The 223,991-nt window shown below is 42.8% G+C and overlaps 6 protein-coding genes and 33 non-coding genes across 43 annotated transcripts; 12 read left to right on the top strand and 27 right to left on the bottom strand.

The window, feature by feature from the left end:
• The first annotated feature begins 63 nt into the window (after positions 1 to 63).
• Positions 64 to 135, top strand: trnag-ucc (transfer RNA glycine (anticodon UCC)). The gene has a single exon. It is a non-coding gene; the product is annotated as a tRNA-Gly (tRNA).
• A 1,680-nt stretch (positions 136 to 1,815) lies between these two features.
• Positions 1,816 to 1,887, top strand: trnag-ucc (transfer RNA glycine (anticodon UCC)). Its single transcript has one exon. It is a non-coding gene; the product is annotated as a tRNA-Gly (tRNA).
• Positions 1,888 to 3,566: 1,679 nt separating this feature from the next.
• Positions 3,567 to 3,638, top strand: trnag-ucc (transfer RNA glycine (anticodon UCC)). Its single transcript has one exon. It is a non-coding gene; the product is annotated as a tRNA-Gly (tRNA).
• A 1,679-nt stretch (positions 3,639 to 5,317) lies between these two features.
• On the top strand, positions 5,318 to 5,389 carry trnag-ucc (transfer RNA glycine (anticodon UCC)). The gene has a single exon. It is a non-coding gene; the product is annotated as a tRNA-Gly (tRNA).
• Positions 5,390 to 7,071: 1,682 nt separating this feature from the next.
• trnag-ucc (transfer RNA glycine (anticodon UCC)) lies at positions 7,072 to 7,143 on the top strand. Its single transcript has one exon. It is a non-coding gene; the product is annotated as a tRNA-Gly (tRNA).
• A 1,681-nt stretch (positions 7,144 to 8,824) lies between these two features.
• Positions 8,825 to 8,896, top strand: trnag-ucc (transfer RNA glycine (anticodon UCC)). Its single transcript has one exon. It is a non-coding gene; the product is annotated as a tRNA-Gly (tRNA).
• A 1,679-nt stretch (positions 8,897 to 10,575) lies between these two features.
• Positions 10,576 to 10,647, top strand: trnag-ucc (transfer RNA glycine (anticodon UCC)). Its single transcript has one exon. It is a non-coding gene; the product is annotated as a tRNA-Gly (tRNA).
• A 10,941-nt stretch (positions 10,648 to 21,588) lies between these two features.
• Positions 21,589 to 21,660, top strand: trnag-ucc (transfer RNA glycine (anticodon UCC)). The gene has a single exon. It is a non-coding gene; the product is annotated as a tRNA-Gly (tRNA).
• A 2,103-nt stretch (positions 21,661 to 23,763) lies between these two features.
• Positions 23,764 to 23,845, top strand: trnas-uga (transfer RNA serine (anticodon UGA)). Its single transcript has one exon. It is a non-coding gene; the product is annotated as a tRNA-Ser (tRNA).
• Positions 23,846 to 94,329: 70,484 nt separating this feature from the next.
• On the bottom strand, positions 94,330 to 94,408 carry trnas-cga (transfer RNA serine (anticodon CGA)). Its single transcript has one exon. It is a non-coding gene; the product is annotated as a tRNA-Ser (tRNA).
• A 642-nt stretch (positions 94,409 to 95,050) lies between these two features.
• On the top strand, positions 95,051 to 95,132 carry trnas-uga (transfer RNA serine (anticodon UGA)). Its single transcript has one exon. It is a non-coding gene; the product is annotated as a tRNA-Ser (tRNA).
• A 17,003-nt stretch (positions 95,133 to 112,135) lies between these two features.
• On the bottom strand, positions 112,136 to 112,218 carry trnal-cag (transfer RNA leucine (anticodon CAG)). Its single transcript has one exon. It is a non-coding gene; the product is annotated as a tRNA-Leu (tRNA).
• Positions 112,219 to 112,732: 514 nt separating this feature from the next.
• trnal-cag (transfer RNA leucine (anticodon CAG)) lies at positions 112,733 to 112,815 on the bottom strand. The gene has a single exon. It is a non-coding gene; the product is annotated as a tRNA-Leu (tRNA).
• Positions 112,816 to 123,733: 10,918 nt separating this feature from the next.
• On the bottom strand, positions 123,734 to 123,816 carry trnal-cag (transfer RNA leucine (anticodon CAG)). The gene has a single exon. It is a non-coding gene; the product is annotated as a tRNA-Leu (tRNA).
• A 513-nt stretch (positions 123,817 to 124,329) lies between these two features.
• trnal-cag (transfer RNA leucine (anticodon CAG)) lies at positions 124,330 to 124,412 on the bottom strand. Its single transcript has one exon. It is a non-coding gene; the product is annotated as a tRNA-Leu (tRNA).
• A 517-nt stretch (positions 124,413 to 124,929) lies between these two features.
• Positions 124,930 to 125,012, bottom strand: trnal-cag (transfer RNA leucine (anticodon CAG)). Its single transcript has one exon. It is a non-coding gene; the product is annotated as a tRNA-Leu (tRNA).
• Positions 125,013 to 125,529: 517 nt separating this feature from the next.
• On the bottom strand, positions 125,530 to 125,612 carry trnal-cag (transfer RNA leucine (anticodon CAG)). The gene has a single exon. It is a non-coding gene; the product is annotated as a tRNA-Leu (tRNA).
• Positions 125,613 to 127,002: 1,390 nt separating this feature from the next.
• On the bottom strand, positions 127,003 to 127,085 carry trnal-cag (transfer RNA leucine (anticodon CAG)). The gene has a single exon. It is a non-coding gene; the product is annotated as a tRNA-Leu (tRNA).
• A 788-nt stretch (positions 127,086 to 127,873) lies between these two features.
• trnal-cag (transfer RNA leucine (anticodon CAG)) lies at positions 127,874 to 127,956 on the bottom strand. The gene has a single exon. It is a non-coding gene; the product is annotated as a tRNA-Leu (tRNA).
• A 529-nt stretch (positions 127,957 to 128,485) lies between these two features.
• Positions 128,486 to 128,568, bottom strand: trnal-cag (transfer RNA leucine (anticodon CAG)). Its single transcript has one exon. It is a non-coding gene; the product is annotated as a tRNA-Leu (tRNA).
• Positions 128,569 to 129,710: 1,142 nt separating this feature from the next.
• Positions 129,711 to 129,793, bottom strand: trnal-cag (transfer RNA leucine (anticodon CAG)). Its single transcript has one exon. It is a non-coding gene; the product is annotated as a tRNA-Leu (tRNA).
• Positions 129,794 to 131,183: 1,390 nt separating this feature from the next.
• trnal-cag (transfer RNA leucine (anticodon CAG)) lies at positions 131,184 to 131,266 on the bottom strand. The gene has a single exon. It is a non-coding gene; the product is annotated as a tRNA-Leu (tRNA).
• Positions 131,267 to 131,795: 529 nt separating this feature from the next.
• trnal-cag (transfer RNA leucine (anticodon CAG)) lies at positions 131,796 to 131,878 on the bottom strand. Its single transcript has one exon. It is a non-coding gene; the product is annotated as a tRNA-Leu (tRNA).
• A 1,400-nt stretch (positions 131,879 to 133,278) lies between these two features.
• On the bottom strand, positions 133,279 to 133,361 carry trnal-cag (transfer RNA leucine (anticodon CAG)). Its single transcript has one exon. It is a non-coding gene; the product is annotated as a tRNA-Leu (tRNA).
• A 1,131-nt stretch (positions 133,362 to 134,492) lies between these two features.
• On the bottom strand, positions 134,493 to 134,575 carry trnal-cag (transfer RNA leucine (anticodon CAG)). Its single transcript has one exon. It is a non-coding gene; the product is annotated as a tRNA-Leu (tRNA).
• Positions 134,576 to 135,263: 688 nt separating this feature from the next.
• On the bottom strand, positions 135,264 to 139,649 carry LOC121202322 (uncharacterized). The gene is made up of 2 exons (XM_041071330.2): positions 138,002 to 139,649; positions 135,264 to 136,581 (listed from the first exon to the last, which is right to left on the bottom strand). Exon 1 carries the CDS (start codon positions 139,377 to 139,379, stop codon positions 138,375 to 138,377), a length of 1,005 nt encoding a protein of 334 aa, XP_040927264.1. The 5' UTR covers positions 139,380 to 139,649; the 3' UTR covers positions 135,264 to 136,581; positions 138,002 to 138,374.
• A 5,383-nt stretch (positions 139,650 to 145,032) lies between these two features.
• Positions 145,033 to 145,115, bottom strand: trnal-cag (transfer RNA leucine (anticodon CAG)). The gene has a single exon. It is a non-coding gene; the product is annotated as a tRNA-Leu (tRNA).
• Positions 145,116 to 152,101: 6,986 nt separating this feature from the next.
• Positions 152,102 to 152,184, bottom strand: trnal-cag (transfer RNA leucine (anticodon CAG)). The gene has a single exon. It is a non-coding gene; the product is annotated as a tRNA-Leu (tRNA).
• A 517-nt stretch (positions 152,185 to 152,701) lies between these two features.
• On the bottom strand, positions 152,702 to 152,784 carry trnal-cag (transfer RNA leucine (anticodon CAG)). The gene has a single exon. It is a non-coding gene; the product is annotated as a tRNA-Leu (tRNA).
• A 1,412-nt stretch (positions 152,785 to 154,196) lies between these two features.
• On the bottom strand, positions 154,197 to 154,279 carry trnal-cag (transfer RNA leucine (anticodon CAG)). Its single transcript has one exon. It is a non-coding gene; the product is annotated as a tRNA-Leu (tRNA).
• Positions 154,280 to 154,808: 529 nt separating this feature from the next.
• On the bottom strand, positions 154,809 to 154,891 carry trnal-cag (transfer RNA leucine (anticodon CAG)). Its single transcript has one exon. It is a non-coding gene; the product is annotated as a tRNA-Leu (tRNA).
• A 3,587-nt stretch (positions 154,892 to 158,478) lies between these two features.
• Positions 158,479 to 158,561, bottom strand: trnal-cag (transfer RNA leucine (anticodon CAG)). Its single transcript has one exon. It is a non-coding gene; the product is annotated as a tRNA-Leu (tRNA).
• Positions 158,562 to 159,090: 529 nt separating this feature from the next.
• On the bottom strand, positions 159,091 to 159,173 carry trnal-cag (transfer RNA leucine (anticodon CAG)). Its single transcript has one exon. It is a non-coding gene; the product is annotated as a tRNA-Leu (tRNA).
• A 1,253-nt stretch (positions 159,174 to 160,426) lies between these two features.
• On the bottom strand, positions 160,427 to 160,508 carry trnas-aga (transfer RNA serine (anticodon AGA)). Its single transcript has one exon. It is a non-coding gene; the product is annotated as a tRNA-Ser (tRNA).
• Positions 160,509 to 168,600: 8,092 nt separating this feature from the next.
• On the bottom strand, positions 168,601 to 175,670 carry prmt7 (protein arginine methyltransferase 7). Of its 2 annotated transcripts, none has more exons than XM_029154685.3 (17): positions 175,413 to 175,670; positions 175,130 to 175,166; positions 174,454 to 174,516; positions 174,073 to 174,181; positions 173,874 to 173,986; positions 173,460 to 173,689; positions 172,999 to 173,179; positions 172,805 to 172,932; positions 172,456 to 172,594; positions 172,293 to 172,376; positions 172,157 to 172,204; positions 171,975 to 172,064; positions 171,541 to 171,702; positions 171,336 to 171,410; positions 170,846 to 171,006; positions 170,643 to 170,739; positions 168,601 to 169,847 (listed from the first exon to the last, which is right to left on the bottom strand). In XM_029154685.3, exons 1-17 carry the CDS (start codon positions 175,505 to 175,507, stop codon positions 169,689 to 169,691), a joined length of 1,971 nt encoding a protein of 656 aa, XP_029010518.1. In that variant the 5' UTR covers positions 175,508 to 175,670; the 3' UTR covers positions 168,601 to 169,688. The 2 variants fall into 2 exon arrangements, with proteins under 2 accessions (XP_029010518.1, XP_029010517.1); XM_029154684.3 differs by having other exon boundaries at positions 174,367 to 174,516; positions 175,413 to 175,669.
• Positions 175,671 to 177,846: 2,176 nt separating this feature from the next.
• On the top strand, positions 177,847 to 199,398 carry LOC114857163 (septin-7-like). Of its 2 annotated transcripts, XM_029153350.3 has the most exons (14): positions 177,847 to 178,146; positions 179,900 to 179,999; positions 188,867 to 188,973; positions 190,526 to 190,626; positions 190,736 to 190,870; positions 192,158 to 192,275; positions 192,364 to 192,456; positions 193,015 to 193,111; positions 193,898 to 193,909; positions 196,719 to 196,770; positions 196,861 to 196,986; positions 197,241 to 197,376; positions 197,661 to 197,806; positions 197,930 to 199,398. In XM_029153350.3, the coding sequence occupies exons 1-14, from the start codon at positions 178,108 to 178,110 to the stop codon at positions 197,967 to 197,969; spliced, it is 1,302 nt and encodes a 433-aa protein (XP_029009183.1). In that variant the 5' UTR covers positions 177,847 to 178,107; the 3' UTR covers positions 197,970 to 199,398. The 2 variants fall into 2 exon arrangements, with proteins under 2 accessions (XP_029009183.1, XP_029009184.1); XM_029153351.3 differs by lacking the exon at positions 193,898 to 193,909 and having other exon boundaries at positions 177,848 to 178,146.
• A 4,957-nt stretch (positions 199,399 to 204,355) lies between these two features.
• Positions 204,356 to 205,467, bottom strand: LOC114858002 (C-C motif chemokine 5-like). Its single transcript, XM_029154990.2, has 3 exons — positions 205,331 to 205,467; positions 204,886 to 205,009; positions 204,356 to 204,726 (listed from the first exon to the last, which is right to left on the bottom strand). The coding sequence occupies exons 1-3, from the start codon at positions 205,389 to 205,391 to the stop codon at positions 204,633 to 204,635; spliced, it is 279 nt and encodes a 92-aa protein (XP_029010823.1). The 5' UTR covers positions 205,392 to 205,467; the 3' UTR covers positions 204,356 to 204,632.
• Positions 205,468 to 212,459: 6,992 nt separating this feature from the next.
• exoc3l1 (exocyst complex component 3-like 1) lies at positions 212,460 to 219,181 on the top strand. Of its 3 annotated transcripts, none has more exons than XM_029154807.3 (15): positions 212,463 to 212,733; positions 213,998 to 214,173; positions 214,282 to 214,501; positions 214,652 to 214,852; positions 215,362 to 215,561; positions 215,633 to 215,851; positions 215,928 to 215,998; positions 216,278 to 216,395; positions 216,574 to 216,699; positions 216,786 to 216,886; positions 217,266 to 217,382; positions 218,014 to 218,284; positions 218,357 to 218,512; positions 218,612 to 218,745; positions 218,858 to 219,181. In XM_029154807.3, the coding sequence occupies exons 1-15, from the start codon at positions 212,691 to 212,693 to the stop codon at positions 219,042 to 219,044; spliced, it is 2,340 nt and encodes a 779-aa protein (XP_029010640.1). In that variant the 5' UTR covers positions 212,463 to 212,690; the 3' UTR covers positions 219,045 to 219,181. The 3 variants fall into 3 exon arrangements, with proteins under 3 accessions (XP_040926991.1, XP_029010640.1, XP_029010639.1); XM_029154806.3 differs by having other exon boundaries at positions 213,995 to 214,173; XM_041071057.2 differs by lacking the exon at positions 218,858 to 219,181 and having other exon boundaries at positions 212,460 to 212,733; positions 213,995 to 214,173; positions 218,591 to 218,730.
• A 933-nt stretch (positions 219,182 to 220,114) lies between these two features.
• On the bottom strand, positions 220,115 to 221,918 carry LOC114857950 (monocyte chemotactic protein 1B-like). The gene is made up of 3 exons (XM_029154902.3): positions 221,762 to 221,918; positions 220,883 to 221,000; positions 220,115 to 220,794 (listed from the first exon to the last, which is right to left on the bottom strand). Exons 1-3 carry the CDS (start codon positions 221,826 to 221,828, stop codon positions 220,680 to 220,682), a joined length of 300 nt encoding a protein of 99 aa, XP_029010735.1. The 5' UTR covers positions 221,829 to 221,918; the 3' UTR covers positions 220,115 to 220,679.
• Between the last annotated feature and the right edge of the window lie 2,073 nt (positions 221,919 to 223,991).

Raw genomic sequence — 223,991 nt, 5'->3', positions numbered from 1 at the left:
TATATTTATCCAGTGGCTGGATCAGCTTCTGACCAACTCAGTGGAGACACATGTCGTGGCACTGCAATGGTGGTATAGTGGTGAGCATAGCTGCCTTCCAAGCAGTTGACCTGGGTTCGATTCCCAGCCATTGCAAACTGAGCGTTTCTTTTCAAATCTGTTGAAATTTTGGACAATGCAACTCAAGCTGTATGTCTATAGAAAACTGGTGAAGACCAAGTCATTCAGCATGGATTCATTTCACTGCCATTGTACCAGTAAGGAACAGGCTAAGCCTCGCCTGCGCAATAGTGATGCTGTCTCAAAGGTGCGTGGGGGGACACCAATGGATTTCTAGTCCATCGCCCCGACCACTCGGTGGGTTCATGAGCTTCTTATGGTCTAGATGTGCCACAAAATAATCAGTGTGAGTGTGAATCACCCCAGACAATCTTCACCAGCATTTTTACTTTACGCCTATGAAAACAGCCACAACAACACTTGACAACGGCATGAATATGAATCCAAAAATCGTGGACAAATTTGCCTCAGTTTCATCAGCAGGGCCACGAAAATTAGAAGTTTCTCTTCAGTAATTTCCCGATCGTCTAGTGCTTAGGATTTGGTGCTTTCACGCCGAGGCCTGGGTTGGATTCATTGTCCCTTTCAACAAAGGAAACTCTCCACCATTTGGTTTCGATTTGTATAAAGAATGACATTGGATTGTGGCCTAATTTTTCCTGCAACAAAAAAACTGTTTTAATGTCCTCCTCACTCTCTAGTTTGAAGCCAGCTCCAGAACCGTTTTAAATGAAATTTAGCATGATCTGTTCCTATTTACATATTAGGGCGGTAATTGCAGCAGAAGCTGATGTCAAACTGATTCCTTACAAACCTAAAGACAGGACAACTACACGGACAAATTGGCAAGCTCTACAAAAACAAGCTGAAATGTGTTTTATTGGCTTTATTGAGCTTGTGTTTCTGGTGTGTAACTCCCTGGTCCTCCAATTTCTCAATTCAATTCAATTTTGTTCATATAGCGCCAAATGACAACATACTTATCTCAAGGTACTTTACAGCCCTAGGTTTAAGACCTTACATAACTAAACTCAACAAATACCACATACAGCACGCCTTTAATTACAATTTGACAGCAACAGTGGAGAGGAAAAACACACTCTCTAACGAGGAGAAAACCTCCAGCAGAACCAAGCTGAATGTGGGCGGCCATCTGACTTGACCGGTTGGGGTGAGGGGATAGAGAGAGAGAAAAGCACAGCAACAACAGAGCACAGGCAGGATGGTTGGACCAGAGACTGGACACAGGCAAGATGATTGGACCCGCAGCTGCCCATCACAGACACATAGCTCTGAGTCCGATGATACCCTTAGGTGATAACAAAGTGGGGAAGAGAGAGAGAGAGAGAGCTGGGACGAAGCACAACTACCGGAAAGGAAGAGAGAAGGTTAGTTAAACATAGAACAATGATGGGAGGTTATTGGACAGAAACAATAAAAGGAAAAAAAGGAGCTCAGTGTATAAATTAAGTCCCTCAGCAGTCTATGTCTATTGCAGCTTATCTAAGAGATTGATCCTGTCACTAACAATCATTGACAGTGACTTGAACCATCTTTAACTATTAGCTTTATTAAAAAGGAAAGTTTTATGCCTGACCTTAAAGGTGGAGAGTGTGCCAGCCTCTCGAACCTGAACGGGGGGCTGGTTCCACAGATGAGTAGCTTGGTATCTAAAATCGCTGCCTCCCACTGTATATTTATCCAGTGGCTGGATCAGCTCTTGACCAACTCAGTGGAGACACATTTTGTGGCACTGCGATGGTGGTATAGTGGTGAGCATAGCTGCCTTCCAAGCAGTTGACCTGGGTTCGATTCCCAGCCATTGCAAACTGAGCGTTTCTTTTCAAATCTGTTGAAATTTTGGACAATGCAACTCAAGCTGTATGTCTATAGAAAACTGGTGAAGACCAAGTCATTCAGCATGGATTCATTTCACTGCCATTGTACCAGTAAGGAACAGGCTAAGCCTCGCCTGCGCAATAGTGATGCTGTCTCAAAGGTGCGTGGGGGGACACCAATGGATTTCTAGTCCATCGCCCCGACCACTCGGTGGGTTCATGAGCTTCTTATGGTCTAGATGTGCCACAAAATAATCAGTGTGAGTGTGAATCACCCCAGACAATCTTCACCAGCATTTTTACTTTACGCCTATGAAAACAGCCACAACAACACTTGACAACGGCATGAATATGAATCCAAAAATCGTGGACAAATTTGCCTCAGTTTCATCAGCAGGGCCACGAAAATTAGAAGTTTCTCTTCAGTAATTTCCCGATCGTCTAGTGCTTAGGATTTGGTGCTTTCACGCCGAGGCCTGGGTTGGATTCATTGTCGCTTTCAACAAAGGAAACTCTCCACCATTTGGTTTCGATTTGTATAAAGAATGACATTGGATTGTGGCCTAATTTTTCCTGCAACAAAAAAACTGTTTTAATGTCCTCCTCACTCTCTAGTTTGAAGCCAGCTCCAGAACCGTTTTAATGATATTTAGCATGATCTGTTCCTATTTACATATTAGGGCGGTAATTGCAGCAGAAGCTGATGTCAAACTGATTCCTTACAAACCTAAAGACAGGACAACTACACGGACAAATTGGCAAGCTCTACAAAAACAAGCTGAAATGTGTTTTATTGGCTTTATTGAGCTTGTGTTTCTGGTGTGTAACTCCCTGGTCCTCCAATTTCTCAATTCAATTCAATTTTGTTCATATAGCGCCAAATGACAACATACTTATCTCAAGGTACTTTACAGCCCTAGGTTTAAGACCTTACATAACTAAACTCAACAAATACCACATACAGCACGCCTTTAATTACAATTTGACAGCAACAGTGGAGAGGAAAAACACACTCTCTAACGAGGAGAAAACCTCCAGCAGAACCAAGCTGAATGTGGGCGGCCATCTGACTTGACCGGTTGGGGTGAGGGGATAGAGAGAGAGAAAAGCACAGCAACAACAGAGCACAGGCAGGATGGTTGGACCAGAGACTGGACACAGGCAAGATGATTGGACCCGCAGCTGCCCATCACAGACACATAGCTCTGAGTCCGATGATACCCTTAGGTGATAACAAAGTGGGGAAGAGAGAGAGAGAGAGAGCTGGGAAGAAGCACAACTACCGGAAAGGAAGAGAGAAGGTTAGTTAAACATGGAACAATGATGGGAGGTTATTGGACAGAAACAATAAAAGGAAAAAAAGGAGCTCAGTGTATAAATTAAGTCCCTCAGCAGTCTATGTCTATTGCAGCTTATCTAAGAGATTGATCCTGTCACTAACAATCATTGACAGTGACTTGAACCATCTTTAACTATTAGCTTTATTAAAAAGGAAAGTTTTATGCCTGACCTTAAAGGTGGAGAGTGTGCCAGCCTCTCGAACCTGAACGGGGGGCTGGTTCCACAGATGAGTAGCTTGGTATCTAAAATCGCTGCCTCCCACTGTATATTTATCCAGTGGCTGGATCAGCTCTTGACCAACTCAGTGGAGACACATGTCGTGGCACTGCGATGGTGGTATAGTGGTGAGCATAGCTGCCTTCCAAGCAGTTGACCTGGGTTCGATTCCCAGCCATTGCAAACTGAGCGTTTCTTTTCAAATCTGTTGAAATTTTGGACAATGCAACTCAAGCTGTATGTCTATAGAAAACTGGTGAAGACCAAGTCATTCAGCATGGATTCATTTCACTGCCATTGTACCAGTAAGGAACAGGCTAAGCCTCGCCTGCGCAATAGTGATGCTGTCTCAAAGGTGCGTGGGGGGACACCAATGGATTTCTAGTCCATCGCCCCGACCACTCGGTGGGTTCATGAGCTTCTTATGGTCTAGATGTGCCACAAAATAATCAGTGTGAGTGTGAATCACCCCAGACAATCTTCACCAGCATTTTTACTTTACGCCTATGAAAACAGCCACAACAACACTTGACAACGGCATGAATATGAATCCAAAAATCGTGGACAAATTTGCCTCAGTTTCATCAGCAGGGCCACGAAAATTAGAAGTTTCTCTTCAGTAATTTCCCGATCGTCTAGTGCTTAGGATTTGGTGCTTTCACGCCGAGGCCTGGGTTGGATTCATTGTCGCTTTCAACAAAGGAAACTCTCCACCATTTGGTTTCGATTTGTATAAAGAATGACATTGGATTGTGGCCTAATTTTTCCTGCAACAAAAAAACTGTTTTAATGTCCTCCTCACTCTCTAGTTTGAAGCCAGCTCCAGAACCGTTTTAATGAAATTTAGCATGATCTGTTCCTATTTACATATTAGGGCGGTAATTGCAGCAGAAGCTGATGTCAAACTGATTCCTTACAAACCTAAAGACAGGACAACTACACGGACAAATTGGCAAGCTCTACAAAAACAAGCTGAAATGTGTTTTATTGGCTTTATTGAGCTTGTGTTTCTGGTGTGTAACTCCCTGGTCCTCCAATTTCTCAATTCAATTCAATTTTGTTCATATAGCGCCAAATGACAACATACTTATCTCAAGGTACTTTACAGCCCTAGGTTTAAGACCTTACATAACTAAACTCAACAAATACCACATACAGCACGCCTTTAATTACAATTTGACAGCAACAGTGGAGAGGAAAAACACACTCTCTAACGAGGAGAAAACCTCCAGCAGAACCAAGCTGAATGTGGGCGGCCATCTGACTTGACCGGTTGGGGTGAGGGGATAGAGAGAGAGAAAAGCACAGCAACAACAGAGCACAGGCAGGATGGTTGGACCAGAGACTGGACACAGGCAAGATGATTGGACCCGCAGCTGCCCATCACAGACACATAGCTCTGAGTCCGATGATACCCTTAGGTGATAACAAAGTGGGGAAGAGAGAGAGAGAGAGAGCTGGGAAGAAGCACAACTACCGGAAAGGAAGAGAGAAGGTTAGTTAAACATGGAACAATGATGGGAGGTTATTGGACAGAAACAATAAAAGGAAAAAAAGGAGCTCAGTGTATAAATTAAGTCCCTCAGCAGTCTATGTCTATTGCAGCTTATCTAAGAGATTGATCCTGTCACTAACAATCATTGACAGTGACTTGAACCATCTTTAACTATTAGCTTTATTAAAAAGGAAAGTTTTATGCCTGACCTTAAAGGTGGAGAGTGTGCCAGCCTCTCGAACCTGAACGGGGGGCTGGTTCCACAGATGAGTAGCTTGGTATCTAAAATCGCTGCCTCCCACTGTATATTTATCCAGTGGCTGGATCAGCTCTTGACCAACTCAGTGGAGACACATGTCGTGGCACTGCGATGGTGGTATAGTGGTGAGCATAGCTGCCTTCCAAGCAGTTGACCTGGGTTCGATTCCCAGCCATTGCAAACTGAGCGTTTCTTTTCAAATCTGTTGAAATTTTGGACAATGCAACTCAAGCTGTATGTCTATAGAAAACTGGTGAAGACCAAGTCATTCAGCATGGATTCATTTCACTGCCATTGTACCAGTAAGGAACAGGCTAAGCCTCGCCTGCGCAATAGTGATGCTGTCTCAAAGGTGCGTGGGGGGACACCAATGGATTTCTAGTCCATCGCCCCGACCACTCGGTGGGTTCATGAGCTTCTTATGGTCTAGATGTGCCACAAAATAATCAGTGTGAGTGTGAATCACCCCAGACAATCTTCACCAGCATTTTTACTTTACGCCTATGAAAACAGCCACAACAACACTTGACAACGGCATGAATATGAATCCAAAAATCGTGGACAAATTTGCCTCAGTTTCATCAGCAGGGCCACGAAAATTAGAAGTTTCTCTTCAGTAATTTCCCGATCGTCTAGTGCTTAGGATTTGGTGCTTTCACGCCGAGGCCTGGGTTGGATTCATTGTCGCTTTCAACAAAGGAAACTCTCCACCATTTGGTTTCGATTTGTATAAAGAATGACATTGGATTGTGGCCTAATTTTTCCTGCAACAAAAAAACTGTTTTAATGTCCTCCTCACTCTCTAGTTTGAAGCCAGCTCCAGAACCGTTTTAATGAAAATTTAGCATGATCTGTTCCTATTTACATATTAGGGCGGTAATTGCAGCAGAAGCTGATGTCAAACTGATTCCTTACAAACCTAAAGACAGGACAACTACACGGACAAATTGGCAAGCTCTACAAAAACAAGCTGAAATGTGTTTTATTGGCTTTATTGAGCTTGTGTTTCTGGTGTGTAACTCCCTGGTCCTCCAATTTCTCAATTCAATTCAATTTTGTTCATATAGCGCCAAATGACAACATACTTATCTCAAGGTACTTTACAGCCCTAGGTTTAAGACCTTACATAACTAAACTCAACAAATACCACATACAGCACGCCTTTAATTACAATTTGACAGCAACAGTGGAGAGGAAAAACACACTCTCTAACGAGGAGAAAACCTCCAGCAGAACCAAGCTGAATGTGGGCGGCCATCTGACTTGACCGGTTGGGGTGAGGGGATAGAGAGAGAGAAAAGCACAGCAACAACAGAGCACAGGCAGGATGGTTGGACCAGAGACTGGACACAGGCAAGATGATTGGACCTGCAGCTGCCCATCACAGACACATAGCTCTGAGTCCGATGATACCCTTAGGTGATAACAAAGTGGGGAAGAGAGAGAGAGAGAGAGAGCTGGGAAGAAGCACAACTACCGGAAAGGAAGAGAGAAGGTTAGTTAAACATGGAACAATGATGGGAGGTTATTGGACAGAAACAATAAAAGGAAAAAAAGGAGCTCAGTGTATAAATTAAGTCCCTCAGCAGTCTATGTCTATTGCAGCTTATCTAAGAGATTGATCCTGTCACTAACAATCATTGACAGTGACTTGAACCATCTTTAACTATTAGCTTTATTAAAAAGGAAAGTTTTATGCCTGACCTTAAAGGTGGAGAGTGTGCCAGCCTCTCGAACCTGAACGGGGGGCTGGTTCCACAGATGAGTAGCTTGGTATCTAAAATCGCTGCCTCCCACTGTATATTTATCCAGTGGCTGGATCAGCTCTTGACCAACTCAGTGGAGACACATTTTGTGGGACTGCAATGGTGGTATAGTGGTGAGCATAGCTGCCTTCCAAGCAGTTGACCTGGGTTCGATTCCCAGCCATTGCAAACTGAGCGTTTCTTTTCAAATCTGTTGAAATTTTGGACAATGCAACTCAAGCTGTATGTCTATAGAAAACTGGTGAAGACCAAGTCATTCAGCATGGATTCATTTCACTGCCATTGTACCAGTAAGGAACAGGCTAAGCCTCGCCTGCGCAATAGTGATGCTGTCTCAAAGGTGCGTGGGGGGACACCAATGGATTTCTAGTCCATCGCCCCGACCACTCGGTGGGTTCATGAGCTTCTTATGGTCTAGATGTGCCACAAAATAATCAGTGTGAGTGTGAATCACCCCAGACAATCTTCACCAGCATTTTTACTTTACGCCTATGGAAACAGCCACAACAACACTTGACAACGGCATGAATATGAATCCAAAAATCGTGGACAAATTTGCCTCAGTTTCATCAGCAGGGCCACGAAAATTAGAAGTTTCTCTTCAGTAATTTCCCGATCGTCTAGTGCTTAGGATTTGGTGCTTTCACGCCGAGGCCTGGGTTGGATTCATTGTCGCTTTCAACAAAGGAAACTCTCCACCATTTGGTTTCGATTTGTATAAAGAATGACATTGGATTGTGGCCTAATTTTTCCTGCAACAAAAAAACTGTTTTAATGTCCTCCTCACTCTCTAGTTTGAAGCCAGCTCCAGAACCGTTTTAATGAAATTTAGCATGATCTGTTCCTATTTACATATTAGGGCGGTAATTGCAGCAGAAGCTGATGTCAAACTGATTCCTTACAAACCTAAAGACAGGACAACTACACGGACAAATTGGCAAGCTCTACAAAAACAAGCTGAAATGTGTTTTATTGGCTTTATTGAGCTTGTGTTTCTGGTGTGTAACTCCCTGGTCCTCCAATTTCTCAATTCAATTCAATTTTGTTCATATAGCGCCAAATGACAACATACTTATCTCAAGGTACTTTACAGCCCTAGGTTTAAGACCTTACATAACTAAACTCAACAAATACCACATACAGCACGCCTTTAATTACAATTTGACAGCAACAGTGGAGAGGAAAAACACACTCTCTAACGAGGAGAAAACCTCCAGCAGAACCAAGCTGAATGTGGGCGGCCATCTGACTTGACCGGTTGGGGTGAGGGGATAGAGAGAGAGAAAAGCACAGCAACAACAGAGCACAGGCAGGATGGTTGGACCAGAGACTGGACACAGGCAAGATGATTGGACCCGCAGCTGCCCATCACAGACACATAGCTCTGAGTCCGATGATACCCTTAGGTGATAACAAAGTGGGGAAGAGAGAGAGAGAGAGAGAGCTGGGAAGAAGCACAACTACCGGAAAGGAAGAGAGAAGGTTAGTTAAACATGGAACAATGATGGGAGGTTATTGGACAGAAACAATAAAAGGAAAAAAAGGAGCTCAGTGTATAAATTAAGTCCCTCAGCAGTCTATGTCTATTGCAGCTTATCTAAGAGATTGATCCTGTCACTAACAATCATTGACAGTGACTTGAACCATCTTTAACTATTAGCTTTATTAAAAAGGAAAGTTTTATGCCTGACCTTAAAGGTGGAGAGTGTGCCAGCCTCTCGAACCTGAACGGGGGGCTGGTTCCACAGATGAGTAGCTTGGTATCTAAAATCGCTGCCTCCCACTGTATATTTATCCAGTGGCTGGATCAGCTCTTGACCAACTCAGTGGAGACACATGTCGTGGCACTGCGATGGTGGTATAGTGGTGAGCATAGCTGCCTTCCAAGCAGTTGACCTGGGTTCGATTCCCAGCCATTGCAAACTGAGCGTTTCTTTTCAAATCTGTTGAAATTTTGGACAATGCAACTCAAGCTGTATGTCTATAGAAAACTGGTGAAGACCAAGTCATTCAGCATGGATTCATTTCACTGCCATTGTACCAGTAAGGAACAGGCTAAGCCTCGCCTGCGCAATAGTGATGCTGTCTCAAAGGTGCGTGGGGGGACACCAATGGATTTCTAGTCCATCGCCCCGACCACTCGGTGGGTTCATGAGCTTCTTATGGTCTAGATGTGCCACAAAATAATCAGTGTGAGTGTGAATCACCCCAGACAATCTTCACCAGCATTTTTACTTTACGCCTATGAAAACAGCCACAACAACACTTGACAACGGCATGAATATGAATCCAAAAATCGTGGACAAATTTGCCTCAGTTTCATCAGCAGGGCCACGAAAATTAGAAGTTTCTCTTCAGTAATTTCCCGATCGTCTAGTGCTTAGGATTTGGTGCTTTCACGCCGAGGCCTGGGTTGGATTCATTGTCGCTTTCAACAAAGGAAACTCTCCACCATTTGGTTTCGATTTGTATAAAGAATGACATTGGATTGTGGCCTAATTTTTCCTGCAACAAAAAAACTGTTTTAATGTCCTCCTCACTCTCTAGTTTGAAGCCAGCTCCAGAACCGTTTTAATGAAATTTAGCATGATCTGTTCCTATTTACATATTAGGGCGGTAATTGCAGCAGAAGCTGATGTCAAACTGATTCCTTACAAACCTAAAGACAGGACAACTACACGGACAAATTGGCAAGCTCTACAAAAACAAGCTGAAATGTGTTTTATTGGCTTTATTGAGCTTGTGTTTCTGGTGTGTAACTCCCTGGTCCTCCAATTTCTCAATTCAATTCAATTTTGTTCATATAGCGCCAAATGACAACATACTTATCTCAAGGTACTTTACAGCCCTAGGTTTAAGACCTTACATAACTAAACTCAACAAATACCACATACAGCACGCCTTTAATTACAATTTGACAGCAACAGTGGAGAGGAAAAACACACTCTCTAACGAGGAGAAAACCTCCAGCAGAACCAAGCTGAATGTGGGCGGCCATCTGACTTGACCGGTTGGGGTGAGGGGATAGAGAGAGAGAAAAGCACAGCAACAACAGAGCACAGGCAGGATGGTTGGACCAGAGACTGGACACAGGCAAGATGATTGGACCCGCAGCTGCCCATCACAGACACATAGCTCTGAGTCCGATGATACCCTTAGGTGATAACAAAGTGGGGAAGAGAGAGAGAGAGAGAGCTGGGAAGAAGCACAACTACCGGAAAGGAAGAGAGAAGGTTAGTTAAACATGGAACAATGATGGGAGGTTATTGGACAGAAACAATAAAAGGAAAAAAAGGAGCTCAGTGTATAAATTAAGTCCCTCAGCAGTCTATGTCTATTGCAGCTTATCTAAGAGATTGATCCTGTCACTAACAATCATTGACAGTGACTTGAACCATCTTTAACTATTAGCTTTATTAAAAAGGAAAGTTTTATGCCTGACCTTAAAGGTGGAGAGTGTGCCAGCCTCTCGAACCTGAACGGGGGGCTGGTTCCACAGATGAGTAGCTTGGTATCTAAAATCGCTGCCTCCCACTGTATATTTATCCAGTGGCTGGATCAGCTCTTGACCAACTCAGTGGAGACACATGTCGTGGCACTGCGATGGTGGTATAGTGGTGAGCATAGCTGCCTTCCAAGCAGTTGACCTGGGTTCGATTCCCAGCCATTGCAAACTGAGCGTTTCTTTTCAAATCTGTTGAAATTTTGGACAATGCAACTCAAGCTGTATGTCTATAGAAAACTGGTGAAGACCAAGTCATTCAGCATGGATTCATTTCACTGCCATTGTACCAGTAAGGAACAGGCTAAGCCTCGCCTGCGCAATAGTGATGCTGTCTCAAAGGTGCGTGGGGGGACACCAATGGATTTCTAGTCCATCGCCCCGACCACTCGGTGGGTTCATGAGCTTCTTATGGTCTAGATGTGCCACAAAATAATCAGTGTGAGTGTGAATCACCCCAGACAATCTTCACCAGCATTTTTACTTTACGCCTATGAAAACAGCCACAACAACACTTGACAACGGCATGAATATGAATCCAAAAATCGTGGACAAATTTGCCTCAGTTTCATCAGCAGGGCCACGAAAATTAGAAGTTTCTCTTCAGTAATTTCCCGATCGTCTAGTGCTTAGGATTTGGTGCTTTCACGCCGAGGCCTGGGTTGGATTCATTGTCCCTTTCAACAAAGGAAACTCTCCACCATTTGGTTTCGATTTGTATAAAGAATGACATTGGATTGTGGCCTAATTTTTCCTGCAACAAAAAAACTGTTTTAATGTCCTCCTCACTCTCTAGTTTGAAGCCAGCTCCAGAACCGTTTTAATGAAATTTAGCATGATCTGTTCCTATTTACATATTAGGGCGGTAATTGCAGCAGAAGCTGATGTCAAACTGATTCCTTACAAACCTAAAGACAGGACAACTACACGGACAAATTGGCAAGCTCTACAAAAACAAGCTGAAATGTGTTTTATTGGCTTTATTGAGCTTGTGTTTCTGGTGTGTAACTCCCTGGTCCTCCAATTTCTCAATTCAATTCAATTTTGTTCATATACCGCCAAATGACAACATACTTATCTCAAGGTACTTTACAGCCCTAGGTTTAAGACCTTACATAACTAAACTCAACAAATACCACATACAGCACGCCTTTAATTGCAATTTGACAGCAACAGTGGAGAGGAAAAACACACTCTCTAACGAGGAGAAAACCTCCAGCAGAACCAAGCTGAATGTGGGCGGCCATCTGACTTGACCGGTTGGGGTGAGGGGATAGAGAGAGAGAGAAAAGCACAGCAACAACAGAGCACAGATTGGCGGGAGAGAGACGCGATGCTGTGAGAGAACGCGAGACTCTGCGAGAACAGCACGAGAAATTCAACAAGGCGGCGCGACACCGGTAGTAAACAACAGTGCGACAAACTATCCGCCAATTTAAATAAATAACTACCCTATTTTACGGAAAATAATCAACCACCCTACCATTTTGGATAACACCGAAGAAAGTTTCGAGTATATCGACGAGTGCTTCGAGCGTCTGGTAATGGGGAAAAAGGAGACGGCTCCCAACAAGCATCGTTGCCAAGTTTCATGACTTTAAGCAGAAGGAACTGGTTAAGAGCCGGGGCAGACAGCTGAAGGGAACCGACTACAGCGTTAACGACCAGTTCCCCAAGGAGATCCTCGACCGCCGCCGCCGACTGTTCCCCATCCGTAAGAGGTTCATGGCAGAAGGCTGCAGGGCTGTCATCAGCGTCGACAAACTGTACGTCAATGGAGAGCTCTACCAGGACCGGGAAGCAACTCCGTGGCTGTACTAGCAGGTGTTATGTAAAAACAATGGTTTAATGTATAAGGTTTGTTAAAAAAATAATAGATGCAATGCAACTATGTGTTATAACTTTACATCCAGTATTCAAACTCGTTCTCTCGCAGATGTTTCATGTAAATGTTTATTGTCATTCTAATGTCACTCACTCACTCACTTTGTAAAGCGCTCACTCACTTTCCTTTCACTTTAATTTTCCTTCCCTTTACTCTTTTTCCTTCACCTACTTTCACTCCACACTGTCTACATCCTTTTCTCTATTCTTCTTCCACATAGTCAGCCAGCTATGTAGCCCTCCAGCAGCCACACACAAACATCTACTGCACAGGGGAAACACGTGCACATACATAGATGACACACAACTCAGAATACACAGGTACTTAAGGTTAGCCACACACCTAAAGTCTGTCACACTACATACACACAAGACTAGTGATCCACAGCAGTCAGGTAAGATATGACACCACTGAAGATTGTCACTTGGAATGTACGTGGAATCAATAAGAAGGAGAAACGATTTAAAATATTTAACCATTTGAAAACCCTACAAGCAGACATTGTTTTACTACAGGAAACTCATATTCCCAAAATTATAAATTACACTCTGGCATCAGCAGAGTTCCCACATGCTTACTTAGCCGGTTACAATTCTAAACAAAGAGGGGTCGCCATCCTGATAAATAAAAAGATTAACTTTACGCATAACGATACCATTGTAGATCCAGAAGGGAGATATATAATCATTAATATCTTGATAGGAAACATTGAATATTGCATAGCTAATGTGTATGGCCCTAATGCTGACGACCCCTCTTTCTTTCACAGCTTCTTCACATCACTGTCTGCTCACTCTGGTTCCAAACTTATAGTAGGAGGGGACTTTAATTTAGTATTTAACCCAGAGTTGGACAGGCTAAGCAAAGCTGTGAGCAACAGGAACTGGCAATCAGTACAGACCTTAAAACAGTACATGGATGACTTTGGTCTCTGTGACACATGGCGTTCTCTTCATCCTACATCCAGGGAATATACCTTTTTCTCACCAGTTCACCACTCTCACTCCCGTATAGATTATATTTTAGTAAATAACTCAGTCTTACAAGATGTCTCTGACACCAATATTCACTCTATCACAATCAGTGATCATGCACCAATGTCCATTTCGTTGATTAAGACAGCCACACCATCAACCAGGAATCGGAGGTTTAATACATCATTACTCAATGATCAAGACTTCATCAGCTATGTCAGGAGAGAATGGAAAACCTTTATAGAAATCAACGATACACCGTAAATCTCACCCTGTGTTCTTTGGGAGACTGGTAAGGCAGTTATGCGCGGTAGAATTATTTCATATTCATCACACAAGAAAAAAAAGGACATGTTACTTGAATTAGAATTAGAGCAAAAAATAAAATCTCTAGAGATTAAATATGCAGCCTCTCCAACCAATGATGTCCTAGAAGACCTAAAGAATCTAAAGCTGAAATTAAATAATATAATTGATTGCAAAACTCAGTTTCAGATAGACCAATTACGCTGGGAGAACTTTGACCATGCTAATAAATGTGGTAAATTTCTAGCTAACCAATTAAAAAATAATAAAGAGAAACAAGTCATCCATTCAATAACTAATAAGGAAGGCAACATTACTTGTGATCCCCATGAAATAAATGATACCTTTAAAAACTTTTACCAAGAGTTATATACGTCCCAAATAGATCCACCCACCTCAGCCATAAAGGGGTTTCTGAATAAACTAGAACTGCCAAAGCTAAATGAAGAACAATCTACAACTCTAGACTCATTGTTATCTTTGGCAGAACTACATGAAGCTCTGCAGGAGATGCCCAATAAAAAAGCTCCAGGACCAGATGGATTCCCAACTGAATTTTATAAAGAGTTCTGGTCCATGCTGGCACCCAGCTTTTACAAAATGTTAGCTGAAATTAAACAACAACATTCATTACCCACAAATATGAATTCTGCCTTCATAAGCCTGCTCCAAAAACCAGGAAAAGACCCTACACTCCCATCGAGTTATAGACCAATTTCACTAATAAATGTAGATCTAAAATTAGTGTGTAAAGCACTTGCTAGAAGACTAGAAAAAATCACTCCATATATAATTCACTCTGATCAAACAGGCTTCATTAAAGGTAGACAGTCAACAAACAATATGAACAGACTAATTAATTTAATTGATTATGTCACCATCCATAAACTAGAGACAGCCATCGTCTCCTTAGATGCAGAAAAAGCTTTCGATAGAGTAAACTGGAAGTTTCTTTTAGCCACTCTGCACAAATTCGGCATTGGGGAAACATTCATAGACTGGATCCAAATATTATACAACTCAGCAAACGCTGCAGTCAGAACAAACAACCAGATCTCACCAAGGTTTAATCTGCATAGAGGGACAAGACAGGGCTGCCAACTGTCCCCATCACTATTTGCAATATTTATTGAACCTCTAGCCACAGCAATACGACAGCATGAAGGAATTACTGGAATATCGACCAAATCAGTAAATCATAAAATAAGTTTATATGCTGACGATGTGTTACTGTTTCTCCTGGAGCCACAGACGTCTCTTCCTACAACTATCAGCCTCATAGATGAATTCTCAGGACTTTCAGAGTACTCTATTAACTGGACCAAATCTATAGTGCTACCACTTAACCTTAAGGTGACTAACATCTCCTCTACCACACTCCATTCAGGGAACATTAAATACTTGGGCATTGAATTGTCGTCTAGGCTATCAGAGCTTATTGATCTAAACTACAATCCATTATTAAAACAAATAGAAGCCAACCTCAAAAGATGGCAGTCCTTACCCATTTCACTTATGGGAAGAATATCCACCATAAAAATGATGATCCTGCCAAAAATTAATTACATATTTTCAATGATTCCAACTCAGCCAGCCCAGGCGTGGTTTAAGACATTAGACTCCTACATCTCACAGTTTTTGTGGAAAACCAAGCCACCACGAATTAGTTTAAAAACTCTTCAAAAATCCAGACGCTGCGGCGGCCTAGAACTACCTAACTTCCACCACTATTTTCTTGCCAATAGACTGAACCATGTCCACAAATGGATAAAACCCATGCCAGCAGACTCCTCCTGGATAGACATTGAACAAACATTTTGTGGAAATATTAAAGTTGCAGATCTGCCCTTTATCAGCACCAAAATCAAACATCATAGTTGTTACCAGAACATTAGCATAAAAGCATCTCTGCAAGCCTGGTGGGGGTTTCTTAAAATTAATGGGTCTTTGCTTACTCTTTGCCAAAACACACCTCTCTGGAACAATCCAGACATCATACAAAACAAAAAGGCAATACACTTTCCAACTTGGCATATCAAAGGGATAACACATCTGAAACATGTTTTCACAAGAGACAGGTTTACCTCATTTGAAGAACTAGTGTCTCACTATGAAATCACTAGTGCCAATTTCTTAGAATACCAACAACTAAAGTCAATACTTAATGCAAAAAGTAAGAATACTGCCATCCACATGCAACCACCACCAGTAATAGAGCGATTTATTGATATATCAGGGAAAAGGACAGTATCCAAAATCTATATCTTAATTTCCAATGTAGACCAGACAGTGAGCCTTCCGATCTCTAAATGGGAAGCTGATCTCAATATCACCACTAATTACACGTTCTGGAATAACATATGTTCTAATTTATTCAGAATGACAAAAAATACAAATTTACAACTAATACAATACAAAATTCTTCATAGAACTCACTATACAGGACAAAGGATGTTCCAAATGGGTCTCACAAACTCAAATATTTGCCCTCACTGTACAGATAACACAGCAGATAGATTCCTACATGCATTCTGGTCATGTTCACCTGTGCAGCAATTTTGTCAAAGAGTATGTGAACACCTGTCAACCCAGTTAAGCTGTCCAATCCCAGCAGCCCCTGCACTTTGTCTTCTAGGAGATCTAAGTGGGCTTGATCTAGAGACAAACTCATCACACACACTTCTTTCTGCCCTCTGTGTCGCAAAGAAAATCATCCTCATGAACTGGAAAACTAAAAAAAATTAAGCATTACTCAATACCTGAACAGCTTGTTAGATTATACCACCTTAGACACATTGTCTGCTTCATCAAATCAATGACCAAAACTATACTCTGATTGATTCCATTTCCAGGTAAGGATGCGTGGGGCTCGGGTGCTGCGTCGTGTCTGGCACAGTGGTGGGGGGGTGACTGGTGGTTGGTGGTGCCTGCCTGCCTAAGGAACCGGGACAACGGGTTGGTGGACTCTGGGCTGGCCGCATGGGTCCCATGCGGCAGGGGTGTGGTGACTGCTGAGACCGGCGGCCCTGTGCCGGGGTGGGACCATTTTGAGGGTTGGCGTGTGCCTGTCTCTGGGGAGCCGGAGGCGGGCCTCCCTGCCGGTGTGCGGGGGCGGACCTGGGTGACCTGCGTCCGGGGGACTCCCTCTGGGGCTGCCTGCCTGTGCCCGGAGGGGTGTCTCTCCCCTGGGGCGCTGCCCCTGCTCGGGTGGGGCGCTGCCTGCCCTAGCGGTCCGACGCCCTCTGGTAACTGCTCGGGCCTGTTGCAGGGGGGGTTGGCGTACTACTCAGGCTAGAACCTTCATTGGGCCCTGGACGGAGGCTGGCCTTCAATGCACAACCGCAGAGTATGTGTGTGGGTTTGAGTGTCACACTACACGGGGCGAGCAATGGCATACTTGAGCGAGAGAATGGGTAAGTGTGAAAGAAGGGTGAGGATGGCTCTGGCTGTGCTGCGTGTGGCGTCTGGGCAGTAGTACTGCGGTCCCTGGGTCTCGGCTGTCCCTTCCTGGCTGGGGGTTGTGGGGGGTGGTGGGATAGGTAGCAGAGCCAGTCGGGAACCTGGCTCTGCGGACCCTGGCGCTCTGCTTCCCAACTACATTTCTCCGCATTCATCCACTTAGGTCTGCAAGGGGTGTCCTGCTGATGGAGGGACCGGGGCTACTGGGAAGTGGTTCCGTCCCTTCCAAGTGGGATGCTCTGCAGTTTTAATTGCATTAGTCATACACACTTGTCCAGGAATCTGGGGGCTCCTTCCGGGTGGGCCAGTAGACGGAGCCTTCCCATTGATGGCTCTGTCTGCTGGACCCCCCGGAGAATTGGGTATCTCCCAAAGTTCCTCATACTTAGCTACATACACATACATTTAGGGCCGGGGGTGGGCTCTTTCACTGGGGCCTGGGGCTGAGGCCAGTTGTGGCCTCGGCCACTGGCCCTGATGGAGAGATCACCACCCAGTTTTAACTGCAAAAAGACATTTAGGGCGAGGGGGGGCACTGTCCGGGGGACACACCGTCAGCCAGCGGTTGTGCTCCTGGAGGTGTCACCCACCTTCAGTGCACTTTAGTTCCACACACTCACGTCCAAGCTGGGTTGCAGGGTTCTGGGGGACCTTTTTCTGCTGCCCTCTGCCTCCCCCGGGTTGGGGGGGTTGGTCGGGGCTCGGGAGGAGCTGCGGTCCCTGCCTGGGGCCACATGGACGGTAGGCCGGAGACCTACCCTCCCCACGAATGTGATCAAGCGAATGGTGTGGGTGCGAGAATGTATCTGAGAGTGCATTGGTTCACGTATGATTGACTAGTTTTTTGTGAGAGAGTCTATGGTGTGTGTGTGTGTTGATGTGATGATGTGTGTTGCACATGTGGGTGGGTGTATGCGTCTGTGTTTGTGTGAGTTGGTATGCGTGTGGTGCGGTTGAAGTGTGGGGGGTCCGGTTTTTCGCCCGGGGTACGATGATCGTCTGCCTGGGTGGTCTCTTTTCTGCTGACCCCACCAATTGCTGGCCTTGTGCTGCAGGCCGGTGTGGTGCCAGGGGATGAGGTCGGGCCGATGGGGTAGGCCCCGCTCCGCCCATGTGGGGGTGGTGGACTGGGGGCGGGCCCCACTCTGGGCGCGGGGGCATCTTCTGGCGGGCTCCCTACGGACCGTGGGTCCTCGGGCTCTACTCTCTCAGGCCGACCCTCCCGCCAGGGGGAGTGTTTGCCCCTGGTTCTCATGGGGCGGACAGCGTTGACCCCCGGTGGCCCACTCTGGCCTCGGGTGCTGTCTCTGTGGCTGCTGCAGCTCTGCCTGGGGGGCTCTGTGTGGGCGGCTTGGGTTGCAACACCTGCCCTCCTGGAACTGAAGGTGTGTGGGCTCCCTGGCTGCTAGGATTCTTTCTTCTGCTTGCTGGATGGGCGTAGGGGCGGAGCCCCTCACATCACCCTGGCTTCCACAAGTGGCATTGTTCATGCACCAACGTCTGCCTCACCCTTTGGGTGAATAATGTTAAGCTACAGCCTTACTAACCTTGTAGTGGGACACTTTCCAAATCCAACTGTAAGTATTATTGATACTTATCACTACCAATATGAATAATGTGTGAATATGGAATTTGTGGTGTTTTATGTCATGACTTTTATTAAGTAGTATGGGATATGTATAATAATGCACATATGTATGTATATTGTATGTATATGTTTGTATTAGTATGTGCACATACCACTATTATTGGTATTAGTATTAATCTCCAAGGTAAACCACAGTACAAAAATTGTTTAATTATGAATGTGTTAGCCTAAGGTACATCCATGCTTCTTATTTATTTATTATTTTTTTTTGCTCCGATTGTTTACTTAACAGATTTGCTTGGTTTCAGCAGCTGGTTGCACCCCTTAACCCCCCCCCCCCCCCCCCCCCCCCCCCCCTCCCGCATACACACCCTAAAGCAGAAACCTAACCTGTCCACCAACACAGCAACATCACACACATTTTAGATTAGCTAAAAAAACCATTAAATAAACCATAAATCAGGAAGAGTATATATATTCTATATATACTCTTCTTGTTAAAGCAAACCTGTCCATCACAATGTGGCATTCAGTGTAATATATGCTGCTTGCTAAACTGCTGGACAGAACAAGAAAAAAAAAAAAACAACAGAGCACAGGCAGGATGGTTGGACCAGAGACTGGACACAGGCAAGATGACTGGACCTGCAGCTGCCCATCACAGACACATAGCTCTGAGTCCGATGATACCTTTAGGTGATAACAAAGTGGGGAAGAGAGAGAGAGAGAGAGCTGGGAAGAAGCACAACTACTGGAAAGGAAATGACAAGGTTAGTTAAACATGGAACAACGATGGGAGGTTATGGGACAGAAGCAATAGAAGGAAAAAGAGGAGCTCAGTGTATAAATGAAGTCCCTCAGCAGTCTATGTCTATTGCAGCTTATCTAAGAGATTTATTCTGTCACTAACAATCATTGACAGTGACTTGAACCATCTTTAACTATTAGCTTTATTAAAAAGGAAAGTTTTAAGCCTGACCTTAAAGGTGGAGACTGTGCCAGCCTCTCGAACCTGAACGGGGAGCTGGTTCCACAGGTGAGTAGCTTGGTAGCTTAAAGCGCTGCCTCCCACTGTATATTTATCCAGTGGCTGGATCAGCTCTTGACCAACTCAGTGGAGAGACATTTTATGAGGCTGAGACGGTGGTATAGTGGTGAGCATAGCTGCCTTCCAAGCAGTTGACCTGCGTTCGATTCCCAGCCATCGAAAACTGAGCATTTCTTTTCAAATCTGTTGAAATTGTGGACAATACAACTCAAGCTGTATGTCTATAGAAAACTGGTGAAGACCAAGTCATTCAGCATGGATTTATTTCACTGCCATTGTACCAGTAAGGAACAGGCTAATCCTCCCCTGCGCAATAGCGATGCTGTCTCAAAGGTGCTTGGGGTGACGCCAATGGATTTCTAGTCCATCGCCCCGACAACTCGCTGGGTTCATGAGCTTCTTATGGTCTAGATGTGCCACAACATAATCAGTGTGAGTGTGAATCACCCCAGAAAGTCTTCACCAGCATTTTTACTTTTCGTGTATAAAAACAGCAACAACATCACTTGACAACGGCATGAATATGAATCCAAAAATCATGGACAAATTTCCCTCAGTTTCATCAGCAGGGCCACGTAAATTAGAAGTTTCTCTTCAGTAATTTCCCGATCGTCTAGTGCTTAGGATTTGGTGCTTTCACCGCCGAGGCCTGGGTTGGAATCATAGTCCTGTTTAACAAAGGAAACTCCCCACATTTTGGTTTGGATTTGTATCAAGAATGACATTGGATTGTGGCCTAAATTCTTCTTGCAACAAAAAAACTGTTTTAATGTCCTCCTTACTCTCTAGTTTGAAGCCAGCTCCAGAACCGTTTTAATGAAATTTAGCAGGATCTGTTCCTATTTACATATTAGGGCGGTAATTGCAGCAGAAGCTGATGTCAAACTGATTCCTCACAAATCTAAAGACAGGACAACCACACGGACAAATTGGCAAGCTCTACAAAAACAAGCTTAAATGTGTTTTATTGACTTTATTGAGCTTGTATTTCTGGTGTGTAACTCCCTGGTCCTCCAATTTCTCAACTCAATTCAATTTTGTTCATATAGCGCCAAATGACAACATACTTATCTCAAGGTACTTTACAGCCCTAGTTTAAGGCCTTACATAACTAAACTCAACAAATCCCACATGGAGCACGCCTTTAATTACAATTTGACAGCAACAGTGGAGAGGAAAAACACACTCTCTAATGAGGAGAAAACCTCCAGCAGAACCAAGCTGAATGTGGGCGGCCATCTGACTTGACCGGTTGGGGTGAGGGGATAGAGAGAGAGAAAAGCACAGCAACAACAGAGCACAGGCAGGATGGTTGGACCAGAGACTGGACACAGGCAAGTTAATTGGACCCGCAGCTGCCCATCACAGACACATAGCTCTGAGTCTGATGATACCTTTAGGTGAAGACAAAGTGGGGGGGGGGGGGGGGGGGGGGGGGAGAGAGAGCTGGGAAGAAGCACAACTACCGGAAAGGAAGAGACAAGGTTAGTTAAACATGGAACAACGATGGGAGGTTATTGGACAGAAGCAATAGAAGGAAAAAGAGGAGCTCAGTGTAAAAATTAATTCCCTCAGCAGTCTATGTCTATTGCAGCTTATGTAAGAGATTGATCCTGTCACTAACAATCATTGACAGTGACTTGAACCATCTTTAACTATTAGCTTCATTAAAAAGGAAAGTTTTAAGCCTGACCTTAAAGGTGAAGAGTGTGCCAGCCTCTCGAACCTGAACGGGGAGCTGGTTCCACAGGTGAGCAGCTTGGTAGCTAAAAGCGCTGCCTCCCACTTTATGTTTATCCAGTGGCTGGATCAGCTCTTGACCAACTCAGTGGAGACAGATGCCGTGGCACTGCGATGGTGGTATAGTGGTGAGCATAGCTGCCTTCCAAGCAGTTGACCTGGGTTCGATTCCCAGCCATTGCAAACAGACCGTTTCTTTTCAAATCTGTTGAAATTGTGGACAATGCAACTCAAGCTGTATGTCTATAGAGAACTGGCGAAGACCAAGTCATTCAGCATGGACTCATTTCACTGCCATTGTACCAGTAAGGAACAGGCTAATCCTCCCCTGCGCAATAGTGATGCTGTCTCAAAGGTGCGTGGGGAGACGCCAATGGATTTCTAGTCCATCGCCCCGACCACTCGGTGGGTTCATGAGCTTCTTATGGTCTAGATGTTCCACAACATAATCAGTGTGAGTGTGAATCACCCCAGAAAGTCTTCACCAGCATTTTTACTTTTCATGTATGAAAACAGCAACAACAACACTTGACAATAGCATGAATATGAATCCAAAAATCGTGGACAAATTTCCCTCAGTTTCATCAGCAGGGCCACGTAAATGAGAAGTTTCTCTTCAGTAATTCCCCGATTGTCTAGTGCTTAGGATTTGGTGCTTTCACCGCCGAGGCCTGGGTTGGATTCATAGTCCTGTTTAACAAAAGAAAACTCCCCACATTTTGGTTTGGATTTGTATAAAGAATGACATTGGATTGTGGCCTAAATTTTTCCTGCAACAAAAAAACTGTTTTAATGTCCTCCTCACTCTCTAGTTTGAAGCCAGCTCCAGAACCGTTTTAATGAAATTTAGCATGATCTGTTCCTATTTACATATTGGGGCGGTAATTGCAGCAGAATCTGATGTCAAACTGATTCCTTACAAACCTAAAGACAGGACAACTACACGGACAAATTGGCAAGCTCTACAAAAACAAGCTGAAATGTGTTTTATTGGCTTTATTGAGCTTGTGTTTCTGGTGTGTAACTCCCTGGTCCTCCAATTTCTCAATTCATTTCAATTTTGTTCATATAGCGCCAAATGACAACATACTTATCTCAAGGTACTTTACAGCCCTAGGTTTAAGACCTTACATAACTAAACTCAACAAATACCACATACAGCACGCCTTTAATTACAATTTGACAGCAACAGTGGAGAGGAAAAACACACTCTCTAACGAGGAGAAAACCTCCAGCAGAACCAAGCTGAATGTGGGCGGCCATCTGACTTGACCGGTTGGGGTGAGGGGATAGATAGAGAGAAAAGCACAGCAACAACAGAGCACAGGCAGGATGGTTGGACCAGAGACTGGACACAGGCAAGATGATTGGCCCCGCAGCTGCCCATCACAGACACATAGCTCTGAGTCCGATGATACCTTTAGGTGAAGACAAAGTGGGGGAGAGAGAGAGAGAGAGACCTGGGAAGAAGCACAAAGGTGCTTTAGGGTGCTCATTATAACCTCTGTCTGTCAATTTGGGAAAACTTGCAATTAGTTGTCTTGGTTTATATTTGTCTGATAGATATGCATGATTCTCCTGAAAATGTTGACAAGACTGTGATTTTCCATTGTTCTAAAAATTCAACACATTTATTACTGAGTTAATGTAATTGCATTGGCTGAGACTCGAATACCAGTGAGCAGCCTGTAAGGCAGCGTTGCTCGACACTATACAACCACCACTGCTGTTTGCTGTGGTCTGATGGTGATTTCTTAGGTTTAACAGAGAAAATGGGAGGCAGGTTTACCTGTGTAGCTCTAGACCACTTTAGCTTAGGTTATCTCATTTTTTCACAGTTTAGTCCTTTGTCTGTCAATTTGGGAAAAAACATGCAATTATTCGTCCTGGTTTAGATTTGAATGCCACAGACACTTCTCATAGATATGCATGATTCTCCCGAAAATGTTGATGAGAGTGCAATATGTCCAGCTTTCAGGTGAGCAGTACAGAATAATAAAACATGTAGAACATTCCGAAATGCAACAGTGTAGAATTAAAACATGCCAATATAGTGATGTGTAAACACAGGCCCCTGCCAAAGATTCAAATCGTAACCACTGGATGATCAGGGAACTTCTCAAGAGAAACTGCAAACGGACTTTGACCTGCTGACAAAGCTGAGGCCAATTTGTCCACTTCATTTGGATTTCTGTCACTGATGTTGTCAAGTCCTATTGCTGCTGTTCTCAGAGGGCTAAAGCAAAATATGATGAATGATTTTGTGACATGAGCTGTGAAAAGGTCGTAGTTGTGGCCGAGTGGTGAAGGCGATGGACTTGAAATCCGTTGAGGTCTCCCCGCGCAGGTTTGAATCCTGCCACCTACGAAGCTTTTAGTGATGCTGACACCATGAGTATTGCATAAGTAAGCCTTGGTCTAGCCATTGCTTAACTTTAAAACACATCTCAGATTATTCTTTAAAGTATCCATGCAAAGATCTCGGATAACTTGATCTTCGGCATTTATCTTTAGGCTCATCTTTACGAGACAGCTTCAGGTGAACGGCAATTTTCTATTGTTCTGAAAATTCAAAACATTTAAAATTGAGGTAATGCAACTGCATTGGCTGGGACTCGACTATCAGTGAACAGCTTTGAAGGCAGCTGTGCCCCACACTATACAGCCACCTGCTGCTTGGTGTGGCCAGATGGTCATTTCTTGGGATTTACAGAGGAAATGGGACCAGAGGCAGGTTTGCCTGTGTAACTCTAGACCATTTCACTAGACTATGCAAAATTCCCCTTTTGGACAATTTGGTACATTTATATGACTCCCTGGTTCACGTTAAGACACTCCTGGTGTGTTAGAAGTACGCCTCCTACTTGTTTCACATTTTTGAGAGTTTTTCTAATCCGGTTCAAGAACCATCGTTTCAAATTTGGCAGACTATGTACGCCTGCATTCTATTGACCACTCACAGAACCAGCTTCGGCGCCGCCCAGACAAACGTGGACCCCTAAATGTATCTGCAACCTTGTGTTTCAGTTACTCACTGCATAGTAGATGGTGGTAATGCACCTTTCAGTTGGTTGACACCCTCCATTTGAAAGACAAAAGAAGAAGAAGTCACTCACTGTAACACAAACTTATGAGGCCATTAGGGTTCAAAAAGTGCTCTGTTGTTGGTTGTTCCAAACAGCATCGCAGCCTTTTCATTTTACCAGCGGAGCAAGAAAGGAGTTATTTACTTGTAAATGGACCGGTGCCGGCATCGCTGCCTAAATGCTTGTACGTGTGTGGACACCATTTCACCTCCCTCTGCTTTGAAAATGAGGGTATATTTATTACTGGGCTTGAGGTTGAAGAAGTGCTCAGTTCCCACAAGACGTGATCCACTTGCTGCTTCCCCAAACGTAAGTACATGCCTGATACTTATTTGATGTATGTACCCCAGAAGTTTCTTTGTTTATAATCTAGATTCCCTCCTGTGTAAGGAATGAACAGTTGATGCTAACAGCTACAGCGTCAGAGAGAGACAATGGCGCAAGATGCTGCCACGCAATTTGGATTTCAAGCCATTCCAGCATTCGTTCGGTTCGAATCGTGCGATTTATGGTAATGAGGTCATTCACTCAGCTCACATTTTAGCTGCTAGTGTCATGATAGCCGCTAGCACGATGGTAGGGCAGCGTTAGCGGCTAGTGCTAGCCTCCACATGACGTTCAGTACAACTTGGGTTTGGCTGCGATAATAAATTGTGAGAGTCAGCTGTGTTTCTAATTACTACCGAGCCTGGTGTGTGTATGTCATAGCCCAAGTAGACCTGTGAATTTGGGTTATGGTAAGTTCTATCAAAGTCTAAAATGTATGTTGTTGCTGTCTTCTCGTATGTGTTGCTTATCTAGTCAGCTAACTAGCTATATGCAGTTGGTCAACTTATTTTCATATTTTAGTCTGTTGACGGGTAATTTGTAATTCTCGTGTTATGGTGCACATTATGCGGAAAAACTGATACACACCATCTTCAATAAAGTCCTGCTGGACCCAGGTCATTATATATAGGACCCTATTAACATCCCTGTTCCAAAGGCCCTCCGAGCAGAATTTGAGCAACCTGACAGAAATGAGGTCATTAATGTCATGCCGATATTTAACAAACCATCACTATAAAAGCTAAGTTGTAAACGTGTTTGCTCCAAACACCATTACAACTGATCTACCTACCTCTACTACCTCTATATATTGTTTACATTTGTGAAGGTTGTGAGATACATAAGAAATACTAAACATTTCATTAATCTACCATTCTATTCTCTATACCTTCTAGAGTGGTGTCAAGGAAAACAGCTGCATCCTTCATATGTACAGCAGCTGCACTGCTTCTAATGTCTTTCAAAACTTCAAAAGACAAAAAAACAAATCTCACATCGCCCCTGCCAACTGCTCATGACTGTACCTGCTCCACTCCAAAAACTATGCTTGCAACATAACTATGAGTCCTACCCATTCATTTTGTGGTCTGCACATTGAACTGTGAAGGTAACTTATACAGCATGGTGCATTGGTTGACAATAAAGTTGGCTTTGACTATTGCTGTTTCACTGAACTAATTTTTATGAGGGAAAACAGACAAATATTTTATAATATTTCAACTTTTATTGAGGTATTGCCACAAAAACAATAATTTAGTTATTTCAGAGGGTGGTCTAAGTCCAACAAGTGCCTTGTCCCTCAGAAAACACTGCCCTGATCCACAAGATCAGGGAAGATGGGACGACCACTTGGACTCTTCACCCTAGAAATTCCCAGCACCAGCTAACAAGACTTCTCTAGACTAGATACCTGCAACGACCTGAGACACACACAGAGATAGTACAGTCAGATTTATGAAGAAAAAAACAATAACTACATTTCTATTAGTCATATATTAGCACATTATATATCACATACCTTAAAAGCAATTAAAAATATATTAGGTCAATATGTATTTAGAACCAAAACTATGTTTGTAAACCAGAGTTCCCAGGTACGTTATGATTAATCTGTAAATAGTAAAATGTTTATGAATTTCTGAGATAATGATTTATTCCATGCATGTGTAATTGTCTGATATACTGTATATTAAATGTGTTCTGTAATGAATACATATTCAATCATACTGGCTCCAGTCCTGGATCATCAACCAAACATGACAGTAAGTTTTGCAAACTGATTCAGGCGTCTTGAAGTAAGATTTATCGAAATTTTAATTTCAAATACCATGTCAAATTAATAAAAGTATTAAACACATGCAATATCTTGACAGCAACAGTTGCTGTCACACCATGCCTCTGTAGGCAATCACCGTTTCCACATAAAATATAAGCTGCAGCTAATGACCCCATTATGGAAAAATTATTTTGAACGCAGCAGCACGAGAAAGAAAAAAACATGTAAAAAACATGTTAGTTTATTGAGCTATGCTTCCAAACAAGCTGTGGTTGTGTTATAAATATTTTGTTGCAATAATTTACGCTGCTTATTGGCAACCATTAATATTAGCGTTAGCAGCTAATCAAGTTGCGTAATATATATCAATAAATTAAATTAAATGGGAAATTGCCAGTTAAACATAACTTGCGCCAGTCGAAGTGTAACCACTTCAACAGCCTCCTATTTGAGTTCAGAGTCAGATTTTGGATCAAACATATGGTTGAACTCCACTACGAGGACGAGGTAGCCAGTTTCGCTGTTCTGGTGGATTCAGTGAACATGACTTTTGATCCGGATCACGGCTATAAGCTTCCTCAAAGGGGTGTGGCGATCAACTTAGCTTTTGAGGCACGTGTAAATATAAATTAAAATAAAAAAGAATTAGTATTGTACAAACAAAAAACACATTTCTACTCAAATGGTAAAGGAGTTATTCCACAGGTGGTCTACATCCATCATACAGTGAGTGTTTTAGAGTTTTATCCATCAGGAAACTGCCTTCATCTACAACCCAAGCAAGAAGAGATGGCAACTCAGATTCTTTATCGCACAAGAAAAAAACGGACATGCTACTTGAATTAGAATTAGAGCAAAAAATAAAATCCCTAGAGATTAAATATGCTGCCTCTCCAACCAATGATAGAATCCTAGAAGACCTAAGGAATCTAAAGCTGAAATTAAATAATATAAATGATAGCAAAACCCAGTTTCAGATAGATCAATTACGCTGGGAGAACGTTGACCATGCTAACAAATGTGGTAAATTTCTAGCTAACCAATTAAAAAATAATAAAGAGAAACAAATCATCCATTCAATAACTAATAAGAAAGCGAATATTACTCGTGATCCCCATGAAATAAATGATACCTTTAAAAACTTTTACCAAGAGTTACATACTTCCCAAATAGATCCATCCACCTCAGCCATAGAGGAGTTTCTGAATAAACTAGAACTGCCAAAGCTAAAGGAAGAACAATCCACAACTCTAGACTCATTGTTATCTTTGGCAGAACTACATGAAGCTCTGCAGGAGATGCCCAATAAAAAAGCTCCAGGACCAGATTGATTTCCAACTGAATTTTATAAAGAGTTCTGGTCCATGCTGGCACCCAGCTTTTACAAAATGGTAGCTGAAACTAAAAAACAACATTCATTACCCACGAATATGAATTCTGCCTTCATAAGCCTGCTCCAAAAACCAGGAAAAGACCCTACACTCACATCGAGTTATAGACCAATTTCACTAATAAATGTAGATCTAAAAATAGTGTGTAAAGCACATGCTAGAAGATTAGAAAAAGTCACTCCATATATAATTCACTCTGATCAAACTTCATTAAAGGTAGACAGTCAACAAACAATATGAACAGATTAATCAACTTAATTGATTATGTCACCACCCATATACTAGAGTCAGACATCGTCTCCTTAGATGCAGAAAAAGCTTTCGATAGAGTAAACTGGAAGTTTCTTTTAGCCACTCTGCACAAATTCTGCATTGGGAAATCATTCATAGACTGGATCCAAATATTATACAGCTCAGCAAACGCCGCAGTCAGAACAAACAAACAGATCTCACCAAGGTTTAATCTGCATAGAGGGACAAGACAGGGCTGCCCACTTTCCCCATCACTATTTGCAATATTTATTGAACCTCTAGCCGCAGCTATAAGACAGCATGAAGGAATTACTGGAATATCGACCAAAATCAGTAAATCATAAAATAAGTTTATTTGCTGACGATGTGTTACTGTTTCTCCTGGAGCCACAGACGTCTCTTCCTACAACTCATAGATGAATTAGATGAATTCTCAGGACTTTCAGAATACTCTATTAACTGGACCAAATGTATAGTGCTACCACTTAACCTTAAGGTCTCTTCTACCACACTCCATTCAGGGAACATTAAATACTTGGGCATTGAATTGTCGTCTAGGCTATCAGAGCTTATTGATCTAAACTACAATTCATTATTAAAACAAACAGAAGCCAACCTCAAAAGATGGCAGTCCTTACCTATTTCACTTATGGGAAGAATTGCCACCATTAAAATGATGATCCTGCCAAAAATTAATTACATATTCTCAATGATTCCAACTTAGCCAGCCCAGGCGTGGTTTAAGACATTAGACTCCTACATCTCACAGTTTTCGTGGAAAACCAAGCCACCACGAATTAGTTTAAAAACTCTTCTGCCATTTATCAGCACCAAAATCAAAAATCATAGTTGTTACCAGAGCATTAGCATAAAAGCATCTTTGACAGCCTGGTGGGGGTTTCTTAAAATTGATGGGTCTTCGCTTACTATTTGCCAAAACACACCTCTCTGGAACAATCCAGATATCATACAAAACAAAAAGGCAATACACTTTCCAACTTGGCATATCAAAGGGATAACACATCTATAACATGTTTTCACAAGAGACAAGTTTACCTCTTTTGAAGAATTAGTGTCCCACTATGAAATCACTAGTGCCAATTTCTTATAATACCAACAACTAAAGTCAATACTTAAAGCAAAAATTAAGAATACTCCCATCCACATGCAACCACCACCAGTAATAGAGCGATTTATTGATATATCAGGGAAAAGGACAGTATCCAAAATCTCTATCTTAATTGCCAATGTAGATCAGACAGTGAGCCTTCCGAACTCTAAATGGGAAGCTGATCTCAACATCACCACAAATTACAGGTTCTGGAATACTATATGTTCTAATTTATTCAGAATGACAAAAAATACAAATTTACAACTAATACAATACAAAATTCTTAATAGAACTCACTATACAGGACAAAGGATGTTCCAAATGGGTCTCACAAACTCAAATATTTGCCCTCACTGTACAGATAACACAGCAGATAGATTCCTACATGCATTCTGGTCATGTTCACCTGTGCAGCAATTTTGGCAAAGAGTATGTGAACACCTGTCAACCCAGTTAAGCTGTACAATCCCAGCAGCCCCTGCACTTTGTCTTCTAGGAGATCTTAGTGGGCTTGATCTAGAGACAAACTCATCACACACACTTCTTTCTGCCCTTTGTGTCGCAAAGAAAATCATCCTTATGAACTGGAAAACTAAAAAAAAAATTAAGCATTACTCAGTACCTGAACAGCTTGTTAGATTACACCACTTTAGACACATTGTCTGCTTCGTCAAATCAATGACCAAACCTATACTCTGATTGATTCCATTTCCAGGTAAGGATGCGTGGGGCCTCGGGTGCTGCGTCATGTCTGGCACAGTGGTGGTGGGGTGACTAGTGGTTGGGGGTGCCTGCCTGCCTAAGGAACCAGGACAACGGGTTGGTGGACTCTGGGCTGGCCGCATGGGTTCCCTGCGGTGGGGGTGTGGTGGCTGCTGAGACCGGTGGTCCTGTGCCGGAGTAGGACCATTTTGAGGGTTGGCGTGTGCCTGTCTCTGGAAAGCGGAGGTGGGCCTCCCTGCCAGTGTGTGGGGGGCGGACCTGGGGGTGGAGACCTGGGGACCTGCGTCCGGGGGACTCCCTCCGGGGGGTGCCTGCCTGTGCCCGGAGGGGTGTCTCTCCCCTGGGGCACTGCCCCTGCTCGGGTGGTGCGCTGCCTGCCCTAGCGGTCCGACGTCCTCTGGTGACTGCTCGGGCCTGTTGCAGGGGGGGTTGATCCTCAATGCACAACCGCAGAGTATGTGTGTGGGTTTGAGTGTAGCACTACACGGGGCGAGCATGGGCATACTTGAGCGAGGGAATGGGTAAGTGTGAAAGAAGGGTGAGGATGGCTCTGGCTGTGCTGCGTGTGTCGCCTGGGCAGTAGTACTGCGGTCCCTGGGTCTCGGCTGTCTCTTTCTGGCTGGGGGTTGTGGGGGGCGGTAGGATGGGTAGCAGAGCCAGTCGGGAACCTGGCTCTGCGGACCCTGGTGCTCTGCTTCCCAACTACATTTCTCCACATTCATCCACTTAGGTCTGCAAGGGGCGTCCTGCTGATGGAGGGACCAGGGCTACCGGGAAGTGGTTCCATCCCTTCCAAGTGGGATGTGACCAAGCGAAAGGTGTGGGTGCGAGAATGTATCTGAGAGTGCATTGGTTCACGTATGATTGACTAGTTTGTTGTGAGAGAGTTTATGGTGTGTGTGTGTGTTGATGTGGTGATGTGTGTTGTACATGTTGGTGGGTGTATGCGTCTGTGTTTTTGTGAGTTTGTACGCATGTGGTGCGGTTGGAGTGTGGGGGGTCCGGTTTTCTGCCCGAGGTACGATGTTCATCTGCCTGGGTGGTCTCTTTTCTGCTGACCCCCACCAATTGCTGGCCTTGTGCTGCAGGCCGGTGTGGTGCCAGGGGATGAGGTCGGGCCGATGGGGTAGGCCCACTACGCTCGTGTAGGAGTGGTGGACTGGGGGCGGGTCCCACTCTGGGCACAGGGGCATCTCCTGGCGGGCTCCCTACGGACCGTGGGTCCTCGGGCTCTATTCTTTCAGGCCGACCCTCCCGCCGGGGGGAGTGTTTGCCCCTGGTTCTAATGGGGCGAACAGCATTGACCCACGGTGGCCCACTCTGACCTCGGGTGCTGTCTCTGTGGCTGCTGCAGCTCTGCCTGGGGGGCTCTATGTGGGCGGCTTGGGTCGCAACACCTGCCCTCCTGGAACTGAAGGTGTGTGGGCTCCCTGGCTGCTAGGATTCTTTCATCTGCTTGTTGGATGGGTGTAGTGGCCGAGCCCCTCACATCACCCTGGCTTCCACAAGTGGCATTGTTCATGCACCAACGTCTGCCTCACGGTTGGGGTGAATAATATTAAGCTACAGCCTTACTAACCTTGTAGTGGGACGCTTTCCAAAGAGAATTAGGAATTGTTTAAACAGTGCTGAATATTTGCACAAGAAGCTGAAGTAGTGAATTTCTAATGGAGGAAACTTGACAAACATTTGATGCAATTAAAGAACTGCTGAAAATCAAGGAAGTGTGTAAAGGTTTGCTTGATTAAATAGTTTTGATTTCAAGAGCTGAATGAGTAGCTCAACGTTTTGGAAATATTTAATACAGCTGAAATTTGCTGAACAACAAGTAGTTGTAGTTAGAATTCAAATTGAGAAAAGTTGAAGCTGAACAGTAAAATAGTTTTTTTAACTAGTCATAATTAACTAGTCAAGTGCAGAAAAGTGAGATTTAAGTTACAGAGTCAGATTGGTGCTTTTATTTTAAAAGGAATTTGAGGAAGTGTGTGGCCTAAATTGCTAAACTGGAAATAGCGCTCATTAAGTAGTCCTAAATAACAAAGAAAGCATCCAAAAGCAGAAATCAAAAAAGAGCTTAGCTAGTAGCACTAAAAGTTTAGTGCTCTTATTTTGAAATAATTTACAGGAGGTTTGTGCAGGTAACTGTTAAAATGTAAAATTGTCTTATTAACTAGTCAGAATAAACCAGTAATTACTTTATTGTAAAATAGAATCATTACTGATTCACAATTAACCATTAAAACTATTTGATGCTTTTATTTTAAAAGATTCAGAGACGTGTTTTATAGCTAAACTTTAAAATAGTCCCATTACTTGTCGCAATGAATCATTTAAAAACAGTCACGATTACCTATTCAAAGGCAAAAATAGTGCTATTAAGCTAAAAATTTGGATTGGTTCTGTTATTTTGAAAGGATTCAGAGGTCGCGTGTGATTAATTACTAATCAATCAAACAGTGTAATGAACTAATCAGTAATATGCATAGAGTTGCATCAGGAGATTGACCTGTCAGTCAAAGGTGCGCCGTTGTCATATAGATGAAAGGCGCGAAAATCAGGCCCACTCTGCTCTGTGAAAGCAGAGTTGCACCATGACGAAAGTAGTGGTCACAGTCGCGATTCCAAAATGTCACTCTTGAGTGTCTCTCCAAAAAAGTCTCACAGACACATGCATTAAAAGTCTATGGGAGAAATTGTGGAACTCCCTGCGCTTTGAGACATATACAGAATAAAGTATAGGTCTGAGGGCTTAACCAGACACATGATTGAAAGGAGGTAAGTATGACTTTAAATGAGTGAAAAAAATATATCCATATCTTCAAAACTGTGGCTGTAGTCACAAGTTAAAGAGAAAAGTCTTTAAAAACATTCCTTCACAAATCGTTTTCTCGTTTTCTGTTTTTTCCTCGAGAAAATGGGAAACAGCTTTAATTCCATTTATTTGTGTCAGGCTTGGGCAGGCGTCGGACCCACATGCACAGCACAAAGGCAGGTTGAGGATAAAGACAGGCTTTATTTCTGTTAGCAGAGTCAGACGTCCAGGTCATACACAGAGAGCATGGTATTGAAGTACAGAAGAGGAGCAGGCAATCTCAGATCCAGTAGACAGGCAGGGTTTGGTACACAGAGGATCTCGGTGACGGTACAGACAAGGGCTAGGCAAACTCACGGTCAGATGTTCAAGCAAGGTTCTTCTCCAGGCAACGGTAACAAACAAGGTTTAGGCAGAATACGGTAGTCAAGGGAGTCAGGATCAATACACGGGAGACAAGATACTAAATGCTGGAAAGAAGTACGGAACTAAACAATCTGGCAACTGGAGTCTGTGAGAGGTGGAGGTTATATACTGGTGTTGATTAATTAACTGTTAACAGGTGTGCTGAATGAACCGGGAACTGAACTGAGAAACAGGAAGTATTACAAAATAAAACAGGAAATAACGTGAACTATGACAATTTGTCTGGTTTTGAGCTAGTTTATTTTTTTTAACATGCTGCTTTGATTAAACACGCTGCTTTGATTAAATGCCATTTGTCACTTTTATAGAGAGAAACAAGAAAAGGGTCTGTGTGTGTTCTAACAGTTTGATTTTTCCCTCATGAATAAAAGCTGGTAAAACGAGAGCGATGTTTATGAACAAGGTCTGCCAGTTTCAGAGGACTTGTTAATGTGTCTGAACATGCTGGTAAATTAAGTAATGGTTTTATAGTTCCCTTTCCAGATGATATCGACTGAAATCAAGATGTTTTCTGGTTAAGTTGTCCATAAAATGAAATACTGTACAAAACATATCTGTTTTCTCTTTTCTCTTGATATCAGCGAGAAACGGAATTTAATCAAAGCACCGTGTTAAAAACAAATAAACGAGCTGAAAACGGTGTTTTCAAAGCTAGACGCGAAATTGTATTTAAAGCCGCTTCCCGTTTTCATGTTTTGAGGAAAAAAAACGGAAAACAACTGTTTTGAACAAACGAACACAAACTGGTTTCTCATTTCTCTTTTGACAAGTGACAAACGGCATTTAATTAAAGCAGCATGTTAAAAACGAATAAACAAGCTGAAAACAGTGTTTTCAGAACCAGACAAATAAATGGATTTAAACCCATTTCTCGTTTCCTCGTTTTGAGGAAACAGAAAACGAGAAAACTAGTAGTTTTCTTGTTTTTCCCAACTTGTAATCAGGTTGGGAAATCAAACTGTTAGAACGTACAAGGACCGTATGCCAATGGTTTAATGAGCAACTGGTATGAGTTTTATATTTAAAAAACAAAATCGATATCAAAATGTTGTACCTATGCATTTCTCTGAACAAGTCTCACCCAAATGCATTAGAGTGAATAGGAGGATTTCTGAAAATCTCTGCACTTTGAGGCAGCTACAGACTAAAGTATTAGTCTGAGGGCTTAACCAGACATATCATTAGAAAGAAGACAAATAGGAATACGAATGAGTGCAAAAAATTATATCAATAGCAAAAGAATTGTGGCTGTAGTGATGAGTTAAAGAGAGAAGTTTTGTCTTAAAAAAACATTCCTTCACACTCTGTGACATCACAGCTCATGCAATACACACTAATGGATAAGTTAAAAACTGACCAAAAAACACACAATATTTAAACTGCTATAGATCAAAAAGTAGTAAGTAAAGATATTAAAAAGCTAAACGGAAGATTAATAGCTGAATAGCTGAATAGTGACAGTTTGAACGGTGTCTGTAGTTCAAAGTATGCTGAAGTAGTTAAACATGAAAGAAGACTAAGCTGAAGAGTATTTGAAAATGGTTTTCCATTCATTTCAATAGGGAAATTGTGATGAATAAAGCTTAATAACTTGAAAAATATTTAAGCTATGAATAAAAAAAGTGGACGCACACTTCTCCTTCAAAAGCTGAATATTTTGATGTTTGAGTGGTTTCTGTAGCTGAAATTTATGCTTGACTAGTTAAATGCAGAATAACGTACGGAATAATAATAAGTAGATAAAGCATTTCCATAAGAAAATGTGTGGAAGTGAATGCTTGCATGCTGAATGTATTGCTGAAGAACTGCTAAAAATAGCTGAAACATTTAAAACATTTAAAACATGTCTGGAAGTAGCTTAAGCACATACAGTATAAATGAATGTATCTCAACAGAAGTGGGTGTTGTTTAAACAGAGCTGAATATTTTCAAAAGAACCTGAAGCAGTTGAATTTCAAATTAAGGAAAGTTCAAAGAACGCTAAAAAGAAGGAAGTATGTAAAGGATTGCTGAACTTGATGAAATATAGCTGAAAGTATCAAAATAGGTAAATAGAGTCCAGGAGCTGAAAGAATAGTTGTAGCTGCAGAGGAAGTAGATTAATTTTAAATTTGGAAAAGTCGGAGCATTGTAGGAAGCATGTGAATGGCTAAACAGTAATATAGTCTGACTAACTAATTATAATTAACCAGTCAAAAGCAATAAATGTGCTATTTAGTGTTAAAATTTGGATTGGTGCTTTTATTTTGAAAAGATATGGAGGAAGTGTATGCCTAATTACTAAATTGTCAAACAGGCATATAATGAAGTCATAATAAACCAGTTGAAAGCAGAAATATTGCTATATAAAGCTGAAGATCTGAATTTGTGTTTTTATTTTGAAATGTGTGTTTGGTTAATTGCTGTTGTAAAGTGTAAAACAGTGTGAAATACTAGTCACAGATGACCCTTTTATAATATAGCTGAAGGTTGCTGATATATTACATATATAACTCAATTTATGTGAAGGAAATCAAGGTAGTTATATTAAGAACTGAATGCATAATCATGCCTCCAATAGGTATTAAAACCAGATCTTTTACTCCTGAGTCAAGGACTTATACCATAGAGCCACAGGATATGAGTGGTTGATGAAGAAGCAGAATAGGATTTGAAAAGTTGTTTCTATCATTTCAATGGGAAAAAATGAGTGAAAAAAAACTTAATAACTTGAAAAATATGAAACATATGAATGAGAAAAATAATTGACAATAGACTAGATAGATACAGACAGAATAACTATAGTAAAGATTAGAAAAAAACAGTTAATGCTGGAAGCACTAATCACACTGTGATTAGAGAGAAAGAGGAGGTAAGGTTGAGGAAGTTGAGAGAAAAGGTATGGAGGAGGAAAAATGAACTAATGAGAGTAAAGAGGAAGAGATTAGGAATTTTAAACAACTAAAAAAAGAATGGAAACAGAAGGCAGAGGAGGAGCAAAGGGAACTGAAAAAAATGGAAAATACAAAGAAGAAATAAAAAAAAAACGAGAAGGAGGAGGCAAAGCTGATGAAGTCAGAAACAAAGGAATTGAGGAGGGAAGATAATGAGAGACTAAAATATTGGGAGGAGAGAGAGAAGCAAGTGAAGCTAAATAAACAGGAGTTGTTTAAGGAATTAAAACAACTAAGAAAAGATTATATGCAGAAGGCAGAGAATGAGCAAAGACTGATGAAGAAGTTTGAGAAGTCAATAAAGAAAGAAAGAGAGGCAGGAGGAGAGGTTAATGAATAAGAGAAAAGAGAATAGGAATGGAGGGAGATAAATAAGAAAAAAAAGAGAGGAAAGACAGAGAAAAACAACTGAAGATGAGTATCCAGGAGGAGATTGAGAGATTTAAACAATTAAGAAAATAATGGATGCAGATGGTGGAGGAGGAGGAAAAACTAATGAAAAAGATTGAAAAGTCAAAAAAGAAAGGACAAAAGACAAGAGAGAAGGAGGAGGTGAGGCTGATGAAGATACGAGAAAATGAATTGAGGAGGGAAGATGAAGAGAGGAGGATGGAGAAGAACAAGAAGTAAAAGCCAACAAAATTAAAAGGGAAAATGAGAAGAATGGAGCTGGTGGAGCCTGGTAGAAGGTGGCGAAAGTGGAGGAGGAGGAAGAAGATGGTGAGGATGAAGGTGGAGGAGGAGAAGGTGACTGAGGAGAAATAAAACAAAGAGGGAGGGGGAGGAGAAACAAGAGGAGAAGGAGGCACAGAAAGAGTAAAACGTCCCAGAAGAGAGGTAGACGGTAGAAAGAGGAGAAGAGGAGCAGCCTGACAGCCTGGGCCGGCCTGGGCCACTCAATGTACTGTAGATGTGTGTTGCAGCTGCCTGACAACCACATAACAAGCACCTGGTAACACCCACAACCACCACAGGTGACATGGTGTGAGGTGGGTGAAGGGGGAGGAGAGGAGAGGGGTCTGTGTTGGGGGAGGAGCCAAAACCAGCCTCTAGCTGCTAGTGGTGTAAAGCAACCGAACTGAAGAAAAGCTGGGACTATGGTTCGATTCCTGGCTTGACTTGAAGTTGCCCCCAGCATATGAATGTGTGTAAAGCCCCATATAAGTCTACTCTTCTCACTTCTGGTTTGGAAGGCTGATTTGTCAGGTAAGATCCCACCTAAAACCCAGAGGCACAGTCACAATAACCTGAGGCTGGTACATGCCCCCCAGCCTAGACCGCCCCACCCGCCCAGCCCCCCAAAAAAGTTGATGTGTGTGTGGTAGTGTTGGGTGTCATCAGGTAGTTGGCAGTGGTTGTCAGGTGTCTGCTACCTGCATTTATACTGGAAACCTTTAACTACAATAAGACTGCTCTATCCATCCATCCATCCATCCATCCATCCATCCATCCATCCATCTTCCATTCCACTTAATCCCGTACGTGGGGTCGCAGGGGGCTGGAGTCTATCCCAGCTGGCTATGGGAGAGAGACCTGGACAGATCGCCAGTCTATCGCAGGGCAACACATAGAAAAAAACACTCACACATGCACTCTACGGGCAATTTAGAGGTGTTAGGTTGATTGGTAAATTCAAACTGAATTAACTGTTTTGTTTCCTCCCACAGTCTAAAGACATGCAGTCAGTTCACTGGAGTCTCTAGTGTAGTTAGGTGCTCTCTGTGTATGTGGTTCTGTGATGGATGGAGACCTGTTCAGTGTAAACGCTGCCTCTCACCCTGATACATACCTAGAAAGATATTATTAACTCACACAGTCCAGCAAAACCACAATCTGAGGACAAATAACAGCTGCAATAGGCTCCAGCAACCTTACAAGGGGAAAGCAGTTGAAGATGAGTGTGCCCCTGTGTGTGCTGGTCTAGAAGGTGTTGTTAGAGGTTGATGGCGAGCTTGGTTTGCGGGTTGGCAGCACAAGTAATGTAGTTACAGCAGTTTTTACAGTTAGAAGTAGTTAGTCATGTGAATGTTTATAGTGTAAATAGTCAAATGTCAATAGTCATGTATTTCTGAGGTTAGGTTGGTAGATGTGTTATGTTTATATCAGTAGGCTGTGTTTTATTGTTAGGTTGTGTTTTATCAGTAGGTTGTGTTTATATTATTAGGTTGTGTTTATATTTTTAGGTTTTCAGTAGGTTGTGTTTATAGGTTCAGTTACCAAACAGAGCAAACTTTTTGTCCACAAACTCCACTTGTTTGTTTGAACTTGTACTTCCAGCTCTGACAAAACCTGTTGTCTTCTAAGATCTGCATCAGATTCAGATGTAAATATCTGGATATATGATAAAATTGATACAATAAAAAAATTATAAAAAATTGCATGACCTGGTAATTGTCCTTGTCCTTAATTAATTAATGGGAATTAATGAAGTCAATTGGATCAAAGAATGGGCTTCACTGTTTTGGTCTGCCTACCACCCACGTGCAGTTCTGACGTTTTGCCTAGGAAACAGAACACCTGTTTACACCTGACTCAAAATTAAAAAAAAAAACACTAAATATCACCATGAAGCACCAGGAAACTTTAGCTGGAGGTCGAAGGTCGACCTCTGGGTTGTGTCACTGGGCACAACCACACTGTATGGACACTCCTTTGAAAAGAGGGTCTGTTGTAGGTCAGTGAGTTACCGCCACCTGGTGGCCGTTGGATCCACTGGCAGAGTATGAAGCCGGACCAACTCAATGGGCCTGTGGGTCTATTGGGAGCATCTGGCTGAACCCTACGTCAGAGGGATTTAAACTCCCACCTCCTGGAGAGGCCATCGAGGAGAGCTATTGCTCGGACTAGAAACATTCTGGCAAACTGTTTGGTTTGAGGATGTCCTCAATCACACCGACACAGACAACAGGAGGCAGAGACTCATCTGGACTACACTAAAAAAATAAAACTCTGGATCAAGCAATATAAAAGCTATATAAAATTACTCCAATATGTTACAGCTACTGTAATAGTTTTGGTTTTCCTCAAGGCACATTTATGAATTTGGCTTTGATTAAATGCTAATCAATATTTTAATTTCATCCAGACAAGTCAAGATTTTTCAGTAGTTACCATTGCTCCAAAATTTAATGCTTAGTTGGGAGCAAGTCATTTTAATTTTCGACGTAAAACTAATCTAAAAATATGTTGTCTCTTTACTGAAATCAATGTTTACATCAATCAGATCTCTCTCATCTTAATCCTTGTTAATAAATGACTTGATAAGTGACCATCACATAGATGTGTTCTGTCTCACTGAAACCTGGATGCAGCAGGATGAATATGTTACTTTAAATGAGTCGACTCCATTGAGTCACAACAACTTCAAGGTCAATTATGGTAAATGCAAAAGTTAATAAGAAATGGTAAATGATAACAGAGGGTTTTGGGGAAGAACTATTAAAACGACTCAACAGAGATCAAATGATGTATAACATGCTGAGTGTCCCGAACAGTGTTTGAGCGGAGGCGGCGGACCCGCATGCACAGCTTCAGAGACTTGTAGGTGCAGATAAGACAGTTTAATAGTTCTCAGGTCAGATACAGGTGAGGGTCAAAACAAAAGTTATGCCACCTGGGCCAATGAGCCACTGAATGCTTTGAAGAAAAAAAGTCAAAGTTTTAGGTACATCGCCTTAATCACTCGGTCACAACTACTTGTTTTTGTTAATACATGCCACAAAATCATTCATCAGGTACTCTGATTTAGCCCTATGAGAACAGCAGCAAAAGGACTTGACAACATCAGTGACAGAAATCCAAATTAATTGGACAAATTGGCCTCAGCTTTGTCAGCAGGTCAAAGTCAGTTTGCAGTTTCTCTTGAGTAGTTCCCTGATAATCCAGTGATTACAATTTATTTGGAGATGCCATCTTTCTTGCTACTTAGAATATAAGAAATTATTGTTTGCTTCTCTTAGCCTTTTGGGGACAGAAAACCTGAAGGGGCAAAGAATCTTTAACTTTTCTGAGGCATAAACAACATTATTCTATAGACGTTATTAACTCATTCACAATATGTGGTGTCTTTGAACGGATTAGCTGTAACAATGTCTTTTGAGCTGAGAAACAAGGAAAACAAAGAATCAGGATGGATTTTGAATTGTTCTACATGCTGCTCTCTATTATTCTGTACTGCTCACATCAAAGCTGTATATATTGCACTCTCGTCAACATTTTCAGGAGAATCATGCATTTCTTTCAGAAGTGTCTGTGGCATTCAAATCTAAATCAAGATGACTAATTGCACATTTTCCCAAATTGACAGAGAAAGGCTATAATGAGCACCTGAAATTCCAACCTGTGTGGTGGTAGAACCAAACTGTGAAAAATTAAGATATTCTAAGCGAAAATGGTCTAGAGTTACACAGGCAAACCTGCCTCTGGTCCCATTTTCTCTGTTAAAGTTAAGAAATCACCATCAGACCACAGCAAACAGCAGCGGTGGTTGTATAGTGTGGAGCACCGCTGCCTTCCAGGCTGTTCACTGGTATTCGAGTTTCAGCAGTTACATTACCTCGGTATAAATATGTTGAATTTTTAGGACAATGGAAAATCGCAGTTCACCTGATGCTGTCTCTCAAAGATGAGCCTAAAGATAAATGCCGAAGATCAAGTTATCCGAGATCTTTGCATGGATACTTCCAAGAATAATCTGAGATGTGTTTTGAAATGAAGCAATGGCTAGAGGAAGGCTTACTTGTGCAATACTCATGGTGTCAGCATCACTAAAAGCTTCGAAGATGGCAGGATTTGAACCTGCGCAGGGAGACCCCAACGGATTTCGAGTCTATCGCCTTAACCACTCAGCCACAACTATATCCCTTTGACAGCTCATTTCACAAAATCATTCATCAGTTATTCTGCTTTACCCCTATGTGAAAAGAAGCAATAAGACTTGACAACATCAGTGACAGAAATCCAAATGAAGTGGACAAATTGGCCTCAGCTTTGTCAGCAGGTCAAAGTCAGTTTGCAGTTTCTCTTGAGCAGTTCCCTGATCATCCAGTGGTTACGATTCGAATCTTTGGCAGGGGCCTGTGTTTACACATCAATACATTGGTATGTTTTAATTCTACACTGATGCATTTCGAAATGTTCTACAGTGGCAGCGGTTCAAAGTGACTAGGGTTTTTACTGCAGTACCGCCGCGTCGCCACGGCGCAGCGAGTGCGTCGCTGACTAAAGATTTTTAATCCTGCAGCCGGCTGGAAAAAATCAGGATGCTAGTCTCGTTTTAACCACCAGGTGGCGCAGCGTTGATTAGAAGCCTCCAAAGCACTACAGCGTAACTGAGGTCCGACTGTTCATTTCTACCTGTAACACACATATATTACACCAGACCTATTTTACTATTAAGTATCTGTTGTGTGCTAAAACATGGGGAGTGTGAAGGGCAACAACTTGTTGATGGCTTAGCTGTTTTCTGTTCACTGCGAAGTTATAATTGTTCTGTGTGGTTTAAAACAGGCAGCGCCACAGCAGCAACACATTCTTGTTTTCATTCTCCTCAGCTTTTTCGTGTCTTTAAATAGAAGGCGTCTCTTAAAAATATGTACACACCCACCGCTCTAACATCTGATACAACACATTGACTTCACATAATACCATGATTATGCGTCGCGGTTTAATTAATATAATTGAATGCGCAAGTAAAGACGTAGAGCGCAGTCCATCTGCGACTACAGCCGCTTATTTAGGTTTTAAACTTCCACAACTTGTTAATGAATGTTTTCCAATAGTCGTAGATTTTACGTAAATAACCGTAATAATCATAGGAATTTGTTTTACAGCAGTTGTCGGTCGTAATTTTGACAGGACGCCAGAAATCAAATTTACTCTGTGTCTGCAGAACTGCAGTTTGACTTGTTTTGACTGTGCGTGTCATTGTAACTGAGTGGCTGAGATCACTTATTCGACCCGTGTACGTTTCAACATTTTCATTTCCCATCCGTCCATCCAGCCACTTTCACCGGCGTTTTCGTTTCTCTTTCGATGAGCGGCAAACGGATTTTAATCAAAGCACCGCCTTACAAACCAATAAAACAGGCAAAAATATTTGTTTTTTACAAAAAGACACGGAATTGGAGTTAATATGTTTTATTGTTTAGAGACAAACGGAAAACAAAAAGTCGTTCTCTCGTTACCTCTGCTTATAATTTGGTGGAGACATCAACCTCTTACACAAACACGTGACGTGTTTCGGAGTCATGTGTCCAGACAGAGAGTGACCAATACACAAATGTATGGATGTGCAAATGCGGGCTACGAGAGGAACGGGGCAGTGGTGCACTAGATGTAGCGAGAATTTGTTTTGACTGTGCGTGTCATTGTAACTGAATGAGTGGCTGATGTGACTTATTCGCCCGTGTACGTTTCAAAACTTTGATTTCCCACCCGTCTATCTATCCTGAATAAAAGCACCGCATTACAAACCAATAAACTGAACAAAAATATTTTTTAACAAAAACACACGGACTTAAATTTTAAGCTGTTTTTTTCGTTTAGAGAAAAACGAAAAACAAAAAACCTCTGCTTTTAATTTTTAATCGAATCTCATCCGTGGACGGGTCGCGGGGCAGCAGTCGTAGCAGAGAGCTCCAGACTGCTGCTCGAATGAAACACGAGATTGAATGAAATGTGATGTGTTTCGTACTCAGATGACTTGGATCTGAGTTCGACCAAGCTTTTGCTTGTCTCATGTTTGCTCACAGTCGCAAAGGAAATCTACACACCCCTCCCCCCTCCTTCGTAGAGGCGCATAGACATGCTAATGTGTTGCTACTACTCGATCAGCAGGTGAGAAATACCTCAGCTCCAGACAAAGCTCCGTGGGAGACTGGGCAGCATCGGGCGGCGTGATCAGCTGCAGGTCTAAGACTCATTAATGCAGCAAGTAGTTTGTTCTACATACGTTTACTCTGCAAAAATAAACGTATGTATTTATCGTAGCTTTCTGGTCTAAGTTATTTGTAGCACTTCGACATTCGTTTAAAATATGCAGTGCTTTTTAAAATGAAAATACTAATATTATTATTTATTACCTTTATTGTAAACACAGTATTAATTGCACAATTTGGACTGGCGAAGATTTGCGCTTCTTTCATAATAATCATGGATAATCAAGGAAGAAACTGCAGTTCATATTTGTTATTCAGGGACGGTTTAATAAAGATTCAGTGTGGTTTTTGACTGAACTGTCAGCCAAGGTACGTGCATTATCAAATGAATGCGCCTGTCAGCGGGGAAGACATCAACTCTATTCAGTCGCTCTTCAGTCGCTGCTGCCGTCTCCTCCCCAGTTCACACACCTTAACACTAGGACTACTGGGTTTTCTAAATATACCAGTTCCTACTACAAGGTGTTCCTACGAAGTTAACCAGCTGTTTATTTCGTTATTACTCCTTTCACCTGTACCACATAAAGACATTGCAGAGCTACAGCCATGTTCCCACAAAGTTAACCAGCTGTTTATTTCGTTATTCCCTCTTTCATGTCCGTCTGTTGAATGAAAGTGTGCGTGGCCATCCACGTCTCAGAGCGGTGACACTGGGGGATGGGAAACGCTCATCAACACGCAGGACAAAGATCTGCGTTTCTCTGCTGCCACAGCCTCGGCTGCGTTGTGTTGTTAGTCTCCCTTTCACCTGTACCATATGAAATGTGTTCCTACGAAGTTGCTCAGCCGCTTTCAGAATTCCCCATGCAGGTTTGAACAGGGCAAACATTATTTTTATTTACAAAAAAAAATTAATACGTTTACAGATTGACCGGTGATGCCGCACAGGTTGCTCTCAGTTAAAACAGCTGTTTGAAGCAGGGAAAAGCGAGTTAGCTGTCCTTGTCGATGCCTTGACAATGTTTTATCATCGGTTAGATCTCTGAGCCCCGACTTTTATGTCTTCTTTGGATTAAAAAACAAATGTTGAATGTTCTCAAATAATATAATATTGCCGCCCTCCGCGGCTCCCAGTGTTTGTTTTTTTTATTTAAAACGTGGGTGTTACCGGTGGCAGACCTCTGGTCTAGATCATCCTTATTCACTTTTTTAAATTGTAGTAGTGTAACCTTAGTTAGTATTCCTTTTTATTTTTTTTATTTTATGTTTGGGAAACGTGACATTTCAGCTACTGTGATTTTATTTGTCATCAACATTAGTTCCTACCTGTCCTTGTTGACGGGGGACAAGAAAAGGTGACGCGCGTTGGATAAGAGCGGTGTAAAGAAAAAAGTGTACATGTGCCGTACTGTCTTGCTGTGTGGTGCATTAAAGAAGCATTCCACGTAAAGAAAATTGCCCGTACCAACAGCAAGAAATCAGGGTTACAGTAGCTTGTTTGCCACAAATCGAACGTTGCACGCGGGAGGGCGCACCGTTCAGCTTCCTATTTTCGGTTTTAAACTGCCATAATTTGCCATAATTTACTTACGTTCATAACTTCATACTATAACGCGACCAGCGGTTCATGGTCTTGGCGATTCATGCACTAAGTAATACAACGTTGTCATCTCGTGATCACATGATGATGATGAGACGCTGTTTTTCCAATAATTAAAATAAAAAAACTGCTTCCACTCAGACTCGAACCCCGGACAAAAAAAAACGTTGCGGCCATGCACGTTAACCACTAGGCCACCAAAGACCTGATCTTTGGTTGTTCTACAAGAGCCTATATGACGGAAGCAACTACGATGTTTCAGGACCAAAAGTGGGAGTCAATCGCCACCTACAGGCCAGAAGGACGTAACACACTCCTCCTGCAGTACAAACCCGGCACTGACGCGGCAGATTTGAAACCCAAACACGGTGGGGGTAGACACTTTTACCGGCTGCCTCTGTACATGCTGCTCTCTACTATTCTGTATTGCTCACCTCAAACCTGTAAATATTGCATTCTTGTCAACATTTCATGTTTGCATGAGAGAATCATGCATATCTATCAGATGTGTCTGTGGCATTCAATTCTAAACCAAGATGACTAATTGTATGTTTTTCAAAATTGACAGACAAGGTTTATAATGAGCACCTGCAATTCCAACCTTTGTGGTGGTAGAACCAAAATGTGAAAAAATGAGATATCCTGAGCACTGATGTTGTCAAGTTTTGTTGGTGCTGTTCTCATACGGCTAAAGCAAAATAACTGATGACTGATTTTATAACATGTACAAAAAAACAAGCTGGCATTGTCACCTGTGGGTAGTTGTGGCCAAGTAGTTAAGGCGATGGACTTGAAATTCATTGGGGTCTCCATGCGCAGGTTTGAATCCTGCCATCTACAAAGCTTTTACTGATGCTGACAGCATGAGTATTGCACAAGTGAGCCTTCCTCTAGCCATTGCTACGATCTTGGATAACTTGATCTTCGGCAATTATCTTTAGGCTCATCTTTCCGAGACAGCTTCAGGTGAACTGCAATTTTCCATTGTCCTAAAAATTCACATTCAATAATGAGGTAATGTAACTGCACTGGCTGAGTCGCAAATGCCAGTGAGCAGCCTGTAAGGCAGCGTTGCTCTACACTACACAACCACCGCTGTTGTTTGCTGTGGTCTGATGGTGATTTCTTTGGTCATGATAACCTTTGTCTGTCGATTAACCGACAGACCCCTGCTAGGGATTGAACCCAGGGCCTCATACATGTAAAGCACGCTCTCTACCACTGAACTATATTTCCACCAATGGGGATTGTTAATCCCAAAATGTGTATACATCACCTATTACTATTATTTTTTTAGTGTATTTTTGTTTGTTCTTTTCAAAGCATCCAATACAGCATTGGCCTGGGAGGCATAACTTTCCCGTCCATCAGGACTATCCTTTAACTAGCTCTGTGAACCCACACTTAATATTTGCCTTTACTTAAATAACAAGAACATCAAAACACATTTCAGGTTGTCCTTTGAGGAATCCTTTTGAGTAACTTGGTTTTCGCTTGCTTTCTACACATTAAATTTATGTTGCTACACACAAGTTTTGTATAAATCAGAATCAAACCTATGTCCACTCCCAATAAGGCAGCTATGCTCAACACTGGTTAGATTCAAAGAGGACATCACTCCAAATCCTTGTCACTAGATGACCAAGGAGCTATACACCAGAAACACAACCTTAATAAAGGCAATAAAACACATATAAGCTAGTCTGTGTAAAGCTTGCCAATATGTCTGTGTGGTTGTCCTTTCTTTGGAATCCGTTTTATTATATCAGGTTCTTCTGCCATTATCTACCTGAAATGTAAATAGCAACAGATCATGCTGCTTGCCACTAAAGCAGTTCTGTGCTGTGGGTTCAAACTAGAGAAAAGTAGAAAACATTAAAATGGTTTTCACGGTGCAGGAAGAATGTAGCCTTAACCCTATATCATTCTTCATACAGGCAAAACTGTAGAGGCTTTTTTCAGTTGAACAGAACAAAGATGATACGAAAAGTTTAAGACATATTCCCTGACCAGGCATCAAATTTGGGTGCCGGCCAAAGTGCCGAATCCTAACCACTGGGTGATCAGGAAACTACTCAAAAGACACTGCATTGTCTTTGTCATACAGGTCGTGCATGTTGATAAAGTTAGCAGAGGATGGTTTCGATCCATCGACCTCTGGGTTATGAGGCCAGCTCAGTTCCACTGAACCACTCTGCTGAAACCCACCCTAGACAGGACTCAATGCCATAATCCCTGGCTTAGGAGGCCAGTGCCTCCTCCACTAGGGCTTTACACTGAGCACTGTTTTTTTCACCCCAAGCCCAAGTTTAGAGTACATTTGCATAATTCAATGTATGTCAGGTTCCAGTGAGGAACATATTAACAAGTGAAGGTTGAGCTTTGCCTGTGTATGTTTTGCAGTTCATTCTATTATCTTCCTCTGTCCCTAATGAACACCCGGGACAAGTGAGTGACGCCTGTGAAAGCTGACTGGTCTGAAATCACAAAATCAAGAGCCACATTCAGCCTGCAGCTTGAAGTAATGTAGTAATAAGTCTGAGTCTTGTCTATCCGATCATTTGAACCTGTGTCCAGGACGTCACGCTATCTAATAGCATTAGACAGTTAGTGCTTGTCAATAAGCTTTAAGACAGGATGGTTTGGATCCATTGACCTTTGGAATGCAGGCTCAGCACTCTATGGTTTTAGCTCAAGACATATTAAAAAGTAATTGTTGACATGGGCCTGTGTACGTTTCTTCTAACAGCGACAGGTGAGTGACACCTGTGCAAGCTGACCTGTCTGAAATCACAAAAGAGTTACACTCATCCTGAAGCCTGAAATAATGCAATAAAAATTCTGAGCCTGTCTGTCTGCTTGTCTGAACCTGTGTCTGGAATTTTTTGGTGTCTGATAGAATTACCATTTTTGACCTTTTTCTTTAATCAAAAGCAGAATTTTTGTGTATTGACACACATCAGCCACAAAGGAAACCAAACGTTTCCAGTAGCCCCCCTCCTTGGTCTGTCTGGGAAGGTGTTAAAAATGTTGAGGCCACCCACTTTTTAGGACCAAAAATGCAATTCCAGGGTAAAACCAAAAGGTGGAGCTTTAGTATCTGACCTGTATATAGTTAGGGTCAAACACCAAGTATAGGCACAGTTCTGAGAACAGGACATAGATCTGATAATGTTAGTTCTACACTGTTTGCTAGGGCAGACTGTTGTAAAAATACTGCATTTAATCATTGAAACATACAGCTCAATGATGGTGTGGAAGAGAATAGCTCTGAACTGGACAACCCAGACTATGCCCACAGCCCACCTTAGAGGAAATCAACAATCAGCAACAGCATGCTTTAAATTTGGTAGAGAGACACAGCCCATACTGCCCGGCTGAGGCCACAGACCAGCTGACTGTCCACAGAATGATTCTGATGGGGCAAAGTGATGGGCGAGAGGCCGATGGGGTTCCAGTACCAGTGTAGATAACACTGAGGAGGGAGGTGAATGCACTCTCACACACACATACACACATAGTCAGATATTACTGTACGTAGATGATATTTGGTGGCGTCACAGACTGAAGAAGAATGCAGTAAAGATACTGTAGCGCTTCTTTCATTTCTGGCAGAGAACAGTCACAAGGTCAGTAAAAACAAACTGCAGCTGTTGCAGAAAGAAGTTAAATATTTAGAACAGATCATATCAGCAAGTGGACAAAAACTGATCCAAATAGAGTGTTCAAAAGTAGAGAACCTAGACCAGATTTACAGGACAACCCAATACCTGGTTCTGTATTTGTCTTCGTGGATGGATCAAGCACAAAATCTGAAACTGGAAAAACGCATAGTGGCTGTGCGGTTCTGACTGATAGTGAGACCTTGAAAGCAGAACTGCTACCCCCACACTACAGAGCACAAGCAGCAGAAATAATTGCACTGACTGAGACATGCAGACTCAGGTCAGATAGTTACCATCTATACTGATAGCAGATACGCACAACGAACTATTCATATATTTACCAGTCAATGAGAAAATACAGGCATGATGACATCAATGTGAAAGACTACAATGCAGGTGATTTAATGAAAACTTTGTTAAAAGCAGTACAACTACCAGCAAAAATAGCCATTTGATGCACTGCACTCTCAAACGTGAAAAAAATATCGACTCAAAGGACAAACTGCAGAAAAAGGTATTATTATGTTTGATGAGGGGAACCTGTCCTACCCATATCCATCTATAAAGGAGCAGCAATATTGAGCCATGCATCAATGGAGGGGATGGTACGGATAAAAAACAAATACTATACTGCTTATGCATTTACAAATTATTCTAAAAAATTTTGTTCCCGATGCATCACATGTGCTAAATATAACCCTAGTATTGTCCGTGAGAAAAAACCCAACCGAGGGAGGGGAAAAGTCTGCCTACAAAGGGGGTCAGCAGCATTTAGAGCACTGATCATCTCAACGGCAGTGAAGAAACCAGCGGTACCTTCTCTCACTTAGGGGACATTGTCATAAGGAGATACTATGAGGGGACACTGTCCAGCCACAGGAGTTGTGCTAATTGCCATTGTACTGTTGATTGATGCTAAGCCACTCCCAAACCTCATGGAGGAGAAGGAGAGACCTCCTAGCCAGTATCACACTAATTTGTGGTATTGTTAAATGAAGACAGAGCACTCTTAACTCTACTGGTTCAGTGTGTCTCTTGTTATGATGGTCCTGATTTATGGGGACTTTACCACAGTCTGATATCAACTATGTTTGTGGGCACACAATCTATGTGAATCTTCCACCCAATTGGGTAGGTTGCTGTGCCCCTGTTTATGTTTCAGATGGCTCAGACGTCATAACACCACAGCAGACGACTTCCAAGGGACAGCTACAGAAGCGAGAGATCGACTTGAAGGAAAGTGATTGGATCTGGGGATCAGACAATCCCATGGACAAAAAGCTCTGGACTACAGGCCAGAAAGTGGCACTATCCCTATTTCCAAGGTTGGGGGTAGGAATAATCATGCCAAGAGTTGAAACCATAAATTACTGAATGACCCAACAGGCACTCCGTTACCTACAGCACATATCTAATGTGCAGGCGGCTGATGTATTGAAAGACAAATCCTGGTTTGATTGTTTTAAGTCTGGCACATGGACTGACATTCTGATGAAGATTTTTGGACCGATTCTACTGATTCTTTTGGTTCTGATGCTGATTGTGTTATGCGTAATTCCCAGTTTGAGGGCCATGATCATGAGGCTGGTGAATCAAGGCCTTCTCAGGGTGTGCGCAGTCATGCACTCTCGATAAATACACTATACACCATTAAAGCTTGATAACTGTGGAGAGAACCTCCACGATGTCGTCGGAAATGGACGCTAAGCTGTAAATATTGTCCTTCTGTGCTTTTGACCCTGCCTATGATGTTAATAACATTTATTCCATGTTTTATGATGACTGCTGATGCTTCTCCCCAAAGCATCAGAGTCCTGCAGTGCTGTTACCTGATGTGATGTAACCAGATACGTTTGTGAACTACTTAAACAGAAGATTTATCAGAGATCCATCACTTCAAAGAGCCTATTGGTTAAAGCACACAACTTCCCACCCACAGTTTTTTTAAACAAACCGTTTTTGTTAGTTGGTGGTTGGTTTAATATAAGAAACTGAACCATAAACTTAATGCTTTCTTTTTAACAAGTTTTATTTACAGATTCTATAAACATCCAGTTCATTTGACCATTTTCTAAACCAGGTAGTCTGAAAGTTGGGTACATTCTTTTAGAGCAGAAATGTTTCTCAAAGAGTTTCTACATTATATGTCCTTCTTGGGGGACGTGGTCTTCAAACCTTCTCACAGTCCTTTGTTCAACTGATGAGCCAGTTCTTTACAGGTGTGAAGTGAAGCCTATTGTAAATAGAGCATAGTGCCTAGCTTTACTCATGGTAAAGGTAATAGATAATGTGGTATGGTAATAGAATAGAATAGAATAGAATAGAATAGAATAGAATAGAATAGAATAGAATAGAATAGAACAGTGGAAGCAATTGCAGTACAAACAATAAAAAACACACGCACATACAGTGGAATTTTTTCTTGGGTTCATCAGGACAGATAGAGTTCGGAGAGCAGACAGTGAGACTGTAAGGTGGGGTGGGAGGGGGTGTATCTGCATCAGTGTAGTGAAGTGTTGTTTATAGAGGTATGACCGAGTGTTATGGCAAAAATTGTCTCTTCCTTATTTCTATGTGTCTTCCTTATTTCTATGCAGTTATTATATGATTTATGACTTATATTCTGCAATTAATATATTATGTTTTGTCTTACTGTATGCATTTGACATTTCACCTAGATTGTTCAATGGTTGTCTCTGCCTGATAGACTCTCAACTCTAGCTCCCAAACCCAAGGTCGGGGAGTTGTGTCTCTGTTGAGACTTGGTGCTCCTTTCTCACAGATAGTCGGACGTCAGCAATGCAGGTGTGAGAATGTAAATATCTTCACACACGCTGCGACAGGGAGGAGATGGTGCATGTAATTTGATTGGGTTAGAAAGACATTCCACCCTAGTCGGACAGAGAAGCTAAAAGGCAGAAGCAACTTGAGGATCGTGGGTTCTTTGCATCATACCTTCGTGGTGTGTGCACTGATCTCCCCAGCTGGTTTTTGGTTTGTTGATGTGCACGATCAACATCCATGCTTTTTATTTGCTTTCCCCATTATTTTTTTTTCTTTATTATTTCAATAAATCGCACAAAAGGACAACTCCCTCTCATCTACTTCTTTATGGAAAATTTCCACCACAGAAATTAGCGTTGTCGGCAGGATCCCGCTGCAGGTCGTCTGGACGGTGTGACCAGGGACGATAGTCCTGAAGACTAGGGTCACTCAGCCTCCAAACCTCTACAGACATTCAGAGCTGGGAGGACTGCTCACCCGTCTGGATCGCCTCTGACGAGATCCACGAACTCAGATTCAAACTCAAATCTTAATTTGGCTCGGCTCGGTGAGAGCGATTCCTTTGATTGGAACTTTTATTTTTAATTTAGCTGAAACATTTCAATTGGTTGAAAAAAAAAGAAAAAGAAAAGAAATCTTCTATTTGGTTGAAACATTAAATTTGATTAGGAAAATTAATTAGATCGAGAAAAAAAAAATCCCAATGATACACGTTCTTAATTAGGTCAAAGTCTGCTCTGGGTGGTGAGACGTCGGTTGCTAAGGGTTGGCTCGTGGAACCGAGCTTCCGTCTGTACTGAAAATACAGACATGGTTTTTTGATCTGTGCGTGGTCCACACGTGGGGGACTGAGTATAAAAGACGGCTTCTGAAAGATGGAGCGCGTTTGCAGAGTGAAGTATTTTCAAGATACGAGGGACCCGGGCCTAGAGGGGCCTAACGTTGAGGAAATACTTCGGGAAAGGCTCTGTCGCCCGATCAGGTTGGTTCCCTTTTTACGGAGACGTCCGATAAAAAGGCATTTTGGGAAGGTTCCGGCCGGAACACACACAAAAAATCTAAGGCAGGAAACCGCCGGACTCTGAAAGACGGGTTCGCGGCAATCTGAGTCTTCACCACCAGACAGCAACATTGCAAAATTAAAGGTAATTAAAAGTAAAAAGTAAATATGGTTATTAGTGCGTTTCATGTTTCCATGAGTGGGAAACTGGTTATGGGTTCAAAAGGAGAATCGCTTTGTGTAAAAGGACATACGCACCTTAAAAGAAAAGTTAGATACAAAAGAAAAGATCTGAAAAAGCAAAACTATCAAAACTACACCTCTAAAAGAAACAAAATAGAGATGAAAGTAACAGGAAAAAAGGAGATAACAACTCTGGGGAAGAATTGTTTGCACTCTGCCACACACACACACACACACACACACACCACACACACACATATCATGTCAAGAGCAACTGCTCCCATTTTTTCTGCTCTCTATTCTAATGCAGAACTGAGCGCGATGAGGGTAAATCCGGATCTGGACTCCTTTCCCACCATCAGCAGAAGAACCGAAGGAGAAGAAGCGCCTGATCAACAACCAGATCAGGGTGGAAGCTCTGACACCACAGCAGCTGGAGGACACAGACCACAGCATGGAGGCCTCAGCGACTCCCACAACGTCTGCAGCCATCACGTTCTGGGCTCATCAGATGAACCAGCTACACAGACACCTGCTTATGACAATCAGCAAAGGAAAACAAGGACAGAGCAACAGCAGAGTGAGAAGACGTGCTCTGACACAGACACTGGTTGAAACAACAGGAGAGGCTTCAGACGTGATCGGCCCAATAGAGCTGCATCTGAGGATCCAGGAAAGGTCTGTCATTGAGGAACAACTGTCCCATCTACGTCAGGCTACACCCACTGGCGCTCACATCAGACTGATGGTTGGGGAAGGAGGAAGGTGACGGTTCCTTTTCACGTGACGTACAAGACGGTACCGCAAACACACACACACATTCATACACGCAATGAAGAAACACGCTTACAGCTAAATGACAACTGCTGCATGACTTTACAGTCTGATGGGTTTAAACTATTTTAATTTGCAACAATTTCAGTAATAAAATCCTCCATGTTTCTAAAAAGATTTGTGCACAATATAGGTTTGTCTGGCCAGACTAGAAGAAAACAAAATAAAACCAGACTATAGGAAAACAAAACCAGACTATAGGAAGACTGAAACTGACTGAAACCGACTATTAATGACTATTAAAGGGAAGACGACTATTAGAGAGAAGTAATAATAATTACTTTACGTACCAGTTAAATTTTTAGGATTAAAGAAAAACTTATTCTTTCACTGTCTTGTGCAACATCTGACAGCAAGACACCTTGAGATTAATTTTTGCTTTCAAACCTATGCCCAGTTAAATTTTTAGGAAGAGATCTCATGTGTAAATTAGGTATTTGATTGATTTCCACTCCAGACGGAGTGCAGGTTACATCTACAGACATTCTAAATAATCCCTCTTTTGTTGGTGTTACCTTCAGCTCAGCTGTGCTCTTATCATTGGCTGCTGAGGGGGGGCTGTAACTGAGGCCCTCACACAGGCTGCATCTCAGCTTGTTTCCATGTGATACGACCTCCAGAGACGCATCTGGCCTGGCCTGTACAGCACATGTGTCTTCTGGTCCTGATGAGAGGTTTGAAGAGTTATGATTTCACACACACACACCCACTGACAAACTGACCTCAACTTCCCTCTTTTGGGATGAACACAGGTCTGCGCTTGCGATTTCTTTTTCTAACGAACAAAAAGATTTTTGACTTTTATTCTACAGTTCCACATGTCCCTCTGTGAGAACATGATGGAGACAGATGCAGGACGTGGGTCCTTTTGTGAACAGATGTCAACGGGGTGGAGACTGGTGAACGACTTCTGACCCCATGTGACGTATTTACCTACTTTGCATACTTTATAATTATTTTTATTCTGCCCGTCATGTGCAACAAACAGTGAACTTGGTACCTCCACATTCTAATGACACACACTACATGCTTTTGTTTTTATTTTCATTTTTCAGAGGATGCTCTGACCCAACTCTCAGCCTTACAGGAAGCCACTGCTTCCCTGTGGCTCACACAGACATGATGTAGGTTTAATCAGAGGATGTGAACCACCAATCTGACCACAGACCATGTAAACAACAACACCCTCTTAAAGGAAGCCATAGATGGCGTTACTGCAGACACCACTAAGCTACTGAAACATTGGATGCTACAGGCCACAAAGAGAGCCTGTCTAAATTACAGTTTGTTCAGACAAAGGTTATTTTCTGGGCCATTGTAATTACAGCTGATGGCAAATCCATCTCACCCAACAGAGTTAAAGCAATTTGAAACCTGCCTAAACCGTGCACGTATAAACAGCTGATGTCTTTTCTAGGTCTTTGTTCTTATTGTAGGAACTTCATTCTTAACTTTACTGTCTTTGAGGCCACACTCAGGGTTCTGATGCAGATGTCTTCATCGTCCACTTCTTGTCTCACGTGGACGTCTGAGGCTGAACAACGTTCACTGACCTCAGGCTGCTACTTTGGGTCTTCCTGATCTGACCCTACGCGACCTTTCACTCAAACAGTGGATAAGAAATCAGGTTGTACGACTTCTGTTCTTTTGTCCTCATACTTTGATTCTTTTGGAATAGATGACATCTTTCTACAGCCTGATGGCTTAGATGCAACACCACCTTACTCAACATGCTGAACGTTACTATCAAGAGGCCGTCTTGAAGTCTGGCTCTTTGCTAAGACACTACTCTGCTCAGGCTGCAGAGTTGATCACGTTGACTGAAGCTAGTAAACTAGCAGAAGGAGAGTCTGTTACCATCTACACAGACTCCACGGGTGCTCTGTGGAAGCATAGGAAGCTTTTGAAGTCTGATTGCAAACCTATCTCACATCATGATTAGGTTCTGCTTTGCTGGACGCTGTCCTGCTGCCTACAGCTAATGCTGTTTGGAACTGTCCGACTCACAACATCAGTGACAACTTTGTTTCTGCCGACATGCAGCTGCAGACGCTGCTGCGAAGGTCACTGCCCAACAACCCCTCCCTCTCCTGATCCTTGTTCCCTCTCCAACTCTTTCCACCCTCTCCTCCTCTCTCTCCCTGTGCTTTAAACATTTTTTACCTCACAGGAACGCAGACTCTGGCAGACGAATGGTTCCACCCTAGCCATGGAGTCTGGTTTGGGCCTGATGGCAGCCGTGCCGCTCAAACACTCTTTCCCCACGATTCAGATTTCCCAACAGGTGAAAACAGGCGACAGGACCACTACACCATCCAACCAGGACACTGGACAATCGTTAAGGAGTTCAGGAGAAAGCACTGGGACTCCAAACGGTGGCGAGGCCACTTCCAGGTCCTTCTGACGACCAACACGGCTGTGAAGATCGCAGAAAGAGCGACTTGGATCCACTCCAGCCACTGCAAGAAGGTCCCGGATCGACAGACGACCCTCCATCTACATCCCACGGATCCCAATGTCGTCTGACATTGGGAGGAAACCTGGTGGTGATAACGAATCCCAAGTGTCTCTGTGATCAGCTGATCACAACCTGAAGAACCCCAATGAACTGTCAATACTTCAACACACAGGTTGGAAACAATCTAACGCTACTGTTTACCAGGACGAAGCAGAATGTTACAAGACATCAATTGTAACCTTGTTTTGTTAAACTTCATTTTATGTTACATGATTATTGCCTTTATCACATGATGTTTCTATGTAACTTTACACACTACCTTTGAAGAAGAAAAGTTCACAACGACACTGAGTTTAAATATCCTGAAGTTGATTTGGTGTTTGATTTGCTCACAATCACTTTATTCACTGCTACAAAAAAAATTTTATCCTTCATCTACAGATGCAAGACAACACAAGCGGAAATATGCATCATCATTCTGGTTAAATCCCTGATTCTCTTATTCATTCTAGACCCAAATCTACAATTAAAGATCCGAAAGTTATCCCACTGGTTAGAGGTCTCATCATGCGTGCGACCTCAGCAACACTCTCGTATGAAATGACACAATGCACTATGTTCAAAAACCCCAACTCTAATTCACTTAATGACTTTGACAATGGTCTTAGGCTATCTGATCACGAAATATAATCTGATACGAATATGATTATGGGCTTATTTTTCTTCACATGCCTATACAGAAGTTATTCTTGTATAACTACCCACCAAAACAGCTCCCAACCTTTTGTCCCTAAGTTACTTGCATTTTATGTGAAGGTGTATTTTGAATCTTGATGAGTTAATACCCTTATTGTTTCATTTGCAAGGATCTTTTATTATTACAGAATGTGATGTTGACAATTTTTGTTCTTTTATGGTTTGATTAATGTGTAATCAAAAGGGGGGAGTGTTATGGCAAAAATTGTCTTTTCCTTATTTCTATGTGTCTTCATTATTTCTATGCAGTTATTATATGATTTATGACTTATATTCTGCAATTAATATCTTATGTTTTGTCTTACTGTATGCATTTGACATTTCACCTAGATTGTTCAATGGTTGTCTCTACCTCTCAACTCTAGCTCCCAAACCCAAGGCCGGGAAGTTGTGTCTCTGTCTGTTGAGACTTGGTGCTCCTTTCTCAGATAGTCGGACGTCAGCAATGCAGGTGTGAGAATGTAAATATCTTCACACACACTGCGACAGGGAGGAGATGGTGCATGTAATTTGATTGGGTTAGAAAGACATTCCACCCTAGTCGGACAGAGAATCTAAAAGGCAGAAGCAACTTGAGGATCGTGGGTTCTTTGCATCATACCTTCGTGGTGTGTGCACTGATCTCCCCAGCTGGTTTTTGGTTTGTTGATGTGCACGATCAACATCCATGCTTTTTATTTGCTTTCCCCATTATTTTTATTTTCTTTATTATTTCAATAAATCGCATAAAAGGACAACTCTCTCTCATCTACTTCTTTATGGAAAATTTCCACCACACCGAGGCCGACCAAGATGTTTACAGGTCAGTCCAACAGTTGTCCTTGAAGGGAGTCACAACAGGGGAAGAGTATAGATAGAGGCACAGCTGGTGAGCTAGATTGGACCCGGGATACACAGCCAATTCTAATACATTTTAACAAGCCATGACTAATTTGTCTAGATCAATACTCCAATCGGTCAGAACTCAGGGCTTCATCGCCTTTTGTGGGACCATGGGTCACCCGTGACATCTCCTCAAGCCTGTCAGACAAGGCTGTCACCATAGTAACCAAGTGTTCAGTCTGTCTGCAGATGTTATCCCTCAGTCCCTTGTCTTCTTTCGAACGGGCTGAGATCTTATTAGTCAGTCCTGCATTCCGGGCATCTGAACGAGCTGAGATGTTACTGATCAGTCCCTCAATCCGGGTCATCCTCTGATGCAAATCATCCGAACGAGCTGAGATGTTAATTATTAGTCCTTCAATCCGGGCCATCCTCTGGTGTAATTCCGTCAGCCGAGTAACCATGGCCCCCGTCTGCGTTTGTAGCTCCACGGCCGGTGGACACGCCAATGAGCCGGCCACAGATTTTCCAATCTTCCGATAAAGCAGGGCACCACCAAAGCCAATCATGAGTAGCCCTGTTATCAAAGTCCAAAATATGAATAAATCCTCTGCATCCTCGATGGACAGAGGCTCCAGACACACGGGGCACCAGGAGTCCCACGCGTCCCGCACGTAGCCGGAGGCAAAAGTCCCCAAGGGGCAGAGTGGTTCTCCCGGAGATTCTTCTCTTTGTGAAAACATTTTGTCCAATACGCTGAGTGACCAGTTGATTAGCTCAATGTTCAAAAATGTTATTCCAGAATAGCAGATCAGGGTGCTCAGAAAAAGACAAGACAAGGACACTGCAAGCAAAAGCAGAGTGGGAGCAGAAAGAAAACACGTCTGCACTCCTCGAGAGGCGGAAGTAGAAGTACTGTAATGTTCATACTTTAGAAAAAGTGTGAGTTAACTTGAAAATTATTGATAATCAGCAGATTGTGGTAACATTAGGCAGTAAAGGTGATTGAAATGACACAGAACTGAAAGAATATCAGCTGGCATAACTCATAACGCATATATGTATTCAGGTATTTTATTACTGGATATGGTGGATGATGATGCTGATTTCCAGGGGCCTCTTTGCACAGTCTACACCTTGGGTCTTGTCTGGCGTGGTAGATCTGGGCCTCTATGGCTCTGGTGCTCAGGGCCTGCTCCTGTGCAGCCAGGATGAGTGCCTCTGTCCTGTCCTTCAGCCCGGCCCTTTCAAGCCATTGGTAGGATTTGTTGAGATCAGCCACTTCAGTTATGTTCCGGTGGTACATCCCGTGTAAGGGCTTGTCCTCCCATGATGGTCCCTCTTCCAGCATCTCATCCTCTGTTCTCCACTGCCTGAGACATTCACTCAGCACGTCATCTGTTGGGGCCTTATCCTTGATGTACTTATGGATCTTGGATGTTTCATCCTGGATAGTGGCTCTCACGCTCACCAGTCCTCGGCCTCCTTCCTTGCGGCTAGCGTACAGTCTCAGGGTGCTGGATTTGGGGTGGAACCCTCCATGCATGGTGAGGAGCTGAAAAGGCAGGAAATGCAACAGCATTGGCTGGGACTCGAATACCAGTGAACAGCTAGGAAGGCAGGTGTGACCTGATGGTCATTTCTTGGGTTTGAGAAAAAGGGACCAGGTTTGCCTGTGTAACTCTGGACCATTTTATCTTAAAGTATCTCATTTCTTAACAGTTTGGTTCTACCACACACAGGTTAGAATGTCGGCTGCTCATTATAACCTTTGTCTGTCAATTTGAACACATGCAATTAGTCATCTTGGTTGAGATTTGAATGCCACACACACCTCTGACAGATATGCATGATTCTCTTCAAAATGTTGACGAGAGTGCAATATGTACGGCTTTGAGGTGACCACCAAAAAAGTCTTACGCATAATCTGATGTTCCTATTGTAATGACATCACAATATGCGTATGAATGGCATGAATGAGACCTAAAATTAATTTATTTGCGTCTCAGTAAGCTCAATTGCAGAATTCTTCTCTAACGCATAGTCTGTGCCTAAGTGGCATCAAATAGAAAACAGGATTCGTGACATTCCTATGTCTAATTGGTACCTCAAAACAGGATGTCAGAAGTGGGATTTCAACCAACGTCTCCAGGCGAGACTGCGACCTGAACACAGCTCCTTAGACCGCACGGGAATCCTGACTGAAAACTCTCCAGTTTCCTTGTTCCACAGCTCAAGAGGCATTGTTAATACTAATATTGTGAATGTCTTAAAAATGTCTAAAATACTGTTGTTTATGCCTCAGAAAAGTAAAGAGACGCTTTTCCCCTTCAATTTCCTTGTTCCACAGCTCAAGAGACATTGTTACAACCAATTTGTTACAACTAATATTGTAAATGTCTTCTTAATGTCTCAAGAATACTTTAGTTTATGCCTCAGAAAAGTCAAGGACGCTTTTCCCCTTCAGGTTTTCCGTCTCCAAAAGGCTAAAAGAAGCAAACAATCATTTCTTATATTCTAAGAAGTAGCAAGAAATATGGCATCTCCAAATAAATTGTCAAAAGAGGAATTTAAAGCCCTGTCATCAGAGGAGACTAGAGTTTGTACACAGCAAATCAGAGTAGTAGGCCACCCTGACTGGAAAAGCTGTTTTGCTATTTTATGGGACACCACAAAGTCTTACACATAATCTGTTGTTCCTATTGTTAAGAAATCACAATTATGCGTATAAATGACATGAATGAGACCTAAAATAAATTTATTTGCGTGTCAGTAAGGTCGATTGTAGAATTCTGCTCTAGCACAAAGTCTGTCCCTAAATGGCATCCAATAGAAAAAAGGATTCGTGACATTCCCATCTCTATTTGGTATCTCAAAACAAGACGTCAGAAGTGGGATTTGAACCCACGCCTCCAGGGGAGACTACGAACTGCACGCAGCGCTTTGGACCGCTCGGCCACCCTGACTGAAAACTATCCAATTTTCTTGTACCATAGGTCGAGAGACATTGTTACAACTGAGATTGTCAATGTCTTAATAATGTGTGAAGAAAAGTCAACGCCGCTTTGCCCCGTCAGGTTTTCCGTCCCCAAAAGGCTAAAAGAAGCAAACAATCACTTCCTATATGCTAAGAAGTAGCAAGAAAGATGGCATCTCCAAATAAATTGTCAAAAGAGGAATTTAAAGCCCTGTCATCAGAGGAGACTAGAGTTTGTACACAGCAAATCATAGTAGTAGGCCACCCTGACTGGAAAAGCTCTGTTTTGCTATTTTATGGGACAACACAAAGTCTTACACATAATCTGTTGTTCCTATTTTAGAGAAATCACAATTATGCATATGAATGACATGAATGAGACCTAAAATATATTTATTTGCGTGACAGTAAGGTCAGTTGCAGAATTCTGCTCTAGCACGTAGTCTGTCCCTAAATGGCATCAAATAGAAAAAAGGATTCGTGACATTTCCATCTCTATTTGGAATCGCAAAGCAAGATGTCTGAGGTGGGTTTTGAACCTACGCCTCCAGGGGAGACTACGACCTGCACGCACGCAGCGCTTTGGACCACTCGGCCACCCTGACTGAAAACTGTCCAATTTTCTTGTACCATGGGTCGAGAGACATTGTTACAACTGAGATTGTCAATGTCTTAATAATGTGTAAAGAAAAGTCCACACCGCTTTGCCCTGTCCCCAAAAGGCTAAAAGAAGCAAACAATCACTTCCTATATGCTAAGAAGTAGCAAGAAAGATGGCATCTCCAAAGTGGGAAATCAGAGTAGTAGGCCACCCTGACTGGAAAAGCTCTGTTTTGCTATTTTACGGGACAACACAAAGTCTTACACATATTCTGTTTTTCCTATTGTAAAGAAATCACAATTATGCGTATGAATGGCATGAATGAGACCTAAAATGAATTTATTTGGGTGATTGATTTCCTTCAGAACAGACTCCAATATTCATGTTCTGATGCCAGAATACTGTCAAACAGCTCAATGCATCCTAAATGTACAGTTGCATATGCCGTGGTTTAAACTAGTGTTCTTATTACCTGAAAAGCTCAAAAACGATGTTTTAGGTTTTATGCATTGGTTTTAATTCAAAACAGCTTCTAATGGTCATGTTGTGATGCCAGAATACTTTAAAACAGGTCAATACACCCTAAAAGCACAGTTGCATATGCCGTGGTTTAAACTAGTGTTCTTTTGACCTGAAAACCTCAAAAACTATGTTTTAGTGTTTAAGCATTGGCTTCCTTCAGAACAGCCTCCAATGGTCATGTTCTGATGCCAGAGTACTGTCAAACAGCTCAATGCATCCTAAATGCACAGTTGCCAATGCCGTGGTTTAAACTAGTGTTCTTATGACCTGAAAAGCTTAAAAACTATGTTTTAGTGTTTATGCATCTGTTTCATTCAGAACAGCCTCTTATGGTCATGTTCTGATGCCAGAATACTTTAAAACAGCTCAATACACCCTAAAAGCACAGTTGCATATGCCGTGGTTTAAACTATTGTTCTTATGACGTGAAAAGCTCAAAAACGATGTTTTAGTGTTTTTGCATTGGTTTCCTTCAGAACAGACTCCAATATTCATGTTCTGATGCCAGAATACTGTCAAACAGCTCAATGCATCCTAAATGTACAGTTGCATATGCCGTGGTCTAAACTAGTGTTCATATGACATGAAAAGCTCCAAAATGATGTTTTAGTGTTTGTACATTGGTTTTTAACTATACAGTTTGTAATGGTCATGTTCTGATGCCAGAATACTGTCAAACAGCTCATTGCATCCTAAATGTACAGTTGCATATGCTGTGGTTTAAACTAGTGTTCTTATTACCTGAAAACCTCAAAAACTATATTTTAGTGTTTAAGCATTGGTTTCCTTCAGAACAGACTCCAATATTCATGTTTTGATGCCAGAATACTGTCAAACAGCTCAATGCATCCTAAATGTACAGTTGCATATGCCGTGGTTTAAATAGTGTTCTTATTACCTGAAGCTCAAAAACGATGTTTTAGTGTTTGTGCATTGGTTTTTAACTATACAGTTTGTAAAAGTCATATTCTCATGCCAGGGCTACTTAAAACAGCTCATGCATTCCTAAATGTACAGTTGCATATGCCGTGGTTTAAACTAGTGTTCGTATGACCTGAAAACCTCAAAACTATGTTTTAGTGTTCAAGCATTGGTTTCATTCAGAACAGCCTCTAATGGTCATTTTCTGATGCCAGAATACTTTAAAACAGGTCAATACACCCTAAAGGCACAGTTGCATATGTCGTGGTTTAAACTAGTGTTCTTTTGACCTCAAAAACCTCAAAAACTATGTTTTAGTGTTTAAGCATTGGTTTCCTTCAGAACAGCCTCCAATTGTTATGTTCTGATGCCAGAATCCTGTCAAACAGCTCAATGCATCCTAAATGGTACAGTTTGCCATATGCCGTGGTTTAAACTAGTGTTCTTATGACCTGAAAAGCTCCAAAACGATGTTTTAGTGTTTGTGCATTGGTTTTTTAACTATACAGTTTGTAATAGTCATGTTCCCATGGCCAGGCTACTTTAAAACCGCTCAATACACCATAAACGCACAGTTTCAAATGCCTTGGTTTAAACTAGTGTTCGTATGACCTGAAAACCTCAAAAACTATGTTTCACTGTTTATGCATCTGTTTCCTTCAGAACAGCCTCCAATGGTCATGTTCTGATGCCAGAATCCTGTCAAACAGCTCAATGCATCCTAAATGTACAGTTGCATATGCCTGTGGTTTAAACTAGTGTTCTTTATGAACTGAAGAGCTAAAAAACGATGTTTTAGTGTTTATGGCCTTGGTTTCTAACATTACAGCTTAAGATGGTTCATGTTCTAAATGAACAGGCATCTTTAAAACAGCTCAATGCGTCCTAAATGTACAGTTTCAAATGCCTTGGTTTAAACTAGTGTTCGTATGACCTGAAAAGCTCAAAAACATCTTTTAGTTTTTGCTGCATTGTGTTCAAACTGAATAGGCCTCTAATTGTCAGGTTTTGATGCCGGAGAATACTGTCAAACAGCTCAATGCATCCTAAAAAAATTGTACATTGGGCATATGCCGTGGTTAAAACTATGTTCTTAGTACCCTGAAAAAGCTTCAAAAACGATGTTTTAGTGTTTATGCCTTGGTTTTAATTCAAAACAGCCTTCTATGGTCATGTCTTGATGCCAAAATACTTAAAAACAGGTCCAAAAACCCTAAAAGCACAGTTGCATAATGCCGTGGTTAAACTAGTGTTCTTTATGAACGTGAATAAGGCTCAAAAACGAACGATGTTTTAGTGTTTCTTCTCTGCATTGGTTTCCTTCAGAACAGCCTCCAATATTCATGTTCTGATGCCAGAATACTGTCAAACAGCTCAATGCATCCTAAATGTACAGTTGCTTATGCCGTGGTCTAAACTAGTGTTCATATGACATGAAAAGCTCCAAAATGATGTTGTAGTGTTTGTACATTGGTTTTTAACTATACAGTTTGTAATGGTCATGTTCTGATGCCAGAATACTGTCAAACAGCTCATTGCATCCTAAATGTACAGTTGCATATGTCTTGGTATAAACTAGTGTCCTTATGACCTGAAAAGCTCAAAAACAATCTTTTAGTTTTTCTGCATTGGTTTCCACCTGAACAGCCTCTAATGGTCATGTTCTGATGCCAGAATACCTTAAAACAGGTCAATACACCGTTAACGCACAGTTGCATATGCCGTGGTTTAAACTAGTTTTCTTATGGCCTGAAAAGCTCAACAACGATGTTTTAGTATTTATGCATCTGTTTCATTCAGAACAGCCTCTAATGGTCATGTTCTGATGTCAGAATACTTTAAAATAGGTCAATACACCCTAAAAGCACAGTTGCATATGCCGTGGTTTAAACTAGTGTTCTTATGACCTGAAAAGCTAAAAAACGATGTTTTAGTGTTTCTGCACTGGTTTTCCTTCAGAACAGCCTCCAATGGCCATGTTCTGATGCCAGAATACTGTCAAACAGCTCAATGCATCCTAAATGTACAGTTGCATATGCCGTGGTCTAAACTAGTGTTCTTATGACCTGAAAAGCTCAAAAACGATGTTTTATTGTTTATGCATTGGTTTCTAACATTACAGCTTAAGATGGTCATGTTGTAATGACAGGCAACTTTAAAACAGCTCAATACACCATAAAAGCACAATTTCAAATGCCTTGGTTTAAACTAGTGTTCGTATGACCTAAAAAAACCTCAAAAACTATGTTTTAGTGTTTAAGTATTGGTTTGATTCAGAACAGCCTCTAATGGTCATGTCCTGACGCCAGAAAACTGTCAAACAGCTCAATGCGTCCTAAATGTACAGTTGCCAATGCCATGGTTTAAACTAGTGTTCTTATGACCTGAACAGCTCAAAAACAATGTTTTAGTGTTTCTGCATTGGTTTCCTTCAGAACAGCCTCCAATGTTCATGTCCTGATGCCAGAATACTGTCAAACAGGTCAATGCATCCTAAACGTACAGTTGCATATGCCGTGGTCTAAACTAGTGTTCTTATAACATGAAAAGCTCCAAAACAATGTTTTAGTGTTTGTTCATTGGTTTTTAACTATACAGTTTGTAATGGTCATGTTCTGATGCCAGAATACTGTCAAACAGCTCAATGCATCCTAAATGTACAGTTGCATATGCCCTGGTTTAAACTAGTGTTCTTATTACCTGAAAAGCTCAAAAACGATGTTTTAGTGTTTGTGCATTGGTTTTTAACTATACAGTTTGTAATAGTCATATTCTCATGCCAGGCTACTTTAAAACAGCTCAATGCATCCTAAATGTACAGTTGCATATGCCGTGGTTTAAACTAGTGTTCGTATGACCTGAAAACCTCAAAAACTATGTTATAGTGTTTAAGCATTGGTTTCTTTCAGAACAGCCTCTAATGGTCATGTTCTGATGCCAGAATACTTTAAAACAGGTCAATACACCCTAAAAGCACAGTTGCATATGCCGTGGTTTAAACTAGTGTTCTTTTGACCTGAAAACCTCAAAAACTATGTTTTAGTGTTTAAGCCTTGGTTTCCTTCAGAACAGCCTCAAATGGTCATGTTCTGATGCCAGAGTACTGTCAAACAGCTCAATGCATCCTAAATGTACAGTTGCATATGCCGTGGTTTAAACTAGTGTTCTTATGTTCTGAAAAGGTCAAAAACAATGTTTTGGTGTTTCTGCATTGGTTTCCACCAGAACAGCCTCTAATGGTCATGTTCTGATGCCAGAATACCTTAAAACAGGTCAATACACCGTTAAAGCACAATTGCATATGCCGTAGTTACAATAGTGTTCTTAAGACCTGAAAAGCTCAAAAACGATGTTTTAGTGTTTTCTGCATTGGTTTCCTTCAGATCAGCCTCCAATGTTCATGTTCTGATTCCAGAATACTGTCAAACAGCTCAATGCATCCTAAATGTACAGTTGCTTATGCCGTGGTCTAAACTAGTGTTCATATGACATGAAAAGCTCCAAAATGATGTTTTAGTGTTTGTACATTGGTTTTTAACTATACACTTTGTAATGGTCATGTTCTGATGCCAAAATACTGTCAAACAGCTCATTGTATCCTAAATGTACAGTTGCATATGTCTTGGTATAAACTAGTGTTCTTATGACCTGAAAAGCTCAAAAACAATGTTTTATTGTTTATGCATTGGTTTCTAACATTACATCTTAAGATGGTCATGTTCTAATGACAGGCAACTTTAAAACAGCTCAATACATCATAAAAGCACAGTTTCAAATGCCTTGGTTTGATCTAGTGTTCGTATGACCTGAAAACCTCAAAAACTATGTTTTAGTGTTTATGCATTGGTTTCCTTCAGAACAGCCTCCAATGGTCATGTTCTGATGCCAGAGTACTGTCAAACAGCTCAATGCACCCTAAATGTACAGTTGCATATGTCGTGGTTTAAACTAGTGTTCTTATGAACTGAAGAGCTAAAAAACGATGTTTTAGTGTTTATGCATTGGTTTCATTCAGAACAGCCTCTAATGGTCATGTTCTGATGCCAGAATACTTTAAAACAGGTCAATACACCCTAAAAGCACAGTTGCATATGCCGTGGTTTAAACTAGTGTTCTTATGACCTGAAAGCTCAAAACTATGTTTTAGTGGTTTATATGCATCTGCTTCATTTAGAACACCCTCTAATGGTCATGTTCTGATGCCAGAATACTTTAAAACAGGTCAATACACCCATAAAAAGCATAGTTGCATATGCCGTGGTTAACTAGTTTTCTTATGGCCTGAAAAGCTCAAAAATGATCTTTTAGTTTTTCTGCATTGGCTTCCACCTGAATAGCCTCTAATGGTCATGTTTTGATGCCAGAATACTGTCAAACAGCTCAATGCATCCTAAATGTACAGTTGCATATGCCGTGGTTTAAACTAGTGTTCTTATGTTCTGAAGAGCTCAAAAACGATGTTTAGTGTCTGTGCATTGGTTTCTAACATTACAGCTTAAGATGGTCATGTTCTGATGCCAGAATCCTGTCAAACAGCTCAATGCATCCTAAATGTACAGTTGCATATGCCGTGGTTTAAACTAGTGTTCTTATGACCTGAAAAGTTAAAAAACAATGTTTTAGTGTTTATGCATCTGTTTCATTCAGAACAGCCTCTAATGGTCATGTTCTGATGCCAGGCAACTTTAAAACAGCTCAATACACAATAAAAGCACAGTTTCAAATGCCTTGGTTTAAACTAGTGTTCGTATGTCCTGAAAACCTCAAAAACTATGTTTTAGTGTTTAAGCATTGGTTTCATTCAGAACAGCCTCTAATGGTCATGTTCTGATGTCAGTATACTTTAAAACAGGTCAATACACACTAAAAGCACAGTTGCATATGACGTGGTTAAAGCTTGTGTTCTTATGAACTGAAGAGCTCAAAAACGATGTTTTAGTGTTTGTGCATTGGTTTCTAACATTACAGCTTAAGATGGTCATGTTCTGATGCCAGAATCCTGTCAAACAGCTCAATGCATCCTAAATGTACAGTTGCATATGTCTTGGTATAAACTAGTGTTCTTATGACCTGAAAAGCTCAAAAACAATGTTTTATTGTTTATGCATTGGTTTCTAACATTACATCTTAAGATGGTCATGTTCTAATGACAGGCAACTTTAAAACAGCTCAATACATCATAAAAGCACAGTTTCAAATGCCTTGGTTTGATCTAGTGTTCGTATGACCTGAAAACCTCAAAACTATGTTTTAGTGTTTAAGCCTTGGTTTCCTTCAGAACAGCCTCCAATGGTCATGTTCTGATGCCAGAGTACTGTCAAACAGCTCAATGCATCCTAAATGTACAGTTGCCAATGGCGTGGTTTAAACTATTGTTCTTATGACCTGAAAAGCTTAAAAACGATGTTTTAGTGTTTATGCATCTGTTTCATTCAGAACAGCCTCTAATGGTCATGTTCTGATGCCAGAATACTTTAAAACAGGTTAATACACCCTAAAAGCTCAGTTGCATATGCCGTGGTTTAAACTATTGTTCTTATGACCTGAAAAGCTTAAAAACGATGTTTTAGTGTTTATGCATCTGTTTCATTCAGAACAGCCTCTAATGGTCATGTTCTGATGCCAGAATACTTTAAAACAGGTCAATACACCCTAAAAGCACAATTGCATATGCCGTGGTTTAAACTAGTGTTCTTGTGAACTGAAAAGCTAAAAAACGATGTTTTAGTGTTTATGCATTGGTTTTTAACATTACGGCTTAAGATGGTCATGTTTTGATGCCAGAATCCTGTCAAACAGCTCAATGCATCCTAAATGTACAGTTGCATATGCTGTGGTTTAAACTAGTGTTCTTATGACCTGAAAATCTCAAAAACAATGTTTTAGTGTTTCTGCATTGGTTTCCACCAGAACAGCCTCTAATGGTCATGTTCTGATGCCAGAATACCTTAAAACAGGTCAATACACTGTTAAAGCACAGTTGCATATGCCGTGGTTTAAACTAGTTTTCTTATGGCCTGAATAGCTCAACAACAATGTTTTAGTGTTTATGCATCTGTTTCATTCAGAACAGCCTCTAATGGTCATGTTCTGATGCCAGAATACTTTAAAACAGGTAAATACACCCTAAAAGCACAGTTGCATATGCCGTGGTTTAAACTAGTGTCCTTATGACCTGAAAAGCTCAAAAACAATGTTTTAGTGTTTCTGCATTGGTTTCCTTCAGAACAGCCTCCAATGTTCATGTTCTGATGCCAGAATACTGTCAAACAGCTCAATGCATACTAAATGTACAGTTGCATATGCCGTTGTCTAAACTAGTGTTCTTATGACATGAAAAGCTCCAAAACAATGTTTTAGTGTTTGTACATTGGTTTTTAACTATACAGTTTGTAATGGTCTTGTTCTGATGCCAGAATACTGTCAAACAGCTCAATGCATCCTAAATGTACAGTTGCATATGTCTTGGTTTAAACTAGTGTTCTTATGACCTGAAAAGCTCAAAAACGATGTTTTATTGTTTATGCATTGGTTTCTAACATTACAGCTTAAGATGGTCATGTTCTGATGCCAGGCAACTTTAAAACAGCTCAATACACCATAAAAGCACAGTTTCAAATGCCTTGGTTTACACCAGTGTTCGTATGACCTGAAAACCTCAAAAACTATGTTTTAGTGTTTAAGCATTGGTTTCATTCAGAACAGCCTCTAATGGTCATATTCTGATGCCAGAATACTTTAAAACAGATCAATACACCCTAAAAGCATAGTTGCATATGCCGTGGTTTAACCTAGTTTTCTTATGGCCTGAATGCTCAAAAACGATGTTTTAGTTTTTTCTGCATTGGTTTCCACCTAAACAGCCTCTAATGGTCATGTTCTGATGCCAGAATACTGTCAAACAGCTCAATGCATCCTAAATGTACAGTTGCATATGCCTTAGTTTAAACTAGTGTTCTTATGACCTGATAAGCTCCAAAAAGATGTTTTAGTGTTTGTGCATTGGTTTCATTCAGAACAGCTTCTAATGGTCATGTTCTGATGCCATAATACTGTCAAACAGCTCAATGCATCCTAAATGTACAGTTGCATACGCCGTGGTTTAAACTAGTGTTCTTTTGACCTGAAAAGCTCAAAAACGATGTTTTAGTGTTTATGCATTGGTTTCTAACATTACAGCTTAAGATAGTCATGTTCTGATGCCAGGCAACTTCAAAACAGCTCAATACACAATAAAAACACAGTTTCTAATGCCTTGGTTTAAACTAGTGTTCGTATTACCTGAAAACCTCAAAAACGATGTTTTAGTGTTTATGCATTGGTTTTAATTCAAAACAGCTTCTAATGGTCATGTTCTGATGCCAGAATACTGTCAAACAGCTCATTGCATCCTAAATGTACAGTTGCATATGCTGTGGTTTAAACTAGTGTTCTTATTACCTGAAAACCTCAAAAACTATATTTTAGTGTTTAAGCATTGGTTTCCTTCAGAACAGACTCCAATATTCATGTTTTGATGCCAGAATACTGTCAAACAGCTCAATGCATCCTAAATGTACAGTTGCATATGCCGTGGTTTAAACTAATGTTCTTATTACCTGAAAAGCTCAAAAACGATGTTTTAGTGTTTGTGCATTGGTTTTTAACTATACAGTTTGTAATAGTCATATTCTCATGCCAGGCAACTTTAAAACAGCTCAATGCATCCTAAAAGCACAGTTGCATATGCCGTGGTTTAAACTAGTGTTCTTTTGACCTGAAAACCTCAAAAACTATGTTTTAGTGTTTAAGCCTTGGTTTCCTTCAGAACAGCCTCCAATGGTCATGTTCTGATGCCAGAGTACTGTCAAACAGCTCAATGCATCCTAAATGTACAGTTGCATATGCCGTGGTTTAAACTAGTGTTCGTATGACCTGAAAACCTCAAAAACTATGTTATAGTGTTTAAGCATTGGTTTCATTCAGAACAGCCTCTAATGGTCATGTTCTGATGCCAGAATACTGTAAAACAGGTCAATACACCCTAAAAGCACAGTTGCATATGCCGTGGTTTAAACTAGTGTTCTTTTGACCTGAAAACCTCAAAAACTATGTTTTAGTGTTTAAGCCTTGGTTTCCTTCAGAACAGCCTCCAATGGTCATGTTCTGATGCCAGAGTACTGTCAAACAGCTCAATGCATCCTAAATGTACAGTTGCATATGCCGTGGTTTAAACTAGTGTTCGTATGTCCTGAAAACCTCAAAAACTATGTTTTAGTGTTTAAGCATTGGTTTCATTCAGAACAGTCTCTAATGGTCATGTTCTGATGTCAGAATACTTTAAAGCAGGTCAATACACACTAAAAGCACAGTTGCATATGACGTGGTTTAAACTAGTGTTCTTTTGACCTGAAAACCTCAAAAACTATGTTTTAGTGTTTAAGCATTGGTTTCCTTCACAACAGCCTCCAATGGTCATGTTCTGATGCCAGAGTCCTGTCAAACAGCTCAATGCGTCCTAAATGTACAGTTGCCAATGCCGTGGTTTAAACTAGTGTTCTTATGAGCTGAAAAGCTTAAAAACTATGTTTTAGTGTTTCTGCATTGGTTTCCACCAGAACAGCCTCTAATGGTCATGTTCTGATGCCAGAATACCTTAAAACAGGTCAATACACCGTTAAAGCACAGTTGCATATGCCGTGGTTTAAACTAGTCTTCTTATGACCTGAAAAGCTCAAAAACAATGTTTTAGTGTTTATGCATCTGTTTCATTCAGAACAGCCTCTAATGGTCATGTTCTGATGCCAGAATACTTTAAAACAGGTCAATACACCCTAAAAGCACAGTTGCATATGCCGTGTTTACAATAGTGTTCTTATGACCTGAAAAGCTCAAAAACATTGTTTTAGTGTTTCTGCACTGGTTTCCTTCAGAACAGCCTCCAATGGTCATGTTCTGATGCCAGAATACTGTCAAACAGCTCAATGCATCGTAAATGTACCGTTGCATATGCCGTGGTCTAAACTAGTTTTCTTATGGCCTGAAAAGCTCAACAATGATCTTTTAGTTTTTCTGCATTGGCTTCCACCTGAATAGCCTCTAATGGTCATGTTTTGATGCCAGAATACTGTCAAACAGCTCAATGCATCCTAAATGTACAGTTGCATATGCCGTGGTTTAAACTAGTGTTCTTATTACCTAAAAAGCTCAAAAACTATGTTTTGGTGTTTATGCATTGGTTTTAATTCAAATCAGCTTCTAATGGTCATGTTCTGATGCCAGAATACTGTCAAACAGCTCATTGCATCCTAAATGTACAGTTGCATATGCCGTGGTTTAAACTAGTGTTCTTATGACCTGAAAAGCTCCAAAACAATGTTTTAGTGTTTGTGCATTGGTTTTTAACTATACAGTTTGTAATAGTCATGTTCCCATGCCAGGCTACTTTAAAACCGCTCAATACACCATAAACGCACAGTTTCAAATGCCTTGGTTTAAACTAGTGTTCGTATGACCTGAAAACCTCAAAAACTATGTTTTAGTGTTTAAGCATTGGTTTCCTTCAGAACAGCCTCCAATGGTCATGTTCTGATGCCAGAGTACTGTCAAACAGCTCATTGCATCCTAAATGTACAGTTACCTATGTCGTGGTTTAAACTAGTGTTCTTATGACCTGAAAAGCTCCAAAACGATGTTTTAGTGTTTGTGCATTGGTTTTTAACTATACAGTTTGTAATAGTCATATTCTCATGCCAGGCTACTTTAAAACAGCTCAATGCATCCTAAATGTACAGTTGCATATGCCATGGTTTAAACTAGTGTTCTTATGACCTGAAAAGCTCAAAAACGATGTTTTAGTTTTTCTGCATTGGTTTCCACCTGAACAGCCACTAATGGTCATGTTCTGATGCCAGAATACTGTCAAACAGCTCAATGCATCCTAAATGTACAGTTGCATATGCTGAGGTTTAAACTAGTATTCTTATGACCTGAAAAGCTCAAAAATGATGTTTTAGTTTTTCTGGATTGGTTTCCACCAGAACACCCTCTAATGGTCATGTTCTGATGCCAGAATACTTTAAAACTGGTCAATACACCCTAAAAGCATAGATGCATATGCTGTTGTTAAAATAGTGTTCTTATGACCTGAAAAGCTCCAAAACGATGTTTTAGTGTTTGTGCATTGGTTTTTAACTATACAGTTTGTAATAGTCATGTTCTGATGCCAGAATACTTTAAAACAGGTCAATACACCCTAAAAGCACAGTTGCATATGCTGTGGTTTAACCCTCACGCAGCCTTCGAGGGGGTCAGTCTGACCCCACGAGACAAACAATGAAACTTTTGATTCTTTTTACGTTTTTTGGCCACAAGGCACCTACGCGTCGCAGGATCCGCTGCGGCTCGGTCACCCCTCCCTTCTTCTTCGTCACAGGCCCGTCCCTCGTCCTCCCGGGGTCCGGCGCGACCCCAGCTCCCTGTACCTCCCCGTCAGGCGTCCTCCCGGGGTCCGGCGCGACCCCGGCCCACGGAACCTCCCCGTCGGGCGTCCTGCCGGGGTCAGGCGCGACCCCAGCTCCCTGTACCTCCCCGTCAGGCGTCCTCCCGGGGTCAGGCGCGACCCCGGCCCACGGAACCTCCCCGTCAGGCGTCCTGCTGGGGTCCGGCGCGACCCCAGCTCCCTGTACCTCCCCGTCAGGCATCCTCCCGGGGTCAGGCGCGACCCCAGCCCCATGTACCTCCCCGTCCCGCATCCTCCCGGGGTCAGGCGCGACCCCAGCTCCCTGTACCTCCCCGTCAGGCGTTCTCCCGGGGTCAGGCGCGACCCCAGCTCCCTGTACCTCCCCGTCAGGCGTCCTCCCGGGGTCCGGCGCGACCCCAGCCCCATGTACCTCCCCGTCCCACATCCTCCCGGGGTCAGGCGCGACCCCAGCTCCCTGTACCTCCCCGTCAGGCGTCCTCCCGGGGTCCGGCGCGACCCCGGCCCACGGAACCTCCCCGTCGGGCGTCCTGCCGGGGTCCGGCGCGACCCCAGCCCCATGTACCTCCCTGTCCCGCATCCTCCCGGGGTCAGGCGCGACCCCAGCTCCCTGTACCTCCCCGTCAGGCGTCCTCCCGGGGTCCGGCGCGACCCCGGCCCACGGAACCTCCCCGTCGGGCGTCCTGCCGGGGTCCGGCGCGACCCCGGCCCACGGAACCTCCCCGTCAGGCGTCCTGCCGGGGTCCGGCGCGACCCCAGTCCCATGTACCTCCCCGTCCCGCGTCCTCCCGGGGTCAGGCGCGACCCCGGCCCCCTGTACCTCCCGGTTCTCAGAGTAATGGCTGTCTACAAGAAGACGGTAAGAAAAGCGTTTCAGTGAAATAATGCCTTCTGTTTTAAAATGTTTGTTAAAAGAAAACGAGAGAGAGAGAGAGAGAGATGCTTTGGCTTTTTGGTTTTTCCTTTTCAGCTGCAGACCATCGCAGTCATTTGATCAGAGCGGAGGGCAGCCAAAGGCCTCAGTATCTTGAGGATTACAACAAAAAAAGGCACAGTGTGACTGTTCCCTATGAGCCGCCCCAGGTATCACTGCCTCTCACTTCTGACCTTTCCCCTAACGTAGCAATTAAATGTTATCATTCTGTTGTGCCTCTCGTTCCGCTTTCACGGTTTGTCATCCCTGAAATTACCCGTGCACTAAACGACTACTATCCTGCATGTGTTTCAGCCGGGCTCAGAGATCACCACAATCCTGTTCAACTTCATGTGCAACAGCTCCTGCATGGGAGGCATGAACCGCGGACCCATCCTCACCATCCTGACCCTTGAGACTTCAGAGTACGTATGGTTTCATCTACCAGGATTGGTGTGAGCTGAAATGTATTTGCTGGATAAAGAGTAGTGTTACATGGAAACCGAGGGTCGACGTGGTGTAACTTGATCTCCTGCTTTATCTATTTGCCTGTTTTATGTTTATTTTGTTTCTAAATGTAACTTGAAGTTGAAGTTGTGCATCACTGTTATCCCACCTCAAAGATAGCTTTTGCACCCTTAGTAAATGTTTTTCTACTGTCTTTTAGCGGACAACTTTTGGGCCGAAGATGCTTCGAGGTGCGTGTCTGCGCGTGTCCCGGCAGGGATCGTAAAACAGAGGAGGCAAATAGTGCCAAACTGCAGACAGGGGCCAAACAAGTGAAGAAAAGAAGTATGTGTTTGTTTAGTAATGCTGGGTTTGTCTTTGAACCTTGGCTGTCTTCTATCTTACGGATCACGTTTTGCTTTTCTAGAAAGTGCCCCAGCAACAGATCCTGATATGTGCAAAAGGAAGTCTGGCTCAAGCACAGACGAGGAGGAAGTATTTATGTTGCCAGTTAGTACACACACAAAGTATTTAAAAAAATCTAGTGTTGTCACAGAATTGCAGCTCTCAATTTAAATCCTTTTTTTTTTCTGCAGGTTAAAGGCCGTGAGCGCTATAACATGTTAAAAAAGATAAATGATGCATTAGAACTGGCTGGAAAAGAGGCGTAAGTATCTTTAAACTACAACACACACACACACACACACACACACACACACACACACACACACACACACACAGAAACTGTGATCGGATGTCACTTTGATAAACATTAGCTGCTACGGAACAGCTGCATGAGACTTTCAGCATTGCATAGCTGTAGCGTTAAATACTTTTCCCTTAAACCAGACGTGTCCCATCTCTGTTCTGCATGGTCACTGTTTGTTTCCTCTCTCCACAGTAAAAACAAAACCAGGGCTTCTAAGGAACTGCTGCCGTCCAGTGGAAAGCGCGTCTTGCAAACAGCAGAACGAAGCGACAGCGACTAGTTGCAATCTGCCTTCTTTTAACCGAACATCTACGATCATGACTATGAATCATTGTTTACCTCCCTTTGATGTTTCTACATTAATTCCTGCCATCAGTCTGAGGGCATACGTTGAGCAGTAACGTATTAACGATTCAGTGGGGCTTTACTATTTTTAACTACAAAGCCCTTTAAATAGTTTTTTTTTTTTTTTTTATCTCCTGCAGGTTATGTTCAGTGTTGCTTCCTGGCCAACATCCCTCAGCAGGAGGCTGCACGATCATCGAGTTCAGATGAACTGCGCGACCCCAGCCCCCTGTACCTCCCCGTCCCGCATCCTCCCGGGGTCAGGCGCTACCCCAGCCCCCTGTACCTCCCCGTCAGGCGTCTTGCCGGGGTCCGGCGCGACCCCATTTTTTTTTGTTTTTTATTTTTCCTTCTCCTTTCCTCCCCTTTACCTCCACCCGTGCCACAGGCCCACTGATGATGAACATGATGATGATGATGAACATGATGATGATGACGAACATGATGATGATGATGATGATGATGATGATGATGATGATGATGATGATGATGATGATGATGATGATGATGATGCAAGCAGACAGCTGCGTGCAAGAGCTGACCATTTTAAACGAAAAATAAAACAGACCAAACAGGCAAAAACATTTGATTAAATGCCAAAAGTTTATTTAATAATATAAAACAGTTATGAAATAAAGGAGTACAAGGCGCATTCCGTACAGTATAATTTAATCGGTACGCGTAAAGCAACAGAGGCAGGCGTAGAAAGAAATTGAATACGGCCCCTTTTTTTTTTTTTTTTTTTTAATCTTCATCAACGGGATTCTCGGCTCATCAAAACTTGACGCGGAGCAACTTTCGCAGCAGCGCCAGCATCAGTATCCCGCAGCGTTGGTTGTGGCTCTCGCTCCGCCGCGAGCCGCACACGACGCAGGGCATATCGTAGCCAAAGCCGACATGACCTTCCACGGCCTCCTTCAGCATCAACTCGGGGAACGCCACGTAGCCCCTTCTGTAACGCTCCTTGCCTATCATTGCTTTCCGGACGCTTTCTCTGCCAGAGAACTTTTTCGCCAGGAAGTCGCACTCCTCCACTCCGGCAACGTGCACGTGATACACGTGCTCTCTCAGCATGTTGTCACCCGCTACGAAACGGGAAAGCCTGACGCCGCACGCATCACACACGTGAGTGTCTACGGTGTCCAGCTCATACGACATGCCCTCGCGGCTGCCCAGCTCCCTGAACAGGTTGTCCGCAGTGCGAGGGCCGACCACGCTCCTCTCGCTCGGCCTTTTCGTGTACAGCAGAGGCTTGCGCCCGTAGTCGTCGTCCAGCTGGGTGTCGGTCAGGTACGCCGTGAATCTCTCGCAAACTTCTTTGCATCTGTCGCGGTGTCGTCTCCCCGCGCCGGCACAGATGACGCATCGCTTTACGTTTAGCAGGTAACATTTGCCACCGCTGGCAAATAAGAGGGCGTCCGGAAACGCCACCATGCCGTGGGCGAACCTGAGTTCGCCCAGGTCCAAGGCCAATTGATCCGGTGGCAGGTGGCCGTGTCTGTAATGAGCCTTGACGCGAGCACACCGTCCGTTGCTGGCCAGGATGTGTTTGTCCAACAAGTCCCTCAAGGCACCCTCAGAGGCCAGAGCGTTCCCACACAAACAGTCGCACTCCAGACCTCCGCCTAGGCCTCCTTCCGGGTCTGGGAATCCGCTATGATCCAACGGGCACGGGGTTCCCTCTTCTTCTACGCGAAGGCGCAGACAGTCTGTGGTCCGCTCGAGCCGCGGCTCGAACACCGCGCAGCCGTCGGTTTGCAGGTCACCTTCTTCTTGAGAGGCCATAGCGTTGGAACCTTTCGACGAGACTGTGGATAAACGCTCGTTCCAAGCTTGTCAGGTGAAGTGGTACTGCGACGTATTCTCTCTGCGACTTTTAAGGTTTGCCGCACCCCCCCCCCCCGCAAACAGGCACCCAACCCAAAATCTGAACCGGCGAGGCATCCTCCAACCGGCTCATCGTCATCTCACCGCCAGACAACTCCTCCTGAACCGTCCTTCACTTTGTCCAACGTGAAAAAGTCCTCCGACCGGGGCAATTTATTCCCACCAGGAGGATCCTCCAACTCGGAAAAATCCTGGGAAATCGAGGGAAAACTTGTGTAAACTTGTGTAAAAATTGGAAATGAGGCGGCGACTGGTCAATGGGTTCCGCCGCAGCGCTCCTCACATTGAGACTGGTGGAATAGCGTTGACACAATAGCGCAGGCCTCAGTGCCCGCAGCAGCCACGCTCCCCATACATGTAAAATAAAAAAGAAAAACACACCCACACACACACACACACACACACACACACACACACACACACACACACACACACACACACACACACACACACACACACACACACATTATTTGAATATTATCATATTATGAGGGAGAAAATAAAGACCAAATAAGCAAAACTTTTGATTAAATACTAAATATTTATTAAATATAAAACAGTAATCAAAGAAAGGGGTACACAATGCATTCATATGCACTCATATTCATATTCATATTAAAACCTCAGAGAGACCGAAATCATCTCACCACCAGAGAACTCGGGAACCGTTCTCCACTTTATCCAACGTGAAAAATCCTCCAACGTGGCAGTTTATCCCACCGGAAGGATTCCTCCAACGCGGTGACGATTCCTCCAACTTGGAAACTCGGTGTTTGTGTGTGTGTGTGTGTGTGTGTGTGTGTGTGTGTGTGTGTGTGTGTGCTTTCACCTGCAAATTATTTCACCACGACCCTCACATTCCGCATCCTCCCTAGGTCCAACACGACCCCATGCTCCACGCGCGCGCGCGCGCACACACACACACACACACACACACACACACACACACACACACACACACACACACACACACACACACACACACACAGATTGATTATTATATTATATATATAAAATATTATATATTGAGGGAGAAAATAAAGACCAAATAAGCAAAACTTTTGATTAAATGCTAAATATTTATTGAATATAAAACAGTAATCAAAGAAAGGGGTACACAATGCATTCATATGCACTCATATTCATATTCATATTAGAATTCACATCACACGTATTCCAAATAATCCAAAGGTGTCCGGACACCTTAATCGGCACACGTAACGACAGAGGCTGGCGGGGCGGGGAGAAGCTCGATACAGCCGGCGATGTGAGCCAAGAGTTCAGAGACAGACTTGAACGGGACTCTCCTAGAGCCATTCACGAGCACGTATTGGAAACCGCGCGGGGTCGAACAAAACAAAACGCTCCGAGTACACTCGTCGGTAGCGATGTCAAACAGGTATCCCGCGTCGTAGCCGCCCATATAACAAAAGACTATCCCCGCGTTCGGCTTCACCTCGGGCAGCTTTTCCGGATAGGCGTACAGCCCCCACCAGGTGTCGCCCAGTGTCGTTATCGCGCCGCGCACCTCACTCAGCAACCTCGTGGCAGACAGATCCTCAAAGCGCACTCCGTCTTCCTGGGGGGGACTCAGAAGCCTGGCGCGGTCCTTGGCGATAACTTCGCCGATCAGCCTCACGGGGTCCAACGCCGTCCCGTAAGGGTCGGACCAATATGGGGCGGTGGCGTCCATGACCGTGTCGTCGCGAGCCACCGGCTCGAAGAGGATCTTGTAGACTCCATTGTAAACCACCAGAGAGAAAAATTTCAGACCCCTCACGGTCTTGATTGCACCCCAAAGAACAACGCCGTCCCCCGACTCTTTCCGGGGACTTGGGATGCAGTCGGCCAGCAAAACTATTCCCTCGCACGGTGTAACGCGCGCGCGACACAGATGCACCAGCCCCTTGCCGGGCGAGGCCCAGATCTTCCCCGTTAGGACCTCCATTTCCTCCCAGGTGGCGTTCAGGAGCGCCCAATTTCCCACGGGTCTGCGTTGCGAGACGTGAGGATGCGCGTCTCGCCAGACAGCGAACTTGTCATTGTCTCTGGCTTTTCCAGTGCCTTTAGAGAAGGTCTCTAAGATCTGAGCGACGGCGACGAGCTCCGGTCCGTTAGAGAAGTTAGAGGTCTCTGCGTCCATGTCGGTGAGCTCTGTTCAGTTTAGAGGGACGGGAAGAGTAGCCATCCTCTTCTGTCTTCTGTGGGGTTTATATGACGCCGACCGTGGGAAGGTGGCAGGTCTGACCGGGGGTCCGATCCCCGACCCTAACCTTGTTTTTGTTTTGTTTTTTCGTATTCTCTGGCACCACATCTCCATCGCTGCCAGAGGCATCAAACCAAAATCATCTCACCACGAAAGAACTCGGAGCCGTTCTCCACTTTATCCAACGTGAAAAATCCTCCAAGCTCCTCCAAGTTTATCCCACCAGAAGGATTTCTCCAACAAAAAAAAACATCTAACCTGGGGGGGGGGGTGACTTATTTCACCACCACTCTCACGTCCCTCAACAAGACCCCACACGCACGCACGCACACACACACGCACGCACACACGCACGCACACACACACACACACACACCTTCTCCACTTTATCCAACATGAAAAATCCTCCAACCTGGCAGTTTATCCCACCTGAAGGATTCCTCCAACGTGGTGGGAAAAAAATCATCTAACCTGGGTTCGTCCAACGTGAAAAATCCTCCAACGCGGCAGTTTATCCCACCAAAAGGATTCCTCCAACGTGGTGGAGATTCCTCCAACTTGGAAACAAGACCCCACACGCACGCACCCACACGCACGCACCCACACACACACACACACACACACACACACACACACACACACACACACACACACACACACACACACACACACACACACACTTTCTCCACTGTATCCAACGTGAAAATCCTCCAACACGGCAGTTTATCCCACCAGAAGGATTCCTCCAACGTGGTGGGAAAAAAATCATCTAACCTGGGTTTCTCCAACGTGAAAAATCCTCCAACACGGCAGTTTATCCCACCAGAAGGATTCCTTCAGCGTGGTGGGAAAAAATCATCTAACCTGGGGGGAGAGTCGGGACCTGTCACCGGTTCGTCCAACTTGAAAAATCCTCCAACCTGGCAGTTTATCCCACCAGAAGGATTCCTCCAGCGTGGTGGGAAAAAATCATCTAACCTGGGTTTGTCCAACGTGAAAAATCCTCCAACGCGGCAGTTTATCCCACCAGAAGGATTCCTTCAGCGTGGTGGGAAAAAATCATCTAACCTGGGGGGAGAGTCGGGACCTGTCACCGGTTCGTCCAACTTGAAAAATCCTTCAACCTGGCAGTTTATCCCACCAGAAGGATGCCTCCAACGTGGTGGAGATTCCTCCAACTTGGAAACAAGACCCCACACGCACACACACACACACGCACGCACACACGCACGCACACACACACACACACACACACACACACACACACTTTCTCCACTTTATCCAACGTGAAAAATCCTCCAACGCGGCAGTTTATCCCACCAGAAGGATTCCTCCAGCGTGGTGGGAAAAAATCATCTAACCTGGGTTTGTCCAACGTGAAAAATCCTCCAACGTGGCAGTTTATCCCACCAGAAGGATGCCTCCAACGTGGTGGAGATTCCTCCAACTTGGAAACAAGACCCCACACGCACGCACGCACACACACACACACACACACACACACACACACACACACACACACACACACACACACACACACACACACTTTCTCCACTTTATCCAACGTGAAAAATCCTCCAACGCGGCAGTTTATCCCACCAGAAGGATTCCTCCAGCGTGGTGGGAAAAAATCATCTAACCTGGGTTTGTCCAACGTGAAAAATCCTCCAACGTGGCAGTTTATCCCACCAGAAGGATTCCTCCAACGTGGTGGAGATTCCTCCAACTTGGAAACTTGTGTTTGTGTGTGCTTTCACCTGCAAATTATTTCACCACCCTCACGTAGCTTGGACTAAAAACAAACAAAAAAAGAGAAAACCGGTCTTACTTATGAGTTGGTGTTAGGGAGACGCTTGCGTGCCCGCGTTTCCTGCATGCTTGCGTGCCTGACCCCCTGCTCATTGGCCTGCCTGCCTGCCTGCCAGCCTGCCAGCTTGTCTGCCAGCTTTGCGCTCTCTCTTCATGGCCGCTGCTCGTTTCACCGCCGCACAGGTTCTAGAGCAGATTTTTTTAAGCCAATCTATTGACGACTCTGAACCAGAAGAGGAATCTGAGGAAGACGTGTCAAGTGAAGAAGAGAAAGAAAAAGGAGAAGCAGAAGAAGCAGATACAGCAGGACCAGAAACAGATGAAGGACAAAAAGACAGCGAGGGATGTGATCTAAGGCTGGACACTTCAGATGAAGAAGTTGATGATGAAGAATATAATGATGATGATGATGATGATGAAGAAGTTGATGATGAAGAATATAATGATGATGATGATGATGAAGATGATGATGAAATAATAGAAAACGTGCAAAGACTGGAGCAAATAGAACTCGAGGATGAGGATGAAGAAGAAGAAAAAGAAGAAGAAGAAGAAGATAAAACTTTTATCTCTAAAGACGGGAAAATAAAATGGTCCTCCGCTGCGTTTCGCAACGGCGAGGAAGCGAGGAACGTCCCTCTTAGTCCTCTTTCTGCCCAGGGACCCACAGAGTACGCGGCGGCTCAGGCGGTCGACTTTGAATCGACCTTCCGCATGTTTGTGACCCCGGCGGTGGAAAGGATCGTCCTGGAGAACACCAACCTGGAGGGCTCTCGAAAGCTCGGGAGCGCCTGGAAGGGCATGGACGAGGTCGACCTGCGAGCCTACTTGGGCCTCCTGATTTTGTCCGGCGTCTACAGGTCCCGAGGGGAGGCCGTGGCCAGCCTGTGGGACGCCGAGAGCGGCAGGGCCATTTTTCGCGCCACGATGTCGCTCAAGTTGTTTCACGCTTACTCGAAGCTGTTGCGTTTCGACGATCGCCAAACGAGACCCGCCAGGCGAGCGACGGACAAACTGGCAGCCGTGAGAGAGGTCTGGGACGCGTGGGTGGAGCGGCTGCCCAGCCTCTACGACCCGGGTCCTAACGTGACGGTGGACGAGCAACTGGTACCTTTCAGAGGTAAAGCAAAAAAAAAAAAAAAAAAAAAAAAAAACATGCAGACACAGACACAGACATACAAACACAGGCAGACACACACACACACACACACACACACGCAGACATGCAGACACAGGCACAGACACACACACAGGCACATAGACACAAAAAAATATATTTTTAAAAATCTCACCTTTATTTTTTGTAGGTCGTTGCTCTTTCAGACAGTACATGCCTAGCAAGCCAGCAAAATACGGCCTCAAGTTTTGGGTGGCGTGCGACGCCAAGTCCAGCTACGCTTGGAAGATGCAGCTTTACACAGGCAAGCCAGGAGGAGGAGGAGGAGGAGGAGGAGGAGGAGGAGAAAAGAGAGCTTCTGAAAAAAAGCAGGGCCAGCGGGTCGTGCTGGACGTCACAGAAGGGCTCGCCGGGCCTCGCAACGTGACGTGCGACAACTTTTTCACTTCCTACGAACTGGGCCAGCGGCTCCTGCGCAGGGAGCTCACCATGCTCGGTACGGTTCGCAAGAACAAGCCGGAATTGCCGCCGGCGCTCCTCTCGGTCAAGGGCAGGAGCGCCTTCTCCTCCGCGTTTGCCTTCACTCCCAGCACCGTCCTGGTGTCCTACGTGCCCAAGAAAAACAAAAACGTGATCCTGATGAGCACGCTACACTCGGCCGCCACGGCCGCCGACGACGTCCTCCTCGTCGATGCAGGACGGCGGGACAAAAAGCCCTTTGCCGTCCTAGACTACAACGCCACCAAGGGAGGCGTAGACAACCTGGACAAGGTGATAGGAACCTACAGCTGCAGGAGAAAGACGGCGCGCTGGCCCGTGGCGGTGTTTCACAACGTCCTAGACGTGTCTTGCTACAACGCTTTCGTCGTGTGGCGGGAGGCCCACCCGGACTGGATGCCCGGCAACCGCAGCAAGAGGAGGGTGTTTCTAGAGCAGCTGGGCAAGGCGCTCGTGACTCCTCTCATCCGCAGAAGGCGCCATCCGCCTCGCGGCGAAGCGTCCGCCTCGCTCGTGCGGACGCTTCAGAAGGGGGTTCGGGACACCCGTGCGGGTCCTCCTCCCGCTCCCTGTCCTGCTCTTCCGGACTCGGGGCAGCAGCAGCGGCAGGAGCAGGAGCAGGAGCAGCAGCAGCAGCAGCAGCAGGAGCAGGAGCAGCAGCAGCAGCAGCAGCAGCAGCAGCAGCAGCAGCAGCAGCAGCAGCAGCAGCAGCAGCAGCAGCAGCGGCAGGCCCTCACCGCAGACCTCGTCTGGGGTGAAGACGGGGACGATGAGGGTGACGGAGGAGAACACGACGGCCTCGGTTCCACCGCTAGCGACCGGGCGCAAAAGGGCAAGAGGAAAAGGTGTCAAATTTGTCCGCGCGCGAGGGACCGCAAAACAAACAACGTTTGCCATCGGTGCGAGAGATACATCTGCCACAGACATTTGCTCTTCTGCTGTTCAGACTGCGCCCCTCGCTCCTGAAGATAATTTGTTTGTTCATTAGCAAATGAAATAATAATAATCATAATAATAATAATAATAATAATAATAATACTAATAATATTCTGTGTGTTTTATACTATTGTTGATGTTTTTGTTGTTGTCAGTGTAGTAACACTATTTACAAACAAAGTGTAACATGTAAAAGAAAAATAATTAATAAAATAAAGCAAAAGCATTTGAATTAGGGTATTTTGTTTTTTTTTTCTCCAACCTGGGAAGTTTCCAACTTGGAAACACACAACGTCACGGCCCTCCTTGTATTCCCACACACACACACACACACACACACACACACACACACACACACACACACACACACACACACACACACACACACACACACACACACACACAAATTCTCCAGACAGAGATTCTCCATCCTCCAACCTGTGGATCCTCCTAACCTGCACGTTCGCTTTCCTCCTGGGGTCCGGCGTGACCCCCACCTCCCTCCTCCTAACCTGCACGTTCGCTTTCCTCCTGGGGTCCGGCGTGACCCCCACCTCTCTCCTCCTAACCTGCACTTTCTGTGTCCTCGTGGGGTCGAGCGTGACCCCCAGCTACCTCCTCCTAACCTGCACTTTCTGTGCACTCGTGGGGTCTGGCGTGACCCCCAGCTACCTCCTCCTAACCTGCACGTTCTGTGTCCTCGTGGGGTCTGGCGTGACCCCCTCCTCCCTCCTCCTAACCTGCACGTTCGCTTTCCTCCTGGGGTCTGGCGTGACCCCCACCTCCCTCCTCCTAACCTGCACGTTCGCTTTCCTCCTGGGGTCTGGCGTGACCCCCTCCTCTCTCCTCCTAACCTGCACTTTCTGTGTCCTCGTGGGGTCGAGCGTGACCCCCCCCTCTCTCCTCCTAACCTGCACTTTCTGTGTCCTCGTGGGGTCGGGCGTGACCCCCCCCTCTCTCCTCCTAACCTGCACTTTCTGTGTCCTCGTGGGGTCCGGCGTGACCCCCAGCTACCTCATCCTAACCTGCACTTTCTGTGCACTCGTGGGGTCTGGCGTGACCCCCAGCTACCTCCTCCTAACCTGCACGTTCTGTGTCCTCGTGGGGTCTGGCGTGACCCCCTCCTCCCTCCTCCTAACCTGCACGTTCGCTTTCCTCCTGGGGTCTGGCGTGACCCCCACCTCCCTCCTCCTAACCTGCACGTTCGCTTTCCTCCTGGGGTCTGGCGTGACCCCCTCCTCTCTCCTCCTAACCTGCACTTTCTGTGTCCTCGTGGGGTCGAGCGTGACCCCCACCTCCCTCCTCCTAACCTGCACTTTCTGTGTCCTCGTGGGGTCCGGCGTGACCCCCACCTCACTCCTCCCAACCTGCACGTTCGCTTTCCTCCTGGGGTCCGGCGTGACCCCCACCTCTCTCCTCCTAACCTGCACTTTCTGTGTCCTCGTGGGGTCCGGCGTGACCCCCAGCTACCTCCTCCTAACCTGCACGTTCTGTGCACTCGTGGGGTCTGGCGTGACCCCCTCCTCCCTCCTCCTAACCTGCACGTTCGCTTTCCTCCTGGGGTCCGGCGTGACCCCCACCTCACTCCTCCCAACCTGCACGTTCGCTTTCCTCCTGGGGTCCGGCGTGACCCCCTCCTCCCTCCTCCTAACCTGCACGTTCTGTGTCCTCGTGGGGTCTGGCGTGACCCCCACCTCCCTCCTCCCAACCTGCACGTTCGCTTTCCTCCTGGGGTCTGGCGTGACCCCCTCCTCCCTCCTCCTAACCTGTACGTTCGCTTTCCTCCTGGGGTCCGGCGTGACCCCCACCTCTCTCCTCCTAACCTGCACGTTCTGTGTCCTCGTGGGGTCTGGCGTGACCCCCTCCTCCCTCCTCCTAACCTGCACGTTCGCTTTCCTCCTGGGGTCCGGCGTGACCCCCACCTCCCTCCTCCTAACCTGCACGTTCGCTTTCCTCCTGGGGTCCGGCGTGACCCCCACCTCCCTCCTCCTAACCTGCACGTTCGCTTTCCTCCTGGGGTCCGACGTGACCCCCAGCTACCTCCTCCTAACCTGCACTTTCTGTGTCCTCGTGGGGTCCGACGTGACCCCCTCCTCCCTCCTCCTAACCTGCACGTTCGCTTTCCTCCTGGGGTCCAGCGTGACCCCCTCCTCCCTCCTCCTAACCTGCACGTTCTGTGTCCTCGTGGGGTCTGGCGTGACCCCCTCCTCCCTCCTCCTAACCTGCACGTTCGCTTTCCTCCTGGGGTCCGGCGTGACCCCCTCCTCCCTCCTCCCAACCTGCACGTTCGCTTTCCTCCTGGGGTCCGGCGTGACCCCCACCTCTCTCCTCCTAACCTGCACTTTCTGTGTCCTCGTGGGGTCCGGCGTGACCCCCAGCTACCTCCTCCTAACCTGCACTTTCTGTGCACTCGTGGGGTCTGGCGTGACCCCCAGCTACCTCCTCCTAACCTGCACTTTCTGTGCACTCGTGGGGTCTGGCGTGACCCCCACCTCCCTCCTCCTAACCTGCACTTTCTGTGTCCTCGTGGGGTCCGGCGTGACCCCCACCTCTCTCCTCCTAACCTGCACCTCTGTGTCCTCGTGGGGTCCGGCGTGACCCCCACCTCCCTCCTCCCAACCTGCACGTTCGCTTTCCTCCTGGGGTCTGGCGTGACCCCCACCTCCCTCCTCCCAACCTGCACGTTCGCTTTCCTCCTGGGGTCCGGCGTGACCCCCTCCTCCCTCCTCCTAACCTGCACGTTCTGTGTCCTCGTGGGGTCTGGCGTGACCCCCTCCTCCCTCCTCCTAACCTGCACGTTCGCTTTCCTCCTGGGGTCTGGCGTGACCCCCTCCTCTCTCCTCCTAACCTGCACTTTCTGTGTCCTCGTGGGGTCGAGCGTGACCCCCCCCTCTCTCCTCCTAACCTGCACTTTCTGTGTCCTCGTGGGGTCGGGCGTGACCCCCCCCTCTCTCCTCCTAACCTGCACTTTCTGTGTCCTCGTGGGGTCCGGCGTGACCCCCAGCTACCTCCTCTTAACCTGCACCTTCTGTGCACTCGTGGGGTCTGGCGTGACCCCCAGCTACCTCCTCCTAACCTGCACTTTCTGTGCACTCGTGGGGTCTGGCGTGACCCCCACCTCCCTCCTCCTAACCTGCACTTTCTGTGTCCTCGTGGGGTCCGGCGTGACCCCCACCTCACTCCTCCCAACCTGCACGTTCGCTTTCCTCCTGGGGTCCGGCATGACCCCCACCTCTCTCCTCCTAACCTGCACTTTCTGTGTCCTCGTGGGGTCCGGCGTGACCCCCAGCTACCTCCTCCTAACCTGCACGTTCTGTGCACTCGTGGGGTCTGGCGTGACCCCCTCCTCCCTCCTCCTAACCTGCACGTTCGCTTTCCTCCTGGGGTCCGGCGTGACCCCCACCTCCCTCCTCCCAACCTGCACGTTCGCTTTCCTCCTGGGGTCTGGCGTGACCCCCTCCTCCCTCCTCCTAACCTGTACGTTCGCTTTCCTCCTGGGGTCCGGCGTGACCCCCACCTCTCTCCTCCTAACCTGCACTTTCTGTGTCCTCGTGGGGTCCGGCGTGACCCCCACCTCACTCCTCCCAACCTGCACGTTCGCTTTCCTCCTGGGGTCCGGCGTGACCCCCTCCTCCCTCCTCCTAACCTGCACGTTCTGTGTCCTCGTGGGGTCTGGCGTGACCCCCACCTCCCTCCTCCCAACCTGCACGTTCGCTTTCCTCCTGGGGTCTGGCGTGACCCCCACCTCCCTCCTCCCAACCTGCACGTTCGCTTTCCTCCTGGGGTCCGGCGTGACCCCCTCCTCCCTCCTCCTAACCTGCACGTTCTGTGTCCTCGTGGGGTCTGGCGTGACCCCCTCCTCCCTCCTCCTAACCTGCACGTTCGCTTTCCTCCTGGGGTCTGGCGTGACCCCCACCTCCCTCCTCCTAACCTGCACGTTCGCTTTCCTCCTGGGGTCCGGCGTGACCCCCACCTCCCTCCTCCTAACCTGCACGTTCGCTTTCCTCCTGGGGTCCGACGTGACCCCCAGCTACCTCCTCCTAACCTGCACTTTCTGTGTCCTCGTGGGGTCCGACGTGACCCCCTCCTCCCTCCTCCCAACCTGCACTTTCGGTGTCCTCGTGGGGTCCGGCGTGACCCCGACCACCACCCCCCACTGCACATCCTCACCCACTTGTGGGGTCAGATGTAAAACCCTCCTCCGTTGCCCTCGTGGGGTCTAAAAATGAGAGCTGCGTGAGGGTTAAAAAAACATTCCTTCACACTCTGTGACATCACAGCTCATGCAATACACACTAATGGATAAGTTAAAAACTGACCAAAAAACACACAATATTTAAACTGCTATAGATCAAAAAGTAGTAAGTAAAGATATTAAAAAGCTAAACGGAAGATTAATAGCTGAATAGCTGAATAGTGACAGTTTGAACGGTGTCTGTAGTTCAAAGTATGCTGAAGTAGTTAAACATGAAAGAAGACTAAGCTGAAGAGTATTTGAAAATGGTTTTCCATTCATTTCAATAGGGAAATTGTGATGAATAAAGCTTAATAACTTGAAAAATATTTAAGCTATGAATAAAAAAAGTGGACGCACACTTCTCCTTCAAAAGCTGAATATTTTGATGTTTGAGTGGTTTCTGTAGCTGAAATTTATGCGTGACTAGTTAAATGCAGAATAACGTACGGAATAATAATAAGTAGATAAAGCATTTCCATAAGAAAATGTGTGGAAGTGAATGCTTGCATGCTGAATGTATTGCTGAAGAACTGCTAAAAATAGCTGAAACATTTAAAACATTTAAAACATGTCTGGAAGTAGCTTAAGCACATACAGTATAAATGAATGTATCTCAACAGAAGTGGGTGTTGTTTAAACAGAGCTGAATATTTTCAAAAGAACCTGAAGCAGTTGAATTTCAAATTAAGGAAAGTTCAAAGAACGCTAAAAAGAAGGAAGTATGTAAAGGATTGCTGAACTTGATGAAATATAGCTGAAAGTATCAAAATAGGTAAATAGAGTCCAGGAGCTGAAAGAATAGTTGTAGCTGCAGAGGAAGTAGATTAATTTTAAATTTGGAAAAGTCGGAGCATTGTAGGAAGCATGTGAATGGCTAAACAGTAATATAGTCTGACTAACTAATTATAATTAACCAGTCAAAAGCAATAAATGTGCTATTTAGTGTTAAAATTTGGATTGGTGCTTTTATTTTGAAAAGATATGGAGGAAGTGTATGCCTAATTACTAAATTGTCAAACAGGCATATAATGAAGTCATAATAAACCAGTTGAAAGCAGAAATATTGCTATATAAAGCTGAAGATCTGAATTTGTGTTTTTATTTTGAAATGTGTGTTTGGTTAATTGCTGTTGTAAAGTGTAAAGCAGTGTGAAATACTAGTCACAGATGACCCTTTTATAATATAGCTGAAGGTTGCTGATATATTACATATATAACTCAATTTATGTGAAGGAAATCAAGGTAGTTATATTAAGAACTGAATGCATAATCATGCCTCCAATAGGTATTAAAACCAGATCTTTTACTCCTGAGTCAAGGACTTATACCATAGAGCCACAGGATATGAGTGGTTGATGAAGAAGCAGAATAGGATTTGAAAAGTTGTTTCTATCATTTCAATGGGAAAAAATGAGTAAAAAAAAACTTAATAACTTGAAAAATATGAAACATATGAATGAGAAAAATAATTGACAATAGACTAGATAGATACAGACAGAATAACTATAGTAAAGATTAGAAAAACAATACAGTTAATGCTGGAAGCACTAATCACACTGTGATTAGAGAGAAAGAGGAGGTAAGGTTGAGGAAGTTGAGAGAAAAGGTATGGAGGAGGAAAAATGAACTAATGAGAGTAAAGAGGAAGAGATTAGGAATTTTAAACAACTAAAAAAAGAATGGAAACAGAAGGCAGAGGAGGAGCAAAGAGAACTGAAAAAAATGGAAAATACAAAGAAGAAATAAAAAAAAACGAGAAGGAGGAGGCAAAGCTGATGAAGTCAGAAACAAAGGAATTGAGGAGGGAAGATAATGAGAGACTAAAATATTGGGAGGAGAGAGAGAAGCAAGTGAAGCTAAATAAACAGGAGTTGTTTAAGGAATTAAAACAACTAAGAAAAGATTATATGCAGAAGGCAGAGAATGAGCAAAGACTGATGAAGAAGTTTGAGAAGTCAATAAAGAAAGAAAGAGAGGCAGGAGGAGAGGTTAATGAATATAAGAGAATAGGAATGGAGGGAGATAAATAAGAAAAAAAGAGAGGAAAGACAGAAAAAAACAACTGAAGATGAGTATCCAGGAGGAGATTGAGAGATTTAAACAATTAAGAAAATAATGGATGCAGATGGTGGAGGAGGAGGAAAAACTAATGAAAAAGATTGAAAAGTCAAAAAAGAAAGGACAAAAGACAAGAGAGAAGGAGGAGGTGAGGCTGATGAAGATACGAGAAAATGAATTGAGGAGGGAAGATGAAGAGAGGAGGATGGAGAAGAACAAGAAGTAAAAGCCAACAAAATTAAAAGGGAAAATGAGAAGAATGGAGCTGGTGGAGCCTGGTAGAAGGTGGCGAAAGTGGAGGAGGAGGAAGAAGATGGTGAGGATGAAGGTGGAGGAGGAGAAGGTGACTGAGGAGAAATAAAACAAAGAGGGAGGGGGAGGAGAAACAAGAGGAGAAGGAGGCACAGAAAGAGTAAAACGTCCCAGAAGAGAGGTAGACGGTAGAAAGAGGAGAAGAGGAGCAGCCTGACAGCCTGGGCCGGCCTGGGCCACTCAATGTACTGTAGATGTGTGTTGCAGCTGCCTGACAACCACATAACAAGCACCTGGTAACACCCACAACCACCACAGGTGACATGGTGTGAGGTGGGTGAAGGGGGAGGAGAGGAGAGGGGTCTGTGTTGGGGGAGGAGCCAAAACCAGCCTCTAGCTGCTAGTGGTGTAAAGCAACCGAACTGAAGAAAAGCTGGGACTATGGTTCGATTCCTGTCTTGACTTAAAGTTGTCCCCAGCATATGAATGTGTGTAAAGCCCCATATAAGTCTACTCTTCTCACTTCTGGTTTGGAAGGCTGATTTGTCGGGTAAGATCCCACCTAAAACCCAGAGGCACAGTCACAATAACCTGAGGCTGGTACATGCCCCCCAGCCTAGACCGCCCCACCCGCCCAGCCCCCCAATAAAGTTGATGTGTGTGTGGTAGTGTTGGGTGTCATCAGGTAGTTGGCAGTGGTTGTCAGGTGTCTGCTACCTGCATTTATACTGGAAACCTTTAACTACAATAAGACTGCTCCATCCATCCATCCATCCATCCATCCATCCATCCATCCATCCATCCATCCATCCATCCATCTTCCATTCCACTTAATCCCGTACGTGGGGTCGCAGGGGGCTGGAGTCTATCCCAGCTGGCTATGGGAGAGAGACCTGGACAGATCGCCAGTCTATCGCAGGGCAACACATAGAAAAAAACACTCACACATGCACTCTACGGGCAATTTAGAGGTGTTAGGTTGATTGGTAAATTCAAACTGAATTAACTGTTTTGTTTCCTCCCACAGTCTAAAGACATGCAGTCAGTTCACTGGAGTCTCTAGTGTAGTTAGGTGCTCTCTGTGTATGTGGTTCTGTGATGGATGGAGACCTGTTCAGTGTAAACGCTGCCTCTCACCCTGATACATACCTAGAAAGATATTATTAACTCACACAGTCCAGCAAAACCACAATCTGAGGACAAATAACAGCTGCAATAGGCTCCAGCAACCTTACAAGGGGAAAGCAGTTGAAGATGAGTGTGCCCCTGTGTGTGCTGGTCTAGAAGGTGTTGTTAGAGGTTGATGGCGAGCTTGGTTTGCGGGTTGGCAGCACAAATAATGTAGTTACAGCAGTTTTTACAGTTAGAAGTAGTTAGTCATGTGAATGTTTATAGTGTAAATAGTCAAATGTCAATAGTCATGTATTTCTGAGGTTAGGTTGGTAGATGTGTTATGTTTATATCAGTAGGCTGTGTTTTATTGTTAGGTTGTGTTTTATCAGTAGGTTGTGTTTATATTATTAGGTTGTGTTTATATTTTTAGGTTTTCAGTAGGTTGTGTTTATAGGTTCAGTTACCAAACAGAGCAAACTTTTTGTCCACAAACTCCACTTGTTTGTTTGAACTTGTACTTCCAGCTCTGACAAAACCTGTTGTCTTCTAAGATCTGCATCAGATTCAGATGTAAATATCTGGATATATGATAAAATTGATACAATAAAAAAATTATAAAAAATTGCATGACCTGGTAATTGTCCTTGTCCTTAATTAATTAATGGGAATTAATGAAGTCAATTGGATCAAAGAATGGGCTTCACTGTTTTGGTCTGCCTACCACCCACGTGCAGTTCTGACGTTTTGCCTAGGAAACAGAACACCTGTTTACACCTGACTCAAAATTAAAAAAAAAACACTAAATATCACCATGAAGCACCAGGAAACTTTAGCTGGAGGTCGAAGGTCGACCTCTGGGTTGTGTCACTGGGCACAACCACACTGTATGGACACTCCTTTGAAAAGAGGGTCTGAGCTGTTGTAGGTCAGTGAGTTAGCGCCACCTGGTGGCCGTTGGATCCACTGGCAGAGTATGAAGCCGGACCAACTCAATGGGCCTGTGGGTCTATTGGGAGCATCTGGCTGAACCCTACGTCAGAGGGATTTAAACTCCCACCTCCTGGAGAGGCCATCGAGGAGAGCTATTGCTCGGACTAGAAATATTCTGGCAAACTGTTTGGTTTGAGGATGTCCTCAATCACACCGACACAGACAACAGGAGGCAGAGACTCATCTGGACTACACTAAAAAAATAAAACTTTGGATCAAGCAATATAAAAGCTATATAAAATTACTCCAATATGTTACAGCTACTGTAATAGTTTTGGTTTTCCTCAAGGCACATTTATGAATTTGGCTTTGATTAAATGCTAATCAATATTTTAATTTCATCCAGACAAGTCAAGATTTTTCAGTAGTTACCATTGCTCCAAAATTTAATGCTTAGTTGGGAGCAAGTCATTTTAATTTTCGACGTAAAACTAATCTAAAAATATGTTGTCTCTTTACTGAAATCAATGTTTACATCAATCAGATCTCTCTCATCTTAATCCTTGTTAATAAATGACTTGATAAGTGACCATCACATAGATGTGTTCTGTCTCACTGAAACCTGGATGCAGCAGGATGAATATGTTACTTTAAATGAGTCGACTCCATTGAGTCACAACAACTTCAAGGTCAATTATGGTAAATGCAAAAGTTAATAAGAAATGGTAAATGATAACAGAGGGTTTTGGGGAAGAACTATTAAAACGACTCAACAGAGATCAAATGATGTATAACATGCTGAGTGTCCCGAACAGTGTTTGAGCGGAGGCGGCGGACCCGCATGCACAGCTTCAGAGACTTGTAGGTGCAGATAAGACAGTTTAATAGTTCTCAGGTCAGATACAGGTGAGGGTCAAAACAAAAGTTATGCCACCTGGGCCAATGAGCCACTGAATGCTTTGAAGAAAAAAAGTCAAAGTTTTAGGTACATCGCCTTAATCACTCGGTCACAACTACTTGTTTTTGTTAATACATGCCACAAAATCATTCATCAGGTACTCTGATTTAGCCCTATGAGAACAGCAGCAAAAGGACTTGACAACATCAGTGACAGAAATCCAAATTAATTGGACAAATTGGCCTCAGCTTTGTCAGCAGGTCAAAGTCAGTTTGCAGTTTCTCTTGAGTAGTTCCCTGATAATCCAGTGATTACAATTTATTTGGAGATGCCATCTTTCTTGCTACTTAGAATATAAGAAATTATTGTTTGCTTCTCTTAGCCTTTTGGGGACAGAAAACCTGAAGGGGCAAAGAATCTTTAACTTTTCTGAGGCATAAACAACATTATTCTATAGACGTTATTAACTCATTCACAATATGTGGTGTCTTTGAACGGATTAGCTGTAACAATGTCTTTTGAGCTGAGAAACAAGGAAAACAAGGAATCAGGATGGATTTTGAATTGTTCTACATGCTGCTCTCTATTATTCTGTACTGCTCACATCAAAGCTGTATATATTGCACTCTCGTCAACATTTTCAGGAGAATCATGCATTTCTTTCAGAAGTGTCTGTGGCATTCAAATCTAAATCAAGATGACTAATTGCACATTTTCCCAAATTGACAGAGAAAGGCTATAATGAGCACCTGAAATTCCAACCTGTGTGGTGGTAGAACCAAACTGTGAAAAATTAAGATATTCTAAGCGAAAATGGTCTAGAGTTACACAGGCAAACCTGCCTCTGGTCCCATTTTCTCTGTTAAAGTTAAGAAATCACCATCAGACCACAGCAAACAGCAGCGGTGGTTGTATAGTGTGGAGCACCGCTGCCTTCCAGGCTGTTCACTGGTATTCGAGTTTCAGCAGTTACATTACCTCGGTATAAATATGTTGAATTTTTAGGACAATGGAAAATCGCAGTTCACCTGATGCTGTCTCTCAAAGATGAGCCTAAAGATAAATGCCGAAGATCAAGTTATCCGAGATCTTTGCATGGATACTTCAAAGAATAATCTGAGATGTGTTTTGAAGTGAAGCAATGGCTAGAGGAAGGCTTACTTGTGCAATACTCATGGTGTCAGCATCACTAAAAGCTTCGAAGACGGCAGGATTTGAACCTGCGCAGGGAGACCCCAACGGATTTCGAGTCCATCGCCTTAACCACTCGGCCACAACTATATCCCTTTGACAGCTCATTTCACAAAATCATTCATCAGTTATTCTGCTTTACCCCTATGTGAAAAGAAGCAATAAGACTTGACAACATCAGTGACAGAAATCCAAATGAAGTGGACAAATTGGCCTCAGCTTTGTCAGCAGGTCAAAGTCAGTTTGCAGTTTCTCTTGAGCAGTTCCCTGATCATCCAGTGGTTACGATTCGAATCTTTGGCAGGGGCCTGTGTTTACACATCAATACATTGGTATGTTTTAATTCTACACTGATGCATTTCGAAATGTTCTACATGCTGCTCTCTACTATTCTGTATTGCTCACCTCAAACCTGTAAATATTGCATTCTTGTCAACATTTCATGTTTGCATGAGAGAATCATGCATATCTATCAGATGTGTCTGTGGCATTCAATTCTAAACCAAGATGACTAATTGTATGTTTTTCAAAATTGACAGACAAGGTTTATAATGAGCACCTGCAATTCCAACCTTTGTGGTGGTAGAACCAAAATGTGAAAAAATGAGATATCCTGAGCACTGATGTTGTCAAGTTTTGTTGGTGCTGTTCTCATACGGCTAAAGCAAAATAACTGATGACTGATTTTATAACATGTACAAAAAAACAAGCTGGCATTGTCACCTGTGGGTAGTTGTGGCCAAGTAGTTAAGGCGATGGACTTGAAATTCATTGGGGTCTCCATGCGCAGGTTCGAATCCTGCCATCTACAAAGCTTTTACTGATGCTGACAGCATGAGTATTGCACAAGTGAGCCTTCCTCTAGCCATTGCTACGATCTTGGATAACTTGATCTTCGGCATTTATCTTTAGGCTCATCTTTCCGAGACAGCTTCAGGTGAACTGCAATTTTCCATTGTCCTAAAAATTCACATTCAATAATGAGGTAATGTAACTGCACTGGCTGAGTCGCAAATGCCAGTGAGCAGCCTGTAAGGCAGCGTTGCTCTACACTACACAACCACCGCTGTTGTTTGCTGTGGTCTGATGGTGATTTCTTTGGTCATGATAACCTTTGTCTGTCGATTAACCGACAGACCCCTGCTGGGGATTGAACCCAGGGCCTCATACATGTAAAGCACGCTCTCTACCACTGAACTATATTTCCACCAATGGGGATTGTTAATCCCAAAATGTGTATACATCACCTATTACTATTTTTTTTTTAGTGTATTTTTGTTTGTTCTTTTCAAAGCATCCAATACAGCATTGGCCTGGGAGGCATAACTTTCCCGTCCATCAGGACTATCCTTTAACTAGCTCTGTGAACCCACACTTAATATTTGCCTTTACTTAAATAACAAGAACATCAAAACACATTTCAGGTTGTCCTTTGAGGAATCCTTTTGAGTAACTTGGTTTTCGCTTGCTTTCTACACATTAAATTTATGTTGCTACACACAAGTTTTGTATAAATCAGAATCAAACCTATGTCCACTCCCAATAAGGCAGCTATGCTCAACACTGGTTAGATTCAAAGAGGACATCACTCCAAATCCTTGTCACTAGATGACCAAGGAGCTATACACCAGAAACACAACCTTAATAAAGGCAATAAAACACATATAAGCTAGTCTGTGTAAAGCTTGCCAATATGTCTGTGTGGTTGTCCTTTCTTTGGAATCCGTTTTATTATATCAGGTTCTTCTGCCATTATCTACCTGAAATGTAAATAGCAACAGATCATGCTGCTTGCCACTAAAGCAGTTCTGTGCTGTGGGTTCAAACTAGAGAAAAGTACAAAACATTAAAATGGTTTTCACGGTGCAGGAAGAATGTAGCCTTAACCCTATATCATTCTTCATACAGGCAAAACTGTGGAGGCTTTTTTCAGTTGAACAGAACAAAGATGATACGAAAAGTTTAAGACATATTCCCTGACCAGGCATCAAATTTGGGTGCCGGCCAAAGTGCCGAATCCTAACCACTGGGTGATCAGGAAACTACTCAAAAGACACTGCATTGTCTTTGTCATACAGGTCGTGCATGTTGATAAAGTTAGCAGAGGATGGTTTCGATCCATCGACCTCTGGGTTATGGGGCCAGCTCAGTTCCACTGAACCACTCTGCTGAAACCCACCCTAGACAAGACTCAATGCCATAATCCCTGGCTTAGGAGGCCAGTGCCTCCTCCACTAGGGCTTTACACTGAGCACTGTTTTTTTCACCCCAAGCCCAAGTTTAGAGTACATTTGCATAATTCAATGTATGTCAGGTTCCAGTGAGGAACATATTAACAAGTGAAGGTTGAGCTTTGCCTGTGTATGTTTTGCAGTTCATTCTATTATCTTCCTCTGTCCCTAATGAACACCCGGGACAAGTGAGTGACGCCTGTGAAAGCTGACTGGTCTGAAATCACAAAATCAAGAGCCACATTCAGCCTGCAGCTTGAAGTAATGTAGTAATAAGTCTGAGTCTTGTCTATCCGATCATTTGAACCTGTGTCCAGGACGTCACGCTATCTAATAGCATTAGACAGGATGGTTTGGATCCATTGACCTTTGGAATGCAGGCTCAGCACTCTATGGTTTTAGCTCAAGACATATTAAAAAGTAAATGTTGACATGGGCCTGTGTACGTTTCGGCGACAGGTGAGTGACACCTGTGCAAGCTGACCTGTCTGAAATCACAAAAGAGTTACACTCATCCTGAAGCCTGAAATAATGCAATAAAAATTCTGAGTCTGTCTGTCTGCTTGTCTGAACCTGTGTCTGGAATTTTTTGGTGTCTGATAGAATTACCATTTTTGACCTTTTTCTTTAATCAAAAGCAGAATTTTTGTGTATTGACACACGTTTCCAGTAGCCCCCCTCCTTGGTCTGTCTGGGAAGGTGTTAAAAATGTTGAGGCCACCCCCTTTTTAGGACCAAAAATGCAATTCCAGGGTAAAACCAAAAGGTGGAGCTTTAGTATCTTACCTGTATATAGTTAGGGTCAAACACCAAGTATAGGCACAGTTCTGAGAACAGGACATAGATCTGATAATGTTAGTTCTACACTGTTTGCTAGGGCAGACTGTTGTAAAAATACTGCATTTAATCATTGAAACATACAGCTCAATGATGGTGTGGAAGAGAATAGCTCTGAACTGGACAACCCAGACTATGCCCACAGCCCACCTTAGAGGAAATCAACAATCAGCAACAGCATGCTTTAAATTTGGTAGAGAGACACAGCCCATACTGCCCGGCTGAGGCCACAGACCAGCTGACTGTCCACAGAATGATTCTGATGGGGCAAAGTGATGGGCGAGAGGTCGATGGGGTATCAGTACCAGTGTAGATGACACTGAGGAGGGAGGTGAATGCACTCTCACACACACATACACACATAGTCAGATATTACTGTACGTAGATGATATTTGGTGGCGTCACAGACTGAAGAAGAATGCAGTAAAGATACTGTAGCGCTTCTTTCATTTCTGGCAGAGAACAGTCACAAGGTCAGTAAAAACAAACTGCAGCTGTTGCAGAAAGAAGTTAAATATTTAGAACAGATCATATCAGCAAGTGGACAAAAACTGATCCAAATAGAGTGTTCAAAAGTAGAGAACCTAGACCAGATTTACAGGACAACCCAATACCTGGTTCTGTATTTGTCTTCGTGGATGGATCAAGCACAAAATCTGAAACTGGAAAAACGCATAGTGGCTGTGCGGTTCTGACTGATAGTGAGACCTTGAAAGCAGAACTGCTACCCCCACACTACAGAGCACAAGCAGCAGAAATAATTGCACTGACTGAGACATGCAGACTCAGGTCAGATAGTTACCATCTATACTGATAGCAGATACGCACAATGAACTATTCATATATTTACCAGTCAATGGGAAAATACAGGCATGATGACATCAATTTGAAAGACTACAATGCAGGTGATTTAATGAAAACTTTGTTAAAAGCAGTACAACTACCAGCAAAAATAGCCATTTGATGCACTGCACTCTCAAACGTGAAATATTGAGCCATGCATCAATGGAGGGGATGGTACGGATAAAAAACAAATACTATACTGCTTATGCATTTACAAATTATTCTAAAAAATTTTGTTCCCGATGCATCACATGTGCTAAATATAACCCTAGTATTGTCCGTGAGAAAAAACCCAACCGAGGGAGGGGAAAAGTCTGCCTACAAAGGGGGTCAGCAGCATTTAGAGCACTGGTCATCTCAACGGCAGTGAAGAAACCAGCGGTACCTTCTCTCACTTAGGGGACATTGTCATAAGGAGATACTATGAGGGGACACTGTCCAGCCACAGGAGTTGTGCTAATTGCCATTGTACTGTTGATTGATGCTAAGCCACTCCCAAACCTCATGGAGGAGAAGGAGAGACCTCCTAGCCAGTATCACACTAATTTGTGGTATTGTTAAATGAAGACAGAGCACTCTTAACTCTACTGGTTCAGTGTGTCTCTTGTTATGATGGTCCTGATTTATGGGGACTTTCCCACAGTCTGATATCAACTATGTTTGTGGGCACACAATCTATGTGAATCTTCCACCCAATTGGGTAGGTTGCTGTGCCCCTGTTTATGTTTCAGATGGCTCAGACGTCATAACACCACAGCAGACGACTTCCAAGGGACAGCTACAGAAGCGAGAGATCGACTTGAAGGAAAGTGATTGGATCTGGGGATCAGACAATCCCATGGACAAAAAGCTCTGGACTACAGGCCAGAAAGTGGCACTATCCCTATTTCCAAGGTTGGGGGTAGGAATAATCATGCCAAGAGTTGAAACCATAAATTACTGAATGACCCAACAGGCACTCCGTTACCTACAGCACATATCTAATGTGCAGGCGGCTGATGTATTGAAAGACAAATCCTGGTTTGATTGTTTTAAGTCTGGCACATGGACTGACATTCTGATGAAGATTTTTGGACCGATTCTACTGATTCTTTTGGTTCTGATGCTGATTGTGTTATGCGTAATTCCCAGTTTGAGGGCCATGATCATGAGGCTGGTGAATCAAGGCCTTCTCAGGGTGTGCGCAGTCATGCACTCTCGATAAATACACTATACACCATTAAAGCTTGATAACTGTGGATAGAACCTCCACGATGTCGTCGGAAATGGACGCTAAGCTGTAAATATTGTCCTTCTGTGCTTTTGACCCTGCCTATGATGTTAATAACATTTATTCCATGTTTTATGACGACTGCTGATGCTTCTCCCCAAAGCATCAGAGTCCTGCAGTGCTGTTACCTGATGTGATGTAACCAGATACGTTTGTGAACTACTTAAACAGAAGATTTATCAGAGATCCATCACTTCAAAGAGCCTATTGGTTAAAGCACACAACTTCCCACCCACAGTTTTTTTAAACAAACCGTTTTTGTTAGTTGGTGGTTGGTTTAATATAAGAAACTGAACCATAAACTTAATGCTTTCTTTTTAACAAGTTTTATTTACAGATTCTATAAACATCCAGTTCATTTGACCATTTTCTAAACCAGGTAGTCTGAAAGTTGGGTACATTCTTTTAGAGCAGAAATGTTTCTCAAAGAGTTTCTACATTATATGTCCTTCTTGGGGGACGTGGTCTTCACACCTTCTCACAGTCCTTTGTTCAACTGATGAGCCAGTTCTTTACAGGTGTGAAGTGAAGCCTATTGTAAATAGAGCATAGTGCCTAGCTTTACTCATGGTAAAGGTAATAGATAATGTGGTATGGTAATAGAATAGAATAGAATAGAATAGAATAGAATAGAATAGAATAGAATAGAATAGAACAGTGGAAGCAATTGCAGTACAAACAATAAAAAAAACACACGCACATACAGTGGAATTTTTTCTTGGGTTCATCAGGACAGATAGAGTTCGGAGAGCAGACAGTGAGACTGTAAGGTGGGGTGGGAGGGGGTGTATCTGCATCAGTGTAGTGAAGTGTTGTTTATAGAGGTATGACCGAGTGTTATGGCAAAAATTGTCTCTTCCTTATTTCTATGTGTCTTCCTTATTTCTATGCAGGTATTATATGATTTATGACTTATATTCTGCAATTAATATATTATGTTTTGTCTTACTGTATGCATTTGACATTTCACCTAGATTGTTCAATGGTTGTCTCTGCCTGATAGACTCTCAACTCTAGCTCCCAAACCCAAGGCCGGGAAGTTGTGTCTCTGTTGAGACTTGGTGCTCCTTTCTCACAGATAGTCGGACGTCAGCAATGCAGGTGTGAGAATGTAAATATCTTCACACACGCTGCGACAGGGAGGAGATGGTGCATGTAATTTGATTGGGTTAGAAAGACATTCCACCCTAGTCGGACAGAGAAGCTAAAAGGCAGAAGCAACTTGAGGATCGTGGGTTCTTTGCATCATACCTTCGTGGTGTGTGCACTGATCTCCCCAGCTGGTTTTTGGTTTGTTGATGTGCACGATCAACATCCATGCTTTTTATTTGCTTTCCCCATTATTTTTTTTTCTTTATTATTTCAATAAATCGCACAAAAGGACAACTCCCTCTCATCTACTTCTTTATGGAAAATTTCCACCACAGAAATTAGCGTTGTCGGCAGGATCCCGCTGCAGGTCGTCTGGACGGTGTGACCAGGGACGATAGTCCTGAAGACTAGGGTCACTCAGCCTCCAAACCTCTACAGACATTCAGAGCTGGGAGGACTGCTCACCCGTCTGGATCGCCTCTGACGAGATCCACGAACTCAGATTCAAACTCAAATCTTAATTTGGCTCGGCTCGGTGAGAGCGATTCCTTTGATTGGAACTTTTATTTTTAATTTAGCTGAAACATTTCAATTGGTTGAAAAAAAAAGAAAAAGAAAAGAAATCTTCTATTTGGTTGAAACATTAAATTTGATTAGGAAAATTAATTAGATCGAGAAAAAAAAAATCCCAATGATACACGTTCTTAATTAGGTCAAAGTCTGCTCTGGGTGGTGAGACGTCGGTTGCTAAGGGTTGGCTCGTGGAACCGAGCTTCCGTCTGTACTGAAGATACAGACATGGTTTTTTGATCTGTGCGTGGTCCACACGTGGGGGACTGAGTATAAAAGACGGCTTCTGAAAGATGGAGCGCGTTTGCAGAGTGAAGTATTTTCAAGATACGAGGGACCCGGGCCTAGAGGGGCCTAACGTTGAGGAAATACTTCAGGAAAGGCTCTGTCGCCCGATCAGGTTGGTTCCCTTTTTACGGAGACGTCCGATAAAAAGGCATTTTGGGAAGGTTCCGGCCGGAACACACACAAAAAATCTAAGGCAGGAAACCGCCGGACTCTGAAAGACGGGTTCGCGGCAATCTGAGTCTTCACCACCAGACAGCAACATTGCAAAATTAAAGGTAATTAAAAGTAAAAAGTAAATATGGTTATTAGTGCGTTTCATGTTTCCATGAGTGGGAAACTGGTTATGGGTTCAAAAGGAGAATCGCTTTGTGTAAAAGGACATACGCACCTTAAAAGAAAAGTTAGATACAGAAGAAAAGATCTGAAAAAGCAAAACTATCAAAACTACACCTCTAAAAGAAACAAAATAGAGATGAAAGTAACAGGAAAAAAGGAGATAACAACTCTGGGGAAGAATTGTTTGCACTCTGCCACACACACACACACACACACACACACACCACACACACACATATCATGTCAAGAGCAACTGCTCCCATTTTTTCTGCTCTCTATTCTAATGCAGAACTGAGCGCGATGAGGGTAAATCCGGATCTGGACTCCTTTCCCACCATCAGCAGAAGAACCGAAGGAGAAGAAGCGCCTGATCAACAACCAGATCAGGGTGGAAGCTCTGATACCACAGCAGCTGGAGGACACAGACCACAGCATGGAGGCCTCAGCGACTCCCACAACGTCTGCAGCCATCACGTTCTGGGCTCATCAGATGAACCAGCTACACAGACACCTGCTTATGACAATCAGCAAAGGAAAACAAGGACAGAGCAACAGCAGAGTGAGAAGACGTGCTCTGACACAGACACTGGTTGAAACAACAGGAGAGGCTTCAGACGTGATCGGCCCAATAGAGCTGCATCTGAGGATCCAGGAAAGGTCTGTCATTGAGGAACAACTGTCCCATCTACGTCAGGCTACACCCACTGGCGCTCACATCAGACTGATGGTTGGGGAAGGAGGAAGGTGACGGTTCCTTTTCACGTGACGTACAAGACGGTACCGCAAACACACACACACATTCATACACGCAATGAAGAAACACGCTTACAGCTAAATGACAACTGCTGCATGACTTTACAGTCTGATGGGTTTAAACTATTTTAATTTGCAACAATTTCAGTAATAAAATCCTCCATGTTTCTAAAAAGATTTGTGCACAATATAGGTTTGTCTGGCCAGACTAGAAGAAAACAAAATAAAACCAGACTATAGGAAAACAAAACCAGACTATAGGAAGACTGAAACTGACTGAAACCGACTATTAATGACTATTAAAGGGAAGACGACTATTAGAGAGAAGTAATAATAATTACTTTACGTACCAGTTAAATTTTTAGGATTAAAGAAAAACTTATTCTTTCACTGTCTTGTGCAACATCTGACAGCAAGACACCTTGAGATTAATTTTTGCTTTCAAACCTATGCCCAGTTAAATTTTTAGGAAGAGATCTCATGTGTAAATTAGGTATTTGATTGATTTCCACTCCAGACGGAGTGCAGGTTACATCTACAGACATTCTAAATAATCCCTCTTTTGTTGGTGTTACCTTCAGCTCAGCTGTGCTCTTATCATTGGCTGCTGAGGGGGGGCTGTAACTGAGGCCCTCACACAGGCTGCATCTCAGCTTGTTTCCATGTGATACGACCTCCAGAGACGCATCTGGCCTGGCCTGTACAGCACATGTGTCTTCTGGTCCTGATGAGAGGTTTGAAGAGTTATGATTTCACACACACACACCCACTGACAAACTGACCTCAACTTCCCTCTTTTGGGATGAACACAGGTCTGCGCTTGCGATTTCTTTTTCTAACGAACAAAAAGATTTTTGACTTTTATTCTACAGTTCCACACGTCCCTCTGTGAGAACATGATGGAGACAGATGCAGGACGTGGGTCCTTTTGTGAACAGATGTCAACGGGGTGGAGACTGGTGAACGACTTCTGACCCCATGTGACGTATTTACCTACTTTGCATACTTTATAATTATTTTTATTCTGCCCGTCATGTGCAACAAACAGTAAACTTGGTACCTCCACATTCTAATGACACACACTACATGCTTTTGTTTTTATTTTCATTTTTCAGAGGATGCTCTGACCCAACTCTCAGCCTTACAGGAAGCCACTGCTTCCCTGTGGCTCACACAGACATGATGTAGGTTTAATCAGAGGATGTGAACCAGTGGTCATCACACCTAAATCTGACCACAGACCATGTAAACAACAACACCCTCTTAAAGGAAGCCATAGATGGCGTTACTGCAGACACCACTAAGCTACTGAAACATTGGATGCTACAGGCCACAAAGAGAGCCTGTCTAAATTACAGTTTGTTCAGACAAAGGTTATTTTCTGGGCCATTGTAATTACAGCTGATGGCAAATCCATCTCACCCAACAGAGTTAAAGCAATTTGAAACCTGCCTAAACCGTGCACGTATAAACAGCTGATGTCTTTTCTAGGTCTTTGTTCTTATTGTAGGAACTTCATTCTTAACTTTACTGTCTTTGAGGCCACACTCAGGGTTCTGATGCAGATGTCTTCATCGTCCACTTCTTGTCTCACGTGGACGTCTGAGGCTGAACAACGTTCACTGACCTCAGGCTGCTACTTTGGGTCTTCCTGATCTGACCCTACGCGACCTTTCACTCAAACAGTGGATAAGAAATCAGGTTGTACGACTTCTGTTCTTTTGTTCTCATACTTTGATTCTTTTGGAATAGATGACATCTTTCTACAGCCTGATGGCTTAGATGCAACACCACCTTACTCAACATGCTGAACGTTACTATCAAGAGGCCGTCTTGAAGTCTGGCTCTTTGCTAAGACACTACTCTGCTCAGGCTGCAGAGTTGATCGCGTTGACTGAAGCTAGTAAACTAGCAGAAGGAGAGTCTGTTACCATCTACACAGACTCCACGGGTGCTCTGTGGAAGCATAGGAAGCTTTTGAAGTCTGATTGCAAACCTATCTCACATCATGATTAGGTTCTGCTTTGCTGGACGCTGTCCTGCTGCCTACAGCTAATGCTGTTTGGAACTGTCCGACTCACAACATCAGTGACAACTTTGTTTCTGCCGACATGCAGCTGCAGACGCTGCTGCGAAGAAAGCTGCTGCCCAACAACCCCTCCCTCTCCTGATCCTTGTTCCCTCTCCAACTCTTTCCACCCTCTCCTCCTCTCTCTCCCTGTGCTTTAAACATTTTTTACCTCACAGGAACGCAGACTCTGGCAGACGAATGGTTCCACCCTAGCCATGGAGTCTGGTTTGGGCCTGATGGCAGCCGTGCCGCTCAAACACTCTTTCCCCACGATTCAGATTTCCCAACAGGTGAAAACAGGCGACAGGACCACTACACCATCCAACCAGGACACTGGACAATCGTTAAGGAGTTCAGGAGAAAGCACTGGGACTCCAAACGGTGGCGAGGCCACTTCCAGGTCCTTCTGACGACCAACACGGCTGTGAAGATCGCAGAAAGAGCGACTTGGATCCACTCCAGCCACTGCAAGAAGGTCCCGGATCCGACAGACGACCCTCCATCTACATCCCACGGATCCCAATGTCGTCTGACATTGGGAGGAAACCTGGTGGTGATAACGAATCCCAAGTGTCTCTGTGATCAGCTGATCACAACCTGAAGAACCCCAATGAACTGTCAATACTTCAACACACAGGTTGGAAACAATCTAACGCTACTGTTCAACAGGACGAAGCAGAATGTTACAAGACATCAATTGTAACCTTGTTTTGTTAAACTTCATTTTATGTTACATGATTATTGCCTTTATCACATGATGTTTCTATGTAACTTTACACACTACCTTTGAAGAAGAAAAGTTCACAACGACACTGAGTTTAAATATCCTGAAGTTGATTTGGTGTTTGATTTGCTCACAATCACTTTATTCACTGCTACAAAAAAAATTTTTATCCTTCATCTACAGATGCAAGACAACACAAGCGGAAATATGCATCATCATTCTGGTTAAATCCCTGATTCTCTTATTCATTCTAGACCCAAATCTACAATTAAAGATCCGAAAGTTATCCCACTGGTTAGAGGTCTCATCATGCGTGCGACCTCAGCAACACTCTCGTATGAAATGACACAATGCACTATGTTCAAAAACCCCAACTCTAATTCACTTAATGACTTTGACAATGGTCTTAGGCTATCTGATCACGAAATATAATCTGATACGAATATGATTATGGGCTTATTTTTCTTCACATGCCTATACAGAAGTTATTCTTGTATAACTACCCACCAAAACAGCTCCCAACCTTTTGTCCCTAAGTTACTTGCATTTTATGTGAAGGTGTATTTTGAATCTTGATGAGTTAATACCCTTATTGTTTCATTTGCAAGGATCTTTTATTATTACAGAATGTGATGTTGACAATTTTTGTTCTTTTATGGTTTGATTAATGTGTAATCAAAAGGGGGGAGTGTTATGGCAAAAATTGTCTCTTCCTTATTTCTATGTGTCTTTATTATTTCTATGCAGTTATTATATGATTTATGACTTATATTCTGCAATTAATATCTTATGTTTTGTCTTACTGTATGCATTTGACATTTCACCTAGATTGTTCAATGGTTGTCTCTACCTCTCAACTCTAGCTCCCAAACCCGGGCCGGGAAGTTGTGTCTCTGTCTGTTGAGACTTGGTGCTCCTTTCTCACAGATAGTCGGACGTCAGCAATGCAGGTGTGAGAATGTAAATATCTTCACACACACTGCGACAGGGAGGAGATGGTGCATGTAATTTGATTGGGTTAGAAAGACATTCCACCCTAGTCGGACAGAGAATCTAAAAGGCAGAAGCAACTTGAGGATCGTGGGTTCTTTGCATCATACCTTCGTGGTGTGTGCACTGATCTCCCCAGCTGGTTTTTGGTTTGTTGATGTGCACGATCAACATCCATGCTTTTTATTTGCTTTCCCCATTATTTTTATTTTCTTTATTATTTCAATAAATCGCATAAAAGGACAACTCTCTCTCATCTACTTCTTTATGGAAAATTTCCACCACACCGAGGCCGACCAAGATGTTTACAGGTCAGTCCAACAGTTGTCCTTGAAGGGAGTCACAACAGGGGAAGAGTATAGATAGAGGCACAGCTGGTGAGCTAGATTGGACCCGGGATACACAGCCAATTCTAATACATTTTAACAAGCCATGACTAATTTGTCTAGATCAATACTCCAATCGGTCAGAACTCAGGGCTTCATCGCCTTTTGTGGGACCATGGGTCACCCGTGACATCTCCTCAAGCCTGTCAGACAAGGCTGTCACCATAGTAACCAAGTGTTCAGTCTGTCTGCAGATGTTATCCCTCAGTCCCTTGTCTTCTTTCGAACGGGCTGAGATCTTATTAGTCAGTCCTGCATTCCGGGCATCTGAACGAGCTGAGATGTTACTGATCAGTCCCTCAATCCGGGTCATCCTCTGATGCAAATCATCCGAACGAGCTGAGATGTTAATTATTAGTCCTTCAATCCGGGCCATCCTCTGGTGTAATTCCGTCAGCCGAGTAACCATGGCCCCCGTCTGCGTTTGTAGCTCCACGGCCGGTGGACACGCCAATGAGCCGGCCACAGATTTTCCAATCTTCCGATAAAGCAGGGCACCACCAAAGCCAATCATGAGTAGCCCTGTTATCAAAGTCCAAAATATGAATAAATCCTCTGCATCCTCGATGGACAGAGGCTCCAGACACACGGGGCACCAGGAGTCCCACGCGTCCCGCACGTAGCCGGAGGCAAAAGTCCCCAAGGGGCAGAGTGGTTCTCCCGGAGATTCTTCTCTTTGTGAAAACATTTTGTCCAATGCGCTGAGTGACCAGTTGATTAGCTCAATGTTCAAAAATGTTATTCCAGAATAGCAGATCAGGGTGCTCAGAAAAAGACAAGACAAGGACACTGCAAGCAAAAGCAGAGTGGGAGCAGAAAGAAAACACGTCTGCACTCCTCGAGAGGCGGAAGTAGAAGTACTGTAATGTTCATACTTTAGAAAAAGTGTGAGTTAACTTGAAAATTATTGATAATCAGCAGATTGTGGTAACATTAGGCAGTAAAGGTGATTGAAATGACACAGAACTGAAAGAATATCAGCTGGCATAACTCATAATGCATATATGTATTCAGGTGTCCTTTTATTACTGGATATGGTGGATGATGATGCTGATTTCCAGGGGCCTCTTTGCACAGTCTACACCTTGGGTCTTGTCTGGTGTGGTAGATCTGGGCCTCTATGGCTCTGGTGCTCAGGGCCTGCTCCTGTGCAGCCAGGATGAGTGCCTCTGTCCTGTCCTTCAGCCCGGCCCTTTCAAGCCATTGGTAGGATTTGTTGAGATCAGCCACTTCAGTTATGTTCCGGTGGTACATCCCGTGTAAGGCCTTGTCCTCCCATGATGGTCCCTCTTCCAGCATCTCATCCTCTGTTCTCCACTGCCTGAGACATTCACTCAGCACGTCATCTGTTGGGGCCTTATCCTTGATGTACTTATGGATCTTGGATGTTTCATCCTGGATAGTGGCTCTCACGCTCACCAGTCCTCGGCCTCCTTCCTTGCGGCTAGCGTACAGTCTCAGGGTGCTGGATTTGGGGTGGAACCCTCCATGCATGGTGAGGAGCTTTCGTGTCTTAACATCTGTGGTCTGTATCTCTTCTTTTGGCCACCTTATTATTCCCGCAGGGTATCGGATCACTGGCAGCGCGTAGCTGTTTATTGCCCGGGATTTGTTCTTGCCATTGAGCTGGCTTCTTAGGACTTGCCTTACTCGTTGGAGGTATTTGGCTGTTGCTGCATTCCTTGTTGCCTGTTCAAGGTTGCCGTTCGCCTGTGGTATTCCAAGGTACTTGTAACTGTCCTCAATGTCTGCTATTGTTCCTTCTGGGAGTGAGACCCCTTCTGTGTGGATTACCTTGCCTTGCTTTGTCACCATCCTCCCACATTTCTCGAGCCCGAATGACATCCCGATGTCCGAGCTGTAGATCCTGGTGGTGTGGATCAGCGAGTTGATGTCTCGCTCACTCTTGGCGTACAGCTTGATGTCATCCATGTAGAGGAGGTGACTTATGGTGACCCCGTTCCGGAGTCGGTATCCATAGCCAGTCTTGTTTATTATTTGGCTGAGGGGGTTCAGACCTATGCAGAACAGCAGTGGGGACAGTGCATCTCCTTGGTATATGCCACATTTGATGAATACTTGGGCAAGTGGCTTCCCATTTGCTTCAAGGGTGGTTCTCCACAACCTCATCGAGTTTGCAATGAAGGCCCTTAGAGTTCTGTTGATGTTGTACAGCTCCAAGCATTCAGTGATCCATGTGTGTGGCATTGAGGGGCTGTACCCTTTGAGGGATCCTTCATTATCAGGATCATTCGCCCTTCGGTTAGCCATTCAGGGTGAGTCCCATCCCTTAGCAGCTGGTTCATTTGTGCTGCCAGGCGCTCATGGATTGCAGTGAGCTTCTTTAGCCAGTAGGCGTGGATCATGTCAGGGCCAGGTGCTGTCCAGTTTTTCATACCTGAGACTCTATGTTGGATGTCTACCACTGTGATAGTCACTGGATTCTGTTCAGGGAGGTTGCTGTGGTCTTCCCTCAGATCCACCAGCCACTGTGCATCTCTGTTGTGTGATGCCTCCCTCTCCCATATCCCTTTCCAGTACTGTTCAGTTTCCAGCCTTGGTGGGTCTGCTCTGCTGTTATTACCCTGCCATTGAGAGTACACTTTCGCAGGTTGTGTTGCGAACAGCCGGTTTACTCGTCTGGCTTCGTTGTCTCTGGTGTATCTCTTTAGGCGGCTGGCCAAGGCTTGTAGCCTTTGCTTGGCAGTTTCGAGTGCTTCAGGTATGGGCATCTGGCTGTACCTCTTGGGCATCGGCCTTTTCATTGCACCTCTCTGGGCCTCTGTCATTTGGCTCACTTCCCTCCGAGCTGCCTTGATTTTTGCCTCCAACCTTCGTTTCCATGGTGGGTATTGTTTCTCATGGCTCCCATGGTTGCTCTTATAGCCAAGCACCTCTAGGATCACTGATGCTGAAGCGTATATCAGCTCATTGGTTTCTGTGATTGTTGTGGTAGGGATCGCTCTCAATGCTGCATTCACATCTTCTGACTTTCTGATGGTACTTCACTTAGCCGTTGTAGTTGGCTTCGGGGTTGGATGTTCAATCTCGCCATGATCTTATCTTGTTGCACTGCCTCGCTCAGTGTATCTGTGCTCATTGGGGCTTCGTACCCAATTTCCGGTTGGGGAGACGGTGAAACCTCCCCTCTGACCTGGCGTCCTGACTCCCCCTTGCCGTAGCATTTGTGTTGTATCTCGTGAATCTCAAGTTGAGATAGCAGTTGCCGTTTGTGGATGTTGGAACACTGAGGGTGAATGCAAGTCCTGCGACTTTACTGATTGAGCTACGACTTTACCGATTGCGCTGTCCAGCGATATATATATATATATATATATATATATATATATATATATATATATATATATATATATATATATATATATATACTGTGCAGGTCATTTCTTAAAAAAGATTTAGGGGGCGTCAACAAGGCAGCTACGCATTAAGTACCTCACAGTGGGGGGTCATGACTGGTGTAGGGGGGCCTGGTGGAATGGTACCTAAGTCATGCTAATGTCATGACAAGATTAGCGTGAAATCCAGCAGGAGCGAGGCAGCGAAAATTTGCCGCTCCATCTGTAGGTCAAAGGGTTGGAAAAAGTCTTGTGGTGTTGAAAAGATGAGGAGGAGATGGACAACTGAAATCCTATGTAGGGTCCTGGATTACGTTTTCCTGAAAACCAGCACAGAGAGATGAATGATTTCTCTGAAAGCTGGAATTTGCTAGAATCTCAAGGTTGATTGTGTGGAGGCTGGCCAATTGCAAGTGGCTTCAAGGCTAGACAGTGGAATTTGCATACAGGTAGTCTGTGTTGAAAAATGTGAAATGAAAAAATGAAATGTTGAAAAAGTTAGCAGTAGAGGATGGTTTCTATCCATCGACCTCTGGGTTATGGGCCCAGCATGCTTCCACTGCGCCACTCTGCTGAAAGCACCCCTAAATGGAACTCAAACCCACAATCCATTTGAAAAAAAAAAAAAAAGTCTATTTTCCCTAATAAAAACAGTTTAATGAAACAGCAATAGTCAAAGCCAACTTTATTGTCAACCAACGCACCAGCACTATAATGCTGGATAAGTTACCTTCACAGTTCAATGTGCAGTCATGGGCAGTTGCCTTGGGAGATATTTGTTGTCTTCATCACATTTTGGACGACTTTGGAAGCAGTGCAGCTGCTGTACAGATGGATGATGCAACCGTTTTCCTTGACACCACTCTAGAAGGTATAGAGAATAGAATAGTAGATTAATGAAATGTCCAGTATTTCCTTTGTATCTCACAACCTTCACAAATGTAAACAATATAGAGAGGTAGTTAGATCAGTTGTAATGGTGTTTGGAGCAAACACGTTTTCAACTTAGCTCTTATAGTGCTGGTTCGTTAAATCTGGCATGGCATGAATGACCTCCTTTCTGTCAGGTTGCTCAAATTCTGCTCAGAGGGCCGGTGGGACAGGGATGTTAATAAGGTCCTTCATCTAATGACCTGGGTTCAGCAGGATTTATTAAAGATGGTCTCCATCAGCTTTTCCACATAATCTGCACCATAACACTAGAATTACAAATTACCCGTCAACAGACTAAAACATAAAAATAAATTGACCAACTGTATGCAGAGTAAATATATAGACAATAATAAAGATCAGCAGCTAAAGCAGAATAACTGATGAATGATTTTGTGAAATGAGCATGAGTATGAGTATTGCACAAGTAAGCCTCGGTCTAGCCATTGCTTCACTTCAAAAGACATCCCAGATTATTCTTTGAAGTATCCATGCAAAGATCTATCGTTAGGCTCATCTTTGTGAGACAGCTTAAGGTGAACTGCAATTTTCCATTGTTCTGAAAATTCAAAACATTTAAAATTGAGGAAATGCAACAGCATTGGCTGGGACTCGAATACCAGTGAACAGCTAGGAAGGCAGGTGTGACCTGATGGTCATTTCTTGGGTTTGAGAAAAAGGGACCAGGTTTGCCTGTGTAACTCTGGACCATTTTATCTTAAAGTATCTCATTTCTTAACAGTTTGGTTCTACCACACACAGGTTAGAATGTCGGCTGCTCATTATAACCTTTGTCTGTCAATTTGAACACATGCAATTAGTCATCTTGGTTGAGATTTGAATGCCACACACACCTCTGACAGATATGCATGATTCTCTGAAATGTTGACGAGAGTGCAATATGTACGGCTTTGAGGTGACCACCAAAAAAGTCTTACGCATAATCTGATGTTCCTATTGTAATGACATCACAATATGCGTATGAATGGCATGAATGAGACCTAAAATTAATTTATTTGCGTCTCAGTAAGCTCAATTGCAGAATTCTTCTCTAACGCATAGTCTGTGCCTAAGTGGCATCAAATAGAAAACAGGATTCGTGACATTCCCATCTCTATTTGGTATCTCAAAGCAAGATGTCAGAAGTGGGATTTGAACCAACACCTCCATGGGAGACTGCGACCTGAACGCAGCACCTTGGACCGCTCGGCCATCCTGACAGCAAACTCTCCAGTTTTTTTGTTCCATAGGTCAATATACATTGTTACAACTGAGATTTTCAGTGTCTTAATAATGTGTAAAGAAAAGTCAACGCCGCTTTGCCCCATCCCCAAAAGGCTAAAAGAAGAAAACAATCACTTCCTATATGCTAAGAAGTAGCAAGAAAGATGGCATCTCCAAATAAATTGTCAAAAGAAAAGAAAGCCCTGTCATCAGAGGAGACTAGAGTTTGTACACAACAATTCAAAGTAGTAGGCCACCCTGGCTGGAAAAGCTCTGTTTTGCTATTTTACGGGACAACACAAAATCTTACACATAATCTGTTGTTCCTATTGTAAAGAAATCACAATTATGCGTATGAATGGCATGAATGAGACCTAAAATGAATTTATTTGCGTGTCAGTATGGTCAATCGCAGAATTTTGCCCCAGCACGTAGTCTGTCCCTAAATGGCATCACATAGAAAGAAGGATTCGTGACATTTCCATCTCTAGTTGGTATCTCAAAACAAGATGTCAGAAGTGGGATTTGAACCCACGCCTCCAGGAGAGACTGCGACCTGAACGCAGCGCCTTTGACCGCTCTGCCATCCTGACTGTAAACGCTCCAATTTTTCCGTTCGATAGGTCAAGAGACATAGTCACAACTGAGATTGTCAATGTCTTAATAATGTGTAAAGAAAAGTCAACGCCGCTTTGCCCCGTCAGGTTTTCCGTCCCCAAAAGGCTAAAAGAAGAAAACAATCACTTCCTATATGCTAAGAAGTAGCAAGAAAGATGACATCTGCAAATAAATTGTCAAAAGAGGAATTTAAAGCCCTGTCATCAGAGGAGACTAGAGTTTGTACACAGCAAATCAGAGTAGTAGGCCACCCTGACTGGAAAAGCTGTTTTGCTATTTTATGGGACACCACAAAGTCTTACACATAATCTGTTGTTCCTATTGTTAAGAAATCACAATTATGCGTATAAATGACATGAATGAGACCTAAAATAAATTTATTTGCGTGTCAGTAAGGTCAGTTGCAGAATTTTGCTCTAGCGCGTAGTCTGTCCCTAAATGGCATCAAATAGAAAAATGGATTCGTGACATTCCCATCTCTATTTGGTATCATAAAACAAGATGTGAGAAATGGGATTTGAACCCACGCCCCCAGGAGAGACTGCGCCCTGAACGCAGCGCCTTGGACCGCTCGGCCATCCTGACAGCAAACTCTCCAGTTTTCTTGTTCCATAGGTCAATAGACATTGTTACAACTGAGATTGTCAATGTCTTAATAATGTGTAAAGAAAAGTCAACGCCGCTTTGCCCCGTCAGGTTTTCCGTCCCCAAAAGGCTAAAAGAAGAAAACAATCACTTCCTATATGCTAAGAAGTAGCAAGAAAGATGACATCTGCAAATAAATTGTCAAAAGAGGAATTTAAAGCCCTGTCATCAGAGGAGACTAGAGTTTGTACACAGCAAATCAGAGTAGTAGGCCACCCTGACTGGAAAAGCTGTTTTGCTATTTTATGGGACACCACAAAGTCTTACACATAATCTGTTGTTCCTATTGTTAAGAAATCACAATTATGCGTATAAATGACATGAATGAGACCTAAAATAAATTTATTTGCGTGTCAGTAAGGTCAGTTGCAGAATTTTGCTCTAGCGCGTAGTCTGTCCCTAAATGGCATTGTCGTGTATTTTCTTTTTCTTCAATCACGACAGAGGTTTCACAAGAACTCAACTTTGAAGTTTAAATCAATAGCATACAAATTTATTATACATGACAAATTAAATCAATCAGATAATGACTACATAAGAGTAATAGCAAGAGAGGCAGAGACCGAATTCACCTGCTTGTTCCTCTGCAGAGGGAACCGAGAGGTCGGAAAAGGTCCGCTGTGTGCTACCAGCGGACCCTCTGCGAAGCGCTCTGAAAACCCCAGCCTGTGAAGGCCTGCTTTTAACCACCACCTAAAATCTTTCCACATGTCCAAATAAGGACGTGTAGATGTTTTTCTCGGCTGCTCGGAAAGTCCTGGCGCTGGGCCGTGTTATCTGTCCAGCTCCTGGATGCATCTGGCCCACCATCAACCTCCTAGCTCCTTTCCCAGGTCGGCGTGACATTTTGAATATTTCCTTAGGAACAGCTCGGATAAACAGTTTACGCAACAGATTCTGAGAACACAGATTCTGCGAACCCAGTTCAAGCAAACCCTTTCACCCCATTCACTAAGGACACACGAACCCATTTACTCTCTGTACTTCTCTCATAAGCAATGATCAATTTTACTACAAAAGTAAATGTAAATGTCTGTTTCCTGGAGTCTATCCCAGATGCTCCCCAGACAACGACCCTGCCAAACTGCAAGGGTTGAGGAACAGTCACTGCATCTTAACCTGACCCGAACAGATTGTTCACTACCTATATAATAATATATGATATGATACATAAATATACTACAAATCCCCTCCTCATGGGCATTTTAATGCCCATCAATCTTAAACGCGAGTGGCCAAGAAAGCTCCTCCTTGACTCAGCATACTGCATTATATTAAATAGACATGAACTTCAACATTAAGATGAAAAAGCAAAGTTAAAGATTCACAAAATCTGTAGTAAATAGAACACCTAAGCTCTTCTTTCAGCTCCAACAGGTGATCCTCCCACGCTGCCTGTAAACAAGTACATTCAGTAACAAACCTCACAGTTTCCATTCTACATCAGTGTCCTCTTTATCACAACAGATTCTTCACAGACTCCACACCGACCACAGTCAATCATGAAGGTCTGTGATCCCACGTCATCCAGCATCTGCAATTCAGCTCATGCACGGGCAAATTCAAACATCAGTGTATATCAACGATGCAGCTATGGGCGGCGCTCCGCCCACACCCTATAGCCGTGTTGGTCAGCGCAGCCCCACAATGTTAGGTGGGTGAGGATTGTTGGTGTAGCTGGAATTGCAATATTTTGGACTCTCCATCAGCTCCTTCGGCTCCATCGACTCCTCCTTCGTCCGTCACGGTTGCTCTGGAAGCTGTGGCACTGCACCCTCTGTGTTGTCCTTGGAACCTCATCTGATGCCCTGCCTTTCTGCTAGCGACCCAGTTGGCCCAGCTTGCCTTCACGTTGAACATAGAGTCCCTCATTTCCGGACCGTTCAGGGCTCCAGCACACTTCTGCTGCACCATCCTCTGTCCCCCTCAGACTGGTGCTCCAGCTGTGACCTGAGAGCTGATAGCTGAGAGGCAGAAAGATCTGCACTATAGTGCAGCATAAACCATCCTACAGAGCTAGGGTTAGGGTTAGGCTGAATAGAACATATAGTTTGCTTTTTATTCCAGGTCGTTGCTGTAGATATCAAAAGATCAGAGAATATAAAAACCCACAGTTGTAGCAGATCATAAGACACACCCTCCTCTGATACTGAAGTAACCTGTGGATGGAGGTTAAGAGTAGGAGAGAAGTTGGTTAGGAAAGAAAATTAGTTTAGAAAATTAGTTGACACAGTTTCTCCACTGCTGCTCGGTGTAGAGAGAAGGGCTGAAGTTGTTAATGTGAGCTTCCTGTGTACAACAACACACTGAGATGCAGAATGAAAATTGTTAAACCCTCATTATATAACATCAACAACAAGAAACATCATCGACATGTGTCATAGTCAGTCCGTAGAGCATATACAGTATCAGTCAGTCATGTCATGTCATGAGCTCAGGGTTTTTATCGTGCACGTGAGCTAAGAGAGAAAACTCTTGCTCTATGAGAACTATAATTTAGAAAGGCTAGCCTGTGACCTTGTTCTGCTAAATGAGTCAGCAGTGTCACTCAGGGCCCATCAGTGATCCGGAGTTTGATCTTCTTTGTCCTCTTCTTTCCTGCAATGGAACAACACAGCTTTCCTGCGTATATTAATCATCTGTTTCACATAGAAACTTGGTTGATGCATTAAACACCATTTCGTCAAGCAAAGCTTTGTGCAATGTTAGTCTATGCGTTCGGCATATTTTTACAAGCTACACACTAAAATGCAATGTTCACAGTACTTTTTCATCCCTCTATTGTCATTATCACATTTACACTTCCCTTTTCATTCACTCTTCGACTTCCCTTAACTCCTTTTCTTCCTGACATACCCTGCTCCTGTCACTTTTCCTATCACTCCACAATGAGTCCCGCTGTGAGATCATATTCCTCTGTAGCGTAAGCTATTTACAGTATATACCAAATCAAATTTTGTGCCAACTCGACCACAACCTTTCTCCCATGGATTAAGTTCACCAACTTGGGATAAAACACAACAGAAACAGAATAGTCCATTCTCACAGCAGATGCCACACACACAAGTTCCCCAGTTACTAGGGACCGTCATAAAGCAATAATCAAAACAATTTTTTACAATACATTTTCCCCCCTCAATAGACAGATAACTGTCCATTGAATTTGAAGCCGATTAAATCATTAAATTAAAATGGATGGATAAAAGAACACTAGCAAAACCCTTAAAAGTAATTTCCTACACTTATTCATCTTATGTGTTTATCCTTACCAGGGATCATCATCAATCCCTGAATAAACTGAGTGAACTTAAGGACAATGTCAATAGGAGAAACAAGAATGTTTAGACCTTAATAACTATAACATCAACACGAACTAATCTCATTATGAACACAGAATCATTGCGTTGTAGGAAACCTTTTTAAATTCAAGACGCATTGCGGATGCATGCATTAAGTGACTTTATGACAAAATTAACGTAAAGACTAAATAAGCTGAATCCTCACAAACTATCAGAAATGACACATGGACATAACACAACCTACTTAACTGTTGGAAACGCAAAGCTATACCCTAGAAATTCAAACAACCCCACAATTATTGTTACATCTAATTATAATTCCCCTGTGACTGTCAGAATTTGTAGTGATAGCAAAATAGCTGTGGACGATAACTGAAGTATTGTAACCTATTAAAGAAAGTCCATATAAACCCACATACAGTCAAACCTCTTGGAGGATAATGCACCGTCACTGTTGCTGCTCAGTCTCTTCCCCAGACCTCCTCCTTCTATGCCGTAAAGAACACCACAGCCCTGTAACATTTGTTTAAGGCCTGCAGACTGATGACATCTATGTTAACTGTTTAGCAAAAGAATGGAAAGAAAAAATTAACTGAGACCTGGTTTACACATTTGCTAAATGTGTCTTCTGCTCTGCTGGAATATATTAATGATAGTGATGATAAGAACTAAGTGGAACCTCATCAAAACATGTCAAGGTGATCATTAAAACTTCAGCCCCACTTAAACAGTAGACGTAGTGTGCAAATCCTAAATGTAGTGCAGTGAACTGTAACTGCTCGTAGCAACACAATCCATTTTTATTATAATACTGTACTATAGAAGGCTAAGCATTGTTGCAACAGTTACACCTTGCAGGTTCCGAATGGTTTGGTTTTTCTATCTATTGGGGAACTGGCACAGTAGCAGTGAAAGGCACACCTGGTTTTAGTCACCTTGAAGTTTAATGTTTTCTGTAACACATGAGAGCATGGTGCGTTATACCAGCTTACATACTGTAGGGATCAAACTGCTGTTTACTGTATGAGGGAACCATGTACACTCTCCTCATTCCCTTTTTTAGCTGATTGACCTCCTCAGATACTTCACTCACTTTATGGTATGTGGGAGGCACTTCCTACAGTGTTGAGGCTTGTCTAGTGAAACTTTCTTACCTCACTAATGTGAATGAGTCTTTACCAATACCATGAGACAACTGTCTACAGTTAGTGTTAGTTGGAGAGATGAAATGAGGCATGTCTCAAAGTCTGGTGCACACAGTCTCTTCATCCACATACTTCACATTCACATTGTTTTTAACACCGTCACCCACTGAGCATCAGGTGGAGCATTTGTCAGCAGAGTGATTGAATTGGGAACTTTATCTTGAAATATTCTCTATACCTTTGTCTTTCCCTTGCCTAGTAAAATTGGCATATTTTTAATTTTTGTCTCTGTTGGCAGGTTTAAGGACTAAGTCATTCTCACCAGCCGACTTGTTTATTTTGTTTCCAAATTTTAGATATTTGTCTGAGTCTCAAAGTACTAAAGTGTGCATCAAGGTGAAGTCACAGATTCAGAGGCATCTGGCTTTTTGGCTTTTGATGGAGCCCATCAACAAAGTTCATGAATCCTGCAGGTGTCTGGTCCTCTCTCGTAACCAGCTGAGGGGCCTCCACATTGATCAGCGGACCCCTTTGGTCTGGGCACTCCTCGTGAGCCTCGTAGCCAATCAAAGCAATGGCTTCTTACGTGACCAGTCTTCCCACAGCAGTAGCATCTCACGCCTCCTCTGTGGCTGCCTCCTGTTCCTCTGCCTTTGTCTGCAGGGAACCCTCCTCTCCTCATAGGAGGTCGTCTTGTCCACCCTCCTGGTAGAATGTACATCACCTGAGGTGTGGCCATGCCTGGTGGTGTAGGTGGGGTCTGAGGCACGCTGGCTGGTTGAGCAGAGACCATCCTCCTCTCTCTTTTCTCCCCCTCTGTTCGCTGCTGCTGGCGTGTTGCTTCTTTCACTGCCTCCTTTGCCTGCTTCTGACGCAGCTCAACAGCATGAATCACATGGTCAGTTATTTGTTCTAGTGACAAGTTGCAGAGTCCCACAGTTTCAGTCAGATCATTCTGATCCGGTCTTGAAGGCCAGGGCAGATTTTGACACTTTGCCCTTTTGACCAGCAGAGGAAGTCCATCAGAAACCTCATTTACCCGCTCATCACCCACACACACTGATTCCTCATCTGACTCAGCCCACAGTGATCTAACTGCTCTGTCACGCAGATCACTTTCACTGCAGGAATTTCCAATTGAAAATTTCTCTGTGTTTAAATAAATGTCAGGCAGTTCCAACAACTCATCCCTTTTCACTGCCCTGTCTGTCCCTTCTAGATCAGCTACAGGGTGAACTGGCTTCTTTGTCCGTAAAGGTTTTGTTTCTTCTGCATCCATCTGGGACGCATCTGAAAGAGACTTAGTTATAGAGATCTGATTAAATTGATTATCACCACATTGAGTCGTCTTTTTGCTCATAATTTTTGCACAGTTGATAAACAATTGCAACACTGCATTTTCTCTTTCCCGTTTAAGGCCTCGCTTTACAGATTTGTCTTTTAACTTATAGGTTTTTATAAAACCCTGCATCTCTGCACACTGCCTCAGATCAAATGTCCCCTCTGACGGCCAGGGCGACGTGGATTCATGTGTCCGCTTACTCCATTTGTCTGAGCATTTCTGAATTTCTTTCATCAACACCTCGACTGGAGACATGTTCCCATCCACAGATCTCATTATTAAATATGTATCTTTACTGAAGATATGATTTCAACCCCTAATTACACCTAATTATACTTGTAACTGAACTAATCTCAATCAGTGTTCATAACTGAAGCAAGTTTCCTGTCTTTACAACCCATAGTTAGTGAAAAGCAACATAAATATTAACCAGTTAAATTGTAATTAGATGCTCTTCCCTTCTGGGTATCTTGGTTTTACCTCTGTTTTAAGCAACTGGCCCGATAATCATTCCTAGTGACTGTTGAGCTGATGAGTTTTGATTTGTTCTGAATAAAAGAGTAAGTCTGATGCAAAGATAAACCAAACCACTGCAGAAACGCCCACTTCAGAGCAACTGCTGAAGAAAAATTATAAGTGTCTTATTGGAGCTGATCATGTGCTTTGTTTATATTACTAGGTTTACACAAAATCAGCATAATTGAAACACTTGATTTAACGTGATAGTGATGTCACATGCTATGCCTAACCCCCACAAATGGTGGTCTTGCTCATGAGAATGCAGGTGCTACAGACGCGTGAGCAGAAAGACCTTTGATATAAATGGAGGAACGTTTGTTAACTTTGCCCAAATAATCTAGTTAACCTAGAACCAGACAAAAATGGAAACTGAAAATGAAAAAATACAAGCTAAATCCCACCAATACACACTGACAGAAAGTATAACCAACACGCTGCAGACCACTACTAGTACACTAGCATGTATATCGCATAAACCCCTTCTGTGGTTCTATTCTCACCTAGTGTATTACTAACATTTATTCTCACCTAATACTAACCAGGCACCAATAGTCTATACATACATACATTTGATCTGAAAAGTTGGTGAAAACTCAGGGGAGGGATGAGGAGGAGCCTCAGACAGATGGAGGCTCGTAAGTACTCTGTTTGTCTTTGTACTTCCAGTCTGATTGTGCTCTTAGAGAAGCACACGGCTGACGGCTCTGAGCCGATTTAGAAGCGTTAGCGTTACAGTAAAATTCCTTCCTCTTCAACCGACGTAGTATACGTTTTGAAGTTTAGCTGCTGTCCATTACACTAATAGTAATAATAGGAACAAAACTAAGGCTTTTAGTGCAGTCTGCCAACTATGTGTCTATGTCTCTCCAATGCACACTCACACACACACACACCCGAGCCTACTACTAGGACTAGTACGACACACACACACCCTTGAGCTTAATGCTCTGAGCAGTAAAACACATACACACACACTCTTCTCTCTCTCTGGAGCGTAGACAACAGAAGAGGCCCACAGCTGATGCCTCCACACCCAATTCAGAGACCGCGCCTCAACTCCCCCCTTTTTTATTATTTTAATAAACAAAGCAGCCGCGGTCTTTACACACCGTGACCAGCTTGACCACTCCCAACCACAGTGCGGACACGTCGTCACAAAAAATGCACTAAAACACTCAGATTACGTCAAAATGATTATAAAGGTACAAAGAAAAGTGAACACAATATAGGACAATCAAAAATGTTAAAGTATTAAACTACCACAAAAATTAAAACTTCGTCGCCACCTGGCACCAAGCCAACGTCTCCCCCCAACTATCTGAAAACACACGTATGAGGAGCGGGGATCTCTGTCTAGTCCACACACACACACACTCACTCCCCCGCCCTCCTGCTCTCTTTTCCTCTCTCCCTCACACACACACACACACACACTCCTTCTGCACCGGAGGAGTAGAGGAGCCGCTGTCAACCCAGCCTACTCAAATTTAAATCAGCAACAAGCAACTATTACGCTGTTTAACTTCACATACGTATATACACAAATACACACTTGATTAAACTTCATACACTATTGCCAGCACACTTCATATGCGTATCACAAAAAGCGCTTTTACTGATTTCCCTATGTCTCTCAGGCCTCACAACTCATGAGAAAATCTACACTTGGATTGATCAGTCCCAAGCTTAATGTAGGTCTCCTCATAGCACATAAACCTACAGTGCCTTAAATATATAAGCATATATATATATATATGTATATATATATATATATATATATAAATTTGGTCTAATTTGGTGAGTAAAAGTCGGCTTTTTGGTTCACTAAACTGATTGCACTGAGGCCGCACCGTAATCTGACGCTGTTACTAATCCTCACCTTAATTTAAGAACCACTAGAATAAAAATTTTTTCAGTCCCGAACTATAAAATGGTAAGTAGAGAGTGTCCAACTTACAAAAAGGTGTTTAGTATATGTTGCCAATTTGGGTTCTTTTTCTTGGGCCTGCACTTCCAACGTCAGTTACCGTACTTACACAGCCTTAAATTTATTTTAGACACATACAGACTATTTAAGCCCTTTATTTAGAATCTCCCAACGTCGTCTGTCAAAGAGTTAACATGTAAGTCAACATTTAGAGGTCAATAGGCCATGTCATGTTTTATTTCCCCACAATGAAAGCAAAGCACAGCACACAAATAAAGCAGTTGGTTAGTTATATTTATATACAGCAAATTATACAAGCAAATTCTCCACTGCCTCTCTCTGCTTATTCCCACACAGATTGTTTTCTAGAAATAGCCGAATCAGAATTTAGAATCTTCTAATGTAACCAACATTTGCCCACACTGCCCCCAACACAGAGAATCGTCATATAAGAGCTTTAAGCGCATCTCACCTGTGGCCACCAGTGACGAGTCGTCTCGGGCTGGGTGCAGTCGGGCACCTGTCAGCTTCAGACCCGGCTTTCTTGCCTTGGAGTGACGCCAATTTCTGTCGTGTATTTTCTTTTTCTTCAATCACGACAGAGGTTTCACAAGAACTCAACTTTGAAGTTTAAATCAATAGCATACAAATTTATTATACATGACAAATTAAATCAATCAGATAATGACTACATAAGAGTAATAGCAAGAGAGGCAGAGACCGAATTCACCTGCTTGTTCCTCTGCAGAGGGAACCGAGAGGTCGGAAAAGGTCCGCTGTGTGCTACCAGCGGACCCTCTGCGAAGCGCTCTGAAAACCCCAGCCTGTGAAGGCCTGCTTTTAACCACCACCTAAAATCTTTCCACATGTCCAAATAAGGACATGTAGATGTTTTTCTCGGCTGCTCGGAAAGTCCTGGCGCTGGGCCGTGTTATCTGTCCAGCTCCTGGATGCATCTGGCCCACCATCAACCTCCTAGCTCCTTTCCCAGGTCGGCGTGACATTTTGAATATTTCCTTAGGAACAGCTCGGATAAACAGTTTACGCAACAGATTCTGAGAACACAGATTCTGCGAACCCAGTTCAAGCAAACCCTTTCACCCCATTCACTAAGGACACACGAACCCATTTACTCTCTGTACTTCTCTCATAAGCAATGATCAATTTTACTACAAAAGTAAATGTAAATGTCTGTTTCCTGGAGTCTATCCCAGATGCTCCCCAGACAACGACCCTGCCAAACTGCAAGGGTTGAGGAACAGTCACTGCATCTTAACCTGACCCGAACAGATTGTTCACTACCTATATAATAATATATGATATGATACATAAATATACTACAGCATCAAATAGAAAAATGGATTCGTGACATTCCCATCTCTATTTGGTATCATAAAACAAGATGTGAGAAATGGGATTTGAACCCACGCCCCCAGGAGAGACTGCGCCCTGAACGCAGCGCCTTGGACCGCTCGGCCATCCTGACAGGCAAACTCTCCAGTTTTCTTGTTCCATAGGTCAATAGACATTGTTACAACTGAGATTGTCAATGTCTTAATAATGTGTAAAAAAAAGTCAACGCCGCTTTGCCCCGTCAGGTTTTCCATCCCCAAAAGGCTAAAAGAAGCAAACAATCACTTCCTATATGCTAAGAAGTAGCAAGAAAGATGGCATCTCCAAATAAATTGTCAAAAGAGGAATTTAAAGCCCTGTCATCAGAGGAGACTAGAGTTTGTACACAGCAAATCAGAGTAGTAGGCAACCCGGACTGGAAAAGCTCTGTTTTGCTATTTTACGGGACAACACAAAGTCTTACACATAATCTGTTGTTCCTATTTTAGAGAAATCACAATTATGCATTTGACTGACATGAATGAGACCTAAAATATATTTTTTTGCGTGACAGTAAGGTCAGTTGCAGAATTCTGGTCTAGCACGTAGTCTGTCCCTAAATGGCATCAAATAGAAAAAAGGATTCGTGACATTCCCATCTCTATTTGGTATCTCAAAGCAAGATGTCAGAAGTGGGATTTGAACCAACACCTCCATGGGAGACTGCGACCTGAACGCAGCGCCTTGGACCGCTCGGCCATCCTAACAGCAAACTCTCCAGTTTTCTTGTTCCATAGGTCAATATACATTGTTACAACTGAGATTTTCAATGTCTTAATAATGTGTAAAGAAAAGTCAACGCCGCCTTGCCCCATCCCCAAAAGGCTAAAAGAAGCAAACAATCACTTCCTATATGCTAAGAAGTAGCAAGAAAGATGGCATCTCCAAAAAAATTGTCAAAAGAAAAGAAAGCCCTGTCATCAGAGGAGACTAGAGTTTGTACACAACAATTCAAAGTAGTAGGCCACCCTGACTGGAAAAGCTCTGTTTTGCTATTTTATGGACAACACAAATTCTTACACATAATCTGTTGTTCCTATTGTAAAGAAATCACAATTATGCGTATGAATGGCATGAATGAGACCTAAAATGAATTTATTTGCGTGTCAGTATGGTCAATCGCAGAATTTTGCTCTAGCACGTAGTCTGTCCCTAAATGGCATCAAATAGAAAAATGGATTCGTGACATTCCCATCTCTATTTGGTATCTCAAAACAAGATGTCAGAAGTGGGATTTGAACCCACTCCTCTAGGAGAGACTGCGCCCTGAACGCAGCGCCTTGGACCGCTCGGCCATCCTGACAGGCAACTCTCCAGTTTTCTTGTTCCATAGGTCAATAGACATTGTTACAACTGAGATTGTCAATGTCTTAATAATGTGTAAAGAAAAGTCCACACCGCTTTGCCCTGTCCCCAAAAGGCTAAAAGAAGCAAACAATCACTTCCTATATGCTAAGAAGTAGCAAGAAAGATGGCATCTCCAAATAAATTGTCAAAAGAGGACTTTAAAGCCCTGTCATCAGAGGAGACTAGAGTTTGTACACAGCAAATCAGAGTAGTAGGCCACCCTGACTGGAAAAGCTCTGTTTTGCTATTTTACGGGACAACACAAAGTCTTACACATAATCTGTTTTTCCTATTGTAAAGAAATCACAATTATGCGTATGAATGGCATGAATGAGACCTAAAACGAAATTATTTGCGTGTAAGTAAGGTCAATCGCAGAATTTTGCTCTAGCGTGTAGTCTGTCCCTAAATGGCATCAAATAGAAAAACGGATTCGTTACATTCCCATCTCTATTTGGTATCTCAAAACAAGATGTCAGAAGTGGGATTTGAACCCACACCTCCAGGGGAGACTGCGACCTGAACGCAGCGCCTTGGACCGCTCGGCCATCCTGACAGGGAACTCTCCAGTTTTCTTGTTCCATAGGTCAATATACATTGTTACAACTGAGATTTTCAATGTCTTAATAATGTGTAAAGAAAAGTCAACGCCGCTTTGCCCCGTCCCCAAAAGGCTAAAATAAGCAAACAATCACTTTCTATATGCTAAGAAGTAGAAAGAAAGATGGCATCTCCAAAAAAATTGTCAAAAGAGGAATTTAAAGCCCTGTCATCAGAGGAGACTAGAGTTTGTACACAGCAAATCAGAGTAGTAGGCCACCCGGACTGGAAAAGCTCTGTTTTGCTATTTTACAGGACAACACAAAGTCTTACCCATAATCTGTTTTTCCTATTGTAAAGAAATCACAATTATGCGTATGAATGGCATGAATGAGACCTAAAATGAATTTATTTGCGTGTCAGTAAGGTCAGTTGCAGAATTTTGCTCTAGCGCGTAGTCTGTCCCTTAATGGCATCAAATAGAAACAAGGATTCGTGACATTCCCATCTCTATTTGGTATCTCAAAACAAGATGTCAGAAGTGGGATTTGATCCCACGCCTCCAGGGGAGACTGCGACCTGAACGCAACGCCTTGGACCGCTCGGCCATCCTGACTGTAAACTCCCCAATTTTTCTGTTCCATAGGTCAATAGACATTGTTACAACTGAGATTGTCAATGTCTTAATAATGTGTAAAGAAAAGTCAACGCCGCTCTGCCCCGTCAGGTTTTCCGTCCCCAAAAGGCTAAAAATAGCAAACAATCACTTCCTATATGCTAAGAAGTAGCAAGAAAGATGGCATCTCCAAATAAAGTGTCAAAAGAGGACTTTAAAGCCCTGTCATCAGAGGAGACTAGAGTTTGTACACAGCAAATCAGAGAAGTAGGCCACCCTGACTGGAAAAGCTCTGTTTTGCTATTTTACGGGACAACACAAAGTCTTTTGTCAATGTCTTAATAATTTGTAAAGAAAAGTCAACGCCGCTTTGCCCCGTCCCCAAAAGGCAAAAAGAAGCAAACAATCACTTCCTATATGCTAAGAAGTAGCGAGAAAGATGGCATCTCCAAATAAAGTGTCAAAAGAGGAATTTAAAGCCCTGTCATCAGAGGAGACTAGAGTTTGTACACAGCAAATCAGAGTAGTAGTCCACCCTAACTGGAAAAGCTCTGTTTTGCTATTTTACGGGACAACACAAAGTCTTACACATAATCTGTTGTTCCTATTGTAAAGAAATCACATTTATGCGTTTGAATGGCATGAATGAGACCTAAAATGAATTTATTTGCGTGTCAGTAAAGTCAATCGCAGAATTTTGCTCTAGAGCGTAGTCTGTCCCTAAATGGCATCAAATAGAAAAATGGATTCGTTACATTCCCATCTCTATTTGGTATCTCAAAAGAAGATGTCAGAAGTGGGATTTGAACCGACGCCTCCAGGGGAGACTGCGACCTGAACGCAGCTCCTTGGACTGCTCGGCCATCCTGACAGCAAAGTCTACAGTTGTCTTGTTCCATAGGTCAATAGACATTGTTACAACTGAGATTGTCAATGTCTTAAAGAAAAGTCAATGCCGCCTTGCCCCGTCAGGTTTTCCGTCCCCAAAAGGCTAAAAAAAGCAAACAATCACTTCCTATATGCTAAGAAGTAGCAAGAAAGATGGCATCTCCAAATAAATTGTCAAAAGAGGAATTTAAAGCCCTGTCATCAGAGGAGACTAGAGTTTGTACACAGCAAATCAGAGTAGTAGGCCACACTGACTGGAAAAGCTCTGTTTTGCTATTTTACGGGACAACACAAAGTCTTACACATAATCTGTTGTTCCTATTGTAAAGAAATCACAAATATGCGTATGAATGGCATGAATGAGACCTAAAATGAATTTATTTGCGTGTCAGTAAGGTCAGTTGCAGAATGTTGCTCTAGCGCGTAGTCCGTCCCTAAATGGCATCAAATAGAAAAATGGATTCGTGACATTCCCATCTCTATTTGGTATCTCAAAACAAGATGTCAGAAGTGGGATTTGAAGTCACGCCTCCAGGGGAGACTGCGACCTGAACGCAACGCCTTGGACCGCTCGGCCATCCTGACTGTAAACTCTCCAATTTTTCTGTTCCATAGGTCAATAGACATTGTTACAACTGAGATTGTCAATGTCTTAATAATGTGTAAAGAAAAGTCAACGCCGCTTTGCCCCGTCAGGTTTTCCGTCCCCAAAAGGCTAAGAGAAGCAAACAATCACTTCCTATATGCTAAAAAGTAGCAAGAAAGATGGCATCTCCAAATAAAGTGTCAAAAGAGGACTTTAAAGCCCTGTCATCAGAGGAGACTAGAGTTTGTACACAGCAAATCAGAGTAGTAGGCCACCCTGACTGGAAAAGCTCTGTTTTGCTATTTTACGGGACAACACAAAGTCTTTTGTCAATGTCTTAATAATTTGTAAAGAAAAGTCAACGCCGCTTTGCCCCGTCCCCAAAAGGCTAAAAGAAGCAAACAATCACTTCCTATATGCTAAGAAGTAGCGAGAAAGATGGCATCTCCAAATAAAGTGTCAAAAGAGGAATTTAAAGCCCTGTCATCAGAGGAGACTAGAGTTTATACACAGCAAATCAGAGTAGTAGGCCACCCGGACTGGAAAAGCTCTGTTTTGCTATTTTACGGGACAACACAAAGTCTTACACATAATCTGTTGTTCCTATTTTAGAGAAATCACAATTATGCATATGAATGACATGAATGAGACCTAAAATATATTTTTTTGCGTGACAGTAAGGTCAGTTGCAGAATTCTGCTCTAGCACGTAGTCTGTCCCTAAATGGCATCAAATAGAAAAAAAGATTCGTGACATTCCCATCTCTATTTGGTATCTCAAAGCAAGATGTCAGAAGTAGGATTTGAACCCACGCCTCCAGGGGAGACTGCGACCTGAACGCAGCGCCTTGGACCGCTCGGCCATCCTGACAGCGAACTCTACAGTTTTCTTGTTCCATAGGTCAATAGACATTGTTACAACTGAGATTGTCAATGTCTTAATAATGTGTAAAGAAAAGTCAACGCCGCTTTGCCCCGTCAGGTTTTCCGTCCCCAAAAGGCTAAAAAAAGCAAACAATCACTTCCTATATGCTAAGAAGTAGCAAGAAAGATGGCATCTCCAAATAAATTGTCAAAAGAGGAATTTAAAGCCCTGTCATCAGAGGAGACTAGAGTTTGTACACAGCAAATCAGAGTAGTAGGCCACCCGGACTGGAAATGCTCTGTTTTGCTATTTTACGGGACAACACAAAGTCTTACACATAATCTGTTTTTCCTATTGTAAAGAAATCACAATTATGCGTATGAATGGCATGAATGAGACCTAAAACGAAATTATTTGCGTGTCAATAAGGTCAATCGCAGAATTTTGCTCTAGCGTGTAGTCTGTCCCTAAATGGCATCAAATAGAAAAATGGATTCGTTACATTCCCATCTCTATTTGGTATCTCAAAACAAGATGTCAGAAGTGGGATTTGAACCCACGCCTCCAGGGGAGACTGCGACCTGAACGCAGCGCCTTGGACCGCTCGGCCATCCTGACAGGGAACGCTCCAGTTTTCTTGTTCCATAGGTCAATAGACATTGTTACAACTGAGATTGTCAATGTCTTAATAATGTGTAAAGAAAAGTCAACGCCGCTTTGCCCCGTCAGGTTTTCCGTCCCCAAAAGGCTAAAAAAAGGCAAACAATCACGTCCTATATGCTAAGAAGTAGCAAGAAAGATGACATCTCCAAATAAATTGTCAAAAGAGGAATTTAAAGCCCTGTCATCAGAGGAGACTAGAGTTTGTACACAGCAAATCAGAGTAGTAGGCCACCCGGACTGGAAAAGCTCTGTTTTGCTGTTTTACGGGACAACACAAAGTCTTACCCATAATCAGTTTTTCCTATTGTAAAGAAATCACAATTATGCGTATGAATGGCATGAATGAGACCTAAAATGAATTTATTTGCGTGTCAGTAAGGTCAGTTGCAGAATTTTGCTCTAGCGCGTAGTCTGTCCCTTAATGGCATCAAATAGAAACAAGGATTCGTGACATTCCCATCTCTATTTGGTATCTCAAAACAAGATGTCAGAAGTGGGATTTGATCCCACGCCTCTAGGGGAGACCGTGACCTGAACGCAGCGCCTTGGACCGCTCGGCCATCCTGACAGGGAATGCTCCAGTTTTCTTGTTCCATAGGTCAATAGACATTGTTACAACTGAGATCGTTAATGTCTTAATAATGTGTAAAGAAAAGTCAATGCCGCCTTGCCCCGTCAGGTTTTCCATCCCCAAAAGGCTAAAAGAAGCAAACAATCACTTCCTATATGCTAAGAAGTAGCGAGAAAGATGGCATCTCCAAATAAAGTGTCAAAAGAGGAATTTAAAGCCCTGTCATCAGAGGAGACTAGAGTTTATACACAGCAAATCAGAGTAGTAGGCCACCCGGACTGGAAAAGCTCTGTTTTGCTATTTTACGGGACAACACAAAGTCTTACACATAATCTGTTGTTCCTATTTTAGAGAAATCACAATTATGCATATGAATGACATGAATGAGACCTAAAATATATTTTTTTGCGTGACAGTAAGGTCAGTTGCAGAATTCTGCTCTAGCACGTAGTCTGTCCCTAAATGGCATCAAATAGAAAAAAAGATTCGTGACATTCCCATCTCTATTTGGTATCTCAAAGCAAGATGTCAGAAGTGGGATTTGAACCAACGCCTCCAGGGGAGACTGCGACCTGAACGCAGCGCCTTGGACCGCTCGGCCATCCTGACTGTAAACGCTCTATTTTTTCTGTTCCATAGGTCAAGAGAAATTGTTTAAACTGAGATTGTCAATGTCTTAATAATTTGTAAAGAAAAGTCAACGCCGCTTTGCCCCGTCAGGTTTTCCGTCCCCAAAAGGCTAAAAATAGCAAACAATCACTTCCTATATGCTAAAAAGTAGCAAGAAAGATGGCATCTCCAAATAAAGTGTCAAAAGAGGACTTTAAAGCCCTGTCATCAGAGGAGACTAGAGTTTGTACACAGCAAATCAGAGTAGTAGGCCACCCTGACTGGAAAAGCTCTGTTTTGCTATTTTACGGGACAACACAAAGTCTTTTGTCAATGTCTTAATAATTTGTAAAGAAAAGTCAACGCCGCTTTGCCCCGTCCCCAAAAGGCTAAAAGAAGCAAACAATCACTTCCTATATGCTAAGAAGTAGCGAGAAAGATGGCATCTCCAAATAAAGTGTCAAAAGAGGAATTTATAGCCCTGTCATCAGAGGAGACTAGAGTTTGTACACAGCAAATCAGAGTAGTAGGCCACCCTGACTGGAAAAGCTCTGTTTTGCTATTTTACGGGACAACACAAAGTCTTACACATAATCTGTTGTTCCTATTGTAAAGAAATCACATTTATGCGTTTGAATGGCATGAATGAGACCTAAAATGAATTTATTTGCGTGTCAGTAAAGTCAATCGCAGAATTTTGCTCTAGAGCGTAGTCTGTCCCTAAATGGCATCAAATAGAAAAATGGATTCGTTACATTCCCATCTCTATTTGGTATCTCAAAAGAAGATGTCAGAAGTGGGATTTGAACCGACGCCTCCAGGGGAGACTGCGACCTGAACGCAGCTACTTGGACGGCTCGGCCATCCTGACTGTAAACGCTCTATTTTTTCTGTTCCATAGGTCAAGAGAAATTGTTTAAACTGAGATTTTTAATGTCTTAAAGAAAAGTCAATGCCGCCTTGCCCCGTCAGGTTTTCCGTCCCCAAAAGGCTAAAAAAAGCAAACAATCACTTCCTATATGCTAAGAAGTAGCAAGAAAGATGGCATCTCCAAATAAATTGTCAAAAGAGGAATTTAAAGCCCTGTCATCAGAGGAGACTAGAGTTTGTACACAGCAAATCAGAGTAGTAGGCCACCCTGACTGGAAAAGCTCTGTTTTGCTATTTTACGGGACAACACAAAGTCTTACACATAATCTGTTTTTCCTATTGTAAAGAAATCACAATTATGCGTATGAATGGCATGAATGAGACCTAAAACGAATTTATTTGCGTGTCAGTAAGGTCAGTTGCAGAATTTTGCTCTAGCTCAAAGTCTGTCCCTAAATGGCATCAAATAGAAAAATGGATTCGTGACATTCCCATCTCTATTTGGTATCTCAAAACCAGATGTCAGAAGTGGGATTTGAACCCACGCCTCCAGGGGAGACTGCGACCTGAACGCAGCGCCTTGGACCGCTCGGCCATCCTGACTGTAAACTCTCCAATTTTTCTGTTCCATAGGTCAATAGACATTGTTACAACTGAGATTGTCAATGTCTTAATAATGTGTAAAGAAAAGTCAATGCCGCTTTGCCCCGTCAGGTTTTCCGTCCCCAAAAGGCTAAAAAAAGCAAACAATCACTTCCTATATGCTAAGAAGTAGCAAGAAAGATGGCATCTCCAAATAAATTGTCAAAAGAGGAATTTAAAGCCCTGTCATCAGAGGAGACTAGAGTTTGTACACAGCAAATCAGAGTAGTAGGCCACCCGGACTGGAAATGCTCTGTTTTGCTATTTTACGGGACAACACAAAGTCTTACACATAATCTGTTTTTCCTATTGTAAAGAAATCACAATTATGCGTATGAATGGCATGAATGAGACCTAAAACGAATTTATTTGCGTGTCAGTATGGTCAATCGCAGAATTTTGCTCTAGCGTGTAGTCTGTCCCTAAATGGCATCAAATAGAAAAATGGATTCGTTACATTCCCATCTCTATTTGGTATCTCAAAACAAGATGTCAGAAGTGGGATTTGAACCCACGCCTCCAGGGGAGACTGCGACCTGAACGCAGCGCCTTGGACCGCTCGGCCATCCTGACAGGGAACGCTCCAGTTTTCTTGTTCCATAGGTCAATAGACATTGTTACAACTGAGATTGTCAATGTCTTAATAATGTGTAAAGAAAAGTCAACGCCGCTTTGCCCCGTCAGGTTTTCCGTCCCCAAAAGGCTAAAAAAAGCAAACAATCACTTCCTATATGCTAAGAAGTAGCAAGAAAGATGACATCTCCAAATAAATTGTCAAAAGAGGAATTTAAAGCCCTGTCATCAGAGGAGACTAGAGTTTGTACACAGCAAATCAGAGTAGTAGGCCACCCGGACTGGAAAAGCTCTGTTTTGCTATTTTACGGGACAACACAAAGTCTTACCCATAATCTGTTTTTCCTATTGTAAAGAAATCACAATTATGCGTATGAATGGCATGAATGAGACCTAAAATGAATTTATTTGCGTGTCAGTAAGGTCAGTTGCAGAATTTTGCTCTAGCGCGTAGTCTGTCCCTTAATGGCATCAAATAGAAACAAGGATTCGTGACATTCCCATCTCTATTTGGTATCTCAAAACAAGATGTCAGAATTTGGATTTGATCCCACGCCTCTAGGGGAGACCGCGACCTGAACGCAGCGCCTTGGACCGCTCAGCCATCCTGACAGGGAACGCTCCAGTTTTCTTGTTCCATAGGTCAATAGACATTGTTACAACTGAGATCGTTAATGTCTTAATAATGTGTAAAGAAAAGTCAACGCCGCTCTGCCCCGTCAGGTTTTCCGTCCCCAAAAGGCTAAAAATAGCAAACAATCACTTCCTATATGCTAAAAAGTAGCAAGAAAGATGGCATCTCCAAATAAAGTGTCAAAAGAGGACTTTAAAGCCCTGTCATCAGAGGAGACTAGAGTTTGTACACAGCAAATCAGAGTAGTAGGCCACCCTGACTGGAAAAGCTCTGTTTTGCTATTTTACGGGACAACACAAAGTCTTTTGTCAATGTCTTAATAATTTGTAAAGAAAAGTCAACGCCGCTTTGCCCCGTCCCCAAAATGCTAAAAGAAGCAAACAATCACTTCCTATATGCTAAGAAGTAGCGAGAAAGATGGCATCTCCAAATAAAGTGTCAAAAGAGGAATTTAAAGCCCTGTCATCAGAGGAGACTAGAGTTTATACACAGCAAATCAGAGTAGTAGGCCACCCGGACTGGAAAAGCTCTGTTTTGCTATTTTACGGGACAACACAAAGTCTTACACATAATCTGTTGTTCCTATTTTAGAGAAATCACAATTATGCATATGAATGACATGAATGAGACCTAAAATATATTTTTTTGCGTGACAGTAAGGTCAGTTGCAGAATTCTGCTCTAGCACGTAGTCTGTCCCTAAATGGCATCAAATAGAAAAAAGGATTCGTGACATTCCCATCTCTATTTGGTATCTCAAAGCAAGATGTCAGAAGTGGGATTTGAACCCACGCCTCCAGGGGAGACTGCGACCTGAACGCAGCGCCTTGGACCGCTCGGCCATCCTGACAGCGAACTCTCCAGTTTTCTTGTTCCATAGGTCAATAGACATTGTTACAACTGAGATTGTCAATGTCTTAATAATGTGTAAAGAAAAGTCAACGCCGCTTTGCCCCGTCAGGTTTTCCGTCCCCAAAAGGCTAAAAGAAGCAAACAATCACTTCCTATATGCTAAGAAGTAGCAAGAAAGATGGCATCTCCAAATAAATTGTCAAAAGAGGAATTTAAAGCCCTGTCATCAGAGGAGACTAGAGTTTGTACACAGCAAATCAGAGTAGTAGGCCACCCTGACTGGAAAAGCTCTGTTTTGCTATTTTACGGGACAACACAAAGTCTTACACATAATCTGTTGTTCCTATTGTAAAGAAATCACATTTATGCGTTTGAATGGCATGAATGAGACCTAAAATGAATTTATTTGCGTGTCAGTAAAGTCAATCGCAGAATTTTGCTCTAGAGCGTAGTCTGTCCCTAAATGGCATCAAATAGAAAAATGGATTCGTTACATTCCCATCTCTATTTGGTATCTCAAAAGAAGATGTCAGAAGTGGGATTTGAACCGACGCCTCCAGGGGAGACTGCGACCTGAACGCAGCTCCTTGGACTGCTCGGCCATCCTGACAGCAAAGTCTACAGTTGTCTTGTTCCATAGGTCAATAGACATTGTTACAACTGAGATTGTCAATGTCTTAAAGAAAAGTCAATGCCGCCTTGCCCCGTCAGGTTTTCCGTCCCCAAAAGGCTAAAAAAAGCAAACAATCACTTCCTATATGCTAAGAAGTAGCAAGAAAGATGGCATCTCCAAATAAATTGTCAAAAGAGGAATTTAAAGCCCTGTCATCAGAGGAGACTAGAGTTTGTACACAGCAAATCAGAGTAGTAGGCCACACTGACTGGAAAAGCTCTGTTTTGCTATTTTACGGGACAACACAAAGTCTTACACATAATCTGTTGTTCCTATTGTAAAGAAATCACAAATATGCGTATGAATGGCATGAATGAGACCTAAAATGAATTTATTTGCGTGTCAGTAAGGTCAGTTGCAGAATTTTGCTCTAGCGCGTAGTCTGTCCCTAAATGGCATCAAATAGAAAAATGGATTCGTGACATTCCCATCTCTATTTGGTATCTCAAAACAAGATGTCAGAAGTGGGATTTGAACCCACACCTCCAGGGGAGACTGCGACCTGAACGCAGCGCCTTGGACCCCTCGGCCATCCTGACAGCAAACAATCCAGTTTTCTTGTTCCATAGGTCAAGAGACATTGTTACAACTGAGATTGTCAATGTCTTAATAATGTGTAAAGAAAAGTCAATGCTGCCTTTGCCCCGTCAGGTTTTCCGTCCCCAAAAGGCTAAAAAAAGCAAACAATCACTTCCTATATGCTAAGAAGTAGCAAGAAAGATGGCATCTCCAAATAAATTGTCAAAAGAGGAATTTAAAGCCCTGTCATCAGAGGAGACTAGAGTTTGTACACAGCAAATCAGAGTAGTAGGCCACCCTGACTGGAAAAGCTCTGTTTTGCTATTTTACGGGACAACACAAAGTCTTACACATATTCTGTTTTTCCTATTGTAAAGAAATCACAATTATGCGTATGAATGGCATGAATGAGACCTAAAATGAATTTATTTGCGTGTCAGTAAGGTCAGTTGCAGAATTTTGCTCTAGCGCGTAGTCTGTCCCTAAATGGCATCAAAAAGAAAGAAGGATTCGTGACATTTCCATCTCTATTTGGTATCTCAAAACAAGATGTCAGTAGTGGGATTTGATCCCATGCCTCCAGGGGAGACAGTGACCTGAACGCAGCGCCTTGGACCGCTCGGCCATCCTGACTGTGTCGTGTATTTTGGTGGTCCGACCTTATCAGAGATTTCACACGGACTCAAACTTTTATGCTCAACTTAACAAATGAATTTATTACACATAATGAAATAGTACAATCACAGAATAATCATGAGAGAGGTGGTGGCCGAATTCACCTGGAGGTTCGTCTGCAGAACAAACTGAGAGGTCGGAAAAGGTCAGCTGGATGACTGCAGCAGACCCTCTGCGAAGCACTCTAAGAAACATCTCCCCATGCCCACTATATAAAGCTGTGTTGTTTATGCAACCAGCAAGTGCCTACGTGTCCATCGAAAGTCCATGTTTACACAGCTGCAGCAGCGTATTTGTTTTAGTGGCCAATCTGACACCACGGTCAACTTGACCCTCGCTGCAGTGGACAGAAATAACCCCATAAGAGTAACAGAATATACTACAGAATTTCCCCCTCAATGGACAGATAATGTCCATTAAACTAAGCCCAATTTACTTTAACTACCTTAAACCAGTGATAAGCACTAGCAAGGTCCCAACCCCATTTTACGTTTTGTTTAACCTTAGCAATGTGGGCATTTCACTTAATATGGCCAAATTCATCATACTGTTCCTACGGGACTTCTCAGGGCAGCCAGCTTGATGACCTCCGAACGTTTCACAGGTGAATTCAGTACCGGCCCCTAAAAAAAAAACACAAAAACAAATTACTGACAAGTTTCACACACTTAGACCCTCATAGCAGGTCTATTAAGTCTATTAAACACAATGAAACAATACACAGAATCATGAGACCTATATAAGTTGGTTACCACTATGTCATTTTTAATACTACTGCTACCACAAGAATATGCTACATTTCCAATACTACTATTAATACAAGGATAAATCTGACTATTACAACTAATAAAACATCAGTATTAAAATTCATTAAACAACCATCTTAGCTTATTTTCAGTATGATTAGTTTTTTTTTTTTTTTTTCTTCCTTCATGACGTATCGTAGGCCGTTTTCACCATCACACCAACTGGGAGTCTTCATCCTCGTCCTTTTCTTCGTCCTTGTCCTCGTCTAGAGTCGTGATGTGGATCCATTCCGGAACTGGAAACACGTCACCTTCCTCGTTTCCTACACTCTTCCACCCATACTTTTCTCCCAGCTCAATAACTGCCATCTGCAAATTCTGCTTGGTCACGGCTCTAAGCGCTACTGATCTCAAGAAAGGAATACAACAACAAAAAATCAGTCCCAAAGCTATTACTCCTACAGTAATCATTACCCCCAGTTTGATCAGCCCTTGTCTCCATCCTCCGGCCACACTCTCCAGCCAGTTTGTCCAGCTCAAGTTCGCATCGCTGCCAGCCGCCTCTTTCACCTCCATCCTCAGCGACCTCAGCCTCTTCATGGCCTCTGTGAAGGCCCCATCCGGGGCCGTGTGTCCTGGAATATAAGTACAGCACACTTCTCCCACAAGCGCACACACCCCTCCTTTTTCTGCTAAGATCCAGTCTAACGCCTGCCTGTTCTGCCACGCCACCGCACTTGTGGCACTCACCTGCTCTCCCAACGCACCCAACGCGTCGTCAGTGTAATTAATAAAGCGCTGCTGATTAAAGAAAATGAAGTTCAGCCACTCGGTATTGCGATTCGTCGTTATCCAAGGTAATATAGACTCAAACCCAGATGCAATCTCATTCCTTGCCTTAAACTCGTTTGGAATTCCTCGGGGTTGGCCAATGGAATCCAGGTAAACTCTGGGATCTGGCTGGTAGCTCCGCTTGCTTCTGCTGTTGACATCCTTATCCTGCTCCCTAAACGCAATTAGCTCTTGTGCAACTTGTACCCGGGCACACCTACCTGCCCATCTTATAGGCAAAGTTGAATAAAGCTGTTGGCCTCCACACCACCAGAAGTGATCTGCCAACGCGATAGTCTGGTCGAAATAGGGACAACCTGCAACTAAAACAGATCCCAGTTTGCCTGAAACGAGAGCAGCGGGTTTAAGATGTGGCTTTGTGCAATTAGCAGTGTTCAACTCCCACCTATGACTACAGAGGCTACGCTTAACCTTACCCAAAGGCACAAACCCCATTTTTTCAATACACTCAAACTTACCAACTGGAATTAAAGGGGCATTATTCGGCATCCCCATCATCGCGCTGTGCTGTCCTATTTTCACATTCAGATCCTCGCAACGCTGCGCGTTCGTTTTCCCGTAGATGAAAAAATCAACTGATGACTGAAAAGAGGGTGATCCTAAATACAATAAGCATTCGGCTCTACACCAAGGTCTAGGATTTTGTGTGTTAGTACGCAAGGCCTGTTCGCATTCCTGCCAACTGAAAACAGTGTTTATCACATAAAACCGGTCCGGCCGCGCCTTAGTACAGATGTAGCAATCAGTCTTCCCGTTAAGTTGACCCGCGAATTGAACCCACCTGTACCAACTATTCTGGAAACGCCCATCTAACGTCTCTTCCTTTTTCCCAGGCGCACCCTCGTCCTCAGGTCCCCACCACGTTTCTCGCATTCCGGTCATCATCCTACCGGCCCAGTCGGATGCCCCTGCGGTCACCTTCTGTACCCAACCAGAAAAGAAAAGATGGAAATCGGTGCTATTTGATTCTAACCCCCACTTTCCAACGAAGTCGGGGATTCCCGGATCCGTTTGTTCATTCTTAGACACGGGAGGCAGAGGTGGCGAAGGAGGCAGAGGCGGCTTGGCTAGGCTGAGTGAACAAGGCACATTAGACATTATTCGTGGAGGCCGCAGAAACGCAACAAGCCTTTCTTGGTATGTTTTCATAACCTTTATCCATGTTATTCTCACGTCCTGGTCCAAACGGCATTGAGGTGGCCGGAATGCTACTTTAACATCCCAGAACTTGCTTCCATTCCGCTCACTTTCCTTTACTCCAATGGCGCACCTTCCTACTCCCCTGGGAAAGAGAACAAAATTACTGGAATTTACATTCCTAACATAATCTAACCCGCAGTCGTAGCCTGTCCCGTGTTGGTCCGAATTAACATACACAAAAATACCCGTACGCTCACTACTATCATCCCACTCTCTTTTCTGTAGTTGAGCGCTCCACATCTCCCCCGGGGCGTACTTCCAGTTGACGTCGTTTGAAACCCAATCTAGGGGGCCTGGCCACCCCTGCACTGGAACACCTTCTTCACGCCATTGGAACACATTTTTCTTAACTCTCCTCTTTCCTTTCTCCTTTCTCAATGGTTTTCCGTCTCCGGAGAACCCTGGATGGCGGGGCATCTGCATCCCGTCCAACGTCACTACAAGAAACAGGAGGAATAAGATCCCTCCTTTTGTCTTTCCCTCCTTCATCTCGTTCTTCTTTGGCTCCTTTCCCTATTTCCCCCTCAGGTACTTTAACACAGTGATTCAGGTGGTACCAGGTGGGGGATCCTTGAACTTGAACCGCTCTTGCAGTTGCTTTGACCACCGTGTAGGGACCTTCTCGTCTGGCGTGGTCCCACTTTCTCCTGAACACTTTGACGTACACCAGATCTCCTGGTTTCACTTTCGGTTCTGGCTCCTCCAGAATCTCCTTTGCCTGTAAAGACACAACACGGGAGGAAATACTCCTGTGTATATTAGTCATTTGCTTCACATACGCCCTCATGTCGCTTGTTAGAATGTCCAGGGATGGACCCTTCACCGCTCGATAAGCTGGCACCGGCATTGGTCGACCTAGCAAAGCTTCATGCGGTGTTAGTTTTAATGTCCTGTGAGCACTTGCTCTACACGCCATGAGAGCAAGAGGCAAAGCGTCGATCCAGTTTAAACCTGTGGACATGCAGATTTTCAGCAATTTGTTTTTTAGAATCCCATTGCATCTCTCAACATCAGACTGTGAGGTCGGACAGTAAACACTGCCATACCTCTGCTTTACTCCGAGTTTCTGCAAAACACACTTTACAGTTTTATCTACGAATTCTTTCCCGTTGTCTGAACTGATTTTTAAGGGAATGCCAAATCTTGGGATAACTTCCCGACACAGAAATTTCGCTACTGTCTCGGCGGTTTTGTGCTTCGCGGGGGTTGCCTCAACCCAACGGCTGAAACGATCAATCACAACCAAAAGGTAACGCTTACCTTGTACTGGCCGTACCATGTCTACAAAATCTAGGGTGAGATGTTTAAAAGGGCCATCAGGAATTGGTAGGTGTCCCGCTGGGGGTACCATACCCCGCCTGATGTTACATTTAAGACACGTTTCACACCGACTTATGGTCTCATCAACATACTGATAAAGCTTGGGAGCCCAAAAGTTCCACTTCTTGATTCGTCTCACAACCTCACCTCTGGACTCATGGCTCAAACCGTGTGCTTCATTTATCAGCAATGACAACAGTCCACTCGGGGCTATTAACAGTCCCTCGTGGTTCCTCCATAAGCCGTCATCACCTTGAACGGCTCCTCTCTCGACCCAGAGCTGCCTCTCAGCCTCTGGTACCTCTTTTCTGCAACAAAGACAAATCTTTGGAGGTTATTTGATCTTCATCATATGCAGCATAAACTGTTAAAATAGCCGTAGCTTCAGCATTCGCTGCAGTCTTAGCTGCCTGGTCTGCAGCTGCATTCCCCTGAGTAATCAGAGAAGTATCATGTTTATGAGCTACACACTTGATGATAGCCAGAGCTGTTGGCTTCATCATAGCTAAAAGCAACTGTTTTATTTGCTCACCATGTGTCACAGGTGACCCATCAGTCTTCTTGAAGCCTCTGCCTCTCCAGGTTGCTCCAAACAAATGACACACACCATGGGCAAATGCTGAGTCTGTGTATATATTGGCTCGCTTACCTGCTGCTAACTCACAAGCAGCTGTCAGCGCTTTCAGTTCTGCAAGTTGGGCCGAGCAAGGTTGAGAGCACTCTTGGGCGATCATCACCTCCATGCTCCCGTTCTTCTCTTGCACCACTGCGAACCCTGCTTTAAGATCCTGACCATGCCTGTAGCATGATCCATCCACAAACAAGGTCAAATCCACCTTTTGTAAGGGAACAGCACTCAAATCAGAACGTAGCTTAGCATATCTCTCTGCTTCAGCTACACATTCATGTTCTTCCCCCTCATGGGGCAAAGGAACCGCATCTGCCGGATTCTTTACCTTACAGATACGCATCGTCACATCTGGATATTCCAGGAGTCGGTGGTAATCACTGAGGCGTGGTGCAGTTAGCACAAACTTACCTCTTTCAATCAAATTTGCGAGCTTGTGATGAGACAAGATGTCTATCGGATAACCCATGCTCAAAGCTGAAGCTTTCTCATACATCAGATGAGCCGCAGCTAAATGCTGGTAACAAGTTGGCAAACCTAGCTCCACTGGAGTCAGGGCCACGGAGTAGTATGCTATCGGCTAAGCGTGCGTTCCAACTCCAGTCCTCTGTGCCAACACTCCGCATGCATGACCCTGTCGACAAGAGACATACAACAAAAATGTTTTCTCATAGTCTGGAAGAGCCAAGGCTGGGGCCTGCTGTAACAACAACTTAATAGTCTCAAAAGCCATGTGACCCTCGGGGGTCCATGCGAGTGATGCTCGCAAATTTCCAGCTCCTTCAGATTTTACCATGTTTCGTAGCGGCTGGACAATGGAAGAGTAACCGTCAATCCACTCCGAGCTGTATCCTGTCAGTCCCAAAAATGTCAACATCTCTCGGACTGTGGTCGGCTTGGGTGCTTGAGACACAGCTTTCAGTTGATCTGGAGACACTGACCTGGTCCCCTCCGCAATCACTCTCCCAAAATACTCTACACGATCTTTACAGTACTGCAGTTTCTTGAGTGAAGCTTTATGACCCCTTTCAGCTAATAAGGTCAATAAGGTGATAGAATCTTCATGGCACGTTTCTAGGTCAGGTGCGCAGAGGATGATATCATCAACGTACTGGAGGACAGTGCTTTTTATCTTACCGGCTAAATCTTCCATGTCCTCCTTTAACACTTTGTTAAATAAGTGTGGACTGTGCTTGAATCCCTGTGGCAACCTAGTGTATGTGTAAGACTGTCCTCTGTAAGTGAAGGCAAAAAGATGTCTGCTGTATTCACTCACTGGCACGCTGAAAAATGCAGAACACAAATCAACCACAGTAAACCACTTTGCATCTGGTGGAACATTGGACAACAACGTGTGTGGATTCGGCACTTCAGATGGATAATCTTCAACTACTTCATTTAACGCTCTAAGGTCATGCACTAGCCTAAACCTTTCCCTGTCCGCCTTTTTGATAGGGTATATGGGTGTGTTACCACTTGGGTTCGGTTCCTCCACAAGTACACCTGCATCCAACAGACCTTGGATGGTTGGCTGAATTCCAGCCTCAGCTTCAGGTTGTAATGGATATTGTGACTTCCAGGGAGGTTTGCAACCGGGTTTCAGGTGCACCTCCACTGGCTGTGCGGACTTAATTAAGCCCACATCAGCGTCATGTTTGGACCAGAGCTTCTCGGGTACTCGTTCCACCATCTCCTTCTGTAACTCAGAATGTTGATGACAAAACACAGTCTGACAAGGAAGGCTGATGACTTGTGGGGAAGCCCAACCCTCAGCAGAAATAGCTATTTTTAAGAACAAATCATCTTCACTCACCCAAATGTTGCTATTTTCAGTGGGCCTAAACTTAACCTGCTTCGATTCCACGATCATCTGTCCCAAATGCTTTGGCTCGTACCCTGGATTTACTAAGAGAGAAACATGCGGCTTGCTGTTTGTTAATTTGAATTCCTGGTCTAAATACTCGCCTTTTTCTACCGTCATAGCTGCTCCCTGTCTTCCCAGGACAATAGAAGCCGACTGGATGGGAATTTTCTTTGGCTGTTGTTCTATCCACTCAGCTGGTTGGGCCTCAGATTCTGTTCTAAAATACTGAAGTGTGCAATGAGGAGGACACGCAGGGCGGGACGCTTCTGGCATGTTAGCTTTGATAAAGTCCATCCATTTTTCAGCTGCGTCCATGAATGTCTCATCGATGTCTCCAAGCCAGTACACCATTTCTTCGTCTTTTTTTCACAGTCATTTGACACTGTGCTGTGTCGACAATCACTCCATCTGGTGTACACAAAATGGCACAGCCTAGTTTACATAAAGCGTCTCGTCCAAGTAAGTTCACAGGTGTTTGATCTGAAATTAATACAGGCAGTTCCACTGTTTTTCCTCGGAACTGCAAAGGAATCGGGTCAGATCGGGGAATCAGCTGCTTGGTCCCTGAGAATCCAACGATCCGCACATATTGTCCAGATCTTGGGAGGTGGTCAGCATCAGCGTTGCTTACACACGTGTAAGCAGCTCCGGAGTCAGCCATCATGTTCATAGGTTTACCGGCTACATTAACCGGCACCAGAGGCTCTTCATCAGGGCTCGAGACAGATTTTAATGGCAACTGACACTCCCCTCCCGGATTCCCCTGATTCTCAGGGCACCCCTAGTATCCAGCAGGAGGACCCTGCCATGGACTGGTGGGTCCCATCTGCCGTGGGGCTCCTTGTGGGATCTGGCGCACCGACCCGTAACACTGACGTCTCATGTGTCCAACTCTGCCACAGCGGAAGCACCTTACCTCACTTTCTTGATTACCCCACATCACCCGTGCTCTCCCAACCGTGGCTCCCCCCTCTCATCCTTGGTGGGCCGCCTCTCCAGCCTCCTGACTGGACGTAGATAACTTGTGGCTGGACAGCAGGTGGGGCTGTGATGGTGGGGGGAGGTGCATGTCCAGCTGCAGTCACAGGCTGAACCACTGCTTGGATCTTTTTCCTCCCTTCAGTTAGCTGCTGCTGGGTCAGTTTTCTCACCGTCTCTTCATCCTGCTGCTTCTGACGGAGCGCAGCAGAACGAATTTTGGTTACAGCATCAATAACATGGTCAGTGAATTGCTCAAAGGGCATGGTGTAGAGCCCCACTGCATCTCCCAGCTTACTTTGTGCAGGCAAGGGCAAACCATCAGCAATTCTTTTTCTGAGAGCCTGCCTATGGAAAATGTCCTCATCAGGTCTTCCACCTGTTTGTCTGATCCATTCTTTTCGAGTGAGGTGAACATAGGCTTGTGGGCTCTCATCATCTTTTATTGGCACAGCTACAATGCTATCAGGCTGAATTCTGGTTGGATAACGAAGTCTCAGAGCTGTCCACAGCGCATTGCGATGCCTGTTGAACAACTCTCCATCGTGTGCTTGTGTACCTGCATATGCATTCATCTGCGCCGATCTCAGCGTCTCCTCCATCTCCTGCTTCCCCAGCACAATTTAAAGCCCTGTCATCAGAGGAGACTAGAGTTTTACACAGCAAATCAGAGTAGTAGGCCACCCGGACTGGAAACTCTGTTTTGCTATTTACGGGACAACACAAAGTCTTACACATAATCTGTTGTTCCTATTTTAGAGAAATCACAATTATGCATATGAATGACATGAATGAGACCTAAAATATATTTTTTTGCGTGACAGTAAGGTCAGTTGCAGAATTCTGCTCTAGCACGTAGTCTGTCCCTAAATGGCATCAAATAGAAAAAAAGATTCGTGACATTCCCATCTCTATTCTGACAGGGGACGCTCCAGTTTTCTTGTTCCATAGGTCAATAGACATTGTTACAACTGAGATTGTCAATGTCTTAATAATGTGTAAAGAAAAGTCAACGGGATTTGAACCCACGCCTCCAGGGGAGACTGTGACCTAAACGCAGCACCTTGGACGGCTCGGCCATCCTGACAGCGAACTCTCCAGTTTTCTTGTTCCATAGGTCAATAGACATTGTTACAACTGAGATTGTCAATGTCTTAATAATGTGTAAAGAAAAGTCAACGCCACTTTGCCCCGTCAGGTTTTCCGTCCCCAAAAGGCTAAAAATAGCAAACAATACCTTCCTATATGCTAAGAAGTAGCAAGAAAGATGGCATCTCCAAATAAATTGTCAAAAGAGGAATTTAAAGCCCTGTCATCAGAGGAGACTAGAGTTTGTACACAGCAAATCAGAGTAGTAGGCCACACTGACTGGAAAAGCTCTGTTTTGCTATTTTACGGGACAACACAAAGTCTTACACATAATCTGTTGTTCCTATTGTAAAGAAATCACATTTATGCGTTTGAATGGCATGAATGAGACCTAAAATGAATTTATTTGCGTGTCAGTAAGGTCAATCGCAGAATTTGCTCTAGAGCGTAGTCTGTCCCTAAATGGCATCAAATAGAAAAATGGATTCGTTACATTCCATCTCTATTGGTATCTCAAAAGAAGATGTCAGAAGTGGGATTTGAACCGACGCCTCCAGGGGAGACTGCGACCTGAACGCAGCTCCTTGGACTGCTCGGCCATCTGACAGCAAGTCTACAGTTGTCTTGTTCCATAGGTCAATAGACATTGTTAAACTGAGATTGTCAATGTCTTAAAGAAAAGTCAATGCCGCCTTGCCCCGTCAGGTTTTCCGTCCCCAAAAGGCTAAAAAAAGCAAACAATCACTTCCTATATGCTAAGAAGTAGCAAGAAAGATGGCATCTCCAAAAAAAATTGTCAAAAGAGGAATTTAAAGCCCTGTCATCAGAGGAGACTAGAGTTTGTACACAGCAAATCAGAGTAGTAGTAGGCCACACTGACTGGAAAAGCCTGTTTTGCTATTTTACGGGACAAAACAAAGCTTACACATAATCTGTTGTTCCTATTGTAAAGAAATCACAATTATGCGTATGAATGGCATGAATGAGACCTAAAATGAATTTATTTGCGTGTCAGTAAGGTCAGTTGCAGAATGTTGCTCTAGCGCGTAGTCTGTCCCTAAATGGCATCAAATAGAAAAAATGGATTCGTGACATTCCCATCTCTATTTGGTATCTCAAAACAAGATGTCAGAAGTGGGATTTGAACCCACGCCTCCAGGGGAGACTGCGACCTGAACGCAGCGCCTGGACCCCTCGGCCATCTGACAGCAAACAATCCAGTTTCTTGTTCCATAGGTCAAGAGACATTGTTACAACTGAGATTGTCAATGTCTTATAATGTGTAAAGAAAAGTCAATGCTGCCTTGCCCCGTCGGTTTCCGTCCCCAAAAGGCTATAAAAAAGCAAACAATCAATTCCTATATGCTAAAAAGTAGCAAGAAAGATGGCATCTCCAAATAATGTCATCAAAGAGGAATTTAAAGCCCTGTCATCAGAGGAGACTAGAGTTTGTACACAGCAAATCAGAGTAGTAGGCCACCCGACTGGAAAAGCTCTGTTTTGCTATTTTACGGGACAACACAAAGTCTTACACACTATTCTGTTTTTTTATTGTAAGAAATCACAATTATGCGTATGAATGGCATGAATGAGACCTAAAATGAATTTATTTGCGTGTCAGTAAGGTCAGTTGCAGAATTTTGCTCTAGCGCGTAGTCTGTCCCTAAATGGCATCAAAAAGAAAGAAGGATCGTGACATTTCCATCTTATTTGGTATCTCAAAACAAGATGTCAGTAGTGGGATTGATCCCATGCCCCAGGGGAGACAGTGACCTGAACGCAGCGCCTTGGACCGCTCGGCCATCCTGACTGTGTCGTGTATTTGGTGGTCCGACCTTATCAGAGATTTCACACGGACTAACTTTTAGCTCAACTTAACAAATGAATTTATTACACATAATGAAATAGTACAATCACAGAATAATCATGAGAGGTGGTGGCCGAATTCACCTGGAGGTTCGTCTGCAGAACAAACTGAGAGGTCGGAAAAGGTCAGCTGGATGACTGCAGCAGACCCTCTGCGAAGCACTCTAAGAAACATCTCCCATGCCCACTATATAAAGCTGTGTTGTTTATGAAACCAGCAAGTGCCTACGTGTCCATCGAAAGTCCATGTTTACACAGCTGCAGAGCGTATTTGTTTTAGTGGCCAATCTGACACCACGGTCAACTTGACCCTCGCTGCATGGACAGAAATAACCCCATAAGAGTAACAGAATATACTACAGAATTTCCCCCTCAAGGACAGATAATGTCCATTAAACTAAGCCCAATTTACTTTAACTACCTTAAACCAGTGATAAGCACTAGCAAGGTCCCAACCCCATTTTACGTTTGTTTAACCTTAGCAATGTGGGCATTTCACTTAATATGGCCAAATTCACATACTGTTCCTACGGGACTTCTCAGGGCAGCCAGCTTGATGACCTCCGAACGTTTCACAGGTGAATTCAGTACCGGCCCCTAAAAAAAAACACAAAAACAATTACTGACAGTTTCACACACTTAGACCCTCATAGCAGGTCTATTAAGTCTATTAAACACAATGAAACAATACACAGAATCATGAGACCTATATAAGTTGGTTACCACTATGTCATTTTTAATACTACTGCTACCAAGAATATGCTACATTTCCAATACTACTATTAATACAAGGATAAATCTGACTATTACAACTATAAAACATCAGTATTAAAATTCATTAAACAACCATCTTAGCTTATTTTCAGTATGATTAGTTTTTTTTTTTTTTTTTTCTTCCTTCATGACGTATCGTAGGCCGTTTTCACCATCACACCAACTGGGAGTCTTCATCCTCGTCCTTTTCTTCGTCCTTGTCCTCGTCTAGAGTCGTGATGTGGATCCATTCCGGAACTGGAAACACGTCACCTTCCTCGTTTCCTACACTCTTCCACCCATACTTTTCTCCCAGCTCAATAACTGCCATCTGCAAATCTGCTTGGTCACGGCTCTAAGCGCTACTGATCTCAAGAAAGGAATACAACAACAAAAAATCAGTCCCAAAGCTATTACTCCTACAGTAATCATTACCCCCGTTTGATCAGCCCTTGTCTCCATCCTCCGGCCACACTCTCCAGCCAGTTTGTCCAGCTCAAGTTCGCATCGCTGCCGCAGCCCCTCTTTCACCTCCATCCTCAGCGACCTCAGCCTCTTCATGGCCTCTGTGAAGGCCCCATCCGGGGCCGTGTGTCCTGGAATATAAGTACAGCACACTTTCCCACAAGCGCACAACCCCCTCCTTTTCTGCTAAGATCCAGTCTAACGCCTGCCGTTCTGCCACGCCACCGCACTTGTGGCACTCACCTGCTCTCCCAACGCACCCAACGCGTCGTCAGTGTAATTAATAAAGCGCTGCTGATTAAAGAAAATGAAGTTCAGCCACTCGGTATTGCGATTCGTCGTTATCCAAGGTAATATAGACTCAAACCCAGATGCAATCTCATTCCTTGCCTTAAACTCGTTTGAATTCCTCGGGGTTGGCCAATGGAATCCAGGTAAACTCTGGGATCTGGCTGGTAGCTCCGCTTGCTTGCTGTTGACATCCTTATCCTGCTCCCTAAACGCAATTAGCTCTTGTGCAACTTGTACCCGGGCACACCTACCTGCCCATCTTATAGGCAAAGTTGAATAAAGCTGTTGGCCTCCACACCACCAGAAGTGATCTGCCAACGCGATAGTCTGGTCGAATAGGGACAACCTGCAACTAAAACAGATCCCAGTTTGCCTGCTGAAACGAGAGCAGCGGGTTTAAGATGTGGCTTTGTGCAATTAGCAGTGTTCAACTCCCACCTATGACTACAGAGGCTACGCTTAACCTTACCCAAAGGCACAAACCCCATTTTTTCAATACACTCCAACTTACCAACTGGAATTAAGGGGCATTATTCGGCATCCCCATCATCGCGCTGTGCTGTCCTATTTTCACATTCAGATCCTCGCAACGCTGCGCGTTCGTTTTCCCGTAGATGAAAAAATCAACTGATGACTGAAAAGAGGGTGATCCTAAATACAATAAGCATTCGGCTCTACACCAAGGTCTAGGATTTTGTGTGTTAGTACGCAAGGCCTGTTCGCATTCCTGCCAACTGAAAACAGTGTTTATCACATAAAACCGGTCGGCCGCGCCTTAGTACAAGAGTAGCAATCAGTCTTCCCGTTAAGTTGACCCGCGAATTGAACCCACCTGTACCAACTATTCTGGAAACGCCCATCAACGTCTCTTCCTTTTTCCCAGGCGCACCCTCGTCCTCAGGTCCCCACCACGTTTCTCGCATTCCGGTCATCATCCTACCGGCCCAGTCGGATGCCCCTGCGGTCACCTTCTGTACCCAACCAGAAAAGAAAAGATGGAAATCGGTGCTATTTGATTCTAACCCCCACTTTCCAACGAAGTCGGGATTCCCGGATCCGTTTGTTCATTTTAGACACGGGAGGCAGAGGTGGCGAAGGAGGCAGAGGCGGCTTGGCTAGGCTGAGTGAACAAGGCACATTAGACATTATTCGTGGAGGCCGCAGAAACGCAACAAGCCTTTCTTGGTAGTTTTCATAACCTTTATCCATGTATTCTCACGTCCTGGTCCAAACGGCATTGAGGTGGCCGGAATGCTACTTTAACATCCCAGAACTTGCTTCCATTCCGCTCACTTTCCTTTACTCCAATGCGCACCTTCCTACTCCCCTGGGAAAGAGAACAAAATTACTGGAATTACATTCCTAACATAATCTAACCCGCAGTCGTAGCCTGTCCCGTGTTGGTCCGAATTAACATACACAAAAATACCCGTACGCTCACTACTATCATCCCACTCTCTTTTCTGTAGTTGAGCGCTCCACATCTCCCCGGGCGTACTTCCAGTTGACGTCGTTTGAAACCCAATCTAGGGGGCCTGGCCACCCCTGCACTGGAACACCTTCTTCACGCCATTGGAACACATTTTTCTTAACTCTCCTCTTTCCTTTCTCCTTTCTCAATGGTTTTTCGTCTCCGGAGAACCCTGGATGGCGGGGCATCTGCATCCCGTCCAACGTCACTACAGAAACAGGAGGAATAAGATCCTCCTTTTTCTTTCCCTCCTTCATCTCGTTCTTCTTTGGCTCCTTTCCCTATTTCCCCCTCAGGTACTTAACACAGTGATTCAGGTGGTACCAGGTGGGGGATCCTGAACTTGAACCGCTCTTGCAGTTGCTTTGACCACCGTGTAGGGACCTTCTCGTCTGGCGTGGTCCCACTTTCTCCTGAACACTTTGACGTACACCAGATCTCCTGGTTTCACTTTCGGTTCTGGCTCCTCCAGATCTCCTTTGCCTGTAAAGACACAACACGGGAGGAAATACTCCTGTGTATATTAGTCATTTGCTTCACATACGCCCTCATGTCGCTTGTTAGAATGTCCAGGGATGGACCCTTCACCGCTCGATAAGCTGGCACCGGCATTGGTCGACCTAGCAAAGCTTCATGCGGTGTTAGTTTTAATGTCCTGTGAGCACTTGCTCTACACGCCATGAGAGCAAGAGGCAAAGCGTCGATCCAGTTTAAACCTGTGGACATGCAGATTTTCAGCAATTGTTTTTTTAGAATCCCATTGCATCTCTCAACATCAGACTGTGAGGTCGGACAGTAAACACTGCCATACCTCTGCTTTACTCCGAGTTTCTGCAAAACACACTTTACAGTTTTATCTACGAATTCTTTCCCGTTGTCTGAACTGATTTTTAAGGGAATGCCAAATCTTGGGATAACTTCCCGACACAGAAATTTCGCTACTGTCTCGGCGGTTTTGTGCTTCGCGGGGGTTGCCTCAACCCAACGGCTGAAACGATCAATCACAACCAAAAGGTAACGCTTACCTTGTACTGGCCGTACCATGTCTACAAAATCTAGGGTGAGATGTTTAAAAGGGCCATCAGGAATTGGTAGGTGTCCCGCTGGGGGTACCATACCCGCCTGATGTTACATTTAAGACAACGTTTCACACACCGACTTATGGTCTCATCAACATACTGATAAAGCTTGGGAGCAAAAGTTCCACTTCTTGATTCGTCTCACAACCTCACCTCTGGACTCATGGCTCAAACGTGTGCTTCATTTATCAGCAATGACAACAGTCCACTCGGGGCTATTAACAGTCCCTCGTGGTTCCTCCATAAGCCGTCATCACCTTGAACGGCTCCTCTCTCGACCCAGAGTGCCTCTCAGCCTCTGGTACCTTTTCTGCAACAAAGACAAATCTTTGGAGGTTATTTGATCTTCATCATATGCAGCATAAACTGTTAAAATAGCCGTAGCTTCAGCATTCGCTGCAGTCTTAGCTGCCTGGTCTGCAGCTGCATTCCCCTGAGTAATCAGAGAAGTATCATGTTTATGAGCTACACACTTGATGATAGCCAGAGCTGTTGGCTTCATCATAGCTAAAAGCAACTGTTTTATTTGCTCACCATGTGTCACAGGTGACCCATCAGTCTTCTTGAAGCCTCTGCCTCTCCAGGTTGCTCCAAACAAATGACACACACCATGGGCAAATGCTGAGTCTGTGATATATTGGCTCGCTTACCTGCTGCTAACTCACAAGCAGCTGTCAGCGCTTTCAGTTCTGCAAGTTGGGCGAGCAAGGTTGAGAGCACTCTTGGGCGATCATCACCTCCATGCTCCCGTTCTTCTCTTGCACCACTGCGAACCCTGCTTTAAGATCTCTGACCATGCCTGTAGCATGATCCATCCACAAACAAGGTCAAATCACCTTTTGTAAGGGAACAGCACTCAATCAGAACGTAGCTTAGCATATCTCTCTGCTTCAGCTACACATTCATGTTCTTCCCCCTCATGGGGCAAAGGAACCGCATCTGCCGGATTCTTTACCTTACAGATACGCATCGTCACATCTGGATATTCCAGGAGTCGGTGGAATCACTGAGGCGTGGTGCAGTAGCACAAACTTACCTCTTTCAATCAAATTTGCGAGCTTGTGATGAGACAAGATGTCTATCGGATAACCCATGCTCAAAGCTGAAGCTTTCTCATACATCAGATGAGCCGCAGCTAAATGCTGGTAACAAGTTGGCAAACCTAGCTCACTGGAGTCAGGGCCACGGAGTAGTTGCTATCGGCTAAGCGTGCGTTCCAACTCCAGTCCTCTGTGCCAACACTCCGCATGCATGACCCTGTCGACAAGAGACATACAACAAAATGTTTTCTCATAGTCTGGAAGAGCCAAGGCTGGGGCCTGCTGTAACAACAACTTAATAGTCTCAAAAGCCATGTGACCCTCGGGGGTCCATGGAGTGTGCTCGCAAATTTCCAGCTCCTTCAGATTTTACCATGTTTCGTAGCGGCTGGACAATGGAAGAGTAACCGTCATCCACTCCGAGCTGTATCCTGTCAGTCCCAAAAATGTCAACATCTCTCGGACTGTGGTCGGCTGGGTGCTTGAGACACAGCTTTCAGTTGATCTGGAGACACTGACCTGGTCCCCTCCGCATAACCGTAGTCTGTCCCTAAATGGCATCAAATAGAAAAATGGATTCGTGACATTTCCATCTCTAGTTGGTATCTCAAAACAAGATGTCAGAAGTGGGATTTGAACCCACGCCTCAAGGGGAGACTGCAACCTGAACGCAGCGCCTTGGAACGCTCGGCCATCCTGACAGCGACCTCTGCAGTTTTCTTGTTCCATAGGTCAATAGACATTGTTACAACTGAGATTGTCAATGTCTTAATAATGTGTAAAGAAAAGTCAACGCCGCTTTGCCCCGTCAGGTTTTCCGTCCCTAAAAGGCGAAAAGAAGCAAACAATCACTTCCTATATGCTAAGAAGTAGCAAGAAAGATGGCATCTCCAAATAAATTGTCAAAAGAGGAATTTAAAGCCCTGTCATCAGAGAAGACTAGAGTTTGTACACAGCAAATCAGAGTAGTAGGACACCCTGACTGGAAAAGCTCTGTTTTGCTATTTTATGGACAACACAAATTCTTACACATAATCTGTTGTTCCTATTGTAAAGAAATCACAATTATGCATATGAATGGCATGAATGAGACCTAAAATGAAATTATTTGCGTGTCAGTAAGGTCAATCGCAGAATTTAGCTCTAGAGCGTAGTCTGTTCCTAAATGGCATCAAATAGGAAAAAGGATTCGTTAAATTCCCATATCTATTTGGTATCTCAAAGCAAGATGTCAGAAGTGGGATTTGAACCCACGCCTCCAGGGGAAACTGCGACCTGAACGCAGCGCCTTGGAGCGCTCGGCCATCCTGACAGCGAACTCTCCAGTTTTCTTGTTCCATAGGTCAATAGACATTGTTACAACTGAGATTGTCAATGTCTTAATAATGTGTAAAGAAAAGTCAACGCCGCTTTGTCCCGTCCCCAAAAGGCTAAAAGAAGCAAACAATCACTTCCTATATGCTAAGAAGTAGCAAGAAAGATGGCATCTCCAAATAAATTGTCAAAAGAGGAATTTAAAGCCCTGTCATCAGAGGAGACTAGAGTTTGTACACAGCAAATCAGAGTAGTAGGCCACACTGACTGGAAAAGCTCTGTTTTGCTATTTTACGGGACGACACAAAGTTTTACACATAATCTGTTGTTCCTATTGTAAAGAAATCACAAATATGCGTATGAATGGCATGAATGAGACCTAAAATGAATTTATTTGCGTGTCAGTAAGGTCAGTTGCAGAATTTTGCTCTAGCGCGTAGTCTGTCCCTAAATGGCATCAAATAGAAAAATGGATTCGTGACATTCCCATCTCTATTTGGTATCTCAAAACAAGATGTCAGAAGTGGGATTTGAACCCACGCCTCCAGGGGTGACTGCGACCTGAACGCAGCTCCTTGGACCGCTCGGCCATCCTGACAGCAAACGCTCCAGTTTTCTTGTTCCATAGGTCAAGAGACATTGTTACAACTGAGATTGTCAATGTCTTAATAATGTGTAAAGAAAAGTCAATGCTGCCTTGCTCCGTCAGGTTTTCCGTCCCCAAAAGGCTAAAAAAAGCAAACAATCACTTCCTATATGCTAAGAAGTAGCAAGAAAGATGGCATCTCCAAATAAATTGTCAAAAGAGGAATTTAAAGCCCTGTCATCAGAGGAGACTAGAGTTTGTACACAGCAAATCAGAGTAGTAGGCCACCCTGACTGGAAAAGCTCTGTTTTGCTATTTTACGGGACAACACAAAGTCTTACACATATTCTGTTTTTCCTATTGTAAAGAAATCACAATTATGCGTATGAATGGCATGAATGAGACCTAAAATGAATTTATTTGCGTGTCAGTAAGGTCAGTTGCAGAATTTTGCTCTAGCGCGTAATCTGTCCCTAAATGGCATCAAAAAGAAAGAAGGATTCGTGACATTTCCATCTCTATTTGGTATCTCAAAACAAGATGTCAGTAGTGGGATTTGATCCCATGCCTCCAGGGGAGACAGTGACCTGAACGCAGCGCCTTGGACCGCTCGGCCATCCTGACTGTAAACACTCCAATTTTTCCGTTCCATAGGTCAAGAGACATAGTCACAACTGAGATTGTCAATGTCTTAATAATGTGTAAAGAAAAGTCAACGCCGCTTTGCCCCGTCAGGTTTTCCGTCCCCAAAAGGCTAAAAATAGCAAACAATCACTTCCTATATGCTAAGAAGTAGCAAGAAAGATGGCATCTCCAAATAAATTGTCAAAAGAGGAATTTAAAGCCCTGCCATCAGAGGAGACTAGAGTTTGTACACAGCAAATCAGAGTAGTAGGCCACCCTGACTGGAAAAGCTCTGTTTTGCTATTTTACGGGACAACACAAAGTCTTTTGTCAATGTCTTAATAATTTGTAAAGAAAAGTCAACGCCGCTTTGCCCCGTCAGGTTTTCCGTCCCCAAAAGGCTAAAAGAAGCAAACAATCACTTCCTATATGCTAAGAAGTAGCGAGAAAGATGGCATCTCCAAATAAAGTGTCAAAAGAGGAATTTATAGCCCTGTCATCAGAGGAGACTAGAGTTTGTACACAGCAAATCAGAGTAGTAGGCCACCCTGACTGGAAAAGCTCTGTTTTGCTATTTTACGGGACAACACAAAGTCTTACACATAATCTGTTTTTCCTATTGTAAAGAAATCACAATTATGCGTATGAATGGCATGAATGAGACCTAAAACGAATTTATTTGCGTGTCAGTAAGGTCAGTTGCAGAATTTTGCTCTAGCTCGTAGTCTGTCCCTAAATGGCATCAAATAGAAAAATGGATTCGTGACATTCCCATCTCTATTTGGTATCTCAAAACCAGATGTCAGAAGTGGGATTTGAACCCACGCCTCCAGGGGAGACTGCGACCTGAACGCAGCGCCTTGGACCGCTCTGCCATCCTGACTGTAAACGCTCTATTTTTTTTGTTCCATAGGTCAAGAGACATTGTTTCAACTGAGATTGTCAATGTCTTAATAATGTGTAAAGAAAAGTCAACGCCGCTTTGCCCCGTCAGGTTTTCCGTCCCCAAAAGGCTAAAAAAGGCAAACAATCACTTCCTATATGCTAAGAAGTAGCAAGAAAGATGACATCTCCAAATAAATTGTCAAAAGAGGAATTTAAAGCCCTGTCATCAGAGGAGACTAGAGTTTGTACACAGCAAATCAGAGTAGTAGGCCACCCGGACTGGAAAAGCTCTGTTTTGCTATTTTACGGGACAACACAAAGTCTTACCCATAATCTGTTTTTCCTATTGTAAAGAAATCACAATTATGCGTATGAATGGCATGAATGAGACCTAAAATGAATTTGTTTGCGTGTCAGTAAGGTCAGTTGCAGAATTTTGCTCTAGCTCGTAGTCTGTCCCTAAATGGCATCAAATAGAAAAATGGATTCGTGACATTCCCATCTCTATTTGGTATCTCAAAATCAGATGTCAGAAGTGGGATTTGAACCCTCGCCTCCAGGGGAGACTGCGACCTGAACGCAGCACCTTGGACCGCTCGGCCATCCTGACTGTAAACGCTCTATTTTTTTGTTCCATAGGTCAAGAGACATTGTTTCAACTGAGATTGTCAATGTCTTAATAATGTGTAAAGAAAAGTCAACGCCGCCTTGCCCCGTCAGGTTTTCCGTCCCCAAAAGGCTAAAAGAAGCAAACAATCACTTCCTATATGCTAAGAAGTAGCAAGAAAGATGGCATCTCCAAATAAATTGTCAAAAGAGGAATTTAAAGCCCTGCCATCAGAGGAGACTAGAGTTTGTACACAGCAAATCAGAGTAGTGGGCCACCCTGACTGGAAAAGCTCTGTTTTGCTATTTTACGGAACAACACAAAGTCTTACACATAATCTGTTTTTCCTATTGTAAAGAAATCACAATTATGCGTATGAATGGCATGAATGCGACCTAAAACGAATTTATTTGCGTGTCAGTAAGGTCAGTTGCAGAATTTTGCTCTAGCGCGTAGTCTGTCCCTAAATGGCATCAAATAGAAAGAAGGATTCGTGACATTTCCATCTCTATTTGGTATCTCAAAACAAGATGTCAGTAGTGGGATTTAATCCCATGCCTCCAGGGGAGACAGTGAGCTGAACGCAGCGCCTTGGACCGCTCGGCCATCCTGACTGTAAACACTCCAATTTTTCCGTTCCATAGGTCAAGAGACATTGTTACAACTGAGATTGTCAATGTCTTAATAATGTGTAAAGAAAAGTCAACGCCGCTTTGCCCCGTCAGGTTTTCCGTCCCCAAAAGGCTAAAAGAAGCAAACAATCACTTCCTATATTCTAAGAAGTAGCAAGAAAGATGGCATCTCCAAATAAATTGTCAAAAGAGGAATTTAAAGCCCTGTCATCAGAGGAGACTAGAGTTTGTACACAGCAAATCAGAGTAGTAGGCCACCCGGACTGGAAAAGCTCTGTTTTGCTATTTTACGGGACAACACAAAGTCTTACCCATAATCTGTTTTTCCTATTGTAAAGAAATCACAATTCTGCGTATGAATGGCATGAATGAGACCTAAAATGAATTTATTTGCGTGTCAGTAAGGTCAGTTGCAGAATTTTGCTCTAGCGCGTAGTCTGTCCCTAAATGGCATCAAATAGAAAGAAGGATTCGTGACATTTCCATCTCTATTTGGTATCTCAAAACAAGATGTCAGTAGTGGGATTTGATCCCATGCCTCCAGGGGAGGCAGTGACCTGAACGCAGCGCCTTGGACCGCTCGGCCATCCTGACTGTAAACACTCCAATTTTTCCGTTCCATAGGTCAAGAGACATTGTTACAACTGAGATTGTCAATGTCTTAATAATGTGTAAAGAAAAGTCAACGCCGCTTTGCCCCGTCAGGTTTTCCGTCCCCAAAAGGCTAAAAAAAGGCAAACAATCACTTCCTATATGCTAAGAAGTAGCAAGAAAGATGACATCTCCAAATAAATTGTCAAAAGAGGAATTTAAAGCCCTGTCATCAGAGGAGACTAGAGTTTATACAGCAAATCAGAGTAGTAGGCCACCCGGACTGGAAATGCTCTGTTTTGCTATTTTACGGGACAACACAAAGTCTTACACATAATCTGTTTTTCCTATTGTAAAGAAATCACAATTATGCGTATGAATGGCATGAATGAGACCTAAAACGAAATTATTTGCGTGTCAATAAGGTCAATCGCAGAATTTTGCTCTAGCGTGTAGTCTGTCCCTAAATGGCATCAAATAGAAAAATGGATTCGTGACATTTCCATCTCTAGTTGGTATCTCAAAAAAGATGTCAGAAGTGGGATTTGAACCCACGCCTCAAGGGGAGACTGCTACCTGAACGCAGCGCCTTGGAACACTCGGCCATCCTGACAGCGACCTCTGCAGTTTTCTTGTTCCATAGGTCAATAGACATTGTTACAACTGAGATTGTCAATGTCTTAATAATGTGTAAAGAAAAGTCAACGCCGCTTTGCCCCGTCAGGTTTTCCGTCCCTAAAAGGCTAAAAGAAGCAAACAATCACTTCCTATATGCTAAGAAGTAGCAAGAAAGATGGCATCTCCAAAAAAAATTGTCAAAAGAGGAATTTAAAGCCCTGTCATCAGAGGAGACTAGAGTTTGTACACAGCAAATCAGAGTAGTAGTCCACCCTAACTGGAAAAGCTCTGTTTTGCTATTTTACGGGACAACACAAAGTCTTACACATAATCTGTTTTTCCTATTGTAAAGAAATCACAATTATGCGTATGAATGGCATGAATGAGACCTAAAATGAATTTATTTGCGTGTCAGTAAGGTCAGTTGCAGAATTTTGCTCTAGCACGTAGTCTGTCCCTAAATGGCATCAAATAGAAAAAAGGATTCGTGACATTCCCATCTCTATTTGGTATCTCAAAACAAGATGTCAGAAGTGGGATTTGAAGTCACGCCTCCAGGGGAGACTGCGACCTGAACGCAGCGTCTTGGACCGCTCGGCCATCCTGACAGCAAACTCTCCAGTTTTCTTGTTCCATAGGTCAAGAGACATTGTTACAACTGAGATTGTCAATGTCTTAATAATGTGTAAAGAAAAGTCAATGCTGCCTTGCCCCGTCAGGTTTTCCGTCCCCAAAAGGCTAAAAAAAGCAAACAATCACTTCCTATATGCTAAGAAGTAGCAAGAAAGATGGCATCTCCAAATAAATTGTCAAAAGAGGAATTTAAAGCCCTGTCATCAGAGGAGACTAGAGTTTGTACACAGCAAATCAGAGTAGTAGGCCACCCTGACTGGAAAAGCTCTGTTTTGCTATTTTACGGGACAACACAAAGTCTTACACATATTCTGTTTTTCCTATTGTAAAGAAATCACAATTATGCGTATGAATGGCATGAATGAGACCTAAAATGAATTTATTTGCGTGTCAGTAAGGTCAGTTGCAGAATTTTGCTCTAGCGCGTAGTCTGTCCCTAAATGGCATCAAAAAGAAAGAAGGATTCGTGACATTTCCATCTCTATTTGGTATCTCAAAACAAGATGTCAGTAGTGGGATTTGATCCCATGCCTCCAGGGGAGACAGTGACCTGAACGCAGCGCCTTGGACCGCTCGGCCATCCTGACTGTAAACACTCCAATTTTTCCGTTCCATAGGTCAAGAGACATAGTCACAACTGAGATTGTCAATGTCTTAATAATGTGTAAAGAAAAGTCAACGCCGCTTTGCCCCGTCAGGTTTTCCGTCCCCAAAAGGCTAAAAATAGCAAACAATCACTTCCTATATGCTAAGAAGTAGCAAGAAAGATGGCATCTCCAAATAAATTGTCAAAAGAGGAATTTAAAGCCCTGCCATCAGAGGAGACTAGAGTTTGTACACAGCAAATCAGAGTAGTAGGCCACCCTGACTGGAAAAGCTCTGTTTTGCTATTTTACGGGACAACACAAAGTCTTACACATAATCTGTTTTTCCTATTGTAAAGAAATCACAATTATGCGTATGAATGGCATGAATGAGACCTAAAACGAATTTATTTGCGTGTCAGTAAGGTCAGTTGCAGAATTTTGCTCTAGCTCGTAGTCTGTCCCTAAATGGCATCAAATAGAAAAATGGATTCGTGACATTCCCATCTCTATTTGGTATCTCAAAACAAGATGTCAGAAGTGGGATTTGAACCCACGCCTCCAGGGGAGACTGCGACCTGAACGCAGCGCCTTGGACCGCTCTGCCATCCTGACTGTAAACGCTCTATTTTTTTTGTTCCATAGGTCAATAGACATTGTTACAACTGAGATTGTTAATGTCTTAATAATGTGTAAAGAAAAGTCAATGCCGCCTTGCCCCGTCAGGTTTTCCATCCCCAAAAGGCTAAAAGAAGCAAACAATCACTTCCTATATGCTAAGAAGTAGCAAGAAAGATGGCATCTCCAAAAAAAATGTCAAAAGAGGAATTTAAAGCCCTGTCATCAGAGGAGACTAGAGTTTGTACACAGCAAATCAGAGTAGTAGTCCACCCTAACTGGAAAAGCTCTGTTTTGCTATTTTACGGGACAACACAAAGTCTTACACATAATCTGTTTTTCCTATTGTAAAGAAATCACAATTATGCGTATGAATGGCATGAATGAGACCTAAAATGAATTTATTTGCGTGTCAGTAAGGTCAGTTGCAGAATTTTCCTCTAGCACGTAGTCTGTCCCTAAATGGCATCAAATAGAAAAAAAGATTCGTGACATTTCCATCTCTATTTGGTATCTCAAAACAAGATGTCAGAAGTGGGATTTGAACCCACGCCTCCAGGGGAGACTGCGACCTGAACGCAGCGCCTTGGACCGCTCGGCCATCCTGACTGTAAACTCTCCAATTTTTCTGTTCCATAGGTCAATAGACATTGTTACAACTGAGATTGTCAATGTCTTAATAATGTGTAAAGAAAAGTCAACGCCGCTTTGCCCCGTCAGGTTTTCCGTCCCCAAAAGGCTAAAAATAGCAAACAATCACTTCCTATATGCTAAAAAGTAGCAAGAAAGATGGCATCTCCAAATAAAGTGTCAAAAGAGGACTTTAAAGCCCTGTCATCAGAGGAGACTAGAGTTTGTACACAGCAAATCAGAGTAGTAGGCCACCCTGACTGGAAAAGCTCTGTTTTGCTATTTTACGGGACAACACAAAGTCTTTTGTCAATGTCTTAATAATTTGTAAAGAAAAGTCAACGCCGCTTTGCCCCGTCCCCAAAAGGCTAAAAGAAGCAAACAATCACTTCCTATATGCTAAGAAGTAGCGAGAAAGATAGCATCTCCAAATAAAGTGTCAAAAGAGGAATTTATAGCCCTGTCATCAGAGGAGACTAGAGTTTGTACACAGCAAATCAGAGTAGTAGGCCACCCTGACTGTAAACTCTTGAATTTTTCTGTTCCATAGGTCAAGAGACATTGTTACAACTGAGATTGTCAATGTCTTAATAATGTCTAAAGAATATTGTTTTTTCTGCCTCAAAAAAGTCAACGACGCTTTGCCCCTTCAGGTTTTCCGTCCCTAAAAGGCTAAAAGAAGCAAACAATCATTTCTTATATTCTAAGAATTAGCAAGAAAAATGGCATCTCCAAATAATTTGTCAAAAGAGGAATTTGAAGACCTGTCATCAGAGGAGACTAGAGTTTGTACACAGCAACTCAGACTAGTAGGCCACCCTGATTGGAAAAGCTCTGTTTTGCTATTTTATGGGACAACACAAAGTCTTACACATAACCTGTTGTTCCTATTGTAAAGACATCACAATATACGTATGAATGGCTTGAATGAGACCTAAAATTTAATTTATTTGCGTCTCAGTAAGCCCAAACGCAGAGTTCTGTTCTAGCACGTAGTCTGTCCCTAAATGGCATTGAATTGAAAAAAGGATTTGTGACACCCCCATCTCTATTTAACCCATGCCATGTTGCGCATTGACTTCCTCTTTGAGCAGAATCATTAACTCACTTTCTGAACAACGTGACTTTGAATTGACTTGAAAGGATAATCTGAGATATGTTTTGAAGTGAAGCAATGGCTAGAGGAAGGCTCACTTGTGTTATACACATGCTGTCAGCATCACCAAAAGCTTCATAGATGGCAGGAGTCGAACCTGCGCGGGGAGACGCCAATGGATTTCTAGTCCATTGCGTTAACGACTCAGCCACACCTACCCACTTGTCATAAAGGCAGCATGTTTCTTTTTGTAAATGTGATAAAATCAGTCATTAGTTATTTCTTTAGCCCTATGAGAGCAGCACCAACAAAACGTGACAACATCAGTGACAGAAATCCAAATGAAGTGGAAAAATTGGCCTCAGCTTTGCCAGCAGGTCAAAGTCATTTTGCAGTTTCTCTTGAGTAGTTCCCTGCTCATCCAGTGGTTAGGATTCGGCTCTTTGGCCGGGGCCCGGATTTGATTCCCGGTCAGGAATATGCCTTAAACTCCTTGCATCGTCTTTGCTCTGTTCAATAGAAAAATGTCTCCAGTGTTTTGCCTGTCAAGAATGCTATTGGATTAAGGTTACATTGTTCCTACACCGAGAATACCATTCTAATGTTTTCTACTTTTCTCTAGTTTGAAGCCACAGCAGCTCCAGTACCCTTTTAGTGGCATTCAGCATGATCACTTGCTATTTACATTTCAGGTAGATAATGGCAGAAGAACCTGATATAATAAAACGGATTCCAAAGAAAGGACAACCACACAGACAAATTGGCAAGCTTTACACACACTAGCTTATATGTGTTTGATTAGCTTTACTGAGGTTGTGTTTCTGGTGTATAGTTTACTGGTCGTCTAGTGGCTTGGATTTGGAGTGATGTCCTATTTGAAATCTAACCAGTGGTGAGCATAGCTGCCTTATTGGGAGTGGACATAGGTTTGATTCTGGTCAGTACAAAACTTGTGTGTAGCAATATAAATTTTATGTGTATAGAAAGCAGGCGAAAACCAAGTTACTCAAAATGGATTCCTCAAAGGACAACCTGAAATGTGTTTTGATGTTCTTGTTATTTAAGTAAAGGCAAATATTTTGTGTGGGTTCACAGAGCTAGTTAAATGAGACTCCCGATGGACAGGAAAGTTATGCCTCCCAGGCCAATGCTGTATTGGATGCTTTGAAAACATTGTTTCAAGCTTCAGGAAGAGTGTAACTCTTGATTTTGTGATTTTAGACCAGTCAGCTTACACAGACTTCACTCACCTGTAGCGGTTAGAATGAATAGGAAACATACACAGGCCCATGTCAACATTCACTTTTTAATATCTCTTGAGCTAAAACCATAGACTGCTGAGCCTGCATTCCATAAGTCAATAGATCCAAACTATCATCTCTTAAAGCTTATCGACAAGCCCTAACTGTCTATGTGACAATGGTGGCGTGTTGCTACGCCACGAGGCGTCGCTGCCGCATGTCCCTTTTTGCAACTCCGGTTTCCGTTGTGAACAGGTGAACAACATTAAGGGGTTTTGGTATTTAAGGAGCGACTGGACATTGGCCTAGTCGCTGGTGTGTTAGCGTAAGCTAAAGCGATCCTCAGGGTGTCCTAGCCGTATTCTGCCTTACTGTGTCTTGCACAAGTAGTTCGCCGTAAGTACTCTGCCATGCTCTATGTTGTGTAGGATTCTCTGTTGTGCATTACGTAATTGTTACGTTGACTGTTGGCCTGCCGTTGTGCAGCGTCAGGTATCCTATACTGCCGTTTGGCGCGTCGTTATTGTTATACCTGTTCTGCGGTTTTGAACAGGGTCTCTGTGTACTTTTTTCCTGCCGTTAAAGCAGCGTTTTTGGTTTACATCTGTCCTGCCGTTAAGCAGCATTTTTGTTTACATCTGTCCTGCCGTTAAGCAGTGTTTTTTGTTTACATCGGTCCTGTCATTAAAGCGGTGTTTTGGGTTAGTCCCATACCGCCGTTAGAGGAGCGTGCGGTTATTCCTATATTATTTATTCCTTATTTACATTTGTCCTGTCCTATGAGCAACTGTTATATGCTAGGTGATTCCTGCCAGCATGGCTGCATGGTTTTTGTTTATCTTCATGAGTGTGTCTATTAAATCCGCTCAACTGTGTTCAGCCTCTTGTCCTGCTTTTGGGTACCAGTTTTAGTAGCCCGATCGTAACAGTCTAATGCTATTAGATAGTGTGACGTTCTGGACACAGGTTCAAATAAGCGGATAGACAGGACTCAGAGCTACAGTATTATTACAGTACTTCAGGCTGCAAGATGAATGTGACTCTTGATTCTGTGATTTCAGACCAGTCAGCTTTCACAGGCATCACTCAGTTGTCCCTGGTGTTCATTAGAGTTCGCCCAGGTCCAATGCCACTTCATCCGTTGTCATGTGACCTTTTTTCGTAACAAGACTTTGTCAGAGAACGGCAGAGAAAGGACCCAAATGTGCAGTGCATACGCAGCAGACAGGAGGTACGATTAAAGTAATATTTAATGTAAAAATCCAGGTCACAAACGGTCCAAGTCTTACACAGGTAGGCACGGTTTCACAGCACACAGGGGATAAGCTTAATCGGGTTCGGTAACAGGCGTGGGTCAGTATCGAAAAGGCACAGATCTCAGAATATAATCGGCAGGCTAGACAGGTCCAAAAAACAGGCAGAGTTCAGTAACGGGGTGAAGACTTACAACACAGGTCAGGATCAGGCGAGAACGATGGTCAGAGGTACGGAACTGGGTCAGACACAGAATAAGCCGAGCTAGAGAATACTGGAACGTGAAAACAGAATCAAAGAATCAACGATCTGGCAAATTACAAGGGTGAGAGGTGGAGCTTAAATACAAGGTGGGTAGATTACTGATTCTAGACAGGTGTGTGTGTCAGGAACGCTCGGATGAGGACCCAAATGCACAGCGTAACACGGCTTGACGGTGATCAAAGGGTGGTTTATTCCAGGTTAGGCAGAGACAGCGTCAGGAACAGGCAAGGTTCATACACGAAAGACAGGATTAACAATACCGAGTCGTCAGGCGGAGAAGCGTGGTCAGGCAGGCAAACAAGGTCGGTAACGTCAAAAACAGGGTACACGAAAACACGGCCGGACAGGAACAATGAACTGGGGAAAAACGGTAACACACGAACAACGATCTGGCAAAGAGCTAGGGAAACAGGTGGTGGTTAAATACAAAGTGACTTGATTACTGATAACGTGCAGGTGTGGATAATGGCCAGGTGAAGCAGGGACAGCTGTGACAAAACGTAAACCGGGAGTAAAGCTAGAACAGAAACAGAAACCAGGCGACTACCAAAATAAAACCGGATGATATGGCCAATGAACAAAGTCCTTTTCAAAATAAAACTGAGGACAGAGCCAGAACCTGACAGTGTGTAATGAGACCGAGACGTGGAACGGGGCTAATCAGATGAGACACAGGTGCGTAACTGAAAACCGGAGGTGAAGCGGGAACTACTGTGGCATGACGCGAAAGGGAAGTGCTACAAAATAAAACAGGAACTGAAACCAAAACACTGTTGACAAACTTAAGTCCTTTCAAAACAAAACTAACCTGGTGAGCAGAAACCGGAAGAGTACAAAATAAAACAGGAACTACTGCGCTAAAACAGGACACAACAAGAAACAAAAACCCCAGATCGTGACAGACTTGACACTAGCACACTGTCCATCGCTGGCCAGGATGTGTTTGTCCAATAAGGTCCTCAAGGCACTGTCTCTCCGTTCCGGTTCACGCCCTCTACTCGCACTCTATGCCCTCAGAGGCTAGAGTGTTCCAACGCAAACAGCCACACTCTAGACCTTCGTCTAGGACTCCTTCTGGGTTTCGGAATCCGCTATGATCCAACGGGCACGGGGTTCCCTCTTCTACTCGAAGGTGCAGACAGTCTTTGGTCTGCTCGAGGCAGCCGTCGGTTTGCGTGTCACCTTCTTGAGAGGCCATGTGTGGATAAACGCTTGATCCAAGTTTGTCAGGAGAGGTAGTACAGATATATTCTCCGAGTTTTATGTCCTCCACACCTCCATCCCTGCCACAGGCATCAAACCAAATTCAGAACCAGTGAGGGATCTTCCAATCGGCAATCATCTCACCACCAGACAACTCGGAACCGTTCTCCACTTGGTCCAATGAAAAATCCTCCAACCTGGGAAATTGAGGGAAAACTCTGTGTGTGTGTGTGTGTGTGTGTGTGTGTGTGTGTGTGTGTGTGTGTGTGTGTGTGTGTGTGTGTGTGTGTGTGTGTGTGTTTTCACAGGCAAATCATTTCACCACACTCCCGTCCAGCGTCCTCCTGGGGCGTCCTCCAACGCGACCCCAAGAAAAAAGACCAAATAAGTTAAATATTGGGCTATTATGCTAAATATTTTTTTAATATAAAACAGTAATCAAAGGAAGGGGTACACAATGCATTTATATGCACTCATATTTACATTTATAATAATATTAACATTATGCATTCATAACCCAAAGGAGGCAGGCATAGGAGAAGCTCAATACAGCCAGTGATGTAAGCCAAAAGCTCAGAGACAGAAATCATCTTACCACCAGAGAACTCTGAACCGTTCTCCACTTCATCTAATGTGGAAAATCCTCCAACCCAGCAATTTATCCCACCAGAAGGATCCTCCAACGTGGTGGAAAAATTATCCAACCTGGGGGCCACACAATTTTTGTGTGGTATTTTAGCTGCTGGTTTGTGGTTCAAGGATTTAGCAAAGAGACCAACAACTTTTGGAGGCTCTGGACATCTGTTGCTGACACCTGGGATGGACCGAAGGATGTTTAGATCTTCAGTTTACGCTCTCATGCCTGAGCTACTCCTGCACTTTGTGGTGATCAAAAGCAGCAAACCTCAGCTGTTATTTATAAAAGAAAGTAAATTCATGCGTCGTGTGGAGAGATGACAAAGAAAAACACTCCTCGTCAGGGAATCAAACCCTGGTCTTCCACATGACAAGCAGAGATACTGGCCACTATACAAAGTAGGACCAAATTGGCCATCTTGTGGCCTGTGGATGACCAAGTCACACAAGACACACAATTGTGTGGGATTTTACCTGCAACAAAGCAAGTTTGTGGTTCAAGGATTTAGCAAAGTGACCAACAACTTTTGGAGGCTCTGCTTTAGCTCCATTGATTCACATGTACCCACGGAAAGCATGGTAGGCATTTGCAACAAATTGTTTTGGAACGCTTCTTACTCAAGAGCTGTCTCTTTTGGTCTTGTGAGGTTCCTGTAGTGTAGGAGTGTCCTGTCAACATTCCAAAAAGACAGGCTATCATTGGTTGCTTTTCACTCTGAATGACACTTGCCTGCGCCTGAACACAAAACGCTGACCTGGCAGGACTCCAAATAGGAGGGTTGACAATGGCCCCACTTTTTGCTAGCATGTTCTGGCGCACCAATTTGGGCTTGAGAAGGAATTATACTTAAGGGAGCAAAAGGGTCTTATGAAGAGAGCAAGAGAGTCCAAGGCTTGTGCAATACTCATGCTGTCAACATCACTAAAAGCTTCGTAGATGGCAGGATTCAAACCTGCGCGGGGAGACCCCAAAGCATTTCGAGGCCATCGCCTTAGTCACTCGGCCAAAACTACATCTTTTTGAAAGCACATGTCACAAAATCATTCATCAGTTATTCTGCTTTAGCCCTATGAGGATAGCAGCAATAAGACTTGACAACATCAGTGACAGAAATCCAAATGAAGTGGACAAATTGGCCTCAGCTTTGTCAGCAGGTCAAAGTCAGTTTGCAGTTTCTCTTGAGTAGTTCCCTGATCATCCAGTGGTTAGGCTTCAAATCTTTGGCCGGGGCCCGGGTTTACACATCACTACATTGGCATGTTTTAATTCTACACTGTTGCATTTCGAAATGTTCCACATGCTGCTCTTTATTATTCTGTACTGCTCACCTCAAAGCTATACATATTGCACTCTCGTCAACATTTTCAGGAGAGTCATGCATATCTATCAGAAGTGTCTGTGGCATTCAAATCTAAATCAAGACGACTAATTGCATGTTTTCCCAAATTGACAGACAAAGGAAATAATGAGGACTCCACTCCAAGTCTCAATGCTTTGAAAGCCCTTGCCTATTAACTTCTCATTAGGGTAAACGACAGTGTTTCTTCTCTGAGGTTCCTTTAAGAGTAATGGGTGTGTTCAGTCATTTGTGCTTAGTATTAACTACAAGTTAAAAGTTGACCAGTCAAATTGCTTTTCTATCTGATCACGTGTTACACTTTTATGTCTAGTGTGTCAGGTTCAAGTAAGGGACATATTAAAAAGTGAATGGTGAACTTGGCCTGCGTATGTTTTCAATTCATTCTATTATCTTGCTCTGTCCCTAATGAACACCAGTTACAAGTGAGTGATGCCTGTGAAAGCTGACTGGTCTGAAATCATAGACTCAAGAGTCACATTCATCTTGCAGCCTGAAGTACTGTAATTATAGGTCTGAGTCTTGTCTATCCGCTTAGTTGAACCTGTGTCCAGGACGTCACGCTGTCTAATAGCATTAGACAGTTAGCTTGTCGATAAGCTTTAAGAGAGGATGGTTTGGCTCCATCGACTTCTGAAATGCAGGATCAGCACTCTCTGGTTTCAGCTCAAGACATTTTAAAATGTAAATTAAATTGTTTTTACCGTATTGTTTTATCCACACTTCAATCATTACAGGACACTAATATGGCTACTTGCTGGGGGACAGAGGGTTCCCATGCCTGCCCTATTTGATGACACCCTACCAGTAGTGAACCAAGTAGACCACACAGATGGAAGAATTTTAAGAGAAATGATTTGTCAGAATCACTTTCATTAAAATGTGTCTGCCCAAAGCACTGTTCATTTCTTCTTCTCCTGAAAAATAAAATGAAATATTATGTACATTGCTTCACACACCCACACTTCAAATAGTAACAATGATGTTCAGATAAACTCAGATGCTCCAGTATCTTGATTTTGCGTTTAGCCTTTTTAATGGCCAGTTTCTCTATTTCTCTATTTTAAGCTGTATAAGGTCCATCTCAAGGTCATAAAATCATATATTAAAGATTATGGGACTGGAGACAAACCCCTACAATGCTTAGATTTTGTGATGAGGTAGATAGTAAATCCCCAGGAATGTTCTGTGAAAGGAAAAAGATTTGTTACTCCCTAATGTTACTAGGGGTCATGTGTTACATTATATGGTATGTATCAGACCTCTATGGATCTAACAGCACCGTCTATTTTGGTCACAAAAAATGGTCTATTCATCTTCCTAATAAAAAAACAAAAAATGTAAATGCAACTAAAGGTACCTGGCAGCAAAGCACTTACACATGTCAAAGACTGTGTGGTTTCTGGAGGGTCCAATAATACAATTTGTTCATCAGTAATGACAATGCAACCCATAAGATCAATGTGAAATAAAGTCAGTGATACAAGACTGTAGAAGCCTGAGCAGCATATGCAGTTAAATAAAATAAGCCTGGATACTACTGCTATGCATAGTCAGAAAATCTTAGTGGCAAAGATAGTAGTTGATTCAAAGTCTCTAAAGCTCTAAAGTCTGATATTGCCTGGAGAATAATGTGGGAGAGTACAGATGCAGAAATAAAAAGTGGAGTGGGTACAGGTTTCCTGGACTGAAGACAGGCCTGGTGGATGACCTCCACCACCAACCTGGACAATCTGGGCTTTGATATCAGCCAAGCTGGTCAGGAACCTGGAGCTCCCTGGTATGTAGGATGTATTTAGCCAGGGTCCAGACTGAGCTCCATGTGGAGTGAGGTCACAGAGCAGCCGAGGCAGCAGATTTCCAAGGCAATAGACTTGTCAAGGTGGACATGGAACAACACCCTAGGGAGGAACGTTTGGTTGGGATGGAGGACATAACTGAAACCATCACAGACAGACAAGGTGTGCAGCATGTAGGCTCTTAACGGTTTTAACGGTTGCTTTGACACAGCCGTCCAATGAAACAACACATTTTCTTAACAGTTCACACACAGGTCTAAATAGCTGCTCCATTGTCATAATGACATACTTTGTTTGCCAAAGGGCTCGAACGGTGTCAAAACTCTTATGCAGCATATGCAATATGCAGTAAAAGTTCCATGCCTTCAAACAGTACAACGTGCAAACAAGTATATGAACACGACCAATCAGTCAAAACACAGTGGACAGCAAAATACAGAACACTGATCTCTGTGTGAATCAGTGCACCATTGATTGTAATTGGTGCCTGTTGCTATTTGCTGTCTTTGTAGTTTATGTCAAATGTGCCTTTTATGCAAATAATTTTGATCCAGATGAAAAAATGGTTTGATTTATTGAATTCATGACATTAATTTTTTCAATTTGTGACAAAAAACTGAAATATTGTAAATATTACAGAAAACACATAAACCAAATTACAATCAAATCTTTTAAAGGATAAGCCACTGTTGATACTCAGTCTCTGCTTTAGACCTCCTCCATCCATGCTGGTTAAGAACAACACAGGCCTGGAACCATTTTAAGGCCTAAGGCATTACAAATTGAAAATTTTGTGGAGTGTCAAACAGGTGCTATGGTGAATTGATACTGGTCTTACTGGCTTTTAATGGTCAGGAACAGATGGTTTCTCTTTGGTCACCGAAGCGTAAACAATGGAGTTTAGACAGTTTGAATGACAGTGCTAACTGTTTTGCAAAAGGGAGGAGAAAACGTATCTAATGAGAAAAGGTTTGCACATTTGCTTCATGTGTCTGAAGATCTGCTGAAATAGTGATGATGAAGACTGAGTGGAAACTAGTTTCGTAACACAGGTCAAAGCGTCCAATAAAAACTGTAGATACAGTACCAGCACGACCAGTATAAATGAAATATATCCACAGCAGTTTCTTTTCTTGTGACTGTGCTAGTAAGTCTGTTACTTCTAACAAGACTGAATGCACATTTGTCTTACTATGTGTGTGGACCTTGAAAGTAAATTCTGCATAAAATAGTCACTTTTTTTAATAACTTAAAGTCGGGCTCTAGTAAGTGGGACAAAGCACCACAGCATGATGTCCTACTCTCTGTGGAAATCCTTTAACAAAATACCAATCACAGGACAAAAGTTTACAAAACATCTCTATAAAAAAGTAGTGAACGATTGGCCAGTAAACTGTCAATGAGCTCTGCTTCCTAAAACAGATTTTACTTTTGTAATAACTTAAAACACCATTTTACAGCCCATACTTCATTTCAGTAAATTTCTTTGAAATTTTCACTAAAAACACTTTATAGAGTTAATAGTAACAGATAATGCTCTACGAAAGCAAATGGCAGTGTCAGTCAGAACATTAATAGTGGCTGAAGCAGACATATTAAGTACGAAGCCAACATGAGGTAAAAAGTTAAATCAGCCATGTGTGTCACTGAGGCTCAATGCTGAAGTCCATCTTAATGTCTCCTAAGACGGGTTCGAATGTGAAGCTATAGGACAATGCAGCACGTCCATCACCTGAGATCTCCCTTGGTGGCCTGAGGAAATACACGCCCTGTTTCCTGTGTTGGCTCCACTCGCAGTGGCCCTGTTTCGATACAAAAAACAATGATTAGACAGCAGCAGCAAAAAATAAAGACACGACTAAGAGCTGACCTCACGCTTCCCAGGCCATAGCTTCACCTATTGAGCTACCAGGCCACTTTCGATGTCAGTCCAGTTTGTTGTTGATGGCTACTTAAATGCAAAGTGAAATGTTTTGACTTAAGAAGAAACAAGTCCAGATCCCATGACTCCACTTCCAGATGCTACCTTGACCAAAGTAAACCTAATTAAGGGAGTGGTACTTGTCAACAGATGTCAGATTGATGATGATCAGAATAAAAATCAGTTTTATTCGCCAAGTTTGTACAGGACAAGCAAGGAATTTGATTTGGTCCTACCCCGTCTCTTTATATTCTTTATATATGCTAAGAATTATTAATATATGTATATTTAATTATGTATTTACACTATATCACATTCAGTTTTTCTTCAATGAGACATTGTTCTGTGATTGGAGAACAATGAGATGCTACCTTGACCAACGTAAACCTAGTCAAGGGATGTCAACGCTGACGATGATGTGCTGTGATCAGACCTCAACCACTCAAACTAAAGGGAACTAATAACTAAACAAGTAAAGTCATTTATTTGATAAAAGGGTGATCTTGTACTGGATGACTGGAAAGCAACAAAATGTTCACATTTAAAATACAAAAAGTTGTGTTGTTTTAAACTGTATGTGTCATTTTACAAGATTAGAAAAGGATGAAGTGACAAATGACAAATCAGACCAAAAAAAAGCTCAGGGTACAAATCTCTTGGAATAAAAACATGATACCTGCTCACTGATTGATCTAAGTAGACCTCCGCTGACAATGATGTCTTCTGTTAGCTGGAATTCCATCCACAGTGCCACACCATGGCAATGACCAGCTCTAAAAAGACATTAGAAGCAGCTACTGATCATACAATCGTGAAGACCTGGTAACAGTATTTTCAACACCCAATGTGTGGAGTAGTCAAATCACAAACAACTTGTACCTTACAAAAGGCAGCAAGCCCTGAGTGCTGACTGGCTGCTGGGGCACACACTGCATGAAGTCAAAGGTCATGATGGCCTTTGACGGGGTCAGTGCATGGCATGGGTACTCCCACAGGGGGTGGGGCTCAGCCTCACGGGACTCACGGAAATCCAGAGATCGCTGATGGAAGAAATATTTTTTTTCAAAAGAGCAATGTGGCTCAACTATGGAGACACAGTTACCAGCATGTCAGTATATGGGTATGAGTCTTAGCACCTCACTATATGCTTCCAGGCCTCTATAAAGAAATGCACAACCCAAATGATTGGTCATCTGATGGGAGTTTGTGTCACTACTTCTCTTTCCACTCTATCCATTACCCACTGAACTGAAAGCTTCCGATTTAATATTTGAAGATGATTACATGAGAAACATTAAATGGATGTGTACACCTCTTGTCAAGAGGTTTCTTATATAGATTCTGTTTGTGTCAGACATTTAAGTTGTACCTGGACCATTTCATCCATAGGTGTGACATCAAAGCCCTCACATGTTCCACACGGTGCCCTTATCCTCCACAAATCCTAAAAAACATGATAAAGAAAACTGCTGATAATAAATGTAACCATTAACATTACTGTTTACTGACTTAAGATGAGACATAGTGATTGTACCCTTGGTTCATGTGAGTAAAAAATCTGTATGAAAACCCACCCGGAATTCCACAGCCACCACGTGGAGTGTGGCGGAGCGGGGCAAAATGGTGGCACTGGGGTGGAGGAGGCCTGCCAGCGCAGTTCGGCAGTACCAAAAGAACAGAGAGTGCCAGGGTAACAGGCTGGTACTGAAGTACGGCTCACCCATCAAGACTGAGATCTGCAGGAGACAGATTCATCATCATGAATAATTTACCACATGCTGTACTTTTAAAACTACATGTGCCTTCAAAAGTTAACACATGGCTTCAGTTGCAACACCTTATTATGGCACCAGAGGGCAGTAAAACTGCTATGCTATGCAATGCTCCACCCAAATTCATGAACATCCACTTGTTTCCATTACACTTCTAAGATTCTTGACGAGCAGTGATGTTATTTAACTTGTACCAGCAGCATTTTATATTTGCAGCTGTTCAAGCGCAGCATTACCTGGTCTCCTCCTAAATCATTACTGCACAGCTGCTCAGGCCTAATCTCCAGCAGCTCAACACCTCCTTTAAATGAGTTGGCTTCCAACACCTGCAAAGAGAAATATGTCATATCACTCAAAGTTAAAATAAACAACAGCTGCTCCAATTTTCTAAAATAGTCCTAAGTAAATAGTCAGTCACCTGCTCGATAATCTGCTTGTTCATTCTGGAGTTTTCCAGACTAAACACCTGCATCGAGGGAAAGATAAAAGAGAGGTCAGTGAGTTGGTTTGATTAGTTGTGTTTCAGTGTGTTTCCATCTGCTCAGAGGTTATACCTGTTTGGCTCCAAGCATGTGAGCAAACACAGGAAGCAGGCTCCCGTCACTGACACTAAGACAAATACTGTCCTCCCTCAGAACCTGGATACAGCACAGCAGCCAATAAGAGAACGAATATATATTTCTTGACTTGCTCACGGTCTAGTTAAATGTCACTTACACTACGAAGTGCACTAACGTAGCTTTCTGTGCGCCGTTTGTCATTAATTTCGCCAAAACGAGACCGAGTCCAGACCATGTGAGCCTGACAAGTACAGCATGGTCGAGAGGAAGGAGCTCCAGTCTCTGACTCCTGCTGACTGGAAACATCCACACACAAACAGTTGGAGGTTAACCGAGGAACAGATAATAACACCACATTTAAGGCTAAGTCAGTTAGATACACTGGTCTTTAGATTAGTTGGTAATGGGGCACCCCAGAAGCACCTTCCATTGCAATGTCCAGTACACAAATAACAATGCTTGTATTAAATCCTTCTGGTTGCCACGTGGAAAATGAGCTGTCGTACCTCTGAGACTGCAGGCTGTACCATAGACTGTAGTCATCATGGCAGACAGTGAGGCTGAGCTCCTCTCCTGCTGCCACCTGGCGCTCTACGGGCAGGAAGTACACGCTCTGCATCCAGTGGTCCCTCCACTAAAACACATTATAGTGTTGACACACTGAAGCCTCAGGACCGTCATACTGTTTAATGTGACTCACGGGAGCAGTTTTAGAATCTGAGTATGTCCAACTAGGAGCCATGGTGCACACAATCCCTCCACTGCGATCCATGTTAAGGTCCCACCAGGACAGGACCACTTGAGCATGACCACTGGCCTGAGCTACAAACTTGGTGGAATGTGACCGGAAAGCGCTGCTTACTGGTTTGCTAAAGTCCACACTGAGGAAGAAGGATGAGGGAAAGGTGGGAAAATCTGAAGTTAAGAGAAAATCAAGCAGTTTCCTTTGTTAAATTAGTATGGTCTGTCAGGTTACACAGAATTCTGTGCATATTTAAAGATTGATCAAAGCTCTTGTATTTCACCTCATTTGTTTGTCTGGATTTTGAGCAACCTCTAAACGTTAGGCTATTCATGAAAATGTTGCAGGTCATGCTTTTTTCACTAAATCAAGAATTCTGAAGGAGTCAGACTACAAAAATTCAACAGTAAGATTGATACCTGAACATGGTGCAGAGCGGACTCAGTGGGGTGAAGCTGTTGGGAGGCACTTGGCTCAGCTGGATGTCACACACTGACGGAGCCCCTGCACAGCGGCCCACGGAGGGTGGAGGGACCAGACAGGCTTCTTTTACCTCCACTGGCTGCAGCTGAGCCCAACTCCACAACAGCTCTGACTCTACCAGCTGGGCATAGACAGTGGCCTGGTGAGGAACAGCCTCACAGCCTTCCTGCAGGGTGGAAGGCCACAAAGGGACAGATCTGTAGTTCAGTTGGCTCCATTTTAAACACAGACAAATAAAGGTTTATTTAGTTAAAAGGTTTAATTATGACACAGTTCATGACATCTCAGAACATTGTTAATTAATTGAATAACTGGTCTTATGCAAGTTGTGAATACACATATGTACTTACATGAACCAGATTTTGGTGAGCGTGCTCGTAGCTGGGCAAGGCCCCTTCACCAATCAGTTCTGTATCAAACAGTTCTGTGATCAAGAGGTTGGCTTTCGTTTGCATATCTCCACCTGTTCATCACAAATAAAAGACATCTTGAACGGCTCGAAAGACAAAACTGGTACAGTGGAGTTGATTGTGTGTTGCGCTCCCTGACCTGGTCCCACAGACACATCAGTAGAATGTTTGTTAATAATTTTGATCTTGTCATGAAAACCGTTCTTCTCCACAATACACTGAGCTGCTTCAGCCATGGGCTTGAAAACCTGCAGGGAAAAAGGAAACAGGAGCAACACTTGAAGTTGCGTATTGGCTAAAATGTAATACCAGAGAATTAATGTTCATAGTATGTATATAAATTATAAATTTGCTGATTTTGTCCTGCTTTTTAACCTCATTACTTCAAACTCATGTCATGTTTGCGATTTTGAGCATATTTCATAACCTCTACCTCCACAGCATAGCAAAAATCTGCTCCAGCAGTGACAGCCATCATGGACAGCAGGCCTGTTCCTGTCCCAATGTCAAGGACAATCACCTTCTCACCACGGGCCTTTATTCTGGATACAGCTGCTCGGATGCCCTGGTAGTACTTCTTATTCTGCAAGCAATACAGTATGTCAGAGAAGGTAACTAATAAAAAAGTAATAATACTAAGTATTATTTTAACAGTAAATCAATCAGATCAAAGTACCATGCAACATGTATTAGTTTTGGTGAACAAGGGTCAGCATGTGTGGCTGTCAATCATAGTCAAAATATTTATTTAGCCATGCTGACCCCTCCAGTTTATTGGTGTAACACATATATACACTGCTCAAAAAAATAAAGGAAACACTTCTACAACACAATGTAACTCCAAGTCAGTTTGGCTTTGTGAAATAAAACCCACTTAGGAAGCAACACTGATTGACAATCAATTTCACATGCTGTTGTACAAATAGAATACACAACAGGTGAAAATTATAGGCAATTAGCAAAACACCCCGAATAAAAGGAGTGGTTCTGCAGGTAGTGACCAAAGACTACTTCTCAAGTCTTTAATGATAATAATAATAATAATAATAATAATAATAATAATAATAATAATAATAATAAATATTGTTGTGTCGTTTAGTCATCAGCACATTCAACTATGAAAACAACAAAGTATTTACGAATACGAATATTTAATAAATTCAGATCTAGAGCGTGTTTTTTTAGTGTTCACTCACCCTGTCATGATCATGCAACATATCAGCATAACAGGACCTGAAAAAACATTTGGATTCATGAGTAGGCAGAATATTTGTAAAAATAAATCCCAATCACTCAAGAAAAAAATCATTTAAATATTGTCTGAATAAATGTGTTTATATGCCTTTTTTAGTAAAGATGTCGAATAAAAATACCATTGACATATACTCAAATAAAATGCCATAATTAAACACAACACTGGACTGCTATGAATGCTACAGCTGTCCATGCTGGGATGCTAACACATAATCACAGTGCTACCTGGCTATCTCCTGGTGGTAGTCGTACTCCTCACTTTCCTCCACCCAATCCACAACTCCAGTGGTCGGGTTAGCTCTCCCACAAAATGTCTTCATCTCTGCTAATGCTACACGGCGAAATAAAATGCAGCTGAATAAAAATTGTTTTTTCAGGAGCGTGTCTAATTCTCTAAGGCTAAAGGGAATCAGTGAGACCGCGTTGGTCCAAAGGGAGCGGCCATGTTTCCGAAAGTCACAAATTAGTCACGTGACTGACGGCGTTCTTCGGCTCGCTCGAGATGGACTGCGCCTGCGTCTGTGAAGGAGGCGGAGATGCAACGCTGCGATCCAATCAGATTCCGGGTTTATTCCAGATGCGCAACTTCTACACCTGATGACAAATTATTAAACACATTATTATACTGGAAATGTTCATATGTACACAACTTCGTGCTTCACTCCTAATACAATCTGGAATAATAGATGTATATCGTGTATATATAATATACATATTTTACAGAGATTGATGTGAGACTTGGATTTCAGTAAGTTATTTATTAAATACAAATTTACTCCCTCAAAACAGGACTTCACTACATTTCAGAAAATTCTAGTTCTTAAAGAACTTCTTATTCTTACTGAAAACATTACCAACACCAGGTTTTATCAAAACAGCCTCATTGGCAAATTAAGGAATCATGTTTCTAGATGCACACAATTACAACATATATCCTTATAAGGATACTTTTGACTTGATGTTTATAAATGGATTAAGCAAAAACATTTCTGAATTCAGCTCAACCCAATCAACAACTATAGGGACTAGATAGAAAACACATTGTGTAACTTGTACCACACTATTTGCACATTCGGTCGCTGGAAAAGTTAGAAAATGGCCGACTTGATTTGCAAGTAGACCCAACAAACCTATCTGCAGACAAGATGGCGGGCGGTTGCTCAAAAACCGGATGCTCAGCAACCGAACGCTAAATTTTAGCCAAAGGTTAGTCAAGTATCGATTTTTATCAAAACCGTATTTATTAAAGGAAATGCACCTCATGTTTCTCGCCCTATTGTTATTAAAATATTATTTAAAATATAAGGTCATAAAAATAAAAATATCGTAACAAATTGAACGTCCGCTTAGAACCTAAAGTAGAATGTCTCCACCAATCACAACCGACATTATCGAAAAATACGGAAAATAAATTTTGTTCCAAAATGTTTTAGTAAAACTGTATTTTTTAGGATGAGTGGGATCAGTGTTTGCTTCAGTGTTTTTTTCTTCTCATAACTCATAATGTAGTTCACTCATTTAGCTGTGTGATGACGCTTCATAAATGAAAGGAACAAATTACAACTAAAGGCTTACTGTATTTGGGATTTGTTGGGTTTAGTCTAGAGATAACTTTGTTGTGATTTGGCGCTATATATATTAAATTGAATTGAATTGAATTTCTTTTATACCGTTTTGTCTTGTCTATTTTAATAAAAATAAATAACGGTATATGAATTTAGTATTTAAACATTTGTGATATTACTAAAGTAGAAAACAATTCCGATAAATATAATTACTTTTTATGAAACATTCAGCATCAGATGCACATCCTCCTTCATAGCTGCATACTGACTCATGCCCTCACAGTTCTGCATGACTCGCACATAAAACATAAAAACAATAATTCTATATACAGAAAAAAAAACGTTTGGTGTAACTTGAACAAGATGTGCATCAGCTGTTGAGACCACCTCATGTTTAGTATAGTGAAGCATGACCTTGAAATAGAATTTACATTAACACTTTTATTTTAATCTCATTTTTAAAAGTGCAAAAGGCATAGTTGGATCTTAATATATCAAATTCATAAGCAGCAGTACCTGCAATCATGGCACAATATATGGATTTAGGTGGTAAGCTATTGGTTTTTAACGACAATACTATCGTTGACATAGTCAATGTGATCACAAATTATGATATAACAGGCTTGTAGCGATTAATTAGCATTAATCATTCCTGGGTTACTTATCCCATCTATATAACTTTGATGAAGAACACATAAATTCTAAGCAGATGATTTGAATAATAAAGTTTGTACCACCCATCTCTAAACATGATCTGGCAAATGGGGATGGGACTGCCTTAGTGCATCATTTCATGTGGTTTATGGGCTTGATGAAAGTGCTTTTGTGAGTATGTGGTGGATCTGGGGCATACTTTAAAACTATAATACTCGAGAATTGTCAATAACCAGAACAACATGTTAACAGTTATTTTAAGTTTTAAAAAATTAAAAAAGGGGTTTCTGGTAAAAACCCATGTGAATTGTAACATGTACATTTTCAAAACAGAAGATATGCGCAAGTCACTTTTGTGAAGATTTTCGTTACAAAATAAAACAAAGATGTTGCCTTATTTTGAAATTCTTTTCCGGATGTACCTTGAAATAAATTCGTTTCGTTTGCACAACATAACAGTCCAGGCATTTTTCTTCGCTGTGCTAACGTTACAACTGGCAGTGCGCCTAAGCGGCCATATGTAATTTAGCCTCATTCATTCGTTTAGGACGCACGTCGCTGGTTTCTATCGACGGCGGACTGCGGGCCTCACACCGAAGAGCTGCGAGTTCGCTCAGCTCCGTTTTTCTTTCGGAGCTTTATCGGTTTATGCCTCGGTGAGTGTCCGTTTGAGCTGGTGGTGACAGCACAGCAGCGGTACGATGATCGAGCGACCAGACACTGCGGTTCCCAGCATCGCTGTAAGTCGAATCTCCAACAGACCAGTTGGACAGTCCTGATACTAAGACGTACTTTCATTGTTATTTGAGTTCAAGACATTTGTTTTATTCCCAGCTGATACCGAACCTTTTCCCACCAAGCTCATATAAATAGCTGGTTCTGGGATAGTTTGCGAAAAAAACGCCCCTCACACGATCTAAACGATTTAAATGGTATGAAAATGAAAAATTTTACATGGTTACGTGGTATTTTATTTAACAGGTTTTCTACAGTGAAAATGACATAATTTGCTAAAACCCAGGTCGGATCCATCTTGTAATCTTGCTGTGTAACTATTACACTATATACGTGAGAGATATAGATGCTGTCTGTTAATGACTCATGATATAATTTGATCTAATGGCGTCATAGAGCAGCTCGTATCCGAGGTGCGTGGTCAGCTTTGAGTTAGTGCTCGGGGGAAAGACGAGCACACCGACCTTTACACATGTTACTAGTGAGAGTGTGTAATGAAAGGAAATACCAGTACTGCATTACCATGTACTACGAGTAGAAGAAGGTCAGATATTATGGAAAAAACTATGGATGCAAAAACTGGCCCCAAAATGTATATGTAGATTTGAAAGGAAAATAGCTGGTTCATTACCGCTGACTTGTTTATGTCTTTGTATATTGTTACTGACAGCAGTCAATGAATTCCAACCACTAGAACGTCATCTGTAGGACACAGTAGTGAAGTATATGAACACATACACTGTGTTCATATACTTCACTACTGTGTCCACAGTGACCCTTATTATTAATCTGTGGGAGAGCCCCAGGATCAGCCGCTATATTACCATATGAAGGGGTTGGACTGTGCAGATGATGTCACTGAGCCAAGCTGCCGCTATCACCAGTGGATGCACTAGAGGGGAGATGGCAAGAATGCAATGAGCTGTTGTGGACGGCTCGGCTTTGCAGTGATTCTGAGAGTAAGACCGTTAAAGTGTGTGCATTGTCAGACTTTTCAGATGCTCCATACAGACATAATATATCCGTTAATGAAAGCATTTCATGTGTTCTTTAAAATGTTACTGTATTTAAGTGACCTCTTGTTACATACACAAGCAGCAAGCAGCCAACTCAGTGTGTTACATAATAACTGCTGCTGTACTTTATTTTACACACACACACACACACACACACACACACACACACACACACACACACACACACACACACTTATGTGGGTGGATCAATCGTGGAGAGTGGAAAGTGCTCTGGGCCTGTTCGGAGTAGTTGCGCCTGCTCATGAGCTGTGAGCATCACAAGTATTGATAAGGTGAATAAAATTATTTCCTCAAAATCCATGTTGGTCCATTGAAGAATGAGTAGCTGTCCTTTGCTCTTCGAGGTGGTAAAAGTTGGTTGTATCTATTCAATGCTCTTTACTCTTTGTGTGTGTACTATAACTCCATTTCCTCTTTCCCAGGGTCCTCCCCCTCCTGTATTCGTTGCAGCTGCACTCACTTTAGAGGGCCTCTGTTGTTGCATGACATAAAAATGCTTATTGCGGGTTCAAAAAAGATGTTTTCTGTGACTTTGGGTTCATATATTTCTGGCATTTTTTCCCACTGTTTGTTTACACATACACAACTTGTACTTGGAGATTCTATAGATTCATGTCATTTTTTGGCAAACATGCCTGATTATGTTATTATTGCATGATTGTTGATGCTGTATGATTTTTGCTATACCAACATTTGTATGTGTCTGTGTGTTTTCCCACAGCAGCGGAACCTGGAGGGCTATGTGGGCTTTGCTAACCTCCCTAACCAGGTGTATCGGAAGTCAGTCAAAAGAGGTTTTGAATTCACATTAATGGTTGTAGGTAAGTTGGACATATTTACAACAAACTTAAATGTTCAGGACTGTTCTTGTCCATTTCTGCCCATCTTGTACAGTGGCTTTGTGAATTTGTGTGTGTGATAATATTTCCTAGAAGAGCAGATTTTCCATAGTCTCCCAAGGGAGTTTTCTCCCTGGAACTCCATGATGCACAATGACACATCTGTGTATTTGGATGATTTAATTTGCAAGCTGCAGGATGTCTGTTCAAGAAGGAAAACACTTAGGCGCTTGGATGTGGGTGAACGGGGGAAGGGTGTGGGCTGAAATCATGGTTTTGTCTGTGTTTGCATAAGCTACAAATGTAACAGCAGTATGGCAGGCTTGTGATGACATGGATACTGGAATGTCCTCTGGAAATATTTAGCTGTCAAATTTATGTGGAATTTAACTTAATGTAGATTATAAAAAGGAATTGGGAATAATATAGTCACTCTTTTATTCCTCATAAGAGTGGATAGGTTTTCCTATCTTTGATTCAGTCGAAAGGCGACCCTGGACAGGTCACCGGTCCCTCACAGGGGAATTATACGTTTACAGATTATTAAAGTGTATTCGAAGTGCGTTTCTACAGTTACTGGCATATTTCTATTTAAGTCTGACTGTGCCTTACTACATGCTTGCAAGGTAAACATGACATTGCCACAGGCCTTTGGGTCTTCATCCCTAAGAGCAATGGGGGAACCACTGATAGATCTACACCCAAATCACTTCACTGTTGTGGGGTGCAAAATATCCACACTTTTGTTACAAATGCTGGCTGTTTTTTTTTGTGTTTTTTTTTAGTACAAACGGCCTCTTTTTATTTCCATCCACGCATCATATCACAGCAGGGACCACTGTCTAGGAGATATTTCATAGATTGAACCCCATCATGTGGTGACCCTGATTAGTTCAGTGAAAGAAGAATGACATTAACCACAGAGGACTCCAGCCTTTATTATAGCAGCCTGGGGTTCCAGCTTCCTGTTTAGTTAACAGCCTCTGTTGAAGAGAAGCAGGATGGAGACTGGGGAATGATGTCTTGGACGAGAACCAAAGTGAGCCACAATCAGCTACTCAGCTGTTTGAGCCCTCATGTGCTCTTTTGGCCATCTCCCCAGCTGATCCTAATTTCACACATGACACATTTCTAAACAGGCGGATCAGATGAAGGGCTCCTAACAGTTTGTTTGTAGATTTCTGATCTTTTTCTTTTGACTCTACTGCAACACTCTTAATTATATGTCTCCATATATCATTGATAAAAAAGAAATATAAATAATAAAAGAGCAACTTGTGGAGATGTGAAGAAAACAAGTCTGAATAAGAATGATGAGAACAATATGGCTGATAATATGTCTTGGATCAGCACTGCTGGACTTGGCTACTGCCTGTAGTCAAGTGTGAACATGAGAAGACTGGGCTGTAACCCATTCAGATTCAACAGAAGGAAAACACTTGATTGTAATGTAAATAACACCTCTTCATACTTTTAACAGTAGATACAATCAGTTTTACGAAAGGGATGCCTCTTAAATTCCCACTCGCCTGTAGGCCTTGCAGCTGTCATGGCTCCATGTCAGAAACATGTTGGCTGCCTAATGTTGAGCATTTGTAGGATTGCTAAAAAATGATGATGGACCTAACAGCCTTTCTGTCCTCGACACTGAGCATATGTGTGAAGTGTGCATTAAGTAAAAGTCATATTAGGGGACTACGTGTCATAATGAGACCTTTCAGTGGTTAGACTGTAGCTTGTAGTTAATGCCCTGTGTGCAACCATTGACATTCCTTTTAGTGCTTCAAGTGGTAAAAAGCACTTCCAGTTGTCATTGAACAGAACCTTTGTGATAAATGTGACCTATATGAGTGACTTTCCTAACAGAACTAGATATACATTATCTGTCTGACCAATAGAAATGTGTCCAGAAGTCAATCAAATTAGCTCCTTGCTTTTCTAAAGTGCATCCTGTGTTTTACTTTAGTACCTACAACTAGCAAATTGCCGTGTTTTTTTAGCCATGTTGATAGCTATCCACGTATGCCTTGACTGAATTCTTGGACCAGGTGGACCTGACAGAATGTGTGCAGGTAGCTGTCGGCGGCGTCAACTCTAGTGTTGGCAGATGCTTGATTGAGTCATTCTTATTGAATCCATGTCCAAGTGTAAGACTGTTTAAAATCGTAAAAACACTCCTCAGTGATGAACCATCACAGGAACAGCCTGTGGCATTGGGCCACATTGGACTAGTTGGTCCTGTTGGAAGTTTTTCACTGCATCTATAAAAACACTAAGACTTAGCCTAGTCTTAAGAATGGAATATTCTTCTCCTCGAACCTGAGCTTGGAGCTGGATTTACACAAGAGGAGCTTGTTAGCTAGAGCCTCTACCCGCATTCGAAAGTCTAGGAACAACAAGTAGACCAGCACTCTGTGAAGGAACTATTTGTTGAGATTACATAAAACTATGAGGACTTTAAGATAAAATTAGAATAAATTGAAATGATTATTCGTGGCAGGATTTTAACTTCTGTTTTAGTGTTTGGGGCAACAGGATATAATCCTCTATGCAGTCAGCTGCAGAAACATCAAGAGATTCCACCTGCTCATGAGTAGGGTTAAGATGGTTGCGCTCCTCTGTAGCTATACAGGGATGAAGGAAAAACATGATAGAATCATGTTCCTTGTTAGATCTCCTTAAATCTAGCAACAGCATTTTTCTAACTTCTGTAAGGTCTAATAAAATAAATTCAAATGTCAGTCCAAAAACAGAGGGTTTTGCAGATAAACTTTTAAATGACCAATTTCATTGCACTGACACAGCAGCACAAACCCATATCCGTCTCACCACAGTCTCTCCTGCTACACTGGTTAGTCTAATGTGGTAAGTGGTGGTACCAATTATGGTTATGCAAGTCTATAGGAACATGATAGCAATGTGATGTTGAGTACACTGGTATAAATTAACGACCTGCCATATTGCCCACTTCCCAAGAAACCCCTCTTCTAGTGTTTTTGACTTCTCTGTTTTTATTCCGCTCTGTCTCCCTCTCTCTGAACATGTAATGCTTCCTTGTCCTTTGTCTAACTGACAGATTGAGTAAAAACTAGTGGACAGATCAGACAGATTCAGTGTCAGGGTAGCGAGCTGAATGAACCTGAGAAACACACTGGGAGCACAGGAGATGCAAAACCGCTTGCTATGTGTTTCTCGTTGCTGCCTCGTGTGACCAGTTCCTAAACTCCTTCAGAAGCAGTTGAGCAGCAGAGTTGGATCATGTAGTTGTTGCCCAGAGTTAGTAGTGCAAATTGTTTTAGAGTGGCAATGACTGAGGTTTACTGAACCTAAAAGTAACAGCTTTCCCCCTTTACCGCCAACTAACTGCCAGCCACATCCCACCCTCTGGCTCGACATTTATGAAAAATGAAATCAATAAACTGAATTTCCATAAGCCAAACTTAAACACTGTGGTGAACATTATGAACAAAACTACTCTAGAGTGCATTAGCATTTGACTAATGGCATGTCTTAAAACACCTAAGGGCAGTTCATGCTTTCCGCAGGCATGAAGCAGGCTTTCCCCCATCCAGGGTCCTCAACTGGTCATGTACCAGATGTAACAGACCAGTAACGATCGTCTCACGCACAGTAGGTGTGTGTTTTGACATTCTTTACAGTCTTCACATTCTTGACTTGGTTCTTAGATGTCGATTGAGACCATAAGTACAACATGGCCCTAGTACGTCCGCCTGTTAGATCGGTATCTGTTTGTCTGCGTCACTTATCTTTGTGATTGAAACACAGGCTGTTTATCCTGGTGTCTGTCCCTTTGCTGTTATGAGCCGTGTGTAATACCAATAAGTTTGTCTGAGACGCTGTTGACGATCTTTCCCAGTGACCTTGCAAGGGGACTGAGGAAGTAACGAAGGCTTTGGCATAACCTGCTGCCTTAACCACATGCCAGGCACCACACACTTTTTCAGCATATTGACATGTTCATGTGGTTTCAGCAGTGAAAGTGATCTACTACAAAGAAATGAACACTGGTTAAGGTTGACAGGTTGTCACTGAGTGCTCAAACAAATGTCCCTGAAATGGCATGTGGCAAATTGTGGTAGGCTGTAATAATATATTTACGTACATCCCATGTGTATTGATTTTTAAATTTTAAGTAGTGGCTTATTCATTAAGTTGTTACTAATGTTACAATTCTTGACCAACTCATACAACAAAATACGAGTACAAATAATATCACAAATAAATAAATAAATAAATAAATAGAATTAGGGTGGTTTGATAAAATGCTTTACCAAGCTTAGCTACCCTTGAACTTTTCACTATTAGTTTTGACAGGTTGTTTCAACATGTCTTAGTGGAGCAAGCATGGCTGGTAATAAATGAAGTCTGCAAGGTTGTGTTATAATGGAATTGAGTAAACCAAGTAGAAAATGACTTTTTATCCCATATCACTCATTTAAAGAGCAGCAGTTGATAAACTACACAGAAATAAGATAATTCTCTCTTAGTAAACAAATAACTGTTTATTTCATTGCATGCAGGCTACTAATTACTGGTCTGTCTTTTGAGAGCTGCAATATGCAGAAGGAGAATATCCATCTACATCTTTGGCATTCAAAGCTTGAATATTTACACATGCTCCCTCCAGCAAACAGCATTTGTGCAGCTTATTTTGTGTCCTTGTCAAATGAGATCCAGGTCCTGTATTTCATGCTATATGTTGTCCGTTCGTTAGTCAGAGGAAACACTGGAACGTGGTTTGGATTGTCCTGTGGTTTCTGCATAATGAGATAATGCTCCTGTGTATGTTATGTCACAGTCTTAGTTTGTGTGTTGTTGTTTTTTCTGTTGTAGATGTGTGGTCAGTCAAGTATGAATGAATCTTTCCATGTTGGACAAGCTTTGTCGTTGCCTTTGGAGAGTGGCCTATTTACAGACTTACTTTCCAAAGACTCGTCATCACCTCTGGGCACAAGAGTCATCAGAGGCTACTGTCAGTGTGCGTGTGTGTTTTCATGCTTTGAGGTCGGGCACGTGTGCTCCAGCCTTTCCTTCGCCTCTCTCTTCCAGCCTCTCCACTCTGCTCCTGCCGTATGCGTCTTTTTTGGAGAAGCACATGTCTGCTGTGACCCAGCACGTGCCAGTTTTGTCAGATTTAGTCTCTGGCTCAGTGGATCTTAGCAGAACACTCACTCTCTAATTTTAAAACAAACCAAGGAAAGTGGGTTGTGTCCCTTCTGGGCTCATGTGGCTCGCCCATGTGGACCACTGCTTCCAAACTTTAAAACAACATTTCTGAAAACACAACACTGTCTTCATTGCCCTATCTTCCATGCCTGTGTACCAGTCTAATGTCTCTCTGTCTAGTTTGGGCCTCTCGTATGTGGTTTGTGTTTATATACTTTAAGTATGTGTGTGTTTGTTGTAGGCTTTTTGGGGGTCAACAGCTGCCACGTTCTGTCTCACAGAAAGAGAGGGAGGAATGTCAGGAATCTGATGGGAAACCCACTTAGACTATTCATGTTTGTTTTCTGTTTCTGCAAATTTCTATAATGCTTTCATCATTTTGCAACTTATTGTTAGTTGCTTTTAATAAGTATATGACTCCTGCAGTGTGTAACCAAGTAAACCAAAATCTTCCCCATTACCTGGAGGAAGGGTTAGTGAGCTAAAAATAATAAGGGGACAACAGAACTCTAGAGAGATGGAGGCTGATGCCTCATTGACAGGAAAGGAAGAGGAAAGGCCGACAGGGTTGGCCATCCATTCCAGACTTTTAGGTTGTCAGCCTATGGACACACTGCGCTTCCAGTTGTCATGTGTAACGGATATTCGATTAATACAGAAAGCAGGAGGCTAATTGAAATAGATTTCACCTTGGGGGACGTTAAGCTGCTGTGACTGAATGAAGCTCACAGTACATCACACTCAGTTAATAATAAATTAATTACAGTGTTGTCACTACAGTTATTGTTTAATCTAACAGATATCACACCAAATTCTACTTATTTTTATTCTTGTATATTTTTCGGTATCAACCCTTCCATATATGTGCTGCTTTTGTTTGTAAAGCAGCTGTTTTCTGAGGATCCGCAAGATGTTTGCACAGTTATTTCTGTCTGCTGTCAGGACGCCTGGCTGAGGGTGTTTAGGTTTTGTCCATCCTCCTTCAGCTTAGTGTCATGCTAATCAGCTTTATGCTTAATATGTTACTGCCTGACTTAGCATTTTATTTTAATATAGTCAAACATTAAGTGATGTGATTATTAAAATAGGAATTGGGAAAAAGATGCATTTGGAGCAATACAATTCATTAAAAACACAACCAAATCCATCTATAGTTGAGTTTTTTTAATTATGTAAACATTCCCCCAGATTCTGTCAGTGAGCTTTATAGCCACCAGCAGCAGATAGCCCCTACAATGTACTATGTAAATGAGTTAAAGTGATACTTCACCACTGTTTGACTGAACACACCTGGTCAAGGTAATCGGTATTAGCTGGGACAGGGAGAGTTGTAAAACCAGCAGAACTGTGGCTCTCGAGGACCAGGGTTGGGCGCCCCTGGTCTATGTCCAGAGAAAACAGGGAAAATGAAGGTACAACACCCACAATGCCTTGCGCTCTGATGAATCACCTGAGCTGCAGTGACTGGACCGACCTGTAGTTTAGCTCCGCCCCCTCTCAGCCCAACTGCTGGGGCAGGTACAGAAAAAAACAGGAAGCACTCGTTGTAGTCTGTAAGCACATGGCAAATAAAGCCCCTGAGATGTCTAAGGGGACTTGCAGAGGAATAATCAGATCCCTCCTCATTTCTTTGCAGAGAAATTATAAGTACTATCGTTTGGGCCAACCCCCACTGTGTGAAAATCTGTGAAGCTTTCCTATAATGCTCAAGTCATATTCTGACAAGATAATGATTCAGGTGACATTTTTCTCCTACATTGTCATAAAACCTGACTCTTAATTCCTTTTGGGTCCTGTACAGTGACTTGGAGTTTGCACCCTGCATGTGATTGGGGTGATTGTTGGGTTTGTTACTCATCATTGCCTGCAGCTCTTCACCAAGGAAGCATCAGATATAACACCAACTAACCAACTTTACAAAGCAAACAGAGAGAGCAGACAACATGACAGACACACCTAAACACACACACTTAGCCCCTCCCATTTATGTTTAGTTTACCTTTTTTCCCTGTGCAAAACTAGGAGCAATACCCAGCAAGACAGAGGGGGAAGGCGAAGTTTCACACAAGTGTGCTGTCTCATAAAATGCTGTGTGTGTGTGTGTGTGTGTGTGTGTGTGTGTGTGTGTGTGTGTGTGTGTGTGTGTGTGTGTGTGTGTGTGTGTGTGTGTGTGTGTGTGTGTGTGTGTGTGTGTGTGTGTGTGTGTGTGTGTGTGTGTGTGTGTGTGTGTGTGTGTGCCTCCAAAGAATCCATCAAATGTGTGTGACTTAGCAACAGACAAGGAGATGTGTTCTCCCTTTTGGTTATCCACCATATCCAGTGGCCATATATAGATATACATTTTACAGCAAATCTGCTTCACTCCTTAAGTGGTAGAAGCTTTTGATTACACCCACTGAAGTCTTTCAATGCACTGCAAAAACTAAGAAAGTTTTATTTCATGTCAACATTAAGTCAAAAACCTTGTCCATTGGTTAAAACAATGATTCTAAAGCAGTGTTTCTTAACCTGGGTTCGATCGAACCCTAGGGGTTCGGTGAGTCACACTCAGGTTCAGTGGAGGTCAAAACACAAATGAGTCCCGACTCATACTTGACTGCTAGGCGATCATTGACTGCAGATGGTCTCGCTACATTGCTTTGTCATTCTGTGCTGCAGGGAATTTGGAATTCACTCGTACCTGGTTTGCTCCTCTCCTCTGTTAATCACATCAGCAAACGCTGCTGATTGGTTCGATGATCTGCTCCTGTTTGTTTGCACAGTTGCGCCGTTCATCCAGCATCAAAACAAGAGCGAAAATAAGTAAGCATGAGTTCAGAACCGACGCAAACTAGTAAAAGAAAAGGCTCTGGTGGTGCAGAGACTGGTGAGTAAACCAAGTAGTTTTATTGGCCTGTCTGTGAGGTGGATGCTACGTTTCAGGGACGGATTCAACCTGTTGAATGAGGCCGAGTCCTTTAGCCGCTGCTTTTCAAGTGATGTTGGACATTATAGTGTTACAAGTTCATTATTGGAATACATACAGTATCTATCACCAGCTATCTATGGGCAGAGGCGGGGTACACCCTGGACAGGTCGCCAGTCCATCGCAGGGCTAATCCATTTCCATTTTATGAAATTTTATTTTTTTAATAAAGAAGGGTTCAGTTAATGTTCATGTGAAACTGGTGGGGTTCAGTACCTCCAACAAGGTTAAGAAACACTGCTCTAAAGTATTCCCAAGGTAGAGGATCAGGTTACTCATTTGCTGGGTGAATCCTCACGCTGCACTTTTAACCACTTTGTCAACGTTGTGTTTGTTTCACTATTGTACCCTGAACATCAACGTGGCAGCAGGAAATGGAAAGTTGGCACAGTAAAGAGAAACAGGGAGATTTGTATGCTAGGGAAGACTTCTGCAAGAGTGATGGAGTAACAGTGGGTGAATGGTAAGTAAAGGACAAAGTTGTTTTGCTGCTATCTCAGAACTCTTCTTGCTGGCAGATGAGCTCCTGACCTTTTCCCACACAAACAATAAATCTACTTCATGTCCTCTACTCCAGGTTTTTGTGTGTGTGTGTGTGTGTGTGTGTGTGTGTGTGTGTGGGGGGGGGGGGCATGAATGCACACTTCCTATAACATGACAACAAATTCTTTCTAATGTAAGAATTGCTATTTCACAGGTGAATCTGGACTTGGGAAATCAACACTCATCAACTCCCTGTTCCTGACTGACCTGTACTCCAAGGACTACCCTGGGCCTTCTCAGCGGATCAGGAAGACTGTGCAGGTCAGTTTATTTAACCTTCGGTTCTGTTACAGTATTGTATGAAGCATCATAACATTGGATTAGATCCGACTGTACTATGAGTAAACAGGTACAGGTGTAGACAGTGTCCACAGGTGACCCTGTGTAGGTAGACCAACGTCTTAGCAGAAACAGTATTCCTGTAGTTTGGCTGTCTGAAATGTAGAACAGCTGACAATAGCATGTGTAGCATATGTGTCGGCCAACTATATACAGTAATAAGCTGTTACAAAGATGAGGTAGTTCCTGGTTCCTTGCTGTGGAAAATCTTTAAAGCTGCACTAACTAACACTTTCATTCATGCAGTGTGGCTGCTGATCCAACCAACAAATGCTCTGTAACCTGTTCTTTTCTCTAATGCAGCCAGGTGGTGTCCCACCTAGAACCTAGTTCTGCTGGAGGTTTTTTCTATTAATTACTTTGCATAATATGTGTACTTGTGTTATTTACTTTGTATAAGGTTAGAACCCAATAAATGACCTTGCTATGACTTTTGCTGTGATGTGATGCTTTATAATTAAACACAACTTGATAATTATAACATATTATTCCCTGATTCCACGTATTTAAAGAGGTCAGCTCATGCTCGATTTGCAAAAGCACCAGCAGACATTTGGAAATACCTTCACCAGTTCACTAGCATGTTCATTTGTAAAGCCTAATCAGTTCAAACGAAGACAACAATGCTACCACAGGGATGGCTATATTCCCTTTTAAAAATTGCAGATGGGAACTTGCTTATTTCTTAAAGATGGTACGTCCATAAGCCTTCAAAGTCTAAGTCTGAGTACCATCATGTAGGCTGGCATAAATTTACATCTGTCGTGAGTGCACTGAGCAGACTGATATTTCCAATGGAACACAAGGAAATCACATCCAGGGGGACCATCAAGACATTTTTAAATATGTGGAAACAGTGTATAATATCTTAGCTTTAGGTTTTGTTGAGCCCTCGCATTCCTCCAGATCAGACTTCATTTAATGGATGGGGTTGGGACTCACAGCATTTTTGTGGTTTTTTCCTCTCAGAAATTGTGGAAATGGCAGATTTTTTTTAAAGACTGCCATGTTATGCACAATGACTTAGGGTTGCAAACACATATTTCTTCTATTTGCTCAGCTGTAAAGTCAGATTATCTATAGGTCTGTGGAAGCTTGGGAATGTTTGGTGTTACAAAGAGAGATCTGTCATTTGAATTAAAGGAGGGATCATAAAATAAGTAGAAAATGAAGGAACAACGGGAAATCATGGGACTAAATGTGAATATATGTGACTAAAGCATGAAAACAGTTTTAGTTGCCTGCTCTATTAGTGTCATTGTCCTCATAATATTCTTGAATAACGTAAATATAATAGTTGTCGAACACCTGCTGCCTATTTGTGATGCTGGGGGAACAAAAGTCTACACAGCTTGCCTACAATGTGATGTTGCTGTGTTGCCCAATCTCCAGTGGCTGAACCAGTTAGCAAATACACAGAGGTCCATAGGAACATGTCTGAATGTGTTAATGTGTGACTGTCGGTGCATTCCAGGTGGAGCAGTCCAAGGTGCTGGTCAAAGAAGGAGGGGTTCAGTTGACGCTCACTATTGTTGACACGCCCGGGTTTGGAGATGCAGTGGACAACAGCAACTGGTGACCCACACTAACTTACTTTTTCCACAAAGATATTGTGTGGATATATTTGTCCAAATATTGAAACTGTTTCCTTCCTCTTCCTCACATCTTTCCTCCATGTGCCCAGTTGGCAGCCGGTCATAAACTACATTGATAGTAAGTTTGAGGACTTCCTCAATGCAGAGTCGAGGGTGAACCGCAGGTCCATGCCAGACAACAGAGTCCACTGCTGCCTGTATTTCATCGCACCCTCTGGACATGGGTATGTGCTGTATGAGATAAAGTTCTAACAATATAGGTGGATTAAAACTCATGATGATTGATAAACAATCAATCACAAAACAAAAACACATACATTTAGAAGTACACCACCAAGTGTCTTTTATTTTTCTGTTTTATAGAATCCAATCTCAAAAAAATAGTTATACCACTGAACTCCATTGTTGGCAGTCTATAGACCCCCCTCTAACCCCACCCCACCATAAGTGAATCCTGTCTACATAAACCTTACATGGAGGTGGAAGTTGTCTGGCTTGCTGCCAAGATAGACTGCAAGCTCACATCCAACTGTAGCACTTAAAAAAGAACAGCGCTTCTCCCGCAGTGTGTTTTTGGGGAAAAGTATTTAAAATTTCTGTACTGGACTAAAAACAATCTGGATGCAAGTCTCTTTTCTACCACCAGGTGTCGTAAGGTCTATTGCACTTCTCTACTTCACCTCAGACTACAGCAGCATCAAACATATTCTATTATACACTGTAGTAGCTGATGTAAAACTTTTGTAGAGCAACTGTGGTTAGAACTTTGTACAGTAGTAAGCTGAATATGAAGCAAGGCTTTTTTTCTTTTTTTTAAATTAAAGAAGTAAGATTAAGCATCCGAATAGAGCAGTGGTAAATAAACAACAGAAAGTGTTTATGTTTTTCTGTTTACACTGCAGACAGTAACTATATGTCAAAAATAAACTAATTTAGTACATTGTGCATTTAAGACTAAAATCTGAGCTGAACTCCAGAGCTTAGAGGCTTGTGTTAAATGTAAATGAGCGGACAGAGTTAACCACACTGGTGAGTCCGGAGCAGAAGTTCCTAGTTACTAGTTATTTCACCATTTGAGCATCTTAGAAAGAAAGATCAGGTACATAACTTGGCCTTTTATTTGTATAGTGTATTTGCAATAGTTGATCTGGACACGAGGCAGTCACAGTCATCCTAACATTATCGCAGCTTCTACTGCTATTTCGATCATTCTGTATCACTTAGATTTACTCTGTACTGCCTGTCAGTGAACAGTAATGGTGGCCCTCTGCTGGTGACCCACTAAGCTGTCTGAGTTTGTCAAGCCTCACACAGGACAGCATTTCTTTTCATTGCATCTCATTAATTTATTAGGTAACCATGTAATACAACATACCATTTCTATCTATTTTCTATAAAGACTGATCCCCTTCGAAGGTGGAAGGTCCAAATTATGAAGTAAGATGTGCCCTCTGATGGCGGCCAACGTTTGAATACAGTAACATAAAGTTTTGCTTTTGTCTTCTGCTCAGCCTGAAGCCACTGGACATCGAGTTTATGAAAAGACTCCACGACAAAGTCAACGTCATTCCCCTAATTGCAAAAGCTGACACTCTGACCCCTGAAGAGTGCCAGCTTTTCAAAAAACAGGTACTCATGTCAGCAAGAGAGAAATGCACTTATGCATGTGTGTCTTTGTGTGTTATCTGATATTCTGATTACTTTCTGCCTTTGTCAGATAATGAAGGAGATACAGGAGCACAAGATCAAAATTTATGAATTCCCAGACACAGAGGACGATGAAGACAACAAGCTCATCCGAAAAATCAAGGTAATAGACTGTGTTCATTTAAAATTGATCAAAGCATTGCTGACCAATCTGAGTCACACAGATAAATGTCAGCATCCAGCCCTGCAGCTGCCCCTGTCCTACTTCTCATGTCTGGCCGTAGTTTGTCATCAGCCAAACAAGCAAGCTCACTGAAGAACTTTCACTACTGATTTTTGTGGCTCTATGACCCTGTAACTGTTGCCTTGGGCAAAGTGTCTGCCACACATGGAATACAGATCAACTGCTCCGCTGCTGAGTGAAGAATAAAACATGTTCACATCAGCCCTTCTAAAATAGTAGCACCAATTTTGTGTAGTTTTAAACTGAATTTTAGCAGATAACAGAATTATATTAAATTTCAATGCCAGTATTCTGTAACCTTGTAAATAAACAAAGCCTAGCAAATAGTTGCTGAATCTCCATTAGTTCAAAGTGCAAAATGAATAAAGACAAACAAAGATAGTGATGCAATAAGGCCAAATACAACAGACATCAGCGTGTGTGAGCTTATGGTAGCAGCCACTGTTTGTGGTACTAACAGCTCTGTTCCTATTGCAGGAGAAGATGCCTCTGGCAGTAGTTGGCAGCAACGCGGTGATTGAGGTGAACGGCAAGAAGGTTAGAGGTCGCCAGTACCCATGGGGGGTTGCTGAAGGTGCGTGTATTTAATTATGAGTAATCACAAGTAGACATGTTTTCAGACAATGATAGATATCAGAGAAGCTGAAGTATGTTGGTCTTTGATGATTTGTCTTTTCAAACCAATGAAGGCTGCTGTTCCCAGGCTTGTGCAACACAGTGCATGTTCTCCACAGTGGTAACATGTAGTGACTACTGGACAACACAACGTGTTGATTTTTCTTTTTGCTGGAATTTGAGGTTTGGGTTCATCTTATCATCCTTGGTTTTGGTTGAGTTTACAAAACCTTGTATTTCATAGTAGGAGTATTTTAGTGTGAGGTCGTTCATGTCGGCCTTTTGGTTAAGCATAACTTCCGACTTCAAGTAGCCAAATGATGAACTGTGGGACACTGATGTCATTAAGTTCTTTAGAGATGAGGGACCCCGCCTCCCTCACTGAAAATTGACTTTTGTTATAATGACCTCACAGTCAGAATCAGTTAGAATCAAGGCAGTCGTGACAGCCTGAAGGTGCACCTCTGGATGTAGGTCACCGTGATGATGAAAAGCAGCTGGATAGTAAATGCCCCCGTAGTGCACTGTGAGGCTTCCATGTTGTAAAGTGATTGCAAGTCATTTATTTGGTTTATCACAAAAAGTGTCTTGCTTTGTAGGTAAAGCGATGAGCCATGTTTGTCTTTGCGTAACGTAAAGTTCGCTCTGTTCTGTGGTTGACCGTTAATCAGTCTTTCACGTTTTCATTCTTTCTTTCTCTCTTTTTTCTTTTTGTTGTTTTATTTATTCTTTTCATGACTGACAGAGGGCATTTTTGGTAAACAAACCATCTTTGACTTTATTTCAGTGTCATTCCACTCCCACCGCCACCACCTGCTCCCCCAGAATGTCTCCCAAAACTCTCCATCCTTCCTCTTCCTCCACTTTTCTGTTGCTGTGCACTTTCATCAATAGGCTGATGGTCAAACCAGTGCTCTGATCAGACTTGGGCTGAATACTTACTGAAACATTCACCAACACGTAAATGTCCCTTCCATGGGTAAATTGACTAAAGTTATTTGTGTTATATGGAATTCATGCACCAGTGCTTAATTCATTTTTACATGGGGAACACTGTTGTTAGTTATTACCCCAGACGATGCATCTGAGGATGGGCATCTCAGACTCTTACACATCCTGTAGTTTTATCCCAGGTCTGATGCTGTGAACAGCCATGGAGTAAACTAGAGGCTGTCTGGTGCTGAAGCCACTATTGCAGTGGTAACATCACTCTAACACTGTGGTTCCCTTCTTTGCTCCCGTGGTATTAAACGTAGCAGTGGCATTGAAGCTCAGCCGCCCTTCTACTGGCTTCACTTTGAGGTGAGGCTTGTTGTGGTGCAGGGCGAGAGCTGTGTGCGTGCCTTGCTCTATCATTGGACCAAGGACTGGGAGCCAGCATCCTAACGCATTGCTTATACGTCCATGAGCAGTCAATGGTGAGTCAGTGTTGTGCAGACAGGCATGTAGCAGCTTGTTTAAGTCATCAGGCAACACCTGGCTTGGTATCATGAATCCTCACTCATTAGCTGACTTGGAATTTTAGTGTAACTATTCATGTACAAATATATTTGTTTTGTTTTACCATAAAACAAGCGTGCGCACCAACATGGCTCTGCATGTTTGACATGAATTTTACCATTAGAGGAAATAAATAAAACACTACTCAGGCTCAAAACACCTGATGGAAGTTCAAACAAGTCTAGGAGTCAATCAAAATCTGTTTTTCATACAGTGACTAACAAAACACCAAGCATCAGGTGTTTTCTGCCTCCCATCCACAAATAAGGTCTGTTTATTAGTAACTACAACCCATTTTTCTCCTATAAACCTCGTCTTCTCGGGGTTAATTTGCACCACCAGATGTAGACGTTTGAGTGTTTGAAACTGGAAAATATGATTAAAACATTAGAAAAAAATATCTGAATAATACTTGAATCTTTTCAGATCTGTCTTTGCAAAGGTTTGAAATCATTCAAGTGTTGCAAACTAGGTTACAAAATTTTGCGAGATTTATACAAAAAGAATAAAGCCTTTTTTCATATTGTTCAGTTTCCAACATTCAAACTTCTACTCTGATGTTGTGAAGCGACCTGACTTCTTCCCTCTGGGCTCCTCTACTTGTTCCCTCAGTGAGAGTCCTGGACAGTCCCCGGCTGTTCATGCATAGATCCTCATAACACCCACTCGGTTCTTCGAGCCTCATTAGCCAGTCACTTTGGACACATGCAGGTTATGGTTGAGTCGGGCCAAATCTGGGCTGAATCTGGGCCAAACATGGGCCAATTCTGGGTCAAAACTGAACCATATTAGTCCCAGATGCTCCAGACCCAGATTTAGCCCATTCTGGGTGAAGACAGTAACTGAACACCCATACCCCTCCCCTCCGTCAGAGCTCCCTCCTCTAGAAGAGACAGGAGGTCAATGGCTGGCTTGGGAGGCCAAGGGGCTGGACTGCTTAAGTTTCATCAATGGTAAGGTGTCTCCTTATTCCATCTGCTGATGAGTGACTCCCTGCGCAAGAAAAACAATAAGACAAGAGGAGATTGAAGAAAGCACCACACCCATCCTGAGCAGCGTCCTTTCCCACAATCCCACCTGATTGTGGAACAATGGCCTTGTTGCTGAGATGATACTTACCATCACGAACTGTACCATGTTGACTCCACCGTCTACTGTCATCTAGAACTAATTTGTTGACACCAGAGTGGGATCAGGGGGTGTTTTTATGAGCTACTCGGAGCAGAGATGCAGTGGTTAGTTGTGGTCACAGTGAACAGTGACAGCTTGAGTAGGCTGCAGCCTGGCCCTATTAATTTAAAGAAGTAGAAAGTGATTGAGTGAAACTGTTAGAGATAATTTCTTTTTCTGCATTTTTGTGTTTTGTATTGAAAAGGCTCATTAGTGTTTGTTTTTTTGGTTTCGGTTTGATGGACAGAACGTTATTGTTTCTCCGTAGTGTTTTTCATTTTATTAGGCAGCTGAAATTTGGGAGCTAAAGACACAAGCACATATCTAAATGTCCAGAGTTACAGTAGCAAAAAATCAGAGCTCTAAAAGTACTGAACACCACGAGGCATCTGAGCTGGGGATAACCAGGCAAATTAAAAGAACTAGTTTTGTTTGTTAAAGACTAAGCTGCAGTGAGGATTTAGACCAGTGTGGTAATGATGGTTATCAGGATCATGGCCTGTTGTCTCTGTCCTTTGTCTACTACTACATCTAATGTTGTCCTTTTGAAACATGGTTGGATAACATATGAATGTGATAACTGTGTGTTGTACATACAGTGTATATCTAACTATAACTGAACCTTACCATAATAAATGTGAATAATAGTCACTACAGCTGCATTGACTTCACTCACTAAAGACACAATGACCTGTGTTTCTGCTGCCTCTGTACGGTGTAGAAGCAGAGAATCCACAGCAGCTTCTCTGCAGTTTTTACCCCCGCACCAGAGATTTCTGCAGAAACTCAGACAGTCATGTTATGATTAGTGCTATGACAAGATGTGTAGTAATTGTCTTATCTTCGTCCTTCTCTCCCTTTCTGTTCTCCTATTGTTCCTTTGGTTTTTATTTCAGTGGAGAACGGGGAACACTGCGACTTCACCGTGCTACGCAACATGCTGATCAGGTCAGGGTAGCAATACATAAAGCTTCATTCACATTAACCTCATTAATGGCTTTACACAAGCCTCTCATATCAGTTGATGTTGTTCCACAGGACCCATATGCAGGATCTGAAGGACGTCACCAACAATGTCCACTATGAAAACTACCGTAGTAAGAAACTCGCAGCTGTCACCTGCAATGGAGTAGATGCTACCAAGACCAAGGGACAGCTTACAAAGTAAGACTCCACTGCTTTTAAAGTTACTAGACGGGATGGTAGATGCTGAAACACCAGCTTGTAGCAGGTCTGAAGAGGGGCATCATTAAAAGATGGTACAGCTGCAGCTAATATGAAACGTTTTTCTGTAGTAAATACAAGGATTTAGGTTAACAACTATTTATTTAGTTTAGTTTATTACATTTTTACATTAACTGCATTTGATTCTTCGAGCAATTTTGGCATCATCTTCCAACTTCCAAACTTGATCACAGGAGTCCCCTGGCACAGATGGAGGAGGAGAGGAGGGAGCATGTGATGAAAATGAAGAAAATGGAGGCTGAAATGGAGCAAGTCTTTGAGATGAAGGTTAAAGAGAAGAAGCAGAAGCTGAAGGATTCAGAAGCTGAGGTGCGTTTCAGGGTTTGAGCGCGTGTGTGTCTCTGCCACTGTGGTGCTCACGCATTTTATTTATGGTGGCACCGTAATATGGAAAGTGACATTTTGGGCTATGATCAGTTATTAATTGAAAATAAAATGTTTTAATTATATACACACATACTTAATGTAGCTTCTGTACTTCATGAGAATGAAGCTTCAATATCTCAGGGATTATGATGTAGAATATGGGTCGTACATTGTTGGTCAGCTGTAGTTATGTGGAATTTTGTTTATTTGCAATGTTTCCCCCGCAGCTGGAGCGGCGCCATGAACAGATGAAGAGGAACTTGGAAGCCCAGTACAAAGAGCTGGAGGAGAAGAGGAGAGTGTTTGAGGAGGAGAAGGTCAACTGGGAGGCTCAGCAGAGAATCCTGGAGCAGCAAAAACTCGACGCCTCCAAGTCAGTAACACTCCAGTGGCAGATTCAGATACAGATTCTAGAGTCCTCTCTGTTTAATTACAGTTTCAATGTGTAAACTGTTAAAATAGAACTTAGGTTTGTTTGTCCTTGTTTCTTTCACAGGACAATGGAAAAGAACAAGAAGAAAGGCAAAATCTTCTAAAGAGCGACTCAGCGGGTTTCTTCAGTCTTTTTATTTTCTCCCATCTGAAACTCAGAAAACACACAAAGCATATACAGCGATCAATACATTCCTTAACACTTCTGTGTACACATGACATGTACACTACATATACACATAACCACCACACGCTTCTCTGCAGGGCATCGTTTCTTCTTCTTTTTTGGGGGATGCATGTGCTCTTATATAAAAAGACGAGAGGTCAGAGCTTTTCCAAGCTTATGGTAACACATAACAAATGGCAGGTGCCATGGACGGCCATTTACAGGCAGGCAGATAGATTCTTGTTTCCCTTTGCAGCCATGTGTATCCACAGAAGGGACCAAGTATGTAGGAGAGACGTGGCATTAGGCCCAGTCACACCTAAAACCAGATGTTCATACTGTGTGGTGTCCAGCTACATTCTGACTAACCAGGAACATGCATCCGCTTCTCAGGATTGTACAGAATTTCATCCATTATGAAGTTACAGAAAGTGGAGAAACGTCTTTCTAAGCAAATTCTACAAACAATATGTTTTCTAACCGTTCGGTTTCTAGAAAATGTGTTTTGAACAAACTAGCAAAAATGTCTGTTGACTGCTAATAACGTGTTAAAGCAACTTTTTATTAGTACACCTTCTAGTTTTACACTCTGACAGTGACTAGAGTTTTACCTCCATCAGCTTCCTTTATTTTGATCTCTTGCTTTGGTAAACAGTTACAAAAGTGAAGTTGATTGTTTTTTCGTGTTACTAGACCCCAGCCAAGATGTGATTAAACGTTTGATGCTGTCTGATCCTAATTCATAATCATTTACTCCTTTTTTCCAGCAGCCAGAATATTGTTACTGCAGCGTGTGTGTAATTCCTCTCTGAATAGAAGATATTATGCAAAAGCCTCACTGGTGTCTTCAGTATCACAGGTTACAGTGTTTACAAAGATGTTTTATATTGTGGTGTAAGTAATGCGTGATCTTCATGTTTCTTTGGCTTAAGTGACATAAGGAACAATTAGCCAAAACAAAGCTGACACTACGGTTGTTCAGTTTAGCCCTAACTTCACCCCTGACTGGTCTTTGTTGTAGGACTAGTTCTACACTCACCAAACAAGACAGTTTAGCGTGCTACACCAACACGTAACAAGTGTAATAAGTGTTTCCCCTAGTTGCCATGTTTTATTACCATATGATGAGGATCTTATTGCTACTATACTGTGTGTATGCTCGAAGAATGGCTCCTTAGCACCCTTGTAGTTTTCCTATAATCATCTTATAATCCGTTTTTTAGTATAGTTTTTTTGGATGATCCAGTAAAGGGACAGACCTTCTGCAGCACCTCCATTGTGTACATACTGTACCACCGGCTGCTCAGTGGCCTTTGGTTTCCTTTTTTTTATGCCAGGAATAACAATAAAGCTTGTACTGAGAAGAACCTACCGTGTAAACTCACCTTAAGCATTCATGTATATCGTCATACATTTCCACGTACACACATTTATTCTCCACATCTATGCTAACGAATGCATCTTCTCAGGAGAAAAGAAGTTCTGCGGTTCAAATGTTTCTTTGAAATGCTTGTGAAGCCCTCACTCTTTAATAACAAGTTAAGTTTTCATTGTGTTTATATATATATATATATATATATATATATATATATATATATATATATATATATATATATATATATATATATATATATATATATATATATATATATATATATATATATATATTTACATAATTTTTGCTTCTCTTTTGGTTTATCACGTTCCGTCTGTAATTGTTTGTGGTTAATATTAAAGTTGACAAGGTTATGCTTTAACTCCCAACATGTCCATAAATTATTTCTACTTTAATTCAGTGTTTACACCGTAACACTTCTCATTTATAAAGTCAAAACATTCACAATCTGTCTGTATGTCTTCCAGCAGCATGTAGATCACAGATTGACTTCAACATACAATAACATGCAGAAGTCAGTGATTTGCAAATGTCATTTGGAAACTGAATTGAAAAGGCATTAATGGCTCATTTGCACTGTCTGAAATTGCTGGGGTTTAGAATACATATTAAGACAGGGCAGTGAAAAATCATTAAAAATTACTACATAAAGAAGTATTTGAATGAAAAAATCAATAAAATTAGTAAAGGTATAATAAAATATAGAATGCTAAAATAAAAACTCCAAAAACAAACTGCCTAACATGGAGAGGGAGTTCTAAAATGTTAAAAAATATATGAATAATAATATATAAATAATATATAAAATATGTATAAAAGCAGCCACAATCACAGAGTGACCAATTAACCCAACACGTGTGTGAACCCTAACTCCCTTTCTCAGACACTCTGCTTCCTGCTACTCACCCAAAGATAAGGAAACCAGTGATCTTTCTTCTATAACAGGACTGCGTCTAACTCAAACGTCACCCATATGGTGCTAGGAGGAAGTGCAACATCAAAAGACCATGGTTATACTCAGGTGAATCATGGATTCAAAAGGTAGTGAGTGTCAAACTTTGTCCTAACAAATTCCATATTCCTCTGAGCTACTTAATTTTCTATCTTATCTTAAGATGCATCAATTTTCTTTAGCTTTTGTTCCAAATTTTTGTAACTTTCTTTAAAATCAGAGCCCCAAATGTACAGTAATGGCATTTGGTTAGAAAGTCGATTCAAGCGACGCCAACTAAACTGAGATTTTTAATAACTATTTTTAAATGAAGTAGACTAACTCAACAACTTCAGCTCCAGTCATTTTAACCTCCTAAGCTGAGAAGTAGCGCTGTTTCCTCATACCCAGCTGATGATCTCACCTGACCCAAGCCTGCCTCACTAAGCTATAACAAACCTGGGACAACACACCTGATACAGGACCCCTGGTGACAAGATTTGGCAGCACTTCCCACAGGACAGTACCAACAGACGCCAAAGCTTCCTATTGCTTTGGACAAGATTAATATCTCTCTTGATTTCATTGAAAACGCTGGTATTTCCTCAAAGTGCTGAAAGGAGCGTTTTATCACACTCTTACAGTAGGTATTAAGGTTCATTTCACTTCATTTACACATTCATTCATCTTTTTTATCTTTTTATTTATTACTGTTCATTCTTTTATTACTTGTTTTCATCTGCATATTCATATCAAATTATCCATATATCCTGTAGTATTAGTATAATACAACATTAAATAGATCTGGTTTTATGTTCATCGTTCTTCAGACAACAAAAAGGTCACTGACACTGCAACAAGAACTCATGACATTAGACTAATTTGGTTTTATCAAGGTAAAATTATTATTATTATTATTATCGTTATTATTATTATTATTATTAGAAGCTTGACCATTATTAGCCTTAAAAACAACCAATAAAATCTTAAACTTAACTCTAAAATGGACTGGAAACCAATGAAGGCAGGCTATTATTTGGGTAATGTGCTCTCGCTCTTGAGTGCCAGTATAGATGCTGTATACTGTGGTTGAATTTTCCCATAAAGAGGCAGATGAGAGAGTTTTCTTTTGTGTGATTTATTATGAAAATGGCAAATAAAAAACATGGATGTTGATCGTGCACATCAACAAACCAAAAAACAGCTGGGAGATCAGTGCACACACCACGAAGGTGTGATGCAAAGAGCCCACGATCCTCAAGTTGCTTCTGCCTTTTAACCTCTCTGTCCGACTACGTTGGAACGTCTGTGTGGCCCAATCAGACTAATGCACCGTCTCATCCCTGTCACTGTGTGTGTGGAGATGTTGACATTCTCACACCTGCATCACTGGCGTCTCACTATCAGAGAGGAAGGAACGCTAAGTTTCAACAGACAGGGAGACACAACTCCCCGGCCTGGGTTTAGGAGCTAGAGTCCAGATTCTGTCAGGCAGAGACAATCTAGGTGAAATGTCAAATACATAAACAGAAGTAAGACAAAATATAAGATATTAATTTCAGAACATAAGTCACAAATCAATAATTGCATAGAATAAGGAAGAAACCAAAAAATAAAGGATGCTCAGTATTGATTTGATGTATTTGCTGCCTATAAGTAAAGCCCTAGGTAGTTTCAATAACTGCTGAACTTTCTCTCTCTAACTCGATTCATACTGCATATGTATGTGGCATAATCCCCTGAGACGAGTCAGTGAGACCACTCATGACCTGTCCATTCAATATCAGGCGAATGTAGAGCAGGCGAGGGATTTCTGCTGACAAGACCTTTAGATAATTGACTGGGTGGCTTGTTTCCTGTCGATGTATAAATACTCACCTTTGTTTCCAGGACATGGTTAGATTAATTGGTTCAGGCCTGCTGTCTTCACATCTGTTACCTTTAGGTTACACTGCAGTTGTTTTAAGATAAGATTATGTTTGGGACTCTTTCTGTTTGAAGGAGTTTTTTGTCACCTCATTCACCTGGTTCACCTTTTCTCCTGTTGCTTCAGCTCCTGCTGCAGTTCCATTTTCTCTTCCCCATGTTAACTGACTTTGATTGAGTCTGCAAATGTTTAAACCTCATGATCTGTATCGCATAAGAAAACTGTTTTCATGCCATTTTGTACAGAGCTTTGCTGGAACATTTGTCGATCTTTGCAGAACTTAAAACTCAGCGTTGTATAACATTTTACCACTAAGAAAGGCATTTTTCAAAGGCGTTTCTTTAGCTCTATGTGGTTTGCCTTCAGATGGTGATTGATGTGGAATTCATAAGCAGTAAATTATTGTGCATAGGGTTCTGATAGATACTGATGTATAGTATTGATTTGAAGTTACAACCTTTAGATAGTATTTCTAAAAATGTCTGCTGTGATGTCAGATGCTGGTTTGAAGAACTAAACATGAAACTTCAAAAATTTCCCTCAGTCAGAAGCAGTGTCTTGTGGTGTGGACAAACGTCAAATCATTCTGGGAGGTGAGATAGACTCACACATTTTTCTTCAGTGGTATTTATTTAATTTTATTTATCTTCGTTGTGCATCAATACTGAATACACCCACACTATGAAAGAGCATGAGAGGAATTCTATTGTAAACAAGCCAATGTCTCATGTCATTATCACATTTAGCTTTGGCACAGTGATAACTGATCATGTTCACCAGGTGGTCAGTTTGTGTGACTATTAGTAAGGATGGCTATTAACTACTAGGGTACAAACTGTACTGTAACATGAAAAGTTAAACAAAGACATCTCATTCATTTAAAAATGAAAGTCAGCCAGTTAAAACCAACAGCCTCCTTTGCTTTAGGTGAAAGGTTTGTGAGCATTAGCAGCAGGGAAACCACAGACACACAGCAACTCACTTTAGCTTTGCTGCTCACACTGTGGGCGATTTCTTTTAGACTTTGGTGCAAAGTCAACCAGCAGTTACCACAACCCCTAGATAGAGAGAACATCAGACCTGGCCTCTACAGTCACCTGACGTCAGGGTCCCTGGGCTGTTTCTCTCCTTCACCAGGCCACGTCCTCAGCTCTGGACCACATCCGTTCCCTCTCTTTCCCTCAGTGAACTCACTGTGCAGTCAGAGACAATGCCACACAGCTGTGCCTGCCCTCTGTTTCCCCAGACAATCAGTCTGTGCTGGCTCATTAATGCTGTTGGACAGTTCTTGCCAAAGGAGGAAATACTGTTTTGATCATAGCTCATTCTTGCAAGTGACATTTTGTGGAGATCCAGTTGATGTCATAGCAGTTTTTGAGTTTTGTCTGTTATTCAATTCAATTTTATTTATATAGCGCCAAATCACAACAAAGTTATTTCAAGGCACTTTACAAAGTAAGGTTTAAAACCTCATACAACTAAACCCAACAAATCCCACATACAGCAAGCATTTAATTTGACAGCAAATCAATTATCAATGTCATGTTCCAAGCCTGAACTGTGACCTGCATAGAGAGAGATCAAGTTAGTCACGCGACACAGCTCTCACCCATGTTAGTCACATTTTGTACTGTCAGGCCTGCGTTGTGTTTGTAGCCATACTGTAGCTCCCTTAGCTTCTCCCTCCACTCTTTAGCTTATGTTCCTCCAGTTTTCTATTTTCTATTTTAACTGACTGTGAATTGTCCCCCTGGTTGTGTTGATATAGGCGTCATTTTTGGTTTATTATGGTCTGGTTATTTGATTAAATGGACTCATTTCCAACTATCTGTGATGGTTGTCTTCTGGCTTTGGTCCAGTGAGCTCTCACGGACCCAATCTGACATCTTGGATGGTGGGTCATTCTTTTACATTCTCCTGTTTCACAAACACTAACCTTTTTTAGTGATTGTCAGATATATGGATACATTTTAATTCATACTGCATTTGTAGTATTTTTTTTGCAGTATTAATTTCTGTATTTATTAGTGTACAGTAGGTGGTGAAATGTATAAATAATGTAAACAAATGTTACACAAAATTAATCTTATCTTTATTATAGGTTTATATCATTGATAAGTGTAGGTATGCTATATTTTATTATTCTATCCATACAGATAATGAACTAGTTCTTTAAGTATCTCATTAGACAAATTCAGTCAGCAGGTTGTACAAACATGTCAGTATAATCTGCAGCTTTAATAAAGGAATTATTAAGATGATGAAGAGCTATAAATAGCTGGCAGGACAGAACAGGTACAAAGACGTAAGGTAAGATGAAGCTTCCAGGTCCAGAAGGTGGAGGCGCTCACTGCTGAGGCTGGGAGTGCAGCTGTTGAAACGCTTTCTTAGCCCAGTCCCTATTCTGGCTCACACAGATCAGACCTTTGGGAGTATCAAACCTGCAAAGAATCATTAACAACGATCAGTTTTTAATCTAGAATTAGATTTAGATAAGAACGATTCTGTTTTAGTAAGAATAGAAGCTTTACATTTTTTACATATACTGTATGAGGTATTTTATATTTAATAACATTTGTAGATGCGAAGCACAAACATACACGAATGCCTTCTCTGAACATCTGCTGTGAGTCTTGGAGATGGACCGGATTTCTTTCCTCGGTATTGGTTTGGCAAAGAAGTGAAAACAACATGATGCAGGAGAGACTTCTCTCACTCCAGGAGCTGTAGAAACACCGAATACATGGTGTTATGACATGACTCAGCACAATTAGAATAGATTATTATTATTTATAAAAAATGTAATTTATGTAATTTAAAAACAATATTCTACACAGAGTAGTTCATAATTTCACATTGGATACAAGCTTTAAATATTTCATAAGCATCAAATTATATAAATATATATAAAATATTTGTGATTATTAATAAATATTATAATAAAAAATTAGATTTGTCTATTTTCCAGTGTGGCGGATGAATAAATAATAAATATTATAATAAAAATTAGATTTGTCTATCTTCCAGTGCGGCGGATGGACTCACGCATGGCAGAGCAGTAGAGTGTCAGCAGCAGCAGTCCCACCATAAGGCAGAGAGTCTTCATGCTGTCGTCGGTTCAGTGATGCTCTGTCTCAGAGCTGCTTAATAAATACTGCTTCCTCATCTGCATATTCATAAACAGCCCAAATCATCAACAACTCAACGCCTCTTTGTGGCTAATAGTTGGAACAGTTCAGGGGACAGGAAGTCTGAGAATTTCACCACAACAGAGAACCAGTCGGAACCTCTAAAGGTTCCACTGCATGTGTTCCGTCTTGTATCATGTCAGAGGTTAAATTGTGTCACCGTGGGTCTTTTAAACTTCTGGGCTCAGTAACTATCTAACATCAAAAATGATCAACTGGGTCTGGATTAGTGTCATTCAGGTGAAGGTCAAAGAGCCTGGAATGAACACACCAGTGGTCTTAGAACAGGTGCTGTTTCTCTGTCTGAGTTTAGGTCTGAGTTAGAGTCTTCGCACAAGTCTTTGTGACAAACAAACCACTGAATTCATGCATTTTTTGAATCTTTAAATACTGAATACTACATATACAACACAGGATATACACAACTAATTACTTCAACACGTGATTTATGAAGTACAAGGAAGGATGTGGAACAAACTAGCGTGTCCCGTTTTTCAGGGTCACATACTTTTACAGTACGTGAGATGAAGTTCCACCACAGACCAGCAGCTTGTCTTGATGTTATCAGGACAAATGATGGCTTAGCTGATCAAGTCTGCAAATACTCAAACCGCATTGATCAGTATCGCAAGTGACTAGTTCTGTTCTTCTGTGGCCAAAATTGCTGAGAAAGCTCACATTTCTCCACGACCTACTTGAGTTATAACAGTGAAGTTTGCTTGAGAAAACTGTGTGTTGTGTAGCAAATGTATGTGGATGCATTTGGTTACAAACAGCTTCAAATTAAAATCCTGGGTGGTTGCAGATGAGGTACAGTATGTGAATAAGTCTGTATAACTTGAAGTGGAGCATGAACGTTGCTCCGTGTAGCACTGCTCTCATCCATAACATACATCACATGGTATTTGTGTCCGATTGCTGCTGTTGTTGGCACTGCAGCCTCATCCTCTGGAGCTTGGTGACAACATTAATGACACATAACTCTTCTCCAGGATACTTTATTGATTTGTAACACCTACACTGCTTCTCATCTGAACTACTGTAGGGTCCCACTCTCCATAATGCACAATCGGACCTGTCCACGAGTTTCAGAATGTCTCATTTCCAATCAAACAAACATCCTCAGACATGTGTTTATACCAGTGGACTGACTGTGGTTTTTATACCAGTGGAGCGACTGTGTTGTTTATACCAGTGGACTGACCGTGGTGTTGCTGTTCATTGGTCGTCTTTGGATCTTTCCTCCCTTCATCACCACAACATCTCAATTTTATTCCACGTTATAATTATAAAGCTTCATAGAGTAAATTGTTTTGGGGTCTGGAGAAAAACAGGGGTGAGGTCCACAAAAAGGAATAATGTGAAATATCTAGGTGAGGTTAAGAGTATGTAAGTGACTAACCTCAGCTTTCGGTTCCAAAAACGGAGGTAACTTTCTGGGTATGTTTGTAACCATAGCAACTTGCTCTCTGAACATAATTGTTTCAGGGTTAGTTCGTTTCGGGGGTTACTGAGCAGGGCATGCCTGTTTAATGAGGAGCCTGTGGACGTGGAGGTGCAACTCATTAACTTATTACAGTTTTTTTCCACCGTGCGTTTTTCAACAAGAATGTGTTTAATGAACGTTTTGAAACCTTTAATTTCAAACATAACAAACCTCTGTTTGAAGAGTTCCAAAATTCCAGATTTGTTCTTTCTATGATAATGTATGACACATATTTTAATACGTACACCTCGGACGTACTGCACACACACACACACACACACACACACACACACACACACACACACACACACACACACACACACACACACACACACACACACACACACACACACACTTTCCGTATTACTTTCCACTTTTCCAAATGTGATTGGGCGCATTGATAGCAACCTGAACCTGAGCCTGGACCACAGGCTCACATCCTGGAGGCGAGGTTTCACTGTCTATGTGGCCTCAGGGTCAGTCCAGAGAGGGCATGCCACATTATAGTGGCTTGTGTTGTCCTTCACAACATTGCCACAATAAGAGAAGAGAGCCACCCTCTTTGTCCAGATGAAGACCAAGAGGATCCAGCAGTGGACCAAGTACACCACAGAAATGAGACATCTTTTATTGAATGTTTCTGTACCAAAGCACTCGTCATTTCTTCACGTCCTGAAAAATAACATGAAATATTATGTACATTGCTTCACACACCCACACTTCAAATAGGAACAATGATGTTCAGATAAAGTCAGATGCTTCAGTATGTTGATTTAACGTTTAGCCTTTTTAATGGCCAGTTTCTTCTCTATTTTAAGCTGTATAAAGTCCATGTCAAGGTCATAAAATCATATATTAAAACTTATGCGATGCAAATATAACTGCAGACAAATTTTTACACTGCTTAGATTTTCTGATGATGTAGATGGACCCTCATCTGCATGTAAATCCCCAGGAATGTTCTGTGAAAGGACAATGACAATTTGTTACTCCCTAATGTTAAAAGGGGTAATGTGTTACTGTATATGATATGTATCAGACCTCTATGGATCTACAGTAACAGTACTGTATAATTTGGTCACAACAGAAGTGGTCTATTCATCTTCATCCTACAGTGAAACTATGCGTGTATACTTTATCTGCTAATAAAACAACAAAAAAATGTAAATGCAACTAAAAGGTTTAGCAGATGGTTAATTAACCTTGCTTTCTGGAACAAACCCCAGGAGATGCTTTTAATGAGACAGTGTTCATCATTGATCTCCAGCTCGAAAGGAATGAAAACATGTGTAACCAAATTAAGAGAATGCAGTCGCTTAAAGGAATGTGGCTCACAGTGTATGCCTTGACTGGAGCAGATCTGTTGCTCTACAACCCCAAAAATACAGATCAGTAGAAGTTAATTAACCATTAGTCCATGAGCCTTGCCTTCGATTCCATTTGGCTGCACTCTGACAGCAGTAATGTCCGTGCAGCAGGCTGCCAAAATGTTGTTGGGTGTCTCAGCTGTTCTGAAGGTGAAGAAATCACCACTTTAAACAAGTCAGTGAGTCCCAAAATGAGATCACAGCAGACTTCATGATGATGATGATGACAATGGTGGTGGTAATGCTCTTCTGTCTTTGTGACCTGTACAGAATAAGTCACGTTTGTCTAGTTGAAAACTATTAATATCATATTTGTTTTGAATATAATCTTCTAAATTTGCTCATTGACATTTCCAGAATTAAACCTTTTTAATTAAGCTTAATTTAACTTCTAAATTAAAATTTCAACAGAAGCTCAGAGGAACAGTAAGAGTGACCGTCCATGTACTATTTAATGTCACAGAGCTAATCCACCCAAACACAAACCTTTGTTCCATGTTATCGTTTGTGGTCTGTGGTTTAATTTGTCAAATTTTGAGGTTCACAACAACATTCTGAGATTTCTGCCATGGTGATAATGAAGCATAGATAAACCCTAATAAACCCTCACCCCTTCCTGTCTGTGGATTATTACTGAAGTACTGTCTGGCCTGAGGAGCCTCTACTAAAACTGCACAGACAGCAGCTTTGACCTTTGCACCACTAAACCAATGGCATTTCCTGTTCATGTTATGTGAAATTATTTTTAGGATTAAGTGTGATTTAGAATCAAGTCTAGTTTAAGTCTGTCTGTCATAGGTTGGTAAAACCTTTGGTTTCTTCCTCCTCCACGGTAAATTACAGCACGAGTTTATTTATGAGTCAGCTCCCCCAGATATTTAAATCTTTCCCACTCAAGTAATGGAGGTATTTAGACATTCTGTTCATCAGATCTTATCACATTTTCTAAATGTGTACACTAACCCACACTTAGCAAAGCTTGTTTGGCCTATTTAGAGCACCCGTGTGCTTGTTTGCATGATAATCATCATGTTTCCTCGTGATAATCATCTGCACTTGATTTGCAAGGTGACTTTATACAGAGGTTTCCAATGTAAAGCCCCTTTTTTTCTAGATTGTCTGGGTCAAAGTTGTGAACCTTCCATCTGAAAATATAACTTACCGATTGATGTAATTAGACCTTTTCAACAAACAAGTTATCAACTACTTTATTATATTAATATTATAATTATCAATTACTACTTGAAGACAGTTATTTAAAAAATACATTTTCATTGTAGTACTTACAACAATAAAGTCCTTTCAGGCTTTGCACATCTGAAAACTGAGTGATGTTATTTAACACACTCAAGTATTTGTATTGTTCCTTTGTTACAGTAAATTACTTTTTTGCCTCAGTCACTGTTGCAGGTTCTACTCTGAGGAATCTTGGTGTCATCTTTGACACATACGTAAAAGAAATCTCTAGAACTGTCTGCTTCTATCTTTGTTAGATTTAGAATCATCCATACTAATAGGGTGTCCCAAAAACCCAATAAAGCCTGGTGTCTGACTGAACCAGACTGGACCATATTTCTCCTACAGAATATGGAACTTTAATAAGTTAATAGGATATCCACTAGCACTGATTGACAAAGTCATTCTGCTGAAAGTGGCATTTTGAATAAATGAATAAAAGCCAATTTGGAAAAATTTAAAATAAAAACCTTCGGATTCAAATAAAAAAAAAAAAAAAAACAGATATTATAATCTGTATTATTTTGAAAATAAATATTATGAAATAAAATTTCATGAAAATTAACATCCTACAGCAATATACAGCAATTAAACATATTTCAAAATAATTTCATTTATATTTAACTTAATTTGCTAAATATTTCTGATTATTTCACAATTTGTTTTGCATTTCTTCATATAATTATTATTTCATTACATCCTATTAACTAATTTAATTTTGAACACTTTGGAGTTCCATAATATTACAGTTTTGATTACTGTTGCTTTACATCCTGTTAGTTAAACTTAGTCTAGTGAATCTCTTAGTAGGCCCAGTTAATATTTTAATCTAAACATTTAGATACTCTTGCAATAAATGTTCTCATTTGGCATCTTTCCTATTTAACCTCTAATGTCTAGTGAACATCGAGAGTAAAACAAAACACCAGCAAACCAACTACTGCCTCAGTACACGTGCTCACACTGGAGATGTGAAAGTAATGAAACTCTTCAGGGGAGTAGGGTACAACGTACCAGCCTGTCAACAGTCAAGTGCTGCTTGATTGCACCAGTGGTAGTTGACAACTAGACACAAGTACACAGTGGCCTCGTGTGGCCACTATTTGCTTGTGCAGTTGTTAAGTGTTTATTTTACTGTTCAATGGTTACATGGCTGCAGCTTCAAGTAGCAGTGACAGCAGTAAGCAGAAATCACACACATGTACACAGTATGTCAAATGACTCTGTATAATATGTCATATTTTCACAATAAAAGCAGATATAATGTCAACAAGGTGTTGGTTCCATTATTAGTTTGTTTCACTTTCACATATGTGATACTTTGATATTTTGTTTTAATGTTATCTCATTTCTACTTCTCCTTCATATTCAAGTTTGATTTACTAACCCAATGTCTTCATTGAATTCGCCACTTTATCATCTTTTTTTCTTCCAGTTAGCTTTTTTAACATCAAAAACAACTTTTCAACAACAGTAACAACTTTATATTTTCATTTTGACTTTCTTTCATGTGGCGATCAGCAGCCTTGGTGAGGGAACAGTTTGCTCAGCGTTATTAGCTAAAGTGAAACCTCTCTTTTATCCTCTGTACCCACATTTGAAAAAGATTTCTCCTTCTCTTCGTATTTCTATTGTATCATCGGACTCTGAGCAGCGTGTCTTCAGTGTGCAGTTGTTGGCCCAAACAGCTGCCTGTGTTCTGTTTACTTCCTCTTCTTTCTTAAACCAAACCATTCCAGACAAACAAGCCTGGGAAATTACAAAGTAAATAAGAAAAGCTCAAGTGCTATTTCTTGGGTTTCTTGGGAAATCTATAACTCTATTACGCATATTTTAGTAACAGCAGAAGTCATTACACATTAAAAGACCAAAAGAATGTTTATAGTAATATATGCAGCCTGAGAGCGTGTGGCAGGAAAGCAGCACAGGTCAGGAATGTCATACAGGAAGAGTGGCCTAGAATTAGACTTCCTGTTGGCTTCATAGCTCCTCTGGGTGGAGGAGCTGTTGGGTGAGAGAACCCAAGGTGGTGACAACAACAAGGGGACGAGAGCACTCTGCTCTCTGGGCATGTACAGCTGGTGACTCTGATCTCTGCTCCACCTACTGGGTCAACACACTTCTCTGGAGATGCCTGGGGGCGTTAACAAGGCAGCTACGGAATAACTACGTCAGAGTGGATGCAGGCCACCTAGTGAGACCATGCATCAGTCAGGCAGGCGTTCTCGGCTCGGTCTGTAGCATAAATTAGTCATGAGGAAGTTGTGAAAACAGCGTTTTGTGTGAAAGGCTCTTTCATTCAAAAACAATGAAACACAGACCTTTGGTTGTCTGAACTTAACCACCTTTAAAACTGGGAAGTGGTTCACTGGTTGATGACCTACAGTATGTGTCCCTGGCGCCAGCTACGCAGCCTCTCGATGCTCCTCTTTCTGTTTAGAAGAGGTTCCGGAAAGCTCTGAGCCTCTACATAGGGCAGAGGGGTCAGAGGACTCAACTGCTCCCAAATAAATATCTGTCAGTGGTCTACCAGCTGCATTGGATCAGAGGCCACCAAGCAATGTGCTTCTTATTTAACACTAATACCATTCAGCAATAACAATAAAAGCACAACATCTGCCAGTGTGTTAAAAGAAGGCAAATAAGCCACTGATCGTGTCATGAACGACTCATATGGTAATGCATTAGCTTTCGTCCACAGAGGATGCTGTAACAGAAACATGCTGAGTCATGTGGTGAGCTGCTACGGCTTAGTTGTCACAAAGAAGCTCCTTAGCTGTGAAGACTCCTGAACGCAGCACAGTACTGTATCTCTCCTTGCCTTTCTGGTCCCCTCCCCATCTTTTCGCATTATTCCCCTCCCTCTCCTCCTCCCCCCCTTTCCTGCCGGCCTCTCAGCAGAGGATGTGTCAGGGTGGGGAAGAGAGTGTGTGAGGTGGGAAGAGGGAAAGTCATCTGTAGAATGGATATGCGCCCTCTCGCTTCAAACCTTTCTTCTCCTTCTCCTCCTCCTCAGTCTCATCTGTTCTTCTTCACCCTCCTCTATTAGCGTTGCCCTCTGGGCATCCTCAGCATCCGCCCTAAGGGAAAAGGAGACTCGGCCGGCGGATGGGAAGCAGAAAACTTCAATGTCTGCAGGAGATCAGACGAATGATGGTGACAAACCGGGAGGTAATGTAACACTCACACACAACACACACACACAAACATTTGCCTGATGACGACGTCACTATACAGCCAACACCCGCTTCTTCCTTTAAATCTCCAAATGCTAGAAAATGCTAGGAGATATGCACGGCAGAGTGCTGTGAGAAATGAATGAACTCTCCACTTTCATTATGTAGACGTCACTGATGTCTATGACTGAGGAACCCTCACAGTGTAGCTAGTGTATATGTATGTATGTATGGGCTGAAATTCTTAGGGGTTTATCAATAAACAGTACTTTGGGTGAGTATTTATGTGCTCCATCTGTCGAAATGCAGTTTGAAATAGATGTTATTCCCTGGCCTGACCGAAGACACCTGACATCCTATGCCTTTTAAAAGAGCAGTTCCCCAGTTTAGACTTGCTGGTTTATGCACTTCTGAACTTTTGGAGAGACAGATGTAAAAAGCAATCGAGTCTTGCTGTTCCTGAGGTCTGGTGTTCTGTCCCAGATACTCCAGAACATACATTTTATTGCTGAATGACTATATTAACCATAGCCAATCAGCACCGTCACAGCTTCCAATCTCAAACTCACACAAAGACTCCTCTATGGCTGTGACCTAACTCAGCACATTACTGTCTGCTGGGTCACTAACCAGCACATTATTCAATTAAGACCAATTAAGAGGTGAAATTCAAATGGAAGCATGGTGATGTGAATTAGAAAGAAGCAACAGCACAAGCATGGCTGAGCTACAGGAGGAAGGTGTTTGGGGACCATAATCAGAGCTGGAACAAAATCAGGATGGACGAAGTACATTGTGTCTTCTGACAGAAAGCTGCTCAGCTGAGATTAAACCTCATCACAGAACAAACTCTAGAGAGAAATAATGACGCTGACTGAGCAAGTGAAACCTCACTTGGCAGATAATGAGGTCACGCCCTGCTTTTGTGGCACTGAATAGGATTCTCACTAGTTGCCAAAATCATTTTTGTCACAGATCTACCTTTAAAGTGTTTAATAATGTTAAAGTAATTGTAGGATTTGGGTCAAGTACACAGGTTTTTGCTTGTGTAGCTGTGATGGTACATCTCTAAGTACCAACAGACCTTTATTTGCCCAGTTTACTTCATGGGGATTTATTCACTTATTTTTCAATTCTTCTTCAGATAAGTTGAGGAACTAATATGAGGAACTTCCAGAAGTTGTCAAATTTCACCCAACCATCATGTGTCAAGGTTCCAGTTTGAAATGAAACAATTTTTGCTGTCATGCCATCAGCAGACACAGTGTCAGCGGCTCAGGTTTGGCCTGAGGTGGAGAGGGCCGAGCTTCTGGCCCGAGGCGCTGCCTTGAAGTGGGCGTCAGGTGTTTTCTGTCGGCCTGAATATCTTGAGCGACTGGGCCAGTACAGGAAGAGAGAGAGCCAGAGGACGGCCTCCATACACACCAGACTCAAGGTGAACACGGGATCAAGATTTATGAGATGGGCTCATAACTGTCATAAAAACATCTGCCAGTCATTGTTGTGAAGCAGTGCTTTGTACTTGACTCATTTGTATTGGCAGTCGATGGCCCAGTCGTACCTGGAGGGGGTTGGCTGGGGACTGGAGCAGCTGCGGGAGGCCAGGGCTGAGCTGAGGGAGGCGTCACACACGTTGAAGAAAGCAGCAGTGGAATCCATCCAGAATGCAGAGGGGGGGGCGTCTCTGGAGAGGCTCAGAGAGGTGTCAATCAACCACTGTCAGCTTCTCGCCACTGTCAGCAACCTGCCACGACTTTACTCTGGTGAGATGCTGAAGTCGTTTAGGTTTATTCCATGAAATACTAACAAAAATAGAAGAGAAGAACGTTACTTACATGTAAATGAACAATGGCAGCAGTGAGGGCTTGATGCAAGGACAGATGACAGAGGGCTTTCCCCTCCCTCTGTCTCAGTGCATGGCATGGTGCTGGAGACGGAGCGTCTGGTGGAGTCCCGGCGGCTCCTGGAGGCCCATGCCCGGCTCATGAAATTGGAGCGCTGGCAGGATGACATCCTCTGGCAGCTCCACGGGGCTACTGGCTCGCTCAGCGCTGAAGACCAGTGCCTGGTGGCAAAGTACTTCTCTGGTGTCGGGCAGCTGGTGGACGCCCTGGGTATGGACATCTCCAGAGTAATGACTTTACTTCTGTTTCCCTCACACTATCCATCATCATCCTCCAGTAAGATTATCTCACTCCAGCTGTTGGCCTGGATGAAGCCAAAGCAATGACACTATTTTCCTTCTTTCACTTGGCCACGCCCCCATCATGACATCACTTCCTTCCACACCACAAACTTTGTCTTTAAAGAAGTCTTGTTTGTTCGTATTTTTGTCTGATGTGACCTTTGTTTACCTTGACTCAACTGTTTACATTTTTTTCTGTTTACATTTTTTTCCCTGCATAGCAGTCAGCTCTGTATTAATTTCCTTTCTTTGTATTAACTTGATTTTAGCTGACTTTTGGGTTGTTGTTATTTTTCTAATTGAATTGGGCCAGGTTGCCTTTTTAAAATGATGCAGCCTAGTTATAGTAGTAATGCAATAAGTCTGGGTCATAATAATTAATTATCTCTCCATGCTTTAGTAAGCGAGTGATGTAGGTATGGAATGCTGTCATTGCAGCTAAGGAGCTGTGGGCTGTGGTGAGCAGTGCTCTGGCTCTGGCTCGACAGAACCCCACACCGTTCGTATCGTCAGTGAGGATCGTGGAACGGGAGGAGGCCTTGGACCGAGCTCTGCTGGAGGAGAGAGGCAGCTCCAGAGGCTGCAGCAGACCCCTGCCGCCCAGACGGCCCCGCTGCTGGAGAGAGCACTTCTTCCAGGTCCGCACTCACACGCTTCCGCACAATTTCTGTCTGTGTGCGTGTCCTCACCCACGTGTGCCGTCGTCCAGGTGCTGGAGGAGGCTGTGTGTGCACGTTTCCGCCGCGTGTCCTACCTCCACTCCCGAGGCCCAGGTCTGGCCGGACACCTCTCTGCTCTCCAGCACGGGTTGATGTCCGACCTGGCCACCGTGCGCCACCTGCTGGAGCACTGCGTTCCGCCACACTACAAGCTGACGCGAGTCTACCTGAGGGTCAGCCATCGCTGTTTACATGCTCACCTCACTCAGGTCAGCGAGTAGGTAGAAGCAGCGTGTTAAGCCTTTTTATCCCAGTATACACATGTGAGGGATGCTTGTGGCCTAGGTTACCAACTGGGACCTGGAAAGTGGAGAAATTTTCGCTGTGCTCAACTGGGTACTACACATTTACAACAGGTGAGACCTGGTCCCAGCGTGAAGAAGCCACTTCTTCATTCATCACTCACTCACTCACTCACTCACTCACTCACTCACTCACTCACTCACTCACTCACTCACTCACTCACTCACCACTCACTCACTCACTCACTCACTCACTCACTCACTCACTCACTCACTCACTCACTACTATTATTATTATTATAATACTAATATTATTATATTACTAAACCTTTTATACTGTAGGTGCCCATAAACCTGGGGACTCGTTAACCATCCTAAGCTCCTGTTTTGCAGCCCAGACATGATGGGTGATCCAGAGCTGGTGACTGACCTGGAGAAGGAAGAACTGGGGCCTCTCATCTCCACTGAGGGGGTGGAGCAGCTGCAGAAGAAATATGTGCAAAGCGTTCGAGTGAGTTGCCTATTAAGGAGATATCTGTGTGTTTGTTACAAGACACCAGTTCAGCCCTCACTGCAGGGTGCTACCTGCCAGTGGTGTCCGTGGTGTTCCTCCCCAAGATACTTGTAAATGGTTGCTTCTTAGACCACGGTCTGGCAGAAACATGTGTGGGTTCTTATTGCTGTTATAGAAAAGTGTGTCAGAGTGGATGCACAAAGCTCTGCAGGTGGAGCTGCAAGACTGGAAGAGAGACCAGGAGCCAGACACTGACCATGAAGGCTTCTACCAGACCAGTCTGCCCACCATCATCACACAGGTGAACATCAATACAACATCCTGTACATACGTAAATGCGTCCGATTCAAGCCGTGCCTTTGGGCTTCGTTTGTGGCTCTCTGGCAGATGCTCGAGGAAAACGCCCGAGTGGCTCTGATGATCGGAGAATCCCTCAGAGATCAAACTATACAGATGGGCCTGTATGAGATGGAGAACCTCCTAAACAGGTCTGGTCTATAAACAAACCTTTACATGCTGTACATCCTGTCCTGAAGTACAGAGCCTGTCCCCGTTGGCCACAATTTGATGGTTCTCTTTAGTGGCTTCACACATTGGATGATTGGTGAGTATTTAGGTACGAGAAAAACGAGAAAAAGAGAGGGCGTTTGACTGCCCCAGGTGGGGGAGGGGTATCACAATTCAGCATGCAGAACACAGAACTGTCCAATCCCAGATCAATGATCCAGATAGATTGTTTTTATGTGGGGTTCCCTGGAGCCACAGCTTGCATTATTTCTGTGCACAGCACATTTCTAGTGGTCCCAGCGTCATCCATGTGACATTGACCTGTCCTTTGTCACTGTTTCCTCATACATTTACTCTCAGGTTCAGAGAAGCTCTGGTGGACTTTGGGAAAGAGTATTGCAAAGATCCAAGTAACAACAAAACCAAGTTTTATCTCCACTATCTGTTGGCCTCCATCAGCAACTGCATCGTTCTCAAGTAAGAATGTGTTCATTCAGGGACACCTGACTACTGTTGTTGGGACACAAAGAGTGCAGATTTTATTGGTATTGTACCACATAATAAATGGTATCCATCATCTTAAATATCAAAAATGTTGTTATTATGGGGCACCTCCCTGTTCCTTGTGACCAGAAAAAACAAATTGGAAAAAAACAACAACAAATAGTTACTAATAGATCATGTTATGTGTCATGTTTTACAGAATATTGTAAAAATCTGTATCTAATTGCAACAATGGAAGAAACTGATTATCATATGTTTGACCAGGTTGTCATTAGCCAGATGTGTGTGATAGTTAAGATGGCTGATGAGCTCATGAGGGTGAGCATGTGATCACCAATTTAAGAACCAGGCGCGTTGATAAATGAATAAGTAGTTTGGGATCCTTCTACAACAAAGGGTGCTGACTGGGGAGTTAATTTATAGAATGGGATATTTCATGAGGTTGGGATCAGATCACCTTAAGGTGGACATGCTGCAAGATGAGTGAGACCAGATTAGGGATGTGGCACAAGAACTTTTGTACGTACTCTCAAAAGTTTATTCATTCCTCAATGGTTACTGACATTTCTGTAATTTAATTAAAACTTGAGTCTGTATGATGCAGAAAGTCCACAGAGAGCCTGCAGCAACAGCAATCATCAAGGTCGGTGGGCCAGTTCTCCCGGACACCTCCCAACCCACTGGCAGCTCTGGATCGGGCTGTGAGGAGGGCTTGTCGTCTGGTGATGGACCAGCTCCTGCAGGACCTGCAGCCTTTCCTGCCGGGCTTGCTGACCCGTTCCTGGCTGCTGCAAGGCGCCCCCACGCCGAAACTGTGTCACATCCTGGAGCATCACCTGGAGCTGTACGCTCGCGTACGCCCGCCCTGCCGCCAGGTCTGTGCCGTGCTCATTCCTATAGCAAGCTGACGCTACGCCGCCTTCTGAACCGTTGCTTTGTTTCCGCAGCGTCTGCAGGAGGAGACCCAGTGGCTGACGGTGGTGGAGTACGTCAGGGCTCTGATGCAGAAGAGGCTGGTGTGTCGCAGTGAAGAGGAGCGGTGGCAGCTCGCTCAGCAGATGCTTCAGGATAAACAGCTGTTTGCAGAAATCTTCCTGGGTCTGGTGAGTGCTATGATCATGCTGTAAGACATGTGGTGGAGCTGCCATGAGTCAGGAAGGCTCCTTATTAACACACATCAGGTGTGAATGCTGTTTTTGCAGGAGGGCGAAGTGTCAGTACCTGAAGTGAACCCTTTAGGCCTGCTTCCCGTTCTGGCCGACTTCATTCGACTCAAAGACACTAGCATGCTCACTCTGGAAGTGTCAAGGCTTGCAGCTAAATACCCCGACGTCAGGTAACGCGACCTCAGGTCCTCGACCCAAGCGGCCAAATGGATGCTGTTGAGCTAAAAGTCAGCGGAGACTATGTCAGCTATGCCACTATGTGAGGTTTCCTTGTGTCCTCAGTGAGGAGCATGTGTCTGTGCTGCTGGACGTTCGTGGGGACGTCTCCAGGGACGTCAGGGCGGCCGTGCTGGACCTGCTGGAGCAGAGCACGCCCCCTCTGCCGGCTGGGTACCGGCCCATCTTCACCGATATCCTGGTGCCTCCCTCCACCATTGCCTTCTGTCTGCCCACTGCCAAGTGTGCATGACCGCAAGCTCTATACTGTGTTTAAAAAAAGAAAACATGGTTGAAGTATCGTCAGGGAATCACACTGAATTCTCTATGTCACACAGAATAAAGCAGAATATCTTGACTAAGGTTTCCAATAAAAAAAACTGACTTGAATGTTGACATCTGCAATAAGTGCAAATCACAACTTCACACTCGTATGTTGTTGTTGGATGTTACTAACTACCAACCCTAAAAAAATTGACCATATTTTTATTATATTATATTATATAATATAATATATTATATTTTTAAATATCAAAATTTTATCATTATTAAGAATTTATTTAGTCTCAGAGTAATGAGGCATTTAAAATGATTTTAAATGCACCTGGGGTCTGGCTGAGTCCTAGTTCACGCTTTATACCGCTTGGTAGCAGTAATGAACCAAATCACTACAACCTGAATCGGGGTGTGACACCAGCTACCTTCACTTGTTGTGGTGATGGAACAGTGAAGGAGAAAAGCACAGGTGACAGCAGACAGCAGAACAGACACTGGAAGGTTGCTTGGGTCAGCAAATGCACCCTGGAAACTTTCAGTTCCAGGACTGAGGAAAGAGGAAGAATCACAAGAAAAGGGGCGTATGATCAGTAGATAATAGACACAAAAAAGATCCACAGCTCAAACACCTGGACATTCAAGGACTTCATCAGTGCTAATGTTTCCTCCCTGTCTGTTGTAGTCAGTGACAAATGAGAAACCTACATCCTGTATATGTGTCTGAAATTATTCACACATGCAGGTTCCACTTCACCGCTGTGTTTGAGCACATTAAACACACTGAAGTGACAAGCTGTTTGGTGCACTGGTTGGAGCAGGAGTTGCAAGGCAGTGACTTCTGTGCCGGTCTCGAACCCGGATCAATAGGGCTTGTGTCAAAAAGAGTGTTACTCAGCAAACTTTTTACCTAGATTTTTAGTTTAAGCTTTGGCCTCCAGTAAATGTTCTGCCATTTTTAGGTTATTATTGTGTTTGTGTCATTTTTAAAGTAAGTAAGTAATGTGAGCAAGTATGTGGCAAACAAACAAACAAACAAAACCAACATGGTCAAAATTTTCATCATCTTTGCTTTAATCCAAAAGAATCAACTTTTACACGCACAGCACAGAGGAATAAATTAGGATTTGTTTCAAATTGGGGTCAAAACGTGACCAAAAATAGGACAAATGAACTTGAATGAAAAAAAAAACGAGGCTGTAAGCTCAGCAGAGCTCGATGCAGAACCTGTGCAGCCTGTAGCTTATAGTTTACTCATGACACCGTGTGGATTCAGTTACAGACAATGTAGCTACGTTCAATAAGTACCACTGTATACGGCAACTTAAAACCATGTTGTACTTAAATGTTAACTTATGTAAACAAATCTCATTTTAGCTGTTGTTATAAACAAGAATATGAAGCATATACTCTGTATATAGTTTGACAGGCAGTGAGCTGCTGGGAGCAGCTTACCTTTGTCCTACTACACATTATAGCAAAGACACAAACAGACCGTTCTATATAGAATAAGAATAGAATACGTTTAAAACTTATAATTGGATAAGTAGTAGCATCAAAATACATAATTGGCCACAATGTGCTCGTCCATAGCTCCTACGCTGAGTTGCCACGGTTACGCGCTGGATCTCTCTCCTGCCAGGTACTTGGCATCCAGGGAGCTCATCAGCTCCTTGACCCACGCAGCCGAGGGTCTGACACACAGCTGATGACCTGCCTTAGTGTTCAGACTGAAGAGACAAAAAGAAAAACAGCGTTAAGAGTGAGCCCAGCGTGTTGAGGTGATGTTTGTGACGCTGCGCTGTGAAGGGCACTCACAGGACGGCTTGCTTGGAGCATCGCTGGCTGGTCTTGACGTAGCTGACCACCTTTTCCTCCGGGACCTGTTTCTCGTTGAAACGGAAGCAGCACTTTTTTGGGCCGGCGCCACGCAGACCTGCAAACAACAACACAAGCACACACACATCTCACATCTGCTTCTTCTTTTGCCGTTCCCTTTTTTAATTTCCTGTCGGCCTGTGTGACACTGAATCTGATCCTGTTTTCTTAGTGGAAAATACACATTACATCATTCACACAACATCATTGGTCAGTTGTTTGACATGTGACATTAAAATTAGCTCAGTTTAGTTAGTTAGTTTATTATTTCTCACAAAATAAAAGATGCAAAAAAAACAGTAAACAAAATATTCTGCCACATAAAATCTACTTGTGTCTAACTTTGTTCTTTGCAATGTACAGATTTAAATAAGTGTAAAAATATTCTATATACAGGTAAATATTGAGAAAAAGGTGATAATTAAGCCTAACCTAGATGACGTCCAGAAAGTTGTCAAAACTGGTTATTTGCGTGTTTTAGTTTTGGTACAGAGTTTAACCTTCAGATAGGTATTTTTGGTGTGAGTGTGAATGTGGATGTAAACATTAGAATAACAACAAATAGACAAACCATCACACAGAGTGTAGAGTTTCCAGTGAGCCCAGTCTATGCTGGGTAACCCATATAAACGAACCCCTCAAACACGACGTTACCCCACTGTTTCCTTCATATAAAACACACCTAATATAATGTAATAGTTCCATTCATCTATTCGTTTTTTTCAATTTCTGGTGGCCGATTATCAGTTTATTCTACTAATATCTGACAATACATGTATCACATCTCCTTAGATTAAACAAAGTGAGACTCCTTCTTACCTTCGCACAGAGTGATGGCCGCCAGCATCAGCGCCACAACAACCAGAGTGAGACGAGGAGCAGCCATGACAAATGGTGTGTGTTGAGCTGTATGAGCCTGTCTGAGCTTTGTGCATCTTCACCCTGACGGCTCACGCTTATATACAGTTGAGGGCTGTGTCGGGGGAGAACCGCAGGTCTATATGAGCTGATGTCACTTCAGCAGGAGTGGGGGTTACCACCACGACTGGGAGTTCCATGAGCGGGGCTTTTGTGCGTATGTTTTCTCATTCTCACTTCCCTAAACATGAGATTAGCGCAAAAGCAAATGAAGAAGTACTTAAATATAGTTTCCACTGTGCGTTTCACCTACAGCAAACACATCTACATCCATCTATTGCCTCACAGGCGAAGTCATGAGGTGCTTTTTACTGACCTTTATGAGCCGCTGGGGCGATGAGCCATAAATATCAGTAAGAAACCCCAACTGACAAGGAGACCTCGTCATGATCTGAATTATCAGACAGATTTTATCATATTAGATGTTTGACAATGGAGATTCAAAGTAAGAAGAGGCAGCAAACACTTGCTTTAATTAATCCCAATTATAATTTAATGCTTATGAGGTTGCATTTTTAAACATGCCAGTGAGACAAGAAAAGGTTTGTGGTTATGGTTGTAATGCGTGAGTGAGTAACTGACATTTGCAAAAGAGGAGGTTAACCAAGCACTAAGTGTCTCTAGTACAGTTCAACAGTTACAGTACATCGTCATCAGAGTAGATTTGATTTAGACACATACAGTAAGACTCAGTGGTTTCCAGCTTGGATTGTTGTGTCATGTTGTCCCGGTGATACACTTTAAAATCTGAGGTGTTATCAAACTGCTACTGACAGTTGACATGTCCTATTGAGCACTTTGTGGTCTAACATCCACCAGGCATTGGATCATGACCGGGTCCCATCTTTACCCAGCAGGGAATATCCCTGAAAGATGCTGCAGCCTCTGAGGTCCAGACACACTGGCCGCCTCTCCAGCCTGTCTGGTGGTTGGGTCCACATCCTTTATTCCACACCTGCATCAATGAGCCACTGTTCATACCTTAGAACACCTACTTTAACCTACTGCAAACACACAGCACCCCACAAGAGACACTGTGACCTGGTCACGTTTCCGTCACAAGTACAGTAGGTTTTTGTCAGACTCACTCTGCTCTTGGTACATTTCTTAGTGATGTTCAAGGCTTTACATGAATATGTGTTAGAAAGCGTCTGCTTTGTGTACTCGACTTAAATCGGTTATTTAAACCTTACCTTAGTCCTGTAAAGTTGAGCATAAGTTGCCATGTCAGTGTGTTTAAGGCTGACAGATACTTAACATTTCTTGGGAGTTTTATAGCACACGAGGGGCTGGTTTCACAGTATTTCTGACTCATATCACTGTCCCTGTTCATATGGTTGAGTCATAAATGTCTCCCTGAGCCAGTCGTGTGCAACATCACCTTACTTTTCTTTTCTCACTTCAGTTTTTGTCTTTGTAAATGACTCTCATTTAACGGATTGTGCTTTTCTCATGTTTTTTCAGATTTTTTTTTCACATTTATCTTATCATCATCTACTTTATATAGTTTGGTTTTGCCAGACCTTGGCTGTAGCTGTAAAAGACCAAGGTCAGATTGAATGAAACAAGATGTCTGAAACCATTGGTTGTAAAAGTTTATTGATTTGTGAAACCTTTGTATCCTGTCTATGGTATTTGGTAAAAAAGTTGGTCTTTTCAGGATTTTATTAAAGTAGCTGAATTTAGCTTAACAATATCACAGGATCATCACATTCTGCATTTGACATGACAAACAATTAGCCAAAACACACCTCTAGGCTACATAAGATGTTCTGTATATACCCATAAATGATAGTGATGGAATGCTGCACAATGACCTGACCTCCACCATCACCTAAACTCAGTTTAAACTCAGCTTAAGAGATGGAACTGTGACTGCTTAGAAACAGGCCACATAGCTGAGTAGGTAGCGCATAGGCCTTGGAAGCACAAGGTCCCTGCTATGATCCCACCCTCAGGCATCAGATGTCTCTGTGAGCAAGGCACTCATAGCTCCCTGGACACTCCCTTGTGGCTGGCCACTCAGTTTTTCTCTAGAACTTTGACAAGTACAGTGTAAACAAAACTCATCAGTCATTATACTGACCAACACATGATACAATGGGAAAGTCCAAGGTGTTCATGGCAGATG

Source organism: Betta splendens, chromosome 6, assembly GCF_900634795.4.
Source record: "Betta splendens chromosome 6, fBetSpl5.4, whole genome shotgun sequence".
Classification (NCBI taxonomy): Eukaryota; Metazoa; Chordata; class Actinopteri; order Anabantiformes; family Osphronemidae; genus Betta; species Betta splendens.
The sequence above is the reverse complement of the archived record's forward strand: the minus strand, read 5'-3'. Positions and strand labels throughout refer to the sequence as shown.

Coding starts and splice junctions, on each gene's coding strand:
- LOC114858002 (XM_029154990.2), bottom strand. CDS start 205,391: ATGAAGACTCTCTGCCTTATGGTGGGACTGCTGCTGCTGACACTCTAC. Junction 205,010..205,330: donor ACTCTACTGCTCTGCCATGC/GTGAGTCCATCC, acceptor GTGTTTCTACAG/CTCCTGGAGTGAGAGAAGTC. Junction 204,727..204,885: donor TGTTCAGAGAAGGCATTCGT/GTATGTTTGTGC, acceptor GATTCTTTGCAG/GTTTGATACTCCCAAAGGTC.
- LOC121202322 (XM_041071330.2), bottom strand. CDS start 139,379: ATGGTACCCCCAGCGGGACACCTACCAATTCCTGATGGCCCTTTTAAA.
- exoc3l1 (XM_029154806.3), top strand. CDS start 212,691: ATGTCTGCAGGAGATCAGACGAATGATGGTGACAAACCGGGAG. Junction 214,853..215,361: donor GCAGCTGGTGGACGCCCTGG/GTATGGACATCT, acceptor CTGTCATTGCAG/CTAAGGAGCTGTGGGCTGTG. Junction 216,887..217,265: donor ATGGAGAACCTCCTAAACAG/GTCTGGTCTATA, acceptor ATTTACTCTCAG/GTTCAGAGAAGCTCTGGTGG.
- LOC114857163 (XM_029153350.3), top strand. CDS start 178,108: ATGATCGAGCGACCAGACACTGCGGTTCCCAGCATCGCT. Junction 192,457..193,014: donor AGCTCATCCGAAAAATCAAG/GTAATAGACTGT, acceptor TTCCTATTGCAG/GAGAAGATGCCTCTGGCAGT. Junction 196,771..196,860: donor CTACGCAACATGCTGATCAG/GTCAGGGTAGCA, acceptor GTTGTTCCACAG/GACCCATATGCAGGATCTGA.
- LOC114857950 (XM_029154902.3), bottom strand. CDS start 221,828: ATGGCTGCTCCTCGTCTCACTCTGGTTGTTGTGGCGCTGATGCTGGCG. Junction 221,001..221,761: donor GGCCATCACTCTGTGCGAAG/GTAAGAAGGAGT, acceptor TGTTGTTTGCAG/GTCTGCGTGGCGCCGGCCCA. Junction 220,795..220,882: donor TGCTCCAAGCAAGCCGTCCT/GTGAGTGCCCTT, acceptor TTGTCTCTTCAG/TCTGAACACTAAGGCAGGTC.
- prmt7 (XM_029154684.3), bottom strand. CDS start 175,507: ATGAAGACATTTTGTGGGAGAGCTAACCCGACCACTGGAGTTGTGGAT. Junction 173,690..173,873: donor CTCACCAAAATCTGGTTCAT/GTAAGTACATAT, acceptor TCCACCCTGCAG/GAAGGCTGTGAGGCTGTTCC. Junction 171,411..171,540: donor TGGTGGCTGTGGAATTCCGG/GTGGGTTTTCAT, acceptor CATGTTTTTTAG/GATTTGTGGAGGATAAGGGC.